Raw genomic sequence first — 283,943 nt, forward strand, 5'->3', positions numbered from 1 at the left:
CATGGGTGCACCTGGTGGAAGATGGTGAAGATGATGAAAAGTGGCAATGGAAGTGTGTGGAGTGGTCAGAAGTGGGTGGGAGTGCACCTGGGTGCATCTGGTGGAAAATGGTGAAGATGATGAAAAGTGGCCATGGAAGTGGGTGGACTGGTCAGAAGTGGGTGGGAGTGCATCTGGGTGCATCTGGTGGAAAATGGTGGAAAATGGTGAAGATGATGAAAAGTGGCCATGGAAGTGTGTGGAGTGGGTGGAAGTGGGTGGGATTGGACATGGGTGCACCTGGTGGAAGATGGTGAAGATGATGAAAAGTGGCAATGGAAGTGTGTGGAGTGGTCAGAAGTGGGTGGGAGTGCACCTGGGTGCATCTGGTGGAAAATGGTGAAGATGATGAAAAGTGGCCATGGAAGTGGGTGGACTGGTCAGAAGTGGGTGGGAGTGCATCTGGGTGCATCTGGTGGAAAATGGTGAAGATGATGAAGATGATGAAAAGTGGCCATGGAAGTGTGTGTGGAGTGGTCAGAAGTGGGTGGGAGTGGGTGGGAGTGCATCTGGGTACATCTGGTGGAAAATGGTGGAAAACGGTGAAGATGATGAAAACTGGCCATGGAAGTGAGTGGAGTGGGTGGGAGTGGGTGAGAGTGCACCTGGGTGCATCTGGTGGAAAATGGTGAAGATGATGAAAAGTGGACATGGAAGTGGGTGGAGTGGGTGGAAGTGAGTGGGAGTGCACATGGGTGCATCTGGTGGAAAATGGTGAAGATGATGAAAAGTGGCCATGGAAGTGGTCAGAAGTGGGTGGGAGTGCACCTGGGTGCATCTGGTGGAAGATGGTGAAGATGATGAAAAGTGGCCATGGAAGTGGTCAGAAGTGGGTGGGAGTGCACCTGGGTGCATCTGGTGGAAAATGGTGAAGATGATGAAAAGTGGCAATGGAAGTGTGTGGAGTGGTCAGAAGTGGGTGGGAGTGCACCTGGGTGCATCTGGTGGAAAATGGTGAAGATGATGAAAAGTGGCCATGGAAGTGGGTGGACTGGTCAGAAGTGGGTGGGAGTGCATCTGGGTGCATCTGGTGGAAAATGGTGAAGATGATGAAGATGATGAAAAGTGGCCATGGAAGTGTGTGTGGAGTGGTCAGAAGTGGGTGGGAGTGGGTGGAAGTGCATCTGGGTACATCTGGTGGAAAATGGTGGAAAACGGTGAAGATGATGAAAACTGGCCATGGAAGTGAGTGGAGTGGGTGGGAGTGGGTGAGAGTGCACCTGGGTGCATCTGGTGGAAAATGGTGGAAAATGGTGAAGATGATGGAAAGTGGCCATGGAAGTGGGTGGAAGTGGGTGGGAGTGGACATGGTGCATCTGGTGGAAGATGATGAAAAGTGGCCATGGAAGTGTGTGGAGTGGGTGGGAGTGGGTGGGAGCGCACCTGGGTGCATCTGGTGGAAGATGGTGGAAGATAGTGAAAATTGAGAAAAGTGGGCATGGAAGTGGGTGGCAGAGGGTGCATGTAGTGAAATAAAATTACTGTTCAAAACTAAGGTTAAAAACAGATCTGTTAAAATTACGTAATTTCATTGATCAAAATTAATACAGGGTACATGGTAACATTTATCATAATTGTAGTGAAATAAAATCACTTTTCAACTCTAATGTTAATAACAGATCTGTTAAAATTTCGTAATTTCATTGATCAAAATTAATCCTTATAATTCGCAGGTTCTTTTTCAGAAAGACTTAGTATAAGTCGACACTTAGATACCCAATATAATGTAGCAATGGTAGCTCAGGTGGTAGAGGCGTCATATTAGTTTAAGAAAGACGCAAGTTCGAAGCCTGGTGCTGGCAAAAATAAATCTGAGTTTATTATAAATTAAAATCATTTTAAAAATAATTAAGATCATTTGGGTGCATCTGAACATGGATGCAACTGCAGTGGGTGCATGTGGGAGGCAGTGGGTGGTGGTGGGTGCATGTGAAAAATGGTGAAGATAATGAAGATGATGAAAAGTGGCCATAGAAGTGGGTGGCAGTGGACATGGGTGCACATGGGTACATCTGGTGGAAGATGATGAAGATGATGAAAAGTGGCCATGGAAGTGGGTGGAACTGGTCAGAAGTGGGTGGGAGTGGGTGGAAGTGCATCTGGTGGAAGATGGTGGAAAATGGTGAAGATGATGAAAAGTGGCCATGGAAGTGGGTGGAACTGGTCAGAAGTGGGTGGGAGGGAAGTGCATCTGGTGGAAGATGGTGGAAAATGGTGAAGATGATGAAAAGTGGCCATGGAAGTGGTCAGAAGTGGGTGGGAGTGCACATGGGTGCACCTGGTGGAAAATGGTGAAGATAATGAAAAGTGGGTGGAAGTGGGTGGGAGTGGACATGGGTGCACCTGGTGGAAGATGGTGAAGATGATGAAAAGTGGGTGGAAGTGGGTGTGAGTGCACATGGGTGCACCTGGTGGAAGATGGCGGAAAATGGTGAAAATTGAGAAAAGTGGGCATGGAAGTGGGTGGGAGTGGGTGGCAGAGGGTGCATGTAGTGAAATAAAATTACTGTTCAAAACTAAAGTTAATAACAGATCTGTTAAAATTACGTAATTTCATTGATCAAAATTAATACAGGGTGCATGGTAACATTTATCATAACTGTGGTGAAATAAAATCATTATTCAAAACTAATGTTAATAACAGATCTGTTAAAATTTCGTAATTTCATTGATCAAAATTAATCCTTATAATTCGCAGGTTCTTTTTCAGAAAGACTTAGTATAAGTCGACACTTAGATACCCAATATAATGTAGCAATGGTAGCTCAGGTGGTAGAGGCGTCATATTAGTTTAAGAAAGACGCAAGTTCGAAGCCTGGTGCTGGCAAAAATAAATCTGAGTTTATTATAAATTAAAATCATTTTAAAAATAAGTAGGTGCATGTGGGTGCATTTGGACATGGATGCAACTGCAGCAGGTGCATGTGGGTGGAGGTGGGTGGGAGTGCACCTGGGTGCATCTGGTGGAAAATGGTGGAAAATGGTGAAGATGATGAAAAGTGGCCATGGAAGTGGGTGGGAGTGGGTGGAAGTGCATCTGGGTACATCTGGTGGAAAATGGTGGAAAACGGTGAAGATGATGAAAAGTGGCCATGGAAGTGGGTGGGAGTGGGTGGAAGTGCATCTGGGTACATCTGGTGGAAGATGGTGGAAGATGGTGAAGATGATGAAAAGTGGCCATGGGAGTGTGTGGAGTGGTCAGAAGTGGGTGGGAGTGGGTGGGAGTGGGTGGCAGAGGGTGCATGTAGTGAAAAAAAATCATTATTCAAAACTAATGTTAATAACAGAACTGTTAAAATTTCGTAATTTCATTGATCAAAATTAATACAGGGTACATGGTAACATTTATCATAACTGTGGTGAAATAAAATCACTTTTCAAATCTAATGTTAATAACAGAACTGTTAAAATTTCGTAATTTCATTGATCAAAATTAATCCTTATAATTCGCAGGTTCTTTTTCAGAAAGACTTAGTATAAGTCGACACTTAGATACCCAATATAATGTAGCAATGGTAGCTCAGGTGGTAGAGGCGTCATATTAGTTTAAGAAAGACGCAAGTTCGAAGCCTGGTGCTGGCAAAAATAAATCTGAGTTTATTATAAATTAAAATCATTTTAAAAATAAGTAGGTGCATGTGGGTGCATTTGGACATGGATGCAACTGCAGCAGGTGCATGTGGGTGGAGGTGGGTGGGAGTGCACCTGGGTGCATCTGGTGGAAGATGGTGAAGATGATGAAAAGTGGCCATGGAAGTGTGTGGGAGTAGGTGGGAGTGCACATGGGTGCATCTGGTGGAAAATGGTGGAAAATGGTGAAGATGATGAAAAGTGGCCATGGAAGTGGTCAGAAGTGGGTGGGAGTGCACCTGGGTGCATCTGGTGGAAAATGGTGGAAAACGGTGAAGATGATGAAAAGTGGCCATGGAAGTGGGTGGGAGTGGGTGGAAGTGCATCTGGGTACATCTGGTGGAAAATGGTGGAAAATGGTGAAGATGATGAAAAGCGGCCATGGAAGTGGTCAGAAGTGGGTGGGAGTGCACCTGGGTGCATCTGGTGGAAAATGGTGAAGATGATGAAAAGTGGCCATGGAAGTGGGTGGACTGGTCAGAAGTGGGTGGGAGTGCATCTGGGTGCATCTGGTGGAAAATGGTGAAGATGATGAAGATGATGAAAAGTGGCCATGGAAGTGTGTGTGGAGTGGTCAGAAGTGGGTGGGAGTGGGTGGAAGTGCATCTGGGTACATCTGGTGGAAAATGGTGGAAAACGGTGAAGATGATGAAAACTGGCCATGGAAGTGAGTGGAGTGGGTGGGAGTGGGTGAGAGTGCACCTGGGTGCATCTGGTGGAAAATGGTGAAGATGATGGAAAGTGGCCATGGAAGTGGGTGGAAGTGGGTGGGAGTGGACATGGTGCATCTGGTGGAAAATGGTGAAGATGATGAAAAGTGGCCATGGAAGTGTGTGGAGTGGGTGAAAGTGGGTGGGAGTGGGTGGGAGTGGACATGGGTGCATCTGGTGGAAAATGGTGAAAAGTGGGCATGGAAGTGGGTGGAGTGGTCAGAAGTGGGTGGGAGTGCACCTGGGTGCATCTGGTGGAAAATGGTGAAGATGATGAAAAGTGGCCATGGAAGTGTGTGGAGTGGGTGAAAGTGGGTGGGAGTGGGTGGGAGTGGACATGGGTGCATCTGGTGGAAGATGGTGAAAATTGAGAAAAGAGAGCATGGAGTGGTCAGAAGTGGGTGGGAGCGCACCTGGGTGCATCTGGTGGAAAATGGTGAAGATGATGAAAAGTGGCCATGGAAGTGTGTGGAGTGGGTGAAAGTGGGTGGGAGTGGGTGGGAGTGGACATGGGTGCATCTGGTGGAAAATGGTGAAAAGTGGGCATGGAAGTGGGTGGAGTGGTCAGAAGTGGGTGGGAGTGCACCTGGGTGCATCTGGTGGAAAATGGTGGAAGATGATGAAGATGATGAAAAGTGGCCATGGAAGTGGGTGGAACTGGTCAGAAGTGGGTGGGAGTGGGTGGGAGTGCACCTGGGTGCACCTGGGTGCACCTGGTGGAAAATGGTGAAGATGATAAAAAGTGGCCATGGAAGTGGGTGGAACTGGTCAGAAGTGGGTGGGAGTGGGTGGGAGTGCACCTGGGTGCACCTGGTGGAAAATGGTGAAGATGATGAAAAGTGGCCATGGAAGTGGGTGGGAGTGGGTGGGAGTGCACCTAGGTGCATCTGGTGGAAAATGGTGAAGATGATGAAAAGTGGCCATGGAAGTGGGTGGAAGTGGGTGGGAGTGGACATGGGTGCACCTGGTGGAAGATGGTGGAAGATGGTGAAAATTGAGAGAAGTGGGCATGGGAGTGAGTGGAAGTGGGTGGGAGTGGGTGGCAGAGGGTACATGTAGTGAAATAAAATTACTGTTCAAAACTAAGGTTAAAAACAGATCTGTTAAAATTACGTAATTTCATTGATCAAAATTAATATAGGGTACATGGTAACATTTATCATAACTGTGGTGAAATAAAATCACTTTTCAAATCTAATGTTAATAACAGAACTGTTAAAATTTCGTAATTTCATTGATCAAAATTAATCCTTATAATTCGCAGGTTCTTTTTCAGAAAGACTTAGTATAAGTCGACACTTAGATACCCAATACAATGTAGCAATGGTAGCTCAGGTGGTAGAGGCGTCATATTAGTTTAAGAAGAACGCAAGTTCGAAGCCTGGTGCTGGCAAAAATAAATCTGAGTTTATTATAAATTATAGTCATTTTAAAAATAAGTAGGTGCATGTGGGTGCATTTGGACATGGATGCAACTGCAGTGGGTGCATGTGGGTGGAGGTGGGTGGGAGTGCACCTAGGTGCATCTGGTGGAAAATGGTGAAGATGGTGGAAGATGATGAAAAGAGGCCATGGAAGTGAGTGGAGTGGTCAGAAGTGGGTGGGAGTGGGTGGGAGTGCACCTGGGTGCATCTGGTGGCATCTGGTGGAAAATGGTGAAGATGGAGAAAAGTGGCCATGGAAGTGTGTGGAGTGGTCAGAAGTGGGTGGGAGTGCACATGGGTGCATCTGGTGGAAAATGGTGAAAATGATGAAAAGTGGACATGGAAGTGGGTGGGAGTGGTCAGAAGTGGGTGGGAGTGCACCTGGGTGCATCTGGTGGAAAATGGTGGAAGATGATGAAGATGATGAAAAGTGGCCATGGAAGTGAGTGGAGTGGTCAGAAGTGGGTGGGAGTGCACCTGGGTGCATCTGGTGGCATCTGGTGGAAAATGGTGAAGATGGAGAAAAGTGGCCATGGAAGTGTGTGGAGTGGTCAGAAGTGGGTGGGAGTGCACCTGGGTGCATCTGGTGGAAAATGGTGGAAGATGATGAAGATGATGAAAAGTGGCCATGGAAGTGAGTGGAGTGGTCAGAAGTGGGTGGGAGTGCACCTGGGTGCATCTGGTGGAAAATGGTGGAAGATGATGAAGATGATGAAAAGTGGCCATGGAAGTGTGTGGAGTGGTCAGAAGTGGGTGGGAGTGCACATGGGTGCATCTGGTGGAAAATGGTGAAAATGATGAAAAGTGGACATGGAAGTGGGTGGGAGTGGTCAGAAGTGGGTGGGAGTGCACCTGGGTGCATCTGGTGGAAAATGGTGGAAGATGATGAAGATGATGAAAAGTGGCCATGGAAGTGAGTGGAGTGGTCAGAAGTGGGTGGGAGTGCACCTGGGTGCATCTGGTGGAAAATGGTGGAAGATGATGAAGATGATGAAAAGTGGCCATGGAAGTGTGTGGAGTGGTCAGAAGTGGGTGGGAGTGCACCTGGGTGCATCTGGTGGAAAATGGTGAAGATGATGAAAAGTGGCCATGGGAAGTGTGTGGAGTGGTCAGAAGTGGGTGGGAGTGCCATGGGTGCATCTGGTGGAAAATGGTGGAAAACGGTGAAAATTGAGAAAAGTGGCCATGGAAGTGTGTGGAGTGGGTGGGAGTGGGTGGGAGTGCACATGGGTGCATCTGGTGGAAAATGGTGAAGACGATGAAAAGTGGCCATGGGAAGTGTGTGGAGTGGTCAGAAGTGGGTGGGAGTGGACATGGGTGCACCTGGTGGAAGATGGTGAAGATGATGAAAAGTGGCCATGGGAGTGGGTGGGAGTGGTCAGAAGAGGGTGGGAGTGCACCTGGGTGCATCTGGTGGAAAATGGTGGAAAATGGTGAAGGTGATGAAAAGTGGCCATGGAAGTGGGTGGAGTGGTCAGAAGTGGGTGGGAGTGGACATGGGTGCATCTGGTGGAAAATGGTGAAGATGGTGGAAGATGATGAAAAGTGGGCATGGAAGTGGGTGGAGTGGTCAGAAGTGGGTGGGAGTGGACATGGGTGCATCTGGTGGAAAATGGTGAAGATGATGAAAAGTGGCCGTGGCCATGGAAGTGAGTGGAGTGGTCAGAAGTGGGTGGGAGTGCACCTGGGTGCATCTGGTGGAAAATGGTGAAGATGGTGGAAGATGATGAAAAGTGGGCATGGAAGTGGGTGGAGTGGTCAGAAGTGGGTGGGAGTGGACATGGGTGCATCTGGTGGAAGATGATGAAGATGATGAAAAGTGGCCATGGAAGTGTGTGTGGAGTGGTCAGAAGTGGGTGGGAGTGGGTGGAAGTGCATCTGGGTACATCTGGTGGAAAATGGTGGAAAACGGTGAAGATGATGAAAAGTGGCCATGGAAGTGAGTGGAGTGGGTGGGAGTGGGTGAGAGTGCACCTGGGTGCATCTGGTGGAAAATGGTGAAGATGGTGGAAGATGATGAAAAGTGGCCATGGAAGTGGGTGGAGTGGTCAGAAGTGGGTGGAAGTGGACATGGGTGCATCTGGTGGAAAATGGTGAAGATGATGAAAAGTGGGCATGGGAGTGGGTGGAGTGGTAAGAAGTGGGTGGGAGTGCACCTGGGTGCACCTGGTGGAAGATGGTGAAGATGATGAAAAGTGGGCATGGGAGTGGGTGGGAGTGGGTGAGAGTGCACCTGGGTGCATCTGGTGGAAGATGGTGAAAATTGAGAAAAGTGGGCATGGGAGTGGGTGGAAGTGGACATGGGTGCATCTGGTGGAAAATGGTGAAGATGATGAAAAGTGGGCATGGAAGTGTGTGGAGTGGGTGGAAGTGGGTGGGAGTGCACCTGGGTGCATCTGGTGGAAAATGGTGAAGATGATGAAAAGTGGCCATGGAAGTGTGTGGAGTGGGTGAAAGTGGGTGGGAGTGGGTGGGAGTGGACATGGGTGCATCTGGTGGAAAATGGTGAAAAGTGGGCATGGAAGTGGGTGGAGTGGTCAGAAGTGGGTGGGAGTGCACCTGGGTGCATCTGGTGGAAAATGGTGGAAGATGATGAAGATGATGAAAAGTGGCCATGGAAGTGGGTGGAACTGGTCAGAAGTGGGTGGGAGTGGGTGGGAGTGCACCTGGGTGCACCTGGGTGCACCTGGTGGAAAATGGTGAAGATGATAAAAAGTGGCCATGGAAGTGGGTGGAACTGGTCAGAAGTGGGTGGGAGTGGGTGGGAGTGCACCTGGGTGCACCTGGTGGAAAATGGTGAAGATGATGAAAAGTGGCCATGGAAGTGGGTGGGAGTGGGTGGGAGTGCACCTAGGTGCATCTGGTGGAAAATGGTGAAGATGATGAAAAGTGGCCATGGAAGTGGGTGGAAGTGGGTGGGAGTGGACATGGGTGCACCTGGTGGAAGATGGTGGAAGATGGTGAAAATTGAGAGAAGTGGGCATGGGAGTGAGTGGAAGTGGGTGGGAGTGGGTGGCAGAGGGTACATGTAGTGAAATAAAATTACTGTTCAAAACTAAGGTTAAAAACAGATCTGTTAAAATTACGTAATTTCATTGATCAAAATTAATATAGGGTACATGGTAACATTTATCATAACTGTGGTGAAATAAAATCACTTTTCAAATCTAATGTTAATAACAGAACTGTTAAAATTTCGTAATTTCATTGATCAAAATTAATCCTTATAATTCGCAGGTTCTTTTTCAGAAAGACTTAGTATAAGTCGACACTTAGATACCCAATACAATGTAGCAATGGTAGCTCAGGTGGTAGAGGCGTCATATTAGTTTAAGAAGAACGCAAGTTCGAAGCCTGGTGCTGGCAAAAATAAATCTGAGTTTATTATAAATTATAGTCATTTTAAAAATAAGTAGGTGCATGTGGGTGCATTTGGACATGGATGCAACTGCAGTGGGTGCATGTGGGTGGAGGTGGGTGGGAGTGCACCTAGGTGCATCTGGTGGAAAATGGTGAAGATGGTGGAAGATGATGAAAAGAGGCCATGGAAGTGAGTGGAGTGGTCAGAAGTGGGTGGGAGTGGGTGGGAGTGCACCTGGGTGCATCTGGTGGCATCTGGTGGAAAATGGTGAAGATGGAGAAAAGTGGCCATGGAAGTGTGTGGAGTGGTCAGAAGTGGGTGGGAGTGCACATGGGTGCATCTGGTGGAAAATGGTGAAGATGATGAAAAGTGGCCATGGAAGCGTGTGGAGTGGTCAGAAGTGGGTGGGAGTGCACCTGGGTGCACCTGGTGGAAGATGGTGAAGATGATGAAAAGTGGGCATGGGAGTGGGTGGGAGTGGGTGAGAGTGCACCTGGGTGCATCTGGTGGAAGATGGTGAAAATTGAGAAAAGTGGGCATGGGAGTGGGTGGAAGTGGACATGGGTGCATCTGGTGGAAAATGGTGGAAAATGGTGAAGATGGAGAAAAGTGGCCATGGAAGTGTGTGGAGTGGTCAGAAGTGGGTGGGAGTGCACATGGGTGCATCTGGTGGAAAATGGTGAAGATGATGAAAAGTGGCCATGGAAGTGTGTGGAGTGGTCAGAAGTGGGTGGGAGTGCACCTGGGTGCATCTGGTGGAAGATGGTGAAGATGATGAAAAGTGGCCATGGAAGTGAGTGCAGTGGTCAGAAGTGGGTGGGAGTGCACCTGGGTGCACCTGGTGGAAGATGGTGAAGATGATGAAAAGTGGGCATGGGAGTGGGTGGGAGTGGGTGAGAGTGCACCTGGGTGCATCTGGTGGAAGATGGTGAAAATTGAGAAAAGTGGGCATGGGAGTGGGTGGAAGTGGACATGGGTGCATCTGGTGGAAAATGGTGAAGATGATGAAAAGTGGCCATGGAAGTGTGTGGAGTGGTCAGAAGTGGGTGGGAGTGCACCTGGGTGCATCTGGTGGAAGATGGTGAAGATGATGAAAAGTGGCCATGGAAGTGTGTGGAGTGGTCAGAAGTGGGTGGGAGTGCACATGGGTGCATCTGGTGGAAGATGATGAAGATGATGAAAAGTGGCCATGGAAGTGTGTGGAGTGGTCAGAAGTGGGTGGGAGTGCACATGGGTGCATCTGGTGGAAAATGGTGAAGATGATGAAAAGTGGGCATGGAAGTGGGTGGGAGTGGGTGGGAGTGCATCTGGTGGAAAATGGTGAAGATGATGAAAAGTGGCCATGGAAGTGTGTGGGAGTGGGTGGGAGTGCACATGGGTGCATCTGGTGGAAAATGGTGAAGATGATGAAAAGTGGCCATGGAAGTGGGTGGAGTGGTCAGAAGTGGGTGGGGGTGCACCTGGGTGCATCTGGTGGAAAATGGTGAAAATGATGAAAAGTGGCCATGGAAGTGTGTGGGAGTGGGTGGGAGTGGACATGGGTGCATCTGGTGGAAGATGGTGAAAATTGAGAAAAGAGAGCATGGAGTGGTCAGAAGTGGGTGGGAGCGCACCTGGGTGCATCTGGTGGAAAATGGTGAAGATGATAAAAAGTGGACATGGAAGTGGGTGGAGTGGGTGGAAGTGAGTGGGAGTGCACCTGGGTGCATCTGGTGGAAAATGGTGAAGATGATGAAAAGTGGGCATGGAAGTGGGGTGGAGTGGTCAGAAGTGGGTGGGAGTGCACCTGGGTGCATCTGGTGGAAAATGGTGAAAATGATGAAAAGTGGCCATGGAAGTGGGTGGGAGTGGGTGGAAGTGCACCTGGGTGCATCTGGTGGAAAATGGTGAAGATGATGAAAAGTGGCCATGGAAGTGTGTGGGAGTGGGTGGGAGTGCACATGGGTGCATCTGGTGGAAAATGGTGAAAATGATGAAAAGTGGCCATGGAAGTGTGTGGAGTGGTCAGAAGTGGGTGGGAGTGCACATGGGTGCATCTGGTGGAAAATGGTGAAGATGATGAAAAGTGGGCATGGAAGTGGGTGGGAGTGGGTGGGAGTGCATCTGGTGGAAAATGGTGAAGATGATGAAAAGTGGCCATGGAAGTGTGTGGGAGTGGGTGGGAGTGCACATGGGTGCATCTGGTGGAAAATGGTGAAGATGATGAAAAGTGGCCATGGAAGTGAGTGCAGTGGTCAGAAGTGGGTGGGAGTGCACCTGGGTGCATCTGGTGGAAAATGGTGAAAATGATGAAAAGTGGCCATGGAAGTGGGTGGGAGTGGGTGGCAGAAGGTGCATGTAGTGAAATAAAATCACTGTTAAAAACAGATCTGTTAAAATTACGTAATTTCATTGATCAAAATTAATATAGGGTATATGGTAACATTTATCATAACTGTGGTGAAATAAAATCACTTTTCAAATCTAATGTTAATAACAGATCTGTTAAAATTTCGTAATTTCATTGATTAAAATTAATCCTTATAATTCGCAGGTTCTTTTTCAGAAAGACTTAGTATAAGTCGACACTTAGATACCCAATATAATGTAGCAATGATAGCTTAGGTGGTAGAGGCGTCATATTAGTTTAAGAAAGACGCAAGTTCGAAGCCTGGTGCTGGCAAAAATAAATCTGAGTTTATTATAAATTATAGTCATTTTAAAAATAAGTAGGTGCATGTGGGTGCATTTGGACATGGATGCAACTGCAGTGGGTGCATGTGGGTGGAGGTGGGTGGGAGTGCACCTAGGTGCATCTGGTGGAAAATGGTGAAGATGGTGGAAGATGATGAAAAGAGGCCATGGAAGTGAGTGGGGGGAGTGGTCAGAAGTGGGTGGGAGTGGGTGGGAGTGCACCTGGGTGCATCTGGTGGCATCTGGTGGAAAATGGTGAAGATGGAGAAAAGTGGCCATGGAAGTGTGTGGAGTGGTCAGAAGTGGGTGGGAGTGCACATGGGTGCATCTGGTGGAAAATGGTGAAAATGATGAAAAGTGGACATGGAAGTGGGTGGGAGTGGTCAGAAGTGGGTGGGAGTGCACCTGGGTGCATCTGGTGGAAAATGGTGGAAGATGATGAAGATGATGAAAAGTGGCCATGGAAGTGAGTGGAGTGGTCAGAAGTGGGTGGGAGTGCACCTGGGTGCATCTGGTGGCATCTGGTGGAAAATGGTGAAGATGGAGAAAAGTGGCCATGGAAGTGTGTGGAGTGGTCAGAAGTGGGTGGGAGTGCACCTGGGTGCATCTGGTGGAAAATGGTGGAAGATGATGAAGATGATGAAAAGTGGCCATGGAAGTGAGTGGAGTGGTCAGAAGTGGGTGGGAGTGCACCTGGGTGCATCTGGTGGAAAATGGTGGAAGATGATGAAGATGATGAAAAGTGGCCATGGAAGTGTGTGGAGTGGTCAGAAGTGGGTGGGAGTGCACCTGGGTGCATCTGGTGGAAAATGGTGAAGATGGAGAAAAGTGGCCATGGAAGTGTGTGGAGTGGTCAGAAGTGGGTGGGAGTGCACATGGGTGCATCTGGTGGAAAATGGTGAAGATGGAGAAAAGTGGCCATGGAAGTGTGTGGAGTGGTCAGAAGTGGGTGGGAGTGCACATGGGTGCATCTGGTGGAAAATGGTGAAAATGATGAAAAGTGGACATGGAAGTGGGTGGGAGTGGTCAGAAGTGGGTGGGAGTGCACCTGGGTGCATCTGGTGGAAAATGGTGGAAGATGATGAAGATGATGAAAAGTGGCCATGGAAGTGAGTGGAGTGGTCAGAAGTGGGTGGGAGTGCACCTGGGTGCATCTGGTGGAAAATGGTGGAAGATGATGAAGATGATGAAAAGTGGCCATGGAAGTGTGTGGAGTGGTCAGAAGTGGGTGGGAGTGCACCTGGGTGCATCTGGTGGAAAATGGTGAAGATGATGAAAAGTGGCCATGGGAAGTGTGTGGAGTGGTCAGAAGTGGGTGGGAGTGCCATGGGTGCATCTGGTGGAAAATGGTGGAAAACGGTGAAAATTGAGAAAAGTGGCCATGGAAGTGTGTGGAGTGGGTGGGAGTGGGTGGGAGTGCACATGGGTGCATCTGGTGGAAAATGGTGAAGACGATGAAAAGTGGGCATGGAAGTGGGTGGGAGTGGGTGGGAGTGCATCTGGTGGAAAATGGTGAAGATGATGAAAAGTGGCCATGGAAGTGTGTGGGAGTGGGTGGGAGTGCACATGGGTGCATCTGGTGGAAAATGGTGAAGATGATGAAAAGTGGCCATGGAAGTGTGTGGAGTGGTCAGAAGTGGGTGGGAGTGCACCTGGGTGCATCTGGTGGAAGATGGTGAAGATGATGAAAAGTGGCCATGGAAGTGTGTGGAGTGGTCAGAAGTGGGTGGGAGTGCACATGGGTGCATCTGGTGGAAGATGATGAAGATGATGAAAAGTGGCCATGGAAGTGTGTGGAGTGGTCAGAAGTGGGTGGGAGTGCACCTGGGTGCATCTGGTGGAAAATGGTGGAAGATGATGAAGATGATGAAAAGTGGCCATGGAAGTGAGTGGAGTGGTCAGAAGTGGGTGGGAGTGCACCTGGGTGCATCTGGTGGAAAATGGTGGAAGATGATGAAGATGATGAAAAGTGGCCATGGAAGTGTGTGGAGTGGTCAGAAGTGGGTGGGAGTGCACCTGGGTGCATCTGGTGGAAGATGATGAAGATGATGAAAAGTGGCCATGGAAGTGTGTGGAGTGGTCAGAAGTGGGTGGGAGTGCACCTGGGTGCATCTGGTGGCATCTGGTGGAAAATGGTGAAGATGGAGAAAAGTGGCCATGGAAGTGTGTGGGAGTGGGTGGGAGTGCACATGGGTGCATCTGGTGGAAAATGGTGAAGATGATGAAAAGTGGCCATGGAAGTGTGTGGAGTGGTCAGAAGTGGGTGGGAGTGCACCTGGGTGCATCTGGTGGAAGATGGTGAAGATGATGAAAAGTGGCCATGGAAGTGTGTGGAGTGGTCAGAAGTGGGTGGGAGTGCACCTGGGTGCATCTGGTGGAAAATGGTGGAAGATGATGAAGATGATGAAAAGTGGCCATGGAAGTGAGTGGAGTGGTCAGAAGTGGGTGGGAGTGCACCTGGGTGCATCTGGTGGAAGATGGTGAAGATGATGAAGATGATGAAAAGTGGCCATGGAAGTGTGTGGAGTGGTCAGAAGTGGGTGGGAGTGCACATGGGTGCATCTGGTGGAAAATGGTGAAGACGATGAAAAGTGGGCATGGAAGTGGGTGGGAGTGGGTGGGAGTGCATCTGGTGGAAAATGGTGAAGATGATGAAAAGTGGCCATGGAAGTGTGTGGGAGTGGGTGGGAGTGCACATGGGTGCATCTGGTGGAAAATGGTGAAGATGATGAAAAGTGGCCATGGAAGTGTGTGGAGTGGTCAGAAGTGGGTGGGAGTGCACCTGGGTGCATCTGGTGGAAGATGGTGAAGATGATGAAAAGTGGCCATGGAAGTGTGTGGAGTGGTCAGAAGTGGGTGGGAGTGCACATGGGTGCATCTGGTGGAAGATGATGAAGATGATGAAAAGTGGCCATGGAAGTGTGTGGAGTGGTCAGAAGTGGGTGGGAGTGCACCTGGGTGCATCTGGTGGCATCTGGTGGAAAATGGTGAAGATGGAGAAAAGTGGCCATGGAAGTGTGTGGAGTGGTCAGAAGTGGGTGGGAGTGCACCTGGGTGCATCTGGTGGAAAATGGTGGAAGATGATGAAGATGATGAAAAGTGGCCATGGAAGTGAGTGGAGTGGTCAGAAGTGGGTGGGAGTGCACCTGGGTGCATCTGGTGGAAAATGGTGGAAGATGATGAAGATGATGAAAAGTGGCCATGGAAGTGTGTGGAGTGGTCAGAAGTGGGTGGGAGTGCACCTGGGTGCATCTGGTGGAAGATGGTGAAGATGATGAAAAGTGGCCATGGAAGTGTGTGGAGTGGTCAGAAGTGGGTGGGAGTGCACATGGGTGCATCTGGTGGAAAATGATGAAGATGGAAAAAAGTGGTCATGGAAGTGGGTGGGAGTGGGTGGGAGTGCACATGGGTGCATCTGGTGGAAAATGGTGAAGATGATGAAAAGTGGCCATGGAAGTGTGTGGGAGTGGGTGGGAGTGCACATGGGTGCATCTGGTGGAAAATGGTGAAGATGATGAAAAGTGGCCATGGAAGTGAGTGAGAGTGGTCAGAAGTGGGTGGGAGTGGGTGGGAGTGCACCTGGGTGCACCTGGTGGAAAATGGTGAAGATGATGAAAAGTGGCCATGGAAGTGGGTGGGAGTGGGTGGGAGTGCACCTAGGTGCATCTGGTGGAAAATGGTGAAGATGATGAAAAGTGGCCATGGAAGTGGGTGGAAGTGGGTGGGAGTGGACATGGGTGCACCTGGTGGAAGATGGTGGAAGATGGTGAAAATTGAGAGAAGTGGGCATGGGAGTGAGTGGAAGTGGGTGGGAGTGGGTGGCAGAGGGTACATGTAGTGAAATAAAATTACTGTTCAAAACTAAGGTTAAAAACAGATCTGTTAAAATTACGTAATTTCATTGATCAAAATTAATATAGGGTACATGGTAACATTTATCATAACTGTGGTGAAATAAAATCACTTTTCAAATCTAATGTTAATAACAGAACTGTTAAAATTTCGTAATTTCATTGATCAAAATTAATCCTTATAATTCGCAGGTTCTTTTTCAGAAAGACTTAGTATAAGTCGACACTTAGATACCCAATACAATGTAGCAATGGTAGCTCAGGTGGTAGAGGCGTCATATTAGTTTAAGAAGAACGCAAGTTCGAAGCCTGGTGCTGGCAAAAATAAATCTGAGTTTATTATAAATTATAGTCATTTTAAAAATAAGTAGGTGCATGTGGGTGCATTTGGACATGGATGCAACTGCAGTGGGTGCATGTGGGTGGAGGTGGGTGGGAGTGCACCTAGGTGCATCTGGTGGAAAATGGTGAAGATGGTGGAAGATGATGAAAAGAGGCCATGGAAGTGAGTGGAGTGGTCAGAAGTGGGTGGGAGTGGGTGGGAGTGCACCTGGGTGCATCTGGTGGCATCTGGTGGAAAATGGTGAAGATGGAGAAAAGTGGCCATGGAAGTGTGTGGAGTGGTCAGAAGTGGGTGGGAGTGCACATGGGTGCATCTGGTGGAAAATGGTGAAAATGATGAAAAGTGGACATGGAAGTGGGTGGGACTGGTCAGAAGTGGGTGGGAGTGCATCTGGGTGCATCTGGTGGAAAATGGTGGAAAATGGTGAAGATGATGAAAAGTGGCCATGGAAGTGTGTGGAGTGGGTGGAAGTGGGTGGGATTGGACATGGGTGCACCTGGTGGAAGATGGTGAAGATGATGAAAAGTGGCCATGGAAGTGGTCAGAAGTGGGTGGGAGTGCACCTGGGTGCATCTGGTGGAAAATGGTGAAAAGTGGCCATGGAAGTGGGTGGAGTGGTCAGAAGTGGGTGGGAGTGCACCTGGGTGCATCTGGTGGAAAATGGTGAAGATGATGAAGATGATGAAAAGTGGCCATGGAAGTGGTCAGAAGTGGGTGGGAGTGCACCTGGGTGCACCTGGTGGAAAATGGTGAAGATGATGAAAAGTGGCCATGGAAGTGGGTGGAGTGGGTGGAAGTGGGTGGGAGTGCACATGGGTGCATCTGGTGGAAAATGGTGGAAAACGGTGAAAATTGAGAAAAGTGGCCATGGAAGTGTGTGGAGTGGGTGGGAGTGGGTGGGAGTGCACATGGGTGCATCTGGTGGAAAATGGTGAAGACGATGAAAAGTGGCCATGGGAAGTGTGTGGAGTGGTCAGAAGTGGGTGGGAGTGGACATGGGTGCACCTGGTGGAAGATGGTGAAGATGATGAAAAGTGGCCATGGGAGTGGGTGGGAGTGGTCAGAAGAGGGTGGGAGTGCACCTGGGTGCATCTGGTGGAAAATGGTGGAAAATGGTGAAGGTGATGAAAAGTGGCCATGGAAGTGGGTGGAGTGGTCAGAAGTGGGTGGGAGTGGACATGGGTGCATCTGGTGGAAAATGGTGAAGATGGTGGAAGATGATGAAAAGTGGGCATGGAAGTGGGTGGAGTGGTCAGAAGTGGGTGGGAGTGGACATGGGTGCATCTGGTGGAAAATGGTGAAGATGATGAAAAGTGGCCGTGGCCATGGAAGTGAGTGGAGTGGTCAGAAGTGGGTGGGAGTGCACCTGGGTGCATCTGGTGGAAAATGGTGAAGATGGAGAAAAGTGGCCATGGAAGTGTGTGGAGTGGTCAGAAGTGGGTGGGAGTGCACATGGGTGCATCTGGTGGAAAATGGTGAAGATGATGAAAAGTGGCCATGGAAGCGTGTGGAGTGGTCAGAAGTGGGTGGGAGTGCACCTGGGTGCACCTGGTGGAAGATGGTGAAGATGATGAAAAGTGGGCATGGGAGTGGGTGGGAGTGGGTGAGAGTGCACCTGGGTGCATCTGGTGGAAGATGGTGAAAATTGAGAAAAGTGGGCATGGGAGTGGGTGGAAGTGGACATGGGTGCATCTGGTGGAAAATGGTGGAAAATGGTGAAGATGGAGAAAAGTGGCCATGGAAGTGTGTGGAGTGGTCAGAAGTGGGTGGGAGTGCACATGGGTGCATCTGGTGGAAAATGGTGAAGATGATGAAAAGTGGCCATGGAAGTGTGTGGAGTGGTCAGAAGTGGGTGGGAGTGCACCTGGGTGCATCTGGTGGAAGATGGTGAAGATGATGAAAAGTGGCCATGGAAGTGAGTGCAGTGGTCAGAAGTGGGTGGGAGTGGGTGGGAGTGCACCTGGGTGCATCTGGTGGCATCTGGTGGAAAATGGTGAAGATGGAGAAAAGTGGCCATGGGAGTGTGTGGAGTGGTCAGAAGTGGGTGGGAGTGGGTGGGAGTGGGTGGCAGAGGGTGCATGTAGTGAAAAAAAATCATTATTCAAAACTAATGTTAATAACAGAACTGTTAAAATTTCGTAATTTCATTGATCAAAATTAATACAGGGTACATGGTAACATTTATCATAACTGTGGTGAAATAAAATCACTTTTCAAATCTAATGTTAATAACAGAACTGTTAAAATTTCGTAATTTCATTGATCAAAATTAATCCTTATAATTCGCAGGTTCTTTTTCAGAAAGACTTAGTATAAGTCGACACTTAGATACCCAATATAATGTAGCAATGGTAGCTCAGGTGGTAGAGGCGTCATATTAGTTTAAGAAAGACGCAAGTTCGAAGCCTGGTGCTGGCAAAAATAAATCTGAGTTTATTATAAATTAAAATCATTTTAAAAATAAGTAGGTGCATGTGGGTGCATTTGGACATGGATGCAACTGCAGCAGGTGCATGTGGGTGGAAGTGGGTGGGAGTGCACATGGGTGCATCTGGTGGAAAATGGTGAAGATGATGAAAAGTGGCCATGGAAGTGTGTGGAGTGGTCAGCAGTGGGTGGGAGTGCACCTGGGTGCACCTGGTGGAAAATGGTGAAGATGATGAAAAGTGGGCATGGAAGTGTGTGGAGGATCAGAAGTGGGTGGGAGTGCATCTGGTGGAAAATGGTGAAGATGATGAAAAGTGGCCATGGAAGTGGGTGGAGTGGGTGGGAGTGCACCTGGGTGCATCTGGTGGAAAATGGTGAACATGATGAAAGTGGCCATGGAAGTGTGTGGAGTGGTCAGAAGTGGGTGGGGGTGCACCTGGGTGCATCTGGTGGAAAATGGTGAAGATGATGAAAAGTGGCCATGGAAGTGTGTGGAGTGGTCAGAAGTGGGTGGGGGTGCACCTGGGTGCATCTGGTGGAAAATGGTGAAGATGATGAAAAGTGGCCATGGAAGTGTGTGGAGTGGTCAGAAGTGGGTGGGGGTGCACCTGGGTGCATCTGGTGGAAAATGGTGAAGATGATGAAAAGTGGCCATGGAAGTGTGTGGAGTGGTCAGAAGTGGGTGGGAGTGGGTGGGAGTGCACCTGTGTGCATCTGGTGGAAAATGGTGAAGATGATGAAAAGTGGCCATGGAAGTGGGTGGAAGTGGTCAGAAGTGGGTGGGAGTGCACCTGGGTGCATCTGGTGGAAAATGGTGAAGATGATGAAAAGTGGCCATGGAAGTGGGTGGGAGTGGGTGGGAGCGCACCTGGGTGCATCTGGTGGAAAATGGTGAAGATGATGAAAAGTGGCCATGGAAGTGGGTGGGAGTGGACATGGGTGCATCTGGTGGAAAATGGTGAAGATGATGAAAAGAGGCCATGGAAGTGAGTGGAGTGGTCAGAAGTGGGTGGGAGTGCACCTGGGTGCATCTGGTGGAAAATGGTGAAGATGATGAAAAGTGGCCATGGAAGTGGGTGGGAGTGGGTGGGAGTGCACATGGGTGCATCTGATGGAAAATGGTGGAAAATGGTGAAGATGATGAAAAGTGGCCATGGAAGTGGGTGGAAGTGGTCAGAAGTGGGTGGGAGTGCACCTGGGTGCATCTGGTGGAAAATGGTGAAGATGATGAAAAGTGGCCATGGAAGTGGGTGGGAGTGGGTGGGAGTGCACATGGGTGCATCTGATGGAAAATGGTGGAAAATGGTGAAGATGATGAAAAGTGGCCATGGAAGTGGTCAGAAGTGGGTGGGAGTGGACGGGTGCACCTGGTGGAAGATGGTGGAAGATAGTGAAAATTGAGAAAAGTGGATATGGAAGTGAGTGGCAGAGGGTGCATGTAGTGAAATAAAATTACTGTTCAAAACTAAGGTTAAAAACAGATCTGTTAAAATTACGTAATTTCATTGATCAAAATTAATATAGGGTACATGGTAACATTTATCATAACTGTGGTGAAATAAAATCTCTTTTCAAATCTAATGTTAATAACAGATCTGTTAAAATTTCGTAATTTCATTGATCAAAATGAATCCTTATAATTCGCAGGTTCTTTTTCAGAAAGACTTAGTATAAGTCGACACTTAGATACCCAATATAATGTAGCAATGGTAGCTCAGGTGGTAGAGGCGTCATGTTAGTTTAAGAAAGACGCAAGTTCGAAGCCTGGTGCTGGCAAAAATAAATCTGAGTTTATTATAAATTATAGTCATTTTAAAAATAAGTAGGAGCATGTGGGTGCATTTGAACATGGATGCAACTGCAGTGGGTGCATGTGGGTGGGAGTGCACATGGGTGCATCTGGTGGAAAATGGTGAAGATGATCAAAAGTGGCCATGGAAGTGTGTGGAGTGGTCAGAAGTGGGTGGGAGTGCACCTGGGTGCATCTGGTGGAAAATGGTGAAGATGATGAAAAGTGGCCATGGAAGTGTGTGGAGTGGGTGGAAGTGCACCTGGGTGCATCTGGTGGAAAATGGTGAAGATGATGAAAAGTGGCCATGGAAGTGGGTGGGAGTGGACATGGGTGCATCTGGTGGAAAATGGTGAAGATGATGAAAAGAGGCCATGGAAGTGAGTGGAGTGGTCAGAAGTGGGTGGGAGTGCACCTGGGTGCATCTGGTGGAAAATGGTGAAGATGATGAAAAGTGGCCATGGAAGTGGGTGGGAGTGGGTGGGAGTGGACATGGGTGCATCTGGTGGAAGATGGTGAAAATTGAGAAAAGAGAGCATGGAAGTGTGTGGAGTGGTCAGAAGTGGGTGGGAGTGTACCTGGGTGCACCTGGTGGAAGATGGTGAAGATGATGAAAAGTGGCCATGGAAGTGGGTGGGAGTGGGTGGGAGTGGACATGGGTGCATCTGGTGGAAAATGGTGGAAAATGGTGAAGATGATGAAAAGTGGCCATGGAAGTGGGTGGGAGTGCACCTGGGTGAATCTGGTGGAAAATGGTGAAGATGATGAAAAGTGGCCATGGAAGTGGGTGGGAGTGGGTGGGAGTGGACATGGGTGCATCTGGTGGAAAATGGTGAAGATGATGAAAAGTGGCCATGGAAGTGAGTGAGAGTGGTCAGAAGTGGGTGGAAGTGCACCTGGGTGCATCTGGTGGAAAATGGTGAAGATGGTGGAAGATGATGAAAAGTGGGCATGGAAGTGGGTGGAGTGGTCAGAAGTGGGTGGGAGTGGACATGGGTGCATCTGGTGGAAAATGGTGAAGATGATGAAAAGTGGCCATGGAAGTGAGTGAGAGTGGTCAGAAGTGGGTGGAAGTGCACCTGGGTGCATCTGGTGGAAAATGGTGGAAAATGGTGAAGATGATGAAAAGTGGCCATGGAAGTGGGTGGGAGTGCACCTGGGTGAATCTGGTGGAAAATGGTGAAGATGGTGAAAAGTGGCCATGGAAGTGGGTGGGAGTGGGTGGGAGTGGACATGGGTGCATCTGGTGGAAAATGGTGAAGATGATGAAAAGTGGCCATGGAAGTGGGTGGAGTGGTCAGAAGTGGGTGGGAGTGGACATGGGTGCATCTGGTGGAAAATGGTGAAGATGATGAAAAGTGGCCATGGAAGTGAGTGAGAGTGGTCAGAAGTGGGTGGAAGTGCACCTGGGTGCATCTGGTGGAAAATGGTGGAAAATGGTGAAGATGATGAAAAGTGGCCATGGAAGTGGGTGGGAGTGCACCTGGGTGAATCTGGTGGAAAATGGTGAAGATGATGAAAAGTGGCCATGGAAGTGAGTGAGAGTGGTCAGAAGTGGGTGGAAGTGCACCTGGGTGCATCTGGTGGAAAATGGTGGAAAATGGTGAAGATGATGAAAAGTGGCCATGGAAGTGGGTGGGAGTGCACCTGGGTGAATCTGGTGGAAAATGGTGAAGATGATGAAAAGTGGCCATGGAAGTGGGTGGGAGTGGGTGGGAGTGGACATGGGTGCATCTGGTAGAAAATGGTGAAGATGATGAAAAGTGGGCATGGAAGTGGGTGGAGTGGTCAGAAGTGGGTGGGAGTGCACCTGGGTGCATCTGGTGGAAGATGGTGAAAAATGGTGAAGATGATGAAAAGTGACCATGGAAGTGTGTGGAGTGGATGGGAGTGCACTTGGGTGCATCTGATGGAAAATGGTGGAAAATGGTGAAGATGATGAAAAGTGGCCATGGAAGTGGTCAGAAGTGGGTGGGAGTGGACGGGTGCACCTGGTGGAAGATGGTGGAAGATAGTGAAAATTGAGAAAAGTGGGTATGGAAGTGAGTGGCAGAGGGTGCATGTAGTGAAATAAAATTACTGTTCAAAACTAAGGTTAAAAACAGATCTGTTAAAATTACGTAATTTCATTGATCAAAATTAATACAGGGTACATGGTAACATTTATCATAATTGTAGTGAAATAAAATCACTTTTCAACTCTAATGTTAATAACAGATCTGTTAAAATTTCGTAATTTCATTGATCAAAATTAATCCTTATAATTCGCAGATTCTTTTTCAGAAAGACTTAGTATAAGTCGACACTTAGATACCCAATATAATGTAGCAATGGTAGCTCAGGTGGTAGAGGCGTCATATTAGTTTAAGAAAGACGCAAGTTCGAAGCCTGGTGCTGGCAAAAATAAATCTGAGTTTATTATAAATTAAAATCATTTTAAAAATAAGTAGGTGCATGTGGGTGCATTTGAACACGGATGCAACTGCAGTGGGTGCATGTGGGTGGAGGTGGGTGGGAGTGCACATGGGTGCACCTGGTGGAAAATGATGAAGATGGAAAAAAGTGGTCATGGAAGTGGGTGGGAGTGGGTGGGAGTGCACATGGGTGCATCTGGTGGAAAATGGTGAAGATGATGAAAAGTGGCCATGGAAGTGTGTGGGAGTGGGTGGGAGTGCACATGGGTGCATCTGGTGGAAAATGGTGAAGATGATGAAAAGTGGCCATGGAAGTGTGTGGAGTGGTCAGAAGTGGGTGGGAGTGCACATGGGTGCATCTGGTGGAAAATGGTGAAGATGATGAAAAGTGGGCATGGAAGTGGGTGGGAGTGGGTGGGAGTGCATCTGGTGGAAAATGGTGAAGATGATGAAAAGTGGCCATGGAAGTGTGTGGAGTGGTCAGAAGTGGGTGGGGGTGCACCTGGGTGCATCTGGTGGAAAATGGTGAAGATGATGAAAAGTGGCCATGGAAGTGGGTGGGAGTGGGTGGGAGTGCACATGGGTGCATCTGGTGGAAAATGGTGAAGATGATGAAAAGTGGGCATGGAAGTGGGTGGGAGTGGGTGGGAGTGGACATGGGTGCATCTGGTGGAAAATGGTGAAGATGATGAAAAGTGGCCATGGAAGTGTGTGGAGTGGTCAGAAGTGGGTGGGGGTGCACCTGGGTGCATCTGGTGGAAAATGGTGAAGATGATGAAAAGTGGGCATGGAAGTGTGTGGAGTGGTCAGAAGTGGGTGGGGGTGCACCTGGGTGCATCTGGTGGAAAATAGTGAAGATGATGAAAAGTGGCCATGGAAGTGGGTGGGAGTGGGTGGGAGTGCACATGGGTGCATCTGGTAGAAAATGGTGAAGATGATGAAAAGTGGGCATGGAAGTGGGTGGGAGTGGGTGGGAGTGGACATGGGTGCATCTGGTGGAAAATGGTGAAGATGATGAAAAGTGGCCATGGAAGTGTGTGGAGTGGTCAGAAGTGGGTGGGAGTGGGTGGGAGTGCATCTGGTGGAAAATGGTGAAGATGATGAAAAGTGGCCATGGAAGTGTGTGGAGTGGTCAGAAGTGGGTGGGGGTGCACCTGGGTGCATCTGGTGGAAAATAGTGAAGATGATGAAAAGTGGCCATGGAAGTGGGTGGGAGTGGGTGGGAGTGCACATGGGTGCATCTGGTAGAAAATGGTGAAGATGATGAAAAGTGGGCATGGAAGTGGGTGGGAGTGGGTGGGAGTGGACATGGGTGCATCTGGTGGAAAATGGTGAAGATGATGAAAAGTGGCCATGGAAGTGTGTGGAGTGGTCAGAAGTGGGTGGGAGTGGGTGGGAGTGCATCTGGTGGAAAATGGTGAAGATGATGAAAAGTGGCCATGGAAGTGTGTGGGAGTGGGTGGGAGTGCACATGGGTGCATCTGGTGGAAAATGGTGAAGATGATGAAAAGTGGGCATGGAAGTGGGTGGGAGTGGGTGGGAGTGGACATGGGTGCATCTGGTGGAAAATGGTGAAGATGATGAAAAGTGGCCATGGAAGTGTGTGGAGTGGTCAGAAGTGGGTGGGAGTGCACCTGGGTGCATCTGGTGGAAGATGGTGAAAAATGGTGAAGATGATGAAAAGTGACCATGGAAGTGTGTGGAGTGGATGGGAGTGCACTTGGGTGCATCTGATGGAAAATGGTGGAAAATGGTGAAGATGATGAAAAGTGGCCATGGAAGTGGTCAGAAGTGGGTGGGAGTGGACGGGTGCACCTGGTGGAAGATGGTGGAAGATAGTGAAAATTGAGAAAAGTGGGTATGGAAGTGAGTGGCAGAGGGTGCATGTAGTGAAATAAAATTACTGTTCAAAACTAAGGTTAAAAACAGATCTGTTAAAATTACGTAATTTCATTGATCAAAATTAATACAGGGTACATGGTAACATTTATCATAATTGTAGTGAAATAAAATCACTTTTCAACTCTAATGTTAATAACAGATCTGTTAAAATTTCGTAATTTCATTGATCAAAATTAATCCTTATAATTCGCAGATTCTTTTTCAGAAAGACTTAGTATAAGTCGACACTTAGATACCCAATATAATGTAGCAATGGTAGCTCAGGTGGTAGAGGCGTCATATTAGTTTAAGAAAGACGCAAGTTCGAAGCCTGGTGCTGGCAAAAATAAATCTGAGTTTATTATAAATTAAAATCATTTTAAAAATAAGTAGGTGCATGTGGGTGCATTTGAACACGGATGCAACTGCAGTGGGTGCATGTGGGTGGAGGTGGGTGGGAGTGCACATGGGTGCACCTGGTGGAAAATGATGAAGATGGAAAAAAGTGGTCATGGAAGTGGGTGGGAGTGGGTGGGAGTGCACATGGGTGCATCTGGTGGAAAATGGTGAAGATGATGAAAAGTGGCCATGGAAGTGTGTGGGAGTGGGTGGGAGTGCACATGGGTGCATCTGGTGGAAAATGGTGAAGATGATGAAAAGTGGCCATGGAAGTGTGTGGAGTGGTCAGAAGTGGGTGGGAGTGCACATGGGTGCATCTGGTGGAAAATGGTGAAGATGATGAAAAGTGGGCATGGAAGTGGGTGGGAGTGGGTGGGAGTGCATCTGGTGGAAAATGGTGAAGATGATGAAAAGTGGCCATGGAAGTGTGTGGAGTGGTCAGAAGTGGGTGGGGGTGCACCTGGGTGCATCTGGTGGAAAATGGTGAAGATGATGAAAAGTGGCCATGGAAGTGGGTGGGAGTGGGTGGGAGTGCACATGGGTGCATCTGGTGGAAAATGGTGAAGATGATGAAAAGTGGGCATGGAAGTGGGTGGGAGTGGGTGGGAGTGGACATGGGTGCATCTGGTGGAAAATGGTGAAGATGATGAAAAGTGGCCATGGAAGTGTGTGGAGTGGTCAGAAGTGGGTGGGGGTGCACCTGGGTGCATCTGGTGGAAAATGGTGAAGATGATGAAAAGTGGGCATGGAAGTGTGTGGAGTGGTCAGAAGTGGGTGGGGGTGCACCTGGGTGCATCTGGTGGAAAATAGTGAAGATGATGAAAAGTGGCCATGGAAGTGGGTGGGAGTGGGTGGGAGTGCACATGGGTGCATCTGGTAGAAAATGGTGAAGATGATGAAAAGTGGGCATGGAAGTGGGTGGGAGTGGGTGGGAGTGGACATGGGTGCATCTGGTGGAAAATGGTGAAGATGATGAAAAGTGGCCATGGAAGTGTGTGGAGTGGTCAGAAGTGGGTGGGAGTGGGTGGGAGTGCATCTGGTGGAAAATGGTGAAGATGATGAAAAGTGGCCATGGAAGTGTGTGGAGTGGTCAGAAGTGGGTGGGGGTGCACCTGGGTGCATCTGGTGGAAAATAGTGAAGATGATGAAAAGTGGCCATGGAAGTGGGTGGGAGTGGGTGGGAGTGCACATGGGTGCATCTGGTAGAAAATGGTGAAGATGATGAAAAGTGGGCATGGAAGTGGGTGGGAGTGGGTGGGAGTGGACATGGGTGCATCTGGTGGAAAATGGTGAAGATGATGAAAAGTGGGCATGGAAGTGGGTGGGAGTGGGTGGGAGTGGACATGGGTGCATCTGGTGGAAAATGGTGAAGATGATGAAAAGTGGCCATGGAAGTGTGTGGAGTGGTCAGAAGTGGGTGGGGGTGCACCTGGGTGCATCTGGTGGAAAATGGTGAAGATGATGAAAAGTGGGCATGGAAGTGTGTGGAGTGGTCAGAAGTGGGTGGGGGTGCACCTGGGTGCATCTGGTGGAAAATGGTGAAGATGATGAAAAGTGGCCATGGAAGTGTGTGGAGTGGTCAGAAGTGGGTGGGAGTGCACATGGGTGCATCTGGTGGAAAATGGTGAAGATGATGAAAAGTGGGCATGGAAGTGGGTGGGAGTGGGTGGGAGTGGACATGGGTGCATCTGGTGGAAAATGGTGAAGATGATGAAAAGTGGCCATGGAAGTGTGTGGAGTGGTCAGAAGTGGGTGGGGGTGCACCTGGGTGCATCTGGTGGAAAATGGTGAAGATGATGAAAAGTGGGCATGGAAGTGTGTGGAGTGGTCAGAAGTGGGTGGGGGTGCACCTGGGTGCATCTGGTGGAAAATAGTGAAGATGATGAAAAGTGGCCATGGAAGTGGGTGGGAGTGGGTGGGAGTGCACATGGGTGCATCTGGTAGAAAATGGTGAAGATGATGAAAAGTGGGCATGGAAGTGGGTGGGAGTGGGTGGGAGTGGACATGGGTGCATCTGGTGGAAAATGGTGAAGATGATGAAAAGTGGCCATGGAAGTGTGTGGAGTGGTCAGAAGTGGGTGGGAGTGGGTGGGAGTGCATCTGGTGGAAAATGGTGAAGATGATGAAAAGTGGCCATGGAAGTGTGTGGAGTGGTCAGAAGTGGGTGGGGGTGCACCTGGGTGCATCTGGTGGAAAATAGTGAAGATGATGAAAAGTGGCCATGGAAGTGGGTGGGAGTGGGTGGGAGTGCACATGGGTGCATCTGGTAGAAAATGGTGAAGATGATGAAAAGTGGGCATGGAAGTGGGTGGGAGTGGGTGGGAGTGGACATGGGTGCATCTGGTGGAAAATGGTGAAGATGATGAAAAGTGGCCATGGAAGTGTGTGGAGTGGTCAGAAGTGGGTGGGAGTGGGTGGGAGTGCATCTGGTGGAAAATGGTGAAGACGATGAAAAGTGGCCATGGAAGTGTGTGGAGTGGTCAGAAGTGGGTGGGAGTGCACCTGGGTGCATCTGGTGGAAAATGGTGAAGATGATGAAAAGCGGCCATGGAAGTGGGTGGGAGTGGGTGGGAGTGCACATGGGTGCATCTGGTGGAAAATGGTGAAGATGATGAAAAGTGGCCATGGAAGTGTGTGGAGTGGTCAGAAGTGGGTGGGGGTGCACCTGGGTGCATCTGGTAGAAAATGGTGAAGATGATGAAAAGTGGGCATGGAAGTGGGTGGGAGTGGGTGGGAGTGGACATGGGTGCATCTGGTGGAAAATGGTGAAGATGATGAAAAGTGGCCATGGAAGTGTGTGGAGTGGTCAGAAGTGGGTGGGAGTGGGTGGGAGTGCATCTGGTGGAAAATGGTGAAGATGATGAAAAGTGGCCATGGAAGTGTGTGGGAGTGGGTGGGGGTGCACCTGGGTGCATCTGGTGGAAAATGGTGAAGATGATGAAAAGTGGCCATGGAAGTGGGTGGAGTGGTCAGAAGTGGGTGGGAGTGGGTGGGAGTGCATCTGGTGGAAAATGGTGAAGATGATGAAAAGTGGCCATGGAAGTGTGTGGGAGTGGGTGGGAGTGCACATGGGTGCATCTGGTGGAAAATGGTGAAGATGATGAAAAGTGGGCATGGAAGTGGGTGGGAGTGGGTGGGAGTGGACATGGGTGCATCTGGTGGAAAATGGTGAAGATGATGAAAAGTGGCCATGGAAGTGGGTGGAGTGGTCAGAAGTGGGTGGGGGTGCACCTGGGTGCATCTGGTGGAAAATGGTGAAGATGATGAAAAGTGGGCATGGAAGTGGGTGGGAGTGGGTGGGAGTGGACATGGGTGCATCTGATGGAAAATGGTGAAGATGATGAAAAGTGGCCATGGAAGTGGGTGGGAGTGGGTGGGGGTGCACCTGGGTGCATCTGGTGGAAAATGGTGAAGATGATGAAAAGTGGCCATGGAAGTGTGTGGGAGTGGGTGGGAGTGCACATGGGTGCATCTGGTGGAAAATGGTGAAGATGATGAAAAGTGGCCATGGAAGTGTGTGGAGTGGTCAGAAGTGGGTGGGAGTGCACATGGGTGCATCTGGTGGAAAATGGTGAAGATGATGAAAAGTGGGCATGGAAGTGGGTGGGAGTGGGTGGGAGTGCATCTGGTGGAAAATGGTGAAGATGATGAAAAGTGGCCATGGAAGTGTGTGGGAGTGGGTGGGAGTGCACATGGGTGCATCTGGTGGAAAATGGTGAAGATGATGAAAAGTGGGCATGGAAGTGGGTGGGAGTGGGTGGGAGTGGACATGGGTGCATCTGGTGGAAAATGGTGAAGATGATGAAAAGTGGCCATGGAAGTGTGTGGAGTGGTCAGAAGTGGGTGGGGGTGCACCTGGGTGCATCTGGTGGAAAATGGTGAAGATGATGAAAAGTGGCCATGGAAGTGTGTGGAGTGGTCAGAAGTGGGTGGGGGTGCACCTGGGTGCATCTGGTGGAAAATGGTGAAGATGATGAAAAGTGGCCCTGGAAGTGTGTGGAGTGGTCAGAAGTGGGTGGGGGTGCACCTGGGTGCATCTGGTGGAAAATGGTGAAGATGATGAAAAGTGGCCATGGAAGTGTGTGGAGTGGTCAGAAGTGGGTGGGGGTGCACCTGGGTGCATCTGGTGGAAAATGGTGAAGATGATGAAAAGTGGCCCTGGAAGTGTGTGGAGTGGTCAGAAGTGGGTGGGGGTGCACCTGGGTGCATCTGGTGGAAAATGGTGAAGATGATGAAAAGTGGCCATGGAAGTGGGTGGGAGTGGGTGGGAGTGCACATGGGTGCATCTGGTGGAAAATGGTGAAGATGATGAAAAGTGGCCATGGAAGTGGGTGGGAGTGGGTGGGGGTGCACCTGGGTGCATCTGGTGGAAAATGGTGAAGATGATGAAAAGTGGCCATGGAAGTGGGTGGGAGTGGGTGGGAGTGCACATGGGTGCATCTGGTGGAAAATGGTGAAGATGATGAAAAGTGGGCATGGAAGTGGGTGGGAGTGGGTGGGAGTGGACATGGGTGCATCTGGTGGAAAATGGTGAAGATGATGAAAAGTGGCCATGGAAGTGTGTGGAGTGGTCAGAAGTGGGTGGGGGTGCACCTGGGTGCATCTGGTGGAAAATGGTGAAGATGATGAAAAGTGGGCATGGAAGTGTGTGGAGTGGTCAGAAGTGGGTGGGGGTGCACCTGGGTGCATCTGGTGGAAAATGGTGAAGATGATGAAAAGTGGGCATGGAAGTGGGTGGGAGTGGGTGGGAGTGGACATGGGTGCATCTGATGGAAAATGGTGAAGATGATGAAAAGTGGGCATGGAAGTGGGTGGGAGTGGGTGGGAGTGCATCTGGTGGAAAATGGTGAAGATGATGAAAAGTGGCCCTGGAAGTGTGTGGAGTGGTCAGAAGTGGGTGGGGGTGCACCTGGGTGCATCTGGTGGAAAATGGTGAAGATGATGAAAAGTGGCCATGGAAGTGTGTGGAGTGGTCAGAAGTGGGTGGGGGTGCACCTGGGTGCATCTGGTGGAAAATGGTGAAGATGATGAAAAGTGGCCATGGAAGTGGGTGGGAGTGGGTGGGAGTGCACATGGGTGCATCTGGTGGAAAATGGTGAAGATGATGAAAAGTGGGCATGGAAGTGTGTGGAGTGGTCAGAAGTGGGTGGGGGTGCACCTGGGTGCATCTGGTGGAAAATGGTGAAGATGATGAAAAGTGGCCATGGAAGTGTGTGGGAGTGGGTGGGAGTGCACATGGGTGCATCTGGTGGAAAATGGTGAAGATGATGAAAAGTGGCCATGGAAGTGTGTGGAGTGGTCAGAAGTGGGTGGGAGTGCACATGGGTGCATCTGGTGGAAAATGGTGAAGATGATGAAAAGTGGGCATGGAAGTGGGTGGGAGTGGGTGGGAGTGCATCTGGTGGAAAATGGTGAAGATGATGAAAAGTGGCCATGGAAGTGTGTGGGAGTGGGTGGGAGTGCACATGGGTGCATCTGGTGGAAAATGGTGAAGATGATGAAAAGTGGGCATGGAAGTGGGTGGGAGTGGGTGGGAGTGGACATGGGTGCATCTGGTGGAAAATGGTGAAGATGATGAAAAGTGGCCATGGAAGTGTGTGGAGTGGTCAGAAGTGGGTGGGGGTGCACCTGGGTGCATCTGGTGGAAAATGGTGAAGATGATGAAAAGTGGCCATGGAAGTGTGTGGAGTGGTCAGAAGTGGGTGGGGGTGCACCTGGGTGCATCTGGTGGAAAATGGTGAAGATGATGAAAAGTGGCCCTGGAAGTGTGTGGAGTGGTCAGAAGTGGGTGGGGGTGCACCTGGGTGCATCTGGTGGAAAATGGTGAAGATGATGAAAAGTGGCCATGGAAGTGTGTGGAGTGGTCAGAAGTGGGTGGGGGTGCACCTGGGTGCATCTGGTGGAAAATGGTGAAGATGATGAAAAGTGGCCCTGGAAGTGTGTGGAGTGGTCAGAAGTGGGTGGGGGTGCACCTGGGTGCATCTGGTGGAAAATGGTGAAGATGATGAAAAGTGGCCATGGAAGTGGGTGGGAGTGGGTGGGAGTGCACATGGGTGCATCTGGTGGAAAATGGTGAAGATGATGAAAAGTGGCCATGGAAGTGGGTGGGAGTGGGTGGGGGTGCACCTGGGTGCATCTGGTGGAAAATGGTGAAGATGATGAAAAGTGGCCATGGAAGTGGGTGGGAGTGGGTGGGAGTGCACATGGGTGCATCTGGTGGAAAATGGTGAAGATGATGAAAAGTGGGCATGGAAGTGGGTGGGAGTGGGTGGGAGTGGACATGGGTGCATCTGGTGGAAAATGGTGAAGATGATGAAAAGTGGCCATGGAAGTGTGTGGAGTGGTCAGAAGTGGGTGGGGGTGCACCTGGGTGCATCTGGTGGAAAATGGTGAAGATGATGAAAAGTGGGCATGGAAGTGTGTGGAGTGGTCAGAAGTGGGTGGGGGTGCACCTGGGTGCATCTGGTGGAAAATGGTGAAGATGATGAAAAGTGGGCATGGAAGTGGGTGGGAGTGGGTGGGAGTGGACATGGGTGCATCTGATGGAAAATGGTGAAGATGATGAAAAGTGGGCATGGAAGTGGGTGGGAGTGGGTGGGAGTGCATCTGGTGGAAAATGGTGAAGATGATGAAAAGTGGCCCTGGAAGTGTGTGGAGTGGTCAGAAGTGGGTGGGGGTGCACCTGGGTGCATCTGGTGGAAAATGGTGAAGATGATGAAAAGTGGCCATGGAAGTGTGTGGAGTGGTCAGAAGTGGGTGGGGGTGCACCTGGGTGCATCTGGTGGAAAATGGTGAAGATGATGAAAAGTGGCCATGGAAGTGGGTGGGAGTGGGTGGGAGTGCACATGGGTGCATCTGGTGGAAAATGGTGAAGATGATGAAAAGTGGGCATGGAAGTGTGTGGAGTGGTCAGAAGTGGGTGGGGGTGCACCTGGGTGCATCTGGTGGAAAATGGTGAAGATGATGAAAAGTGGCCATGGAAGTGTGTGGGAGTGGGTGGGAGTGCACATGGGTGCATCTGGTGGAAAATGGTGAAGATGATGAAAAGTGGCCATGGAAGTGTGTGGAGTGGTCAGAAGTGGGTGGGAGTGCACATGGGTGCATCTGGTGGAAAATGGTGAAGATGATGAAAAGTGGGCATGGAAGTGGGTGGGAGTGGGTGGGAGTGCATCTGGTGGAAAATGGTGAAGATGATGAAAAGTGGCCATGGAAGTGTGTGGGAGTGGGTGGGAGTGCACATGGGTGCATCTGGTGGAAAATGGTGAAGATGATGAAAAGTGGGCATGGAAGTGGGTGGGAGTGGGTGGGAGTGGACATGGGTGCATCTGGTGGAAAATGGTGAAGATGATGAAAAGTGGCCATGGAAGTGTGTGGAGTGGTCAGAAGTGGGTGGGGGTGCACCTGGGTGCATCTGGTGGAAAATGGTGAAGATGATGAAAAGTGGCCATGGAAGTGTGTGGAGTGGTCAGAAGTGGGTGGGGGTGCACCTGGGTGCATCTGGTGGAAAATGGTGAAGATGATGAAAAGTGGCCCTGGAAGTGTGTGGAGTGGTCAGAAGTGGGTGGGGGTGCACCTGGGTGCATCTGGTGGAAAATGGTGAAGATGATGAAAAGTGGCCATGGAAGTGTGTGGAGTGGTCAGAAGTGGGTGGGGGTGCACCTGGGTGCATCTGGTGGAAAATGGTGAAGATGATGAAAAGTGGCCCTGGAAGTGTGTGGAGTGGTCAGAAGTGGGTGGGGGTGCACCTGGGTGCATCTGGTGGAAAATGGTGAAGATGATGAAAAGTGGCCCTGGAAGTGTGTGGAGTGGTCAGAAGTGGGTGGGGGTGCACCTGGGTGCATCTGGTGGAAAATGGTGAAGATGATGAAAAGTGGCCATGGAAGTGTGTGGAGTGGTCAGAAGTGGGTGGGGGTGCACCTGGGTGCATCTGGTGGAAAATGGTGAAGATGATGAAAAGTGGCCCTGGAAGTGTGTGGAGTGGTCAGAAGTGGGTGGGGGTGCACCTGGGTGCATCTGGTGGAAAATGGTGAAGATGATGAAAAGTGGCCATGGAAGTGGGTGGGAGTGGGTGGGAGTGCACATGGGTGCATCTGGTGGAAAATGGTGAAGATGATGAAAAGTGGCCATGGAAGTGGGTGGGAGTGGGTGGGGGTGCACCTGGGTGCATCTGGTGGAAAATGGTGAAGATGATGAAAAGTGGCCATGGAAGTGGTCAGAAGTGGGTGGGAGTGCACCTGGGTGCATCTGGTGGAAAATGGTGAAGATGATGAAAAGCGGCCATGGAAGTGGGTGGGAGTGGGTGGGAGTGCACATGGGTGCATCTGGTGGAAAATGGTGAAGATGATGAAAAGTGGCCATGGAAGTGTGTGGAGTGGTCAGAAGTGGGTGGGGGTGCACCTGGGTGCATCTGGTGGAAAATGGTGAAGATGATGAAAAGTGGGCATGGAAGTGTGTGGAGTGGTCAGAAGTGGGTGGGGGTGCACATGGGTGCATCTGGTGGAAAATGGTGAAGATGATGAAAAGTGGCCATGGAAGTGGGTGGGAGTGGGTGGGGGTGCACCTGGGTGCATCTGGTGGAAAATGGTGAAGATGATGAAAAGTGGCCATGGAAGTGGGTGGGAGTGGGTGGGAGTGCACATGGGTGCATCTGGTGGAAAATGGTGAAGATGATGAAAAGTGGGCATGGAAGTGGGTGGGAGTGGGTGGGAGTGGACATGGGTGCATCTGGTGGAAAATGGTGAAGATGATGAAAAGTGGGCATGGAAGTGTGTGGAGTGGTCAGAAGTGGGTGGGGGTGCACCTGGGTGCATCTGGTGGAAAATGGTGAAGATGATGAAAAGTGGCCATGGAAGTGTGTGGAGTGGTCAGAAGTGGGTGGGAGTGCACATGGGTGCATCTGGTAGAAAATGGTGAAGATGATGAAAAGTGGGCATGGAAGTGGGTGGGAGTGGGTGGGAGTGGACATGGGTGCATCTGGTGGAAAATGGTGAAGATGATGAAAAGTGGCCATGGAAGTGTGTGGAGTGGTCAGAAGTGGGTGGGAGTGGGTGGGAGTGCATCTGGTGGAAAATGGTGAAGATGATGAAAAGTGGCCATGGAAGTGTGTGGAGTGGTCAGAAGTGGGTGGGGGTGCACCTGGGTGCATCTGGTGGAAAATAGTGAAGATGATGAAAAGTGGCCATGGAAGTGGGTGGGAGTGGGTGGGAGTGCACATGGGTGCATCTGGTAGAAAATGGTGAAGATGATGAAAAGTGGGCATGGAAGTGGGTGGAGTGGTCAGAAGTGGGTGGGAGTGCACCTGGGTGCATCTGGTGGAAGATGGTGAAAAATGGTGAAGATGATGAAAAGTGACCATGGAAGTGTGTGGAGTGGATGGGAGTGCACTTGGGTGCATCTGATGGAAAATGGTGGAAAATGGTGAAGATGATGAAAAGTGGCCATGGAAGTGGTCAGAAGTGGGTGGGAGTGGACGGGTGCACCTGGTGGAAGATGGTGGAAGATAGTGAAAATTGAGAAAAGTGGGTATGGAAGTGAGTGGCAGAGGGTGCATGTAGTGAAATAAAATTACTGTTCAAAACTAAGGTTAAAAACAGATCTGTTAAAATTACGTAATTTCATTGATCAAAATTAATACAGGGTACATGGTAACATTTATCATAATTGTAGTGAAATAAAATCACTTTTCAACTCTAATGTTAATAACAGATCTGTTAAAATTTCGTAATTTCATTGATCAAAATTAATCCTTATAATTCGCAGATTCTTTTTCAGAAAGACTTAGTATAAGTCGACACTTAGATACCCAATATAATGTAGCAATGGTAGCTCAGGTGGTAGAGGCGTCATATTAGTTTAAGAAAGACGCAAGTTCGAAGCCTGGTGCTGGCAAAAATAAATCTGAGTTTATTATAAATTAAAATCATTTTAAAAATAAGTAGGTGCATGTGGGTGCATTTGAACACGGATGCAACTGCAGTGGGTGCATGTGGGTGGAGGTGGGTGGGAGTGCACATGGGTGCACCTGGTGGAAAATGATGAAGATGGAAAAAAGTGGTCATGGAAGTGGGTGGGAGTGGGTGGGAGTGCACATGGGTGCATCTGGTGGAAAATGGTGAAGATGATGAAAAGTGGCCATGGAAGTGTGTGGGAGTGGGTGGGAGTGCACATGGGTGCATCTGGTGGAAAATGGTGAAGATGATGAAAAGTGGCCATGGAAGTGTGTGGAGTGGTCAGAAGTGGGTGGGAGTGCACATGGGTGCATCTGGTGGAAAATGGTGAAGATGATGAAAAGTGGGCATGGAAGTGGGTGGGAGTGGGTGGGAGTGCATCTGGTGGAAAATGGTGAAGATGATGAAAAGTGGCCATGGAAGTGTGTGGAGTGGTCAGAAGTGGGTGGGGGTGCACCTGGGTGCATCTGGTGGAAAATGGTGAAGATGATGAAAAGTGGCCATGGAAGTGGGTGGGAGTGGGTGGGAGTGCACATGGGTGCATCTGGTGGAAAATGGTGAAGATGATGAAAAGTGGGCATGGAAGTGGGTGGGAGTGGGTGGGAGTGGACATGGGTGCATCTGGTGGAAAATGGTGAAGATGATGAAAAGTGGCCATGGAAGTGTGTGGAGTGGTCAGAAGTGGGTGGGGGTGCACCTGGGTGCATCTGGTGGAAAATGGTGAAGATGATGAAAAGTGGGCATGGAAGTGTGTGGAGTGGTCAGAAGTGGGTGGGGGTGCACCTGGGTGCATCTGGTGGAAAATAGTGAAGATGATGAAAAGTGGCCATGGAAGTGGGTGGGAGTGGGTGGGAGTGCACATGGGTGCATCTGGTAGAAAATGGTGAAGATGATGAAAAGTGGGCATGGAAGTGGGTGGGAGTGGGTGGGAGTGGACATGGGTGCATCTGGTGGAAAATGGTGAAGATGATGAAAAGTGGCCATGGAAGTGTGTGGAGTGGTCAGAAGTGGGTGGGAGTGGGTGGGAGTGCATCTGGTGGAAAATGGTGAAGATGATGAAAAGTGGCCATGGAAGTGTGTGGAGTGGTCAGAAGTGGGTGGGGGTGCACCTGGGTGCATCTGGTGGAAAATAGTGAAGATGATGAAAAGTGGCCATGGAAGTGGGTGGGAGTGGGTGGGAGTGCACATGGGTGCATCTGGTAGAAAATGGTGAAGATGATGAAAAGTGGGCATGGAAGTGGGTGGGAGTGGGTGGGAGTGGACATGGGTGCATCTGGTGGAAAATGGTGAAGATGATGAAAAGTGGCCATGGAAGTGTGTGGAGTGGTCAGAAGTGGGTGGGAGTGGGTGGGAGTGCATCTGGTGGAAAATGGTGAAGATGATGAAAAGTGGCCATGGAAGTGTGTGGGAGTGGGTGGGAGTGCACATGGGTGCATCTGGTGGAAAATGGTGAAGATGATGAAAAGTGGGCATGGAAGTGGGTGGGAGTGGGTGGGAGTGGACATGGGTGCATCTGGTGGAAAATGGTGAAGATGATGAAAAGTGGCCATGGAAGTGTGTGGAGTGGTCAGAAGTGGGTGGGAGTGCACCTGGGTGCATCTGGTGGAAGATGGTGAAAAATGGTGAAGATGATGAAAAGTGACCATGGAAGTGTGTGGAGTGGATGGGAGTGCACTTGGGTGCATCTGATGGAAAATGGTGGAAAATGGTGAAGATGATGAAAAGTGGCCATGGAAGTGGTCAGAAGTGGGTGGGAGTGGACGGGTGCACCTGGTGGAAGATGGTGGAAGATAGTGAAAATTGAGAAAAGTGGGTATGGAAGTGAGTGGCAGAGGGTGCATGTAGTGAAATAAAATTACTGTTCAAAACTAAGGTTAAAAACAGATCTGTTAAAATTACGTAATTTCATTGATCAAAATTAATACAGGGTACATGGTAACATTTATCATAATTGTAGTGAAATAAAATCACTTTTCAACTCTAATGTTAATAACAGATCTGTTAAAATTTCGTAATTTCATTGATCAAAATTAATCCTTATAATTCGCAGATTCTTTTTCAGAAAGACTTAGTATAAGTCGACACTTAGATACCCAATATAATGTAGCAATGGTAGCTCAGGTGGTAGAGGCGTCATATTAGTTTAAGAAAGACGCAAGTTCGAAGCCTGGTGCTGGCAAAAATAAATCTGAGTTTATTATAAATTAAAATCATTTTAAAAATAAGTAGGTGCATGTGGGTGCATTTGAACACGGATGCAACTGCAGTGGGTGCATGTGGGTGGAGGTGGGTGGGAGTGCACATGGGTGCACCTGGTGGAAAATGATGAAGATGGAAAAAAGTGGTCATGGAAGTGGGTGGGAGTGGGTGGGAGTGCACATGGGTGCATCTGGTGGAAAATGGTGAAGATGATGAAAAGTGGCCATGGAAGTGTGTGGGAGTGGGTGGGAGTGCACATGGGTGCATCTGGTGGAAAATGGTGAAGATGATGAAAAGTGGCCATGGAAGTGTGTGGAGTGGTCAGAAGTGGGTGGGAGTGCACATGGGTGCATCTGGTGGAAAATGGTGAAGATGATGAAAAGTGGGCATGGAAGTGGGTGGGAGTGGGTGGGAGTGCATCTGGTGGAAAATGGTGAAGATGATGAAAAGTGGCCATGGAAGTGTGTGGAGTGGTCAGAAGTGGGTGGGGGTGCACCTGGGTGCATCTGGTGGAAAATGGTGAAGATGATGAAAAGTGGCCATGGAAGTGGGTGGGAGTGGGTGGGAGTGCACATGGGTGCATCTGGTGGAAAATGGTGAAGATGATGAAAAGTGGGCATGGAAGTGGGTGGGAGTGGGTGGGAGTGGACATGGGTGCATCTGGTGGAAAATGGTGAAGATGATGAAAAGTGGCCATGGAAGTGTGTGGAGTGGTCAGAAGTGGGTGGGGGTGCACCTGGGTGCATCTGGTGGAAAATGGTGAAGATGATGAAAAGTGGGCATGGAAGTGTGTGGAGTGGTCAGAAGTGGGTGGGGGTGCACCTGGGTGCATCTGGTGGAAAATAGTGAAGATGATGAAAAGTGGCCATGGAAGTGGGTGGGAGTGGGTGGGAGTGCACATGGGTGCATCTGGTAGAAAATGGTGAAGATGATGAAAAGTGGGCATGGAAGTGGGTGGGAGTGGGTGGGAGTGGACATGGGTGCATCTGGTGGAAAATGGTGAAGATGATGAAAAGTGGCCATGGAAGTGTGTGGAGTGGTCAGAAGTGGGTGGGAGTGGGTGGGAGTGCATCTGGTGGAAAATGGTGAAGATGATGAAAAGTGGCCATGGAAGTGTGTGGAGTGGTCAGAAGTGGGTGGGGGTGCACCTGGGTGCATCTGGTGGAAAATAGTGAAGATGATGAAAAGTGGCCATGGAAGTGGGTGGGAGTGGGTGGGAGTGCACATGGGTGCATCTGGTAGAAAATGGTGAAGATGATGAAAAGTGGGCATGGAAGTGGGTGGGAGTGGGTGGGAGTGGACATGGGTGCATCTGGTGGAAAATGGTGAAGATGATGAAAAGTGGGCATGGAAGTGGGTGGGAGTGGGTGGGAGTGGACATGGGTGCATCTGGTGGAAAATGGTGAAGATGATGAAAAGTGGCCATGGAAGTGTGTGGAGTGGTCAGAAGTGGGTGGGGGTGCACCTGGGTGCATCTGGTGGAAAATGGTGAAGATGATGAAAAGTGGGCATGGAAGTGTGTGGAGTGGTCAGAAGTGGGTGGGGGTGCACCTGGGTGCATCTGGTGGAAAATGGTGAAGATGATGAAAAGTGGCCATGGAAGTGTGTGGAGTGGTCAGAAGTGGGTGGGAGTGCACATGGGTGCATCTGGTGGAAAATGGTGAAGATGATGAAAAGTGGGCATGGAAGTGGGTGGGAGTGGGTGGGAGTGGACATGGGTGCATCTGGTGGAAAATGGTGAAGATGATGAAAAGTGGCCATGGAAGTGTGTGGAGTGGTCAGAAGTGGGTGGGGGTGCACCTGGGTGCATCTGGTGGAAAATGGTGAAGATGATGAAAAGTGGGCATGGAAGTGTGTGGAGTGGTCAGAAGTGGGTGGGGGTGCACCTGGGTGCATCTGGTGGAAAATAGTGAAGATGATGAAAAGTGGCCATGGAAGTGGGTGGGAGTGGGTGGGAGTGCACATGGGTGCATCTGGTAGAAAATGGTGAAGATGATGAAAAGTGGGCATGGAAGTGGGTGGGAGTGGGTGGGAGTGGACATGGGTGCATCTGGTGGAAAATGGTGAAGATGATGAAAAGTGGCCATGGAAGTGTGTGGAGTGGTCAGAAGTGGGTGGGAGTGGGTGGGAGTGCATCTGGTGGAAAATGGTGAAGATGATGAAAAGTGGCCATGGAAGTGTGTGGAGTGGTCAGAAGTGGGTGGGGGTGCACCTGGGTGCATCTGGTGGAAAATAGTGAAGATGATGAAAAGTGGCCATGGAAGTGGGTGGGAGTGGGTGGGAGTGCACATGGGTGCATCTGGTAGAAAATGGTGAAGATGATGAAAAGTGGGCATGGAAGTGGGTGGGAGTGGGTGGGAGTGGACATGGGTGCATCTGGTGGAAAATGGTGAAGATGATGAAAAGTGGCCATGGAAGTGTGTGGAGTGGTCAGAAGTGGGTGGGGGTGCACCTGGGTGCATCTGGTGGAAAATGGTGAAGATGATGAAAAGTGGGCATGGAAGTGTGTGGAGTGGTCAGAAGTGGGTGGGGGTGCACCTGGGTGCATCTGGTGGAAAATGGTGAAGATGATGAAAAGTGGGCATGGAAGTGGGTGGGAGTGGGTGGGAGTGGACATGGGTGCATCTGATGGAAAATGGTGAAGATGATGAAAAGTGGGCATGGAAGTGGGTGGGAGTGGGTGGGAGTGCATCTGGTGGAAAATGGTGAAGATGATGAAAAGTGGCCCTGGAAGTGTGTGGAGTGGTCAGAAGTGGGTGGGGGTGCACCTGGGTGCATCTGGTGGAAAATGGTGAAGATGATGAAAAGTGGCCATGGAAGTGTGTGGAGTGGTCAGAAGTGGGTGGGGGTGCACCTGGGTGCATCTGGTGGAAAATGGTGAAGATGATGAAAAGTGGCCATGGAAGTGGGTGGAGTGGTCAGAAGTGGGTGGGAGTGGGTGGGAGTGGGTGGGAGTGGGTGGAAGTGCATCTGGGTACATCTGGTGGAAAATGGTGGAAAACGGTGAAGATGATGAAAAGAGGCCATGGAAGTGAGTGGAGTGGTCAGAAGTGTGTGGGAGTGCACATGGGTGCATCTGGTGGAAAATGGTGAAGATGATGAAAAGAGGCCATGGAAGTGAGTGGAGTGGTCAGAAGTGGGTGGAAGTGCACCTGGGTGCATCTGGTGGAAAATGGTGAAGATGATGAAAAGTGGCCATGGAAGTGGGTGGATTGGTCAGAAGTGTGTGGGAGTGCACCTGGGTGCATCTGGTGGAAAATGGTGGAAAACGGTGAAGATGATGAAAAGTGGTCATGGAAGTGGGTGGATTGGTCAGAAGTGGGTGGGAGTGCACATGGGTGCATCTGGTGGAAAATGGTGAAGATGATGAAAAGAGGCCATGGAAGTGAGTGGAGTGGTCAGAAGTGGGTGGAAGTGCACATGGGTGCATCTGGTGGAAAATGGTGAAGATGATGAAAAGTGGCCATGGAAGTGGGTGGAGTGGTCAGAAGTGGGTGGGAGTGGGTGGGAGTGGGTGGGAGTGGGTGGAAGTGCATCTGGGTACATCTGGTGGAAAATGGTGGAAAACGGTGAAGATGATGAAAAGTGGCCATGGAAGTGGGTGGATTGGTCAGAAGTGTGTGGGAGTGCACCTGGGTGCATCTGGTGGAAAATGGTGGAAAACGGTGAAGATGATGAAAAGTGGTCATGGAAGTGGGTGGATTGGTCAGAAGTGGGTGGGAGTGCACATGGGTGCATCTGGTGGAAAATGGTGAAGATGATGAAAAGAGGCCATGGAAGTGAGTGGAGTGGTCAGAAGTGGGTGGAAGTGCACATGGGTGCATCTGGTGGAAAATGGTGAAGATGATGAAAAGTGGCCATGGAAGTGGGTGGAGTGGTCAGAAGTGGGTGGGAGTGCACCTGGGTGCATCTGGTGGAAAATGGTGAAGATGATGAAAAGTGGCCATGGAAGTGGGTGGAGTGGTCAGAAGTGGGTGGGAGTGGGTGGGAGTGGGTGGGAGTGGGTGGAAGTGCATCTGGGTACATCTGGTGGAAAATGGTGGAAAACGGTGAAGATGATGAAAAGTGGCCATGGAAGTGGGTGGATTGGTCAGAAGTGTGTGGGAGTGCACATGGGTGCATCTGGTGGAAAATGGTGAAGATGATGAAAAGAGGCCATGGAAGTGAGTGGAGTGGTCAGAAGTGGGTGGAAGTGCACATGGGTGCATCTGGTGGAAAATGGTGAAGATGATGAAAAGTGGCCATGGAAGTGGGTGGAGTGGTCAGAAGTGGGTGGGAGTGGGTGGGAGTGGGTGGGAGTGGGTGGAAGTGCATCTGGGTACATCTGGTGGAAAATGGTGGAAAACGGTGAAGATGATGAAAAGTGGCCATGGAAGTGGGTGGATTGGTCAGAAGTGTGTGGGAGTGCACCTGGGTGCATCTGGTGGAAAATGGTGGAAAACGGTGAAGATGATGAAAAGTGGTCATGGAAGTGGGTGGATTGGTCAGAAGTGGGTGGGAGTGCACATGGGTGCATCTGGTGGAAAATGGTGAAGATGATGAAAAGAGGCCATGGAAGTGAGTGGAGTGGTCAGAAGTGGGTGGAAGTGCACATGGGTGCATCTGGTGGAAAATGGTGAAGATGATGAAAAGTGGCCATGGAAGTGGGTGGAGTGGTCAGAAGTGGGTGGGAGTGCACCTGGGTGCATCTGGTGGAAAATGGTGAAGATGATGAAAAGTGGCCATGGAAGTGGGTGGAGTGGTCAGAAGTGGGTGGGAGTGGGTGGGAGTGGGTGGGAGTGGGTGGAAGTGCATCTGGGTACATCTGGTGGAAAATGGTGGAAAACGGTGAAGATGATGAAAAGTGGCCATGGAAGTGGGTGGATTGGTCAGAAGTGTGTGGGAGTGCACATGGGTGCATCTGGTGGAAAATGGTGAAGATGATGAAAAGTGGCCATGGAAGTGGGTGGAGTGGTCAGAAGTGGGTGGGAGTGGGTGGGAGTGGGTGGGAGTGGGTGGAAGTGCATCTGGGTACATCTGGTGGAAAATGGTGGAAAACGGTGAAGATGATGAAAAGTGGCCATGGAAGTGGGTGGATTGGTCAGAAGTGTGTGGGAGTGCACATGGGTGCATCTGGTGGAAAATGGTGAAGATGATGAAAAGAGGCCATGGAAGTGAGTGGAGTGGTCAGAAGTGGGTGGGAGTGCACCTGGGTGCATCTGGTGGAAAATGGTGAAGATGATGAAAAGTGGCCATGGAAGTGGGTGGAGTGGTCAGAAGTGGGTGGGAGTGGGTGGGAGTGGGTGGGAGTGGGTGGAAGTGCATCTGGGTACATCTGGTGGAAAATGGTGGAAAACGGTGAAGATGATGAAAAGAGGCCATGGAAGTGAGTGGAGTGGTCAGAAGTGTGTGGGAGTGCACATGGGTGCATCTGGTGGAAAATGGTGAAGATGATGAAAAGAGGCCATGGAAGTGAGTGGAGTGGTCAGAAGTGGGTGGAAGTGCACCTGGGTGCATCTGGTGGAAAATGGTGAAGATGATGAAAAGTGGCCATGGAAGTGGGTGGATTGGTCAGAAGTGTGTGGGAGTGCACCTGGGTGCATCTGGTGGAAAATGGTGGAAAACGGTGAAGATGATGAAAAGTGGTCATGGAAGTGGGTGGATTGGTCAGAAGTGGGTGGGAGTGCACATGGGTGCATCTGGTGGAAAATGGTGAAGATGATGAAAAGAGGCCATGGAAGTGAGTGGAGTGGTCAGAAGTGGGTGGAAGTGCACATGGGTGCATCTGGTGGAAAATGGTGAAGATGATGAAAAGTGGCCATGGAAGTGGGTGGAGTGGTCAGAAGTGGGTGGGAGTGGGTGGGAGTGGGTGGGAGTGGGTGGAAGTGCATCTGGGTACATCTGGTGGAAAATGGTGGAAAACGGTGAAGATGATGAAAAGTGGCCATGGAAGTGGGTGGATTGGTCAGAAGTGTGTGGGAGTGCACCTGGGTGCATCTGGTGGAAAATGGTGGAAAACGGTGAAGATGATGAAAAGTGGTCATGGAAGTGGGTGGATTGGTCAGAAGTGGGTGGGAGTGCACATGGGTGCATCTGGTGGAAAATGGTGAAGATGATGAAAAGAGGCCATGGAAGTGAGTGGAGTGGTCAGAAGTGGGTGGAAGTGCACATGGGTGCATCTGGTGGAAAATGGTGAAGATGATGAAAAGTGGCCATGGAAGTGGGTGGAGTGGTCAGAAGTGGGTGGGAGTGCACCTGGGTGCATCTGGTGGAAAATGGTGAAGATGATGAAAAGTGGCCATGGAAGTGGGTGGAGTGGTCAGAAGTGGGTGGGAGTGGGTGGGAGTGGGTGGGAGTGGGTGGAAGTGCATCTGGGTACATCTGGTGGAAAATGGTGGAAAACGGTGAAGATGATGAAAAGTGGCCATGGAAGTGGGTGGATTGGTCAGAAGTGTGTGGGAGTGCACATGGGTGCATCTGGTGGAAAATGGTGAAGATGATGAAAAGAGGCCATGGAAGTGAGTGGAGTGGTCAGAAGTGGGTGGAAGTGCACATGGGTGCATCTGGTGGAAAATGGTGAAGATGATGAAAAGTGGCCATGGAAGTGGGTGGAGTGGTCAGAAGTGGGTGGGAGTGGGTGGGAGTGGGTGGGAGTGGGTGGAAGTGCATCTGGGTACATCTGGTGGAAAATGGTGGAAAACGGTGAAGATGATGAAAAGTGGCCATGGAAGTGGGTGGATTGGTCAGAAGTGTGTGGGAGTGCACCTGGGTGCATCTGGTGGAAAATGGTGGAAAACGGTGAAGATGATGAAAAGTGGTCATGGAAGTGGGTGGATTGGTCAGAAGTGGGTGGGAGTGCACATGGGTGCATCTGGTGGAAAATGGTGAAGATGATGAAAAGAGGCCATGGAAGTGAGTGGAGTGGTCAGAAGTGGGTGGAAGTGCACATGGGTGCATCTGGTGGAAAATGGTGAAGATGATGAAAAGTGGCCATGGAAGTGGGTGGAGTGGTCAGAAGTGGGTGGGAGTGGGTGGGAGTGGGTGGGAGTGGGTGGAAGTGCATCTGGGTACATCTGGTGGAAAATGGTGGAAAACGGTGAAGATGATGAAAAGTGGTCATGGAAGTGGGTGGATTGGTCAGAAGTGGGTGGGAGTGCACATGGGTGCATCTGGTGGAAAATGGTGAAGATGATGAAAAGTGGCCATGGAAGTGGGTGGAGTGGTCAGAAGTGGGTGGGAGTGCACCTGGGTGCATCTGGTGGAAAATGGTGAAGATGATGAAAAGTGGCCATGGAAGTGGGTGGAGTGGTCAGAAGTGGGTGGGAGTGGGTGGGAGTGGGTGGGAGTGGGTGGAAGTGCATCTGGGTACATCTGGTGGAAAATGGTGGAAAACGGTGAAGATGATGAAAAGTGGCCATGGAAGTGGGTGGATTGGTCAGAAGTGTGTGGGAGTGCACATGGGTGCATCTGGTGGAAAATGGTGAAGATGATGAAAAGAGGCCATGGAAGTGAGTGGAGTGGTCAGAAGTGGGTGGAAGTGCACATGGGTGCATCTGGTGGAAAATGGTGAAGATGATGAAAAGTGGCCATGGAAGTGGGTGGAGTGGTCAGAAGTGGGTGGGAGTGGGTGGGAGTGGGTGGGAGTGGGTGGAAGTGCATCTGGGTACATCTGGTGGAAAATGGTGGAAAACGGTGAAGATGATGAAAAGTGGCCATGGAAGTGGGTGGATTGGTCAGAAGTGTGTGGGAGTGCACCTGGGTGCATCTGGTGGAAAATGGTGGAAAACGGTGAAGATGATGAAAAGTGGTCATGGAAGTGGGTGGATTGGTCAGAAGTGGGTGGGAGTGCACATGGGTGCATCTGGTGGAAAATGGTGAAGATGATGAAAAGAGGCCATGGAAGTGAGTGGAGTGGTCAGAAGTGGGTGGAAGTGCACATGGGTGCATCTGGTGGAAAATGGTGAAGATGATGAAAAGTGGCCATGGAAGTGGGTGGAGTGGTCAGAAGTGGGTGGGAGTGGGTGGGAGTGGGTGGGAGTGGGTGGAAGTGCATCTGGGTACATCTGGTGGAAAATGGTGGAAAACGGTGAAGATGATGAAAAGTGGCCATGGAAGTGGGTGGATTGGTCAGAAGTGTGTGGGAGTGCACCTGGGTGCATCTGGTGGAAAATGGTGGAAAACGGTGAAGATGATGAAAAGTGGTCATGGAAGTGGGTGGATTGGTCAGAAGTGGGTGGGAGTGCACATGGGTGCATCTGGTGGAAAATGGTGAAGATGATGAAAAGAGGCCATGGAAGTGAGTGGAGTGGTCAGAAGTGGGTGGAAGTGCACATGGGTGCATCTGGTGGAAAATGGTGAAGATGATGAAAAGTGGCCATGGAAGTGGGTGGAGTGGTCAGAAGTGGGTGGGAGTGCACCTGGGTGCATCTGGTGGAAAATGGTGAAGATGATGAAAAGTGGCCATGGAAGTGGGTGGAGTGGTCAGAAGTGGGTGGGAGTGGGTGGGAGTGGGTGGGAGTGGGTGGAAGTGCATCTGGGTACATCTGGTGGAAAATGGTGGAAAACGGTGAAGATGATGAAAAGTGGCCATGGAAGTGGGTGGATTGGTCAGAAGTGTGTGGGAGTGCACATGGGTGCATCTGGTGGAAAATGGTGAAGATGATGAAAAGAGGCCATGGAAGTGAGTGGAGTGGTCAGAAGTGGGTGGAAGTGCACATGGGTGCATCTGGTGGAAAATGGTGAAGATGATGAAAAGTGGCCATGGAAGTGGGTGGAGTGGTCAGAAGTGGGTGGGAGTGGGTGGGAGTGGGTGGGAGTGGGTGGAAGTGCATCTGGGTACATCTGGTGGAAAATGGTGGAAAACGGTGAAGATGATGAAAAGTGGCCATGGAAGTGGGTGGATTGGTCAGAAGTGTGTGGGAGTGCACATGGGTGCATCTGGTGGAAAATGGTGAAGATGATGAAAAGTGGCCATGGAAGTGGGTGGAGTGGTCAGAAGTGGGTGGGAGTGGGTGGGAGTGGGTGGGAGTGGGTGGAAGTGCATCTGGGTACATCTGGTGGAAAATGGTGGAAAACGGTGAAGATGATGAAAAGTGGTCATGGAAGTGGGTGGATTGGTCAGAAGTGGGTGGGAGTGCACATGGGTGCATCTGGTGGAAAATGGTGAAGATGATGAAAAGTGGCCATGGAAGTGGGTGGAGTGGTCAGAAGTGGGTGGGAGTGCACCTGGGTGCATCTGGTGGAAAATGGTGAAGATGATGAAAAGTGGCCATGGAAGTGGGTGGAGTGGTCAGAAGTGGGTGGGAGTGCACCTGGGTGCATCTGGTGGAAAATGGTGAAGATGATGAAAAGTGGCCATGGAAGTGGGTGGAGTGGTCAGAAGTGGGTGGGAGTGGGTGGGAGTGGGTGGGAGTGGGTGGAAGTGCATCTGGGTACATCTGGTGGAAAATGGTGGAAAACGGTGAAGATGATGAAAAGAGGCCATGGAAGTGAGTGGAGTGGTCAGAAGTGTGTGGGAGTGCACATGGGTGCATCTGGTGGAAAATGGTGAAGATGATGAAAAGTGGCCATGGAAGTGGGTGGAGTGGTCAGAAGTGGGTGGGAGTGGGTGGGAGTGGGTGGGAGTGGGTGGAAGTGCATCTGGGTACATCTGGTGGAAAATGGTGGAAAACGGTGAAGATGATGAAAAGTGGGCATGGAAGTGTGTGGAGTGGTCAGAAGTGGGTGGGGGTGCACCTGGGTGCATCTGGTGGAAAATAGTGAAGATGATGAAAAGTGGCCATGGAAGTGGGTGGGAGTGGGTGGGAGTGCACATGGGTGCATCTGGTAGAAAATGGTGAAGATGATGAAAAGTGGGCATGGAAGTGGGTGGGAGTGGGTGGGAGTGGACATGGGTGCATCTGGTGGAAAATGGTGAAGATGATGAAAAGTGGCCATGGAAGTGTGTGGAGTGGTCAGAAGTGGGTGGGAGTGGGTGGGAGTGCATCTGGTGGAAAATGGTGAAGATGATGAAAAGTGGCCATGGAAGTGTGTGGAGTGGTCAGAAGTGGGTGGGGGTGCACCTGGGTGCATCTGGTGGAAAATAGTGAAGATGATGAAAAGTGGCCATGGAAGTGGGTGGGAGTGGGTGGGAGTGCACATGGGTGCATCTGGTAGAAAATGGTGAAGATGATGAAAAGTGGGCATGGAAGTGGGTGGGAGTGGGTGGGAGTGGACATGGGTGCATCTGGTGGAAAATGGTGAAGATGATGAAAAGTGGGCATGGAAGTGGGTGGGAGTGGGTGGGAGTGGACATGGGTGCATCTGGTGGAAAATGGTGAAGATGATGAAAAGTGGCCATGGAAGTGTGTGGAGTGGTCAGAAGTGGGTGGGGGTGCACCTGGGTGCATCTGGTGGAAAATGGTGAAGATGATGAAAAGTGGGCATGGAAGTGTGTGGAGTGGTCAGAAGTGGGTGGGGGTGCACCTGGGTGCATCTGGTGGAAAATGGTGAAGATGATGAAAAGTGGCCATGGAAGTGTGTGGAGTGGTCAGAAGTGGGTGGGAGTGCACATGGGTGCATCTGGTGGAAAATGGTGAAGATGATGAAAAGTGGGCATGGAAGTGGGTGGGAGTGGGTGGGAGTGGACATGGGTGCATCTGGTGGAAAATGGTGAAGATGATGAAAAGTGGCCATGGAAGTGTGTGGAGTGGTCAGAAGTGGGTGGGGGTGCACCTGGGTGCATCTGGTGGAAAATGGTGAAGATGATGAAAAGTGGGCATGGAAGTGTGTGGAGTGGTCAGAAGTGGGTGGGGGTGCACCTGGGTGCATCTGGTGGAAAATAGTGAAGATGATGAAAAGTGGCCATGGAAGTGGGTGGGAGTGGGTGGGAGTGCACATGGGTGCATCTGGTAGAAAATGGTGAAGATGATGAAAAGTGGGCATGGAAGTGGGTGGGAGTGGGTGGGAGTGGACATGGGTGCATCTGGTGGAAAATGGTGAAGATGATGAAAAGTGGCCATGGAAGTGTGTGGAGTGGTCAGAAGTGGGTGGGAGTGGGTGGGAGTGCATCTGGTGGAAAATGGTGAAGATGATGAAAAGTGGCCATGGAAGTGTGTGGAGTGGTCAGAAGTGGGTGGGGGTGCACCTGGGTGCATCTGGTGGAAAATAGTGAAGATGATGAAAAGTGGCCATGGAAGTGGGTGGGAGTGGGTGGGAGTGCACATGGGTGCATCTGGTAGAAAATGGTGAAGATGATGAAAAGTGGGCATGGAAGTGGGTGGGAGTGGGTGGGAGTGGACATGGGTGCATCTGGTGGAAAATGGTGAAGATGATGAAAAGTGGCCATGGAAGTGTGTGGAGTGGTCAGAAGTGGGTGGGAGTGGGTGGGAGTGCATCTGGTGGAAAATGGTGAAGACGATGAAAAGTGGCCATGGAAGTGTGTGGAGTGGTCAGAAGTGGGTGGGAGTGCACCTGGGTGCATCTGGTGGAAAATGGTGAAGATGATGAAAAGCGGCCATGGAAGTGGGTGGGAGTGGGTGGGAGTGCACATGGGTGCATCTGGTGGAAAATGGTGAAGATGATGAAAAGTGGCCATGGAAGTGTGTGGAGTGGTCAGAAGTGGGTGGGGGTGCACCTGGGTGCATCTGGTAGAAAATGGTGAAGATGATGAAAAGTGGGCATGGAAGTGGGTGGGAGTGGGTGGGAGTGGACATGGGTGCATCTGGTGGAAAATGGTGAAGATGATGAAAAGTGGCCATGGAAGTGTGTGGAGTGGTCAGAAGTGGGTGGGAGTGGGTGGGAGTGCATCTGGTGGAAAATGGTGAAGATGATGAAAAGTGGCCATGGAAGTGTGTGGGAGTGGGTGGGGGTGCACCTGGGTGCATCTGGTGGAAAATGGTGAAGATGATGAAAAGTGGCCATGGAAGTGGGTGGAGTGGTCAGAAGTGGGTGGGAGTGGGTGGGAGTGCATCTGGTGGAAAATGGTGAAGATGATGAAAAGTGGCCATGGAAGTGTGTGGGAGTGGGTGGGAGTGCACATGGGTGCATCTGGTGGAAAATGGTGAAGATGATGAAAAGTGGGCATGGAAGTGGGTGGGAGTGGGTGGGAGTGGACATGGGTGCATCTGGTGGAAAATGGTGAAGATGATGAAAAGTGGCCATGGAAGTGGGTGGAGTGGTCAGAAGTGGGTGGGGGTGCACCTGGGTGCATCTGGTGGAAAATGGTGAAGATGATGAAAAGTGGGCATGGAAGTGGGTGGGAGTGGGTGGGAGTGGACATGGGTGCATCTGATGGAAAATGGTGAAGATGATGAAAAGTGGGCATGGAAGTGGGTGGGAGTGGGTGGGAGTGCATCTGGTGGAAAATGGTGAAGATGATGAAAAGTGGCCCTGGAAGTGTGTGGAGTGGTCAGAAGTGGGTGGGGGTGCACCTGGGTGCATCTGGTGGAAAATGGTGAAGATGATGAAAAGTGGCCATGGAAGTGTGTGGAGTGGTCAGAAGTGGGTGGGGGTGCACCTGGGTGCATCTGGTGGAAAATGGTGAAGATGATGAAAAGTGGCCATGGAAGTGGGTGGGAGTGGGTGGGAGTGCACATGGGTGCATCTGGTGGAAAATGGTGAAGATGATGAAAAGTGGGCATGGAAGTGTGTGGAGTGGTCAGAAGTGGGTGGGGGTGCACCTGGGTGCATCTGGTGGAAAATGGTGAAGATGATGAAAAGTGGCCATGGAAGTGTGTGGGAGTGGGTGGGAGTGCACATGGGTGCATCTGGTGGAAAATGGTGAAGATGATGAAAAGTGGCCATGGAAGTGTGTGGAGTGGTCAGAAGTGGGTGGGAGTGCACATGGGTGCATCTGGTGGAAAATGGTGAAGATGATGAAAAGTGGGCATGGAAGTGGGTGGGAGTGGGTGGGAGTGCATCTGGTGGAAAATGGTGAAGATGATGAAAAGTGGCCATGGAAGTGTGTGGGAGTGGGTGGGAGTGCACATGGGTGCATCTGGTGGAAAATGGTGAAGATGATGAAAAGTGGGCATGGAAGTGGGTGGGAGTGGGTGGGAGTGGACATGGGTGCATCTGGTGGAAAATGGTGAAGATGATGAAAAGTGGCCATGGAAGTGTGTGGAGTGGTCAGAAGTGGGTGGGGGTGCACCTGGGTGCATCTGGTGGAAAATGGTGAAGATGATGAAAAGTGGCCATGGAAGTGTGTGGAGTGGTCAGAAGTGGGTGGGGGTGCACCTGGGTGCATCTGGTGGAAAATGGTGAAGATGATGAAAAGTGGCCCTGGAAGTGTGTGGAGTGGTCAGAAGTGGGTGGGGGTGCACCTGGGTGCATCTGGTGGAAAATGGTGAAGATGATGAAAAGTGGCCATGGAAGTGTGTGGAGTGGTCAGAAGTGGGTGGGGGTGCACCTGGGTGCATCTGGTGGAAAATGGTGAAGATGATGAAAAGTGGCCCTGGAAGTGTGTGGAGTGGTCAGAAGTGGGTGGGGGTGCACCTGGGTGCATCTGGTGGAAAATGGTGAAGATGATGAAAAGTGGCCATGGAAGTGGGTGGGAGTGGGTGGGAGTGCACATGGGTGCATCTGGTGGAAAATGGTGAAGATGATGAAAAGTGGCCATGGAAGTGGGTGGGAGTGGGTGGGGGTGCACCTGGGTGCATCTGGTGGAAAATGGTGAAGATGATGAAAAGTGGCCATGGAAGTGGGTGGGAGTGGGTGGGAGTGCACATGGGTGCATCTGGTGGAAAATGGTGAAGATGATGAAAAGTGGGCATGGAAGTGGGTGGGAGTGGGTGGGAGTGGACATGGGTGCATCTGGTGGAAAATGGTGAAGATGATGAAAAGTGGCCATGGAAGTGTGTGGAGTGGTCAGAAGTGGGTGGGGGTGCACCTGGGTGCATCTGGTGGAAAATGGTGAAGATGATGAAAAGTGGGCATGGAAGTGTGTGGAGTGGTCAGAAGTGGGTGGGGGTGCACCTGGGTGCATCTGGTGGAAAATGGTGAAGATGATGAAAAGTGGGCATGGAAGTGGGTGGGAGTGGGTGGGAGTGGACATGGGTGCATCTGATGGAAAATGGTGAAGATGATGAAAAGTGGGCATGGAAGTGGGTGGGAGTGGGTGGGAGTGCATCTGGTGGAAAATGGTGAAGATGATGAAAAGTGGCCCTGGAAGTGTGTGGAGTGGTCAGAAGTGGGTGGGGGTGCACCTGGGTGCATCTGGTGGAAAATGGTGAAGATGATGAAAAGTGGCCATGGAAGTGTGTGGAGTGGTCAGAAGTGGGTGGGGGTGCACCTGGGTGCATCTGGTGGAAAATGGTGAAGATGATGAAAAGTGGCCATGGAAGTGGGTGGGAGTGGGTGGGAGTGCACATGGGTGCATCTGGTGGAAAATGGTGAAGATGATGAAAAGTGGGCATGGAAGTGTGTGGAGTGGTCAGAAGTGGGTGGGGGTGCACCTGGGTGCATCTGGTGGAAAATGGTGAAGATGATGAAAAGTGGCCATGGAAGTGTGTGGGAGTGGGTGGGAGTGCACATGGGTGCATCTGGTGGAAAATGGTGAAGATGATGAAAAGTGGCCATGGAAGTGTGTGGAGTGGTCAGAAGTGGGTGGGAGTGCACATGGGTGCATCTGGTGGAAAATGGTGAAGATGATGAAAAGTGGGCATGGAAGTGGGTGGGAGTGGGTGGGAGTGCATCTGGTGGAAAATGGTGAAGATGATGAAAAGTGGCCATGGAAGTGTGTGGGAGTGGGTGGGAGTGCACATGGGTGCATCTGGTGGAAAATGGTGAAGATGATGAAAAGTGGGCATGGAAGTGGGTGGGAGTGGGTGGGAGTGGACATGGGTGCATCTGGTGGAAAATGGTGAAGATGATGAAAAGTGGCCATGGAAGTGTGTGGAGTGGTCAGAAGTGGGTGGGGGTGCACCTGGGTGCATCTGGTGGAAAATGGTGAAGATGATGAAAAGTGGCCATGGAAGTGTGTGGAGTGGTCAGAAGTGGGTGGGGGTGCACCTGGGTGCATCTGGTGGAAAATGGTGAAGATGATGAAAAGTGGCCCTGGAAGTGTGTGGAGTGGTCAGAAGTGGGTGGGGGTGCACCTGGGTGCATCTGGTGGAAAATGGTGAAGATGATGAAAAGTGGCCATGGAAGTGTGTGGAGTGGTCAGAAGTGGGTGGGGGTGCACCTGGGTGCATCTGGTGGAAAATGGTGAAGATGATGAAAAGTGGCCCTGGAAGTGTGTGGAGTGGTCAGAAGTGGGTGGGGGTGCACCTGGGTGCATCTGGTGGAAAATGGTGAAGATGATGAAAAGTGGCCATGGAAGTGGGTGGGAGTGGGTGGGAGTGCACATGGGTGCATCTGGTGGAAAATGGTGAAGATGATGAAAAGTGGCCATGGAAGTGGGTGGGAGTGGGTGGGGGTGCACCTGGGTGCATCTGGTGGAAAATGGTGAAGATGATGAAAAGTGGCCATGGAAGTGGGTGGGAGTGGGTGGGAGTGCACATGGGTGCATCTGGTGGAAAATGGTGAAGATGATGAAAAGTGGGCATGGAAGTGGGTGGGAGTGGGTGGGAGTGGACATGGGTGCATCTGGTGGAAAATGGTGAAGATGATGAAAAGTGGCCATGGAAGTGTGTGGAGTGGTCAGAAGTGGGTGGGGGTGCACCTGGGTGCATCTGGTGGAAAATGGTGAAGATGATGAAAAGTGGGCATGGAAGTGTGTGGAGTGGTCAGAAGTGGGTGGGGGTGCACCTGGGTGCATCTGGTGGAAAATGGTGAAGATGATGAAAAGTGGGCATGGAAGTGGGTGGGAGTGGGTGGGAGTGGACATGGGTGCATCTGATGGAAAATGGTGAAGATGATGAAAAGTGGGCATGGAAGTGGGTGGGAGTGGGTGGGAGTGCATCTGGTGGAAAATGGTGAAGATGATGAAAAGTGGCCCTGGAAGTGTGTGGAGTGGTCAGAAGTGGGTGGGGGTGCACCTGGGTGCATCTGGTGGAAAATGGTGAAGATGATGAAAAGTGGCCATGGAAGTGTGTGGAGTGGTCAGAAGTGGGTGGGGGTGCACCTGGGTGCATCTGGTGGAAAATGGTGAAGATGATGAAAAGTGGCCATGGAAGTGGGTGGGAGTGGGTGGGAGTGCACATGGGTGCATCTGGTGGAAAATGGTGAAGATGATGAAAAGTGGGCATGGAAGTGTGTGGAGTGGTCAGAAGTGGGTGGGGGTGCACCTGGGTGCATCTGGTGGAAAATGGTGAAGATGATGAAAAGTGGCCATGGAAGTGTGTGGGAGTGGGTGGGAGTGCACATGGGTGCATCTGGTGGAAAATGGTGAAGATGATGAAAAGTGGCCATGGAAGTGTGTGGAGTGGTCAGAAGTGGGTGGGAGTGCACATGGGTGCATCTGGTGGAAAATGGTGAAGATGATGAAAAGTGGGCATGGAAGTGGGTGGGAGTGGGTGGGAGTGCATCTGGTGGAAAATGGTGAAGATGATGAAAAGTGGCCATGGAAGTGTGTGGGAGTGGGTGGGAGTGCACATGGGTGCATCTGGTGGAAAATGGTGAAGATGATGAAAAGTGGGCATGGAAGTGGGTGGGAGTGGGTGGGAGTGGACATGGGTGCATCTGGTGGAAAATGGTGAAGATGATGAAAAGTGGCCATGGAAGTGTGTGGAGTGGTCAGAAGTGGGTGGGGGTGCACCTGGGTGCATCTGGTGGAAAATGGTGAAGATGATGAAAAGTGGCCATGGAAGTGTGTGGAGTGGTCAGAAGTGGGTGGGGGTGCACCTGGGTGCATCTGGTGGAAAATGGTGAAGATGATGAAAAGTGGCCCTGGAAGTGTGTGGAGTGGTCAGAAGTGGGTGGGGGTGCACCTGGGTGCATCTGGTGGAAAATGGTGAAGATGATGAAAAGTGGCCATGGAAGTGTGTGGAGTGGTCAGAAGTGGGTGGGGGTGCACCTGGGTGCATCTGGTGGAAAATGGTGAAGATGATGAAAAGTGGCCCTGGAAGTGTGTGGAGTGGTCAGAAGTGGGTGGGGGTGCACCTGGGTGCATCTGGTGGAAAATGGTGAAGATGATGAAAAGTGGCCCTGGAAGTGTGTGGAGTGGTCAGAAGTGGGTGGGGGTGCACCTGGGTGCATCTGGTGGAAAATGGTGAAGATGATGAAAAGTGGCCATGGAAGTGTGTGGAGTGGTCAGAAGTGGGTGGGGGTGCACCTGGGTGCATCTGGTGGAAAATGGTGAAGATGATGAAAAGTGGCCCTGGAAGTGTGTGGAGTGGTCAGAAGTGGGTGGGGGTGCACCTGGGTGCATCTGGTGGAAAATGGTGAAGATGATGAAAAGTGGCCATGGAAGTGGGTGGGAGTGGGTGGGAGTGCACATGGGTGCATCTGGTGGAAAATGGTGAAGATGATGAAAAGTGGCCATGGAAGTGGGTGGGAGTGGGTGGGGGTGCACCTGGGTGCATCTGGTGGAAAATGGTGAAGATGATGAAAAGTGGCCATGGAAGTGGTCAGAAGTGGGTGGGAGTGCACCTGGGTGCATCTGGTGGAAAATGGTGAAGATGATGAAAAGCGGCCATGGAAGTGGGTGGGAGTGGGTGGGAGTGCACATGGGTGCATCTGGTGGAAAATGGTGAAGATGATGAAAAGTGGCCATGGAAGTGTGTGGAGTGGTCAGAAGTGGGTGGGGGTGCACCTGGGTGCATCTGGTGGAAAATGGTGAAGATGATGAAAAGTGGGCATGGAAGTGTGTGGAGTGGTCAGAAGTGGGTGGGGGTGCACATGGGTGCATCTGGTGGAAAATGGTGAAGATGATGAAAAGTGGCCATGGAAGTGGGTGGGAGTGGGTGGGGGTGCACCTGGGTGCATCTGGTGGAAAATGGTGAAGATGATGAAAAGTGGCCATGGAAGTGGGTGGGAGTGGGTGGGAGTGCACATGGGTGCATCTGGTGGAAAATGGTGAAGATGATGAAAAGTGGGCATGGAAGTGGGTGGGAGTGGGTGGGAGTGGACATGGGTGCATCTGGTGGAAAATGGTGAAGATGATGAAAAGTGGGCATGGAAGTGTGTGGAGTGGTCAGAAGTGGGTGGGGGTGCACCTGGGTGCATCTGGTGGAAAATGGTGAAGATGATGAAAAGTGGCCATGGAAGTGTGTGGAGTGGTCAGAAGTGGGTGGGAGTGCACATGGGTGCATCTGGTAGAAAATGGTGAAGATGATGAAAAGTGGGCATGGAAGTGGGTGGGAGTGGGTGGGAGTGGACATGGGTGCATCTGGTGGAAAATGGTGAAGATGATGAAAAGTGGCCATGGAAGTGTGTGGAGTGGTCAGAAGTGGGTGGGAGTGGGTGGGAGTGCATCTGGTGGAAAATGGTGAAGATGATGAAAAGTGGCCATGGAAGTGTGTGGAGTGGTCAGAAGTGGGTGGGGGTGCACCTGGGTGCATCTGGTGGAAAATAGTGAAGATGATGAAAAGTGGCCATGGAAGTGGGTGGGAGTGGGTGGGAGTGCACATGGGTGCATCTGGTAGAAAATGGTGAAGATGATGAAAAGTGGGCATGGAAGTGGGTGGAGTGGTCAGAAGTGGGTGGGAGTGCACCTGGGTGCATCTGGTGGAAGATGGTGAAAAATGGTGAAGATGATGAAAAGTGACCATGGAAGTGTGTGGAGTGGATGGGAGTGCACTTGGGTGCATCTGATGGAAAATGGTGGAAAATGGTGAAGATGATGAAAAGTGGCCATGGAAGTGGTCAGAAGTGGGTGGGAGTGGACGGGTGCACCTGGTGGAAGATGGTGGAAGATAGTGAAAATTGAGAAAAGTGGGTATGGAAGTGAGTGGCAGAGGGTGCATGTAGTGAAATAAAATTACTGTTCAAAACTAAGGTTAAAAACAGATCTGTTAAAATTACGTAATTTCATTGATCAAAATTAATACAGGGTACATGGTAACATTTATCATAATTGTAGTGAAATAAAATCACTTTTCAACTCTAATGTTAATAACAGATCTGTTAAAATTTCGTAATTTCATTGATCAAAATTAATCCTTATAATTCGCAGATTCTTTTTCAGAAAGACTTAGTATAAGTCGACACTTAGATACCCAATATAATGTAGCAATGGTAGCTCAGGTGGTAGAGGCGTCATATTAGTTTAAGAAAGACGCAAGTTCGAAGCCTGGTGCTGGCAAAAATAAATCTGAGTTTATTATAAATTAAAATCATTTTAAAAATAAGTAGGTGCATGTGGGTGCATTTGAACACGGATGCAACTGCAGTGGGTGCATGTGGGTGGAGGTGGGTGGGAGTGCACATGGGTGCACCTGGTGGAAAATGATGAAGATGGAAAAAAGTGGTCATGGAAGTGGGTGGGAGTGGGTGGGAGTGCACATGGGTGCATCTGGTGGAAAATGGTGAAGATGATGAAAAGTGGCCATGGAAGTGTGTGGGAGTGGGTGGGAGTGCACATGGGTGCATCTGGTGGAAAATGGTGAAGATGATGAAAAGTGGCCATGGAAGTGTGTGGAGTGGTCAGAAGTGGGTGGGAGTGCACATGGGTGCATCTGGTGGAAAATGGTGAAGATGATGAAAAGTGGGCATGGAAGTGGGTGGGAGTGGGTGGGAGTGCATCTGGTGGAAAATGGTGAAGATGATGAAAAGTGGCCATGGAAGTGTGTGGAGTGGTCAGAAGTGGGTGGGGGTGCACCTGGGTGCATCTGGTGGAAAATGGTGAAGATGATGAAAAGTGGCCATGGAAGTGGGTGGGAGTGGGTGGGAGTGCACATGGGTGCATCTGGTGGAAAATGGTGAAGATGATGAAAAGTGGGCATGGAAGTGGGTGGGAGTGGGTGGGAGTGGACATGGGTGCATCTGGTGGAAAATGGTGAAGATGATGAAAAGTGGCCATGGAAGTGTGTGGAGTGGTCAGAAGTGGGTGGGGGTGCACCTGGGTGCATCTGGTGGAAAATGGTGAAGATGATGAAAAGTGGGCATGGAAGTGTGTGGAGTGGTCAGAAGTGGGTGGGGGTGCACCTGGGTGCATCTGGTGGAAAATAGTGAAGATGATGAAAAGTGGCCATGGAAGTGGGTGGGAGTGGGTGGGAGTGCACATGGGTGCATCTGGTAGAAAATGGTGAAGATGATGAAAAGTGGGCATGGAAGTGGGTGGGAGTGGGTGGGAGTGGACATGGGTGCATCTGGTGGAAAATGGTGAAGATGATGAAAAGTGGCCATGGAAGTGTGTGGAGTGGTCAGAAGTGGGTGGGAGTGGGTGGGAGTGCATCTGGTGGAAAATGGTGAAGATGATGAAAAGTGGCCATGGAAGTGTGTGGAGTGGTCAGAAGTGGGTGGGGGTGCACCTGGGTGCATCTGGTGGAAAATAGTGAAGATGATGAAAAGTGGCCATGGAAGTGGGTGGGAGTGGGTGGGAGTGCACATGGGTGCATCTGGTAGAAAATGGTGAAGATGATGAAAAGTGGGCATGGAAGTGGGTGGGAGTGGGTGGGAGTGGACATGGGTGCATCTGGTGGAAAATGGTGAAGATGATGAAAAGTGGCCATGGAAGTGTGTGGAGTGGTCAGAAGTGGGTGGGAGTGGGTGGGAGTGCATCTGGTGGAAAATGGTGAAGATGATGAAAAGTGGCCATGGAAGTGTGTGGGAGTGGGTGGGAGTGCACATGGGTGCATCTGGTGGAAAATGGTGAAGATGATGAAAAGTGGGCATGGAAGTGGGTGGGAGTGGGTGGGAGTGGACATGGGTGCATCTGGTGGAAAATGGTGAAGATGATGAAAAGTGGCCATGGAAGTGTGTGGAGTGGTCAGAAGTGGGTGGGAGTGCACCTGGGTGCATCTGGTGGAAGATGGTGAAAAATGGTGAAGATGATGAAAAGTGACCATGGAAGTGTGTGGAGTGGATGGGAGTGCACTTGGGTGCATCTGATGGAAAATGGTGGAAAATGGTGAAGATGATGAAAAGTGGCCATGGAAGTGGTCAGAAGTGGGTGGGAGTGGACGGGTGCACCTGGTGGAAGATGGTGGAAGATAGTGAAAATTGAGAAAAGTGGGTATGGAAGTGAGTGGCAGAGGGTGCATGTAGTGAAATAAAATTACTGTTCAAAACTAAGGTTAAAAACAGATCTGTTAAAATTACGTAATTTCATTGATCAAAATTAATACAGGGTACATGGTAACATTTATCATAATTGTAGTGAAATAAAATCACTTTTCAACTCTAATGTTAATAACAGATCTGTTAAAATTTCGTAATTTCATTGATCAAAATTAATCCTTATAATTCGCAGATTCTTTTTCAGAAAGACTTAGTATAAGTCGACACTTAGATACCCAATATAATGTAGCAATGGTAGCTCAGGTGGTAGAGGCGTCATATTAGTTTAAGAAAGACGCAAGTTCGAAGCCTGGTGCTGGCAAAAATAAATCTGAGTTTATTATAAATTAAAATCATTTTAAAAATAAGTAGGTGCATGTGGGTGCATTTGAACACGGATGCAACTGCAGTGGGTGCATGTGGGTGGAGGTGGGTGGGAGTGCACATGGGTGCACCTGGTGGAAAATGATGAAGATGGAAAAAAGTGGTCATGGAAGTGGGTGGGAGTGGGTGGGAGTGCACATGGGTGCATCTGGTGGAAAATGGTGAAGATGATGAAAAGTGGCCATGGAAGTGTGTGGGAGTGGGTGGGAGTGCACATGGGTGCATCTGGTGGAAAATGGTGAAGATGATGAAAAGTGGCCATGGAAGTGTGTGGAGTGGTCAGAAGTGGGTGGGAGTGCACATGGGTGCATCTGGTGGAAAATGGTGAAGATGATGAAAAGTGGGCATGGAAGTGGGTGGGAGTGGGTGGGAGTGCATCTGGTGGAAAATGGTGAAGATGATGAAAAGTGGCCATGGAAGTGTGTGGAGTGGTCAGAAGTGGGTGGGGGTGCACCTGGGTGCATCTGGTGGAAAATGGTGAAGATGATGAAAAGTGGCCATGGAAGTGGGTGGGAGTGGGTGGGAGTGCACATGGGTGCATCTGGTGGAAAATGGTGAAGATGATGAAAAGTGGGCATGGAAGTGGGTGGGAGTGGGTGGGAGTGGACATGGGTGCATCTGGTGGAAAATGGTGAAGATGATGAAAAGTGGCCATGGAAGTGTGTGGAGTGGTCAGAAGTGGGTGGGGGTGCACCTGGGTGCATCTGGTGGAAAATGGTGAAGATGATGAAAAGTGGGCATGGAAGTGTGTGGAGTGGTCAGAAGTGGGTGGGGGTGCACCTGGGTGCATCTGGTGGAAAATAGTGAAGATGATGAAAAGTGGCCATGGAAGTGGGTGGGAGTGGGTGGGAGTGCACATGGGTGCATCTGGTAGAAAATGGTGAAGATGATGAAAAGTGGGCATGGAAGTGGGTGGGAGTGGGTGGGAGTGGACATGGGTGCATCTGGTGGAAAATGGTGAAGATGATGAAAAGTGGCCATGGAAGTGTGTGGAGTGGTCAGAAGTGGGTGGGAGTGGGTGGGAGTGCATCTGGTGGAAAATGGTGAAGATGATGAAAAGTGGCCATGGAAGTGTGTGGAGTGGTCAGAAGTGGGTGGGGGTGCACCTGGGTGCATCTGGTGGAAAATAGTGAAGATGATGAAAAGTGGCCATGGAAGTGGGTGGGAGTGGGTGGGAGTGCACATGGGTGCATCTGGTAGAAAATGGTGAAGATGATGAAAAGTGGGCATGGAAGTGGGTGGGAGTGGGTGGGAGTGGACATGGGTGCATCTGGTGGAAAATGGTGAAGATGATGAAAAGTGGGCATGGAAGTGGGTGGGAGTGGGTGGGAGTGGACATGGGTGCATCTGGTGGAAAATGGTGAAGATGATGAAAAGTGGCCATGGAAGTGTGTGGAGTGGTCAGAAGTGGGTGGGGGTGCACCTGGGTGCATCTGGTGGAAAATGGTGAAGATGATGAAAAGTGGGCATGGAAGTGTGTGGAGTGGTCAGAAGTGGGTGGGGGTGCACCTGGGTGCATCTGGTGGAAAATGGTGAAGATGATGAAAAGTGGCCATGGAAGTGTGTGGAGTGGTCAGAAGTGGGTGGGAGTGCACATGGGTGCATCTGGTGGAAAATGGTGAAGATGATGAAAAGTGGGCATGGAAGTGGGTGGGAGTGGGTGGGAGTGGACATGGGTGCATCTGGTGGAAAATGGTGAAGATGATGAAAAGTGGCCATGGAAGTGTGTGGAGTGGTCAGAAGTGGGTGGGGGTGCACCTGGGTGCATCTGGTGGAAAATGGTGAAGATGATGAAAAGTGGGCATGGAAGTGTGTGGAGTGGTCAGAAGTGGGTGGGGGTGCACCTGGGTGCATCTGGTGGAAAATAGTGAAGATGATGAAAAGTGGCCATGGAAGTGGGTGGGAGTGGGTGGGAGTGCACATGGGTGCATCTGGTAGAAAATGGTGAAGATGATGAAAAGTGGGCATGGAAGTGGGTGGGAGTGGGTGGGAGTGGACATGGGTGCATCTGGTGGAAAATGGTGAAGATGATGAAAAGTGGCCATGGAAGTGTGTGGAGTGGTCAGAAGTGGGTGGGAGTGGGTGGGAGTGCATCTGGTGGAAAATGGTGAAGATGATGAAAAGTGGCCATGGAAGTGTGTGGAGTGGTCAGAAGTGGGTGGGGGTGCACCTGGGTGCATCTGGTGGAAAATAGTGAAGATGATGAAAAGTGGCCATGGAAGTGGGTGGGAGTGGGTGGGAGTGCACATGGGTGCATCTGGTAGAAAATGGTGAAGATGATGAAAAGTGGGCATGGAAGTGGGTGGGAGTGGGTGGGAGTGGACATGGGTGCATCTGGTGGAAAATGGTGAAGATGATGAAAAGTGGCCATGGAAGTGTGTGGAGTGGTCAGAAGTGGGTGGGAGTGGGTGGGAGTGCATCTGGTGGAAAATGGTGAAGACGATGAAAAGTGGCCATGGAAGTGTGTGGAGTGGTCAGAAGTGGGTGGGAGTGCACCTGGGTGCATCTGGTGGAAAATGGTGAAGATGATGAAAAGCGGCCATGGAAGTGGGTGGGAGTGGGTGGGAGTGCACATGGGTGCATCTGGTGGAAAATGGTGAAGATGATGAAAAGTGGCCATGGAAGTGTGTGGAGTGGTCAGAAGTGGGTGGGGGTGCACCTGGGTGCATCTGGTAGAAAATGGTGAAGATGATGAAAAGTGGGCATGGAAGTGGGTGGGAGTGGGTGGGAGTGGACATGGGTGCATCTGGTGGAAAATGGTGAAGATGATGAAAAGTGGCCATGGAAGTGTGTGGAGTGGTCAGAAGTGGGTGGGAGTGGGTGGGAGTGCATCTGGTGGAAAATGGTGAAGATGATGAAAAGTGGCCATGGAAGTGTGTGGGAGTGGGTGGGGGTGCACCTGGGTGCATCTGGTGGAAAATGGTGAAGATGATGAAAAGTGGCCATGGAAGTGGGTGGAGTGGTCAGAAGTGGGTGGGAGTGGGTGGGAGTGCATCTGGTGGAAAATGGTGAAGATGATGAAAAGTGGCCATGGAAGTGTGTGGGAGTGGGTGGGAGTGCACATGGGTGCATCTGGTGGAAAATGGTGAAGATGATGAAAAGTGGGCATGGAAGTGGGTGGGAGTGGGTGGGAGTGGACATGGGTGCATCTGGTGGAAAATGGTGAAGATGATGAAAAGTGGCCATGGAAGTGGGTGGAGTGGTCAGAAGTGGGTGGGGGTGCACCTGGGTGCATCTGGTGGAAAATGGTGAAGATGATGAAAAGTGGGCATGGAAGTGGGTGGGAGTGGGTGGGAGTGGACATGGGTGCATCTGATGGAAAATGGTGAAGATGATGAAAAGTGGGCATGGAAGTGGGTGGGAGTGGGTGGGAGTGCATCTGGTGGAAAATGGTGAAGATGATGAAAAGTGGCCCTGGAAGTGTGTGGAGTGGTCAGAAGTGGGTGGGGGTGCACCTGGGTGCATCTGGTGGAAAATGGTGAAGATGATGAAAAGTGGCCATGGAAGTGTGTGGAGTGGTCAGAAGTGGGTGGGGGTGCACCTGGGTGCATCTGGTGGAAAATGGTGAAGATGATGAAAAGTGGCCATGGAAGTGGGTGGGAGTGGGTGGGAGTGCACATGGGTGCATCTGGTGGAAAATGGTGAAGATGATGAAAAGTGGGCATGGAAGTGTGTGGAGTGGTCAGAAGTGGGTGGGGGTGCACCTGGGTGCATCTGGTGGAAAATGGTGAAGATGATGAAAAGTGGCCATGGAAGTGTGTGGGAGTGGGTGGGAGTGCACATGGGTGCATCTGGTGGAAAATGGTGAAGATGATGAAAAGTGGCCATGGAAGTGTGTGGAGTGGTCAGAAGTGGGTGGGAGTGCACATGGGTGCATCTGGTGGAAAATGGTGAAGATGATGAAAAGTGGGCATGGAAGTGGGTGGGAGTGGGTGGGAGTGCATCTGGTGGAAAATGGTGAAGATGATGAAAAGTGGCCATGGAAGTGTGTGGGAGTGGGTGGGAGTGCACATGGGTGCATCTGGTGGAAAATGGTGAAGATGATGAAAAGTGGGCATGGAAGTGGGTGGGAGTGGGTGGGAGTGGACATGGGTGCATCTGGTGGAAAATGGTGAAGATGATGAAAAGTGGCCATGGAAGTGTGTGGAGTGGTCAGAAGTGGGTGGGGGTGCACCTGGGTGCATCTGGTGGAAAATGGTGAAGATGATGAAAAGTGGCCATGGAAGTGGGTGGGAGTGGGTGGGAGTGCACATGGGTGCATCTGGTGGAAAATGGTGAAGATGATGAAAAGTGGCCATGGAAGTGTGTGGGAGTGGGTGGGAGTGCACATGGGTGCATCTGGTGGAAAATGGTGAAGATGATGAAAAGTGGGCATGGAAGTGGGTGGGAGTGGGTGGGAGTGGACATGGGTGCATCTGGTGGAAAATGGTGAAGATGATGAAAAGTGGCCATGGAAGTGGGTGGAGTGGTCAGAAGTGGGTGGGGGTGCACCTGGGTGCATCTGGTGGAAAATGGTGAAGATGATGAAAAGTGGGCATGGAAGTGGGTGGGAGTGGGTGGGAGTGGACATGGGTGCATCTGATGGAAAATGGTGAAGATGATGAAAAGTGGGCATGGAAGTGGGTGGGAGTGGGTGGGAGTGCATCTGGTGGAAAATGGTGAAGATGATGAAAAGTGGCCCTGGAAGTGTGTGGAGTGGTCAGAAGTGGGTGGGGGTGCACCTGGGTGCATCTGGTGGAAAATGGTGAAGATGATGAAAAGTGGCCATGGAAGTGTGTGGAGTGGTCAGAAGTGGGTGGGGGTGCACCTGGGTGCATCTGGTGGAAAATGGTGAAGATGATGAAAAGTGGCCATGGAAGTGGGTGGGAGTGGGTGGGAGTGCACATGGGTGCATCTGGTGGAAAATGGTGAAGATGATGAAAAGTGGGCATGGAAGTGTGTGGAGTGGTCAGAAGTGGGTGGGGGTGCACCTGGGTGCATCTGGTGGAAAATGGTGAAGATGATGAAAAGTGGCCATGGAAGTGTGTGGGAGTGGGTGGGAGTGCACATGGGTGCATCTGGTGGAAAATGGTGAAGATGATGAAAAGTGGCCATGGAAGTGTGTGGAGTGGTCAGAAGTGGGTGGGAGTGCACATGGGTGCATCTGGTGGAAAATGGTGAAGATGATGAAAAGTGGGCATGGAAGTGGGTGGGAGTGGGTGGGAGTGCATCTGGTGGAAAATGGTGAAGATGATGAAAAGTGGCCATGGAAGTGTGTGGAGTGGTCAGAAGTGGGTGGGGGTGCACCTGGGTGCATCTGGTGGAAAATGGTGAAGATGATGAAAAGTGGGCATGGAAGTGTGTGGAGTGGTCAGAAGTGGGTGGGGGTGCACCTGGGTGCATCTGGTGGAAAATGGTGAAGATGATGAAAAGTGGCCATGGAAGTGGGTGGGAGTGGGTGGGGGTGCACCTGGGTGCATCTGGTGGAAAATGGTGAAGATGATGAAAAGTGGGCATGGAAGTGGGTGGGAGTGGGTGGGAGTGCACATGGGTGCATCTGGTGGAAAATGGTGAAGATGATGAAAAGTGGGCATGGAAGTGGGTGGGAGTGGGTGGGAGTGCATCTGGTGGAAAATGGTGAAGATGATGAAAAGTGGCCATGGAAGTGTGTGGAGTGGTCAGAAGTGGGTGGGGGTGCACCTGGGTGCATCTGGTGGAAAATGGTGAAGATGATGAAAAGTGGCCATGGAAGTGGGTGGGAGTGGGTGGGAGTGCACATGGGTGCATCTGGTGGAAAATGGTGAAGATGATGAAAAGTGGGCATGGAAGTGGGTGGGAGTGGGTGGGAGTGGACATGGGTGCATCTGGTGGAAAATGGTGAAGATGATGAAAAGTGGCCATGGAAGTGTGTGGAGTGGTCAGAAGTGGGTGGGGGTGCACCTGGGTGCATCTGGTGGAAAATGGTGAAGATGATGAAAAGTGGGCATGGAAGTGTGTGGAGTGGTCAGAAGTGGGTGGGGGTGCACCTGGGTGCATCTGGTGGAAAATAGTGAAGATGATGAAAAGTGGCCATGGAAGTGGGTGGGAGTGGGTGGGAGTGCACATGGGTGCATCTGGTAGAAAATGGTGAAGATGATGAAAAGTGGGCATGGAAGTGGGTGGGAGTGGGTGGGAGTGGACATGGGTGCATCTGGTGGAAAATGGTGAAGATGATGAAAAGTGGCCATGGAAGTGTGTGGAGTGGTCAGAAGTGGGTGGGAGTGGGTGGGAGTGCATCTGGTGGAAAATGGTGAAGATGATGAAAAGTGGCCATGGAAGTGTGTGGAGTGGTCAGAAGTGGGTGGGGGTGCACCTGGGTGCATCTGGTGGAAAATAGTGAAGATGATGAAAAGTGGCCATGGAAGTGGGTGGGAGTGGGTGGGAGTGCACATGGGTGCATCTGGTAGAAAATGGTGAAGATGATGAAAAGTGGGCATGGAAGTGGGTGGGAGTGGGTGGGAGTGGACATGGGTGCATCTGGTGGAAAATGGTGAAGATGATGAAAAGTGGGCATGGAAGTGGGTGGGAGTGGGTGGGAGTGGACATGGGTGCATCTGGTGGAAAATGGTGAAGATGATGAAAAGTGGCCATGGAAGTGTGTGGAGTGGTCAGAAGTGGGTGGGGGTGCACCTGGGTGCATCTGGTGGAAAATGGTGAAGATGATGAAAAGTGGGCATGGAAGTGTGTGGAGTGGTCAGAAGTGGGTGGGGGTGCACCTGGGTGCATCTGGTGGAAAATGGTGAAGATGATGAAAAGTGGCCATGGAAGTGTGTGGAGTGGTCAGAAGTGGGTGGGAGTGCACATGGGTGCATCTGGTGGAAAATGGTGAAGATGATGAAAAGTGGGCATGGAAGTGGGTGGGAGTGGGTGGGAGTGGACATGGGTGCATCTGGTGGAAAATGGTGAAGATGATGAAAAGTGGCCATGGAAGTGTGTGGAGTGGTCAGAAGTGGGTGGGGGTGCACCTGGGTGCATCTGGTGGAAAATGGTGAAGATGATGAAAAGTGGGCATGGAAGTGTGTGGAGTGGTCAGAAGTGGGTGGGGGTGCACCTGGGTGCATCTGGTGGAAAATAGTGAAGATGATGAAAAGTGGCCATGGAAGTGGGTGGGAGTGGGTGGGAGTGCACATGGGTGCATCTGGTAGAAAATGGTGAAGATGATGAAAAGTGGGCATGGAAGTGGGTGGGAGTGGGTGGGAGTGGACATGGGTGCATCTGGTGGAAAATGGTGAAGATGATGAAAAGTGGCCATGGAAGTGTGTGGAGTGGTCAGAAGTGGGTGGGAGTGGGTGGGAGTGCATCTGGTGGAAAATGGTGAAGATGATGAAAAGTGGCCATGGAAGTGTGTGGAGTGGTCAGAAGTGGGTGGGGGTGCACCTGGGTGCATCTGGTGGAAAATAGTGAAGATGATGAAAAGTGGCCATGGAAGTGGGTGGGAGTGGGTGGGAGTGCACATGGGTGCATCTGGTAGAAAATGGTGAAGATGATGAAAAGTGGGCATGGAAGTGGGTGGGAGTGGGTGGGAGTGGACATGGGTGCATCTGGTGGAAAATGGTGAAGATGATGAAAAGTGGCCATGGAAGTGTGTGGAGTGGTCAGAAGTGGGTGGGAGTGGGTGGGAGTGCATCTGGTGGAAAATGGTGAAGACGATGAAAAGTGGCCATGGAAGTGTGTGGAGTGGTCAGAAGTGGGTGGGAGTGCACCTGGGTGCATCTGGTGGAAAATGGTGAAGATGATGAAAAGCGGCCATGGAAGTGGGTGGGAGTGGGTGGGAGTGCACATGGGTGCATCTGGTGGAAAATGGTGAAGATGATGAAAAGTGGCCATGGAAGTGTGTGGAGTGGTCAGAAGTGGGTGGGGGTGCACCTGGGTGCATCTGGTAGAAAATGGTGAAGATGATGAAAAGTGGGCATGGAAGTGGGTGGGAGTGGGTGGGAGTGGACATGGGTGCATCTGGTGGAAAATGGTGAAGATGATGAAAAGTGGCCATGGAAGTGTGTGGAGTGGTCAGAAGTGGGTGGGAGTGGGTGGGAGTGCATCTGGTGGAAAATGGTGAAGATGATGAAAAGTGGCCATGGAAGTGTGTGGGAGTGGGTGGGGGTGCACCTGGGTGCATCTGGTGGAAAATGGTGAAGATGATGAAAAGTGGCCATGGAAGTGGGTGGAGTGGTCAGAAGTGGGTGGGAGTGGGTGGGAGTGCATCTGGTGGAAAATGGTGAAGATGATGAAAAGTGGCCATGGAAGTGTGTGGGAGTGGGTGGGAGTGCACATGGGTGCATCTGGTGGAAAATGGTGAAGATGATGAAAAGTGGGCATGGAAGTGGGTGGGAGTGGGTGGGAGTGGACATGGGTGCATCTGGTGGAAAATGGTGAAGATGATGAAAAGTGGCCATGGAAGTGGGTGGAGTGGTCAGAAGTGGGTGGGGGTGCACCTGGGTGCATCTGGTGGAAAATGGTGAAGATGATGAAAAGTGGGCATGGAAGTGGGTGGGAGTGGGTGGGAGTGGACATGGGTGCATCTGATGGAAAATGGTGAAGATGATGAAAAGTGGGCATGGAAGTGGGTGGGAGTGGGTGGGAGTGCATCTGGTGGAAAATGGTGAAGATGATGAAAAGTGGCCCTGGAAGTGTGTGGAGTGGTCAGAAGTGGGTGGGGGTGCACCTGGGTGCATCTGGTGGAAAATGGTGAAGATGATGAAAAGTGGCCATGGAAGTGTGTGGAGTGGTCAGAAGTGGGTGGGGGTGCACCTGGGTGCATCTGGTGGAAAATGGTGAAGATGATGAAAAGTGGCCATGGAAGTGGGTGGGAGTGGGTGGGAGTGCACATGGGTGCATCTGGTGGAAAATGGTGAAGATGATGAAAAGTGGGCATGGAAGTGTGTGGAGTGGTCAGAAGTGGGTGGGGGTGCACCTGGGTGCATCTGGTGGAAAATGGTGAAGATGATGAAAAGTGGCCATGGAAGTGTGTGGGAGTGGGTGGGAGTGCACATGGGTGCATCTGGTGGAAAATGGTGAAGATGATGAAAAGTGGCCATGGAAGTGTGTGGAGTGGTCAGAAGTGGGTGGGAGTGCACATGGGTGCATCTGGTGGAAAATGGTGAAGATGATGAAAAGTGGGCATGGAAGTGGGTGGGAGTGGGTGGGAGTGCATCTGGTGGAAAATGGTGAAGATGATGAAAAGTGGCCATGGAAGTGTGTGGGAGTGGGTGGGAGTGCACATGGGTGCATCTGGTGGAAAATGGTGAAGATGATGAAAAGTGGGCATGGAAGTGGGTGGGAGTGGGTGGGAGTGGACATGGGTGCATCTGGTGGAAAATGGTGAAGATGATGAAAAGTGGCCATGGAAGTGTGTGGAGTGGTCAGAAGTGGGTGGGGGTGCACCTGGGTGCATCTGGTGGAAAATGGTGAAGATGATGAAAAGTGGCCATGGAAGTGGGTGGGAGTGGGTGGGAGTGCACATGGGTGCATCTGGTGGAAAATGGTGAAGATGATGAAAAGTGGGCATGGAAGTGTGTGGAGTGGTCAGAAGTGGGTGGGAGTGCACATGGGTGCATCTGGTGGAAAATGGTGAAGATGATGAAAAGTGGCCATGGAAGTGTGTGGAGTGGTCAGAAGTGGGTGGGGGTGCACCTGGGTGCATCTGGTGGAAAATGGTGAAGATGATGAAAAGTGGCCCTGGAAGTGTGTGGAGTGGTCAGAAGTGGGTGGGGGTGCACCTGGGTGCATCTGGTGGAAAATGGTGAAGATGATGAAAAGTGGCCCTGGAAGTGTGTGGAGTGGTCAGAAGTGGGTGGGGGTGCACCTGGGTGCATCTGGTGGAAAATGGTGAAGATGATGAAAAGTGGCCATGGAAGTGTGTGGAGTGGTCAGAAGTGGGTGGGGGTGCACCTGGGTGCATCTGGTGGAAAATGGTGAAGATGATGAAAAGTGGCCATGGAAGTGTGTGGAGTGGTCAGAAGTGGGTGGGGGTGCACCTGGGTGCATCTGGTGGAAAATGGTGAAGATGATGAAAAGTGGCCATGGAAGTGGGTGGGAGTGGGTGGGAGTGCACATGGGTGCATCTGGTGGAAAATGGTGAAGATGATGAAAAGTGGGCATGGAAGTGTGTGGAGTGGTCAGAAGTGGGTGGGGGTGCACCTGGGTGCATCTGGTGGAAAATGGTGAAGATGATGAAAAGTGGCCATGGAAGTGTGTGGGAGTGGGTGGGAGTGCACATGGGTGCATCTGGTGGAAAATGGTGAAGATGATGAAAAGTGGCCATGGAAGTGTGTGGAGTGGTCAGAAGTGGGTGGGGGTGCACCTGGGTGCATCTGGTGGAAAATGGTGAAGATGATGAAAAGTGGCCATGGAAGTGTGTGGAGTGGTCAGAAGTGGGTGGGGGTGCACCTGGGTGCATCTGGTGGAAAATGGTGAAGATGATGAAAAGTGGCCATGGAAGTGGGTGGGAGTGGGTGGGAGTGCACATGGGTGCATCTGGTGGAAAATGGTGAAGATGATGAAAAGTGGGCATGGAAGTGTGTGGAGTGGTCAGAAGTGGGTGGGGGTGCACCTGGGTGCATCTGGTGGAAAATGGTGAAGATGATGAAAAGTGGCCATGGAAGTGTGTGGGAGTGGGTGGGAGTGCACATGGGTGCATCTGGTGGAAAATGGTGAAGATGATGAAAAGTGGCCATGGAAGTGTGTGGAGTGGTCAGAAGTGGGTGGGGGTGCACCTGGGTGCATCTGGTGGAAAATGGTGAAGATGATGAAAAGTGGCCATGGAAGTGGGTGGGAGTGGGTGGGAGTGCACATGGGTGCATCTGGTGGAAAATGGTGAAGATGATGAAAAGTGGCCATGGAAGTGTGTGGAGTGGTCAGAAGTGGGTGGGGGTGCACCTGGGTGCATCTGGTGGAAAATGGTGAAGATGATGAAAAGTGGTCATGGAAGTGTGTGGAGTGGTCAGAAGTGGGTGGGGGTGCACCTGGGTGCATCTGGTGGAAAATGGTGAAGATGATGAAAAGTGGGCATGGAAGTGTGTGGAGTGGTCAGAAGTGGGTGGGGGTGCACCTGGGTGCATCTGGTGGAAAATGGTGAAGATGATGAAAAGTGGCCATGGAAGTGTGTGGGAGTGGGTGGGAGTGCACATGGGTGCATCTGGTGGAAAATGGTGAAGATGATGAAAAGTGGCCATGGAAGTGTGTGGGAGTGGGTGGGAGTGCACATGGGTGCATCTGGTGGAAAATGGTGAAGATGATGAAAAGTGGCCATGGAAGTGTGTGGAGTGGTCAGAAGTGGGTGGGGGTGCACCTGGGTGCATCTGGTGGAAAATAGTGAAGATGATGAAAAGTGGCCATGGAAGTGGGTGGGAGTGGGTGGGAGTGCACATGGGTGCATCTGGTAGAAAATGGTGAAGATGATGAAAAGTGGGCATGGAAGTGGGTGGGAGTGGGTGGGAGTGGACATGGGTGCATCTGGTGGAAAATGGTGAAGATGATGAAAAGTGGCCATGGAAGTGTGTGGAGTGGTCAGAAGTGGGTGGGAGTGGGTGGGAGTGCATCTGGTGGAAAATGGTGAAGATGATGAAAAGTGGCCATGGAAGTGTGTGGGAGTGGGTGGGAGTGCACATGGGTGCATCTGGTGGAAAATGGTGAAGATGATGAAAAGTGGGCATGGAAGTGGGTGGGAGTGGGTGGGAGTGGACATGGGTGCATCTGGTGGAAAATGGTGAAGATGATGAAAAGTGGCCATGGAAGTGTGTGGAGTGGTCAGAAGTGGGTGGGAGTGCACCTGGGTGCATCTGGTGGAAGATGGTGAAAAATGGTGAAGATGATGAAAAGTGACCATGGAAGTGTGTGGAGTGGATGGGAGTGCACTTGGGTGCATCTGATGGAAAATGGTGGAAAATGGTGAAGATGATGAAAAGTGGCCATGGAAGTGGTCAGAAGTGGGTGGGAGTGGACGGGTGCACCTGGTGGAAGATGGTGGAAGATAGTGAAAATTGAGAAAAGTGGGTATGGAAGTGAGTGGCAGAGGGTGCATGTAGTGAAATAAAATTACTGTTCAAAACTAAGGTTAAAAACAGATCTGTTAAAATTACGTAATTTCATTGATCAAAATTAATACAGGGTACATGGTAACATTTATCATAATTGTAGTGAAATAAAATCACTTTTCAACTCTAATGTTAATAACAGATCTGTTAAAATTTCGTAATTTCATTGATCAAAATTAATCCTTATAATTCGCAGATTCTTTTTCAGAAAGACTTAGTATAAGTCGACACTTAGATACCCAATATAATGTAGCAATGGTAGCTCAGGTGGTAGAGGCGTCATATTAGTTTAAGAAAGACGCAAGTTCGAAGCCTGGTGCTGGCAAAAATAAATCTGAGTTTATTATAAATTAAAATCATTTTAAAAATAAGTAGGTGCATGTGGGTGCATTTGAACATGGATGCAACTGCAGTGGGTGCATGTGGGTGGAGGTGGGTGGGAGTGCACATGGGTGCACCTGGTGGAAAATGATGAAGATGGAAAAAAGTGGTCATGGAAGTGGGTGGGAGTGGGTGGGAGTGCACATGGGTGCATCTGGTGGAAAATGGTGAAGATGATGAAAAGTGGCCATGGAAGTGTGTGGGAGTGGGTGGGAGTGCACATGGGTGCATCTGGTGGAAAATGGTGAAGATGATGAAAAGTGGCCATGGAAGTGTGTGGAGTGGTCAGAAGTGGGTGGGAGTGCACATGGGTGCATCTGGTGGAAAATGGTGAAGATGATGAAAAGTGGGCATGGAAGTGGGTGGGAGTGGGTGGGAGTGCATCTGGTGGAAAATGGTGAAGATGATGAAAAGTGGCCATGGAAGTGTGTGGAGTGGTCAGAAGTGGGTGGGGGTGCACCTGGGTGCATCTGGTGGAAAATGGTGAAGATGATGAAAAGTGGCCATGGAAGTGGGTGGGAGTGGGTGGGAGTGCACATGGGTGCATCTGGTGGAAAATGGTGAAGATGATGAAAAGTGGGCATGGAAGTGGGTGGGAGTGGGTGGGAGTGGACATGGGTGCATCTGGTGGAAAATGGTGAAGATGATGAAAAGTGGCCATGGAAGTGTGTGGAGTGGTCAGAAGTGGGTGGGGGTGCACCTGGGTGCATCTGGTGGAAAATGGTGAAGATGATGAAAAGTGGGCATGGAAGTGTGTGGAGTGGTCAGAAGTGGGTGGGGGTGCACCTGGGTGCATCTGGTGGAAAATAGTGAAGATGATGAAAAGTGGCCATGGAAGTGGGTGGGAGTGGGTGGGAGTGCACATGGGTGCATCTGGTAGAAAATGGTGAAGATGATGAAAAGTGGGCATGGAAGTGGGTGGGAGTGGGTGGGAGTGGACATGGGTGCATCTGGTGGAAAATGGTGAAGATGATGAAAAGTGGCCATGGAAGTGTGTGGAGTGGTCAGAAGTGGGTGGGAGTGGGTGGGAGTGCATCTGGTGGAAAATGGTGAAGATGATGAAAAGTGGCCATGGAAGTGTGTGGAGTGGTCAGAAGTGGGTGGGGGTGCACCTGGGTGCATCTGGTGGAAAATAGTGAAGATGATGAAAAGTGGCCATGGAAGTGGGTGGGAGTGGGTGGGAGTGCACATGGGTGCATCTGGTAGAAAATGGTGAAGATGATGAAAAGTGGGCATGGAAGTGGGTGGGAGTGGGTGGGAGTGGACATGGGTGCATCTGGTGGAAAATGGTGAAGATGATGAAAAGTGGGCATGGAAGTGGGTGGGAGTGGGTGGGAGTGGACATGGGTGCATCTGGTGGAAAATGGTGAAGATGATGAAAAGTGGCCATGGAAGTGTGTGGAGTGGTCAGAAGTGGGTGGGGGTGCACCTGGGTGCATCTGGTGGAAAATGGTGAAGATGATGAAAAGTGGGCATGGAAGTGTGTGGAGTGGTCAGAAGTGGGTGGGGGTGCACCTGGGTGCATCTGGTGGAAAATGGTGAAGATGATGAAAAGTGGCCATGGAAGTGGGTGGGAGTGGGTGGGGGTGCACCTGGGTGCATCTGGTGGAAAATGGTGAAGATGATGAAAAGTGGGCATGGAAGTGGGTGGGAGTGGGTGGGAGTGCACATGGGTGCATCTGGTGGAAAATGGTGAAGATGATGAAAAGTGGGCATGGAAGTGGGTGGGAGTGGGTGGGAGTGCATCTGGTGGAAAATGGTGAAGATGATGAAAAGTGGCCATGGAAGTGTGTGGAGTGGTCAGAAGTGGGTGGGGGTGCACCTGGGTGCATCTGGTGGAAAATGGTGAAGATGATGAAAAGTGGCCATGGAAGTGGGTGGGAGTGGGTGGGAGTGCACATGGGTGCATCTGGTGGAAAATGGTGAAGATGATGAAAAGTGGGCATGGAAGTGGGTGGGAGTGGGTGGGAGTGGACATGGGTGCATCTGGTGGAAAATGGTGAAGATGATGAAAAGTGGCCATGGAAGTGTGTGGAGTGGTCAGAAGTGGGTGGGGGTGCACCTGGGTGCATCTGGTGGAAAATGGTGAAGATGATGAAAAGTGGGCATGGAAGTGTGTGGAGTGGTCAGAAGTGGGTGGGGGTGCACCTGGGTGCATCTGGTGGAAAATAGTGAAGATGATGAAAAGTGGCCATGGAAGTGGGTGGGAGTGGGTGGGAGTGCACATGGGTGCATCTGGTAGAAAATGGTGAAGATGATGAAAAGTGGGCATGGAAGTGGGTGGGAGTGGGTGGGAGTGGACATGGGTGCATCTGGTGGAAAATGGTGAAGATGATGAAAAGTGGCCATGGAAGTGTGTGGAGTGGTCAGAAGTGGGTGGGAGTGGGTGGGAGTGCATCTGGTGGAAAATGGTGAAGATGATGAAAAGTGGCCATGGAAGTGTGTGGAGTGGTCAGAAGTGGGTGGGGGTGCACCTGGGTGCATCTGGTGGAAAATAGTGAAGATGATGAAAAGTGGCCATGGAAGTGGGTGGGAGTGGGTGGGAGTGCACATGGGTGCATCTGGTAGAAAATGGTGAAGATGATGAAAAGTGGGCATGGAAGTGGGTGGGAGTGGGTGGGAGTGGACATGGGTGCATCTGGTGGAAAATGGTGAAGATGATGAAAAGTGGGCATGGAAGTGGGTGGGAGTGGGTGGGAGTGGACATGGGTGCATCTGGTGGAAAATGGTGAAGATGATGAAAAGTGGCCATGGAAGTGTGTGGAGTGGTCAGAAGTGGGTGGGGGTGCACCTGGGTGCATCTGGTGGAAAATGGTGAAGATGATGAAAAGTGGGCATGGAAGTGTGTGGAGTGGTCAGAAGTGGGTGGGGGTGCACCTGGGTGCATCTGGTGGAAAATGGTGAAGATGATGAAAAGTGGCCATGGAAGTGTGTGGAGTGGTCAGAAGTGGGTGGGAGTGCACATGGGTGCATCTGGTGGAAAATGGTGAAGATGATGAAAAGTGGGCATGGAAGTGGGTGGGAGTGGGTGGGAGTGGACATGGGTGCATCTGGTGGAAAATGGTGAAGATGATGAAAAGTGGCCATGGAAGTGTGTGGAGTGGTCAGAAGTGGGTGGGGGTGCACCTGGGTGCATCTGGTGGAAAATGGTGAAGATGATGAAAAGTGGGCATGGAAGTGTGTGGAGTGGTCAGAAGTGGGTGGGGGTGCACCTGGGTGCATCTGGTGGAAAATAGTGAAGATGATGAAAAGTGGCCATGGAAGTGGGTGGGAGTGGGTGGGAGTGCACATGGGTGCATCTGGTAGAAAATGGTGAAGATGATGAAAAGTGGGCATGGAAGTGGGTGGGAGTGGGTGGGAGTGGACATGGGTGCATCTGGTGGAAAATGGTGAAGATGATGAAAAGTGGCCATGGAAGTGTGTGGAGTGGTCAGAAGTGGGTGGGAGTGGGTGGGAGTGCATCTGGTGGAAAATGGTGAAGATGATGAAAAGTGGCCATGGAAGTGTGTGGAGTGGTCAGAAGTGGGTGGGGGTGCACCTGGGTGCATCTGGTGGAAAATAGTGAAGATGATGAAAAGTGGCCATGGAAGTGGGTGGGAGTGGGTGGGAGTGCACATGGGTGCATCTGGTAGAAAATGGTGAAGATGATGAAAAGTGGGCATGGAAGTGGGTGGGAGTGGGTGGGAGTGGACATGGGTGCATCTGGTGGAAAATGGTGAAGATGATGAAAAGTGGCCATGGAAGTGTGTGGAGTGGTCAGAAGTGGGTGGGAGTGGGTGGGAGTGCATCTGGTGGAAAATGGTGAAGACGATGAAAAGTGGCCATGGAAGTGTGTGGAGTGGTCAGAAGTGGGTGGGAGTGCACCTGGGTGCATCTGGTGGAAAATGGTGAAGATGATGAAAAGCGGCCATGGAAGTGGGTGGGAGTGGGTGGGAGTGCACATGGGTGCATCTGGTGGAAAATGGTGAAGATGATGAAAAGTGGCCATGGAAGTGTGTGGAGTGGTCAGAAGTGGGTGGGGGTGCACCTGGGTGCATCTGGTAGAAAATGGTGAAGATGATGAAAAGTGGGCATGGAAGTGGGTGGGAGTGGGTGGGAGTGGACATGGGTGCATCTGGTGGAAAATGGTGAAGATGATGAAAAGTGGCCATGGAAGTGTGTGGAGTGGTCAGAAGTGGGTGGGAGTGGGTGGGAGTGCATCTGGTGGAAAATGGTGAAGATGATGAAAAGTGGCCATGGAAGTGTGTGGGAGTGGGTGGGGGTGCACCTGGGTGCATCTGGTGGAAAATGGTGAAGATGATGAAAAGTGGCCATGGAAGTGGGTGGAGTGGTCAGAAGTGGGTGGGAGTGGGTGGGAGTGCATCTGGTGGAAAATGGTGAAGATGATGAAAAGTGGCCATGGAAGTGTGTGGGAGTGGGTGGGAGTGCACATGGGTGCATCTGGTGGAAAATGGTGAAGATGATGAAAAGTGGGCATGGAAGTGGGTGGGAGTGGGTGGGAGTGGACATGGGTGCATCTGGTGGAAAGTGGTGAAGATGATGAAAAGTGGCCATGGAAGTGGGTGGAGTGGTCAGAAGTGGGTGGGGGTGCACCTGGGTGCATCTGGTGGAAAATGGTGAAGATGATGAAAAGTGGGCATGGAAGTGGGTGGGAGTGGGTGGGAGTGGACATGGGTGCATCTGATGGAAAATGGTGAAGATGATGAAAAGTGGGCATGGAAGTGGGTGGGAGTGGGTGGGAGTGCATCTGGTGGAAAATGGTGAAGATGATGAAAAGTGGCCCTGGAAGTGTGTGGAGTGGTCAGAAGTGGGTGGGGGTGCACCTGGGTGCATCTGGTGGAAAATGGTGAAGATGATGAAAAGTGGCCATGGAAGTGTGTGGAGTGGTCAGAAGTGGGTGGGGGTGCACCTGGGTGCATCTGGTGGAAAATGGTGAAGATGATGAAAAGTGGCCATGGAAGTGGGTGGGAGTGGGTGGGAGTGCACATGGGTGCATCTGGTGGAAAATGGTGAAGATGATGAAAAGTGGGCATGGAAGTGTGTGGAGTGGTCAGAAGTGGGTGGGGGTGCACCTGGGTGCATCTGGTGGAAAATGGTGAAGATGATGAAAAGTGGCCATGGAAGTGTGTGGGAGTGGGTGGGAGTGCACATGGGTGCATCTGGTGGAAAATGGTGAAGATGATGAAAAGTGGCCATGGAAGTGTGTGGAGTGGTCAGAAGTGGGTGGGAGTGCACATGGGTGCATCTGGTGGAAAATGGTGAAGATGATGAAAAGTGGGCATGGAAGTGGGTGGGAGTGGGTGGGAGTGCATCTGGTGGAAAATGGTGAAGATGATGAAAAGTGGCCATGGAAGTGTGTGGGAGTGGGTGGGAGTGCACATGGGTGCATCTGGTGGAAAATGGTGAAGATGATGAAAAGTGGGCATGGAAGTGGGTGGGAGTGGGTGGGAGTGGACATGGGTGCATCTGGTGGAAAATGGTGAAGATGATGAAAAGTGGCCATGGAAGTGTGTGGAGTGGTCAGAAGTGGGTGGGGGTGCACCTGGGTGCATCTGGTGGAAAATGGTGAAGATGATGAAAAGTGGCCATGGAAGTGTGTGGAGTGGTCAGAAGTGGGTGGGGGTGCACCTGGGTGCATCTGGTGGAAAATGGTGAAGATGATGAAAAGTGGCCATGGAAGTGGGTGGGAGTGGGTGGGAGTGCACATGGGTGCATCTGGTGGAAAATGGTGAAGATGATGAAAAGTGGGCATGGAAGTGTGTGGAGTGGTCAGAAGTGGGTGGGAGTGCACATGGGTGCATCTGGTGGAAAATGGTGAAGATGATGAAAAGTGGCCATGGAAGTGTGTGGAGTGGTCAGAAGTGGGTGGGGGTGCACCTGGGTGCATCTGGTGGAAAATGGTGAAGATGATGAAAAGTGGCCCTGGAAGTGTGTGGAGTGGTCAGAAGTGGGTGGGGGTGCACCTGGGTGCATCTGGTGGAAAATGGTGAAGATGATGAAAAGTGGCCCTGGAAGTGTGTGGAGTGGTCAGAAGTGGGTGGGGGTGCACCTGGGTGCATCTGGTGGAAAATGGTGAAGATGATGAAAAGTGGCCATGGAAGTGTGTGGAGTGGTCAGAAGTGGGTGGGGGTGCACCTGGGTGCATCTGGTGGAAAATGGTGAAGATGATGAAAAGTGGCCATGGAAGTGTGTGGAGTGGTCAGAAGTGGGTGGGGGTGCACCTGGGTGCATCTGGTGGAAAATGGTGAAGATGATGAAAAGTGGCCATGGAAGTGGGTGGGAGTGGGTGGGAGTGCACATGGGTGCATCTGGTGGAAAATGGTGAAGATGATGAAAAGTGGGCATGGAAGTGTGTGGAGTGGTCAGAAGTGGGTGGGGGTGCACCTGGGTGCATCTGGTGGAAAATGGTGAAGATGATGAAAAGTGGCCATGGAAGTGTGTGGGAGTGGGTGGGAGTGCACATGGGTGCATCTGGTGGAAAATGGTGAAGATGATGAAAAGTGGCCATGGAAGTGTGTGGAGTGGTCAGAAGTGGGTGGGGGTGCACCTGGGTGCATCTGGTGGAAAATGGTGAAGATGATGAAAAGTGGCCATGGAAGTGGGTGGGAGTGGGTGGGAGTGCACATGGGTGCATCTGGTGGAAAATGGTGAAGATGATGAAAAGTGGGCATGGAAGTGGGTGGGAGTGGGTGGGAGTGGACATGGGTGCATCTGGTGGAAAATGGTGAAGATGATGAAAAGTGGCCATGGAAGTGGGTGGGAGTGGGTGGGAGTGCACATGGGTGCATCTGGTGGAAAATGGTGAAGATGATGAAAAGTGGCCATGGAAGTGTGTGGAGTGGTCAGAAGTGGGTGGGGGTGCACCTGGGTGCATCTGGTGGAAAATGGTGAAGATGATGAAAAGTGGTCATGGAAGTGTGTGGAGTGGTCAGAAGTGGGTGGGGGTGCACCTGGGTGCATCTGGTGGAAAATGGTGAAGATGATGAAAAGTGGGCATGGAAGTGTGTGGAGTGGTCAGAAGTGGGTGGGGGTGCACCTGGGTGCATCTGGTGGAAAATGGTGAAGATGATGAAAAGTGGCCATGGAAGTGTGTGGGAGTGGGTGGGAGTGCACATGGGTGCATCTGGTGGAAAATGGTGAAGATGATGAAAAGTGGCCATGGAAGTGTGTGGGAGTGGGTGGGAGTGCACATGGGTGCATCTGGTGGAAAATGGTGAAGATGATGAAAAGTGGCCATGGAAGTGTGTGGAGTGGTCAGAAGTGGGTGGGGGTGCACCTGGGTGCATCTGGTGGAAAATAGTGAAGATGATGAAAAGTGGCCATGGAAGTGGGTGGGAGTGGGTGGGAGTGCACATGGGTGCATCTGGTAGAAAATGGTGAAGATGATGAAAAGTGGGCATGGAAGTGGGTGGGAGTGGGTGGGAGTGGACATGGGTGCATCTGGTGGAAAATGGTGAAGATGATGAAAAGTGGCCATGGAAGTGTGTGGAGTGGTCAGAAGTGGGTGGGAGTGGGTGGGAGTGCATCTGGTGGAAAATGGTGAAGATGATGAAAAGTGGCCATGGAAGTGTGTGGGAGTGGGTGGGAGTGCACATGGGTGCATCTGGTGGAAAATGGTGAAGATGATGAAAAGTGGGCATGGAAGTGGGTGGGAGTGGGTGGGATTGGACATGGGTGCATCTGGTGGAAAATGGTGAAGATGATGAAAAGTGGCCATGGAAGTGTGTGGAGTGGTCAGAAGTGGGTGGGAGTGCACCTGGGTGCATCTGGTGGAAGATGGTGAAAAATGGTGAAGATGATGAAAAGTGACCATGGAAGTGTGTGGAGTGGATGGGAGTGCACTTGGGTGCATCTGATGGAAAATGGTGGAAAATGGTGAAGATGATGAAAAGTGGCCATGGAAGTGGTCAGAAGTGGGTGGGAGTGGACGGGTGCACCTGGTGGAAGATGGTGGAAGATAGTGAAAATTGAGAAAAGTGGGTATGGAAGTGAGTGGCAGAGGGTGCATGTAGTGAAATAAAATTACTGTTCAAAACTAAGGTTAAAAACAGATCTGTTAAAATTACGTAATTTCATTGATCAAAATTAATACAGGGTACATGGTAACATTTATCATAATTGTAGTGAAATAAAATCACTTTTCAACTCTAATGTTAATAACAGATCTGTTAAAATTTCGTAATTTCATTGATCAAAATTAATCCTTATAATTCGCAGATTCTTTTTCAGAAAGACTTAGTATAAGTCGACACTTAGATACCCAATATAATGTAGCAATGGTAGCTCAGGTGGTAGAGGCGTCATATTAGTTTAAGAAAGACGCAAGTTCGAAGCCTGGTGCTGGCAAAAATAAATCTGAGTTTATTATAAATTAAAATCATTTTAAAAATAAGTAGGTGCATGTGGGTGCATTTGAACACGGATGCAACTGCAGTGGGTGCATGTGGGTGGAGGTGGGTGGGAGTGCACATGGGTGCACCTGGTGGAAAATGATGAAGATGGAAAAAAGTGGTCATGGAAGTGGGTGGGAGTGGGTGGGAGTGCACATGGGTGCATCTGGTGGAAAATGGTGAAGATGATGAAAAGTGGCCATGGAAGTGTGTGGGAGTGGGTGGGAGTGCACATGGGTGCATCTGGTGGAAAATGGTGAAGATGATGAAAAGTGGCCATGGAAGTGTGTGGAGTGGTCAGAAGTGGGTGGGAGTGCACATGGGTGCATCTGGTGGAAAATGGTGAAGATGATGAAAAGTGGGCATGGAAGTGGGTGGGAGTGGGTGGGAGTGCATCTGGTGGAAAATGGTGAAGATGATGAAAAGTGGCCATGGAAGTGTGTGGAGTGGTCAGAAGTGGGTGGGGGTGCACCTGGGTGCATCTGGTGGAAAATGGTGAAGATGATGAAAAGTGGCCATGGAAGTGGGTGGGAGTGGGTGGGAGTGCACATGGGTGCATCTGGTGGAAAATGGTGAAGATGATGAAAAGTGGGCATGGAAGTGGGTGGGAGTGGGTGGGAGTGGACATGGGTGCATCTGGTGGAAAATGGTGAAGATGATGAAAAGTGGCCATGGAAGTGTGTGGAGTGGTCAGAAGTGGGTGGGGGTGCACCTGGGTGCATCTGGTGGAAAATGGTGAAGATGATGAAAAGTGGGCATGGAAGTGTGTGGAGTGGTCAGAAGTGGGTGGGGGTGCACCTGGGTGCATCTGGTGGAAAATAGTGAAGATGATGAAAAGTGGCCATGGAAGTGGGTGGGAGTGGGTGGGAGTGCACATGGGTGCATCTGGTAGAAAATGGTGAAGATGATGAAAAGTGGGCATGGAAGTGGGTGGGAGTGGGTGGGAGTGGACATGGGTGCATCTGGTGGAAAATGGTGAAGATGATGAAAAGTGGCCATGGAAGTGTGTGGAGTGGTCAGAAGTGGGTGGGAGTGGGTGGGAGTGCATCTGGTGGAAAATGGTGAAGATGATGAAAAGTGGCCATGGAAGTGTGTGGAGTGGTCAGAAGTGGGTGGGGGTGCACCTGGGTGCATCTGGTGGAAAATAGTGAAGATGATGAAAAGTGGCCATGGAAGTGGGTGGGAGTGGGTGGGAGTGCACATGGGTGCATCTGGTAGAAAATGGTGAAGATGATGAAAAGTGGGCATGGAAGTGGGTGGGAGTGGGTGGGAGTGGACATGGGTGCATCTGGTGGAAAATGGTGAAGATGATGAAAAGTGGGCATGGAAGTGGGTGGGAGTGGGTGGGAGTGGACATGGGTGCATCTGGTGGAAAATGGTGAAGATGATGAAAAGTGGCCATGGAAGTGTGTGGAGTGGTCAGAAGTGGGTGGGGGTGCACCTGGGTGCATCTGGTGGAAAATGGTGAAGATGATGAAAAGTGGGCATGGAAGTGTGTGGAGTGGTCAGAAGTGGGTGGGGGTGCACCTGGGTGCATCTGGTGGAAAATGGTGAAGATGATGAAAAGTGGCCATGGAAGTGTGTGGAGTGGTCAGAAGTGGGTGGGAGTGCACATGGGTGCATCTGGTGGAAAATGGTGAAGATGATGAAAAGTGGGCATGGAAGTGGGTGGGAGTGGGTGGGAGTGGACATGGGTGCATCTGGTGGAAAATGGTGAAGATGATGAAAAGTGGCCATGGAAGTGTGTGGAGTGGTCAGAAGTGGGTGGGGGTGCACCTGGGTGCATCTGGTGGAAAATGGTGAAGATGATGAAAAGTGGGCATGGAAGTGTGTGGAGTGGTCAGAAGTGGGTGGGGGTGCACCTGGGTGCATCTGGTGGAAAATAGTGAAGATGATGAAAAGTGGCCATGGAAGTGGGTGGGAGTGGGTGGGAGTGCACATGGGTGCATCTGGTAGAAAATGGTGAAGATGATGAAAAGTGGGCATGGAAGTGGGTGGGAGTGGGTGGGAGTGGACATGGGTGCATCTGGTGGAAAATGGTGAAGATGATGAAAAGTGGCCATGGAAGTGTGTGGAGTGGTCAGAAGTGGGTGGGAGTGGGTGGGAGTGCATCTGGTGGAAAATGGTGAAGATGATGAAAAGTGGCCATGGAAGTGTGTGGAGTGGTCAGAAGTGGGTGGGGGTGCACCTGGGTGCATCTGGTGGAAAATAGTGAAGATGATGAAAAGTGGCCATGGAAGTGGGTGGGAGTGGGTGGGAGTGCACATGGGTGCATCTGGTAGAAAATGGTGAAGATGATGAAAAGTGGGCATGGAAGTGGGTGGGAGTGGGTGGGAGTGGACATGGGTGCATCTGGTGGAAAATGGTGAAGATGATGAAAAGTGGCCATGGAAGTGTGTGGAGTGGTCAGAAGTGGGTGGGAGTGGGTGGGAGTGCATCTGGTGGAAAATGGTGAAGACGATGAAAAGTGGCCATGGAAGTGTGTGGAGTGGTCAGAAGTGGGTGGGAGTGCACCTGGGTGCATCTGGTGGAAAATGGTGAAGATGATGAAAAGCGGCCATGGAAGTGGGTGGGAGTGGGTGGGAGTGCACATGGGTGCATCTGGTGGAAAATGGTGAAGATGATGAAAAGTGGCCATGGAAGTGTGTGGAGTGGTCAGAAGTGGGTGGGGGTGCACCTGGGTGCATCTGGTAGAAAATGGTGAAGATGATGAAAAGTGGGCATGGAAGTGGGTGGGAGTGGGTGGGAGTGGACATGGGTGCATCTGGTGGAAAATGGTGAAGATGATGAAAAGTGGCCATGGAAGTGTGTGGAGTGGTCAGAAGTGGGTGGGAGTGGGTGGGAGTGCATCTGGTGGAAAATGGTGAAGATGATGAAAAGTGGCCATGGAAGTGTGTGGGAGTGGGTGGGGGTGCACCTGGGTGCATCTGGTGGAAAATGGTGAAGATGATGAAAAGTGGCCATGGAAGTGGGTGGAGTGGTCAGAAGTGGGTGGGAGTGGGTGGGAGTGCATCTGGTGGAAAATGGTGAAGATGATGAAAAGTGGCCATGGAAGTGTGTGGGAGTGGGTGGGAGTGCACATGGGTGCATCTGGTGGAAAATGGTGAAGATGATGAAAAGTGGGCATGGAAGTGGGTGGGAGTGGGTGGGAGTGGACATGGGTGCATCTGGTGGAAAATGGTGAAGATGATGAAAAGTGGCCATGGAAGTGGGTGGAGTGGTCAGAAGTGGGTGGGGGTGCACCTGGGTGCATCTGGTGGAAAATGGTGAAGATGATGAAAAGTGGGCATGGAAGTGGGTGGGAGTGGGTGGGAGTGGACATGGGTGCATCTGATGGAAAATGGTGAAGATGATGAAAAGTGGGCATGGAAGTGGGTGGGAGTGGGTGGGAGTGCATCTGGTGGAAAATGGTGAAGATGATGAAAAGTGGCCCTGGAAGTGTGTGGAGTGGTCAGAAGTGGGTGGGGGTGCACCTGGGTGCATCTGGTGGAAAATGGTGAAGATGATGAAAAGTGGCCATGGAAGTGTGTGGAGTGGTCAGAAGTGGGTGGGGGTGCACCTGGGTGCATCTGGTGGAAAATGGTGAAGATGATGAAAAGTGGCCATGGAAGTGGGTGGGAGTGGGTGGGAGTGCACATGGGTGCATCTGGTGGAAAATGGTGAAGATGATGAAAAGTGGGCATGGAAGTGTGTGGAGTGGTCAGAAGTGGGTGGGGGTGCACCTGGGTGCATCTGGTGGAAAATGGTGAAGATGATGAAAAGTGGCCATGGAAGTGTGTGGGAGTGGGTGGGAGTGCACATGGGTGCATCTGGTGGAAAATGGTGAAGATGATGAAAAGTGGCCATGGAAGTGTGTGGAGTGGTCAGAAGTGGGTGGGAGTGCACATGGGTGCATCTGGTGGAAAATGGTGAAGATGATGAAAAGTGGGCATGGAAGTGGGTGGGAGTGGGTGGGAGTGCATCTGGTGGAAAATGGTGAAGATGATGAAAAGTGGCCATGGAAGTGTGTGGGAGTGGGTGGGAGTGCACATGGGTGCATCTGGTGGAAAATGGTGAAGATGATGAAAAGTGGGCATGGAAGTGGGTGGGAGTGGGTGGGAGTGGACATGGGTGCATCTGGTGGAAAATGGTGAAGATGATGAAAAGTGGCCATGGAAGTGTGTGGAGTGGTCAGAAGTGGGTGGGGGTGCACCTGGGTGCATCTGGTGGAAAATGGTGAAGATGATGAAAAGTGGCCATGGAAGTGTGTGGAGTGGTCAGAAGTGGGTGGGGGTGCACCTGGGTGCATCTGGTGGAAAATGGTGAAGATGATGAAAAGTGGCCATGGAAGTGGGTGGGAGTGGGTGGGAGTGCACATGGGTGCATCTGGTGGAAAATGGTGAAGATGATGAAAAGTGGGCATGGAAGTGTGTGGAGTGGTCAGAAGTGGGTGGGAGTGCACATGGGTGCATCTGGTGGAAAATGGTGAAGATGATGAAAAGTGGCCATGGAAGTGTGTGGAGTGGTCAGAAGTGGGTGGGGGTGCACCTGGGTGCATCTGGTGGAAAATGGTGAAGATGATGAAAAGTGGCCCTGGAAGTGTGTGGAGTGGTCAGAAGTGGGTGGGGGTGCACCTGGGTGCATCTGGTGGAAAATGGTGAAGATGATGAAAAGTGGCCCTGGAAGTGTGTGGAGTGGTCAGAAGTGGGTGGGGGTGCACCTGGGTGCATCTGGTGGAAAATGGTGAAGATGATGAAAAGTGGCCATGGAAGTGTGTGGAGTGGTCAGAAGTGGGTGGGGGTGCACCTGGGTGCATCTGGTGGAAAATGGTGAAGATGATGAAAAGTGGCCATGGAAGTGTGTGGAGTGGTCAGAAGTGGGTGGGGGTGCACCTGGGTGCATCTGGTGGAAAATGGTGAAGATGATGAAAAGTGGCCATGGAAGTGGGTGGGAGTGGGTGGGAGTGCACATGGGTGCATCTGGTGGAAAATGGTGAAGATGATGAAAAGTGGGCATGGAAGTGTGTGGAGTGGTCAGAAGTGGGTGGGGGTGCACCTGGGTGCATCTGGTGGAAAATGGTGAAGATGATGAAAAGTGGCCATGGAAGTGTGTGGGAGTGGGTGGGAGTGCACATGGGTGCATCTGGTGGAAAATGGTGAAGATGATGAAAAGTGGCCATGGAAGTGTGTGGAGTGGTCAGAAGTGGGTGGGGGTGCACCTGGGTGCATCTGGTGGAAAATGGTGAAGATGATGAAAAGTGGCCATGGAAGTGGGTGGGAGTGGGTGGGAGTGCACATGGGTGCATCTGGTGGAAAATGGTGAAGATGATGAAAAGTGGGCATGGAAGTGGGTGGGAGTGGGTGGGAGTGGACATGGGTGCATCTGGTGGAAAATGGTGAAGATGATGAAAAGTGGCCATGGAAGTGTGTGGAGTGGTCAGAAGTGGGTGGGGGTGCACCTGGGTGCATCTGGTGGAAAATGGTGAAGATGATGAAAAGTGGCCATGGAAGTGTGTGGAGTGGTCAGAAGTGGGTGGGGGTGCACCTGGGTGCATCTGGTGGAAAATGGTGAAGATGATGAAAAGTGGCCATGGAAGTGGGTGGGAGTGGGTGGGAGTGCACATGGGTGCATCTGGTGGAAAATGGTGAAGATGATGAAAAGTGGGCATGGAAGTGTGTGGAGTGGTCAGAAGTGGGTGGGAGTGCACATGGGTGCATCTGGTGGAAAATGGTGAAGATGATGAAAAGTGGCCATGGAAGTGTGTGGAGTGGTCAGAAGTGGGTGGGGGTGCACCTGGGTGCATCTGGTGGAAAATGGTGAAGATGATGAAAAGTGGCCATGGAAGTGTGTTGAGTGGTCAGAAGTGGGTGGGGGTGCACCTGGGTGCATCTGGTGGAAAATGGTGAAGATGATGAAAAGTGGCCCTGGAAGTGTGTGGAGTGGTCAGAAGTGGGTGGGGGTGCACCTGGGTGCATCTGGTGGAAAATGGTGAAGATGATGAAAAGTGGCCATGGAAGTGGGTGGGAGTGGGTGGGAGTGCACATGGGTGCATCTGGTGGAAAATGGTGAAGATGATGAAAAGTGGGCATGGAAGTGTGTGGAGTGGTCAGAAGTGGGTGGGGGTGCACCTGGGTGCATCTGGTGGAAAATGGTGAAGATGATGAAAAGTGGCCATGGAAGTGTGTGGGAGTGGGTGGGAGTGCACATGGGTGCATCTGGTGGAAAATGGTGAAGATGATGAAAAGTGGCCATGGAAGTGTGTGGAGTGGTCAGAAGTGGGTGGGAGTGCACATGGGTGCATCTGGTGGAAAATGGTGAAGATGATGAAAAGTGGGCATGGAAGTGTGTGGAGTGGTCAGAAGTGGGTGGGAGTGCACATGGGTGCATCTGGTGGAAAATGGTGAAGATGATGAAAAGTGGCCATGGAAGTGTGTGGAGTGGTCAGAAGTGGGTGGGGGTGCACCTGGGTGCATCTGGTGGAAAATGGTGAAGATGATGAAAAGTGGCCATGGAAGTGTGTGGAGTGGTCAGAAGTGGGTGGGGGTGCACCTGGGTGCATCTGGTGGAAAATGGTGAAGATGATGAAAAGTGGCCCTGGAAGTGTGTGGAGTGGTCAGAAGTGGGTGGGGGTGCACCTGGGTGCATCTGGTGGAAAATGGTGAAGATGATGAAAAGTGGCCATGGAAGTGTGTGGAGTGGTCAGAAGTGGGTGGGGGTGCACCTGGGTGCATCTGGTGGAAAATGGTGAAGATGATGAAAAGTGGCCCTGGAAGTGTGTGGAGTGGTCAGAAGTGGGTGGGGGTGCACCTGGGTGCATCTGGTGGAAAATGGTGAAGATGATGAAAAGTGGCCATGGAAGTGGGTGGGAGTGGGTGGGAGTGCACATGGGTGCATCTGGTGGAAAATGGTGAAGATGATGAAAAGTGGGCATGGAAGTGTGTGGAGTGGTCAGAAGTGGGTGGGAGTGCACATGGGTGCATCTGGTGGAAAATGGTGAAGATGATGAAAAGTGGCCATGGAAGTGGGTGGGAGTGGGTGGGAGTGCACATGGGTGCATCTGGTGGAAAATGGTGAAGATGATGAAAAGTGGGCATGGAAGTGTGTGGAGTGGTCAGAAGTGGGTGGGAGTGCACATGGGTGCATCTGGTGGAAAACGGTGAAGATGATGAAAAGTGGCCATGGAAGTGTGTGGAGTGGTCAGAAGTGGGTGGGGGTGCACCTGGGTGCATCTGGTGGAAAATGGTGAAGATGATGAAAAGTGGCCATGGAAGTGGGTGGGAGTGGGTGGGAGTGCACATGGGTGCATCTGGTGGAAAATGGTGAAGATGATGAAAAGTGGGCATGGAAGTGTGTGGAGTGGTCAGAAGTGGGTGGGAGTGCACATGGGTGCATCTGGTGGAAAACGGTGAAGATGATGAAAAGTGGCCATGGAAGTGGGTGGGAGTGGGTGGGAGTGCATCTGGTGGAAAATGGTGAAGATGATGAAAAGTGGCCATGGAAGTGTGTGGAGTGGTCAGAAGTGGGTGGGGGTGCACCTGGGTGCATCTGGTGGAAAATGGTGAAGATGATGAAAAGTGGCCATGGAAGTGGGTGGGAGTGGGTGGGAGTGCACATGGGTGCATCTGGTGGAAAATGGTGAAGATGATGAAAAGTGGCCATGGAAGTGTGTGGAGTGGTCAGAAGTGGGTGGGGGTGCACCTGGGTGCATCTGGTGGAAAATGGTGAAGATGATGAAAAGTGGCCATGGAAGTGGGTGGGAGTGGGTGGGAGTGCACATGGGTGCATCTGGTGGAAAATGGTGAAGATGATGAAAAGTGGGCATGGAAGTGTGTGGAGTGGTCAGAAGTGGGTGGGAGTGCACATGGGTGCATCTGGTGGAAAATGGTGAAGATGATGAAAAGTGGCCATGGAAGTGTGTGGAGTGGTCAGAAGTGGGTGGGGGTGCACCTGGGTGCATCTGGTGGAAAATGGTGAAGATGATGAAAAGTGGCCATGGAAGTGTGTGGAGTGGTCAGAAGTGGGTGGGAGTGCACATGGGTGCATCTGGTGGAAAATGGTGAAGATGATGAAAAGTGGGCATGGAAGTGGGTGGGAGTGGGTGGGAGTGCATCTGGTGGAAAATGGTGAAGATGATGAAAAGTGGCCATGGAAGTGTGTGGGAGTGGGTGGGAGTGCACATGGGTGCATCTGGTGGAAAATGGTGAAGATGATGAAAAGTGGGCATGGAAGTGGGTGGGAGTGGGTGGGAGTGGACATGGGTGCATCTGGTGGAAAATGGTGAAGATGATGAAAAGTGGCCATGGAAGTGTGTGGAGTGGTCAGAAGTGGGTGGGGGTGCACCTGGGTGCATCTGGTGGAAAATGGTGAAGATGATGAAAAGTGGCCATGGAAGTGTGTGGAGTGGTCAGAAGTGGGTGGGGGTGCACCTGGGTGCATCTGGTGGAAAATGGTGAAGATGATGAAAAGTGGCCATGGAAGTGGGTGGGAGTGGGTGGGAGTGCACATGGGTGCATCTGGTGGAAAATGGTGAAGATGATGAAAAGTGGGCATGGAAGTGTGTGGAGTGGTCAGAAGTGGGTGGGAGTGCACATGGGTGCATCTGGTGGAAAATGGTGAAGATGATGAAAAGTGGCCATGGAAGTGTGTGGAGTGGTCAGAAGTGGGTGGGGGTGCACCTGGGTGCATCTGGTGGAAAATGGTGAAGATGATGAAAAGTGGCCCTGGAAGTGTGTGGAGTGGTCAGAAGTGGGTGGGGGTGCACCTGGGTGCATCTGGTGGAAAATGGTGAAGATGATGAAAAGTGGCCCTGGAAGTGTGTGGAGTGGTCAGAAGTGGGTGGGGGTGCACCTGGGTGCATCTGGTGGAAAATGGTGAAGATGATGAAAAGTGGCCATGGAAGTGTGTGGAGTGGTCAGAAGTGGGTGGGGGTGCACCTGGGTGCATCTGGTGGAAAATGGTGAAGATGATGAAAAGTGGCCATGGAAGTGGGTGGGAGTGGGTGGGAGTGCACATGGGTGCATCTGGTGGAAAATGGTGAAGATGATGAAAAGTGGGCATGGAAGTGTGTGGAGTGGTCAGAAGTGGGTGGGGGTGCACCTGGGTGCATCTGGTGGAAAATGGTGAAGATGATGAAAAGTGGCCATGGAAGTGTGTGGAGTGGTCAGAAGTGGGTGGGAGTGCACATGGGTGCATCTGGTGGAAAATGGTGAAGATGATGAAAAGTGGGCATGGAAGTGGGTGGGAGTGGGTGGGAGTGGACATGGGTGCATCTGGTGGAAAATGGTGAAGATGATGAAAAGTGGCCATGGAAGTGTGTGGAGTGGTCAGAAGTGGGTGGGGGTGCACCTGGGTGCATCTGGTGGAAAATGGTGAAGATGATGAAAAGTGGGCATGGAAGTGTGTGGAGTGGTCAGAAGTGGGTGGGGGTGCACCTGGGTGCATCTGGTGGAAAATAGTGAAGATGATGAAAAGTGGCCATGGAAGTGGGTGGGAGTGGGTGGGAGTGCACATGGGTGCATCTGGTAGAAAATGGTGAAGATGATGAAAAGTGGGCATGGAAGTGGGTGGGAGTGGGTGGGAGTGGACATGGGTGCATCTGGTGGAAAATGGTGAAGATGATGAAAAGTGGCCATGGAAGTGTGTGGAGTGGTCAGAAGTGGGTGGGAGTGGGTGGGAGTGCATCTGGTGGAAAATGGTGAAGATGATGAAAAGTGGCCATGGAAGTGTGTGGAGTGGTCAGAAGTGGGTGGGGGTGCACCTGGGTGCATCTGGTGGAAAATAGTGAAGATGATGAAAAGTGGCCATGGAAGTGGGTGGGAGTGGGTGGGAGTGCACATGGGTGCATCTGGTAGAAAATGGTGAAGATGATGAAAAGTGGGCATGGAAGTGGGTGGGAGTGGGTGGGAGTGGACATGGGTGCATCTGGTGGAAAATGGTGAAGATGATGAAAAGTGGCCATGGAAGTGTGTGGAGTGGTCAGAAGTGGGTGGGAGTGGGTGGGAGTGCATCTGGTGGAAAATGGTGAAGACGATGAAAAGTGGCCATGGAAGTGTGTGGAGTGGTCAGAAGTGGGTGGGAGTGCACCTGGGTGCATCTGGTGGAAAATGGTGAAGATGATGAAAAGCGGCCATGGAAGTGGGTGGGAGTGGGTGGGAGTGCACATGGGTGCATCTGGTGGAAAATGGTGAAGATGATGAAAAGTGGCCATGGAAGTGTGTGGAGTGGTCAGAAGTGGGTGGGGGTGCACCTGGGTGCATCTGGTAGAAAATGGTGAAGATGATGAAAAGTGGGCATGGAAGTGGGTGGGAGTGGGTGGGAGTGGACATGGGTGCATCTGGTGGAAAATGGTGAAGATGATGAAAAGTGGCCATGGAAGTGTGTGGAGTGGTCAGAAGTGGGTGGGAGTGGGTGGGAGTGCATCTGGTGGAAAATGGTGAAGATGATGAAAAGTGGCCATGGAAGTGTGTGGGAGTGGGTGGGGGTGCACCTGGGTGCATCTGGTGGAAAATGGTGAAGATGATGAAAAGTGGCCATGGAAGTGGGTGGAGTGGTCAGAAGTGGGTGGGAGTGGGTGGGAGTGCATCTGGTGGAAAATGGTGAAGATGATGAAAAGTGGCCATGGAAGTGTGTGGGAGTGGGTGGGAGTGCACATGGGTGCATCTGGTGGAAAATGGTGAAGATGATGAAAAGTGGGCATGGAAGTGGGTGGGAGTGGGTGGGAGTGGACATGGGTGCATCTGGTGGAAAATGGTGAAGATGATGAAAAGTGGCCATGGAAGTGGGTGGAGTGGTCAGAAGTGGGTGGGGGTGCACCTGGGTGCATCTGGTGGAAAATGGTGAAGATGATGAAAAGTGGGCATGGAAGTGGGTGGGAGTGGGTGGGAGTGGACATGGGTGCATCTGATGGAAAATGGTGAAGATGATGAAAAGTGGGCATGGAAGTGGGTGGGAGTGGGTGGGAGTGCATCTGGTGGAAAATGGTGAAGATGATGAAAAGTGGCCCTGGAAGTGTGTGGAGTGGTCAGAAGTGGGTGGGGGTGCACCTGGGTGCATCTGGTGGAAAATGGTGAAGATGATGAAAAGTGGCCATGGAAGTGTGTGGAGTGGTCAGAAGTGGGTGGGGGTGCACCTGGGTGCATCTGGTGGAAAATGGTGAAGATGATGAAAAGTGGCCATGGAAGTGGGTGGGAGTGGGTGGGAGTGCACATGGGTGCATCTGGTGGAAAATGGTGAAGATGATGAAAAGTGGGCATGGAAGTGTGTGGAGTGGTCAGAAGTGGGTGGGGGTGCACCTGGGTGCATCTGGTGGAAAATGGTGAAGATGATGAAAAGTGGCCATGGAAGTGTGTGGGAGTGGGTGGGAGTGCACATGGGTGCATCTGGTGGAAAATGGTGAAGATGATGAAAAGTGGCCATGGAAGTGTGTGGAGTGGTCAGAAGTGGGTGGGAGTGCACATGGGTGCATCTGGTGGAAAATGGTGAAGATGATGAAAAGTGGGCATGGAAGTGGGTGGGAGTGGGTGGGAGTGCATCTGGTGGAAAATGGTGAAGATGATGAAAAGTGGCCATGGAAGTGTGTGGGAGTGGGTGGGAGTGCACATGGGTGCATCTGGTGGAAAATGGTGAAGATGATGAAAAGTGGGCATGGAAGTGGGTGGGAGTGGGTGGGAGTGGACATGGGTGCATCTGGTGGAAAATGGTGAAGATGATGAAAAGTGGCCATGGAAGTGTGTGGAGTGGTCAGAAGTGGGTGGGGGTGCACCTGGGTGCATCTGGTGGAAAATGGTGAAGATGATGAAAAGTGGCCATGGAAGTGTGTGGAGTGGTCAGAAGTGGGTGGGGGTGCACCTGGGTGCATCTGGTGGAAAATGGTGAAGATGATGAAAAGTGGCCATGGAAGTGGGTGGGAGTGGGTGGGAGTGCACATGGGTGCATCTGGTGGAAAATGGTGAAGATGATGAAAAGTGGGCATGGAAGTGTGTGGAGTGGTCAGAAGTGGGTGGGAGTGCACATGGGTGCATCTGGTGGAAAATGGTGAAGATGATGAAAAGTGGCCATGGAAGTGTGTGGAGTGGTCAGAAGTGGGTGGGGGTGCACCTGGGTGCATCTGGTGGAAAATGGTGAAGATGATGAAAAGTGGCCCTGGAAGTGTGTGGAGTGGTCAGAAGTGGGTGGGGGTGCACCTGGGTGCATCTGGTGGAAAATGGTGAAGATGATGAAAAGTGGCCCTGGAAGTGTGTGGAGTGGTCAGAAGTGGGTGGGGGTGCACCTGGGTGCATCTGGTGGAAAATGGTGAAGATGATGAAAAGTGGCCATGGAAGTGTGTGGAGTGGTCAGAAGTGGGTGGGGGTGCACCTGGGTGCATCTGGTGGAAAATGGTGAAGATGATGAAAAGTGGCCATGGAAGTGTGTGGAGTGGTCAGAAGTGGGTGGGGGTGCACCTGGGTGCATCTGGTGGAAAATGGTGAAGATGATGAAAAGTGGCCATGGAAGTGGGTGGGAGTGGGTGGGAGTGCACATGGGTGCATCTGGTGGAAAATGGTGAAGATGATGAAAAGTGGGCATGGAAGTGTGTGGAGTGGTCAGAAGTGGGTGGGGGTGCACCTGGGTGCATCTGGTGGAAAATGGTGAAGATGATGAAAAGTGGCCATGGAAGTGTGTGGGAGTGGGTGGGAGTGCACATGGGTGCATCTGGTGGAAAATGGTGAAGATGATGAAAAGTGGCCATGGAAGTGTGTGGAGTGGTCAGAAGTGGGTGGGGGTGCACCTGGGTGCATCTGGTGGAAAATGGTGAAGATGATGAAAAGTGGCCATGGAAGTGGGTGGGAGTGGGTGGGAGTGCACATGGGTGCATCTGGTGGAAAATGGTGAAGATGATGAAAAGTGGGCATGGAAGTGGGTGGGAGTGGGTGGGAGTGGACATGGGTGCATCTGGTGGAAAATGGTGAAGATGATGAAAAGTGGCCATGGAAGTGTGTGGAGTGGTCAGAAGTGGGTGGGGGTGCACCTGGGTGCATCTGGTGGAAAATGGTGAAGATGATGAAAAGTGGCCATGGAAGTGTGTGGAGTGGTCAGAAGTGGGTGGGGGTGCACCTGGGTGCATCTGGTGGAAAATGGTGAAGATGATGAAAAGTGGCCATGGAAGTGGGTGGGAGTGGGTGGGAGTGCACATGGGTGCATCTGGTGGAAAATGGTGAAGATGATGAAAAGTGGGCATGGAAGTGTGTGGAGTGGTCAGAAGTGGGTGGGGGTGCACCTGGGTGCATCTGGTGGAAAATGGTGAAGATGATGAAAAGTGGCCCTGGAAGTGTGTGGAGTGGTCAGAAGTGGGTGGGGGTGCACCTGGGTGCATCTGGTGGAAAATGGTGAAGATGATGAAAAGTGGCCATGGAAGTGTGTGGAGTGGTCAGAAGTGGGTGGGGGTGCACCTGGGTGCATCTGGTGGAAAATGGTGAAGATGATGAAAAGTGGCCATGGAAGTGTGTGGAGTGGTCAGAAGTGGGTGGGGGTGCACCTGGGTGCATCTGGTGGAAAATGGTGAAGATGATGAAAAGTGGCCATGGAAGTGGGTGGGAGTGGGTGGGAGTGCACATGGGTGCATCTGGTGGAAAATGGTGAAGATGATGAAAAGTGGGCATGGAAGTGTGTGGGAGTGGGTGGGAGTGCACATGGGTGCATCTGGTGGAAAATGGTGAAGATGATGAAAAGTGGGCATGGAAGTGGGTGGGAGTGGGTGGGAGTGGACATGGGTGCATCTGGTGGAAAATGGTGAAGATGATGAAAAGTGGCCATGGAAGTGGGTGGAGTGGTCAGAAGTGGGTGGGAGTGCACCTGGGTGCATCTGGTGGAAGATGGTGAAAAATGGTGAAGATGATGAAAAGTGACCATGGAAGTGTGTGGAGTGGATGGGAGTGCACTTGGGTGCATCTGATGGAAAATGGTGGAAAATGGTGAAGATGATGAAAAGTGGCCATGGAAGTGGTCAGAAGTGGGTGGGAGTGGACGGGTGCACCTGGTGGAAGATGGTGGAAGATAGTGAAAATTGAGAAAAGTGGGTATGGAAGTGAGTGGCAGAGGGTGCATGTAGTGAAATAAAATTACTGTTCAAAACTAAGGTTAAAAACAGATCTGTTAAAATTACGTAATTTCATTGATCAAAATTAATACAGGGTACATGGTAACATTTATCATAATTGTAGTGAAATAAAATCACTTTTCAACTCTAATGTTAATAACAGATCTGTTAAAATTTCGTAATTTCATTGATCAAAATTAATCCTTATAATTCGCAGATTCTTTTTCAGAAAGACTTAGTATAAGTCGACACTTAGATACCCAATATAATGTAGCAATGGTAGCTCAGGTGGTAGAGGCGTCATATTAGTTTAAGAAAGACGCAAGTTCGAAGCCTGGTGCTGGCAAAAATAAATCTGAGTTTATTATAAATTAAAATCATTTTAAAAATAAGTAGGTGCATGTGGGTGCATTTGAACACGGATGCAACTGCAGTGGGTGCATGTGGGTGGAGGTGGGTGGGAGTGCACATGGGTGCACCTGGTGGAAAATGATGAAGATGGAAAAAAGTGGTCATGGAAGTGGGTGGGAGTGGGTGGGAGTGCACATGGGTGCATCTGGTGGAAAATGGTGAAGATGATGAAAAGTGGCCATGGAAGTGTGTGGGAGTGGGTGGGAGTGCACATGGGTGCATCTGGTGGAAAATGGTGAAGATGATGAAAAGTGGCCATGGAAGTGTGTGGAGTGGTCAGAAGTGGGTGGGAGTGCACATGGGTGCATCTGGTGGAAAATGGTGAAGATGATGAAAAGTGGGCATGGAAGTGGGTGGGAGTGGTCAGAAGTGGGTGGGGGTGCACCTGGGTGCATCTGGTGGAAAATGGTGAAGATGATGAAAAGTGGGCATGGAAGTGTGTGGGAGTGGGTGGGAGTGCACATGGGTGCATCTGGTGGAAAATGGTGAAGATGATGAAAAGTGGGCATGGAAGTGGGTGGGAGTGGGTGGGAGTGGACATGGGTGCATCTGGTGGAAAATGGTGAAGATGATGAAAAGTGGCCATGGAAGTGGGTGGAGTGGTCAGAAGTGGGTGGGAGTGCACCTGGGTGCATCTGGTGGAAGATGGTGAAAAATGGTGAAGATGATGAAAAGTGACCATGGAAGTGTGTGGAGTGGATGGGAGTGCACTTGGGTGCATCTGATGGAAAATGGTGGAAAATGGTGAAGATGATGAAAAGTGGCCATGGAAGTGGTCAGAAGTGGGTGGGAGTGGACGGGTGCACCTGGTGGAAGATGGTGGAAGATAGTGAAAATTGAGAAAAGTGGGTATGGAAGTGAGTGGCAGAGGGTGCATGTAGTGAAATAAAATTACTGTTCAAAACTAAGGTTAAAAACAGATCTGTTAAAATTACGTAATTTCATTGATCAAAATTAATACAGGGTACATGGTAACATTTATCATAATTGTAGTGAAATAAAATCACTTTTCAACTCTAATGTTAATAACAGATCTGTTAAAATTTCGTAATTTCATTGATCAAAATTAATCCTTATAATTCGCAGATTCTTTTTCAGAAAGACTTAGTATAAGTCGACACTTAGATACCCAATATAATGTAGCAATGGTAGCTCAGGTGGTAGAGGCGTCATATTAGTTTAAGAAAGACGCAAGTTCGAAGCCTGGTGCTGGCAAAAATAAATCTGAGTTTATTATAAATTAAAATCATTTTAAAAATAAGTAGGTGCATGTGGGTGCATTTGAACACGGATGCAACTGCAGTGGGTGCATGTGGGTGGAGGTGGGTGGGAGTGCACATGGGTGCACCTGGTGGAAAATGATGAAGATGGAAAAAAGTGGTCATGGAAGTGGGTGGGAGTGGGTGGGAGTGCACATGGGTGCATCTGGTGGAAAATGGTGAAGATGATGAAAAGTGGCCATGGAAGTGTGTGGGAGTGGGTGGGAGTGCACATGGGTGCATCTGGTGGAAAATGGTGAAGATGATGAAAAGTGGCCATGGAAGTGTGTGGAGTGGTCAGAAGTGGGTGGGAGTGCACATGGGTGCATCTGGTGGAAAATGGTGAAGATGATGAAAAGTGGGCATGGAAGTGGGTGGGAGTGGTCAGAAGTGGGTGGGGGTGCACCTGGGTGCATCTGGTGGAAAATGGTGAAGATGATGAAAAGTGGGCATGGAAGTGTGTGGGAGTGGGTGGGAGTGCACATGGGTGCATCTGGTGGAAAATGGTGAAGATGATGAAAAGTGGGCATGGAAGTGGGTGGGAGTGGGTGGGAGTGGACATGGGTGCATCTGGTGGAAAATGGTGAAGATGATGAAAAGTGGCCATGGAAGTGGGTGGAGTGGTCAGAAGTGGGTGGGAGTGCACCTGGGTGCATCTGGTGGAAGATGGTGAAAAATGGTGAAGATGATGAAAAGTGACCATGGAAGTGTGTGGAGTGGATGGGAGTGCACTTGGGTGCATCTGATGGAAAATGGTGGAAAATGGTGAAGATGATGAAAAGTGGCCATGGAAGTGGTCAGAAGTGGGTGGGAGTGGACGGGTGCACCTGGTGGAAGATGGTGGAAGATAGTGAAAATTGAGAAAAGTGGGTATGGAAGTGAGTGGCAGAGGGTGCATGTAGTGAAATAAAATTACTGTTCAAAACTAAGGTTAAAAACAGATCTGTTAAAATTACGTAATTTCATTGATCAAAATTAATACAGGGTACATGGTAACATTTATCATAATTGTAGTGAAATAAAATCACTTTTCAACTCTAATGTTAATAACAGATCTGTTAAAATTTCGTAATTTCATTGATCAAAATTAATCCTTATAATTCGCAGATTCTTTTTCAGAAAGACTTAGTATAAGTCGACACTTAGATACCCAATATAATGTAGCAATGGTAGCTCAGGTGGTAGAGGCGTCATATTAGTTTAAGAAAGACGCAAGTTCGAAGCCTGGTGCTGGCAAAAATAAATCTGAGTTTATTATAAATTAAAATCATTTTAAAAATAAGTAGGTGCATGTGGGTGCATTTGAACACGGATGCAACTGCAGTGGGTGCATGTGGGTGGAGGTGGGTGGGAGTGCACATGGGTGCACCTGGTGGAAAATGATGAAGATGGAAAAAAGTGGTCATGGAAGTGGGTGGGAGTGGGTGGGAGTGCACATGGGTGCATCTGGTGGAAAATGGTGAAGATGATGAAAAGTGGCCATGGAAGTGTGTGGGAGTGGGTGGGAGTGCACATGGGTGCATCTGGTGGAAAATGGTGAAGATGATGAAAAGTGGCCATGGAAGTGTGTGGAGTGGTCAGAAGTGGGTGGGAGTGCACATGGGTGCATCTGGTGGAAAATGGTGAAGATGATGAAAAGTGGGCATGGAAGTGGGTGGGAGTGGTCAGAAGTGGGTGGGGGTGCACCTGGGTGCATCTGGTGGAAAATGGTGAAGATGATGAAAAGTGGGCATGGAAGTGTGTGGGAGTGGGTGGGAGTGCACATGGGTGCATCTGGTGGAAAATGGTGAAGATGATGAAAAGTGGGCATGGAAGTGGGTGGGAGTGGGTGGGAGTGGACATGGGTGCATCTGGTGGAAAATGGTGAAGATGATGAAAAGTGGCCATGGAAGTGGGTGGAGTGGTCAGAAGTGGGTGGGAGTGCACCTGGGTGCATCTGGTGGAAGATGGTGAAAAATGGTGAAGATGATGAAAAGTGACCATGGAAGTGTGTGGAGTGGATGGGAGTGCACTTGGGTGCATCTGATGGAAAATGGTGGAAAATGGTGAAGATGATGAAAAGTGGCCATGGAAGTGGTCAGAAGTGGGTGGGAGTGGACGGGTGCACCTGGTGGAAGATGGTGGAAGATAGTGAAAATTGAGAAAAGTGGGTATGGAAGTGAGTGGCAGAGGGTGCATGTAGTGAAATAAAATTACTGTTCAAAACTAAGGTTAAAAACAGATCTGTTAAAATTACGTAATTTCATTGATCAAAATTAATACAGGGTACATGGTAACATTTATCATAATTGTAGTGAAATAAAATCACTTTTCAACTCTAATGTTAATAACAGATCTGTTAAAATTTCGTAATTTCATTGATCAAAATTAATCCTTATAATTCGCAGATTCTTTTTCAGAAAGACTTAGTATAAGTCGACACTTAGATACCCAATATAATGTAGCAATGGTAGCTCAGGTGGTAGAGGCGTCATATTAGTTTAAGAAAGACGCAAGTTCGAAGCCTGGTGCTGGCAAAAATAAATCTGAGTTTATTATAAATTAAAATCATTTTAAAAATAAGTAGGTGCATGTGGGTGCATTTGAACACGGATGCAACTGCAGTGGGTGCATGTGGGTGGAGGTGGGTGGGAGTGCACATGGGTGCACCTGGTGGAAAATGATGAAGATGGAAAAAAGTGGTCATGGAAGTGGGTGGGAGTGGGTGGGAGTGCACATGGGTGCATCTGGTGGAAAATGGTGAAGATGATGAAAAGTGGCCATGGAAGTGTGTGGGAGTGGGTGGGAGTGCACATGGGTGCATCTGGTGGAAAATGGTGAAGATGATGAAAAGTGGCCATGGAAGTGTGTGGAGTGGTCAGAAGTGGGTGGGAGTGCACATGGGTGCATCTGGTGGAAAATGGTGAAGATGATGAAAAGTGGGCATGGAAGTGGGTGGGAGTGGTCAGAAGTGGGTGGGGGTGCACCTGGGTGCATCTGGTGGAAAATGGTGAAGATGATGAAAAGTGGGCATGGAAGTGTGTGGGAGTGGGTGGGAGTGCACATGGGTGCATCTGGTGGAAAATGGTGAAGATGATGAAAAGTGGGCATGGAAGTGGGTGGGAGTGGGTGGGAGTGGACATGGGTGCATCTGGTGGAAAATGGTGAAGATGATGAAAAGTGGCCATGGAAGTGGGTGGAGTGGTCAGAAGTGGGTGGGAGTGCACCTGGGTGCATCTGGTGGAAGATGGTGAAAAATGGTGAAGATGATGAAAAGTGACCATGGAAGTGTGTGGAGTGGATGGGAGTGCACTTGGGTGCATCTGATGGAAAATGGTGGAAAATGGTGAAGATGATGAAAAGTGGCCATGGAAGTGGTCAGAAGTGGGTGGGAGTGGACGGGTGCACCTGGTGGAAGATGGTGGAAGATAGTGAAAATTGAGAAAAGTGGGTATGGAAGTGAGTGGCAGAGGGTGCATGTAGTGAAATAAAATTACTGTTCAAAACTAAGGTTAAAAACAGATCTGTTAAAATTACGTAATTTCATTGATCAAAATTAATACAGGGTACATGGTAACATTTATCATAATTGTAGTGAAATAAAATCACTTTTCAACTCTAATGTTAATAACAGATCTGTTAAAATTTCGTAATTTCATTGATCAAAATTAATCCTTATAATTCGCAGATTCTTTTTCAGAAAGACTTAGTATAAGTCGACACTTAGATACCCAATATAATGTAGCAATGGTAGCTCAGGTGGTAGAGGCGTCATATTAGTTTAAGAAAGACGCAAGTTCGAAGCCTGGTGCTGGCAAAAATAAATCTGAGTTTATTATAAATTAAAATCATTTTAAAAATAAGTAGGTGCATGTGGGTGCATTTGAACACGGATGCAACTGCAGTGGGTGCATGTGGGTGGAGGTGGGTGGGAGTGCACATGGGTGCACCTGGTGGAAAATGATGAAGATGGAAAAAAGTGGTCATGGAAGTGGGTGGGAGTGGGTGGGAGTGCACATGGGTGCATCTGGTGGAAAATGGTGAAGATGATGAAAAGTGGCCATGGAAGTGTGTGGGAGTGGGTGGGAGTGCACATGGGTGCATCTGGTGGAAAATGGTGAAGATGATGAAAAGTGGCCATGGAAGTGTGTGGAGTGGTCAGAAGTGGGTGGGAGTGCACATGGGTGCATCTGGTGGAAAATGGTGAAGATGATGAAAAGTGGGCATGGAAGTGGGTGGGAGTGGTCAGAAGTGGGTGGGGGTGCACCTGGGTGCATCTGGTGGAAAATGGTGAAGATGATGAAAAGTGGGCATGGAAGTGTGTGGGAGTGGGTGGGAGTGCACATGGGTGCATCTGGTGGAAAATGGTGAAGATGATGAAAAGTGGGCATGGAAGTGGGTGGGAGTGGGTGGGAGTGGACATGGGTGCATCTGGTGGAAAATGGTGAAGATGATGAAAAGTGGCCATGGAAGTGGGTGGAGTGGTCAGAAGTGGGTGGGAGTGCACCTGGGTGCATCTGGTGGAAGATGGTGAAAAATGGTGAAGATGATGAAAAGTGACCATGGAAGTGTGTGGAGTGGATGGGAGTGCACTTGGGTGCATCTGATGGAAAATGGTGGAAAATGGTGAAGATGATGAAAAGTGGCCATGGAAGTGGTCAGAAGTGGGTGGGAGTGGACGGGTGCACCTGGTGGAAGATGGTGGAAGATAGTGAAAATTGAGAAAAGTGGGTATGGAAGTGAGTGGCAGAGGGTGCATGTAGTGAAATAAAATTACTGTTCAAAACTAAGGTTAAAAACAGATCTGTTAAAATTACGTAATTTCATTGATCAAAATTAATACAGGGTACATGGTAACATTTATCATAATTGTAGTGAAATAAAATCACTTTTCAACTCTAATGTTAATAACAGATCTGTTAAAATTTCGTAATTTCATTGATCAAAATTAATCCTTATAATTCGCAGATTCTTTTTCAGAAAGACTTAGTATAAGTCGACACTTAGATACCCAATATAATGTAGCAATGGTAGCTCAGGTGGTAGAGGCGTCATATTAGTTTAAGAAAGACGCAAGTTCGAAGCCTGGTGCTGGCAAAAATAAATCTGAGTTTATTATAAATTAAAATCATTTTAAAAATAAGTAGGTGCATGTGGGTGCATTTGAACACGGATGCAACTGCAGTGGGTGCATGTGGGTGGAGGTGGGTGGGAGTGCACATGGGTGCACCTGGTGGAAAATGATGAAGATGGAAAAAAGTGGTCATGGAAGTGGGTGGGAGTGGGTGGGAGTGCACATGGGTGCATCTGGTGGAAAATGGTGAAGATGATGAAAAGTGGCCATGGAAGTGTGTGGGAGTGGGTGGGAGTGCACATGGGTGCATCTGGTGGAAAATGGTGAAGATGATGAAAAGTGGCCATGGAAGTGTGTGGAGTGGTCAGAAGTGGGTGGGAGTGCACATGGGTGCATCTGGTGGAAAATGGTGAAGATGATGAAAAGTGGGCATGGAAGTGGGTGGGAGTGGGTGGGAGTGCATCTGGTGGAAAATGGTGAAGATGATGAAAAGTGGCCATGGAAGTGTGTGGAGTGGTCAGAAGTGGGTGGGGGTGCACCTGGGTGCATCTGGTGGAAAATGGTGAAGATGATGAAAAGTGGCCATGGAAGTGGGTGGGAGTGGGTGGGAGTGCACATGGGTGCATCTGGTGGAAAATGGTGAAGATGATGAAAAGTGGCCATGGAAGTGTGTGGAGTGGTCAGAAGTGGGTGGGGGTGCACATGGGTGCATCTGGTGGAAAATGGTGAAGATGATGAAAAGTGGGCATGGAAGTGGGTGGGAGTGGGTGGGAGTGCATCTGGTGGAAAATGGTGAAGATGATGAAAAGTGGCCATGGAAGTGTGTGGAGTGGTCAGAAGTGGGTGGGGGTGCACCTGGGTGCATCTGGTGGAAAATGGTGAAGATGATGAAAAGCGGCCATGGAAGTGGGTGGGAGTGGGTGGGAGTGCACATGGGTGCATCTGGTGGAAAATGGTGAAGATGATGAAAAGTGGCCATGGAAGTGTGTGGAGTGGTCAGAAGTGGGTGGGGGTGCACCTGGGTGCATCTGGTAGAAAATGGTGAAGATGATGAAAAGTGGGCATGGAAGTGGGTGGGAGTGGGTGGGAGTGGACATGGGTGCATCTGGTGGAAAATGGTGAAGATGATGAAAAGTGGCCATGGAAGTGTGTGGAGTGGTCAGAAGTGGGTGGGAGTGGGTGGGAGTGCATCTGGTGGAAAATGGTGAAGATGATGAAAAGTGGCCATGGAAGTGTGTGGGAGTGGGTGGGGGTGCACCTGGGTGCATCTGGTGGAAAATGGTGAAGATGATGAAAAGTGGCCATGGAAGTGGGTGGAGTGGTCAGAAGTGGGTGGGAGTGGGTGGGAGTGCATCTGGTGGAAAATGGTGAAGATGATGAAAAGTGGCCATGGAAGTGTGTGGGAGTGGGTGGGAGTGCACATGGGTGCATCTGGTGGAAAATGGTGAAGATGATGAAAAGTGGGCATGGAAGTGGGTGGGAGTGGGTGGGAGTGGACATGGGTGCATCTGGTGGAAAATGGTGAAGATGATGAAAAGTGGCCATGGAAGTGGGTGGAGTGGTCAGAAGTGGGTGGGAGTGGGTGGGAGTGCATCTGGTGGAAAATGGTGAAGATGATGAAAAGTGGCCATGGAAGTGTGTGGGAGTGGGTGGGAGTGCACATGGGTGCATCTGGTGGAAAATGGTGAAGATGATGAAAAGTGGGCATGGAAGTGGGTGGGAGTGGGTGGGAGTGGACATGGGTGCATCTGGTGGAAAATGGTGAAGATGATGAAAAGTGGCCATGGAAGTGGGTGGAGTGGTCAGAAGTGGGTGGGGGTGCACCTGGGTGCATCTGGTGGAAAATGGTGAAGATGATGAAAAGTGGGCATGGAAGTGTGTGGAGTGGTCAGAAGTGGGTGGGAGTGCACATGGGTGCATCTGGTGGAAAATGGTGAAGATGATGAAAAGTGGCCATGGAAGTGTGTGGAGTGGTCAGAAGTGGGTGGGGGTGCACCTGGGTGCATCTGGTGGAAAATGGTGAAGATGATGAAAAGTGGCCATGGAAGTGTGTGGGAGTGGGTGGGAGTGCACATGGGTGCATCTGGTGGAAAATGGTGAAGATGATGAAAAGTGGCCATGGAAGTGTGTGGAGTGGTCAGAAGTGGGTGGGAGTGCACATGGGTGCATCTGGTGGAAAATGGTGAAGATGATGAAAAGTGGGCATGGAAGTGGGTGGGAGTGGGTGGGAGTGCATCTGGTGGAAAATGGTGAAGATGATGAAAAGTGGCCATGGAAGTGTGTGGAGTGGTCAGAAGTGGGTGGGGGTGCACCTGGGTGCATCTGGTGGAAAATGGTGAAGATGATGAAAAGCGGCCATGGAAGTGGGTGGGAGTGGGTGGGAGTGCACATGGGTGCATCTGGTGGAAAATGGTGAAGATGATGAAAAGTGGCCATGGAAGTGTGTGGAGTGGTCAGAAGTGGGTGGGGGTGCACCTGGGTGCATCTGGTAGAAAATGGTGAAGATGATGAAAAGTGGGCATGGAAGTGGGTGGGAGTGGGTGGGAGTGGACATGGGTGCATCTGGTGGAAAATGGTGAAGATGATGAAAAGTGGCCATGGAAGTGTGTGGAGTGGTCAGAAGTGGGTGGGAGTGGGTGGGAGTGCATCTGGTGGAAAATGGTGAAGATGATGAAAAGTGGCCATGGAAGTGTGTGGGAGTGGGTGGGGGTGCACCTGGGTGCATCTGGTGGAAAATGGTGAAGATGATGAAAAGTGGCCATGGAAGTGGGTGGAGTGGTCAGAAGTGGGTGGGAGTGGGTGGGAGTGCATCTGGTGGAAAATGGTGAAGATGATGAAAAGTGGCCATGGAAGTGTGTGGGAGTGGGTGGGAGTGCACATGGGTGCATCTGGTGGAAAATGGTGAAGATGATGAAAAGTGGGCATGGAAGTGGGTGGGAGTGGGTGGGAGTGGACATGGGTGCATCTGGTGGAAAATGGTGAAGATGATGAAAAGTGGCCATGGAAGTGGGTGGAGTGGTCAGAAGTGGGTGGGGGTGCACCTGGGTGCATCTGGTGGAAAATGGTGAAGATGATGAAAAGTGGGCATGGAAGTGTGTGGAGTGGTCAGAAGTGGGTGGGAGTGCACATGGGTGCATCTGGTGGAAAATGGTGAAGATGATGAAAAGTGGCCATGGAAGTGTGTGGAGTGGTCAGAAGTGGGTGGGAGTGGACATGGGTGCATCTGGTGGAAAATGGTGAAGATGATGAAAAGTGGCCATGGAAGTGTGTGGAGTGGTCAGAAGTGGGTGGGAGTGGGTGGGAGTGCATCTGGTGGAAAATGGTGAAGATGATGAAAAGTGGCCATGGAAGTGTGTGGGAGTGGGTGGGGGTGCACCTGGGTGCATCTGGTGGAAAATGGTGAAGATGATGAAAAGTGGCCATGGAAGTGGGTGGAGTGGTCAGAAGTGGGTGGGAGTGGGTGGGAGTGCATCTGGTGGAAAATGGTGAAGATGATGAAAAGTGGCCATGGAAGTGTGTGGGAGTGGGTGGGAGTGCACATGGGTGCATCTGGTGGAAAATGGTGAAGATGATGAAAAGTGGCCATGGAAGTGTGTGGAGTGGTCAGAAGTGGGTGGGAGTGCACATGGGTGCATCTGGTGGAAAATGGTGAAGATGATGAAAAGTGGGCATGGAAGTGGGTGGGAGTGGTCAGAAGTGGGTGGGGGTGCACATGGGTGCATCTGGTGGAAAATGGTGAAGATGATGAAAAGTGGGCATGGAAGTGGGTGGGAGTGGTCAGAAGTGGGTGGGGGTGCACCTGGGTGCATCTGGTGGAAAATGGTGAAGATGATGAAAAGTGGGCATGGAAGTGGGTGGGAGTGGGTGGGAGTGCACATGGGTGCATCTGGTGGAAAATGGTGAAGATGATGAAAAGTGGCCATGGAAGTGTGTGGGAGTGGGTGGGAGTGCACATGGGTGCATCTGGTGGAAAATGGTGAAGATGATGAAAAGTGGCCATGGAAGTGTGTGGAGTGGTCAGAAGTGGGTGGGAGTGCACATGGGTGCATCTGGTGGAAAATGGTGAAGATGATGAAAAGTGGGCATGGAAGTGGGTGGGAGTGGTCAGAAGTGGGTGGGGGTGCACCTGGGTGCATCTGGTGGAAAATGGTGAAGATGATGAAAAGTGGGCATGGAAGTGTGTGGGAGTGGGTGGGAGTGCACATGGGTGCATCTGGTGGAAAATGGTGAAGATGATGAAAAGTGGCCGTGGCCATGGAAGTGAGTGGAGTGGTCAGAAGTGGGTGGGAGTGCACCTGGGTGCATCTGGTGGAAGATGGTGGAAAATGAGAAAAGTAGGCATGGGAGTGAGTGGAAGTGGGTGGGAGTGCACCCGGGTGAATCTGGTGGAAAATGGTGAAGATGGTGAAAAGTGGCCATGGAAGTGGGTGGGAGTGGGTGGGAGCGCACCTGGGTGCATCTGGTGGAAAATGGTGAAGTTGGTGGAAGATGATGAAAAGTGGCCATGGAAGTGGGTGGAGTGGTCAGAAGTGGGTGGGGGTGCATCTGGTGGAAAATGGTGAAGATGATGAAGATGATGAAAAGTGGCCATGGAAGTGAGTGGAGTGGTCAGAAGTGGGTGGGAGTGCACCTGGGTGCATCTGGTGGAAGATGGTGGAAAATGAGAAAAGTAGGCATGGGAGTGAGTGGAAGTGGGTGGGAGTGCACCCGGGTGAATCTGGTGGAAAATGGTGAAGATGGTGAAAAGTGGCCATGGAAGTGGGTGGGAGTGGGTGGGAGCGCACCTGGGTGCATCTGGTGGAAAATGGTGAAGTTGGTGGAAGATGATGAAAAGTGGCCATGGAAGTGGGTGGAGTGGTCAGAAGTGGGTGGGGGTGCATCTGGTGGAAAATGGTGAAGATGATGAAGATGATGAAAAGTGGCCATGGAAGTGAGTGGAGTGGTCAGAAGTGGGTGGGAGTGCACCTGGGTGCATCTGGTGGAAGATGGTGGAAAATGAGAAAAGTAGGCATGGGAGTGAGTGGAAGTGGGTGGGAGTGCACCTGGGTGCATCTGGTGGAAAATGGTGAAGATGATGAACAGTGGCCATGGAAGTGTGTGGAGTGGTCAGAAGTGGGTGGGAGTGCACCTGGGTGCATCTGGTGAAAATGGTGAAGATGATGAAAAGTGGCCATGGAAGTGTGTGGAGTGGGTGGAAGTGGGTGGGAGTGGGTGGGAGTGCACCTGGGTGCACCTGGTGGAAGATGGTGAAGATGATGAAAAGTGGCCATGGAAGTGGGTGGAGTGGTCAGAAGTGGGTGGAGTGCACCTGGGTGCATCTGGTGGAAAATGGTGAAGATGGTGGAAGATGATGAAAAGTGGGCATGGAAGTGGGTGGAGTGGTCAGAAGTGGGTGGGAGTGCACCTGGGTGCATCTGGTGGAAGATGGTGGAAAATGGTGAAGATGATGAAAAGTGGGCATGGAAGTGGGTGGAGTGGTCAGAAGTGGGTGGGAGTGGACATGGGTGCACCTGGTGGAAAATGGTGAAGATGATGAAAAGTGGCCGTGGCCATGGAAGTGAGTGGAGTGGTCAGAAGTGGGTGGGAGTGCACCTGGGTGCATCTGGTGGAAGATGGTGGAAAATGGTGAAGATGATGAAAAGTGGCCATGGAAGTGGGTGGAGTGGTCAGAAGTGGGTGGGAGTGCACCTGGGTGCATCTGGTGGAAGATGGTGGAAAATGGTGAAGATGATAAAAAGTGGCAATGGAAGTGGGTGGAGTGGTCAGAAGTGGGTGGAGTGCACCTGGGTGCATCTGGTGGAAAATGGTGAAGATGATGAAAAGTGGCCGTGGCCATGGAAGTGAGTGGAGTGGTCAGAAGTGGGTGGGAGTGCACCTGGGTGCATCTGGTGGAAAATGGTGGAAAATGGTGAAGATGATAAAAAGTGGCAATGGAAGTGGGTGGAAATGGGTGGGAGTGCACCTGGGTGCATCTGGTGGAAAATGGTGAAAATTGAGAAAAGTGGGCATGGGAGTGGGTGGAAGTGGGTGGGAGTGGGTGGCAGAGGGTGCATGTAGTGAAATAAAATCACTGTTCAAAACTAAGGTTAAAAACAGATCTGTTAAAATTACGTAATTTCATTGATCAAAATTAATATAGGGTATATGGTAACATTTATCATAACTGTGGTGAAATAAAATCATTGTTCAAAACTAATGTTAATAACAGATCTGTTAAAATTTCGTAATTTCATTGATCAAAATTAATCCTTATAATTCGCAGGTTCTTTTTCAGAAAGACTTAGTATAAGTCGACACTTAGATACCCAATATAATGTAGCAATGGTAGCTCAGGTGGTAGAGGCGTCATACTACTTTAAGAAGGACGCAAGTTCGAAGCCTGGTGCTGGCAAAAATAAATCTGAATTTATTATAAATTAAAATCATTTTAAAAATAAGTAGTTGCATCTGAGTGCATTTGAACATGGATGCAACTGCAGTGGGTGCATGTGGGTGGAGGTGGGTGGGAGTGCACCTGGGTGCATCTGGTGGAAAATGGTGGAAGATGATGAAGATGATGAAAAGTGGACATGGAAGTGTGTGGAGTGGTCAGAAGTGGGTGGGAGTGCACATGGGTGCATCTGGTGGAAAATGGTGCAAAATGGTGAAGATGATGAAAAGTGGCCATGGAAGTGGGTGGAACTGGTCAGAAGTGGGTGGGAGTGCACATGGGTGCATCTGGTGGAAAATGGTGAAGATGATGAGAAGTGGGTGGGAGTGCACCCGGGTGAATCTGGTGGAAAATGGTGAAGATGGTGAAAAGTGGCCATGGAAGTGGGTGGGAGTGGGTGGGAGTGCACCTGGGTGCATCTGGTGGAAAATGGTGGAAAATGGTGAAGATGATGAAAAGTGGCCATGGAAGTGTGTGGAGTGGTCAGAAGTGGGTGAGAGTGCACCTGGGTGCATCTGGTGGAAGATGATGAAGATGATGAAAAGAGGACATGGAAGTGTGTGGAGTGGGTGGAAGTGGGTGGAGGTGGGTGGGGGTGCATCTGGTGGAAAATGGTGAAGATGATGAAAAGTGGGCATGGAAGTGGGTGGAGTGGTCAGAAGTGGGTGGGAGTGCACATGGGTGCATCTGGTGGAAAATGGTGGAAGATGATGAAGATGATGAAAAGTGGACATGGAAGTGTGTGGAGTGGTCAGAAGTGGGTGGGAGTGCACATGGGTGAATCTGGTGGAAAATGGTGAAGTTGGTGGAAGATGATGAAAAGTGGCCATGGAAGTGGGTGGAGTGGTCAGAAGTGGGTGGGGGTGCATCTGGTGGAAAATGGTGAAGATGATGAAGATGATGAAAAGTGGACATGGAAGTGTGTGGAGTGGTCAGAAGTGGGTGGGAGTGCACATGGGTGCATCTGGTGGAAAATGGTGCAAAATGGTGAAGATGATGAAAAGTGGCCATGGAAGTGTGTGGAGTGGTCAGAAGTGGGTGGGAGTGCACATGGGTGCATCTGGTGGAAGATGATGAAGATGATGAAAAGTGGACATGGAAGTGTGTGGAGTGGTCAGAAGTGGGTGAGAGTGCACCTGGGTGCATCTGGTGGAAGATGATGAAGATGATGAAAAGAGGACATGGAAGTGTGTGGAGTGGGTGGAAGTGGGTGGAAGTGGGTGGAAGTGGGTGGAAGTGGGTGGGAGTGGACATGGGTGCACCTGGTGGAAGATGGTGAAGATGATGAAAAGTGGCCATGGAAGTGGGTGGGAGTTGTTGGAAGTGGGTGGGAGTGCACCTGGGTGCATCTGGTGGAAAATGGTGAAGATGGTGGAAGATGATGAAAAGTGGGCATGGAAGTGGGTGGAGTGGTCAGAAGTGGGTGGGAGTGGACATGGGTGCATCTGGTGGAAAATGGTGAAGATGATGAAAAGTGGCCATGGAAGTGGGTGGGAGTGGGTGGGAGTGGGTGGCAGAGGGTGCATGTAGTGAAATAAAATCACTGTTCAAAACTAAGGTTAAAAACAGATCTGTTAAAATTACGTAATTTCATTGATCAAAATTAATATAGGGTACATGGTAACATTTATCATAACTGTGGTGAAATAAAATCACTTTTCAAATCTAATGTTAATAACAGATCTATTAAAATTTCGTAATTTCATTGATCAAAATTAATCCTTATAATTCCCAGGTTCTTTTTCAGAAAGACTTAGTATAAGTCGACACTTAGATACCCAATATAATGTAGGAATGGTAGCTCAGGTGGTAGAGGCGTCATATTAGTTTAAGAAAGACGCAAGTTCGAAGCCTGGAGCTGGCAAAAATAAATCTGAGTTTATTATAAATTAAAATCATTTTAAAAATAAGTAGGTGCATGTGGGTGCATTTGGACATGGATGCAACTGCAGCAGGTGCATGTGGGTGGAGGTGGAGGTGGGTGGGAGTGCACCTGGGTGCATCTGGTGGAAAATGGTGAAGATGATGAAAAGTGGCCATGGAAGTGTGTGGAGTGGTCAGAAGTGGGTGGGAGAGCACATGGGTGCATCTGGTGGAAAATGGTGAAGATGATGAAAAGTGGCCATGGAAGTGGTCAGAAGTGGGTGGGAGTGGACGGGTGCACCTGGTGGAAGATGGTGGAAGATAGTGAAAATTGAGAAAAGTGGGTATGGAAGTGAGTGGCAGAGGGTGCATGTAGTGAAATAAAATTACTGTTCAAAACTAAGGTTAAAAACAGATCTGTTAAAATTACGTAATTTCATTGATCAAAATTAATACAGGGTACATGGTAACATTTATCATAATTGTAGTGAAATAAAATCACTTTTCAAATCTAATGTTAATAACAGAACTGTTAAAATTTCGTAATTTCATTGATCAAAATTAATCCTTATAATTCGCAGGTTCTTTTTCAGAAAGACTTAGTATAAGTCGACACTTAGATACCCAATATAATGTAGCAATGGTAGCTCAGGTGGTAGAGGCGTCATACTACTTTAAGAAGGACGCAAGTTCGAAGCCTGGTGCTGGCAAAAATAAATCTGAGTTTATTATAAATTAAAATCATTTTAAAAATAAGTAGGTGCATGTGGGTGCATTTGGACATGGATGCAGCTGCAGTGGGTGCATGTGGGTGGTAGTGGGTGGTAGTGGGTGGCAGTGGGTGGCAGTGGGTGCATGTGAAAAATGTTGAAAAGTGGACATGGAAGAGGGTGCATGTGGGTACATGAGAACATGGAAGCAACTGAATGGGTGGGGGTAGATGGAGTGCACCTGGGTGCATCTGGTGGAAAATGGTGAAAATTGAGAAAAGTGGGCATGGGAGTGGTCAGAAGTGGGTGGGAGTGCACCTGGGTGCATCTGGTGGAAAATGGTGAAGATGGAAAAAAGTGGCCATGGAAGGGTGTGGAGTGGGTGGAAGTGGACATGGGTGCATCTGGTGGAAAATGGTGGAAAATGGTGAAGATGATGAAAAGTGGCCATGGAAGTGGGTGGAAAGTGGGTGGGAGTGGACATGGGTGCATCTGGCGGAAAATGGTGAAGATGATGAAAAGTGGCCATGGAAGTGGGTGGGAGTGGGTGGGAGCGCACCTGGGTGCACCTGGGTGCACCTGGTGGAAAATGGTGAAGATGATAAAAAGTGGCCATGGAAGTGGGTGGGAGTGGGTGGGAGTGCACATGGGTGCATCTGGTGGAAAACGGTGAAGATGATGAAAAGTGGCCATGGAAGTGGGTGGGAGTGGGTGGAAGTGCATCTGGGTACATCTGGTGGAAAATGGTGGAAAACGGTGAAGATGATGAAAAGTGGCCATGGAAGTGGGTGGGAGTGGGTGGAAGTGCATCTGGGTACATCTGGTGGAAAATGGTGGAAAACGGTGAAGATGATGAAAAGTGGCCATGGAAGTGGATGGGAGTGGGTGGAAGTGCATCTGGGTGCATCTGGTGGAAAATGGTGAAGATGATGAAAAGTGGCCATGGAAGTGGGTGGAGTGGTCAGAAGTGTGTGGGAGTGCATCTGGGTGCATCTGGTGGAAAATGGTGGAAAACGGTGAAGATGATGAAAAGTGGCCATGGAAGTGGGTGGGAGTGGGTGGAAGTGCATCTGGGTACATCTGGTGGCATCTGGTGGAAAATGGTGAAGATGGTGAAAAGTGGGCATGGAAGTGGGTAGGAGTGGACATGGGTGCACCTGGTGGAAAATGGTGAAGATGATGAAAAGTGGCCATGGAAGTGGGTGGAGTGGTCAGAAGTGGGTGGGAGTGATCTGGGTGCACCTGGTGGAAAATGGTGGAAAATGGTGAAGATGATGAAAAGTGGCCATGGAAGTGTGTGGAGTGGTCAGAAGTGGGTGGGAGAGCACATGGGTGCATCTGGTGGAAAATGGTGAAGATGATGAAAAGTGGCCATGGAAGTGTGTGGAGTGGTCAGAAGTGGGTGGGAGTGCACCTGGGTGCACCTGGTGGAAAATGGTGAAGATGATGAAAAGTGGCCATGGAAGTGGGTGGAGTGGTCAGAAGTGGGTGGGAATGGGTGGGAGTGCACCTGGGTGCACTTGGTGGAAAATGGTGAAGATGATGAAAAGTGGCCACGGAAGTGGGTGGGAGTGGGTGGAAGTGCATCTGGGTACATCTGGTGGAAAATGGTGGAAAACGGTGAAGATGATGAAAAGTGGCCATGGAAGTGGGTGGGAGTGGGTGGAAGTGCATCTGGGTACATCTGGTGGAAAATGGTGGAAAACGGTGAAGATGATGAAAAGTGGCCATGGAAGTGGGTGGGAGTGGGTGGAAGTGTATCTGGGTACATCTGGTGGAAAATGGTGGAAAACGGTGAAGATGGTGAAAAGTGGCCATGGAAGTGGGTGGGAGTGGGTGGAAGTGCATCTGGGTACATCTGGTGGAAAATGGTGGAAAACGGTGAAGATGATGAAAAGTGGCCATGGAAGTGGGTGGGAGTGGGTGGAAGTGCATCTGGGTACATCTGGTGGAAAATGGTGGAAAACGGTGAAGATGATGAAAAGTGGCCATGGAAGTGGGTGGGAGTGGGTGGAAGTGCATCTGGGTACATCTGGTGGAAAATGGTGGAAAACGGTGAAGATGATGAAAAGTGGCCATGGAAGTGGGTGGGAGTGGGTGGAAGTGTATCTGGGTACATCTGGTGGAAAATGGTGGAAAACGGTGAAGATGATGAAAAGTGGCCATGGAAGTGGGTGGGAGTGGGTGGAAGTGCATCTGGGTACATCTGGTGGAAAATGGTGGAAAACGGTGAAGATGATGAAAAGTGGCCATGGAAGTGGGTGGGAGTGGGTGGAAGTGCATCTGGGTACATCTGGTGGAAAATGGTGGAAAACGGTGAAGATGATGAAAAGTGGGCATGGAAGTGGGTAGGAGTGGACATGGGTGCACCTGGTGGAAAATGGTGAAGATGATGAAAAGTGGCCATGGAAGTGGTCAGAAGTGGGTGGGAGTGCACCTGGGTGCATCTGGTGGAAGATGGTGGAAAACGGTGAAGATGATGAAAAGTGGCCATGGAAGTGGGTGGGAGTGGGTGGAAGTGCATCTGGGTACATCTGGTGGCATCTGGTGGAAAATGGTGAAGATGGTGAAAAGTGGGCATGGAAGTGGGTGGGAGTGGGTGGCAGAAGGTGCATGTAGTGAAATAAAATCACTGTTCAAAAATAAGGTTAAAAACAGATCTGTTAAAATTACGTAATTTCATTGATCAAAATTAATACAGGGTACATGGTAACATTTATCATAACTGTGGTGAAATAAAATCACTTTTCAAATCTAATGTTAATAACAGAACTGTTAAAATTTCGTAATTTCATTGATCAAAATTAATCCTTATAATTCGCAGGTTCTTTTTCAGAAAGACTTAGTATAAGTCGACACTTAGATACCCAATATAATGTAGCAATGGTAGCTCAGGTGGTAGAGGCGTCATACTACTTTAAGAAGGACGCAAGTTCGAAGCCTGGTGCTGGCAAAAATAAATCTGAGTTTATTATAAATTAAAATCATTTTAAAAATAAGTAGGTGCATGTGGGTGCATTTGGACATGGATGCAGCTGCAGTGGGTGCATGTGGGTGGTAGTGGGTGGTAGTGGGTGGCAGTGGGTGGCAGTGGGTGCATGTGAAAAATGTTGAAAAGTGGACATGGAAGAGGGTGCATGTGGGTACATGAGAACATGGAAGCAACTGAATGGGTGGGGGTAGATGGAGTGCACCTGGGTGCATCTGGTGGAAAATGGTGAAAATTGAGAAAAGTGGGCATGGGAGTGGTCAGAAGTGGGTGGGAGTGCACCTGGGTGCATCTGGTGGAAAATGGTGAAGATGGAAAAAAGTGGCCATGGAAGGGTGTGGAGTGGGTGGAAGTGGACATGGGTGCATCTGGTGGAAAATGGTGGAAAATGGTGAAGATGATGAAAAGTGGCCATGGAAGTGGGTGGAAAGTGGGTGGGAGTGGACATGGGTGCATCTGGCGGAAAATGGTGAAGATGATGAAAAGTGGCCATGGAAGTGGGTGGGAGTGGGTGGGAGCGCACCTGGGTGCACCTGGTGGAAGATGGTGGAAAATGGTGAAGATGATGAAAAGTGGCCATGGAAGTGGGTGGAGTTGTCAGAAGTGGGTGGGAGTGCACATGGGTGCATCTGGTGGAAAATGGTGAAGATGATGAAAAGTGGGCATGGAAGTGGGTGGGAGTGCACATGGGTGCATCTGGTGGAAAATGGTGGAAAATGGTGAAGATGATGAAAAGTGGCCATGGAAGTGGGTGGGAGTGGGTGGGAGTGCACCTGGGTGCATCTGGTGCAAAATGGTGAAGATGATGAAAAGTGGCCATGGAAGTGGGTGGGAGTGGGTGGGAGTGCACCTGGGTGCATCTGGTGGAAGATGGTGGAAAATGGTGAAGATGATGAAAAGTGGCCATGGAAGTGGGTGGAGTGGTCAGAAGTGGGTGGGAGTGGGTGGGAGTGGGTGGGAGTGCACCTGGGTGCATCTGGTGGAAGATGGTGGAAAATGGTGAAGATGATGAAAAGTGGCCATGGAAGTGGTCAGAAGTGGGTGGGAGTGCACCTGGGTGCATCTGGTGGAAGATGGTGGAAAATGGTGAAGATGATGAAAAGTGGCCATGGAAGTGGTCAGAAGTGGGTGGGAGTGCACCTGGGTGCATCTGGTGGAAGATGGTGGAAAATGGTGAAGATGATGAAAAGTGGCCATGGAAGTGGGTGGAGTGGTCAGAAGTGGGTGGGAGTGGGTGGGAGTGGGTGGGAGTGCACCTGGGTGCATCTGGTGCAAAATGGTGAAGATGATGAAAAGTGGCCATGGAAGTGGGTGGGAGTGGGTGGGAGTGCACCTGGGTGCATCTGGTGGAAGATGGTGGAAAATGGTGAAGATGATGAAAAGTGGCCATGGAAGTGGGTGGAGTGGTCAGAAGTGGGTGGGAGTGGGTGGGAGTGGGTGGGAGTGCACCTGGGTGCATCTGGTGCAAAATGGTGAAGATGATGAAAAGTGGCCATGGAAGTGGGTGGGAGTGGGTGGGAGTGGGTGGGAGTGGGTGGGAGTGCACCTGGGTGCATCTGGTGCAAAATGGTGAAGATGATGAAAAGTGGCCATGGAAGTGGGTGGGAGTGGGTGGGAGTGCACCTGGGTGCATCTGGTGGAAGATGGTGGAAAATGGTGAAGATGATGAAAAGTGGCCATGGAAGTGTGTGGAGTGGTCAGAAGTGGGTGGGAGTGGGCATGGGTGCATCTGGTGGAAAATGGTGAAGATGATGAAAGTGGCCATGGAAGTGGTCAGAAGTGGGTGGGATGCACCTGGGTGCATCTGGTGGAAGATGGTGGAAAATGGTGAAGATGATGAAAAGTGGCCATGGAAGTGGGTGGAGTTGTCAGAAGTGGGTGGGAGTGCACATGGGTGCATCTGGTGGAAAATGGTGAAGATGATGAAAAGTGGGCATGGAAGTGGGTGGGAGTGCACCTGGGTGCATCTGGTGGAAGATGGTGGAAAATGGTGAAGATGATGAAAAGTGGCCATGGAAGTGTGTGGAGTGGTCAGAAGTGGGTGGGAGTGGGCATGGGTGCATCTGGTGGAAAATGGTGAAGATGATGAAAGTGGCCATGGAAGTGGTCAGAAGTGGGTGGGATGCACCTGGGTGCATCTGGTGGAAGATGGTGGAAAATGGTGAAGATGATGAAAAGTGGCCATGGAAGTGGGTGGGAGTGGTCAGAAGTGGGTGGGAGTGCACCTGGGTGCATCTGGTGGAAAATGGTGAAGATGATGAAAAGTGGCCATGGAAGTGTGTGGAGTGGTCAGAAGTGGGTGGGAGTGCACATGGGTGCATCTGGTGGAAAATGGTGAAGACGATGAAAAGTGGCCATGGAAGTGGGTGGAGTGGTCAGAAGTGGGTGGGAGTGCACCTGGGTGCATCTGGTGGAAAATGGTGAAGATGATGAAAAGTGGCCATGGAAGTGGGTGGAAGTGGGAGGGAGTGCACCTGGGTGCATCTGGTGGAAGATGGTGAAGATGATGAAAAGTGGCCATGGAAGTGTGTGGAGTGGTCAGAAGTGGGTGGGAGTGCACATGGGTGCATCTGGTGGAAAATGGTGAAGACGATGAAAAGTGGCCATGGAAGTGGGTGGAGTGGTCAGAAGTGGGTGGGAGTGCACCTGGGTGCATCTGGTGGAAAATGGTGAAGATGATGAAAAGTGGACATGGAAGTGGGTGGAGTGGTCAGAAGTGGGTGGCAGTGCACCTGGGTGCATCTGGTGGAAAATGGTGAAGATGATGAAAAGTGGACATGGAAGTGGGTGGAGTGGTCAGAAGTGGGTGGCAGTGCATATGGGTGCATCTGGTGGAAAATGGTGAAGATGATGAAGATGATGAAAGTGGCCATGGAAGTGGGTGGAGTGGTCAGAAGTGGGTGGGAGTGGGTGAGAGTGCACCTGGGTGCATCTGGTGGAAGATGGTGAAGATGATGAAAAGTGGACATGGAAGTGGGTGGAGTGGTCAGAAGTGGGTGGCAGTGCACCTGGGTGCATCTGGTGGAAAATGGTGAAGATGATGAAAAGTGGACATGGAAGTGGGTGGAGTGGTCAGAAGTGGGTGGGAGTGGACATGGGTGCATATGGGTGCATCTGGTGGAAAATGGTGAAGATGATGAAGATGATGAAAGTGGCCATGGAAGTGGGTGGAGTGGTCAGAAGTGGGTGGGAGTGGGTGAGAGTGCACCTGGGTGCATCTGGTGGAAGATGGTGAAGATGATGAAAAGTGGCCATGGAAGTGTGTGGAGTGGTCAGAAGTGGGTGGGAGTGCACCTGGTGGAAGATGGTGAAAATTGAGAAAAGTGGGCATGGAAGTGGGTGGGAGTGCACCTGGGTGCATCTGGTGGAAAATGGTGAAGATGATGAAAAGTGGCCATGGGAGTGGGTGGGAGTGGGTGGGAGTGCACATGGGTGCATCTGGTGGAAAATGGTGAAGATGATGAAAAGTGGCCATGGAAGTGGGTGGAAGTGGGAGGGAGTGCACCTGGGTGCATCTGGTGGAAGATGGTGAAGACGATGAAAAGTGGCCATGGAAGTGGGTGGAGTGGTCAGAAGTGGGTGGGAGTGCACCTGGGTGCATCTGGTGGAAAATGGTGAAGATGATGAAAAGTGGCCATGGAAGTGGGTGGAAGTGGGAGGGAGTGCACCTGGGTGCATCTGGTGGAAGATGGTGAAGATGATGAAAAGTGGCCATGGAAGTGTGTGGAGTGGTCAGAAGTGGGTGGGAGTGCACCTGGGTGCATCTGGTGGAAGATGGTGAAAAATGGTGAAGATGATGAAAAGTGACCATGGAAGTGTGTGGAGTGGATGGGAGTGCACTTGGGTGCATCTGATGGAAAATGGTGGAAAATGGTGAAGATGATGAAAAGTGGCCATGGAAGTGGTCAGAAGTGGGTGGGAGTGGACGGGTGCACCTGGTGGAAGATGGTGGAAGATAGTGAAAATTGAGAAAAGTGGGTATGGAAGTGAGTGGCAGAGGGTGCATGTAGTGAAATAAAATTACTGTTCAAAACTAAGGTTAAAAACAGATCTGTTAAAATTACGTAATTTCATTGATCAAAATTAATACAGGGTACATGGTAACATTTATCATAATTGTAGTGAAATAAAATCACTTTTCAACTCTAATGTTAATAACAGATCTGTTAAAATTTCGTAATTTCATTGATCAAAATTAATCCTTATAATTCGCAGATTCTTTTTCAGAAAGACTTAGTATAAGTCGACACTTAGATACCCAATATAATGTAGCAATGGTAGCTCAGGTGGTAGAGGCGTCATATTAGTTTAAGAAAGACGCAAGTTCGAAGCCTGGTGCTGGCAAAAATAAATCTGAGTTTATTATAAATTAAAATCATTTTAAAAATAAGTAGGTGCATGTGGGTGCATTTGAACACGGATGCAACTGCAGTGGGTGCATGTGGGTGGAGGTGGGTGGGAGTGCACATGGGTGCACCTGGTGGAAAATGATGAAGATGGAGAAAAGTGGGCATGGGAGTGGGTGGGAGTAGGTGGGGGTGCACCTGGGTGCATCTGGTGGAAGATGGTGGAAAATGGTGAAGATGATGAAAAGTGGCCATGGAAGTGGGTGGGAGTGCACCTGGGTGCATCTGGTGGAAAATGGTGAAAATTGAGAAAAGTGGACATGGGAGTGGGTGGAGTGGTCAGAAGTGGGTGGGAGTGGACATGGGTGCATCTGGTGGAAAATGATGAAAATTGAGAAAAGTGGGCATGGGAGTGGGTGGGAGTGCACATGGGTGCACCTGGTGGAAGATGGTGAAGATGATGAAAAGTAGGCATGGGAGTGGGTGGAAGTGGGTGGGAGTGCACCTGGGTGCATCTGGTGGAAAATGGTGAAGATGATGAAAAGTGGGCATGGGAGTGGGTGGAAGTGGGTGGGAGTGGACATGGGTGCACCTGGTGGAAAATGGTGAAGATGATGAAAAGTGGCCACGGAAGTGGGTGGGAGTGCACCTGGGTGCATCTGGTGGCATCTGGTGGAAAATGGTGAAGATGATGAAAAGTGGCCATGGAAGTGGGTGGGAGTGCACATGGGTGCATCTGGTGGAAAATGGTGAAGATGGAGAAAAGTGGGCATGGGAGTGGGTGGGAGTAGGTGGGGGTGCACCTGGGTGCATCTGGTGGAAGATGGTGGAAAATGGTGAAGATGATGAAAAGTGGCCATGGAAGTGGGTGGGAGTGCACCTGGGTGCATCTGGTGGAAAATGGTGAAGATGATGAAAAGTGGCCATGGAAGTGTGTGGAGTGGTCAGAAGTGGGTGGGAGTGCACATGGGTGCATCTGGTGGAAAATGGTGAAGATGATGAAAAGTGGCCATGGAAGTGGGTGGAAGTGGGAGGGAGTGCACCTGGGTGCATCTGGTGGAAGATGGTGAAGATGATGAAAAGTGGCCATGGAAGTGTGTGGAGTGGTCAGAAGTGGGTGGGAGTGCACATGGGTGCATCTGGTGGAAAATGGTGAAGACGATGAAAAGTGGCCATGGAAGTGGGTGGAGTGGTCAGAAGTGGGTGGGAGTGCACCTGGGTGCATCTGGTGGAAAATGGTGAAGATGATGAAAAGTGGCCATGGAAGTGGGTGGAAGTGGGAGGGAGTGCACCTGGGTGCATCTGGTGGAAAATGGTGAAGATGATGAAAAGTGGCCATGGAAGTGGGTGGAAGTGGGAGGGAGTGCACCTGGGTGCATCTGGTGGAAGATGGTGAAGACGATGAAAAGTGGCCATGGAAGTGGGTGGAGTGGTCAGAAGTGGGTGGGAGTGCACCTGGGTGCATCTGGTGGAAAATGGTGAAGATGATGAAAAGTGGCCATGGAAGTGGGTGGAAGTGGGAGGGAGTGCACCTGGGTGCATCTGGTGGAAGATGGTGAAGATGATGAAAAGTGGCCATGGAAGTGTGTGGAGTGGTCAGAAGTGGGTGGGAGTGCACCTGGGTGCATCTGGTGGAAGATGGTGAAAAATGGTGAAGATGATGAAAAGTGACCATGGAAGTGTGTGGAGTGGATGGGAGTGCACTTGGGTGCATCTGATGGAAAATGGTGGAAAATGGTGAAGATGATGAAAAGTGGCCATGGAAGTGGTCAGAAGTGGGTGGGAGTGGACGGGTGCACCTGGTGGAAGATGGTGGAAGATAGTGAAAATTGAGAAAAGTGGGTATGGAAGTGAGTGGCAGAGGGTGCATGTAGTGAAATAAAATTACTGTTCAAAACTAAGGTTAAAAACAGATCTGTTAAAATTACGTAATTTCATTGATCAAAATTAATACAGGGTACATGGTAACATTTATCATAATTGTAGTGAAATAAAATCACTTTTCAACTCTAATGTTAATAACAGATCTGTTAAAATTTCGTAATTTCATTGATCAAAATTAATCCTTATAATTCGCAGATTCTTTTTCAGAAAGACTTAGTATAAGTCGACACTTAGATACCCAATATAATGTAGCAATGGTAGCTCAGGTGGTAGAGGCGTCATATTAGTTTAAGAAAGACGCAAGTTCGAAGCCTGGTGCTGGCAAAAATAAATCTGAGTTTATTATAAATTAAAATCATTTTAAAAATAAGTAGGTGCATGTGGGTGCATTTGAACACGGATGCAACTGCAGTGGGTGCATGTGGGTGGAGGTGGGTGGGAGTGCACATGGGTGCACCTGGTGGAAAATGATGAAGATGGAGAAAAGTGGGCATGGGAGTGGGTGGGAGTAGGTGGGGGTGCACCTGGGTGCATCTGGTGGAAGATGGTGGAAAATGGTGAAGATGATGAAAAGTGGCCATGGAAGTGGGTGGGAGTGCACCTGGGTGCATCTGGTGGAAAATGGTGAAAATTGAGAAAAGTGGACATGGGAGTGGGTGGAGTGGTCAGAAGTGGGTGGGAGTGGACATGGGTGCATCTGGTGGAAAATGATGAAAATTGAGAAAAGTGGGCATGGGAGTGGGTGGGAGTGCACATGGGTGCACCTGGTGGAAGATGGTGAAGATGATGAAAAGTAGGCATGGGAGTGGGTGGAAGTGGGTGGGAGTGCACCTGGGTGCATCTGGTGGAAAATGGTGAAGATGATGAAAAGTGGGCATGGGAGTGGGTGGAAGTGGGTGGGAGTGGACATGGGTGCACCTGGTGGAAAATGGTGAAGATGATGAAAAGTGGCCACGGAAGTGGGTGGGAGTGCACCTGGGTGCATCTGGTGGCATCTGGTGGAAAATGGTGAAGATGATGAAAAGTGGCCATGGAAGTGGGTGGGAGTGCACATGGGTGCATCTGGTGGAAAATGGTGAAGATGGAGAAAAGTGGGCATGGGAGTGGGTGGGAGTAGGTGGGGGTGCACCTGGGTGCATCTGGTGGAAGATGGTGGAAAATGGTGAAGATGATGAAAAGTGGCCATGGAAGTGGGTGGGAGTGCACCTGGGTGCATCTGGTGGAAAATGGTGAAGATGATGAAAAGTGGCCATGGAAGTGTGTGGAGTGGTCAGAAGTGGGTGGGAGTGCACATGGGTGCATCTGGTGGAAAATGGTGAAGATGATGAAAAGTGGCCATGGAAGTGGGTGGAAGTGGGAGGGAGTGCACCTGGGTGCATCTGGTGGAAGATGGTGAAGATGATGAAAAGTGGCCATGGAAGTGTGTGGAGTGGTCAGAAGTGGGTGGGAGTGCACATGGGTGCATCTGGTGGAAAATGGTGAAGACGATGAAAAGTGGCCATGGAAGTGGGTGGAGTGGTCAGAAGTGGGTGGGAGTGGTCAGAAGTGGGTGGGAGTGCACCTGGGTGCATCTGGTGGAAAATGGTGAAGATGATGAAAAGTGGCCATGGAAGTGTGTGGAGTGGTCAGAAGTGGGTGGGAGTGCACCTGGGTGCATCTGGTGGAAAATGGTGAAGATGATGAGAAGTGGACATGGAAGTGGGTGGAGTGGTCAGAAGTGGGTGGCAGTGCACCTGGGTGCATCTGGTGGAAAATGGTGAAGATGATGAAAAGTGGCCATGGAAGTGTGTGGAGTGGTCAGAAGTGGGTGGGAGTGCACATGGGTGCATCTGGTGGAAAATGGTGAAGACGATGAAAAGTGGCCATGGAAGTGGGTGGAGTGGTCAGAAGTGGGTGGGAGTGCACCTGGGTGCATCTGGTGGAAAATGGTGAAGATGATGAAAAGTGGCCATGGAAGTGGGTGGAAGTGGGAGGGAGTGCACCTGGGTGCATCTGGTGGAAGATGGTGAAGATGATGAAAAGTGGCCATGGAAGTGTGTGGAGTGGTCAGAAGTGGGTGGGAGTGCACATGGGTGCATCTGGTGGAAAATGGTGAAGACGATGAAAAGTGGCCATGGAAGTGGGTGGAGTGGTCAGAAGTGGGTGGGAGTGCACCTGGGTGCATCTGGTGGAAAATGGTGAAGATGATGAAAAGTGGCCATGGAAGTGGGTGGAAGTGGGAGGGAGTGCACCTGGGTGCATCTGGTGGAAGATGGTGAAGATGATGAAAAGTGGCCATGGAAGTGTGTGGAGTGGTCAGAAGTGGGTGGGAGTGCACCTGGGTGCACCTGGTGGAAAATGGTGAAGATGATGAAAAGTGGCCATGGAAGTGGGTGGAGTGGTCAGAAGTGGGTGGGAATGGGTGGGAGTGCACCTGGGTGCACTTGGTGGAAAATGGTGAAGATGATGAAAAGTGGCCACGGAAGTGGGTGGAAGTGGGTGGGAGTGGACATGGGTGCACCTGGTGGAAGATGGTGAAAATTGAGAAAAGTGGGCATGGAATCTGTTAAAATTACGTAATTTCATTGATCAAAATTAATATAGGGTACATGGTAACATTTATCATAACTGTGGTGAAATAAAATCATTGTTCAAAACTAATGTTAATAACAGAACTGTTAAAATTTCGTAATTTCATTGATCAAAATTAATCCTTATAATTCGCAGGTTCTTTTTCAGAAAGACTTAGTATAAGTCGACACTTAGATACCCAATATAATGTAGCAATGATAGCTTAGGTGGTAGAGGCGTCATGTTAGTTTAAGAAAGACGCAAGTTCGAAGCCTGGTGCTGGCAAAAATAAATCTGAATTTATTATAAATTAAAATCATTTTAAAAGTAAGTAGGTGCATGTGGGTGCATTTGAACATGGATGCAACTGCAGTGGGTGCATGTGTGTGGTAGTGGGTGGTGGTGGGTGCATGTGAAAAATGGTGAAAAGTGTACATGGAAGCGGGTGGGAGTGCACATGGGTGCACCTGGTGGAAGATGGTGAAAATGATAAAAAGTGGCCATGGAAGTGTGTGGAGTGGTCAGAAGTGTGTGGGGTGGTCAGAAGTGGGTGGGAGTGCACCTGGGTGCATCTGGTGGAAAATGGTGGAAGATGATGAAAAGTGGCCATGGAAGTGTGTGGAGTGGTCAGAAGAGGGTGGGAGTGCACATGGGTGCATCTGGTGGAAAATGGTGAAGATGATGAAAAGTGGCCATGGAAGTGTGTGGAGTGGTCAGAAGAGGGTGAGAGTGCACCTGGGTGCATCTGGTGGAAAATGGTGAAGATGATGAAAAGTGGACATGGAAGTGTGTGGAGTGGTCAGAAGTGGGTGGGAGTGGTCAGAAGTGGGTGGGAGTGGTCAGAAGTGGGTGGAAGAGGGTGGGAGTGCACATCGGTGCATCTGGTGGAAAATGGTGAAGATGATGAAAAGTGGCCATGGAAGTGTGTGGAGTGGTCAGAAGTGGGTGGGAGTGCACCTGGGTGCACCTGGTGGAAAATGGTGAAGATGATGAAAAGTGGACATGGAAGTGTGTGGAGTGGTCAGAAGTGGGTGGGAGTGGTCAGAAGTGGGTGGAAGAGGGTGGGAGTGCACATCGGTGCATCTGGTGGAAAATGGTGAAGATGATGAAAAGTGGCCATGGAAGTGTGTGGAGTGGTCAGAAGTGGGTGGGAGTGCACCTGGGTGCATCTGGTGGAAGATGGTGGAAAATGGTGAAGATGATGAAAAGTGGCCATGGAAGTGGGTGGAGTGGTCAGAAGTGGGTGGGAGTGGGTGGGAGTGCACCTGGGTGCATCTGGTGCAAAATGGTGAAGATGATGAAAAGTGGCCATGGAAGTGGGTGGGAGTGGGTGGGAGTGGGTGGGAGTGCACCTGGGTGCATCTGGTGGAAGATGGTGGAAAATGGTGAAGATGATGAAAAGTGGCCATGGAAGTGGTCAGAAGTGGGTGGGAGTGCACCTGGGTGCATCTGGTGGAAGATGGTGGAAAATGGTGAAGATGATGAAAAGTGGCCATGGAAGTGGGTGGAGTGGTCAGAAGTGGGTGGGAGTGGGTGGGAGTGGGTGGGAGTGCACCTGGGTGCATCTGGTGCAAAATGGTGAAGATGATGAAAAGTGGCCATGGAAGTGGTCAGAAGTGGGTGGGAGTGCACCTGGGTGCATCTGGTGGAAGATGGTGGAAAATGGTGAAGATGATGAAAAGTGGCCATGGAAGTGGTCAGAAGTGGGTGGGAGTGCACCTGGGTGCATCTGGTGGAAGATGGTGGAAAATGGTGAAGATGATGAAAAGTGGCCATGGAAGTGGGTGGAGTGGTCAGAAGTGGGTGGGAGTGGGTGGGAGTGGGTGGGAGTGCACCTGGGTGCATCTGGTGCAAAATGGTGAAGATGATGAAAAGTGGCCATGGAAGTGGGTGGGAGTGGGTGGGAGTGCACCTGGGTGCATCTGGTGGAAGATGGTGGAAAATGGTGAAGATGATGAAAAGTGGCCATGGAAGTGGGTGGAGTGGTCAGAAGTGGGTGGGAGTGGGTGGGAGTGGGTGGGAGTGCACCTGGGTGCATCTGGTGCAAAATGGTGAAGATGATGAAAAGTGGCCATGGAAGTGGGTGGGAGTGGGTGGGAGTGGGTGGGAGTGGGTGGGAGTGCACCTGGGTGCATCTGGTGCAAAATGGTGAAGATGATGAAAAGTGGCCATGGAAGTGGGTGGGAGTGGGTGGGAGTGCACCTGGGTGCATCTGGTGGAAGATGGTGGAAAATGGTGAAGATGATGAAAAGTGGCCATGGAAGTGTGTGGAGTGGTCAGAAGTGGGTGGGAGTGGGCATGGGTGCATCTGGTGGAAAATGGTGAAGATGATGAAAGTGGCCATGGAAGTGGTCAGAAGTGGGTGGGATGCACCTGGGTGCATCTGGTGGAAGATGGTGGAAAATGGTGAAGATGATGAAAAGTGGCCATGGAAGTGGGTGGAGTTGTCAGAAGTGGGTGGGAGTGCACATGGGTGCATCTGGTGGAAAATGGTGAAGATGATGAAAAGTGGGCATGGAAGTGGGTGGGAGTGCACCTGGGTGCATCTGGTGGAAGATGGTGGAAAATGGTGAAGATGATGAAAAGTGGCCATGGAAGTGTGTGGAGTGGTCAGAAGTGGGTGGGAGTGGGCATGGGTGCATCTGGTGGAAAATGGTGAAGATGATGAAAGTGGCCATGGAAGTGGTCAGAAGTGGGTGGGATGCACCTGGGTGCATCTGGTGGAAGATGGTGGAAAATGGTGAAGATGATGAAAAGTGGCCATGGAAGTGGGTGGGAGTGGTCAGAAGTGGGTGGGAGTGCACCTGGGTGCATCTGGTGGAAAATGGTGAAGATGATGAAAAGTGGCCATGGAAGTGTGTGGAGTGGTCAGAAGTGGGTGGGAGTGCACATGGGTGCATCTGGTGGAAAATGGTGAAGACGATGAAAAGTGGCCATGGAAGTGGGTGGAGTGGTCAGAAGTGGGTGGGAGTGCACCTGGGTGCATCTGGTGGAAAATGGTGAAGATGATGAAAAGTGGCCATGGAAGTGGGTGGAAGTGGGAGGGAGTGCACCTGGGTGCATCTGGTGGAAGATGGTGAAGATGATGAAAAGTGGCCATGGAAGTGTGTGGAGTGGTCAGAAGTGGGTGGGAGTGCACATGGGTGCATCTGGTGGAAAATGGTGAAGACGATGAAAAGTGGCCATGGAAGTGGGTGGAGTGGTCAGAAGTGGGTGGGAGTGCACCTGGGTGCATCTGGTGGAAAATGGTGAAGATGATGAAAAGTGGACATGGAAGTGGGTGGAGTGGTCAGAAGTGGGTGGCAGTGCACCTGGGTGCATCTGGTGGAAAATGGTGAAGATGATGAAAAGTGGACATGGAAGTGGGTGGAGTGGTCAGAAGTGGGTGGCAGTGCATATGGGTGCATCTGGTGGAAAATGGTGAAGATGATGAAGATGATGAAAGTGGCCATGGAAGTGGGTGGAGTGGTCAGAAGTGGGTGGGAGTGGGTGAGAGTGCACCTGGGTGCATCTGGTGGAAGATGGTGAAGATGATGAAAAGTGGACATGGAAGTGGGTGGAGTGGTCAGAAGTGGGTGGCAGTGCACCTGGGTGCATCTGGTGGAAAATGGTGAAGATGATGAAAAGTGGACATGGAAGTGGGTGGAGTGGTCAGAAGTGGGTGGGAGTGGACATGGGTGCATATGGGTGCATCTGGTGGAAAATGGTGAAGATGATGAAGATGATGAAAGTGGCCATGGAAGTGGGTGGAGTGGTCAGAAGTGGGTGGGAGTGGGTGAGAGTGCACCTGGGTGCATCTGGTGGAAGATGGTGAAGATGATGAAAAGTGGCCATGGAAGTGTGTGGAGTGGTCAGAAGTGGGTGGGAGTGCACCTGGTGGAAGATGGTGAAAATTGAGAAAAGTGGGCATGGAAGTGGGTGGGAGTGCACCTGGGTGCATCTGGTGGAAAATGGTGAAGATGATGAAAAGTGGCCATGGGAGTGGGTGGGAGTGGGTGGGAGTGCACATGGGTGCATCTGGTGGAAAATGGTGAAGATGATGAAAAGTGGCCATGGAAGTGGGTGGAAGTGGGAGGGAGTGCACCTGGGTGCATCTGGTGGAAGATGGTGAAGACGATGAAAAGTGGCCATGGAAGTGGGTGGAGTGGTCAGAAGTGGGTGGGAGTGCACCTGGGTGCATCTGGTGGAAAATGGTGAAGATGATGAAAAGTGGCCATGGAAGTGGGTGGAAGTGGGAGGGAGTGCACCTGGGTGCATCTGGTGGAAGATGGTGAAGATGATGAAAAGTGGCCATGGAAGTGTGTGGAGTGGTCAGAAGTGGGTGGGAGTGCACCTGGGTGCATCTGGTGGAAGATGGTGAAAAATGGTGAAGATGATGAAAAGTGACCATGGAAGTGTGTGGAGTGGATGGGAGTGCACTTGGGTGCATCTGATGGAAAATGGTGGAAAATGGTGAAGATGATGAAAAGTGGCCATGGAAGTGGTCAGAAGTGGGTGGGAGTGGACGGGTGCACCTGGTGGAAGATGGTGGAAGATAGTGAAAATTGAGAAAAGTGGGTATGGAAGTGAGTGGCAGAGGGTGCATGTAGTGAAATAAAATTACTGTTCAAAACTAAGGTTAAAAACAGATCTGTTAAAATTACGTAATTTCATTGATCAAAATTAATACAGGGTACATGGTAACATTTATCATAATTGTAGTGAAATAAAATCACTTTTCAACTCTAATGTTAATAACAGATCTGTTAAAATTTCGTAATTTCATTGATCAAAATTAATCCTTATAATTCGCAGATTCTTTTTCAGAAAGACTTAGTATAAGTCGACACTTAGATACCCAATATAATGTAGCAATGGTAGCTCAGGTGGTAGAGGCGTCATATTAGTTTAAGAAAGACGCAAGTTCGAAGCCTGGTGCTGGCAAAAATAAATCTGAGTTTATTATAAATTAAAATCATTTTAAAAATAAGTAGGTGCATGTGGGTGCATTTGAACACGGATGCAACTGCAGTGGGTGCATGTGGGTGGAGGTGGGTGGGAGTGCACATGGGTGCACCTGGTGGAAAATGATGAAGATGGAGAAAAGTGGGCATGGGAGTGGGTGGGAGTAGGTGGGGGTGCACCTGGGTGCATCTGGTGGAAGATGGTGGAAAATGGTGAAGATGATGAAAAGTGGCCATGGAAGTGGGTGGGAGTGCACCTGGGTGCATCTGGTGGAAAATGGTGAAAATTGAGAAAAGTGGACATGGGAGTGGGTGGAGTGGTCAGAAGTGGGTGGGAGTGGACATGGGTGCATCTGGTGGAAAATGATGAAAATTGAGAAAAGTGGGCATGGGAGTGGGTGGGAGTGCACATGGGTGCACCTGGTGGAAGATGGTGAAGATGATGAAAAGTAGGCATGGGAGTGGGTGGAAGTGGGTGGGAGTGCACCTGGGTGCATCTGGTGGAAAATGGTGAAGATGATGAAAAGTGGGCATGGGAGTGGGTGGAAGTGGGTGGGAGTGGACATGGGTGCACCTGGTGGAAAATGGTGAAGATGATGAAAAGTGGCCACGGAAGTGGGTGGGAGTGCACCTGGGTGCATCTGGTGGCATCTGGTGGAAAATGGTGAAGATGATGAAAAGTGGCCATGGAAGTGGGTGGGAGTGCACATGGGTGCATCTGGTGGAAAATGGTGAAGATGGAGAAAAGTGGGCATGGGAGTGGGTGGGAGTAGGTGGGGGTGCACCTGGGTGCATCTGGTGGAAGATGGTGGAAAATGGTGAAGATGATGAAAAGTGGCCATGGAAGTGGGTGGGAGTGCACCTGGGTGCATCTGGTGGAAAATGGTGAAGATGATGAAAAGTGGCCATGGAAGTGTGTGGAGTGGTCAGAAGTGGGTGGGAGTGCACATGGGTGCATCTGGTGGAAAATGGTGAAGATGATGAAAAGTGGCCATGGAAGTGGGTGGAAGTGGGAGGGAGTGCACCTGGGTGCATCTGGTGGAAGATGGTGAAGATGATGAAAAGTGGCCATGGAAGTGTGTGGAGTGGTCAGAAGTGGGTGGGAGTGCACATGGGTGCATCTGGTGGAAAATGGTGAAGACGATGAAAAGTGGCCATGGAAGTGGGTGGAGTGGTCAGAAGTGGGTGGGAGTGGTCAGAAGTGGGTGGGAGTGCACCTGGGTGCATCTGGTGGAAAATGGTGAAGATGATGAAAAGTGGCCATGGAAGTGTGTGGAGTGGTCAGAAGTGGGTGGGAGTGCACCTGGGTGCATCTGGTGGAAAATGGTGAAGATGATGAGAAGTGGACATGGAAGTGGGTGGAGTGGTCAGAAGTGGGTGGCAGTGCACCTGGGTGCATCTGGTGGAAAATGGTGAAGATGATGAAAAGTGGCCATGGAAGTGTGTGGAGTGGTCAGAAGTGGGTGGGAGTGCACATGGGTGCATCTGGTGGAAAATGGTGAAGACGATGAAAAGTGGCCATGGAAGTGGGTGGAGTGGTCAGAAGTGGGTGGGAGTGCACCTGGGTGCATCTGGTGGAAAATGGTGAAGATGATGAAAAGTGGCCATGGAAGTGGGTGGAAGTGGGAGGGAGTGCACCTGGGTGCATCTGGTGGAAGATGGTGAAGATGATGAAAAGTGGCCATGGAAGTGTGTGGAGTGGTCAGAAGTGGGTGGGAGTGCACATGGGTGCATCTGGTGGAAAATGGTGAAGACGATGAAAAGTGGCCATGGAAGTGGGTGGAGTGGTCAGAAGTGGGTGGGAGTGCACCTGGGTGCATCTGGTGGAAAATGGTGAAGATGATGAAAAGTGGCCATGGAAGTGGGTGGAAGTGGGAGGGAGTGCACCTGGGTGCATCTGGTGGAAGATGGTGAAGATGATGAAAAGTGGCCATGGAAGTGTGTGGAGTGGTCAGAAGTGGGTGGGAGTGCACCTGGGTGCACCTGGTGGAAAATGGTGAAGATGATGAAAAGTGGCCATGGAAGTGGGTGGAGTGGTCAGAAGTGGGTGGGAATGGGTGGGAGTGCACCTGGGTGCACTTGGTGGAAAATGGTGAAGATGATGAAAAGTGGCCACGGAAGTGGGTGGAAGTGGGTGGGAGTGGACATGGGTGCACCTGGTGGAAGATGGTGAAAATTGAGAAAAGTGGGCATGGAATCTGTTAAAATTACGTAATTTCATTGATCAAAATTAATATAGGGTACATGGTAACATTTATCATAACTGTGGTGAAATAAAATCATTGTTCAAAACTAATGTTAATAACAGAACTGTTAAAATTTCGTAATTTCATTGATCAAAATTAATCCTTATAATTCGCAGGTTCTTTTTCAGAAAGACTTAGTATAAGTCGACACTTAGATACCCAATATAATGTAGCAATGATAGCTTAGGTGGTAGAGGCGTCATGTTAGTTTAAGAAAGACGCAAGTTCGAAGCCTGGTGCTGGCAAAAATAAATCTGAATTTATTATAAATTAAAATCATTTTAAAAGTAAGTAGGTGCATGTGGGTGCATTTGAACATGGATGCAACTGCAGTGGGTGCATGTGTGTGGTAGTGGGTGGTGGTGGGTGCATGTGAAAAATGGTGAAAAGTGTACATGGAAGCGGGTGGGAGTGCACATGGGTGCACCTGGTGGAAGATGGTGAAAATGATAAAAAGTGGCCATGGAAGTGTGTGGAGTGGTCAGAAGTGTGTGGGGTGGTCAGAAGTGGGTGGGAGTGCACCTGGGTGCATCTGGTGGAAAATGGTGGAAGATGATGAAAAGTGGCCATGGAAGTGTGTGGAGTGGTCAGAAGAGGGTGGGAGTGCACATGGGTGCATCTGGTGGAAAATGGTGAAGATGATGAAAAGTGGCCATGGAAGTGTGTGGAGTGGTCAGAAGAGGGTGAGAGTGCACCTGGGTGCATCTGGTGGAAAATGGTGAAGATGATGAAAAGTGGACATGGAAGTGTGTGGAGTGGTCAGAAGTGGGTGGGAGTGGTCAGAAGTGGGTGGGAGTGGTCAGAAGTGGGTGGAAGAGGGTGGGAGTGCACATCGGTGCATCTGGTGGAAAATGGTGAAGATGATGAAAAGTGGCCATGGAAGTGTGTGGAGTGGTCAGAAGTGGGTGGGAGTGCACCTGGGTGCACCTGGTGGAAAATGGTGAAGATGATGAAAAGTGGACATGGAAGTGTGTGGAGTGGTCAGAAGTGGGTGGGAGTGGTCAGAAGTGGGTGGAAGAGGGTGGGAGTGCACATCGGTGCATCTGGTGGAAAATGGTGAAGATGATGAAAAGTGGCCATGGAAGTGTGTGGAGTGGTCAGAAGTGGGTGGGAGTGCACCTGGGTGCATCTGGTGGAAGATGGTGGAAAATGGTGAAGATGATGAAAAGTGGCCATGGAAGTGGGTGGAGTGGTCAGAAGTGGGTGGGAGTGGGTGGGAGTGGGTGGGAGTGCACCTGGGTGCATCTGGTGCAAAATGGTGAAGATGATGAAAAGTGGCCATGGAAGTGGGTGGGAGTGGGTGGGAGTGGGTGGGAGTGCACCTGGGTGCATCTGGTGGAAGATGGTGGAAAATGGTGAAGATGATGAAAAGTGGCCATGGAAGTGGTCAGAAGTGGGTGGGAGTGCACCTGGGTGCATCTGGTGGAAGATGGTGGAAAATGGTGAAGATGATGAAAAGTGGCCATGGAAGTGGGTGGAGTGGTCAGAAGTGGGTGGGAGTGGGTGGGAGTGGGTGGGAGTGCACCTGGGTGCATCTGGTGCAAAATGGTGAAGATGATGAAAAGTGGCCATGGAAGTGGTCAGAAGTGGGTGGGAGTGCACCTGGGTGCATCTGGTGGAAGATGGTGGAAAATGGTGAAGATGATGAAAAGTGGCCATGGAAGTGGTCAGAAGTGGGTGGGAGTGCACCTGGGTGCATCTGGTGGAAGATGGTGGAAAATGGTGAAGATGATGAAAAGTGGCCATGGAAGTGGGTGGAGTGGTCAGAAGTGGGTGGGAGTGGGTGGGAGTGGGTGGGAGTGCACCTGGGTGCATCTGGTGCAAAATGGTGAAGATGATGAAAAGTGGCCATGGAAGTGGGTGGGAGTGGGTGGGAGTGCACCTGGGTGCATCTGGTGGAAGATGGTGGAAAATGGTGAAGATGATGAAAAGTGGCCATGGAAGTGGGTGGAGTGGTCAGAAGTGGGTGGGAGTGGGTGGGAGTGGGTGGGAGTGCACCTGGGTGCATCTGGTGCAAAATGGTGAAGATGATGAAAAGTGGCCATGGAAGTGGGTGGGAGTGGGTGGGAGTGGGTGGGAGTGCACCTGGGTGCATCTGGTGCAAAATGGTGAAGATGATGAAAAGTGGCCATGGAAGTGGGTGGGAGTGGGTGGGAGTGCACCTGGGTGCATCTGGTGGAAGATGGTGGAAAATGGTGAAGATGATGAAAAGTGGCCATGGAAGTGTGTGGAGTGGTCAGAAGTGGGTGGGAGTGGGCATGGGTGCATCTGGTGGAAAATGGTGAAGATGATGAAAGTGGCCATGGAAGTGGTCAGAAGTGGGTGGGATGCACCTGGGTGCATCTGGTGGAAGATGGTGGAAAATGGTGAAGATGATGAAAAGTGGCCATGGAAGTGGGTGGAGTTGTCAGAAGTGGGTGGGAGTGCACATGGGTGCATCTGGTGGAAAATGGTGAAGATGATGAAAAGTGGGCATGGAAGTGGGTGGGAGTGCACCTGGGTGCATCTGGTGGAAGATGGTGGAAAATGGTGAAGATGATGAAAAGTGGCCATGGAAGTGTGTGGAGTGGTCAGAAGTGGGTGGGAGTGGGCATGGGTGCATCTGGTGGAAAATGGTGAAGATGATGAAAGTGGCCATGGAAGTGGTCAGAAGTGGGTGGGATGCACCTGGGTGCATCTGGTGGAAGATGGTGGAAAATGGTGAAGATGATGAAAAGTGGCCATGGAAGTGGGTGGGAGTGGTCAGAAGTGGGTGGGAGTGCACCTGGGTGCATCTGGTGGAAAATGGTGAAGATGATGAAAAGTGGCCATGGAAGTGTGTGGAGTGGTCAGAAGTGGGTGGGAGTGCACATGGGTGCATCTGGTGGAAAATGGTGAAGACGATGAAAAGTGGCCATGGAAGTGGGTGGAGTGGTCAGAAGTGGGTGGGAGTGCACCTGGGTGCATCTGGTGGAAAATGGTGAAGATGATGAAAAGTGGCCATGGAAGTGGGTGGAAGTGGGAGGGAGTGCACCTGGGTGCATCTGGTGGAAGATGGTGAAGATGATGAAAAGTGGCCATGGAAGTGTGTGGAGTGGTCAGAAGTGGGTGGGAGTGCACATGGGTGCATCTGGTGGAAAATGGTGAAGACGATGAAAAGTGGCCATGGAAGTGGGTGGAGTGGTCAGAAGTGGGTGGGAGTGCACCTGGGTGCATCTGGTGGAAAATGGTGAAGATGATGAAAAGTGGACATGGAAGTGGGTGGAGTGGTCAGAAGTGGGTGGCAGTGCACCTGGGTGCATCTGGTGGAAAATGGTGAAGATGATGAAAAGTGGACATGGAAGTGGGTGGAGTGGTCAGAAGTGGGTGGCAGTGCATATGGGTGCATCTGGTGGAAAATGGTGAAGATGATGAAGATGATGAAAGTGGCCATGGAAGTGGGTGGAGTGGTCAGAAGTGGGTGGGAGTGGGTGAGAGTGCACCTGGGTGCATCTGGTGGAAGATGGTGAAGATGATGAAAAGTGGACATGGAAGTGGGTGGAGTGGTCAGAAGTGGGTGGCAGTGCACCTGGGTGCATCTGGTGGAAAATGGTGAAGATGATGAAAAGTGGACATGGAAGTGGGTGGAGTGGTCAGAAGTGGGTGGGAGTGGACATGGGTGCATATGGGTGCATCTGGTGGAAAATGGTGAAGATGATGAAGATGATGAAAGTGGCCATGGAAGTGGGTGGAGTGGTCAGAAGTGGGTGGGAGTGGGTGAGAGTGCACCTGGGTGCATCTGGTGGAAGATGGTGAAGATGATGAAAAGTGGCCATGGAAGTGTGTGGAGTGGTCAGAAGTGGGTGGGAGTGCACCTGGTGGAAGATGGTGAAAATTGAGAAAAGTGGGCATGGAAGTGGGTGGGAGTGCACCTGGGTGCATCTGGTGGAAAATGGTGAAGATGATGAAAAGTGGCCATGGGAGTGGGTGGGAGTGGGTGGGAGTGCACATGGGTGCATCTGGTGGAAAATGGTGAAGATGATGAAAAGTGGCCATGGAAGTGGGTGGAAGTGGGAGGGAGTGCACCTGGGTGCATCTGGTGGAAGATGGTGAAGACGATGAAAAGTGGCCATGGAAGTGGGTGGAGTGGTCAGAAGTGGGTGGGAGTGCACCTGGGTGCATCTGGTGGAAAATGGTGAAGATGATGAAAAGTGGCCATGGAAGTGGGTGGAAGTGGGAGGGAGTGCACCTGGGTGCATCTGGTGGAAGATGGTGAAGATGATGAAAAGTGGCCATGGAAGTGTGTGGAGTGGTCAGAAGTGGGTGGGAGTGCACCTGGGTGCATCTGGTGGAAGATGGTGAAAAATGGTGAAGATGATGAAAAGTGACCATGGAAGTGTGTGGAGTGGATGGGAGTGCACTTGGGTGCATCTGATGGAAAATGGTGGAAAATGGTGAAGATGATGAAAAGTGGCCATGGAAGTGGTCAGAAGTGGGTGGGAGTGGACGGGTGCACCTGGTGGAAGATGGTGGAAGATAGTGAAAATTGAGAAAAGTGGGTATGGAAGTGAGTGGCAGAGGGTGCATGTAGTGAAATAAAATTACTGTTCAAAACTAAGGTTAAAAACAGATCTGTTAAAATTACGTAATTTCATTGATCAAAATTAATACAGGGTACATGGTAACATTTATCATAATTGTAGTGAAATAAAATCACTTTTCAACTCTAATGTTAATAACAGATCTGTTAAAATTTCGTAATTTCATTGATCAAAATTAATCCTTATAATTCGCAGATTCTTTTTCAGAAAGACTTAGTATAAGTCGACACTTAGATACCCAATATAATGTAGCAATGGTAGCTCAGGTGGTAGAGGCGTCATATTAGTTTAAGAAAGACGCAAGTTCGAAGCCTGGTGCTGGCAAAAATAAATCTGAGTTTATTATAAATTAAAATCATTTTAAAAATAAGTAGGTGCATGTGGGTGCATTTGAACACGGATGCAACTGCAGTGGGTGCATGTGGGTGGAGGTGGGTGGGAGTGCACATGGGTGCACCTGGTGGAAAATGATGAAGATGGAGAAAAGTGGGCATGGGAGTGGGTGGGAGTAGGTGGGGGTGCACCTGGGTGCATCTGGTGGAAGATGGTGGAAAATGGTGAAGATGATGAAAAGTGGCCATGGAAGTGGGTGGGAGTGCACCTGGGTGCATCTGGTGGAAAATGGTGAAAATTGAGAAAAGTGGACATGGGAGTGGGTGGAGTGGTCAGAAGTGGGTGGGAGTGGACATGGGTGCATCTGGTGGAAAATGATGAAAATTGAGAAAAGTGGGCATGGGAGTGGGTGGGAGTGCACATGGGTGCACCTGGTGGAAGATGGTGAAGATGATGAAAAGTAGGCATGGGAGTGGGTGGAAGTGGGTGGGAGTGCACCTGGGTGCATCTGGTGGAAAATGGTGAAGATGATGAAAAGTGGGCATGGGAGTGGGTGGAAGTGGGTGGGAGTGGACATGGGTGCACCTGGTGGAAAATGGTGAAGATGATGAAAAGTGGCCACGGAAGTGGCTGGGAGTGCACCTGGGTGCATCTGGTGGCATCTGGTGGAAAATGGTGAAGATGATGAAAAGTGGCCATGGAAGTGGGTGGGAGTGCACATGGGTGCATCTGGTGGAAAATGGTGAAGATGGAGAAAAGTGGGCATGGGAGTGGGTGGGAGTAGGTGGGGGTGCACCTGGGTGCATCTGGTGGAAGATGGTGGAAAATGGTGAAGATGATGAAAAGTGGCCATGGAAGTGGGTGGGAGTGCACCTGGGTGCATCTGGTGGAAAATGGTGAAGATGATGAAAAGTGGCCATGGAAGTGTGTGGAGTGGTCAGAAGTGGGTGGGAGTGCACATGGGTGCATCTGGTGGAAAATGGTGAAGATGATGAAAAGTGGCCATGGAAGTGGGTGGAAGTGGGAGGGAGTGCACCTGGGTGCATCTGGTGGAAGATGGCGAAGATGATGAAAAGTGGCCATGGAAGTGTGTGGAGTGGTCAGAAGTGGGTGGGAGTGCACATGGGTGCATCTGGTGGAAAATGGTGAAGACGATGAAAAGTGGCCATGGAAGTGGGTGGAGTGGTCAGAAGTGGGTGGGAGTGGTCAGAAGTGGGTGGGAGTGCACCTGGGTGCATCTGGTGGAAAATGGTGAAGATGATGAAAAGTGGCCATGGAAGTGTGTGGAGTGGTCAGAAGTGGGTGGGAGTGCACCTGGGTGCATCTGGTGGAAAATGGTGAAGATGATGAGAAGTGGACATGGAAGTGGGTGGAGTGGTCAGAAGTGGGTGGCAGTGCACCTGGGTGCATCTGGTGGAAAATGGTGAAGATGATGAAAAGTGGCCATGGAAGTGTGTGGAGTGGTCAGAAGTGGGTGGGAGTGCACATGGGTGCATCTGGTGGAAAATGGTGAAGACGATGAAAAGTGGCCATGGAAGTGGGTGGAGTGGTCAGAAGTGGGTGGGAGTGCACCTGGGTGCATCTGGTGGAAAATGGTGAAGATGATGAAAAGTGGCCATGGAAGTGGGTGGAAGTGGGAGGGAGTGCACCTGGGTGCATCTGGTGGAAGATGGTGAAGATGATGAAAAGTGGCCATGGAAGTGTGTGGAGTGGTCAGAAGTGGGTGGGAGTGCACATGGGTGCATCTGGTGGAAAATGGTGAAGACGATGAAAAGTGGCCATGGAAGTGGGTGGAGTGGTCAGAAGTGGGTGGGAGTGCACCTGGGTGCATCTGGTGGAAAATGGTGAAGATGATGAAAAGTGGCCATGGAAGTGGGTGGAAGTGGGAGGGAGTGCACCTGGGTGCATCTGGTGGAAGATGGTGAAGATGATGAAAAGTGGCCATGGAAGTGTGTGGAGTGGTCAGAAGTGGGTGGGAGTGCACCTGGGTGCACCTGGTGGAAAATGGTGAAGATGATGAAAAGTGGCCATGGAAGTGGGTGGAGTGGTCAGAAGTGGGTGGGAATGGGTGGGAGTGCACCTGGGTGCACTTGGTGGAAAATGGTGAAGATGATGAAAAGTGGCCACGGAAGTGGGTGGAAGTGGGTGGGAGTGGACATGGGTGCACCTGGTGGAAGATGGTGAAAATTGAGAAAAGTGGGCATGGAATCTGTTAAAATTACGTAATTTCATTGATCAAAATTAATATAGGGTACATGGTAACATTTATCATAACTGTGGTGAAATAAAATCATTGTTCAAAACTAATGTTAATAACAGAACTGTTAAAATTTCGTAATTTCATTGATCAAAATTAATCCTTATAATTCGCAGGTTCTTTTTCAGAAAGACTTAGTATAAGTCGACACTTAGATACCCAATATAATGTAGCAATGATAGCTTAGGTGGTAGAGGCGTCATGTTAGTTTAAGAAAGACGCAAGTTCGAAGCCTGGTGCTGGCAAAAATAAATCTGAATTTATTATAAATTAAAATCATTTTAAAAGTAAGTAGGTGCATGTGGGTGCATTTGAACATGGATGCAACTGCAGTGGGTGCATGTGTGTGGTAGTGGGTGGTGGTGGGTGCATGTGAAAAATGGTGAAAAGTGTACATGGAAGCGGGTGGGAGTGCACATGGGTGCACCTGGTGGAAGATGGTGAAAATGATAAAAAGTGGCCATGGAAGTGTGTGGAGTGGTCAGAAGTGTGTGGGGTGGTCAGAAGTGGGTGGGAGTGCACCTGGGTGCATCTGGTGGAAAATGGTGAAGATGGAAAAAAGTGGCCATGGAAGGGTGTGGAGTGGGTGGAAGTGGACATGGGTGCATCTGGTGGAAAATGGTGGAAAATGGTGAAGATGATGAAAAGTGGCCATGGAGGTGGGTGGAAAGTGGGTGGGAGTGGACATGGGTGCATCTGGCGGAAAATGGTGAAGATGATGAAAAGTGGCCATGGAAGTGGGTGGGAGTGGGTGGGAGCGCACCTGGGTGCACCTGGGTGCACCTGGTGGAAAATGGTGAAGATGATAAAAAGTGGCCATGGAAGTGGGTGGGAGTGGGTGGGAGTGCACATGGGTGCATCTGGTGGAAAACGGTGAAGATGATGAAAAGTGGCCATGGAAGTGGGTGGGAGTGGGTGGAAGTGCATCTGGGTACATCTGGTGGAAAATGGTGGAAAACGGTGAAGATGATGAAAAGTGGCCATGGAAGTGGGTGGGAGTGGGTGGAAGTGCATCTGGGTACATCTGGTGGAAAATGGTGGAAAACGGTGAAGATGATGAAAAGTGGCCATGGAAGTGGATGGGAGTGGGTGGAAGTGCATCTGGGTGCATCTGGTGGAAAATGGTGAAGATGATGAAAAGTGGCCATGGAAGTGGGTGGGAGTGGGTGGGAGTGCACCTGGGTGCATCTGGTGGAAGATGGTGGAAAATGGTGAAGATGATGAAAAGTGGCCATGGAAGTGGGTGGAGTGGTCAGAAGTGGGTGGGAGTGGGTGGGAGTGGGTGGGAGTGCACCTGGGTGCATCTGGTGGAAGATGGTGGAAAATGGTGAAGATGATGAAAAGTGGCCATGGAAGTGGTCAGAAGTGGGTGGGAGTGCACCTGGGTGCATCTGGTGGAAGATGGTGGAAAATGGTGAAGATGATGAAAAGTGGCCATGGAAGTGGTCAGAAGTGGGTGGGAGTGCACCTGGGTGCATCTGGTGGAAGATGGTGGAAAATGGTGAAGATGATGAAAAGTGGCCATGGAAGTGGGTGGAGTGGTCAGAAGTGGGTGGGAGTGGGTGGGAGTGGGTGGGAGTGCACCTGGGTGCATCTGGTGCAAAATGGTGAAGATGATGAAAAGTGGCCATGGAAGTGGGTGGGAGTGGGTGGGAGTGCACCTGGGTGCATCTGGTGGAAGATGGTGGAAAATGGTGAAGATGATGAAAAGTGGCCATGGAAGTGGGTGGAGTGGTCAGAAGTGGGTGGGAGTGGGTGGGAGTGGGTGGGAGTGCACCTGGGTGCATCTGGTGCAAAATGGTGAAGATGATGAAAAGTGGCCATGGAAGTGGGTGGGAGTGGGTGGGAGTGGGTGGGAGTGGGTGGGAGTGGGTGGGAGTGCACCTGGGTGCATCTGGTGCAAAATGGTGAAGATGATGAAAAGTGGCCATGGAAGTGGGTGGGAGTGGGTGGGAGTGCACCTGGGTGCATCTGGTGGAAGATGGTGGAAAATGGTGAAGATGATGAAAAGTGGCCATGGAAGTGTGTGGAGTGGTCAGAAGTGGGTGGGAGTGGGCATGGGTGCATCTGGTGGAAAATGGTGAAGATGATGAAAGTGGCCATGGAAGTGGTCAGAAGTGGGTGGGATGCACCTGGGTGCATCTGGTGGAAGATGGTGGAAAATGGTGAAGATGATGAAAAGTGGCCATGGAAGTGGGTGGAGTTGTCAGAAGTGGGTGGGAGTGCACATGGGTGCATCTGGTGGAAAATGGTGAAGATGATGAAAAGTGGGCATGGAAGTGGGTGGGAGTGCACATGGGTGCATCTGGTGGAAAATGGTGGAAAATGGTGAAGATGATGAAAAGTGGCCATGGAAGTGGGTGGGAGTGGGTGGCAGTGGGTGGGAGTGCACATGGGTGCACCTGGTGGAAGATGGTGGAAATTGAGAAAAGTGGGCATGGGAGTGGGTGGAAGTGGGTGGGAGTGCACCTGGGTGCATCTGGTGGAAGATGGTGGAAAATGGTGAAGATGATGAAAAGTGGGTGGAAGTGGGTGGGAGTGCACATGGGTGCATCTGGTGGAAGATGGTAGATGATGAAAAGTGGCCGTGGAAGTGGGTGGAACTGGTCAGAAGTGGGTGGGAGTGCACCTGGGTGCATCTGGTGGAAAATGGTGGAAGATGATGAAGATGATGAAAAGTGGCCATGGAAGTGAGTGGAGTGGTCAGAAGTGGGTGGGAGTGCACCTGGGTGCACCTGGTGGAAAATGGTGAAGATGATGAAAAGTGGACATGGAAGTGTGTGGAGTGGTCAGAAGTGGGTGGGAGTGGTCAGAAGTGGGTGGAAGAGGGTGGGAGTGCACATCGGTGCATCTGGTGGAAAATGGTGAAGATGATGAAAAGTGGCCATGGAAGTGTGTGGAGTGGTCAGAAGTGGGTGGGAGTGCACCTGGGTGCACCTGGTGGAAAATGGTGAAGATGATGAAAAGTGGCCATGGAAGTGGGTGGAGTGGTCAGAAGTGGGTGGGAATGGGTGGGAGTGCACCTGGGTGCACTTGGTGGAAAATGGTGAAGATGATGAAAAGTGGCCACGGAAGTGGGTGGAAGTGGGTGGGAGTGGACATGGGTGCACCTGGTGGAAGATGGTGAAAATTGAGAAAAGTGGGCATGGAATCTGTTAAAATTACGTAATTTCATTGATCAAAATTAATATAGGGTACATGGTAACATTTATCATAACTGTGGTGAAATAAAATCATTGTTCAAAACTAATGTTAATAACAGAACTGTTAAAATTTCGTAATTTCATTGATCAAAATTAATCCTTATAATTCGCAGGTTCTTTTTCAGAAAGACTTAGTATAAGTCGACACTTAGATACCCAATATAATGTAGCAATGATAGCTTAGGTGGTAGAGGCGTCATGTTAGTTTAAGAAAGACGCAAGTTCGAAGCCTGGTGCTGGCAAAAATAAATCTGAATTTATTATAAATTAAAATCATTTTAAAAGTAAGTAGGTGCATGTGGGTGCATTTGAACATGGATGCAACTGCAGTGGGTGCATGTGTGTGGTAGTGGGTGGTGGTGGGTGCATGTGAAAAATGGTGAAAAGTGTACATGGAAGCGGGTGGGAGTGCACATGGGTGCACCTGGTGGAAGATGGTGAAAATGATAAAAAGTGGCCATGGAAGTGTGTGGAGTGGTCAGAAGTGTGTGGGGTGGTCAGAAGTGGGTGGGAGTGCACCTGGGTGCATCTGGTGGAAAATGGTGGAAGATGATGAAAAGTGGCCATGGAAGTGTGTGGAGTGGTCAGAAGAGGGTGGGAGTGCACATGGGTGCATCTGGTGGAAAATGGTGAAGATGATGAAAAGTGGCCATGGAAGTGTGTGGAGTGGTCAGAAGAGGGTGAGAGTGCACCTGGGTGCATCTGGTGGAAAATGGTGAAGATGATGAAAAGTGGACATGGAAGTGTGTGGAGTGGTCAGAAGTGGGTGGGAGTGGTCAGAAGTGGGTGGGAGTGGTCAGAAGTGGGTGGAAGAGGGTGGGAGTGCACATCGGTGCATCTGGTGGAAAATGGTGAAGATGATGAAAAGTGGCCATGGAAGTGTGTGGAGTGGTCAGAAGTGGGTGGGAGTGCACCTGGGTGCACCTGGTGGAAAATGGTGAAGATGATGAAAAGTGGACATGGAAGTGTGTGGAGTGGTCAGAAGTGGGTGGGAGTGGTCAGAAGTGGGTGGAAGAGGGTGGGAGTGCACATCGGTGCATCTGGTGGAAAATGGTGAAGATGATGAAAAGTGGCCATGGAAGTGTGTGGAGTGGTCAGAAGTGGGTGGGAGTGCACCTGGGTGCACCTGGTGGAAAATGGTGAAGATGATGAAAAGTGGCCATGGAAGTGGGTGGGAGTGGGTGGAAGTGCATCTGGGTACATCTGGTGGAAAATGGTGGAAAACGGTGAAGATGATGAAAAGTGGCCATGGAAGTGGGTGGGAGTGGGTGGAAGTGTATCTGGGTACATCTGGTGGAAAATGGTGGAAAACGGTGAAGATGATGAAAAGTGGCCATGGAAGTGGGTGGGAGTGGGTGGAAGTGCATCTGGGTACATCTGGTGGAAAATGGTGGAAAACGGTGAAGATGATGAAAAGTGGCCATGGAAGTGGGTGGGAGTGGGTGGAAGTGCATCTGGGTACATCTGGTGGAAAATGGTGGAAAACGGTGAAGATGATGAAAAGTGGGCATGGAAGTGGGTAGGAGTGGACATGGGTGCACCTGGTGGAAAATGGTGAAGATGATGAAAAGTGGCCATGGAAGTGGTCAGAAGTGGGTGGGAGTGCACCTGGGTGCATCTGGTGGAAGATGGTGGAAAACGGTGAAGATGATGAAAAGTGGCCATGGAAGTGGGTGGGAGTGGGTGGAAGTGCATCTGGGTACATCTGGTGGCATCTGGTGGAAAATGGTGAAGATGGTGAAAAGTGGGCATGGAAGTGGGTGGGAGTGGGTGGCAGAAGGTGCATGTAGTGAAATAAAATCACTGTTCAAAAATAAGGTTAAAAACAGATCTGTTAAAATTACGTAATTTCATTGATCAAAATTAATACAGGGTACATGGTAACATTTATCATAACTGTGGTGAAATAAAATCACTTTTCAAATCTAATGTTAATAACAGAACTGTTAAAATTTCGTAATTTCATTGATCAAAATTAATCCTTATAATTCGCAGGTTCTTTTTCAGAAAGACTTAGTATAAGTCGACACTTAGATGCCCAATATAATGTAGCAATGGTAGCTCAGGTGGTAGAGGCGTCATACTACTTTAAGAAGGACGCAAGTTCGAAGCCTGGTGCTGGCAAAAATAAATCTGAGTTTATTATAAATTAAAATCATTTTAAAAATAAGTAGGTGCATGTGGGTGCATTTGGACATGGATGCAGCTGCAGTGGGTGCATGTGGGTGGTAGTGGGTGGTAGTGGGTGGCAGTGGGTGGCAGTGGGTGCATGTGAAAAATGTTGAAAAGTGGACATGGAAGAGGGTGCATGTGGGTACATGAGAACATGGAAGCAACTGAATGGGTGGGGGTAGATGGAGTGCACCTGGGTGCATCTGGTGGAAAATGGTGAAAATTGAGAAAAGTGGGCATGGGAGTGGTCAGAAGTGGGTGGGAGTGCACCTGGGTGCATCTGGTGGAAAATGGTGAAGATGGAAAAAAGTGGCCATGGAAGGGTGTGGAGTGGGTGGAAGTGGACATGGGTGCATCTGGTGGAAAATGGTGGAAAATGGTGAAGATGATGAAAAGTGGCCATGGAAGTGGGTGGAAAGTGGGTGGGAGTGGACATGGGTGCATCTGGCGGAAAATGGTGAAGATGATGAAAAGTGGCCATGGAAGTGGGTGGGAGTGGGTGGGAGCGCACCTGGGTGCACCTGGGTGCACCTGGTGGAAAATGGTGAAGATGATAAAAAGTGGCCATGGAAGTGGGTGGGAGTGGGTGGGAGTGCACATGGGTGCATCTGGTGGAAAACGGTGAAGATGATGAAAAGTGGCCATGGAAGTGGGTGGGAGTGGGTGGAAGTGCATCTGGGTACATCTGGTGGAAAATGGTGGAAAACGGTGAAGATGATGAAAAGTGGCCATGGAAGTGGGTGGGAGTGGGTGGAAGTGCATCTGGGTACATCTGGTGGAAAATGGTGGAAAACGGTGAAGATGATGAAAAGTGGCCATGGAAGTGGATGGGAGTGGGTGGAAGTGCATCTGGGTGCATCTGGTGGAAAATGGTGAAGATGATGAAAAGTGGCCATGGAAGTGGGTGGAGTGGTCAGAAGTGTGTGGGAGTGCATCTGGGTGCATCTGGTGGAAAATGGTGGAAAACGGTGAAGATGATGAAAAGTGGCCATGGAAGTGGGTGGGAGTGGGTGGAAGTGCATCTGGGTACATCTGGTGGCATCTGGTGGAAAATGGTGAAGATGGTGAAAAGTGGGCATGGAAGTGGGTAGGAGTGGACATGGGTGCACCTGGTGGAAAATGGTGAAGATGATGAAAAGTGGCCATGGAAGTGGGTGGAGTGGTCAGAAGTGGGTGGGAGTGATCTGGGTGCACCTGGTGGAAAATGGTGGAAAATGGTGAAGATGATGAAAAGTGGCCATGGAAGTGTGTGGAGTGGTCAGAAGTGGGTGGGAGAGCACATGGGTGCATCTGGTGGAAAATGGTGAAGATGATGAAAAGTGGCCATGGAAGTGTGTGGAGTGGTCAGAAGTGGGTGGGAGTGCACCTGGGTGCACCTGGTGGAAAATGGTGAAGATGATGAAAAGTGGCCATGGAAGTGGGTGGAGTGGTCAGAAGTGGGTGGGAATGGGTGGGAGTGCACCTGGGTGCACTTGGTGGAAAATGGTGAAGATGATGAAAAGTGGCCACGGAAGTGGGTGGGAGTGGGTGGAAGTGCATCTGGGTACATCTGGTGGAAAATGGTGGAAAACGGTGAAGATGATGAAAAGTGGCCATGGAAGTGGGTGGGAGTGGGTGGAAGTGCATCTGGGTACATCTGGTGGAAAATGGTGGAAAACGGTGAAGATGATGAAAAGTGGCCATGGAAGTGGGTGGGAGTGGGTGGAAGTGTATCTGGGTACATCTGGTGGAAAATGGTGGAAAACGGTGAAGATGGTGAAAAGTGGCCATGGAAGTGGGTGGGAGTGGGTGGAAGTGCATCTGGGTACATCTGGTGGAAAATGGTGGAAAACGGTGAAGATGATGAAAAGTGGCCATGGAAGTGGGTGGGAGTGGGTGGAAGTGCATCTGGGTACATCTGGTGGAAAATGGTGGAAAACGGTGAAGATGATGAAAAGTGGCCATGGAAGTGGGTGGGAGTGGGTGGAAGTGCATCTGGGTACATCTGGTGGAAAATGGTGGAAAACGGTGAAGATGATGAAAAGTGGCCATGGAAGTGGGTGGAGTGGTCAGAAGTGGGTGGGAGTGGTCAGAAGTGGGTGGGAGTGCACCTGGGTGCATCTGGTGGAAAATGGTGAAGATGATGAAAAGTGGCCATGGAAGTGTGTGGAGTGGTCAGAAGTGGGTGGGAGTGCACCTGGGTGCATCTGGTGGAAAATGGTGAAGATGATGAGAAGTGGACATGGAAGTGGGTGGAGTGGTCAGAAGTGGGTGGCAGTGCACCTGGGTGCATCTGGTGGAAAATGGTGAAGATGATGAAAAGTGGCCATGGAAGTGTGTGGAGTGGTCAGAAGTGGGTGGGAGTGCACATGGGTGCATCTGGTGGAAAATGGTGAAGACGATGAAAAGTGGCCATGGAAGTGGGTGGAGTGGTCAGAAGTGGGTGGGAGTGCACCTGGGTGCATCTGGTGGAAAATGGTGAAGATGATGAAAAGTGGCCATGGAAGTGGGTGGAAGTGGGAGGGAGTGCACCTGGGTGCATCTGGTGGAAGATGGTGAAGATGATGAAAAGTGGCCATGGAAGTGTGTGGAGTGGTCAGAAGTGGGTGGGAGTGCACATGGGTGCATCTGGTGGAAAATGGTGAAGACGATGAAAAGTGGCCATGGAAGTGGGTGGAGTGGTCAGAAGTGGGTGGGAGTGCACCTGGGTGCATCTGGTGGAAAATGGTGAAGATGATGAAAAGTGGCCATGGAAGTGGGTGGGAGTGGGTGGGAGTGCACCTGGGTGCATCTGGTGGAAGATGGTGGAAAATGGTGAAGATGATGAAAAGTGGCCATGGAAGTGGGTGGAGTGGTCAGAAGTGGGTGGGAGTGGGTGGGAGTGGGTGGGAGTGCACCTGGGTGCATCTGGTGGAAGATGGTGGAAAATGGTGAAGATGATGAAAAGTGGCCATGGAAGTGGTCAGAAGTGGGTGGGAGTGCACCTGGGTGCATCTGGTGGAAGATGGTGGAAAATGGTGAAGATGATGAAAAGTGGCCATGGAAGTGGTCAGAAGTGGGTGGGAGTGCATCTGGGTGCATCTGGTGGAAAATGGTGGAAAACGGTGAAGATGATGAAAAGTGGCCATGGAAGTGGGTGGGAGTGGGTGGAAGTGCATCTGGGTACATCTGGTGGCATCTGGTGGAAAATGGTGAAGATGGTGAAAAGTGGGCATGGAAGTGGGTAGGAGTGGACATGGGTGCACCTGGTGGAAAATGGTGAAGATGATGAAAAGTGGCCATGGAAGTGGGTGGAGTGGTCAGAAGTGGGTGGGAGTGATCTGGGTGCACCTGGTGGAAAATGGTGGAAAATGGTGAAGATGATGAAAAGTGGCCATGGAAGTGTGTGGAGTGGTCAGAAGTGGGTGGGAGAGCACATGGGTGCATCTGGTGGAAAATGGTGAAGATGATGAAAAGTGGCCATGGAAGTGTGTGGAGTGGTCAGAAGTGGGTGGGAGTGCACCTGGGTGCACCTGGTGGAAAATGGTGAAGATGATGAAAAGTGGCCATGGAAGTGGGTGGAGTGGTCAGAAGTGGGTGGGAATGGGTGGGAGTGCACCTGGGTGCACTTGGTGGAAAATGGTGAAGATGATGAAAAGTGGCCACGGAAGTGGGTGGGAGTGGGTGGAAGTGCATCTGGGTACATCTGGTGGAAAATGGTGGAAAACGGTGAAGATGATGAAAAGTGGCCATGGAAGTGGGTGGGAGTGGGTGGAAGTGCATCTGGGTACATCTGGTGGAAAATGGTGGAAAACGGTGAAGATGATGAAAAGTGGCCATGGAAGTGGGTGGGAGTGGGTGGAAGTGTATCTGGGTACATCTGGTGGAAAATGGTGGAAAACGGTGAAGATGGTGAAAAGTGGCCATGGAAGTGGGTGGGAGTGGGTGGAAGTGCATCTGGGTACATCTGGTGGAAAATGGTGGAAAACGGTGAAGATGATGAAAAGTGGCCATGGAAGTGGGTGGGAGTGGGTGGAAGTGCATCTGGGTACATCTGGTGGAAAATGGTGGAAAACGGTGAAGATGATGAAAAGTGGCCATGGAAGTGGGTGGGAGTGGGTGGAAGTGCATCTGGGTACATCTGGTGGAAAATGGTGGAAAACGGTGAAGATGATGAAAAGTGGCCATGGAAGTGGGTGGGAGTGGGTGGAAGTGTATCTGGGTACATCTGGTGGAAAATGGTGGAAAACGGTGAAGATGATGAAAAGTGGCCATGGAAGTGGGTGGGAGTGGGTGGAAGTGCATCTGGGTACATCTGGTGGAAAATGGTGGAAAACGGTGAAGATGATGAAAAGTGGCCATGGAAGTGGGTGGGAGTGGGTGGAAGTGCATCTGGGTACATCTGGTGGAAAATGGTGGAAAACGGTGAAGATGATGAAAAGTGGGCATGGAAGTGGGTAGGAGTGGACATGGGTGCACCTGGTGGAAAATGGTGAAGATGATGAAAAGTGGCCATGGAAGTGGTCAGAAGTGGGTGGGAGTGCACCTGGGTGCATCTGGTGGAAGATGGTGGAAAACGGTGAAGATGATGAAAAGTGGCCATGGAAGTGGGTGGGAGTGGGTGGAAGTGCATCTGGGTACATCTGGTGGCATCTGGTGGAAAATGGTGAAGATGGTGAAAAGTGGGCATGGAAGTGGGTGGGAGTGGGTGGCAGAAGGTGCATGTAGTGAAATAAAATCACTGTTCAAAAATAAGGTTAAAAACAGATCTGTTAAAATTACGTAATTTCATTGATCAAAATTAATACAGGGTACATGGTAACATTTATCATAACTGTGGTGAAATAAAATCACTTTTCAAATCTAATGTTAATAACAGAACTGTTAAAATTTCGTAATTTCATTGATCAAAATTAATCCTTATAATTCGCAGGTTCTTTTTCAGAAAGACTTAGTATAAGTCGACACTTAGATACCCAATATAATGTAGCAATGGTAGCTCAGGTGGTAGAGGCGTCATACTACTTTAAGAAGGACGCAAGTTCGAAGCCTGGTGCTGGCAAAAATAAATCTGAGTTTATTATAAATTAAAATCATTTTAAAAATAAGTAGGTGCATGTGGGTGCATTTGGACATGGATGCAGCTGCAGTGGGTGCATGTGGGTGGTAGTGGGTGGTAGTGGGTGGCAGTGGGTGGCAGTGGGTGCATGTGAAAAATGTTGAAAAGTGGACATGGAAGAGGGTGCATGTGGGTACATGAGAACATGGAAGCAACTGAATGGGTGGGGGTAGATGGAGTGCACCTGGGTGCATCTGGTGGAAAATGGTGAAAATTGAGAAAAGTGGGCATGGGAGTGGTCAGAAGTGGGTGGGAGTGCACCTGGGTGCATCTGGTGCAAAATGGTGAAGATGATGAAAAGTGGCCATGGAAGTGGGTGGGAGTGGGTGGGAGTGCACCTGGGTGCATCTGGTGGAAGATGGTGGAAAATGGTGAAGATGATGAAAAGTGGCCATGGAAGTGTGTGGAGTGGTCAGAAGTGGGTGGGAGTGGGCATGGGTGCATCTGGTGGAAAATGGTGAAGATGATGAAAGTGGCCATGGAAGTGGTCAGAAGTGGGTGGGATGCACCTGGGTGCATCTGGTGGAAGATGGTGGAAAATGGTGAAGATGATGAAAAGTGGCCATGGAAGTGGGTGGAGTTGTCAGAAGTGGGTGGGAGTGCACATGGGTGCATCTGGTGGAAAATGGTGAAGATGATGAAAAGTGGGCATGGAAGTGGGTGGGAGTGCACCTGGGTGCATCTGGTGGAAGATGGTGGAAAATGGTGAAGATGATGAAAAGTGGCCATGGAAGTGTGTGGAGTGGTCAGAAGTGGGTGGGAGTGGGCATGGGTGCATCTGGTGGAAAATGGTGAAGATGATGAAAGTGGCCATGGAAGTGGTCAGAAGTGGGTGGGAGTGCATCTGGGTACATCTGGTGGAAAATGGTGGAAAACGGTGAAGATGATGAAAAGTGGCCATGGAAGTGTGTGGAGTGGGTGGAAGTGGGTGGGAGTGGGTGGCAGAGGGTGCATGTAGTGAAATAAAATCACTGTTCAAAACTAAGGTTAAAAACAGATCTGTTAAAATTACGTAATTTCATTGATCAAAATTAATATAGGGTACATGGTAACATTTATCATAACTGTGGTGAAATAAAATCACTTTTCAAATCTAATGTTAATAACAGATCTATTAAAATTTCGTAATTTCATTGATCAAAATTAATCCTTATAATTCCCAGGTTCTTTTTCAGAAAGACTTAGTATAAGTCGACACTTAGATACCCAATATAATGTAGGAATGGTAGCTCAGGTGGTAGAGGCGTCATATTAGTTTAAGAAAGACGCAAGTTCGAAGCCTGGAGCTGGCAAAAATAAATCTGAGTTTATTATAAATTAAAATCATTTTAAAAATAAGTAGGTGCATGTGGGTGCATTTGGACATGGATGCAACTGCAGCAGGTGCATGTGGGTGGAGGTGGAGGTGGGTGGGAGTGCACCTGGGTGCATCTGGTGGAAAATGGTGAAGATGATGAAAAGTGGCCATGGAAGTGTGTGGAGTGGTCAGAAGTGGGTGGGAGAGCACATGGGTGCATCTGGTGGAAAATGGTGAAGATGATGAAAAGTGGCCATGGAAGTGGTCAGAAGTGGGTGGGAGTGGACGGGTGCACCTGGTGGAAGATGGTGGAAGATAGTGAAAATTGAGAAAAGTGGGTATGGAAGTGAGTGGCAGAGGGTGCATGTAGTGAAATAAAATTACTGTTCAAAACTAAGGTTAAAAACAGATCTGTTAAAATTACGTAATTTCATTGATCAAAATTAATACAGGGTACATGGTAACATTTATCATAATTGTAGTGAAATAAAATCACTTTTCAACTCTAATGTTAATAACAGATCTGTTAAAATTTCGTAATTTCATTGATCAAAATTAATCCTTATAATTCCCAGGTTCTTTTTCAGAAAGACTTAGTATAAGTCGACACTTAGATACCCAATATAATGTAGGAATGGTAGCTCAGGTGGTAGAGGCGTCATATTAGTTTAAGAAAGACGCAAGTTCGAAGCCTGGAGCTGGCAAAAATAAATCTGAGTTTATTATAAATTAAAATCATTTTAAAAATAAGTAGGTGCATGTGGGTGCATTTGAACACGGATGCAACTGCAGTGGGTGCATGTGGGTGGAGGTGGGTGGGAGTGCACATGGGTGCACCTGGTGGAAAATGATGAAGATGGAAAAAAGTGGCCATGGAAGTGTGTGGAGTGGGTGGGAGTGCACCTGGGTGCATCTGGTGGAAAATGGTGAAGATGGTGGAAGATGATGAAAAGTGGCCATGGAAGAGTGTGGAGTGGTCAGAAGTGGGTGGGAGTGCACCTGGGTGCATCTGGTGGAAGATGGTGAAAAATGGTGAAGATGATGAAAAGTGGCCATGGAAGTGAGTGGAGTGGTCAGAAGTGGGTGGAAGTGCATCTGGGTACATCTGGTGGAAAATGGTGAAGATGATGAAAAGTGGCCATGGAAGTGGGTGGAACTGGTCAGAAGTGGGTGGGAGTGCACCTGGGTGCATCTGGTGGAAGATGGTGAAGATGATGAAAAGTGGCCATGGAAGTGTGTGGAGTGGTCAGAAGTGGGTGGAAGTGGGTGGGAGTGCACATGGGTGCACCTGGTGGAAATGACGGAAAATGGTGAAAATTGAGAAAAGTGAGCATGGAAGTGGGTGGAAGTGGGTGGGAGTGCATCTGGGTACATCTGGTGGAAAATGGTGGAAAACGGTGAAGATGATGAAAAGTGGCCATGGAAGTGTGTGGAGTGGTCAGAAGTGGGTGGGAGTGCACATGGGTGCATCTGGTGGAAAATGGTGAAGATGGAGAAAAGTGGCCATGGAAGTGTGTGGAGTGGTCAGAAGTGGGTGGGAGTGCACATGGGTGCATCTGGTGGAAAATGGTGGAAAATGGTGAAGATGATGAAAAGTGGCCATGGAAGTGTGTGGAGTGGGTGGAAGTGGGTGGGAGTGGGTGGCAGAGGGTGCATGTAGTGAAATAAAATCACTGTTCAAAACTAAGGTTAAAAACAGATCTGTTAAAATTACGTAATTTCATTGATCAAAATTAATATAGGGTACATGGTAACATTTATCATAACTGTGGTGAAATAAAATCACTTTTCAAATCTAATGTTAATAACAGATCTATTAAAATTTCGTAATTTCATTGATCAAAATTAATCCTTATAATTCCCAGGTTCTTTTTCAGAAAGACTTAGTATAAGTCGACACTTAGATACCCAATATAATGTAGGAATGGTAGCTCAGGTGGTAGAGGCGTCATATTAGTTTAAGAAAGACGCAAGTTCGAAGCCTGGAGCTGGCAAAAATAAATCTGAGTTTATTATAAATTAAAATCATTTTAAAAATAAGTAGGTGCATGTGGGTGCATTTGGACATGGATGCAACTGCAGCAGGTGCATGTGGGTGGAGGTGGAGGTGGGTGGGAGTGCACCTGGGTGCATCTGGTGGAAAATGGTGAAGATGATGAAAAGTGGCCATGGAAGTGTGTGGAGTGGTCAGAAGTGGGTGGGAGAGCACATGGGTGCATCTGGTGGAAAATGGTGAAGATGATGAAAAGTGGCCATGGAAGTGGTCAGAAGTGGGTGGGAGTGGACGGGTGCACCTGGTGGAAGATGGTGGAAGATAGTGAAAATTGAGAAAAGTGGGTATGGAAGTGAGTGGCAGAGGGTGCATGTAGTGAAATAAAATTACTGTTCAAAACTAAGGTTAAAAACAGATCTGTTAAAATTACGTAATTTCATTGATCAAAATTAATACAGGGTACATGGTAACATTTATCATAATTGTAGTGAAATAAAATCACTTTTCAAATCTAATGTTAATAACAGAACTGTTAAAATTTCGTAATTTCATTGATCAAAATTAATCCTTATAATTCGCAGGTTCTTTTTCAGAAAGACTTAGTATAAGTCGACACTTAGATACCCAATATAATGTAGCAATGGTAGCTCAGGTGGTAGAGGCGTCATACTACTTTAAGAAGGACGCAAGTTCGAAGCCTGGTGCTGGCAAAAATAAATCTGAGTTTATTATAAATTAAAATCATTTTAAAAATAAGTAGGTGCATGTGGGTGCATTTGGACATGGATGCAGCTGCAGTGGGTGCATGTGGGTGGTAGTGGGTGGTAGTGGGTGGCAGTGGGTGGCAGTGGGTGCATGTGAAAAATGTTGAAAAGTGGACATGGAAGAGGGTGCATGTGGGTACATGAGAACATGGAAGCAACTGAATGGGTGGGGGTAGATGGAGTGCACCTGGGTGCATCTGGTGGAAAATGGTGAAAATTGAGAAAAGTGGGCATGGGAGTGGTCAGAAGTGGGTGGGAGTGCACCTGGGTGCATCTGGTGGAAAATGGTGAAGATGGAAAAAAGTGGCCATGGAAGGGTGTGGAGTGGGTGGAAGTGGACATGGGTGCATCTGGTGGAAAATGGTGGAAAATGGTGAAGATGATGAAAAGTGGCCATGGAAGTGGGTGGAAAGTGGGTGGGAGTGGACATGGGTGCATCTGGCGGAAAATGGTGAAGATGATGAAAAGTGGCCATGGAAGTGGGTGGGAGTGGGTGGGAGCGCACCTGGGTGCACCTGGGTGCACCTGGTGGAAAATGGTGAAGATGATAAAAAGTGGCCATGGAAGTGGGTGGGAGTGGGTGGGAGTGCACATGGGTGCATCTGGTGGAAAACGGTGAAGATGATGAAAAGTGGCCATGGAAGTGGGTGGGAGTGGGTGGAAGTGCATCTGGGTACATCTGGTGGAAAATGGTGGAAAACGGTGAAGATGATGAAAAGTGGCCATGGAAGTGGGTGGGAGTGGGTGGAAGTGCATCTGGGTACATCTGGTGGAAAATGGTGGAAAACGGTGAAGATGATGAAAAGTGGCCATGGAAGTGGATGGGAGTGGGTGGAAGTGCATCTGGGTGCATCTGGTGGAAAATGGTGAAGATGATGAAAAGTGGCCATGGAAGTGGGTGGAGTGGTCAGAAGTGTGTGGGAGTGCATCTGGGTGCATCTGGTGGAAAATGGTGGAAAACGGTGAAGATGATGAAAAGTGGCCATGGAAGTGGGTGGGAGTGGGTGGAAGTGCATCTGGGTACATCTGGTGGCATCTGGTGGAAAATGGTGAAGATGGTGAAAAGTGGGCATGGAAGTGGGTAGGAGTGGACATGGGTGCACCTGGTGGAAAATGGTGAAGATGATGAAAAGTGGCCATGGAAGTGGGTGGAGTGGTCAGAAGTGGGTGGGAGTGATCTGGGTGCACCTGGTGGAAAATGGTGGAAAATGGTGAAGATGATGAAAAGTGGCCATGGAAGTGTGTGGAGTGGTCAGAAGTGGGTGGGAGAGCACATGGGTGCATCTGGTGGAAAATGGTGAAGATGATGAAAAGTGGCCATGGAAGTGTGTGGAGTGGTCAGAAGTGGGTGGGAGTGCACCTGGGTGCACCTGGTGGAAAATGGTGAAGATGATGAAAAGTGGCCATGGAAGTGGGTGGAGTGGTCAGAAGTGGGTGGGAATGGGTGGGAGTGCACCTGGGTGCACTTGGTGGAAAATGGTGAAGATGATGAAAAGTGGCCACGGAAGTGGGTGGGAGTGGGTGGAAGTGCATCTGGGTACATCTGGTGGAAAATGGTGGAAAACGGTGAAGATGATGAAAAGTGGCCATGGAAGTGGGTGGGAGTGGGTGGAAGTGCATCTGGGTACATCTGGTGGAAAATGGTGGAAAACGGTGAAGATGATGAAAAGTGGCCATGGAAGTGGGTGGGAGTGGGTGGAAGTGTATCTGGGTACATCTGGTGGAAAATGGTGGAAAACGGTGAAGATGGTGAAAAGTGGCCATGGAAGTGGGTGGGAGTGGGTGGAAGTGCATCTGGGTACATCTGGTGGAAAATGGTGGAAAACGGTGAAGATGATGAAAAGTGGCCATGGAAGTGGGTGGGAGTGGGTGGAAGTGCATCTGGGTACATCTGGTGGAAAATGGTGGAAAACGGTGAAGATGGTGAAAAGTGGGCATGGAAGTGGGTAGGAGTGGACATGGGTGCACCTGGTGGAAAATGGTGAAGATGATGAAAAGTGGCCATGGAAGTGGGTGGAGTGGTCAGAAGTGGGTGGGAGTGATCTGGGTGCACCTGGTGGAAAATGGTGGAAAATGGTGAAGATGATGAAAAGTGGCCATGGAAGTGTGTGGAGTGGTCAGAAGTGGGTGGGAGAGCACATGGGTGCATCTGGTGGAAAATGATGAAGATGGAAAAAAGTGGTCATGGAAGTGGGTGGGAGTGGGTGGGAGTGCACATGGGTGCATCTGGTGGAAAATGGTGAAGATGATGAAAAGTGGCCATGGAAGTGTGTGGGAGTGGGTGGGAGTGCACATGGGTGCATCTGGTGGAAAATGGTGAAGATGATGAAAAGTGGCCATGGAAGTGTGTGGAGTGGTCAGAAGTGGGTGGGAGTGCACATGGGTGCATCTGGTGGAAAATGGTGAAGATGATGAAAAGTGGGCATGGAAGTGGGTGGGAGTGGGTGGGAGTGCATCTGGTGGAAAATGGTGAAGATGATGAAAAGTGGCCATGGAAGTGTGTGGAGTGGTCAGAAGTGGGTGGGGGTGCACCTGGGTGCATCTGGTGGAAAATGGTGAAGATGATGAAAAGTGGCCATGGAAGTGGGTGGGAGTGGGTGGGAGTGCACATGGGTGCATCTGGTGGAAAATGGTGAAGATGATGAAAAGTGGCCATGGAAGTGTGTGGAGTGGTCAGAAGTGGGTGGGGGTGCACATGGGTGCATCTGGTGGAAAATGGTGAAGATGATGAAAAGTGGGCATGGAAGTGGGTGGGAGTGGGTGGGAGTGCATCTGGTGGAAAATGGTGAAGATGATGAAAAGTGGCCATGGAAGTGTGTGGAGTGGTCAGAAGTGGGTGGGGGTGCACCTGGGTGCATCTGGTGGAAAATGGTGAAGATGATGAAAAGCGGCCATGGAAGTGGGTGGGAGTGGGTGGGAGTGCACATGGGTGCATCTGGTGGAAAATGGTGAAGATGATGAAAAGTGGCCATGGAAGTGTGTGGAGTGGTCAGAAGTGGGTGGGGGTGCACCTGGGTGCATCTGGTAGAAAATGGTGAAGATGATGAAAAGTGGGCATGGAAGTGGGTGGGAGTGGGTGGGAGTGGACATGGGTGCATCTGGTGGAAAATGGTGAAGATGATGAAAAGTGGCCATGGAAGTGTGTGGAGTGGTCAGAAGTGGGTGGGAGTGGGTGGGAGTGCATCTGGTGGAAAATGGTGAAGATGATGAAAAGTGGCCATGGAAGTGTGTGGGAGTGGGTGGGGGTGCACCTGGGTGCATCTGGTGGAAAATGGTGAAGATGATGAAAAGTGGCCATGGAAGTGGGTGGAGTGGTCAGAAGTGGGTGGGAGTGGGTGGGAGTGCATCTGGTGGAAAATGGTGAAGATGATGAAAAGTGGCCATGGAAGTGTGTGGGAGTGGGTGGGAGTGCACATGGGTGCATCTGGTGGAAAATGGTGAAGATGATGAAAAGTGGGCATGGAAGTGGGTGGGAGTGGGTGGGAGTGGACATGGGTGCATCTGGTGGAAAATGGTGAAGATGATGAAAAGTGGCCATGGAAGTGGGTGGAGTGGTCAGAAGTGGGTGGGAGTGGGTGGGAGTGCATCTGGTGGAAAATGGTGAAGATGATGAAAAGTGGCCATGGAAGTGTGTGGGAGTGGGTGGGAGTGCACATGGGTGCATCTGGTGGAAAATGGTGAAGATGATGAAAAGTGGGCATGGAAGTGGGTGGGAGTGGGTGGGAGTGGACATGGGTGCATCTGGTGGAAAATGGTGAAGATGATGAAAAGTGGCCATGGAAGTGGGTGGAGTGGTCAGAAGTGGGTGGGGGTGCACCTGGGTGCATCTGGTGGAAAATGGTGAAGATGATGAAAAGTGGGCATGGAAGTGTGTGGGAGTGGGTGGGAGTGCACATGGGTGCATCTGGTGGAAAATGGTGAAGATGATGAAAAGTGGGCATGGAAGTGGGTGGGAGTGGGTGGGAGTGGACATGGGTGCATCTGGTGGAAAATGGTGAAGATGATGAAAAGTGGCCATGGAAGTGGGTGGAGTGGTCAGAAGTGGGTGGGAGTGCACCTGGGTGCATCTGGTGGAAGATGGTGAAAAATGGTGAAGATGATGAAAAGTGACCATGGAAGTGTGTGGAGTGGATGGGAGTGCACTTGGGTGCATCTGATGGAAAATGGTGGAAAATGGTGAAGATGATGAAAAGTGGCCATGGAAGTGGTCAGAAGTGGGTGGGAGTGGACGGGTGCACCTGGTGGAAGATGGTGGAAGATAGTGAAAATTGAGAAAAGTGGGTATGGAAGTGAGTGGCAGAGGGTGCATGTAGTGAAATAAAATTACTGTTCAAAACTAAGGTTAAAAACAGATCTGTTAAAATTACGTAATTTCATTGATCAAAATTAATACAGGGTACATGGTAACATTTATCATAATTGTAGTGAAATAAAATCACTTTTCAACTCTAATGTTAATAACAGATCTGTTAAAATTTCGTAATTTCATTGATCAAAATTAATCCTTATAATTCGCAGATTCTTTTTCAGAAAGACTTAGTATAAGTCGACACTTAGATACCCAATATAATGTAGCAATGGTAGCTCAGGTGGTAGAGGCGTCATATTAGTTTAAGAAAGACGCAAGTTCGAAGCCTGGTGCTGGCAAAAATAAATCTGAGTTTATTATAAATTAAAATCATTTTAAAAATAAGTAGGTGCATGTGGGTGCATTTGAACACGGATGCAACTGCAGTGGGTGCATGTGGGTGGAGGTGGGTGGGAGTGCACATGGGTGCACCTGGTGGAAAATGATGAAGATGGAAAAAAGTGGTCATGGAAGTGGGTGGGAGTGGGTGGGAGTGCACATGGGTGCATCTGGTGGAAAATGGTGAAGATGATGAAAAGTGGCCATGGAAGTGTGTGGGAGTGGGTGGGAGTGCACATGGGTGCATCTGGTGGAAAATGGTGAAGATGATGAAAAGTGGCCATGGAAGTGTGTGGAGTGGTCAGAAGTGGGTGGGAGTGCACATGGGTGCATCTGGTGGAAAATGGTGAAGATGATGAAAAGTGGGCATGGAAGTGGGTGGGAGTGGTCAGAAGTGGGTGGGGGTGCACCTGGGTGCATCTGGTGGAAAATGGTGAAGATGATGAAAAGTGGGCATGGAAGTGTGTGGGAGTGGGTGGGAGTGCACATGGGTGCATCTGGTGGAAAATGGTGAAGATGATGAAAAGTGGGCATGGAAGTGGGTGGGAGTGGGTGGGAGTGGACATGGGTGCATCTGGTGGAAAATGGTGAAGATGATGAAAAGTGGCCATGGAAGTGGGTGGAGTGGTCAGAAGTGGGTGGGAGTGCACCTGGGTGCATCTGGTGGAAGATGGTGAAAAATGGTGAAGATGATGAAAAGTGACCATGGAAGTGTGTGGAGTGGATGGGAGTGCACTTGGGTGCATCTGATGGAAAATGGTGGAAAATGGTGAAGATGATGAAAAGTGGCCATGGAAGTGGTCAGAAGTGGGTGGGAGTGGACGGGTGCACCTGGTGGAAGATGGTGGAAGATAGTGAAAATTGAGAAAAGTGGGTATGGAAGTGAGTGGCAGAGGGTGCATGTAGTGAAATAAAATTACTGTTCAAAACTAAGGTTAAAAACAGATCTGTTAAAATTACGTAATTTCATTGATCAAAATTAATACAGGGTACATGGTAACATTTATCATAATTGTAGTGAAATAAAATCACTTTTCAACTCTAATGTTAATAACAGATCTGTTAAAATTTCGTAATTTCATTGATCAAAATTAATCCTTATAATTCGCAGATTCTTTTTCAGAAAGACTTAGTATAAGTCGACACTTAGATACCCAATATAATGTAGCAATGGTAGCTCAGGTGGTAGAGGCGTCATATTAGTTTAAGAAAGACGCAAGTTCGAAGCCTGGTGCTGGCAAAAATAAATCTGAGTTTATTATAAATTAAAATCATTTTAAAAATAAGTAGGTGCATGTGGGTGCATTTGAACACGGATGCAACTGCAGTGGGTGCATGTGGGTGGAGGTGGGTGGGAGTGCACATGGGTGCACCTGGTGGAAAATGATGAAGATGGAAAAAAGTGGTCATGGAAGTGGGTGGGAGTGGGTGGGAGTGCACATGGGTGCATCTGGTGGAAAATGGTGAAGATGATGAAAAGTGGCCATGGAAGTGTGTGGGAGTGGGTGGGAGTGCACATGGGTGCATCTGGTGGAAAATGGTGAAGATGATGAAAAGTGGCCATGGAAGTGTGTGGAGTGGTCAGAAGTGGGTGGGAGTGCACATGGGTGCATCTGGTGGAAAATGGTGAAGATGATGAAAAGTGGGCATGGAAGTGGGTGGGAGTGGTCAGAAGTGGGTGGGGGTGCACCTGGGTGCATCTGGTGGAAAATGGTGAAGATGATGAAAAGTGGGCATGGAAGTGTGTGGGAGTGGGTGGGAGTGCACATGGGTGCATCTGGTGGAAAATGGTGAAGATGATGAAAAGTGGGCATGGAAGTGGGTGGGAGTGGGTGGGAGTGGACATGGGTGCATCTGGTGGAAAATGGTGAAGATGATGAAAAGTGGCCATGGAAGTGGGTGGAGTGGTCAGAAGTGGGTGGGAGTGCACCTGGGTGCATCTGGTGGAAGATGGTGAAAAATGGTGAAGATGATGAAAAGTGACCATGGAAGTGTGTGGAGTGGATGGGAGTGCACTTGGGTGCATCTGATGGAAAATGGTGGAAAATGGTGAAGATGATGAAAAGTGGCCATGGAAGTGGTCAGAAGTGGGTGGGAGTGGACGGGTGCACCTGGTGGAAGATGGTGGAAGATAGTGAAAATTGAGAAAAGTGGGTATGGAAGTGAGTGGCAGAGGGTGCATGTAGTGAAATAAAATTACTGTTCAAAACTAAGGTTAAAAACAGATCTGTTAAAATTACGTAATTTCATTGATCAAAATTAATACAGGGTACATGGTAACATTTATCATAATTGTAGTGAAATAAAATCACTTTTCAACTCTAATGTTAATAACAGATCTGTTAAAATTTCGTAATTTCATTGATCAAAATTAATCCTTATAATTCGCAGATTCTTTTTCAGAAAGACTTAGTATAAGTCGACACTTAGATACCCAATATAATGTAGCAATGGTAGCTCAGGTGGTAGAGGCGTCATATTAGTTTAAGAAAGACGCAAGTTCGAAGCCTGGTGCTGGCAAAAATAAATCTGAGTTTATTATAAATTAAAATCATTTTAAAAATAAGTAGGTGCATGTGGGTGCATTTGAACACGGATGCAACTGCAGTGGGTGCATGTGGGTGGAGGTGGGTGGGAGTGCACATGGGTGCACCTGGTGGAAAATGATGAAGATGGAAAAAAGTGGTCATGGAAGTGGGTGGGAGTGGGTGGGAGTGCACATGGGTGCATCTGGTGGAAAATGGTGAAGATGATGAAAAGTGGCCATGGAAGTGTGTGGGAGTGGGTGGGAGTGCACATGGGTGCATCTGGTGGAAAATGGTGAAGATGATGAAAAGTGGCCATGGAAGTGTGTGGAGTGGTCAGAAGTGGGTGGGAGTGCACATGGGTGCATCTGGTGGAAAATGGTGAAGATGATGAAAAGTGGGCATGGAAGTGGGTGGGAGTGGGTGGGAGTGCATCTGGTGGAAAATGGTGAAGATGATGAAAAGTGGCCATGGAAGTGTGTGGAGTGGTCAGAAGTGGGTGGGGGTGCACCTGGGTGCATCTGGTGGAAAATGGTGAAGATGATGAAAAGTGGCCATGGAAGTGGGTGGGAGTGGGTGGGAGTGCACATGGGTGCATCTGGTGGAAAATGGTGAAGATGATGAAAAGTGGCCATGGAAGTGTGTGGAGTGGTCAGAAGTGGGTGGGGGTGCACATGGGTGCATCTGGTGGAAAATGGTGAAGATGATGAAAAGTGGGCATGGAAGTGGGTGGGAGTGGGTGGGAGTGCATCTGGTGGAAAATGGTGAAGATGATGAAAAGTGGCCATGGAAGTGTGTGGAGTGGTCAGAAGTGGGTGGGGGTGCACCTGGGTGCATCTGGTGGAAAATGGTGAAGATGATGAAAAGCGGCCATGGAAGTGGGTGGGAGTGGGTGGGAGTGCACATGGGTGCATCTGGTGGAAAATGGTGAAGATGATGAAAAGTGGCCATGGAAGTGTGTGGAGTGGTCAGAAGTGGGTGGGGGTGCACCTGGGTGCATCTGGTAGAAAATGGTGAAGATGATGAAAAGTGGGCATGGAAGTGGGTGGGAGTGGGTGGGAGTGGACATGGGTGCATCTGGTGGAAAATGGTGAAGATGATGAAAAGTGGCCATGGAAGTGTGTGGAGTGGTCAGAAGTGGGTGGGAGTGGGTGGGAGTGCATCTGGTGGAAAATGGTGAAGATGATGAAAAGTGGCCATGGAAGTGTGTGGGAGTGGGTGGGGGTGCACCTGGGTGCATCTGGTGGAAAATGGTGAAGATGATGAAAAGTGGCCATGGAAGTGGGTGGAGTGGTCAGAAGTGGGTGGGAGTGGGTGGGAGTGCATCTGGTGGAAAATGGTGAAGATGATGAAAAGTGGCCATGGAAGTGTGTGGGAGTGGGTGGGAGTGCACATGGGTGCATCTGGTGGAAAATGGTGAAGATGATGAAAAGTGGGCATGGAAGTGGGTGGGAGTGGGTGGGAGTGGACATGGGTGCATCTGGTGGAAAATGGTGAAGATGATGAAAAGTGGCCATGGAAGTGGGTGGAGTGGTCAGAAGTGGGTGGGAGTGGGTGGGAGTGCATCTGGTGGAAAATGGTGAAGATGATGAAAAGTGGCCATGGAAGTGTGTGGGAGTGGGTGGGAGTGCACATGGGTGCATCTGGTGGAAAATGGTGAAGATGATGAAAAGTGGGCATGGAAGTGGGTGGGAGTGGGTGGGAGTGGACATGGGTGCATCTGGTGGAAAATGGTGAAGATGATGAAAAGTGGCCATGGAAGTGGGTGGAGTGGTCAGAAGTGGGTGGGGGTGCACCTGGGTGCATCTGGTGGAAAATGGTGAAGATGATGAAAAGTGGGCATGGAAGTGTGTGGAGTGGTCAGAAGTGGGTGGGAGTGCACATGGGTGCATCTGGTGGAAAATGGTGAAGATGATGAAAAGTGGCCATGGAAGTGTGTGGAGTGGTCAGAAGTGGGTGGGGGTGCACCTGGGTGCATCTGGTGGAAAATGGTGAAGATGATGAAAAGTGGCCATGGAAGTGTGTGGGAGTGGGTGGGAGTGCACATGGGTGCATCTGGTGGAAAATGGTGAAGATGATGAAAAGTGGCCATGGAAGTGTGTGGAGTGGTCAGAAGTGGGTGGGAGTGCACATGGGTGCATCTGGTGGAAAATGGTGAAGATGATGAAAAGTGGGCATGGAAGTGGGTGGGAGTGGGTGGGAGTGCATCTGGTGGAAAATGGTGAAGATGATGAAAAGTGGCCATGGAAGTGTGTGGAGTGGTCAGAAGTGGGTGGGGGTGCACCTGGGTGCATCTGGTGGAAAATGGTGAAGATGATGAAAAGCGGCCATGGAAGTGGGTGGGAGTGGGTGGGAGTGCACATGGGTGCATCTGGTGGAAAATGGTGAAGATGATGAAAAGTGGCCATGGAAGTGTGTGGAGTGGTCAGAAGTGGGTGGGGGTGCACCTGGGTGCATCTGGTAGAAAATGGTGAAGATGATGAAAAGTGGGCATGGAAGTGGGTGGGAGTGGGTGGGAGTGGACATGGGTGCATCTGGTGGAAAATGGTGAAGATGATGAAAAGTGGGCATGGAAGTGGGTGGGAGTGGGTGGGAGTGGACATGGGTGCATCTGGTGGAAAATGGTGAAGATGATGAAAAGTGGCCATGGAAGTGGGTGGAGTGGTCAGAAGTGGGTGGGGGTGCACCTGGGTGCATCTGGTGGAAAATGGTGAAGATGATGAAAAGTGGGCATGGAAGTGTGTGGGAGTGGGTGGGAGTGCACATGGGTGCATCTGGTGGAAAATGGTGAAGATGATGAAAAGTGGCCATGGAAGTGGGTGGGAGTGGGTGGAAGTGCATCTGGGTACATCTGGTGGAAAATGGTGGAAAACGGTGAAGATGATGAAAAGTGGCCATGGAAGTGGGTGGGAGTGGGTGGAAGTGCATCTGGGTACATCTGGTGGAAAATGGTGGAAAACGGTGAAGATGATGAAAAGTGGGCATGGAAGTGGGTAGGAGTGGACATGGGTGCACCTGGTGGAAAATGGTGAAGATGATGAAAAGTGGCCATGGAAGTGGTCAGAAGTGGGTGGGAGTGCACCTGGGTGCATCTGGTGGAAGATGGTGGAAAACGGTGAAGATGATGAAAAGTGGCCATGGAAGTGGGTGGGAGTGGGTGGAAGTGCATCTGGGTACATCTGGTGGCATCTGGTGGAAAATGGTGAAGATGGTGAAAAGTGGGCATGGAAGTGGGTGGGAGTGGGTGGCAGAAGGTGCATGTAGTGAAATAAAATCACTGTTCAAAAATAAGGTTAAAAACAGATCTGTTAAAATTACGTAATTTCATTGATCAAAATTAATACAGGGTACATGGTAACATTTATCATAACTGTGGTGAAATAAAATCACTTTTCAAATCTAATGTTAATAACAGAACTGTTAAAATTTCGTAATTTCATTGATCAAAATTAATCCTTATAATTCGCAGGTTCTTTTTCAGAAAGACTTAGTATAAGTCGACACTTAGATGCCCAATATAATGTAGCAATGGTAGCTCAGGTGGTAGAGGCGTCATACTACTTTAAGAAGGACGCAAGTTCGAAGCCTGGTGCTGGCAAAAATAAATCTGAGTTTATTATAAATTAAAATCATTTTAAAAATAAGTAGGTGCATGTGGGTGCATTTGGACATGGATGCAGCTGCAGTGGGTGCATGTGGGTGGTAGTGGGTGGTAGTGGGTGGCAGTGGGTGGCAGTGGGTGCATGTGAAAAATGTTGAAAAGTGGACATGGAAGAGGGTGCATGTGGGTACATGAGAACATGGAAGCAACTGAATGGGTGGGGGTAGATGGAGTGCACCTGGGTGCATCTGGTGGAAAATGGTGAAAATTGAGAAAAGTGGGCATGGGAGTGGTCAGAAGTGGGTGGGAGTGCACCTGGGTGCATCTGGTGGAAAATGGTGAAGATGGAAAAAAGTGGCCATGGAAGGGTGTGGAGTGGGTGGAAGTGGACATGGGTGCATCTGGTGGAAAATGGTGGAAAATGGTGAAGATGATGAAAAGTGGCCATGGAAGTGGGTGGAAAGTGGGTGGGAGTGGACATGGGTGCATCTGGCGGAAAATGGTGAAGATGATGAAAAGTGGCCATGGAAGTGGGTGGGAGTGGGTGGGAGCGCACCTGGGTGCACCTGGGTGCACCTGGTGGAAAATGGTGAAGATGATAAAAAGTGGCCATGGAAGTGGGTGGGAGTGGGTGGGAGTGCACATGGGTGCATCTGGTGGAAAACGGTGAAGATGATGAAAAGTGGCCATGGAAGTGGGTGGGAGTGGGTGGAAGTGCATCTGGGTACATCTGGTGGAAAATGGTGGAAAACGGTGAAGATGATGAAAAGTGGCCATGGAAGTGGGTGGGAGTGGGTGGAAGTGCATCTGGGTACATCTGGTGGAAAATGGTGGAAAACGGTGAAGATGATGAAAAGTGGCCATGGAAGTGGATGGGAGTGGGTGGAAGTGCATCTGGGTGCATCTGGTGGAAAATGGTGAAGATGATGAAAAGTGGCCATGGAAGTGGGTGGAGTGGTCAGAAGTGTGTGGGAGTGCATCTGGGTGCATCTGGTGGAAAATGGTGGAAAACGGTGAAGATGATGAAAAGTGGCCATGGAAGTGGGTGGGAGTGGGTGGAAGTGCATCTGGGTACATCTGGTGGCATCTGGTGGAAAATGGTGAAGATGGTGAAAAGTGGGCATGGAAGTGGGTAGGAGTGGACATGGGTGCACCTGGTGGAAAATGGTGAAGATGATGAAAAGTGGCCATGGAAGTGGGTGGAGTGGTCAGAAGTGGGTGGGAGTGATCTGGGTGCACCTGGTGGAAAATGGTGGAAAATGGTGAAGATGATGAAAAGTGGCCATGGAAGTGTGTGGAGTGGTCAGAAGTGGGTGGGAGAGCACATGGGTGCATCTGGTGGAAAATGGTGAAGATGATGAAAAGTGGCCATGGAAGTGTGTGGAGTGGTCAGAAGTGGGTGGGAGTGCACCTGGGTGCACCTGGTGGAAAATGGTGAAGATGATGAAAAGTGGCCATGGAAGTGGGTGGAGTGGTCAGAAGTGGGTGGGAATGGGTGGGAGTGCACCTGGGTGCACTTGGTGGAAAATGGTGAAGATGATGAAAAGTGGCCACGGAAGTGGGTGGGAGTGGGTGGAAGTGCATCTGGGTACATCTGGTGGAAAATGGTGGAAAACGGTGAAGATGATGAAAAGTGGCCATGGAAGTGGGTGGGAGTGGGTGGAAGTGCATCTGGGTACATCTGGTGGAAAATGGTGGAAAACGGTGAAGATGATGAAAAGTGGCCATGGAAGTGGGTGGGAGTGGGTGGAAGTGTATCTGGGTACATCTGGTGGAAAATGGTGGAAAACGGTGAAGATGGTGAAAAGTGGCCATGGAAGTGGGTGGGAGTGGGTGGAAGTGCATCTGGGTACATCTGGTGGAAAATGGTGGAAAACGGTGAAGATGATGAAAAGTGGCCATGGAAGTGGGTGGGAGTGGGTGGAAGTGCATCTGGGTACATCTGGTGGAAAATGGTGGAAAACGGTGAAGATGATGAAAAGTGGCCATGGAAGTGGGTGGGAGTGGGTGGAAGTGCATCTGGGTACATCTGGTGGAAAATGGTGGAAAACGGTGAAGATGATGAAAAGTGGCCATGGAAGTGGGTGGAGTGGTCAGAAGTGGGTGGGAGTGGTCAGAAGTGGGTGGGAGTGCACCTGGGTGCATCTGGTGGAAAATGGTGAAGATGATGAAAAGTGGCCATGGAAGTGTGTGGAGTGGTCAGAAGTGGGTGGGAGTGCACCTGGGTGCATCTGGTGGAAAATGGTGAAGATGATGAGAAGTGGACATGGAAGTGGGTGGAGTGGTCAGAAGTGGGTGGCAGTGCACCTGGGTGCATCTGGTGGAAAATGGTGAAGATGATGAAAAGTGGCCATGGAAGTGTGTGGAGTGGTCAGAAGTGGGTGGGAGTGCACATGGGTGCATCTGGTGGAAAATGGTGAAGACGATGAAAAGTGGCCATGGAAGTGGGTGGAGTGGTCAGAAGTGGGTGGGAGTGCACCTGGGTGCATCTGGTGGAAAATGGTGAAGATGATGAAAAGTGGCCATGGAAGTGGGTGGAAGTGGGAGGGAGTGCACCTGGGTGCATCTGGTGGAAGATGGTGAAGATGATGAAAAGTGGCCATGGAAGTGTGTGGAGTGGTCAGAAGTGGGTGGGAGTGCACATGGGTGCATCTGGTGGAAAATGGTGAAGACGATGAAAAGTGGCCATGGAAGTGGGTGGAGTGGTCAGAAGTGGGTGGGAGTGCACCTGGGTGCATCTGGTGGAAAATGGTGAAGATGATGAAAAGTGGCCATGGAAGTGGGTGGGAGTGGGTGGGAGTGCACCTGGGTGCATCTGGTGGAAGATGGTGGAAAATGGTGAAGATGATGAAAAGTGGCCATGGAAGTGGGTGGAGTGGTCAGAAGTGGGTGGGAGTGGGTGGGAGTGGGTGGGAGTGCACCTGGGTGCATCTGGTGGAAGATGGTGGAAAATGGTGAAGATGATGAAAAGTGGCCATGGAAGTGGTCAGAAGTGGGTGGGAGTGCACCTGGGTGCATCTGGTGGAAGATGGTGGAAAATGGTGAAGATGATGAAAAGTGGCCATGGAAGTGGTCAGAAGTGGGTGGGAGTGCATCTGGGTGCATCTGGTGGAAAATGGTGGAAAACGGTGAAGATGATGAAAAGTGGCCATGGAAGTGGGTGGGAGTGGGTGGAAGTGCATCTGGGTACATCTGGTGGCATCTGGTGGAAAATGGTGAAGATGGTGAAAAGTGGGCATGGAAGTGGGTAGGAGTGGACATGGGTGCACCTGGTGGAAAATGGTGAAGATGATGAAAAGTGGCCATGGAAGTGGGTGGAGTGGTCAGAAGTGGGTGGGAGTGATCTGGGTGCACCTGGTGGAAAATGGTGGAAAATGGTGAAGATGATGAAAAGTGGCCATGGAAGTGTGTGGAGTGGTCAGAAGTGGGTGGGAGAGCACATGGGTGCATCTGGTGGAAAATGGTGAAGATGATGAAAAGTGGCCATGGAAGTGTGTGGAGTGGTCAGAAGTGGGTGGGAGTGCACCTGGGTGCACCTGGTGGAAAATGGTGAAGATGATGAAAAGTGGCCATGGAAGTGGGTGGAGTGGTCAGAAGTGGGTGGGAATGGGTGGGAGTGCACCTGGGTGCACTTGGTGGAAAATGGTGAAGATGATGAAAAGTGGCCACGGAAGTGGGTGGGAGTGGGTGGAAGTGCATCTGGGTACATCTGGTGGAAAATGGTGGAAAACGGTGAAGATGATGAAAAGTGGCCATGGAAGTGGGTGGGAGTGGGTGGAAGTGCATCTGGGTACATCTGGTGGAAAATGGTGGAAAACGGTGAAGATGATGAAAAGTGGCCATGGAAGTGGGTGGGAGTGGGTGGAAGTGTATCTGGGTACATCTGGTGGAAAATGGTGGAAAACGGTGAAGATGGTGAAAAGTGGCCATGGAAGTGGGTGGGAGTGGGTGGAAGTGCATCTGGGTACATCTGGTGGAAAATGGTGGAAAACGGTGAAGATGATGAAAAGTGGCCATGGAAGTGGGTGGGAGTGGGTGGAAGTGCATCTGGGTACATCTGGTGGAAAATGGTGGAAAACGGTGAAGATGATGAAAAGTGGCCATGGAAGTGGGTGGGAGTGGGTGGAAGTGCATCTGGGTACATCTGGTGGAAAATGGTGGAAAACGGTGAAGATGATGAAAAGTGGCCATGGAAGTGGGTGGGAGTGGGTGGAAGTGTATCTGGGTACATCTGGTGGAAAATGGTGGAAAACGGTGAAGATGATGAAAAGTGGCCATGGAAGTGGGTGGGAGTGGGTGGAAGTGCATCTGGGTACATCTGGTGGAAAATGGTGGAAAACGGTGAAGATGATGAAAAGTGGCCATGGAAGTGGGTGGGAGTGGGTGGAAGTGCATCTGGGTACATCTGGTGGAAAATGGTGGAAAACGGTGAAGATGATGAAAAGTGGGCATGGAAGTGGGTAGGAGTGGACATGGGTGCACCTGGTGGAAAATGGTGAAGATGATGAAAAGTGGCCATGGAAGTGGTCAGAAGTGGGTGGGAGTGCACCTGGGTGCATCTGGTGGAAGATGGTGGAAAACGGTGAAGATGATGAAAAGTGGCCATGGAAGTGGGTGGGAGTGGGTGGAAGTGCATCTGGGTACATCTGGTGGCATCTGGTGGAAAATGGTGAAGATGGTGAAAAGTGGGCATGGAAGTGGGTGGGAGTGGGTGGCAGAAGGTGCATGTAGTGAAATAAAATCACTGTTCAAAAATAAGGTTAAAAACAGATCTGTTAAAATTACGTAATTTCATTGATCAAAATTAATACAGGGTACATGGTAACATTTATCATAACTGTGGTGAAATAAAATCACTTTTCAAATCTAATGTTAATAACAGAACTGTTAAAATTTCGTAATTTCATTGATCAAAATTAATCCTTATAATTCGCAGGTTCTTTTTCAGAAAGACTTAGTATAAGTCGACACTTAGATACCCAATATAATGTAGCAATGGTAGCTCAGGTGGTAGAGGCGTCATACTACTTTAAGAAGGACGCAAGTTCGAAGCCTGGTGCTGGCAAAAATAAATCTGAGTTTATTATAAATTAAAATCATTTTAAAAATAAGTAGGTGCATGTGGGTGCATTTGGACATGGATGCAGCTGCAGTGGGTGCATGTGGGTGGTAGTGGGTGGTAGTGGGTGGCAGTGGGTGGCAGTGGGTGCATGTGAAAAATGTTGAAAAGTGGACATGGAAGAGGGTGCATGTGGGTACATGAGAACATGGAAGCAACTGAATGGGTGGGGGTAGATGGAGTGCACCTGGGTGCATCTGGTGGAAAATGGTGAAAATTGAGAAAAGTGGGCATGGGAGTGGTCAGAAGTGGGTGGGAGTGCACCTGGGTGCATCTGGTGCAAAATGGTGAAGATGATGAAAAGTGGCCATGGAAGTGGGTGGGAGTGGGTGGGAGTGCACCTGGGTGCATCTGGTGGAAGATGGTGGAAAATGGTGAAGATGATGAAAAGTGGCCATGGAAGTGTGTGGAGTGGTCAGAAGTGGGTGGGAGTGGGCATGGGTGCATCTGGTGGAAAATGGTGAAGATGATGAAAGTGGCCATGGAAGTGGTCAGAAGTGGGTGGGATGCACCTGGGTGCATCTGGTGGAAGATGGTGGAAAATGGTGAAGATGATGAAAAGTGGCCATGGAAGTGGGTGGAGTTGTCAGAAGTGGGTGGGAGTGCACATGGGTGCATCTGGTGGAAAATGGTGAAGATGATGAAAAGTGGGCATGGAAGTGGGTGGGAGTGCACCTGGGTGCATCTGGTGGAAGATGGTGGAAAATGGTGAAGATGATGAAAAGTGGCCATGGAAGTGTGTGGAGTGGTCAGAAGTGGGTGGGAGTGGGCATGGGTGCATCTGGTGGAAAATGGTGAAGATGATGAAAGTGGCCATGGAAGTGGTCAGAAGTGGGTGGGAGTGCATCTGGGTACATCTGGTGGAAAATGGTGGAAAACGGTGAAGATGATGAAAAGTGGCCATGGAAGTGTGTGGAGTGGGTGGAAGTGGGTGGGAGTGGGTGGCAGAGGGTGCATGTAGTGAAATAAAATCACTGTTCAAAACTAAGGTTAAAAACAGATCTGTTAAAATTACGTAATTTCATTGATCAAAATTAATATAGGGTACATGGTAACATTTATCATAACTGTGGTGAAATAAAATCACTTTTCAAATCTAATGTTAATAACAGATCTATTAAAATTTCGTAATTTCATTGATCAAAATTAATCCTTATAATTCCCAGGTTCTTTTTCAGAAAGACTTAGTATAAGTCGACACTTAGATACCCAATATAATGTAGGAATGGTAGCTCAGGTGGTAGAGGCGTCATATTAGTTTAAGAAAGACGCAAGTTCGAAGCCTGGAGCTGGCAAAAATAAATCTGAGTTTATTATAAATTAAAATCATTTTAAAAATAAGTAGGTGCATGTGGGTGCATTTGGACATGGATGCAACTGCAGCAGGTGCATGTGGGTGGAGGTGGAGGTGGGTGGGAGTGCACCTGGGTGCATCTGGTGGAAAATGGTGAAGATGATGAAAAGTGGCCATGGAAGTGTGTGGAGTGGTCAGAAGTGGGTGGGAGAGCACATGGGTGCATCTGGTGGAAAATGGTGAAGATGATGAAAAGTGGCCATGGAAGTGGTCAGAAGTGGGTGGGAGTGGACGGGTGCACCTGGTGGAAGATGGTGGAAGATAGTGAAAATTGAGAAAAGTGGGTATGGAAGTGAGTGGCAGAGGGTGCATGTAGTGAAATAAAATTACTGTTCAAAACTAAGGTTAAAAACAGATCTGTTAAAATTACGTAATTTCATTGATCAAAATTAATACAGGGTACATGGTAACATTTATCATAATTGTAGTGAAATAAAATCACTTTTCAACTCTAATGTTAATAACAGATCTGTTAAAATTTCGTAATTTCATTGATCAAAATTAATCCTTATAATTCCCAGGTTCTTTTTCAGAAAGACTTAGTATAAGTCGACACTTAGATACCCAATATAATGTAGGAATGGTAGCTCAGGTGGTAGAGGCGTCATATTAGTTTAAGAAAGACGCAAGTTCGAAGCCTGGAGCTGGCAAAAATAAATCTGAGTTTATTATAAATTAAAATCATTTTAAAAATAAGTAGGTGCATGTGGGTGCATTTGAACACGGATGCAACTGCAGTGGGTGCATGTGGGTGGAGGTGGGTGGGAGTGCACATGGGTGCACCTGGTGGAAAATGATGAAGATGGAAAAAAGTGGCCATGGAAGTGTGTGGAGTGGGTGGGAGTGCACCTGGGTGCATCTGGTGGAAAATGGTGAAGATGGTGGAAGATGATGAAAAGTGGCCATGGAAGAGTGTGGAGTGGTCAGAAGTGGGTGGGAGTGCACCTGGGTGCATCTGGTGGAAGATGGTGAAAAATGGTGAAGATGATGAAAAGTGGCCATGGAAGTGAGTGGAGTGGTCAGAAGTGGGTGGAAGTGCATCTGGGTACATCTGGTGGAAAATGGTGAAGATGATGAAAAGTGGCCATGGAAGTGGGTGGAACTGGTCAGAAGTGGGTGGGAGTGCACCTGGGTGCATCTGGTGGAAGATGGTGAAGATGATGAAAAGTGGCCATGGAAGTGTGTGGAGTGGTCAGAAGTGGGTGGAAGTGGGTGGGAGTGCACATGGGTGCACCTGGTGGAAATGACGGAAAATGGTGAAAATTGAGAAAAGTGAGCATGGAAGTGGGTGGAAGTGGGTGGGAGTGCATCTGGGTACATCTGGTGGAAAATGGTGGAAAACGGTGAAGATGATGAAAAGTGGCCATGGAAGTGTGTGGAGTGGTCAGAAGTGGGTGGGAGTGCACATGGGTGCATCTGGTGGAAAATGGTGAAGATGGAGAAAAGTGGCCATGGAAGTGTGTGGAGTGGTCAGAAGTGGGTGGGAGTGCACATGGGTGCATCTGGTGGAAAATGGTGGAAAATGGTGAAGATGATGAAAAGTGGCCATGGAAGTGTGTGGAGTGGGTGGAAGTGGGTGGGAGTGGGTGGCAGAGGGTGCATGTAGTGAAATAAAATCACTGTTCAAAACTAAGGTTAAAAACAGATCTGTTAAAATTACGTAATTTCATTGATCAAAATTAATATAGGGTACATGGTAACATTTATCATAACTGTGGTGAAATAAAATCACTTTTCAAATCTAATGTTAATAACAGATCTATTAAAATTTCGTAATTTCATTGATCAAAATTAATCCTTATAATTCCCAGGTTCTTTTTCAGAAAGACTTAGTATAAGTCGACACTTAGATACCCAATATAATGTAGGAATGGTAGCTCAGGTGGTAGAGGCGTCATATTAGTTTAAGAAAGACGCAAGTTCGAAGCCTGGAGCTGGCAAAAATAAATCTGAGTTTATTATAAATTAAAATCATTTTAAAAATAAGTAGGTGCATGTGGGTGCATTTGGACATGGATGCAACTGCAGCAGGTGCATGTGGGTGGAGGTGGAGGTGGGTGGGAGTGCACCTGGGTGCATCTGGTGGAAAATGGTGAAGATGATGAAAAGTGGCCATGGAAGTGTGTGGAGTGGTCAGAAGTGGGTGGGAGAGCACATGGGTGCATCTGGTGGAAAATGGTGAAGATGATGAAAAGTGGCCATGGAAGTGGTCAGAAGTGGGTGGGAGTGGACGGGTGCACCTGGTGGAAGATGGTGGAAGATAGTGAAAATTGAGAAAAGTGGGTATGGAAGTGAGTGGCAGAGGGTGCATGTAGTGAAATAAAATTACTGTTCAAAACTAAGGTTAAAAACAGATCTGTTAAAATTACGTAATTTCATTGATCAAAATTAATACAGGGTACATGGTAACATTTATCATAATTGTAGTGAAATAAAATCACTTTTCAAATCTAATGTTAATAACAGAACTGTTAAAATTTCGTAATTTCATTGATCAAAATTAATCCTTATAATTCGCAGGTTCTTTTTCAGAAAGACTTAGTATAAGTCGACACTTAGATACCCAATATAATGTAGCAATGGTAGCTCAGGTGGTAGAGGCGTCATACTACTTTAAGAAGGACGCAAGTTCGAAGCCTGGTGCTGGCAAAAATAAATCTGAGTTTATTATAAATTAAAATCATTTTAAAAATAAGTAGGTGCATGTGGGTGCATTTGGACATGGATGCAGCTGCAGTGGGTGCATGTGGGTGGTAGTGGGTGGTAGTGGGTGGCAGTGGGTGGCAGTGGGTGCATGTGAAAAATGTTGAAAAGTGGACATGGAAGAGGGTGCATGTGGGTACATGAGAACATGGAAGCAACTGAATGGGTGGGGGTAGATGGAGTGCACCTGGGTGCATCTGGTGGAAAATGGTGAAAATTGAGAAAAGTGGGCATGGGAGTGGTCAGAAGTGGGTGGGAGTGCACCTGGGTGCATCTGGTGGAAAATGGTGAAGATGGAAAAAAGTGGCCATGGAAGGGTGTGGAGTGGGTGGAAGTGGACATGGGTGCATCTGGTGGAAAATGGTGGAAAATGGTGAAGATGATGAAAAGTGGCCATGGAAGTGGGTGGAAAGTGGGTGGGAGTGGACATGGGTGCATCTGGCGGAAAATGGTGAAGATGATGAAAAGTGGCCATGGAAGTGGGTGGGAGTGGGTGGGAGCGCACCTGGGTGCACCTGGGTGCACCTGGTGGAAAATGGTGAAGATGATAAAAAGTGGCCATGGAAGTGGGTGGGAGTGGGTGGGAGTGCACATGGGTGCATCTGGTGGAAAACGGTGAAGATGATGAAAAGTGGCCATGGAAGTGGGTGGGAGTGGGTGGAAGTGCATCTGGGTACATCTGGTGGAAAATGGTGGAAAACGGTGAAGATGATGAAAAGTGGCCATGGAAGTGGGTGGGAGTGGGTGGAAGTGCATCTGGGTACATCTGGTGGAAAATGGTGGAAAACGGTGAAGATGATGAAAAGTGGCCATGGAAGTGGATGGGAGTGGGTGGAAGTGCATCTGGGTGCATCTGGTGGAAAATGGTGAAGATGATGAAAAGTGGCCATGGAAGTGGGTGGAGTGGTCAGAAGTGTGTGGGAGTGCATCTGGGTGCATCTGGTGGAAAATGGTGGAAAACGGTGAAGATGATGAAAAGTGGCCATGGAAGTGGGTGGGAGTGGGTGGAAGTGCATCTGGGTACATCTGGTGGCATCTGGTGGAAAATGGTGAAGATGGTGAAAAGTGGGCATGGAAGTGGGTAGGAGTGGACATGGGTGCACCTGGTGGAAAATGGTGAAGATGATGAAAAGTGGCCATGGAAGTGGGTGGAGTGGTCAGAAGTGGGTGGGAGTGATCTGGGTGCACCTGGTGGAAAATGGTGGAAAATGGTGAAGATGATGAAAAGTGGCCATGGAAGTGTGTGGAGTGGTCAGAAGTGGGTGGGAGAGCACATGGGTGCATCTGGTGGAAAATGGTGAAGATGATGAAAAGTGGCCATGGAAGTGTGTGGAGTGGTCAGAAGTGGGTGGGAGTGCACCTGGGTGCACCTGGTGGAAAATGGTGAAGATGATGAAAAGTGGCCATGGAAGTGGGTGGAGTGGTCAGAAGTGGGTGGGAATGGGTGGGAGTGCACCTGGGTGCACTTGGTGGAAAATGGTGAAGATGATGAAAAGTGGCCACGGAAGTGGGTGGGAGTGGGTGGAAGTGCATCTGGGTACATCTGGTGGAAAATGGTGGAAAACGGTGAAGATGATGAAAAGTGGCCATGGAAGTGGGTGGGAGTGGGTGGAAGTGCATCTGGGTACATCTGGTGGAAAATGGTGGAAAACGGTGAAGATGATGAAAAGTGGCCATGGAAGTGGGTGGGAGTGGGTGGAAGTGTATCTGGGTACATCTGGTGGAAAATGGTGGAAAACGGTGAAGATGGTGAAAAGTGGCCATGGAAGTGGGTGGGAGTGGGTGGAAGTGCATCTGGGTACATCTGGTGGAAAATGGTGGAAAACGGTGAAGATGATGAAAAGTGGCCATGGAAGTGGGTGGGAGTGGGTGGAAGTGCATCTGGGTACATCTGGTGGAAAATGGTGGAAAACGGTGAAGATGATGAAAAGTGGCCATGGAAGTGGGTGGGAGTGGGTGGAAGTGCATCTGGGTACATCTGGTGGAAAATGGTGGAAAACGGTGAAGATGATGAAAAGTGGCCATGGAAGTGGGTGGGAGTGGGTGGAAGTGTATCTGGGTACATCTGGTGGAAAATGGTGGAAAACGGTGAAGATGATGAAAAGTGGCCATGGAAGTGGGTGGGAGTGGGTGGAAGTGCATCTGGGTACATCTGGTGGAAAATGGTGGAAAACGGTGAAGATGATGAAAAGTGGCCATGGAAGTGGGTGGGAGTGGGTGGAAGTGCATCTGGGTACATCTGGTGGAAAATGGTGGAAAACGGTGAAGATGATGAAAAGTGGGCATGGAAGTGGGTAGGAGTGGACATGGGTGCACCTGGTGGAAAATGGTGAAGATGATGAAAAGTGGCCATGGAAGTGGTCAGAAGTGGGTGGGAGTGCACCTGGGTGCATCTGGTGGAAGATGGTGGAAAACGGTGAAGATGATGAAAAGTGGCCATGGAAGTGGGTGGGAGTGGGTGGAAGTGCATCTGGGTACATCTGGTGGCATCTGGTGGAAAATGGTGAAGATGGTGAAAAGTGGGCATGGAAGTGGGTGGGAGTGGGTGGCAGAAGGTGCATGTAGTGAAATAAAATCACTGTTCAAAAATAAGGTTAAAAACAGATCTGTTAAAATTACGTAATTTCATTGATCAAAATTAATACAGGGTACATGGTAACATTTATCATAACTGTGGTGAAATAAAATCACTTTTCAAATCTAATGTTAATAACAGAACTGTTAAAATTTCGTAATTTCATTGATCAAAATTAATCCTTATAATTCGCAGGTTCTTTTTCAGAAAGACTTAGTATAAGTCGACACTTAGATACCCAATATAATGTAGCAATGGTAGCTCAGGTGGTAGAGGCGTCATACTACTTTAAGAAGGACGCAAGTTCGAAGCCTGGTGCTGGCAAAAATAAATCTGAGTTTATTATAAATTAAAATCATTTTAAAAATAAGTAGGTGCATGTGGGTGCATTTGGACATGGATGCAGCTGCAGTGGGTGCATGTGGGTGGTAGTGGGTGGTAGTGGGTGGCAGTGGGTGGCAGTGGGTGCATGTGAAAAATGTTGAAAAGTGGACATGGAAGAGGGTGCATGTGGGTACATGAGAACATGGAAGCAACTGAATGGGTGGGGGTAGATGGAGTGCACCTGGGTGCATCTGGTGGAAAATGGTGAAAATTGAGAAAAGTGGGCATGGGAGTGGTCAGAAGTGGGTGGGAGTGCACCTGGGTGCATCTGGTGGAAAATGGTGAAGATGGAAAAAAGTGGCCATGGAAGGGTGTGGAGTGGGTGGAAGTGGACATGGGTGCATCTGGTGGAAAATGGTGGAAAATGGTGAAGATGATGAAAAGTGGCCATGGAAGTGGGTGGAAAGTGGGTGGGAGTGGACATGGGTGCATCTGGCGGAAAATGGTGAAGATGATGAAAAGTGGCCATGGAAGTGGGTGGGAGTGGGTGGGAGCGCACCTGGGTGCACCTGGTGGAAGATGGTGGAAAATGGTGAAGATGATGAAAAGTGGCCATGGAAGTGGGTGGAGTTGTCAGAAGTGGGTGGGAGTGCACATGGGTGCATCTGGTGGAAAATGGTGAAGATGATGAAAAGTGGGCATGGAAGTGGGTGGGAGTGCACATGGGTGCATCTGGTGGAAAATGGTGGAAAATGGTGAAGATGATGAAAAGTGGCCATGGAAGTGGGTGGGAGTGGGTGGGAGTGCACCTGGGTGCATCTGGTGCAAAATGGTGAAGATGATGAAAAGTGGCCATGGAAGTGGGTGGGAGTGGGTGGGAGTGCACCTGGGTGCATCTGGTGGAAGATGGTGGAAAATGGTGAAGATGATGAAAAGTGGCCATGGAAGTGGGTGGAGTGGTCAGAAGTGGGTGGGAGTGGGTGGGAGTGGGTGGGAGTGCACCTGGGTGCATCTGGTGGAAGATGGTGGAAAATGGTGAAGATGATGAAAAGTGGCCATGGAAGTGGTCAGAAGTGGGTGGGAGTGCACCTGGGTGCATCTGGTGGAAGATGGTGGAAAATGGTGAAGATGATGAAAAGTGGCCATGGAAGTGGTCAGAAGTGGGTGGGAGTGCACCTGGGTGCATCTGGTGGAAGATGGTGGAAAATGGTGAAGATGATGAAAAGTGGCCATGGAAGTGGGTGGAGTGGTCAGAAGTGGGTGGGAGTGGGTGGGAGTGGGTGGGAGTGCACCTGGGTGCATCTGGTGCAAAATGGTGAAGATGATGAAAAGTGGCCATGGAAGTGGGTGGGAGTGGGTGGGAGTGCACCTGGGTGCATCTGGTGGAAGATGGTGGAAAATGGTGAAGATGATGAAAAGTGGCCATGGAAGTGGGTGGAGTGGTCAGAAGTGGGTGGGAGTGGGTGGGAGTGGGTGGGAGTGCACCTGGGTGCATCTGGTGCAAAATGGTGAAGATGATGAAAAGTGGCCATGGAAGTGGGTGGGAGTGGGTGGGAGTGGGTGGGAGTGGGTGGGAGTGCACCTGGGTGCATCTGGTGCAAAATGGTGAAGATGATGAAAAGTGGCCATGGAAGTGGGTGGGAGTGGGTGGGAGTGCACCTGGGTGCATCTGGTGGAAGATGGTGGAAAATGGTGAAGATGATGAAAAGTGGCCATGGAAGTGTGTGGAGTGGTCAGAAGTGGGTGGGAGTGGGCATGGGTGCATCTGGTGGAAAATGGTGAAGATGATGAAAGTGGCCATGGAAGTGGTCAGAAGTGGGTGGGATGCACCTGGGTGCATCTGGTGGAAGATGGTGGAAAATGGTGAAGATGATGAAAAGTGGCCATGGAAGTGGGTGGAGTTGTCAGAAGTGGGTGGGAGTGCACATGGGTGCATCTGGTGGAAAATGGTGAAGATGATGAAAAGTGGGCATGGAAGTGGGTGGGAGTGCACCTGGGTGCATCTGGTGGAAGATGGTGGAAAATGGTGAAGATGATGAAAAGTGGCCATGGAAGTGTGTGGAGTGGTCAGAAGTGGGTGGGAGTGGGCATGGGTGCATCTGGTGGAAAATGGTGAAGATGATGAAAGTGGCCATGGAAGTGGTCAGAAGTGGGTGGGATGCACCTGGGTGCATCTGGTGGAAGATGGTGGAAAATGGTGAAGATGATGAAAAGTGGCCATGGAAGTGGGTGGGAGTGGTCAGAAGTGGGTGGGAGTGCACCTGGGTGCATCTGGTGGAAAATGGTGAAGATGATGAAAAGTGGCCATGGAAGTGTGTGGAGTGGTCAGAAGTGGGTGGGAGTGCACATGGGTGCATCTGGTGGAAAATGGTGAAGACGATGAAAAGTGGCCATGGAAGTGGGTGGAGTGGTCAGAAGTGGGTGGGAGTGCACCTGGGTGCATCTGGTGGAAAATGGTGAAGATGATGAAAAGTGGCCATGGAAGTGGGTGGAAGTGGGAGGGAGTGCACCTGGGTGCATCTGGTGGAAGATGGTGAAGATGATGAAAAGTGGCCATGGAAGTGTGTGGAGTGGTCAGAAGTGGGTGGGAGTGCACATGGGTGCATCTGGTGGAAAATGGTGAAGACGATGAAAAGTGGCCATGGAAGTGGGTGGAGTGGTCAGAAGTGGGTGGGAGTGCACCTGGGTGCATCTGGTGGAAAATGGTGAAGATGATGAAAAGTGGACATGGAAGTGGGTGGAGTGGTCAGAAGTGGGTGGCAGTGCACCTGGGTGCATCTGGTGGAAAATGGTGAAGATGATGAAAAGTGGACATGGAAGTGGGTGGAGTGGTCAGAAGTGGGTGGCAGTGCATATGGGTGCATCTGGTGGAAAATGGTGAAGATGATGAAGATGATGAAAGTGGCCATGGAAGTGGGTGGAGTGGTCAGAAGTGGGTGGGAGTGGGTGAGAGTGCACCTGGGTGCATCTGGTGGAAGATGGTGAAGATGATGAAAAGTGGACATGGAAGTGGGTGGAGTGGTCAGAAGTGGGTGGCAGTGCACCTGGGTGCATCTGGTGGAAAATGGTGAAGATGATGAAAAGTGGACATGGAAGTGGGTGGAGTGGTCAGAAGTGGGTGGGAGTGGACATGGGTGCATATGGGTGCATCTGGTGGAAAATGGTGAAGATGATGAAGATGATGAAAGTGGCCATGGAAGTGGGTGGAGTGGTCAGAAGTGGGTGGGAGTGGGTGAGAGTGCACCTGGGTGCATCTGGTGGAAGATGGTGAAGATGATGAAAAGTGGCCATGGAAGTGTGTGGAGTGGTCAGAAGTGGGTGGGAGTGCACCTGGTGGAAGATGGTGAAAATTGAGAAAAGTGGGCATGGAAGTGGGTGGGAGTGCACCTGGGTGCATCTGGTGGAAAATGGTGAAGATGATGAAAAGTGGCCATGGGAGTGGGTGGGAGTGGGTGGGAGTGCACATGGGTGCATCTGGTGGAAAATGGTGAAGATGATGAAAAGTGGCCATGGAAGTGGGTGGAAGTGGGAGGGAGTGCACCTGGGTGCATCTGGTGGAAGATGGTGAAGACGATGAAAAGTGGCCATGGAAGTGGGTGGAGTGGTCAGAAGTGGGTGGGAGTGCACCTGGGTGCATCTGGTGGAAAATGGTGAAGATGATGAAAAGTGGCCATGGAAGTGGGTGGAAGTGGGAGGGAGTGCACCTGGGTGCATCTGGTGGAAGATGGTGAAGATGATGAAAAGTGGCCATGGAAGTGTGTGGAGTGGTCAGAAGTGGGTGGGAGTGCACCTGGGTGCATCTGGTGGAAGATGGTGAAAAATGGTGAAGATGATGAAAAGTGACCATGGAAGTGTGTGGAGTGGATGGGAGTGCACTTGGGTGCATCTGATGGAAAATGGTGGAAAATGGTGAAGATGATGAAAAGTGGCCATGGAAGTGGTCAGAAGTGGGTGGGAGTGGACGGGTGCACCTGGTGGAAGATGGTGGAAGATAGTGAAAATTGAGAAAAGTGGGTATGGAAGTGAGTGGCAGAGGGTGCATGTAGTGAAATAAAATTACTGTTCAAAACTAAGGTTAAAAACAGATCTGTTAAAATTACGTAATTTCATTGATCAAAATTAATACAGGGTACATGGTAACATTTATCATAATTGTAGTGAAATAAAATCACTTTTCAACTCTAATGTTAATAACAGATCTGTTAAAATTTCGTAATTTCATTGATCAAAATTAATCCTTATAATTCGCAGATTCTTTTTCAGAAAGACTTAGTATAAGTCGACACTTAGATACCCAATATAATGTAGCAATGGTAGCTCAGGTGGTAGAGGCGTCATATTAGTTTAAGAAAGACGCAAGTTCGAAGCCTGGTGCTGGCAAAAATAAATCTGAGTTTATTATAAATTAAAATCATTTTAAAAATAAGTAGGTGCATGTGGGTGCATTTGAACACGGATGCAACTGCAGTGGGTGCATGTGGGTGGAGGTGGGTGGGAGTGCACATGGGTGCACCTGGTGGAAAATGATGAAGATGGAGAAAAGTGGGCATGGGAGTGGGTGGGAGTAGGTGGGGGTGCACCTGGGTGCATCTGGTGGAAGATGGTGGAAAATGGTGAAGATGATGAAAAGTGGCCATGGAAGTGGGTGGGAGTGCACCTGGGTGCATCTGGTGGAAAATGGTGAAAATTGAGAAAAGTGGACATGGGAGTGGGTGGAGTGGTCAGAAGTGGGTGGGAGTGGACATGGGTGCATCTGGTGGAAAATGATGAAAATTGAGAAAAGTGGGCATGGGAGTGGGTGGGAGTGCACATGGGTGCACCTGGTGGAAGATGGTGAAGATGATGAAAAGTAGGCATGGGAGTGGGTGGAAGTGGGTGGCAGAAGGTGCATGTAGTGAAATAAAATCACTGTTCAAAAATAAGGTTAAAAACAGATCTGTTAAAATTACGTAATTTCATTGATCAAAATTAATACAGGGTACATGGTAACATTTATCATAACTGTGGTGAAATAAAATCACTTTTCAAATCTAATGTTAATAACAGAACTGTTAAAATTTCGTAATTTCATTGATCAAAATTAATCCTTATAATTCCCAGGTTCTTTTTCAGAAAGACTTAGTATAAGTCGACACTTAGATACCCAATATAATGTAGGAATGGTAGCTCAGGTGGTAGAGGCGTCATATTAGTTTAAGAAAGACGCAAGTTCGAAGCCTGGAGCTGGCAAAAATAAATCTGAGTTTATTATAAATTAAAATCATTTTAAAAATAAGTAGGTGCATGTGGGTGCATTTGAACACGGATGCAACTGCAGTGGGTGCATGTGGGTGGAGGTGGGTGGGAGTGCACATGGGTGCACCTGGTGGAAAATGATGAAGATGGAAAAAAGTGGCCATGGAAGTGTGTGGAGTGGGTGGGAGTGCACCTGGGTGCATCTGGTGGAAAATGGTGAAGATGGTGGAAGATGATGAAAAGTGGCCATGGAAGAGTGTGGAGTGGTCAGAAGTGGGTGGGAGTGCACCTGGGTGCATCTGGTGGAAGATGGTGAAAAATGGTGAAGATGATGAAAAGTGGCCATGGAAGTGAGTGGAGTGGTCAGAAGTGGGTGGAAGTGCATCTGGGTACATCTGGTGGAAAATGGTGAAGATGATGAAAAGTGGCCATGGAAGTGGGTGGAACTGGTCAGAAGTGGGTGGGAGTGCACCTGGGTGCATCTGGTGGAAGATGGTGAAGATGATGAAAAGTGGCCATGGAAGTGTGTGGAGTGGTCAGAAGTGGGTGGAAGTGGGTGGGAGTGCACATGGGTGCACCTGGTGGAAATGACGGAAAATGGTGAAAATTGAGAAAAGTGAGCATGGAAGTGGGTGGAAGTGGGTGGGAGTGCACATGGGTGCATCTGGTGGAAAATGGTGAAGATGATGAAAAGTGGGCATGGAAGTGGGTGGGAGTGGTCAGAAGTGGGTGGGAGTGGGTGGGAGTGCATCTGGTGGAAAATGGTGAAGATGATGAAAAGTGGCCATGGAAGTGGGTGGGAGTGGGTGGGAGTGCACATGGGTGCATCTGGTGGAAAATGGTGAAGATGGAAAAAAGTGGCCATGGAAGTGTGTGGAGTGGGTGGGAGTGCACCTGGGTGCATCTGGTGGAAAATGGTGAAGATGGTGGAAGATGATGAAAAGTGGCCATGGAAGAGTGTGGAGTGGTCAGAAGTGGGTGGGAGTGCACCTGGGTACATCTGGTGGAAAATGGTGGAAAACGGTGAAGATGATGAAAAGTGGCCATGGAAGTGGGTGGGAGTGGGTGGAAGTGCATCTGGGTACATCTGGTGGAAAATGGTGGAAAACGGTGAAGATGATGAAAAGTGGCCATGGAAGTGGGTGGGAGTGGGTGGAAGTGCATCTGGGTACATCTGGTGGAAAATGGTGGAAAACGGTGAAGATGATGAAAAGTGGCCATGGAAGTGGGTGGGAGTGGGTGGAAGTGCATCTGGGTACATCTGGTGGAAAATGGTGGAAAACGGTGAAGATGATGAAAAGTGGCCATGGAAGTGGGTGGGAGTGGGTGGAAGTGCATCTGGGTACATCTGGTGGAAAATGGTGGAAAACGGTGAAGATGATGAAAAGTGGCCATGGAAGTGGGTGGGAGTGGACATGGGTGCATCTGGTGGAAAATGGTGAAGATGGTGGAAGATGATGAAAAGTGGCCATGGAAGTGGGTGGGAGTGGACATGGGTGCATCTGGTGGAAAATGGTGAAGATGGTGGAAGATGATGAAAAGTGGGCATGGAAGTGGGTGGAGTGGTCAGAAGTGGGTGGGAGTGGACATGGGTGCATCTGGTGGAAAATGGTGAAGATGATGAAAAGTGGCCGTGGCCATGGAAGTGAGTGGAGTGGTCAGAAGTGGGTGGGAGTGCACCTGGGTGCATCTGGTGGAAAATGGTGAAGATGGTGGAAGATGATGAAAAGTGGGCATGGAAGTGGGTGGAGTGGTCAGAAGTGGGTGGGAGTGGATATGGGTGCACATGGGTGCATCTGGTGGAAGATGATGAAGATGATGAAAAGTGGCCATGGAAGTGTGTGGAGTGGTCAGAAGTGGGTGGGAGTGCACCTGGGTGCATCTGGTGGAAAATGGTGGAAAATGGTGAAGATGATGAAAAGTGGGCATGGAAGTGGGTGGAGTGGTCAGAAGTGGGTGGGAGTGGACATGGGTGCATCTGGTGGAAAATGGTGAAGATGGTGGAAGATGATGAAAAGTGGCCATGGAAGTGGGTGGGAGTGGACATGGGTGCATCTGGTGGAAAATGGTGAAGATGGTGGAAGATGATGAAAAGTGGGCATGGAAGTGGGTGGAGTGGTCAGAAGTGGGTGGGAGTGGACATGGGTGCATCTGGTGGAAAATGGTGAAGATGATGAAAAGTGGCCGTGGCCATGGAAGTGAGTGGAGTGGTCAGAAGTGGGTGGGAGTGCACCTGGGTGCATCTGGTGGAAGATGGTGGAAAATGGTGAAGATGATGAAAAGTGGCCATGGAAGTGGGTGAAGAGGTCAGAAGTGGGTGGGAGTGCACCTGGGTGCATCTGGTGGAAAATGGTGAAGATGATGAAAAGTGGGCATGGAAGTGTGTGGAGTGGGTGGGAGTGGGTGAGAGTGGGTGGGAGTGCACCTGGGTGCATCTGGTGGAAAATGGTGAAGATGATGAAAAGTGGCCATGGAAGTGGGTGGGAGTGGTCAGAAGTGGGTGGGAGTGCACCTGGGTGCATCTGGTGGAAAATGGTGGAAAACGGTGAAGATGATGAAAAGTGGCCATGGAAGTGGGTGGGAGTGGGTGGAAGTGCATCTGGGTACATCTGGTGGAAAATGGTGGAAAACGGTGAAGATGATGAAAAGTGGCCATGGAAGTGGGTGGGAGTGGACATGGGTGCATCTGGTGGAAAATGGTGAAGATGGTGGAAGATGATGAAAAGTGGCCATGGAAGTGGGTGGGAGTGGACATGGGTGCATCTGGTGGAAAATGGTGAAGATGGTGGAAGATGATGAAAAGTGGGCATGGAAGTGGGTGGAGTGGTCAGAAGTGGGTGGGAGTGGACATGGGTGCATCTGGTGGAAAATGGTGAAGATGATGAAAAGTGGCCGTGGCCATGGAAGTGAGTGGAGTGGTCAGAAGTGGGTGGGAGTGCACCTGGGTGCATCTGGTGGAAAATGGTGAAGATGGTGGAAGATGATGAAAAGTGGGCATGGAAGTGGGTGGAGTGGTCAGAAGTGGGTGGGAGTGCACATGGGTGCATCTGGTGGAAAATGGTGAAGATGGAGAAAAGTGGCCATGGAAGTGTGTGGAGTGGTCAGAAGTGGGTGGGAGTGCACATGGGTGCATCTGGTGGAAAATGGTGGAAAACGGTGAAGATGATGAAAAGTGGCCATGGAAGTGGGTGGGAGTGGGTGGAAGTGCACCTGGGTGCATCTGGTGGAAAATGGTGAAAAGTGGGCATGGAAGTGGGTGGAGTGGTCAGAAGTGGGTGGGAGTGCACCTGGGTGCATCTGGTGGAAAATGGTGAAGATGATGAAAAGTGGCCATGGAAGTGTGTGGAGTGGTCAGAAGTGGGTGGGAGTGCACCTGGGTGCACCTGGTGGAAGATGGTGGAAAATGGTGAAGATGATAAAAAGTGGCCATGGAAGTGGGTGGAGTGGTCAGAAGTGGGTGGGAGTGCACCTGGGTGCATCTGGTGGAAAATGGTGAAGATGATGAAAAGTGGCCATGGAAGAGGGTGGGAGTGCACCTGGGTGCATCTGGTGGAAGATGGTGAAGATGATGAAAAGTGGCCATGGAACTGGGTGGAGTGGTCAGAAGTGGGTGGGAGTGCACATGGGTGCATCTGGTGGAAAATGGTGGAAAACGGTGAAGATGATGAAAAGTGGCCATGGAAGTGGGTGGGAGTGGGTGGAAGTGCATCTGGGTACATCTGGTGGAAAATGGTGGAAAACGGTGAAGATGATGAAAAGTGGCCATGGAAGTGGGTGGGAGTGGGTGGAAGTGCATCTGGGTACATCTGGTGGAAAATGGTGGAAAACGGTGAAGATGATGAAAAGTGGCCATGGAAGTGGGTGGGAGTGGACATGGGTGCATCTGGTGGAAGATGGTGGAAAATGGTGAAGATGATGAAAAGTGGCCATGGAAGTGGTCAGAAGTGGGTGGGAGTGCACCTGGGTGCATCTGGTGGAAGATGGTGGAAAATGGTGAAGATGATGAAAAGTGGCCATGGAAGTGGGTGGAGTGGTCAGAAGTGGGTGGGAGTGGGTGGGAGTGGGTGGGAGTGCACCTGGGTGCATCTGGTGCAAAATGGTGAAGATGATGAAAAGTGGCCATGGAAGTGGGTGGGAGTGGGTGGGAGTGCACCTGGGTGCATCTGGTGGAAGATGGTGGAAAATGGTGAAGATGATGAAAAGTGGCCATGGAAGTGGGTGGAGTGGTCAGAAGTGGGTGGGAGTGGGTGGGAGTGGGTGGGAGTGCACCTGGGTGCATCTGGTGCAAAATGGTGAAGATGATGAAAAGTGGCCATGGAAGTGGGTGGGAGTGGGTGGGAGTGGGTGGGAGTGGGTGGGAGTGCACCTGGGTGCATCTGGTGCAAAATGGTGAAGATGATGAAAAGTGGCCATGGAAGTGGGTGGGAGTGGGTGGGAGTGCACCTGGGTGCATCTGGTGGAAGATGGTGGAAAATGGTGAAGATGATGAAAAGTGGCCATGGAAGTGTGTGGAGTGGTCAGAAGTGGGTGGGAGTGGGCATGGGTGCATCTGGTGGAAAATGGTGAAGATGATGAAAGTGGCCATGGAAGTGGTCAGAAGTGGGTGGGATGCACCTGGGTGCATCTGGTGGAAGATGGTGGAAAATGGTGAAGATGATGAAAAGTGGCCATGGAAGTGGGTGGAGTTGTCAGAAGTGGGTGGGAGTGCACATGGGTGCATCTGGTGGAAAATGGTGAAGATGATGAAAAGTGGGCATGGAAGTGGGTGGGAGTGCACATGGGTGCATCTGGTGGAAAATGGTGGAAAATGGTGAAGATGATGAAAAGTGGCCATGGAAGTGGGTGGGAGTGGGTGGCAGTGGGTGGGAGTGCACATGGGTGCACCTGGTGGAAGATGGTGGAAATTGAGAAAAGTGGGCATGGGAGTGGGTGGAAGTGGGTGGGAGTGCACCTGGGTGCATCTGGTGGAAGATGGTGGAAGATGATGAAGATGATGAAAAGTGGCCATGGAAGTGAGTGGAGTGGTCAGAAGAGGGTGAGAGTGCACCTGGGTGCATCTGGTGGAAAATGGTGAAGATGATGAAAAGTGGACATGGAAGTGTGTGGAGTGGTCAGAAGTGGGTGGGAGTGGTCAGAAGTGGGTGGGAGTGGTCAGAAGTGGGTGGAAGAGGGTGGGAGTGCACATCGGTGCATCTGGTGGAAAATGGTGAAGATGATGAAAAGTGGCCATGGAAGTGTGTGGAGTGGTCAGAAGTGGGTGGGAGTGCACCTGGGTGCACCTGGTGGAAAATGGTGAAGATGATGAAAAGTGGACATGGAAGTGTGTGGAGTGGTCAGAAGTGGGTGGGAGTGGTCAGAAGTGGGTGGAAGAGGGTGGGAGTGCACATCGGTGCATCTGGTGGAAAATGGTGAAGATGATGAAAAGTGGCCATGGAAGTGTGTGGAGTGGTCAGAAGTGGGTGGGAGTGCACCTGGGTGCACCTGGTGGAAAATGGTGAAGATGATGAAAAGTGGCCATGGAAGTGGGTGGGAGTGGGTGGAAGTGCATCTGGGTACATCTGGTGGAAAATGGTGGAAAACGGTGAAGATGATGAAAAGTGGCCATGGAAGTGGGTGGGAGTGGGTGGAAGTGTATCTGGGTACATCTGGTGGAAAATGGTGGAAAACGGTGAAGATGATGAAAAGTGGCCATGGAAGTGGGTGGGAGTGGGTGGAAGTGCATCTGGGTACATCTGGTGGAAAATGGTGGAAAACGGTGAAGATGATGAAAAGTGGCCATGGAAGTGGGTGGGAGTGGGTGGAAGTGCATCTGGGTACATCTGGTGGAAAATGGTGGAAAACGGTGAAGATGATGAAAAGTGGGCATGGAAGTGGGTAGGAGTGGACATGGGTGCACCTGGTGGAAAATGGTGAAGATGATGAAAAGTGGCCATGGAAGTGGTCAGAAGTGGGTGGGAGTGCACCTGGGTGCATCTGGTGGAAGATGGTGGAAAACGGTGAAGATGATGAAAAGTGGCCATGGAAGTGGGTGGGAGTGGGTGGAAGTGCATCTGGGTACATCTGGTGGCATCTGGTGGAAAATGGTGAAGATGGTGAAAAGTGGGCATGGAAGTGGGTGGGAGTGGGTGGCAGAAGGTGCATGTAGTGAAATAAAATCACTGTTCAAAAATAAGGTTAAAAACAGATCTGTTAAAATTACGTAATTTCATTGATCAAAATTAATACAGGGTACATGGTAACATTTATCATAACTGTGGTGAAATAAAATCACTTTTCAAATCTAATGTTAATAACAGAACTGTTAAAATTTCGTAATTTCATTGATCAAAATTAATCCTTATAATTCGCAGGTTCTTTTTCAGAAAGACTTAGTATAAGTCGACACTTAGATACCCAATATAATGTAGCAATGGTAGCTCAGGTGGTAGAGGCGTCATACTACTTTAAGAAGGACGCAAGTTCGAAGCCTGGTGCTGGCAAAAATAAATCTGAGTTTATTATAAATTAAAATCATTTTAAAAATAAGTAGGTGCATGTGGGTGCATTTGGACATGGATGCAGCTGCAGTGGGTGCATGTGGGTGGTAGTGGGTGGTAGTGGGTGGCAGTGGGTGGCAGTGGGTGCATGTGAAAAATGTTGAAAAGTGGACATGGAAGAGGGTGCATGTGGGTACATGAGAACATGGAAGCAACTGAATGGGTGGGGGTAGATGGAGTGCACCTGGGTGCATCTGGTGGAAAATGGTGAAAATTGAGAAAAGTGGGCATGGGAGTGGTCAGAAGTGGGTGGGAGTGCACCTGGGTGCATCTGGTGGAAAATGGTGAAGATGGAAAAAAGTGGCCATGGAAGGGTGTGGAGTGGGTGGAAGTGGACATGGGTGCATCTGGTGGAAAATGGTGGAAAATGGTGAAGATGATGAAAAGTGGCCATGGAGGTGGGTGGAAAGTGGGTGGGAGTGGACATGGGTGCATCTGGCGGAAAATGGTGAAGATGATGAAAAGTGGCCATGGAAGTGGGTGGGAGTGGGTGGGAGCGCACCTGGGTGCACCTGGGTGCACCTGGTGGAAAATGGTGAAGATGATAAAAAGTGGCCATGGAAGTGGGTGGGAGTGGGTGGGAGTGCACATGGGTGCATCTGGTGGAAAACGGTGAAGATGATGAAAAGTGGCCATGGAAGTGGGTGGGAGTGGGTGGAAGTGCATCTGGGTACATCTGGTGGAAAATGGTGGAAAACGGTGAAGATGATGAAAAGTGGCCATGGAAGTGGGTGGGAGTGGGTGGAAGTGCATCTGGGTACATCTGGTGGAAAATGGTGGAAAACGGTGAAGATGATGAAAAGTGGCCATGGAAGTGGATGGGAGTGGGTGGAAGTGCATCTGGGTGCATCTGGTGGAAAATGGTGAAGATGATGAAAAGTGGCCATGGAAGTGGGTGGGAGTGGGTGGGAGTGCACCTGGGTGCATCTGGTGGAAGATGGTGGAAAATGGTGAAGATGATGAAAAGTGGCCATGGAAGTGGGTGGAGTGGTCAGAAGTGGGTGGGAGTGGGTGGGAGTGGGTGGGAGTGCACCTGGGTGCATCTGGTGGAAGATGGTGGAAAATGGTGAAGATGATGAAAAGTGGCCATGGAAGTGGTCAGAAGTGGGTGGGAGTGCACCTGGGTGCATCTGGTGGAAGATGGTGGAAAATGGTGAAGATGATGAAAAGTGGCCATGGAAGTGGTCAGAAGTGGGTGGGAGTGCACCTGGGTGCATCTGGTGGAAGATGGTGGAAAATGGTGAAGATGATGAAAAGTGGCCATGGAAGTGGGTGGAGTGGTCAGAAGTGGGTGGGAGTGGGTGGGAGTGGGTGGGAGTGCACCTGGGTGCATCTGGTGCAAAATGGTGAAGATGATGAAAAGTGGCCATGGAAGTGGGTGGGAGTGGGTGGGAGTGCACCTGGGTGCATCTGGTGGAAGATGGTGGAAAATGGTGAAGATGATGAAAAGTGGCCATGGAAGTGGGTGGAGTGGTCAGAAGTGGGTGGGAGTGGGTGGGAGTGGGTGGGAGTGCACCTGGGTGCATCTGGTGCAAAATGGTGAAGATGATGAAAAGTGGCCATGGAAGTGGGTGGGAGTGGGTGGGAGTGGGTGGGAGTGGGTGGGAGTGCACCTGGGTGCACCTGGTGGAAAATGGTGAAGATGATGAAAAGTGGCCATGGAAGTGGGTGGGAGTGGGTGGAAGTGCATCTGGGTACATCTGGTGGAAAATGGTGGAAAACGGTGAAGATGATGAAAAGTGGCCATGGAAGTGGGTGGGAGTGGGTGGAAGTGTATCTGGGTACATCTGGTGGAAAATGGTGGAAAACGGTGAAGATGATGAAAAGTGGCCATGGAAGTGGGTGGGAGTGGGTGGAAGTGCATCTGGGTACATCTGGTGGAAAATGGTGGAAAACGGTGAAGATGATGAAAAGTGGCCATGGAAGTGGGTGGGAGTGGGTGGAAGTGCATCTGGGTACATCTGGTGGAAAATGGTGGAAAACGGTGAAGATGATGAAAAGTGGGCATGGAAGTGGGTAGGAGTGGACATGGGTGCACCTGGTGGAAAATGGTGAAGATGATGAAAAGTGGCCATGGAAGTGGTCAGAAGTGGGTGGGAGTGCACCTGGGTGCATCTGGTGGAAGATGGTGGAAAACGGTGAAGATGATGAAAAGTGGCCATGGAAGTGGGTGGGAGTGGGTGGAAGTGCATCTGGGTACATCTGGTGGCATCTGGTGGAAAATGGTGAAGATGGTGAAAAGTGGGCATGGAAGTGGGTGGGAGTGGGTGGCAGAAGGTGCATGTAGTGAAATAAAATCACTGTTCAAAAATAAGGTTAAAAACAGATCTGTTAAAATTACGTAATTTCATTGATCAAAATTAATACAGGGTACATGGTAACATTTATCATAACTGTGGTGAAATAAAATCACTTTTCAAATCTAATGTTAATAACAGAACTGTTAAAATTTCGTAATTTCATTGATCAAAATTAATCCTTATAATTCGCAGGTTCTTTTTCAGAAAGACTTAGTATAAGTCGACACTTAGATACCCAATATAATGTAGCAATGGTAGCTCAGGTGGTAGAGGCGTCATACTACTTTAAGAAGGACGCAAGTTCGAAGCCTGGTGCTGGCAAAAATAAATCTGAGTTTATTATAAATTAAAATCATTTTAAAAATAAGTAGGTGCATGTGGGTGCATTTGGACATGGATGCAGCTGCAGTGGGTGCATGTGGGTGGTAGTGGGTGGTAGTGGGTGGCAGTGGGTGGCAGTGGGTGCATGTGAAAAATGTTGAAAAGTGGACATGGAAGAGGGTGCATGTGGGTACATGAGAACATGGAAGCAACTGAATGGGTGGGGGTAGATGGAGTGCACCTGGGTGCATCTGGTGGAAAATGGTGAAAATTGAGAAAAGTGGGCATGGGAGTGGTCAGAAGTGGGTGGGAGTGCACCTGGGTGCATCTGGTGGAAAATGGTGAAGATGGAAAAAAGTGGCCATGGAAGGGTGTGGAGTGGGTGGAAGTGGACATGGGTGCATCTGGTGGAAAATGGTGGAAAATGGTGAAGATGATGAAAAGTGGCCATGGAAGTGGGTGGAAAGTGGGTGGGAGTGGACATGGGTGCATCTGGCGGAAAATGGTGAAGATGATGAAAAGTGGCCATGGAAGTGGGTGGGAGTGGGTGGGAGCGCACCTGGGTGCACCTGGGTGCACCTGGTGGAAAATGGTGAAGATGATAAAAAGTGGCCATGGAAGTGGGTGGGAGTGGGTGGGAGTGCACATGGGTGCATCTGGTGGAAAACGGTGAAGATGATGAAAAGTGGCCATGGAAGTGGGTGGGAGTGGGTGGAAGTGCATCTGGGTACATCTGGTGGAAAATGGTGGAAAACGGTGAAGATGATGAAAAGTGGCCATGGAAGTGGGTGGGAGTGGGTGGAAGTGCATCTGGGTACATCTGGTGGAAAATGGTGGAAAACGGTGAAGATGATGAAAAGTGGCCATGGAAGTGGATGGGAGTGGGTGGAAGTGCATCTGGGTGCATCTGGTGGAAAATGGTGAAGATGATGAAAAGTGGCCATGGAAGTGGGTGGAGTGGTCAGAAGTGTGTGGGAGTGCATCTGGGTGCATCTGGTGGAAAATGGTGGAAAACGGTGAAGATGATGAAAAGTGGCCATGGAAGTGGGTGGGAGTGGGTGGAAGTGCATCTGGGTACATCTGGTGGAAAATGGTGAAGATGATGAAAAGTGGCCATGGAAGTGTGTGGGAGTAGGTGGGAGTGCACATGGGTGCATCTGGTGGAAAATGGTGGAAAATGGTGAAGATGATGAAAAGTGGCCATGGAAGTGGGTGGGAGTGGGTGGAAGTGCATCTGGGTACATCTGGTGGAAAATGGTGGAAAATGGTGAAGATGATGAAAAGTGGCCATGGAAGTGGGTGGAGTGGTCAGAAGTGGGTGGGAGTGGGTGGGAGTGGGTGGGAGTGCACCTGGGTGCATCTGGTGCAAAATGGTGAAGATGATGAAAAGTGGCCATGGAAGTGGGTGGGAGTGGGTGGGAGTGCACCTGGGTGCATCTGGTGGAAGATGGTGGAAAATGGTGAAGATGATGAAAAGTGGCCATGGAAGTGGGTGGAGTGGTCAGAAGTGGGTGGGAGTGGGTGGGAGTGGGTGGGAGTGCACCTGGGTGCATCTGGTGCAAAATGGTGAAGATGATGAAAAGTGGCCATGGAAGTGGGTGGGAGTGGGTGGGAGTGGGTGGGAGTGGGTGGGAGTGCACCTGGGTGCATCTGGTGCAAAATGGTGAAGATGATGAAAAGTGGCCATGGAAGTGGGTGGGAGTGGGTGGGAGTGCACCTGGGTGCATCTGGTGGAAGATGGTGGAAAATGGTGAAGATGATGAAAAGTGGCCATGGAAGTGTGTGGAGTGGTCAGAAGTGGGTGGGAGTGGGCATGGGTGCATCTGGTGGAAAATGGTGAAGATGATGAAAGTGGCCATGGAAGTGGTCAGAAGTGGGTGGGATGCACCTGGGTGCATCTGGTGGAAGATGGTGGAAAATGGTGAAGATGATGAAAAGTGGCCATGGAAGTGGGTGGAGTTGTCAGAAGTGGGTGGGAGTGCACATGGGTGCATCTGGTGGAAAATGGTGAAGATGATGAAAAGTGGGCATGGAAGTGGGTGGGAGTGCACCTGGGTGCATCTGGTGGAAGATGGTGGAAAATGGTGAAGATGATGAAAAGTGGCCATGGAAGTGTGTGGAGTGGTCAGAAGTGGGTGGGAGTGGGTGGGAGTGGGTGGGAGTGCACCTGGGTGCATCTGGTGCAAAATGGTGAAGATGATGAAAAGTGGCCATGGAAGTGGGTGGGAGTGGGTGGGAGTGCACCTGGGTGCATCTGGTGGAAGATGGTGGAAAATGGTGAAGATGATGAAAAGTGGCCATGGAAGTGGGTGGAGTTGTCAGAAGTGGGTGGGAGTGCACATGGGTGCATCTGGTGGAAAATGGTGAAGATGATGAAAGTGGCCATGGAAGTGGTCAGAAGTGGGTGGGATGCACCTGGGTGCATCTGGTGGAAGATGGTGGAAAATGGTGAAGATGATGAAAAGTGGCCATGGAAGTGGGTGTGGAGTGGGTGGAAGTGGACATGGGTGCATCTGGTGGAAAATGGTGGAAAATGGTGAAGATGATGAAAAGTGGCCATGGAGGTGGGTGGAAAGTGGGTGGGAGTGGACATGGGTGCATCTGGCGGAAAATGGTGAAGATGATGAAAAGTGGCCATGGAAGTGGGTGGGAGTGGGTGGGAGCGCACCTGGGTGCACCTGGGTGCACCTGGTGGAAAATGGTGAAGATGATAAAAAGTGGCCATGGAAGTGGGTGGGAGTGGGTGGGAGTGCACATGGGTGCATCTGGTGGAAAACGGTGAAGATGATGAAAAGTGGCCATGGAAGTGGGTGGGAGTGGGTGGAAGTGCATCTGGGTACATCTGGTGGAAAATGGTGCAAAATGGTGAAGATGATGAAAAGTGGCCATGGAAGTGGGTGGGAGTGGGTGGGAGTGCACCTGGGTGCATCTGGTGGAAGATGGTGGAAAATGGTGAAGATGATGAAAAGTGGCCATGGAAGTGGGTGGAGTGGTCAGAAGTGGGTGGGAGTGGGTGGGAGTGGGTGGGAGTGCACCTGGGTGCATCTGGTGGAAGATGGTGGAAAATGGTGAAGATGATGAAAAGTGGCCATGGAAGTGGTCAGAAGTGGGTGGGAGTGCACCTGGGTGCATCTGGTGGAAGATGGTGGAAAATGGTGAAGATGATGAAAAGTGGCCATGGAAGTGGTCAGAAGTGGGTGGGAGTGCACCTGGGTGCATCTGGTGGAAGATGGTGGAAAATGGTGAAGATGATGAAAAGTGGCCATGGAAGTGGGTGGAGTGGTCAGAAGTGGGTGGGAGTGGGTGGGAGTGGGTGGGAGTGCACCTGGGTGCATCTGGTGCAAAATGGTGAAGATGATGAAAAGTGGCCATGGAAGTGGGTGGGAGTGGGTGGGAGTGCACCTGGGTGCATCTGGTGGAAGATGGTGGAAAATGGTGAAGATGATGAAAAGTGGCCATGGAAGTGGGTGGAGTGGTCAGAAGTGGGTGGGAGTGGGTGGGAGTGGGTGGGAGTGCACCTGGGTGCATCTGGTGCAAAATGGTGAAGATGATGAAAAGTGGCCATGGAAGTGGGTGGGAGTGGGTGGGAGTGGGTGGGAGTGGGTGGGAGTGCACCTGGGTGCATCTGGTGCAAAATGGTGAAGATGATGAAAAGTGGCCATGGAAGTGGGTGGGAGTGGGTGGGAGTGCACCTGGGTGCATCTGGTGGAAGATGGTGGAAAATGGTGAAGATGATGAAAAGTGGCCATGGAAGTGTGTGGAGTGGTCAGAAGTGGGTGGGAGTGGGCATGGGTGCATCTGGTGGAAAATGGTGAAGATGATGAAAGTGGCCATGGAAGTGGTCAGAAGTGGGTGGGATGCACCTGGGTGCATCTGGTGGAAGATGGTGGAAAATGGTGAAGATGATGAAAAGTGGCCATGGAAGTGGGTGGAGTTGTCAGAAGTGGGTGGGAGTGCACATGGGTGCATCTGGTGGAAAATGGTGAAGATGATGAAAAGTGGGCATGGAAGTGGGTGGGAGTGCACCTGGGTGCATCTGGTGGAAGATGGTGGAAAATGGTGAAGATGATGAAAAGTGGCCATGGAAGTGTGTGGAGTGGTCAGAAGTGGGTGGGAGTGGGCATGGGTGCATCTGGTGGAAAATGGTGAAGATGATGAAAGTGGCCATGGAAGTGGTCAGAAGTGGGTGGGATGCACCTGGGTGCATCTGGTGGAAGATGGTGGAAAATGGTGAAGATGATGAAAAGTGGCCATGGAAGTGGGTGGGAGTGGTCAGAAGTGGGTGGGAGTGCACCTGGGTGCATCTGGTGGAAAATGGTGAAGATGATGAAAAGTGGCCATGGAAGTGTGTGGAGTGGTCAGAAGTGGGTGGGAGTGCACATGGGTGCATCTGGTGGAAAATGGTGAAGACGATGAAAAGTGGCCATGGAAGTGGGTGGAGTGGTCAGAAGTGGGTGGGAGTGCACCTGGGTGCATCTGGTGGAAAATGGTGAAGATGATGAAAAGTGGCCATGGAAGTGGGTGGAGTGGTCAGAAGTGGGTGGAAGTGGGTGGGAGTGCACATGGGTGCACCTGGTGGAAATGACGGAAAATGGTGAAAATTGAGAAAAGTGAGCATGGAAGTGGGTGGAAGTGGGTGGGAGTGCATCTGGGTACATCTGGTGGAAAATGGTGGAAAACGGTGAAGATGATGAAAAGTGGCCATGGAAGTGTGTGGAGTGGTCAGAAGTGGGTGGGAGTGCACATGGGTGCATCTGGTGGAAAATGGTGAAGATGGAGAAAAGTGGCCATGGAAGTGTGTGGAGTGGTCAGAAGTGGGTGGGAGTGCACATGGGTGCATCTGGTGGAAAATGGTGGAAAATGGTGAAGATGATGAAAAGTGGCCATGGAAGTGTGTGGAGTGGGTGGAAGTGGGTGGGAGTGGGTGGCAGAGGGTGCATGTAGTGAAATAAAATCACTGTTCAAAACTAAGGTTAAAAACAGATCTGTTAAAATTACGTAATTTCATTGATCAAAATTAATATAGGGTACATGGTAACATTTATCATAACTGTGGTGAAATAAAATCACTTTTCAAATCTAATGTTAATAACAGATCTATTAAAATTTCGTAATTTCATTGATCAAAATTAATCCTTATAATTCCCAGGTTCTTTTTCAGAAAGACTTAGTATAAGTCGACACTTAGATACCCAATATAATGTAGGAATGGTAGCTCAGGTGGTAGAGGCGTCATATTAGTTTAAGAAAGACGCAAGTTCGAAGCCTGGAGCTGGCAAAAATAAATCTGAGTTTATTATAAATTAAAATCATTTTAAAAATAAGTAGGTGCATGTGGGTGCATTTGGACATGGATGCAACTGCAGCAGGTGCATGTGGGTGGAGGTGGAGGTGGGTGGGAGTGCACCTGGGTGCATCTGGTGGAAAATGGTGAAGATGATGAAAAGTGGCCATGGAAGTGTGTGGAGTGGTCAGAAGTGGGTGGGAGAGCACATGGGTGCATCTGGTGGAAAATGGTGAAGATGATGAAAAGTGGCCATGGAAGTGGTCAGAAGTGGGTGGGAGTGGACGGGTGCACCTGGTGGAAGATGGTGGAAGATAGTGAAAATTGAGAAAAGTGGGTATGGAAGTGAGTGGCAGAGGGTGCATGTAGTGAAATAAAATTACTGTTCAAAACTAAGGTTAAAAACAGATCTGTTAAAATTACGTAATTTCATTGATCAAAATTAATACAGGGTACATGGTAACATTTATCATAATTGTAGTGAAATAAAATCACTTTTCAAATCTAATGTTAATAACAGAACTGTTAAAATTTCGTAATTTCATTGATCAAAATTAATCCTTATAATTCGCAGGTTCTTTTTCAGAAAGACTTAGTATAAGTCGACACTTAGATACCCAATATAATGTAGCAATGGTAGCTCAGGTGGTAGAGGCGTCATACTACTTTAAGAAGGACGCAAGTTCGAAGCCTGGTGCTGGCAAAAATAAATCTGAGTTTATTATAAATTAAAATCATTTTAAAAATAAGTAGGTGCATGTGGGTGCATTTGGACATGGATGCAGCTGCAGTGGGTGCATGTGGGTGGTAGTGGGTGGTAGTGGGTGGCAGTGGGTGGCAGTGGGTGCATGTGAAAAATGTTGAAAAGTGGACATGGAAGAGGGTGCATGTGGGTACATGAGAACATGGAAGCAACTGAATGGGTGGGGGTAGATGGAGTGCACCTGGGTGCATCTGGTGGAAAATGGTGAAAATTGAGAAAAGTGGGCATGGGAGTGGTCAGAAGTGGGTGGGAGTGCACCTGGGTGCATCTGGTGGAAAATGGTGAAGATGGAAAAAAGTGGCCATGGAAGGGTGTGGAGTGGGTGGAAGTGGACATGGGTGCATCTGGTGGAAAATGGTGGAAAATGGTGAAGATGATGAAAAGTGGCCATGGAAGTGGGTGGAAAGTGGGTGGGAGTGGACATGGGTGCATCTGGCGGAAAATGGTGAAGATGATGAAAAGTGGCCATGGAAGTGGGTGGGAGTGGGTGGGAGCGCACCTGGGTGCACCTGGGTGCACCTGGTGGAAAATGGTGAAGATGATAAAAAGTGGCCATGGAAGTGGGTGGGAGTGGGTGGGAGTGCACATGGGTGCATCTGGTGGAAAACGGTGAAGATGATGAAAAGTGGCCATGGAAGTGGGTGGGAGTGGGTGGAAGTGCATCTGGGTACATCTGGTGGAAAATGGTGGAAAACGGTGAAGATGATGAAAAGTGGCCATGGAAGTGGGTGGGAGTGGGTGGAAGTGCATCTGGGTACATCTGGTGGAAAATGGTGGAAAACGGTGAAGATGATGAAAAGTGGCCATGGAAGTGGATGGGAGTGGGTGGAAGTGCATCTGGGTGCATCTGGTGGAAAATGGTGAAGATGATGAAAAGTGGCCATGGAAGTGGGTGGAGTGGTCAGAAGTGTGTGGGAGTGCATCTGGGTGCATCTGGTGGAAAATGGTGGAAAACGGTGAAGATGATGAAAAGTGGCCATGGAAGTGGGTGGGAGTGGGTGGAAGTGCATCTGGGTACATCTGGTGGCATCTGGTGGAAAATGGTGAAGATGGTGAAAAGTGGGCATGGAAGTGGGTAGGAGTGGACATGGGTGCACCTGGTGGAAAATGGTGAAGATGATGAAAAGTGGCCATGGAAGTGGGTGGAGTGGTCAGAAGTGGGTGGGAGTGATCTGGGTGCACCTGGTGGAAAATGGTGGAAAATGGTGAAGATGATGAAAAGTGGCCATGGAAGTGTGTGGAGTGGTCAGAAGTGGGTGGGAGAGCACATGGGTGCATCTGGTGGAAAATGGTGAAGATGATGAAAAGTGGCCATGGAAGTGTGTGGAGTGGTCAGAAGTGGGTGGGAGTGCACCTGGGTGCACCTGGTGGAAAATGGTGAAGATGATGAAAAGTGGCCATGGAAGTGGGTGGAGTGGTCAGAAGTGGGTGGGAATGGGTGGGAGTGCACCTGGGTGCACTTGGTGGAAAATGGTGAAGATGATGAAAAGTGGCCACGGAAGTGGGTGGGAGTGGGTGGAAGTGCATCTGGGTACATCTGGTGGAAAATGGTGGAAAACGGTGAAGATGATGAAAAGTGGCCATGGAAGTGGGTGGGAGTGGGTGGAAGTGCATCTGGGTACATCTGGTGGAAAATGGTGGAAAACGGTGAAGATGATGAAAAGTGGCCATGGAAGTGGGTGGGAGTGGGTGGAAGTGTATCTGGGTACATCTGGTGGAAAATGGTGGAAAACGGTGAAGATGGTGAAAAGTGGCCATGGAAGTGGGTGGGAGTGGGTGGAAGTGCATCTGGGTACATCTGGTGGAAAATGGTGGAAAACGGTGAAGATGATGAAAAGTGGCCATGGAAGTGGGTGGGAGTGGGTGGAAGTGCATCTGGGTACATCTGGTGGAAAATGGTGGAAAACGGTGAAGATGATGAAAAGTGGCCATGGAAGTGGGTGGGAGTGGGTGGAAGTGCATCTGGGTACATCTGGTGGAAAATGGTGGAAAACGGTGAAGATGATGAAAAGTGGCCATGGAAGTGGGTGGGAGTGGGTGGAAGTGTATCTGGGTACATCTGGTGGAAAATGGTGGAAAACGGTGAAGATGATGAAAAGTGGCCATGGAAGTGGGTGGGAGTGGGTGGAAGTGCATCTGGGTACATCTGGTGGAAAATGGTGGAAAACGGTGAAGATGATGAAAAGTGGCCATGGAAGTGGGTGGGAGTGGGTGGAAGTGCATCTGGGTACATCTGGTGGAAAATGGTGGAAAACGGTGAAGATGATGAAAAGTGGGCATGGAAGTGGGTAGGAGTGGACATGGGTGCACCTGGTGGAAAATGGTGAAGATGATGAAAAGTGGCCATGGAAGTGGTCAGAAGTGGGTGGGAGTGCACCTGGGTGCATCTGGTGGAAGATGGTGGAAAACGGTGAAGATGATGAAAAGTGGCCATGGAAGTGGGTGGGAGTGGGTGGAAGTGCATCTGGGTACATCTGGTGGCATCTGGTGGAAAATGGTGAAGATGGTGAAAAGTGGGCATGGAAGTGGGTGGGAGTGGGTGGCAGAAGGTGCATGTAGTGAAATAAAATCACTGTTCAAAAATAAGGTTAAAAACAGATCTGTTAAAATTACGTAATTTCATTGATCAAAATTAATACAGGGTACATGGTAACATTTATCATAACTGTGGTGAAATAAAATCACTTTTCAAATCTAATGTTAATAACAGAACTGTTAAAATTTCGTAATTTCATTGATCAAAATTAATCCTTATAATTCGCAGGTTCTTTTTCAGAAAGACTTAGTATAAGTCGACACTTAGATACCCAATATAATGTAGCAATGGTAGCTCAGGTGGTAGAGGCGTCATACTACTTTAAGAAGGACGCAAGTTCGAAGCCTGGTGCTGGCAAAAATAAATCTGAGTTTATTATAAATTAAAATCATTTTAAAAATAAGTAGGTGCATGTGGGTGCATTTGGACATGGATGCAGCTGCAGTGGGTGCATGTGGGTGGTAGTGGGTGGTAGTGGGTGGCAGTGGGTGGCAGTGGGTGCATGTGAAAAATGTTGAAAAGTGGACATGGAAGAGGGTGCATGTGGGTACATGAGAACATGGAAGCAACTGAATGGGTGGGGGTAGATGGAGTGCACCTGGGTGCATCTGGTGGAAAATGGTGAAAATTGAGAAAAGTGGGCATGGGAGTGGTCAGAAGTGGGTGGGAGTGCACCTGGGTGCATCTGGTGGAAAATGGTGAAGATGGAAAAAAGTGGCCATGGAAGGGTGTGGAGTGGGTGGAAGTGGACATGGGTGCATCTGGTGGAAAATGGTGGAAAATGGTGAAGATGATGAAAAGTGGCCATGGAAGTGGGTGGAAAGTGGGTGGGAGTGGACATGGGTGCATCTGGCGGAAAATGGTGAAGATGATGAAAAGTGGCCATGGAAGTGGGTGGGAGTGGGTGGGAGCGCACCTGGGTGCACCTGGTGGAAGATGGTGGAAAATGGTGAAGATGATGAAAAGTGGCCATGGAAGTGGGTGGAGTTGTCAGAAGTGGGTGGGAGTGCACATGGGTGCATCTGGTGGAAAATGGTGAAGATGATGAAAAGTGGGCATGGAAGTGGGTGGGAGTGCACATGGGTGCATCTGGTGGAAAATGGTGGAAAATGGTGAAGATGATGAAAAGTGGCCATGGAAGTGGGTGGGAGTGGGTGGGAGTGCACCTGGGTGCATCTGGTGCAAAATGGTGAAGATGATGAAAAGTGGCCATGGAAGTGGGTGGGAGTGGGTGGGAGTGCACCTGGGTGCATCTGGTGGAAGATGGTGGAAAATGGTGAAGATGATGAAAAGTGGCCATGGAAGTGGGTGGAGTGGTCAGAAGTGGGTGGGAGTGGGTGGGAGTGGGTGGGAGTGCACCTGGGTGCATCTGGTGGAAGATGGTGGAAAATGGTGAAGATGATGAAAAGTGGCCATGGAAGTGGTCAGAAGTGGGTGGGAGTGCACCTGGGTGCATCTGGTGGAAGATGGTGGAAAATGGTGAAGATGATGAAAAGTGGCCATGGAAGTGGTCAGAAGTGGGTGGGAGTGCACCTGGGTGCATCTGGTGGAAGATGGTGGAAAATGGTGAAGATGATGAAAAGTGGCCATGGAAGTGGGTGGAGTGGTCAGAAGTGGGTGGGAGTGGGTGGGAGTGGGTGGGAGTGCACCTGGGTGCATCTGGTGCAAAATGGTGAAGATGATGAAAAGTGGCCATGGAAGTGGGTGGGAGTGGGTGGGAGTGCACCTGGGTGCATCTGGTGGAAGATGGTGGAAAATGGTGAAGATGATGAAAAGTGGCCATGGAAGTGGGTGGAGTGGTCAGAAGTGGGTGGGAGTGGGTGGGAGTGGGTGGGAGTGCACCTGGGTGCATCTGGTGCAAAATGGTGAAGATGATGAAAAGTGGCCATGGAAGTGGGTGGGAGTGGGTGGGAGTGGGTGGGAGTGGGTGGGAGTGCACCTGGGTGCATCTGGTGCAAAATGGTGAAGATGATGAAAAGTGGCCATGGAAGTGGGTGGGAGTGGGTGGGAGTGCACCTGGGTGCATCTGGTGGAAGATGGTGGAAAATGGTGAAGATGATGAAAAGTGGCCATGGAAGTGTGTGGAGTGGTCAGAAGTGGGTGGGAGTGGGCATGGGTGCATCTGGTGGAAAATGGTGAAGATGATGAAAGTGGCCATGGAAGTGGTCAGAAGTGGGTGGGATGCACCTGGGTGCATCTGGTGGAAGATGGTGGAAAATGGTGAAGATGATGAAAAGTGGCCATGGAAGTGGGTGGAGTTGTCAGAAGTGGGTGGGAGTGCACATGGGTGCATCTGGTGGAAAATGGTGAAGATGATGAAAAGTGGGCATGGAAGTGGGTGGGAGTGCACCTGGGTGCATCTGGTGGAAGATGGTGGAAAATGGTGAAGATGATGAAAAGTGGCCATGGAAGTGTGTGGAGTGGTCAGAAGTGGGTGGGAGTGGGCATGGGTGCATCTGGTGGAAAATGGTGAAGATGATGAAAGTGGCCATGGAAGTGGTCAGAAGTGGGTGGGATGCACCTGGGTGCATCTGGTGGAAGATGGTGGAAAATGGTGAAGATGATGAAAAGTGGCCATGGAAGTGGGTGGGAGTGGTCAGAAGTGGGTGGGAGTGCACCTGGGTGCATCTGGTGGAAAATGGTGAAGATGATGAAAAGTGGCCATGGAAGTGTGTGGAGTGGTCAGAAGTGGGTGGGAGTGCACATGGGTGCATCTGGTGGAAAATGGTGAAGACGATGAAAAGTGGCCATGGAAGTGGGTGGAGTGGTCAGAAGTGGGTGGGAGTGCACCTGGGTGCATCTGGTGGAAAATGGTGAAGATGATGAAAAGTGGCCATGGAAGTGGGTGGAAGTGGGAGGGAGTGCACCTGGGTGCATCTGGTGGAAGATGGTGAAGATGATGAAAAGTGGCCATGGAAGTGTGTGGAGTGGTCAGAAGTGGGTGGGAGTGCACATGGGTGCATCTGGTGGAAAATGGTGAAGACGATGAAAAGTGGCCATGGAAGTGGGTGGAGTGGTCAGAAGTGGGTGGGAGTGCACCTGGGTGCATCTGGTGGAAAATGGTGAAGATGATGAAAAGTGGACATGGAAGTGGGTGGAGTGGTCAGAAGTGGGTGGCAGTGCACCTGGGTGCATCTGGTGGAAAATGGTGAAGATGATGAAAAGTGGACATGGAAGTGGGTGGAGTGGTCAGAAGTGGGTGGCAGTGCATATGGGTGCATCTGGTGGAAAATGGTGAAGATGATGAAGATGATGAAAGTGGCCATGGAAGTGGGTGGAGTGGTCAGAAGTGGGTGGGAGTGGGTGAGAGTGCACCTGGGTGCATCTGGTGGAAGATGGTGAAGATGATGAAAAGTGGACATGGAAGTGGGTGGAGTGGTCAGAAGTGGGTGGCAGTGCACCTGGGTGCATCTGGTGGAAAATGGTGAAGATGATGAAAAGTGGACATGGAAGTGGGTGGAGTGGTCAGAAGTGGGTGGGAGTGGACATGGGTGCATATGGGTGCATCTGGTGGAAAATGGTGAAGATGATGAAGATGATGAAAGTGGCCATGGAAGTGGGTGGAGTGGTCAGAAGTGGGTGGGAGTGGGTGAGAGTGCACCTGGGTGCATCTGGTGGAAGATGGTGAAGATGATGAAAAGTGGCCATGGAAGTGTGTGGAGTGGTCAGAAGTGGGTGGGAGTGCACCTGGTGGAAGATGGTGAAAATTGAGAAAAGTGGGCATGGAAGTGGGTGGGAGTGCACCTGGGTGCATCTGGTGGAAAATGGTGAAGATGATGAAAAGTGGCCATGGGAGTGGGTGGGAGTGGGTGGGAGTGCACATGGGTGCATCTGGTGGAAAATGGTGAAGATGATGAAAAGTGGCCATGGAAGTGGGTGGAAGTGGGAGGGAGTGCACCTGGGTGCATCTGGTGGAAGATGGTGAAGACGATGAAAAGTGGCCATGGAAGTGGGTGGAGTGGTCAGAAGTGGGTGGGAGTGCACCTGGGTGCATCTGGTGGAAAATGGTGAAGATGATGAAAAGTGGCCATGGAAGTGGGTGGAAGTGGGAGGGAGTGCACCTGGGTGCATCTGGTGGAAGATGGTGAAGATGATGAAAAGTGGCCATGGAAGTGTGTGGAGTGGTCAGAAGTGGGTGGGAGTGCACCTGGGTGCATCTGGTGGAAGATGGTGAAAAATGGTGAAGATGATGAAAAGTGACCATGGAAGTGTGTGGAGTGGATGGGAGTGCACTTGGGTGCATCTGATGGAAAATGGTGGAAAATGGTGAAGATGATGAAAAGTGGCCATGGAAGTGGTCAGAAGTGGGTGGGAGTGGACGGGTGCACCTGGTGGAAGATGGTGGAAGATAGTGAAAATTGAGAAAAGTGGGTATGGAAGTGAGTGGCAGAGGGTGCATGTAGTGAAATAAAATTACTGTTCAAAACTAAGGTTAAAAACAGATCTGTTAAAATTACGTAATTTCATTGATCAAAATTAATACAGGGTACATGGTAACATTTATCATAATTGTAGTGAAATAAAATCACTTTTCAACTCTAATGTTAATAACAGATCTGTTAAAATTTCGTAATTTCATTGATCAAAATTAATCCTTATAATTCGCAGATTCTTTTTCAGAAAGACTTAGTATAAGTCGACACTTAGATACCCAATATAATGTAGCAATGGTAGCTCAGGTGGTAGAGGCGTCATATTAGTTTAAGAAAGACGCAAGTTCGAAGCCTGGTGCTGGCAAAAATAAATCTGAGTTTATTATAAATTAAAATCATTTTAAAAATAAGTAGGTGCATGTGGGTGCATTTGAACACGGATGCAACTGCAGTGGGTGCATGTGGGTGGAGGTGGGTGGGAGTGCACATGGGTGCACCTGGTGGAAAATGATGAAGATGGAGAAAAGTGGGCATGGGAGTGGGTGGGAGTAGGTGGGGGTGCACCTGGGTGCATCTGGTGGAAGATGGTGGAAAATGGTGAAGATGATGAAAAGTGGCCATGGAAGTGGGTGGGAGTGCACCTGGGTGCATCTGGTGGAAAATGGTGAAAATTGAGAAAAGTGGACATGGGAGTGGGTGGAGTGGTCAGAAGTGGGTGGGAGTGGACATGGGTGCATCTGGTGGAAAATGATGAAAATTGAGAAAAGTGGGCATGGGAGTGGGTGGGAGTGCACATGGGTGCACCTGGTGGAAGATGGTGAAGATGATGAAAAGTAGGCATGGGAGTGGGTGGAAGTGGGTGGCAGAAGGTGCATGTAGTGAAATAAAATCACTGTTCAAAAATAAGGTTAAAAACAGATCTGTTAAAATTACGTAATTTCATTGATCAAAATTAATACAGGGTACATGGTAACATTTATCATAACTGTGGTGAAATAAAATCACTTTTCAAATCTAATGTTAATAACAGAACTGTTAAAATTTCGTAATTTCATTGATCAAAATTAATCCTTATAATTCCCAGGTTCTTTTTCAGAAAGACTTAGTATAAGTCGACACTTAGATACCCAATATAATGTAGGAATGGTAGCTCAGGTGGTAGAGGCGTCATATTAGTTTAAGAAAGACGCAAGTTCGAAGCCTGGAGCTGGCAAAAATAAATCTGAGTTTATTATAAATTAAAATCATTTTAAAAATAAGTAGGTGCATGTGGGTGCATTTGAACACGGATGCAACTGCAGTGGGTGCATGTGGGTGGAGGTGGGTGGGAGTGCACATGGGTGCACCTGGTGGAAAATGATGAAGATGGAAAAAAGTGGCCATGGAAGTGTGTGGAGTGGGTGGGAGTGCACCTGGGTGCATCTGGTGGAAAATGGTGAAGATGGTGGAAGATGATGAAAAGTGGCCATGGAAGAGTGTGGAGTGGTCAGAAGTGGGTGGGAGTGCACCTGGGTGCATCTGGTGGAAGATGGTGAAAAATGGTGAAGATGATGAAAAGTGGCCATGGAAGTGAGTGGAGTGGTCAGAAGTGGGTGGAAGTGCATCTGGGTACATCTGGTGGAAAATGGTGAAGATGATGAAAAGTGGCCATGGAAGTGGGTGGAACTGGTCAGAAGTGGGTGGGAGTGCACCTGGGTGCATCTGGTGGAAGATGGTGAAGATGATGAAAAGTGGCCATGGAAGTGTGTGGAGTGGTCAGAAGTGGGTGGAAGTGGGTGGGAGTGCACATGGGTGCACCTGGTGGAAATGACGGAAAATGGTGAAAATTGAGAAAAGTGAGCATGGAAGTGGGTGGAAGTGGGTGGGAGTGCACATGGGTGCATCTGGTGGAAAATGGTGAAGATGATGAAAAGTGGGCATGGAAGTGGGTGGGAGTGGTCAGAAGTGGGTGGGAGTGGGTGGGAGTGCATCTGGTGGAAAATGGTGAAGATGATGAAAAGTGGCCATGGAAGTGGGTGGGAGTGGGTGGGAGTGCACATGGGTGCATCTGGTGGAAAATGGTGAAGATGGAAAAAAGTGGCCATGGAAGTGTGTGGAGTGGGTGGGAGTGCACCTGGGTGCATCTGGTGGAAAATGGTGAAGATGGTGGAAGATGATGAAAAGTGGCCATGGAAGAGTGTGGAGTGGTCAGAAGTGGGTGGGAGTGCACCTGGGTACATCTGGTGGAAAATGGTGGAAAACGGTGAAGATGATGAAAAGTGGCCATGGAAGTGGGTGGGAGTGGGTGGAAGTGCATCTGGGTACATCTGGTGGAAAATGGTGGAAAACGGTGAAGATGATGAAAAGTGGCCATGGAAGTGGGTGGGAGTGGGTGGAAGTGCATCTGGGTACATCTGGTGGAAAATGGTGGAAAACGGTGAAGATGATGAAAAGTGGCCATGGAAGTGGGTGGGAGTGGGTGGAAGTGCATCTGGGTACATCTGGTGGAAAATGGTGGAAAACGGTGAAGATGATGAAAAGTGGCCATGGAAGTGGGTGGGAGTGGGTGGAAGTGCATCTGGGTACATCTGGTGGAAAATGGTGGAAAACGGTGAAGATGATGAAAAGTGGCCATGGAAGTGGGTGGGAGTGGACATGGGTGCATCTGGTGGAAAATGGTGAAGATGGTGGAAGATGATGAAAAGTGGCCATGGAAGTGGGTGGGAGTGGACATGGGTGCATCTGGTGGAAAATGGTGAAGATGGTGGAAGATGATGAAAAGTGGGCATGGAAGTGGGTGGAGTGGTCAGAAGTGGGTGGGAGTGGACATGGGTGCATCTGGTGGAAAATGGTGAAGATGATGAAAAGTGGCCGTGGCCATGGAAGTGAGTGGAGTGGTCAGAAGTGGGTGGGAGTGCACCTGGGTGCATCTGGTGGAAAATGGTGAAGATGGTGGAAGATGATGAAAAGTGGGCATGGAAGTGGGTGGAGTGGTCAGAAGTGGGTGGGAGTGGATATGGGTGCACATGGGTGCATCTGGTGGAAGATGATGAAGATGATGAAAAGTGGCCATGGAAGTGTGTGGAGTGGTCAGAAGTGGGTGGGAGTGCACCTGGGTGCATCTGGTGGAAAATGGTGGAAAATGGTGAAGATGATGAAAAGTGGGCATGGAAGTGGGTGGAGTGGTCAGAAGTGGGTGGGAGTGGACATGGGTGCATCTGGTGGAAAATGGTGAAGATGGTGGAAGATGATGAAAAGTGGCCATGGAAGTGGGTGGGAGTGGACATGGGTGCATCTGGTGGAAAATGGTGAAGATGGTGGAAGATGATGAAAAGTGGGCATGGAAGTGGGTGGAGTGGTCAGAAGTGGGTGGGAGTGGACATGGGTGCATCTGGTGGAAAATGGTGAAGATGATGAAAAGTGGCCGTGGCCATGGAAGTGAGTGGAGTGGTCAGAAGTGGGTGGGAGTGCACCTGGGTGCATCTGGTGGAAGATGGTGGAAAATGGTGAAGATGATGAAAAGTGGCCATGGAAGTGGGTGAAGAGGTCAGAAGTGGGTGGGAGTGCACCTGGGTGCATCTGGTGGAAAATGGTGAAGATGATGAAAAGTGGGCATGGAAGTGTGTGGAGTGGGTGGGAGTGGGTGAGAGTGGGTGGGAGTGCACCTGGGTGCATCTGGTGGAAAATGGTGAAGATGATGAAAAGTGGCCATGGAAGTGGGTGGGAGTGGTCAGAAGTGGGTGGGAGTGCACCTGGGTGCATCTGGTGGAAAATGGTGGAAAACGGTGAAGATGATGAAAAGTGGCCATGGAAGTGGGTGGGAGTGGGTGGAAGTGCATCTGGGTACATCTGGTGGAAAATGGTGGAAAACGGTGAAGATGATGAAAAGTGGCCATGGAAGTGGGTGGGAGTGGACATGGGTGCATCTGGTGGAAAATGGTGAAGATGGTGGAAGATGATGAAAAGTGGCCATGGAAGTGGGTGGGAGTGGACATGGGTGCATCTGGTGGAAAATGGTGAAGATGGTGGAAGATGATGAAAAGTGGGCATGGAAGTGGGTGGAGTGGTCAGAAGTGGGTGGGAGTGGACATGGGTGCATCTGGTGGAAAATGGTGAAGATGATGAAAAGTGGCCGTGGCCATGGAAGTGAGTGGAGTGGTCAGAAGTGGGTGGGAGTGCACCTGGGTGCATCTGGTGGAAAATGGTGAAGATGGTGGAAGATGATGAAAAGTGGGCATGGAAGTGGGTGGAGTGGTCAGAAGTGGGTGGGAGTGCACATGGGTGCATCTGGTGGAAAATGGTGAAGATGGAGAAAAGTGGCCATGGAAGTGTGTGGAGTGGTCAGAAGTGGGTGGGAGTGCACATGGGTGCATCTGGTGGAAAATGGTGGAAAACGGTGAAGATGATGAAAAGTGGCCATGGAAGTGGGTGGGAGTGGGTGGAAGTGCACCTGGGTGCATCTGGTGGAAAATGGTGAAAAGTGGGCATGGAAGTGGGTGGAGTGGTCAGAAGTGGGTGGGAGTGCACCTGGGTGCATCTGGTGGAAAATGGTGAAGATGATGAAAAGTGGCCATGGAAGTGTGTGGAGTGGTCAGAAGTGGGTGGGAGTGCACCTGGGTGCACCTGGTGGAAGATGGTGGAAAATGGTGAAGATGATAAAAAGTGGCCATGGAAGTGGGTGGAGTGGTCAGAAGTGGGTGGGAGTGCACCTGGGTGCATCTGGTGGAAAATGGTGAAGATGATGAAAAGTGGCCATGGAAGAGGGTGGGAGTGCACCTGGGTGCATCTGGTGGAAGATGGTGAAGATGATGAAAAGTGGCCATGGAACTGGGTGGAGTGGTCAGAAGTGGGTGGGAGTGCACATGGGTGCATCTGGTGGAAAATGGTGGAAAACGGTGAAGATGATGAAAAGTGGCCATGGAAGTGGGTGGGAGTGGGTGGAAGTGCATCTGGGTACATCTGGTGGAAAATGGTGGAAAACGGTGAAGATGATGAAAAGTGGCCATGGAAGTGGGTGGGAGTGGGTGGAAGTGCATCTGGGTACATCTGGTGGAAAATGGTGGAAAACGGTGAAGATGATGAAAAGTGGCCATGGAAGTGGGTGGGAGTGGACATGGGTGCATCTGGTGGAAGATGGTGGAAAATGGTGAAGATGATGAAAAGTGGCCATGGAAGTGGTCAGAAGTGGGTGGGAGTGCACCTGGGTGCATCTGGTGGAAGATGGTGGAAAATGGTGAAGATGATGAAAAGTGGCCATGGAAGTGGGTGGAGTGGTCAGAAGTGGGTGGGAGTGGGTGGGAGTGGGTGGGAGTGCACCTGGGTGCATCTGGTGCAAAATGGTGAAGATGATGAAAAGTGGCCATGGAAGTGGGTGGGAGTGGGTGGGAGTGCACCTGGGTGCATCTGGTGGAAGATGGTGGAAAATGGTGAAGATGATGAAAAGTGGCCATGGAAGTGGGTGGAGTGGTCAGAAGTGGGTGGGAGTGGGTGGGAGTGGGTGGGAGTGCACCTGGGTGCATCTGGTGCAAAATGGTGAAGATGATGAAAAGTGGCCATGGAAGTGGGTGGGAGTGGGTGGGAGTGGGTGGGAGTGGGTGGGAGTGCACCTGGGTGCATCTGGTGCAAAATGGTGAAGATGATGAAAAGTGGCCATGGAAGTGGGTGGGAGTGGGTGGGAGTGCACCTGGGTGCATCTGGTGGAAGATGGTGGAAAATGGTGAAGATGATGAAAAGTGGCCATGGAAGTGTGTGGAGTGGTCAGAAGTGGGTGGGAGTGGGCATGGGTGCATCTGGTGGAAAATGGTGAAGATGATGAAAGTGGCCATGGAAGTGGTCAGAAGTGGGTGGGATGCACCTGGGTGCATCTGGTGGAAGATGGTGGAAAATGGTGAAGATGATGAAAAGTGGCCATGGAAGTGGGTGGAGTTGTCAGAAGTGGGTGGGAGTGCACATGGGTGCATCTGGTGGAAAATGGTGAAGATGATGAAAAGTGGGCATGGAAGTGGGTGGGAGTGCACATGGGTGCATCTGGTGGAAAATGGTGGAAAATGGTGAAGATGATGAAAAGTGGCCATGGAAGTGGGTGGGAGTGGGTGGCAGTGGGTGGGAGTGCACATGGGTGCACCTGGTGGAAGATGGTGGAAATTGAGAAAAGTGGGCATGGGAGTGGGTGGAAGTGGGTGGGAGTGCACCTGGGTGCATCTGGTGGAAGATGGTGGAAGATGATGAAGATGATGAAAAGTGGCCATGGAAGTGAGTGGAGTGGTCAGAAGAGGGTGAGAGTGCACCTGGGTGCATCTGGTGGAAAATGGTGAAGATGATGAAAAGTGGACATGGAAGTGTGTGGAGTGGTCAGAAGTGGGTGGGAGTGGTCAGAAGTGGGTGGGAGTGGTCAGAAGTGGGTGGAAGAGGGTGGGAGTGCACATCGGTGCATCTGGTGGAAAATGGTGAAGATGATGAAAAGTGGCCATGGAAGTGTGTGGAGTGGTCAGAAGTGGGTGGGAGTGCACCTGGGTGCACCTGGTGGAAAATGGTGAAGATGATGAAAAGTGGACATGGAAGTGTGTGGAGTGGTCAGAAGTGGGTGGGAGTGGTCAGAAGTGGGTGGAAGAGGGTGGGAGTGCACATCGGTGCATCTGGTGGAAAATGGTGAAGATGATGAAAAGTGGCCATGGAAGTGTGTGGAGTGGTCAGAAGTGGGTGGGAGTGCACCTGGGTGCACCTGGTGGAAAATGGTGAAGATGATGAAAAGTGGCCATGGAAGTGGGTGGGAGTGGGTGGAAGTGCATCTGGGTACATCTGGTGGAAAATGGTGGAAAACGGTGAAGATGATGAAAAGTGGCCATGGAAGTGGGTGGGAGTGGGTGGAAGTGTATCTGGGTACATCTGGTGGAAAATGGTGGAAAACGGTGAAGATGATGAAAAGTGGCCATGGAAGTGGGTGGGAGTGGGTGGAAGTGCATCTGGGTACATCTGGTGGAAAATGGTGGAAAACGGTGAAGATGATGAAAAGTGGCCATGGAAGTGGGTGGGAGTGGGTGGAAGTGCATCTGGGTACATCTGGTGGAAAATGGTGGAAAACGGTGAAGATGATGAAAAGTGGGCATGGAAGTGGGTAGGAGTGGACATGGGTGCACCTGGTGGAAAATGGTGAAGATGATGAAAAGTGGCCATGGAAGTGGTCAGAAGTGGGTGGGAGTGCACCTGGGTGCATCTGGTGGAAGATGGTGGAAAACGGTGAAGATGATGAAAAGTGGCCATGGAAGTGGGTGGGAGTGGGTGGAAGTGCATCTGGGTACATCTGGTGGCATCTGGTGGAAAATGGTGAAGATGGTGAAAAGTGGGCATGGAAGTGGGTGGGAGTGGGTGGCAGAAGGTGCATGTAGTGAAATAAAATCACTGTTCAAAAATAAGGTTAAAAACAGATCTGTTAAAATTACGTAATTTCATTGATCAAAATTAATACAGGGTACATGGTAACATTTATCATAACTGTGGTGAAATAAAATCACTTTTCAAATCTAATGTTAATAACAGAACTGTTAAAATTTCGTAATTTCATTGATCAAAATTAATCCTTATAATTCGCAGGTTCTTTTTCAGAAAGACTTAGTATAAGTCGACACTTAGATACCCAATATAATGTAGCAATGGTAGCTCAGGTGGTAGAGGCGTCATACTACTTTAAGAAGGACGCAAGTTCGAAGCCTGGTGCTGGCAAAAATAAATCTGAGTTTATTATAAATTAAAATCATTTTAAAAATAAGTAGGTGCATGTGGGTGCATTTGGACATGGATGCAGCTGCAGTGGGTGCATGTGGGTGGTAGTGGGTGGTAGTGGGTGGCAGTGGGTGGCAGTGGGTGCATGTGAAAAATGTTGAAAAGTGGACATGGAAGAGGGTGCATGTGGGTACATGAGAACATGGAAGCAACTGAATGGGTGGGGGTAGATGGAGTGCACCTGGGTGCATCTGGTGGAAAATGGTGAAAATTGAGAAAAGTGGGCATGGGAGTGGTCAGAAGTGGGTGGGAGTGCACCTGGGTGCATCTGGTGGAAAATGGTGAAGATGGAAAAAAGTGGCCATGGAAGGGTGTGGAGTGGGTGGAAGTGGACATGGGTGCATCTGGTGGAAAATGGTGGAAAATGGTGAAGATGATGAAAAGTGGCCATGGAGGTGGGTGGAAAGTGGGTGGGAGTGGACATGGGTGCATCTGGCGGAAAATGGTGAAGATGATGAAAAGTGGCCATGGAAGTGGGTGGGAGTGGGTGGGAGCGCACCTGGGTGCACCTGGGTGCACCTGGTGGAAAATGGTGAAGATGATAAAAAGTGGCCATGGAAGTGGGTGGGAGTGGGTGGGAGTGCACATGGGTGCATCTGGTGGAAAACGGTGAAGATGATGAAAAGTGGCCATGGAAGTGGGTGGGAGTGGGTGGAAGTGCATCTGGGTACATCTGGTGGAAAATGGTGGAAAACGGTGAAGATGATGAAAAGTGGCCATGGAAGTGGGTGGGAGTGGGTGGAAGTGCATCTGGGTACATCTGGTGGAAAATGGTGGAAAACGGTGAAGATGATGAAAAGTGGCCATGGAAGTGGATGGGAGTGGGTGGAAGTGCATCTGGGTGCATCTGGTGGAAAATGGTGAAGATGATGAAAAGTGGCCATGGAAGTGGGTGGGAGTGGGTGGGAGTGCACCTGGGTGCATCTGGTGGAAGATGGTGGAAAATGGTGAAGATGATGAAAAGTGGCCATGGAAGTGGGTGGAGTGGTCAGAAGTGGGTGGGAGTGGGTGGGAGTGGGTGGGAGTGCACCTGGGTGCATCTGGTGGAAGATGGTGGAAAATGGTGAAGATGATGAAAAGTGGCCATGGAAGTGGTCAGAAGTGGGTGGGAGTGCACCTGGGTGCATCTGGTGGAAGATGGTGGAAAATGGTGAAGATGATGAAAAGTGGCCATGGAAGTGGTCAGAAGTGGGTGGGAGTGCACCTGGGTGCATCTGGTGGAAGATGGTGGAAAATGGTGAAGATGATGAAAAGTGGCCATGGAAGTGGGTGGAGTGGTCAGAAGTGGGTGGGAGTGGGTGGGAGTGGGTGGGAGTGCACCTGGGTGCATCTGGTGCAAAATGGTGAAGATGATGAAAAGTGGCCATGGAAGTGGGTGGGAGTGGGTGGGAGTGCACCTGGGTGCATCTGGTGGAAGATGGTGGAAAATGGTGAAGATGATGAAAAGTGGCCATGGAAGTGGGTGGAGTGGTCAGAAGTGGGTGGGAGTGGGTGGGAGTGGGTGGGAGTGCACCTGGGTGCATCTGGTGCAAAATGGTGAAGATGATGAAAAGTGGCCATGGAAGTGGGTGGGAGTGGGTGGGAGTGGGTGGGAGTGGGTGGGAGTGCACCTGGGTGCACCTGGTGGAAAATGGTGAAGATGATGAAAAGTGGCCATGGAAGTGGGTGGGAGTGGGTGGAAGTGCATCTGGGTACATCTGGTGGAAAATGGTGGAAAACGGTGAAGATGATGAAAAGTGGCCATGGAAGTGGGTGGGAGTGGGTGGAAGTGTATCTGGGTACATCTGGTGGAAAATGGTGGAAAACGGTGAAGATGATGAAAAGTGGCCATGGAAGTGGGTGGGAGTGGGTGGAAGTGCATCTGGGTACATCTGGTGGAAAATGGTGGAAAACGGTGAAGATGATGAAAAGTGGCCATGGAAGTGGGTGGGAGTGGGTGGAAGTGCATCTGGGTACATCTGGTGGAAAATGGTGGAAAACGGTGAAGATGATGAAAAGTGGGCATGGAAGTGGGTAGGAGTGGACATGGGTGCACCTGGTGGAAAATGGTGAAGATGATGAAAAGTGGCCATGGAAGTGGTCAGAAGTGGGTGGGAGTGCACCTGGGTGCATCTGGTGGAAGATGGTGGAAAACGGTGAAGATGATGAAAAGTGGCCATGGAAGTGGGTGGGAGTGGGTGGAAGTGCATCTGGGTACATCTGGTGGCATCTGGTGGAAAATGGTGAAGATGGTGAAAAGTGGGCATGGAAGTGGGTGGGAGTGGGTGGCAGAAGGTGCATGTAGTGAAATAAAATCACTGTTCAAAAATAAGGTTAAAAACAGATCTGTTAAAATTACGTAATTTCATTGATCAAAATTAATACAGGGTACATGGTAACATTTATCATAACTGTGGTGAAATAAAATCACTTTTCAAATCTAATGTTAATAACAGAACTGTTAAAATTTCGTAATTTCATTGATCAAAATTAATCCTTATAATTCGCAGGTTCTTTTTCAGAAAGACTTAGTATAAGTCGACACTTAGATACCCAATATAATGTAGCAATGGTAGCTCAGGTGGTAGAGGCGTCATACTACTTTAAGAAGGACGCAAGTTCGAAGCCTGGTGCTGGCAAAAATAAATCTGAGTTTATTATAAATTAAAATCATTTTAAAAATAAGTAGGTGCATGTGGGTGCATTTGGACATGGATGCAGCTGCAGTGGGTGCATGTGGGTGGTAGTGGGTGGTAGTGGGTGGCAGTGGGTGGCAGTGGGTGCATGTGAAAAATGTTGAAAAGTGGACATGGAAGAGGGTGCATGTGGGTACATGAGAACATGGAAGCAACTGAATGGGTGGGGGTAGATGGAGTGCACCTGGGTGCATCTGGTGGAAAATGGTGAAAATTGAGAAAAGTGGGCATGGGAGTGGTCAGAAGTGGGTGGGAGTGCACCTGGGTGCATCTGGTGGAAAATGGTGAAGATGGAAAAAAGTGGCCATGGAAGGGTGTGGAGTGGGTGGAAGTGGACATGGGTGCATCTGGTGGAAAATGGTGGAAAATGGTGAAGATGATGAAAAGTGGCCATGGAAGTGGGTGGAAAGTGGGTGGGAGTGGACATGGGTGCATCTGGCGGAAAATGGTGAAGATGATGAAAAGTGGCCATGGAAGTGGGTGGGAGTGGGTGGGAGCGCACCTGGGTGCACCTGGGTGCACCTGGTGGAAAATGGTGAAGATGATAAAAAGTGGCCATGGAAGTGGGTGGGAGTGGGTGGGAGTGCACATGGGTGCATCTGGTGGAAAACGGTGAAGATGATGAAAAGTGGCCATGGAAGTGGGTGGGAGTGGGTGGAAGTGCATCTGGGTACATCTGGTGGAAAATGGTGGAAAACGGTGAAGATGATGAAAAGTGGCCATGGAAGTGGGTGGGAGTGGGTGGAAGTGCATCTGGGTACATCTGGTGGAAAATGGTGGAAAACGGTGAAGATGATGAAAAGTGGCCATGGAAGTGGATGGGAGTGGGTGGAAGTGCATCTGGGTGCATCTGGTGGAAAATGGTGAAGATGATGAAAAGTGGCCATGGAAGTGGGTGGAGTGGTCAGAAGTGTGTGGGAGTGCATCTGGGTGCATCTGGTGGAAAATGGTGGAAAACGGTGAAGATGATGAAAAGTGGCCATGGAAGTGGGTGGGAGTGGGTGGAAGTGCATCTGGGTACATCTGGTGGAAAATGGTGAAGATGATGAAAAGTGGCCATGGAAGTGTGTGGGAGTAGGTGGGAGTGCACATGGGTGCATCTGGTGGAAAATGGTGGAAAATGGTGAAGATGATGAAAAGTGGCCATGGAAGTGGGTGGGAGTGGGTGGAAGTGCATCTGGGTACATCTGGTGGAAAATGGTGGAAAATGGTGAAGATGATGAAAAGTGGCCATGGAAGTGGGTGGAGTGGTCAGAAGTGGGTGGGAGTGGGTGGGAGTGGGTGGGAGTGCACCTGGGTGCATCTGGTGCAAAATGGTGAAGATGATGAAAAGTGGCCATGGAAGTGGGTGGGAGTGGGTGGGAGTGGGTGGGAGTGCACCTGGGTGCATCTGGTGCAAAATGGTGAAGATGATGAAAAGTGGCCATGGAAGTGGGTGGGAGTGGGTGGGAGTGCACCTGGGTGCATCTGGTGGAAGATGGTGGAAAATGGTGAAGATGATGAAAAGTGGCCATGGAAGTGGGTGGAGTGGTCAGAAGTGGGTGGGAGTGGGTGGGAGTGGGTGGGAGTGCACCTGGGTGCATCTGGTGGAAGATGGTGGAAAATGGTGAAGATGATGAAAAGTGGCCATGGAAGTGGTCAGAAGTGGGTGGGAGTGCACCTGGGTGCATCTGGTGGAAGATGGTGGAAAATGGTGAAGATGATGAAAAGTGGCCATGGAAGTGGTCAGAAGTGGGTGGGAGTGCACCTGGGTGCATCTGGTGGAAGATGGTGGAAAATGGTGAAGATGATGAAAAGTGGCCATGGAAGTGGGTGGAGTGGTCAGAAGTGGGTGGGAGTGGGTGGGAGTGGGTGGGAGTGCACCTGGGTGCATCTGGTGCAAAATGGTGAAGATGATGAAAAGTGGCCATGGAAGTGGGTGGGAGTGGGTGGGAGTGCACCTGGGTGCATCTGGTGGAAGATGGTGGAAAATGGTGAAGATGATGAAAAGTGGCCATGGAAGTGGGTGGAGTGGTCAGAAGTGGGTGGGAGTGGGTGGGAGTGGGTGGGAGTGCACCTGGGTGCATCTGGTGCAAAATGGTGAAGATGATGAAAAGTGGCCATGGAAGTGGGTGGGAGTGGGTGGGAGTGGGTGGGAGTGGGTGGGAGTGCACCTGGGTGCATCTGGTGCAAAATGGTGAAGATGATGAAAAGTGGCCATGGAAGTGGGTGGGAGTGGGTGGGAGTGCACCTGGGTGCATCTGGTGGAAGATGGTGGAAAATGGTGAAGATGATGAAAAGTGGCCATGGAAGTGTGTGGAGTGGTCAGAAGTGGGTGGGAGTGGGCATGGGTGCATCTGGTGGAAAATGGTGAAGATGATGAAAGTGGCCATGGAAGTGGTCAGAAGTGGGTGGGATGCACCTGGGTGCATCTGGTGGAAGATGGTGGAAAATGGTGAAGATGATGAAAAGTGGCCATGGAAGTGGGTGGAGTTGTCAGAAGTGGGTGGGAGTGCACATGGGTGCATCTGGTGGAAAATGGTGAAGATGATGAAAAGTGGGCATGGAAGTGGGTGGGAGTGCACATGGGTGCATCTGGTGGAAAATGGTGGAAAATGGTGAAGATGATGAAAAGTGGCCATGGAAGTGGGTGGGAGTGGGTGGCAGTGGGTGGGAGTGCACATGGGTGCACCTGGTGGAAGATGGTGGAAATTGAGAAAAGTGGGCATGGGAGTGGGTGGAAGTGGGTGGGAGTGCACCTGGGTGCATCTGGTGGAAGATGGTGGAAAATGGTGAAGATGATGAAAAGTGGGTGGAAGTGGGTGGGAGTGCACATGGGTGCATCTGGTGGAAGATGGTAGATGATGAAAAGTGGCCGTGGAAGTGGGTGGAACTGGTCAGAAGTGGGTGGGAGTGCACCTGGGTGCATCTGGTGGAAAATGGTGGAAGATGATGAAGATGATGAAAAGTGGCCATGGAAGTGAGTGGAGTGGTCAGAAGTGGGTGGGAGTGCACCTGGGTGCACCTGGTGGAAAATGGTGAAGATGATGAAAAGTGGACATGGAAGTGTGTGGAGTGGTCAGAAGTGGGTGGGAGTGGTCAGAAGTGGGTGGAAGAGGGTGGGAGTGCACATCGGTGCATCTGGTGGAAAATGGTGAAGATGATGAAAAGTGGCCATGGAAGTGTGTGGAGTGGTCAGAAGTGGGTGGGAGTGCACCTGGGTGCACCTGGTGGAAAATGGTGAAGATGATGAAAAGTGGCCATGGAAGTGGGTGGAGTGGTCAGAAGTGGGTGGGAATGGGTGGGAGTGCACCTGGGTGCACTTGGTGGAAAATGGTGAAGATGATGAAAAGTGGCCACGGAAGTGGGTGGAAGTGGGTGGGAGTGGACATGGGTGCACCTGGTGGAAGATGGTGAAAATTGAGAAAAGTGGGCATGGAATCTGTTAAAATTACGTAATTTCATTGATCAAAATTAATATAGGGTACATGGTAACATTTATCATAACTGTGGTGAAATAAAATCATTGTTCAAAACTAATGTTAATAACAGAACTGTTAAAATTTCGTAATTTCATTGATCAAAATTAATCCTTATAATTCGCAGGTTCTTTTTCAGAAAGACTTAGTATAAGTCGACACTTAGATACCCAATATAATGTAGCAATGATAGCTTAGGTGGTAGAGGCGTCATGTTAGTTTAAGAAAGACGCAAGTTCGAAGCCTGGTGCTGGCAAAAATAAATCTGAATTTATTATAAATTAAAATCATTTTAAAAGTAAGTAGGTGCATGTGGGTGCATTTGAACATGGATGCAACTGCAGTGGGTGCATGTGTGTGGTAGTGGGTGGTGGTGGGTGCATGTGAAAAATGGTGAAAAGTGTACATGGAAGCGGGTGGGAGTGCACATGGGTGCACCTGGTGGAAGATGGTGAAAATGATAAAAAGTGGCCATGGAAGTGTGTGGAGTGGTCAGAAGTGTGTGGGGTGGTCAGAAGTGGGTGGGAGTGCACCTGGGTGCATCTGGTGGAAAATGGTGGAAGATGATGAAAAGTGGCCATGGAAGTGTGTGGAGTGGTCAGAAGAGGGTGGGAGTGCACATGGGTGCATCTGGTGGAAAATGGTGAAGATGATGAAAAGTGGCCATGGAAGTGTGTGGAGTGGTCAGAAGAGGGTGAGAGTGCACCTGGGTGCATCTGGTGGAAAATGGTGAAGATGATGAAAAGTGGACATGGAAGTGTGTGGAGTGGTCAGAAGTGGGTGGGAGTGGTCAGAAGTGGGTGGGAGTGGTCAGAAGTGGGTGGAAGAGGGTGGGAGTGCACATCGGTGCATCTGGTGGAAAATGGTGAAGATGATGAAAAGTGGCCATGGAAGTGTGTGGAGTGGTCAGAAGTGGGTGGGAGTGCACCTGGGTGCACCTGGTGGAAAATGGTGAAGATGATGAAAAGTGGACATGGAAGTGTGTGGAGTGGTCAGAAGTGGGTGGGAGTGGTCAGAAGTGGGTGGAAGAGGGTGGGAGTGCACATCGGTGCATCTGGTGGAAAATGGTGAAGATGATGAAAAGTGGCCATGGAAGTGTGTGGAGTGGTCAGAAGTGGGTGGGAGTGCACCTGGGTGCACCTGGTGGAAAATGGTGAAGATGATGAAAAGTGGCCATGGAAGTGGGTGGGAGTGGGTGGAAGTGCATCTGGGTACATCTGGTGGAAAATGGTGGAAAACGGTGAAGATGATGAAAAGTGGCCATGGAAGTGGGTGGGAGTGGGTGGAAGTGTATCTGGGTACATCTGGTGGAAAATGGTGGAAAACGGTGAAGATGATGAAAAGTGGCCATGGAAGTGGGTGGGAGTGGGTGGAAGTGCATCTGGGTACATCTGGTGGAAAATGGTGGAAAACGGTGAAGATGATGAAAAGTGGCCATGGAAGTGGGTGGGAGTGGGTGGAAGTGCATCTGGGTACATCTGGTGGAAAATGGTGGAAAACGGTGAAGATGATGAAAAGTGGGCATGGAAGTGGGTAGGAGTGGACATGGGTGCACCTGGTGGAAAATGGTGAAGATGATGAAAAGTGGCCATGGAAGTGGTCAGAAGTGGGTGGGAGTGCACCTGGGTGCATCTGGTGGAAGATGGTGGAAAACGGTGAAGATGATGAAAAGTGGCCATGGAAGTGGGTGGGAGTGGGTGGAAGTGCATCTGGGTACATCTGGTGGCATCTGGTGGAAAATGGTGAAGATGGTGAAAAGTGGGCATGGAAGTGGGTGGGAGTGGGTGGCAGAAGGTGCATGTAGTGAAATAAAATCACTGTTCAAAAATAAGGTTAAAAACAGATCTGTTAAAATTACGTAATTTCATTGATCAAAATTAATACAGGGTACATGGTAACATTTATCATAACTGTGGTGAAATAAAATCACTTTTCAAATCTAATGTTAATAACAGAACTGTTAAAATTTCGTAATTTCATTGATCAAAATTAATCCTTATAATTCGCAGGTTCTTTTTCAGAAAGACTTAGTATAAGTCGACACTTAGATGCCCAATATAATGTAGCAATGGTAGCTCAGGTGGTAGAGGCGTCATACTACTTTAAGAAGGACGCAAGTTCGAAGCCTGGTGCTGGCAAAAATAAATCTGAGTTTATTATAAATTAAAATCATTTTAAAAATAAGTAGGTGCATGTGGGTGCATTTGGACATGGATGCAGCTGCAGTGGGTGCATGTGGGTGGTAGTGGGTGGTAGTGGGTGGCAGTGGGTGGCAGTGGGTGCATGTGAAAAATGTTGAAAAGTGGACATGGAAGAGGGTGCATGTGGGTACATGAGAACATGGAAGCAACTGAATGGGTGGGGGTAGATGGAGTGCACCTGGGTGCATCTGGTGGAAAATGGTGAAAATTGAGAAAAGTGGGCATGGGAGTGGTCAGAAGTGGGTGGGAGTGCACCTGGGTGCATCTGGTGGAAAATGGTGAAGATGGAAAAAAGTGGCCATGGAAGGGTGTGGAGTGGGTGGAAGTGGACATGGGTGCATCTGGTGGAAAATGGTGGAAAATGGTGAAGATGATGAAAAGTGGCCATGGAAGTGGGTGGAAAGTGGGTGGGAGTGGACATGGGTGCATCTGGCGGAAAATGGTGAAGATGATGAAAAGTGGCCATGGAAGTGGGTGGGAGTGGGTGGGAGCGCACCTGGGTGCACCTGGGTGCACCTGGTGGAAAATGGTGAAGATGATAAAAAGTGGCCATGGAAGTGGGTGGGAGTGGGTGGGAGTGCACATGGGTGCATCTGGTGGAAAACGGTGAAGATGATGAAAAGTGGCCATGGAAGTGGGTGGGAGTGGGTGGAAGTGCATCTGGGTACATCTGGTGGAAAATGGTGGAAAACGGTGAAGATGATGAAAAGTGGCCATGGAAGTGGGTGGGAGTGGGTGGAAGTGCATCTGGGTACATCTGGTGGAAAATGGTGGAAAACGGTGAAGATGATGAAAAGTGGCCATGGAAGTGGATGGGAGTGGGTGGAAGTGCATCTGGGTGCATCTGGTGGAAAATGGTGGAAAACGGTGAAGATGATGAAAAGTGGCCATGGAAGTGGGTGGAGTGGTCAGAAGTGTGTGGGAGTGCATCTGGGTGCATCTGGTGGAAAATGGTGGAAAACGGTGAAGATGATGAAAAGTGGCCATGGAAGTGGGTGGGAGTGGGTGGAAGTGCATCTGGGTACATCTGGTGGCATCTGGTGGAAAATGGTGAAGATGGTGAAAAGTGGGCATGGAAGTGGGTAGGAGTGGACATGGGTGCACCTGGTGGAAAATGGTGAAGATGATGAAAAGTGGCCATGGAAGTGGGTGGAGTGGTCAGAAGTGGGTGGGAGTGATCTGGGTGCACCTGGTGGAAAATGGTGGAAAATGGTGAAGATGATGAAAAGTGGCCATGGAAGTGTGTGGAGTGGTCAGAAGTGGGTGGGAGAGCACATGGGTGCATCTGGTGGAAAATGGTGAAGATGATGAAAAGTGGCCATGGAAGTGTGTGGAGTGGTCAGAAGTGGGTGGGAGTGCACCTGGGTGCACCTGGTGGAAAATGGTGAAGATGATGAAAAGTGGCCATGGAAGTGGGTGGAGTGGTCAGAAGTGGGTGGGAATGGGTGGGAGTGCACCTGGGTGCACTTGGTGGAAAATGGTGAAGATGATGAAAAGTGGCCACGGAAGTGGGTGGGAGTGGGTGGAAGTGCATCTGGGTACATCTGGTGGAAAATGGTGGAAAACGGTGAAGATGATGAAAAGTGGCCATGGAAGTGGGTGGGAGTGGGTGGAAGTGCATCTGGGTACATCTGGTGGAAAATGGTGGAAAACGGTGAAGATGATGAAAAGTGGCCATGGAAGTGGGTGGGAGTGGGTGGAAGTGTATCTGGGTACATCTGGTGGAAAATGGTGGAAAACGGTGAAGATGGTGAAAAGTGGCCATGGAAGTGGGTGGGAGTGGGTGGAAGTGCATCTGGGTACATCTGGTGGAAAATGGTGGAAAACGGTGAAGATGATGAAAAGTGGCCATGGAAGTGGGTGGGAGTGGGTGGAAGTGCATCTGGGTACATCTGGTGGAAAATGGTGGAAAACGGTGAAGATGATGAAAAGTGGCCATGGAAGTGGGTGGGAGTGGGTGGAAGTGCATCTGGGTACATCTGGTGGAAAATGGTGGAAAACGGTGAAGATGATGAAAAGTGGCCATGGAAGTGGGTGGGAGTGGGTGGAAGTGTATCTGGGTACATCTGGTGGAAAATGGTGGAAAACGGTGAAGATGATGAAAAGTGGCCATGGAAGTGGGTGGGAGTGGGTGGAAGTGCATCTGGGTACATCTGGTGGAAAATGGTGGAAAACGGTGAAGATGATGAAAAGTGGCCATGGAAGTGGGTGGGAGTGGGTGGAAGTGCATCTGGGTACATCTGGTGGAAAATGGTGGAAAACGGTGAAGATGATGAAAAGTGGGCATGGAAGTGGGTAGGAGTGGACATGGGTGCACCTGGTGGAAAATGGTGAAGATGATGAAAAGTGGCCATGGAAGTGGTCAGAAGTGGGTGGGAGTGCACCTGGGTGCATCTGGTGGAAGATGGTGGAAAACGGTGAAGATGATGAAAAGTGGCCATGGAAGTGGGTGGGAGTGGGTGGAAGTGCATCTGGGTACATCTGGTGGCATCTGGTGGAAAATGGTGAAGATGGTGAAAAGTGGGCATGGAAGTGGGTGGGAGTGGGTGGCAGAAGGTGCATGTAGTGAAATAAAATCACTGTTCAAAAATAAGGTTAAAAACAGATCTGTTAAAATTACGTAATTTCATTGATCAAAATTAATACAGGGTACATGGTAACATTTATCATAACTGTGGTGAAATAAAATCACTTTTCAAATCTAATGTTAATAACAGAACTGTTAAAATTTCGTAATTTCATTGATCAAAATTAATCCTTATAATTCGCAGGTTCTTTTTCAGAAAGACTTAGTATAAGTCGACACTTAGATACCCAATATAATGTAGCAATGGTAGCTCAGGTGGTAGAGGCGTCATACTACTTTAAGAAGGACGCAAGTTCGAAGCCTGGTGCTGGCAAAAATAAATCTGAGTTTATTATAAATTAAAATCATTTTAAAAATAAGTAGGTGCATGTGGGTGCATTTGGACATGGATGCAGCTGCAGTGGGTGCATGTGGGTGGTAGTGGGTGGTAGTGGGTGGCAGTGGGTGGCAGTGGGTGCATGTGAAAAATGTTGAAAAGTGGACATGGAAGAGGGTGCATGTGGGTACATGAGAACATGGAAGCAACTGAATGGGTGGGGGTAGATGGAGTGCACCTGGGTGCATCTGGTGGAAAATGGTGAAAATTGAGAAAAGTGGGCATGGGAGTGGTCAGAAGTGGGTGGGAGTGCACCTGGGTGCATCTGGTGGAAAATGGTGAAGATGGAAAAAAGTGGCCATGGAAGGGTGTGGAGTGGGTGGAAGTGGACATGGGTGCATCTGGTGGAAAATGGTGGAAAATGGTGAAGATGATGAAAAGTGGCCATGGAAGTGGGTGGAAAGTGGGTGGGAGTGGACATGGGTGCATCTGGCGGAAAATGGTGAAGATGATGAAAAGTGGCCATGGAAGTGGGTGGGAGTGGGTGGGAGCGCACCTGGGTGCACCTGGTGGAAGATGGTGGAAAATGGTGAAGATGATGAAAAGTGGCCATGGAAGTGGGTGGAGTTGTCAGAAGTGGGTGGGAGTGCACATGGGTGCATCTGGTGGAAAATGGTGAAGATGATGAAAAGTGGGCATGGAAGTGGGTGGGAGTGCACATGGGTGCATCTGGTGGAAAATGGTGGAAAATGGTGAAGATGATGAAAAGTGGCCATGGAAGTGGGTGGGAGTGGGTGGGAGTGCACCTGGGTGCATCTGGTGCAAAATGGTGAAGATGATGAAAAGTGGCCATGGAAGTGGGTGGGAGTGGGTGGGAGTGCACCTGGGTGCATCTGGTGGAAGATGGTGGAAAATGGTGAAGATGATGAAAAGTGGCCATGGAAGTGGGTGGAGTGGTCAGAAGTGGGTGGGAGTGGGTGGGAGTGGGTGGGAGTGCACCTGGGTGCATCTGGTGGAAGATGGTGGAAAATGGTGAAGATGATGAAAAGTGGCCATGGAAGTGGTCAGAAGTGGGTGGGAGTGCACCTGGGTGCATCTGGTGGAAGATGGTGGAAAATGGTGAAGATGATGAAAAGTGGCCATGGAAGTGGTCAGAAGTGGGTGGGAGTGCACCTGGGTGCATCTGGTGGAAGATGGTGGAAAATGGTGAAGATGATGAAAAGTGGCCATGGAAGTGGGTGGAGTGGTCAGAAGTGGGTGGGAGTGGGTGGGAGTGGGTGGGAGTGCACCTGGGTGCATCTGGTGCAAAATGGTGAAGATGATGAAAAGTGGCCATGGAAGTGGGTGGGAGTGGGTGGGAGTGCACCTGGGTGCATCTGGTGGAAGATGGTGGAAAATGGTGAAGATGATGAAAAGTGGCCATGGAAGTGGGTGGAGTGGTCAGAAGTGGGTGGGAGTGGGTGGGAGTGGGTGGGAGTGCACCTGGGTGCATCTGGTGCAAAATGGTGAAGATGATGAAAAGTGGCCATGGAAGTGGGTGGGAGTGGGTGGGAGTGGGTGGGAGTGGGTGGGAGTGCACCTGGGTGCATCTGGTGCAAAATGGTGAAGATGATGAAAAGTGGCCATGGAAGTGGGTGGGAGTGGGTGGGAGTGCACCTGGGTGCATCTGGTGGAAGATGGTGGAAAATGGTGAAGATGATGAAAAGTGGCCATGGAAGTGTGTGGAGTGGTCAGAAGTGGGTGGGAGTGGGCATGGGTGCATCTGGTGGAAAATGGTGAAGATGATGAAAGTGGCCATGGAAGTGGTCAGAAGTGGGTGGGATGCACCTGGGTGCATCTGGTGGAAGATGGTGGAAAATGGTGAAGATGATGAAAAGTGGCCATGGAAGTGGGTGGAGTTGTCAGAAGTGGGTGGGAGTGCACATGGGTGCATCTGGTGGAAAATGGTGAAGATGATGAAAAGTGGGCATGGAAGTGGGTGGGAGTGCACCTGGGTGCATCTGGTGGAAGATGGTGGAAAATGGTGAAGATGATGAAAAGTGGCCATGGAAGTGTGTGGAGTGGTCAGAAGTGGGTGGGAGTGGGCATGGGTGCATCTGGTGGAAAATGGTGAAGATGATGAAAGTGGCCATGGAAGTGGTCAGAAGTGGGTGGGATGCACCTGGGTGCATCTGGTGGAAGATGGTGGAAAATGGTGAAGATGATGAAAAGTGGCCATGGAAGTGGGTGGGAGTGGTCAGAAGTGGGTGGGAGTGCACCTGGGTGCATCTGGTGGAAAATGGTGAAGATGATGAAAAGTGGCCATGGAAGTGTGTGGAGTGGTCAGAAGTGGGTGGGAGTGCACATGGGTGCATCTGGTGGAAAATGGTGAAGACGATGAAAAGTGGCCATGGAAGTGGGTGGAGTGGTCAGAAGTGGGTGGGAGTGCACCTGGGTGCATCTGGTGGAAAATGGTGAAGATGATGAAAAGTGGCCATGGAAGTGGGTGGAGTGGTCAGAAGTGGGTGGAAGTGGGTGGGAGTGCACATGGGTGCACCTGGTGGAAATGACGGAAAATGGTGAAAATTGAGAAAAGTGAGCATGGAAGTGGGTGGAAGTGGGTGGGAGTGCATCTGGGTACATCTGGTGGAAAATGGTGGAAAACGGTGAAGATGATGAAAAGTGGCCATGGAAGTGGGTGGAGTGGTCAGAAGTGGGTGGGAGTGGGTGGGAGTGGGTGGGAGTGCACCTGGGTGCATCTGGTGGAAGATGGTGGAAAATGGTGAAGATGATGAAAAGTGGCCATGGAAGTGGTCAGAAGTGGGTGGGAGTGCACCTGGGTGCATCTGGTGGAAGATGGTGGAAAATGGTGAAGATGATGAAAAGTGGCCATGGAAGTGGTCAGAAGTGGGTGGGAGTGCACCTGGGTGCATCTGGTGGAAGATGGTGGAAAATGGTGAAGATGATGAAAAGTGGCCATGGAAGTGGGTGGAGTGGTCAGAAGTGGGTGGGAGTGGGTGGGAGTGGGTGGGAGTGCACCTGGGTGCATCTGGTGCAAAATGGTGAAGATGATGAAAAGTGGCCATGGAAGTGGGTGGGAGTGGGTGGGAGTGCACCTGGGTGCATCTGGTGGAAGATGGTGGAAAATGGTGAAGATGATGAAAAGTGGCCATGGAAGTGGGTGGAGTGGTCAGAAGTGGGTGGGAGTGGGTGGGAGTGGGTGGGAGTGCACCTGGGTGCATCTGGTGCAAAATGGTGAAGATGATGAAAAGTGGCCATGGAAGTGGGTGGGAGTGGGTGGGAGTGGGTGGGAGTGGGTGGGAGTGCACCTGGGTGCATCTGGTGCAAAATGGTGAAGATGATGAAAAGTGGCCATGGAAGTGGGTGGGAGTGGGTGGGAGTGCACCTGGGTGCATCTGGTGGAAGATGGTGGAAAATGGTGAAGATGATGAAAAGTGGCCATGGAAGTGTGTGGAGTGGTCAGAAGTGGGTGGGAGTGCACATGGGTGCATCTGGTGGAAAACGGTGAAGATGATGAAAAGTGGCCATGGAAGTGGGTGGGAGTGGGTGGAAGTGCATCTGGGTACATCTGGTGGAAAATGGTGGAAAACGGTGAAGATGATGAAAAGTGGCCATGGAAGTGGGTGGGAGTGGGTGGAAGTGCATCTGGGTACATCTGGTGGAAAATGGTGGAAAACGGTGAAGATGATGAAAAGTGGCCATGGAAGTGGATGGGAGTGGGTGGAAGTGCATCTGGGTGCATCTGGTGGAAAATGGTGAAGATGATGAAAAGTGGCCATGGAAGTGGGTGGAGTGGTCAGAAGTGTGTGGGAGTGCATCTGGGTGCATCTGGTGGAAAATGGTGGAAAACGGTGAAGATGATGAAAAGTGGCCATGGAAGTGGGTGGGAGTGGGTGGAAGTGCATCTGGGTACATCTGGTGGCATCTGGTGGAAAATGGTGAAGATGGTGAAAAGTGGGCATGGAAGTGGGTAGGAGTGGACATGGGTGCACCTGGTGGAAAATGGTGAAGATGATGAAAAGTGGCCATGGAAGTGGGTGGAGTGGTCAGAAGTGGGTGGGAGTGATCTGGGTGCACCTGGTGGAAAATGGTGGAAAATGGTGAAGATGATGAAAAGTGGCCATGGAAGTGTGTGGAGTGGTCAGAAGTGGGTGGGAGAGCACATGGGTGCATCTGGTGGAAAATGGTGAAGATGATGAAAAGTGGCCATGGAAGTGTGTGGAGTGGTCAGAAGTGGGTGGGAGTGCACCTGGGTGCACCTGGTGGAAAATGGTGAAGATGATGAAAAGTGGCCATGGAAGTGGGTGGAGTGGTCAGAAGTGGGTGGGAATGGGTGGGAGTGCACCTGGGTGCACTTGGTGGAAAATGGTGAAGATGATGAAAAGTGGCCACGGAAGTGGGTGGGAGTGGGTGGAAGTGCATCTGGGTACATCTGGTGGAAAATGGTGGAAAACGGTGAAGATGATGAAAAGTGGCCATGGAAGTGGGTGGGAGTGGGTGGAAGTGCATCTGGGTACATCTGGTGGAAAATGGTGGAAAACGGTGAAGATGATGAAAAGTGGCCATGGAAGTGGGTGGGAGTGGGTGGAAGTGTATCTGGGTACATCTGGTGGAAAATGGTGGAAAACGGTGAAGATGGTGAAAAGTGGCCATGGAAGTGGGTGGGAGTGGGTGGAAGTGCATCTGGGTACATCTGGTGGAAAATGGTGGAAAACGGTGAAGATGATGAAAAGTGGCCATGGAAGTGGGTGGGAGTGGGTGGAAGTGCATCTGGGTACATCTGGTGGAAAATGGTGGAAAACGGTGAAGATGATGAAAAGTGGCCATGGAAGTGGGTGGGAGTGGGTGGAAGTGCATCTGGGTACATCTGGTGGAAAATGGTGGAAAACGGTGAAGATGATGAAAAGTGGCCATGGAAGTGGGTGGGAGTGGGTGGAAGTGTATCTGGGTACATCTGGTGGAAAATGGTGGAAAACGGTGAAGATGATGAAAAGTGGCCATGGAAGTGGGTGGGAGTGGGTGGAAGTGCATCTGGGTACATCTGGTGGAAAATGGTGGAAAACGGTGAAGATGATGAAAAGTGGCCATGGAAGTGGGTGGGAGTGGGTGGAAGTGCATCTGGGTACATCTGGTGGAAAATGGTGGAAAACGGTGAAGATGATGAAAAGTGGGCATGGAAGTGGGTAGGAGTGGACATGGGTGCACCTGGTGGAAAATGGTGAAGATGATGAAAAGTGGCCATGGAAGTGGTCAGAAGTGGGTGGGAGTGCACCTGGGTGCATCTGGTGGAAGATGGTGGAAAACGGTGAAGATGATGAAAAGTGGCCATGGAAGTGGGTGGGAGTGGGTGGAAGTGCATCTGGGTACATCTGGTGGCATCTGGTGGAAAATGGTGAAGATGGTGAAAAGTGGGCATGGAAGTGGGTGGGAGTGGGTGGCAGAAGGTGCATGTAGTGAAATAAAATCACTGTTCAAAAATAAGGTTAAAAACAGATCTGTTAAAATTACGTAATTTCATTGATCAAAATTAATACAGGGTACATGGTAACATTTATCATAACTGTGGTGAAATAAAATCACTTTTCAAATCTAATGTTAATAACAGAACTGTTAAAATTTCGTAATTTCATTGATCAAAATTAATCCTTATAATTCGCAGGTTCTTTTTCAGAAAGACTTAGTATAAGTCGACACTTAGATACCCAATATAATGTAGCAATGGTAGCTCAGGTGGTAGAGGCGTCATACTACTTTAAGAAGGACGCAAGTTCGAAGCCTGGTGCTGGCAAAAATAAATCTGAGTTTATTATAAATTAAAATCATTTTAAAAATAAGTAGGTGCATGTGGGTGCATTTGGACATGGATGCAGCTGCAGTGGGTGCATGTGGGTGGTAGTGGGTGGTAGTGGGTGGCAGTGGGTGGCAGTGGGTGCATGTGAAAAATGTTGAAAAGTGGACATGGAAGAGGGTGCATGTGGGTACATGAGAACATGGAAGCAACTGAATGGGTGGGGGTAGATGGAGTGCACCTGGGTGCATCTGGTGGAAAATGGTGAAAATTGAGAAAAGTGGGCATGGGAGTGGTCAGAAGTGGGTGGGAGTGCACCTGGGTGCATCTGGTGGAAAATGGTGAAGATGGAAAAAAGTGGCCATGGAAGGGTGTGGAGTGGGTGGAAGTGGACATGGGTGCATCTGGTGGAAAATGGTGGAAAATGGTGAAGATGATGAAAAGTGGCCATGGAAGTGGGTGGAAAGTGGGTGGGAGTGGACATGGGTGCATCTGGCGGAAAATGGTGAAGATGATGAAAAGTGGCCATGGAAGTGGGTGGGAGTGGGTGGGAGCGCACCTGGGTGCACCTGGTGGAAGATGGTGGAAAATGGTGAAGATGATGAAAAGTGGCCATGGAAGTGGGTGGAGTTGTCAGAAGTGGGTGGGAGTGCACATGGGTGCATCTGGTGGAAAATGGTGAAGATGATGAAAAGTGGGCATGGAAGTGGGTGGGAGTGCACATGGGTGCATCTGGTGGAAAATGGTGGAAAATGGTGAAGATGATGAAAAGTGGCCATGGAAGTGGGTGGGAGTGGGTGGGAGTGCACCTGGGTGCATCTGGTGCAAAATGGTGAAGATGATGAAAAGTGGCCATGGAAGTGGGTGGGAGTGGGTGGGAGTGCACCTGGGTGCATCTGGTGGAAGATGGTGGAAAATGGTGAAGATGATGAAAAGTGGCCATGGAAGTGGGTGGAGTGGTCAGAAGTGGGTGGGAGTGGGTGGGAGTGGGTGGGAGTGCACCTGGGTGCATCTGGTGGAAGATGGTGGAAAATGGTGAAGATGATGAAAAGTGGCCATGGAAGTGGTCAGAAGTGGGTGGGAGTGCACCTGGGTGCATCTGGTGGAAGATGGTGGAAAATGGTGAAGATGATGAAAAGTGGCCATGGAAGTGGTCAGAAGTGGGTGGGAGTGCACCTGGGTGCATCTGGTGGAAGATGGTGGAAAATGGTGAAGATGATGAAAAGTGGCCATGGAAGTGGGTGGAGTGGTCAGAAGTGGGTGGGAGTGGGTGGGAGTGGGTGGGAGTGCACCTGGGTGCATCTGGTGCAAAATGGTGAAGATGATGAAAAGTGGCCATGGAAGTGGGTGGGAGTGGGTGGGAGTGCACCTGGGTGCATCTGGTGGAAGATGGTGGAAAATGGTGAAGATGATGAAAAGTGGCCATGGAAGTGGGTGGAGTGGTCAGAAGTGGGTGGGAGTGGGTGGGAGTGGGTGGGAGTGCACCTGGGTGCATCTGGTGCAAAATGGTGAAGATGATGAAAAGTGGCCATGGAAGTGGGTGGGAGTGGGTGGGAGTGGGTGGGAGTGGGTGGGAGTGCACCTGGGTGCATCTGGTGCAAAATGGTGAAGATGATGAAAAGTGGCCATGGAAGTGGGTGGGAGTGGGTGGAAGTGTATCTGGGTACATCTGGTGGAAAATGGTGGAAAACGGTGAAGATGATGAAAAGTGGCCATGGAAGTGGGTGGGAGTGGGTGGAAGTGCATCTGGGTACATCTGGTGGAAAATGGTGGAAAACGGTGAAGATGATGAAAAGTGGCCATGGAAGTGGGTGGGAGTGGGTGGAAGTGTATCTGGGTACATCTGGTGGAAAATGGTGGAAAACGGTGAAGATGATGAAAAGTGGCCATGGAAGTGGGTGGGAGTGGGTGGAAGTGCATCTGGGTACATCTGGTGGAAAATGGTGGAAAACGGTGAAGATGATGAAAAGTGGCCATGGAAGTGGGTGGGAGTGGGTGGAAGTGCATCTGGGTACATCTGGTGGAAAATGGTGGAAAACGGTGAAGATGATGAAAAGTGGGCATGGAAGTGGGTAGGAGTGGACATGGGTGCACCTGGTGGAAAATGGTGAAGATGATGAAAAGTGGCCATGGAAGTGGTCAGAAGTGGGTGGGAGTGCACCTGGGTGCATCTGGTGGAAGATGGTGGAAAACGGTGAAGATGATGAAAAGTGGCCATGGAAGTGGGTGGGAGTGGGTGGAAGTGCATCTGGGTACATCTGGTGGCATCTGGTGGAAAATGGTGAAGATGGTGAAAAGTGGGCATGGAAGTGGGTGGGAGTGGGTGGCAGAAGGTGCATGTAGTGAAATAAAATCACTGTTCAAAAATAAGGTTAAAAACAGATCTGTTAAAATTACGTAATTTCATTGATCAAAATTAATACAGGGTACATGGTAACATTTATCATAACTGTGGTGAAATAAAATCACTTTTCAAATCTAATGTTAATAACAGAACTGTTAAAATTTCGTAATTTCATTGATCAAAATTAATCCTTATAATTCGCAGGTTCTTTTTCAGAAAGACTTAGTATAAGTCGACACTTGGATACCCAATATAATGTAGCAATGGTAGCTCAGGTGGTAGAGGCGTCATACTACTTTAAGAAGGACGCAAGTTCGAAGCCTGGTGCTGGCAAAAATAAATCTGAGTTTATTATAAATTAAAATCATTTTAAAAATAAGTAGGTGCATGTGGGTGCATTTGGACATGGATGCAGCTGCAGTGGGTGCATGTGGGTGGTAGTGGGTGGTAGTGGGTGGCAGTGGGTGGCAGTGGGTGCATGTGAAAAATGTTGAAAAGTGGACATGGAAGAGGGTGCATGTGGGTACATGAGAACATGGAAGCAACTGAATGGGTGGGGGTAGATGGAGTGCACCTGGGTGCATCTGGTGGAAAATGGTGAAAATTGAGAAAAGTGGGCATGGGAGTGGTCAGAAGTGGGTGGGAGTGCACCTGGGTGCATCTGGTGGAAAATGGTGAAGATGGAAAAAAGTGGCCATGGAAGGGTGTGGAGTGGGTGGAAGTGGACATGGGTGCATCTGGTGGAAAATGGTGGAAAATGGTGAAGATGATGAAAAGTGGCCATGGAAGTGGGTGGAAAGTGGGTGGGAGTGGACATGGGTGCATCTGGCGGAAAATGGTGAAGATGATGAAAAGTGGCCATGGAAGTGGGTGGGAGTGGGTGGGAGCGCACCTGGGTGCACCTGGTGGAAGATGGTGGAAAATGGTGAAGATGATGAAAAGTGGCCATGGAAGTGGGTGGAGTTGTCAGAAGTGGGTGGGAGTGCACATGGGTGCATCTGGTGGAAAATGGTGAAGATGATGAAAAGTGGGCATGGAAGTGGGTGGGAGTGCACATGGGTGCATCTGGTGGAAAATGGTGGAAAATGGTGAAGATGATGAAAAGTGGCCATGGAAGTGGGTGGGAGTGGGTGGGAGTGCACCTGGGTGCATCTGGTGCAAAATGGTGAAGATGATGAAAAGTGGCCATGGAAGTGGGTGGGAGTGGGTGGGAGTGCACCTGGGTGCATCTGGTGGAAGATGGTGGAAAATGGTGAAGATGATGAAAAGTGGCCATGGAAGTGGGTGGAGTGGTCAGAAGTGGGTGGGAGTGGGTGGGAGTGGGTGGGAGTGCACCTGGGTGCATCTGGTGGAAGATGGTGGAAAATGGTGAAGATGATGAAAAGTGGCCATGGAAGTGGTCAGAAGTGGGTGGGAGTGCACCTGGGTGCATCTGGTGGAAGATGGTGGAAAATGGTGAAGATGATGAAAAGTGGCCATGGAAGTGGTCAGAAGTGGGTGGGAGTGCACCTGGGTGCATCTGGTGGAAGATGGTGGAAAATGGTGAAGATGATGAAAAGTGGCCATGGAAGTGGGTGGAGTGGTCAGAAGTGGGTGGGAGTGGGTGGGAGTGGGTGGGAGTGCACCTGGGTGCATCTGGTGCAAAATGGTGAAGATGATGAAAAGTGGCCATGGAAGTGGGTGGGAGTGGGTGGGAGTGCACCTGGGTGCATCTGGTGGAAGATGGTGGAAAATGGTGAAGATGATGAAAAGTGGCCATGGAAGTGGGTGGAGTGGTCAGAAGTGGGTGGGAGTGGGTGGGAGTGGGTGGGAGTGCACCTGGGTGCATCTGGTGCAAAATGGTGAAGATGATGAAAAGTGGCCATGGAAGTGGGTGGGAGTGGGTGGGAGTGGGTGGGAGTGGGTGGGAGTGCACCTGGGTGCATCTGGTGCAAAATGGTGAAGATGATGAAAAGTGGCCATGGAAGTGGGTGGGAGTGGGTGGGAGTGCACCTGGGTGCATCTGGTGGAAGATGGTGGAAAATGGTGAAGATGATGAAAAGTGGCCATGGAAGTGTGTGGAGTGGTCAGAAGTGGGTGGGAGTGGGCATGGGTGCATCTGGTGGAAAATGGTGAAGATGATGAAAGTGGCCATGGAAGTGGTCAGAAGTGGGTGGGATGCACCTGGGTGCATCTGGTGGAAGATGGTGGAAAATGGTGAAGATGATGAAAAGTGGCCATGGAAGTGGGTGGAGTTGTCAGAAGTGGGTGGGAGTGCACATGGGTGCATCTGGTGGAAAATGGTGAAGATGATGAAAAGTGGGCATGGAAGTGGGTGGGAGTGCACCTGGGTGCATCTGGTGGAAGATGGTGGAAAATGGTGAAGATGATGAAAAGTGGCCATGGAAGTGTGTGGAGTGGTCAGAAGTGGGTGGGAGTGGGCATGGGTGCATCTGGTGGAAAATGGTGAAGATGATGAAAGTGGCCATGGAAGTGGTCAGAAGTGGGTGGGATGCACCTGGGTGCATCTGGTGGAAGATGGTGGAAAATGGTGAAGATGATGAAAAGTGGCCATGGAAGTGGGTGGGAGTGGTCAGAAGTGGGTGGGAGTGCACCTGGGTGCATCTGGTGGAAAATGGTGAAGATGATGAAAAGTGGCCATGGAAGTGTGTGGAGTGGTCAGAAGTGGGTGGGAGTGCACATGGGTGCATCTGGTGGAAAATGGTGAAGACGATGAAAAGTGGCCATGGAAGTGGGTGGAGTGGTCAGAAGTGGGTGGGAGTGCACCTGGGTGCATCTGGTGGAAAATGGTGAAGATGATGAAAAGTGGCCATGGAAGTGGGTGGAAGTGGGAGGGAGTGCACCTGGGTGCATCTGGTGGAAGATGGTGAAGATGATGAAAAGTGGCCATGGAAGTGTGTGGAGTGGTCAGAAGTGGGTGGGAGTGCACATGGGTGCATCTGGTGGAAAATGGTGAAGACGATGAAAAGTGGCCATGGAAGTGGGTGGAGTGGTCAGAAGTGGGTGGGAGTGCACCTGGGTGCATCTGGTGGAAAATGGTGAAGATGATGAAAAGTGGACATGGAAGTGGGTGGAGTGGTCAGAAGTGGGTGGCAGTGCACCTGGGTGCATCTGGTGGAAAATGGTGAAGATGATGAAAAGTGGACATGGAAGTGGGTGGAGTGGTCAGAAGTGGGTGGCAGTGCATATGGGTGCATCTGGTGGAAAATGGTGAAGATGATGAAGATGATGAAAGTGGCCATGGAAGTGGGTGGAGTGGTCAGAAGTGGGTGGGAGTGGGTGAGAGTGCACCTGGGTGCATCTGGTGGAAGATGGTGAAGATGATGAAAAGTGGACATGGAAGTGGGTGGAGTGGTCAGAAGTGGGTGGCAGTGCACCTGGGTGCATCTGGTGGAAAATGGTGAAGATGATGAAAAGTGGACATGGAAGTGGGTGGAGTGGTCAGAAGTGGGTGGGAGTGGACATGGGTGCATATGGGTGCATCTGGTGGAAAATGGTGAAGATGATGAAGATGATGAAAGTGGCCATGGAAGTGGGTGGAGTGGTCAGAAGTGGGTGGGAGTGGGTGAGAGTGCACCTGGGTGCATCTGGTGGAAGATGGTGAAGATGATGAAAAGTGGCCATGGAAGTGTGTGGAGTGGTCAGAAGTGGGTGGGAGTGCACCTGGTGGAAGATGGTGAAAATTGAGAAAAGTGGGCATGGAAGTGGGTGGGAGTGCACCTGGGTGCATCTGGTGGAAAATGGTGAAGATGATGAAAAGTGGCCATGGGAGTGGGTGGGAGTGGGTGGGAGTGCACATGGGTGCATCTGGTGGAAAATGGTGAAGATGATGAAAAGTGGCCATGGAAGTGGGTGGAAGTGGGAGGGAGTGCACCTGGGTGCATCTGGTGGAAGATGGTGAAGACGATGAAAAGTGGCCATGGAAGTGGGTGGAGTGGTCAGAAGTGGGTGGGAGTGCACCTGGGTGCATCTGGTGGAAAATGGTGAAGATGATGAAAAGTGGCCATGGAAGTGGGTGGAAGTGGGAGGGAGTGCACCTGGGTGCATCTGGTGGAAGATGGTGAAGATGATGAAAAGTGGCCATGGAAGTGTGTGGAGTGGTCAGAAGTGGGTGGGAGTGCACCTGGGTGCATCTGGTGGAAGATGGTGAAAAATGGTGAAGATGATGAAAAGTGACCATGGAAGTGTGTGGAGTGGATGGGAGTGCACTTGGGTGCATCTGATGGAAAATGGTGGAAAATGGTGAAGATGATGAAAAGTGGCCATGGAAGTGGTCAGAAGTGGGTGGGAGTGGACGGGTGCACCTGGTGGAAGATGGTGGAAGATAGTGAAAATTGAGAAAAGTGGGTATGGAAGTGAGTGGCAGAGGGTGCATGTAGTGAAATAAAATTACTGTTCAAAACTAAGGTTAAAAACAGATCTGTTAAAATTACGTAATTTCATTGATCAAAATTAATACAGGGTACATGGTAACATTTATCATAATTGTAGTGAAATAAAATCACTTTTCAACTCTAATGTTAATAACAGATCTGTTAAAATTTCGTAATTTCATTGATCAAAATTAATCCTTATAATTCGCAGATTCTTTTTCAGAAAGACTTAGTATAAGTCGACACTTAGATACCCAATATAATGTAGCAATGGTAGCTCAGGTGGTAGAGGCGTCATATTAGTTTAAGAAAGACGCAAGTTCGAAGCCTGGTGCTGGCAAAAATAAATCTGAGTTTATTATAAATTAAAATCATTTTAAAAATAAGTAGGTGCATGTGGGTGCATTTGAACACGGATGCAACTGCAGTGGGTGCATGTGGGTGGAGGTGGGTGGGAGTGCACATGGGTGCACCTGGTGGAAAATGATGAAGATGGAGAAAAGTGGGCATGGGAGTGGGTGGGAGTAGGTGGGGGTGCACCTGGGTGCATCTGGTGGAAGATGGTGGAAAATGGTGAAGATGATGAAAAGTGGCCATGGAAGTGGGTGGGAGTGCACCTGGGTGCATCTGGTGGAAAATGGTGAAAATTGAGAAAAGTGGACATGGGAGTGGGTGGAGTGGTCAGAAGTGGGTGGGAGTGGACATGGGTGCATCTGGTGGAAAATGATGAAAATTGAGAAAAGTGGGCATGGGAGTGGGTGGGAGTGCACATGGGTGCACCTGGTGGAAGATGGTGAAGATGATGAAAAGTAGGCATGGGAGTGGGTGGAAGTGGGTGGCAGAAGGTGCATGTAGTGAAATAAAATCACTGTTCAAAAATAAGGTTAAAAACAGATCTGTTAAAATTACGTAATTTCATTGATCAAAATTAATACAGGGTACATGGTAACATTTATCATAACTGTGGTGAAATAAAATCACTTTTCAAATCTAATGTTAATAACAGAACTGTTAAAATTTCGTAATTTCATTGATCAAAATTAATCCTTATAATTCCCAGGTTCTTTTTCAGAAAGACTTAGTATAAGTCGACACTTAGATACCCAATATAATGTAGGAATGGTAGCTCAGGTGGTAGAGGCGTCATATTAGTTTAAGAAAGACGCAAGTTCGAAGCCTGGAGCTGGCAAAAATAAATCTGAGTTTATTATAAATTAAAATCATTTTAAAAATAAGTAGGTGCATGTGGGTGCATTTGAACACGGATGCAACTGCAGTGGGTGCATGTGGGTGGAGGTGGGTGGGAGTGCACATGGGTGCACCTGGTGGAAAATGATGAAGATGGAAAAAAGTGGCCATGGAAGTGTGTGGAGTGGGTGGGAGTGCACCTGGGTGCATCTGGTGGAAAATGGTGAAGATGGTGGAAGATGATGAAAAGTGGCCATGGAAGAGTGTGGAGTGGTCAGAAGTGGGTGGGAGTGCACCTGGGTGCATCTGGTGGAAGATGGTGAAAAATGGTGAAGATGATGAAAAGTGGCCATGGAAGTGAGTGGAGTGGTCAGAAGTGGGTGGAAGTGCATCTGGGTACATCTGGTGGAAAATGGTGAAGATGATGAAAAGTGGCCATGGAAGTGGGTGGAACTGGTCAGAAGTGGGTGGGAGTGCACCTGGGTGCATCTGGTGGAAGATGGTGAAGATGATGAAAAGTGGCCATGGAAGTGTGTGGAGTGGTCAGAAGTGGGTGGAAGTGGGTGGGAGTGCACATGGGTGCACCTGGTGGAAATGACGGAAAATGGTGAAAATTGAGAAAAGTGAGCATGGAAGTGGGTGGAAGTGGGTGGGAGTGCACATGGGTGCATCTGGTGGAAAATGGTGAAGATGATGAAAAGTGGGCATGGAAGTGGGTGGGAGTGGTCAGAAGTGGGTGGGAGTGGGTGGGAGTGCATCTGGTGGAAAATGGTGAAGATGATGAAAAGTGGCCATGGAAGTGGGTGGGAGTGGGTGGGAGTGCACATGGGTGCATCTGGTGGAAAATGGTGAAGATGGAAAAAAGTGGCCATGGAAGTGTGTGGAGTGGGTGGGAGTGCACCTGGGTGCATCTGGTGGAAAATGGTGAAGATGGTGGAAGATGATGAAAAGTGGCCATGGAAGAGTGTGGAGTGGTCAGAAGTGGGTGGGAGTGCACCTGGGTACATCTGGTGGAAAATGGTGGAAAACGGTGAAGATGATGAAAAGTGGCCATGGAAGTGGGTGGGAGTGGGTGGAAGTGCATCTGGGTACATCTGGTGGAAAATGGTGGAAAACGGTGAAGATGATGAAAAGTGGCCATGGAAGTGGGTGGGAGTGGGTGGAAGTGCATCTGGGTACATCTGGTGGAAAATGGTGGAAAACGGTGAAGATGATGAAAAGTGGCCATGGAAGTGGGTGGGAGTGGGTGGAAGTGCATCTGGGTACATCTGGTGGAAAATGGTGGAAAACGGTGAAGATGATGAAAAGTGGCCATGGAAGTGGGTGGGAGTGGGTGGAAGTGCATCTGGGTACATCTGGTGGAAAATGGTGGAAAACGGTGAAGATGATGAAAAGTGGCCATGGAAGTGGGTGGGAGTGGACATGGGTGCATCTGGTGGAAAATGGTGAAGATGGTGGAAGATGATGAAAAGTGGCCATGGAAGTGGGTGGGAGTGGACATGGGTGCATCTGGTGGAAAATGGTGAAGATGGTGGAAGATGATGAAAAGTGGGCATGGAAGTGGGTGGAGTGGTCAGAAGTGGGTGGGAGTGGACATGGGTGCATCTGGTGGAAAATGGTGAAGATGATGAAAAGTGGCCGTGGCCATGGAAGTGAGTGGAGTGGTCAGAAGTGGGTGGGAGTGCACCTGGGTGCATCTGGTGGAAAATGGTGAAGATGGTGGAAGATGATGAAAAGTGGGCATGGAAGTGGGTGGAGTGGTCAGAAGTGGGTGGGAGTGGATATGGGTGCACATGGGTGCATCTGGTGGAAGATGATGAAGATGATGAAAAGTGGCCATGGAAGTGTGTGGAGTGGTCAGAAGTGGGTGGGAGTGCACCTGGGTGCATCTGGTGGAAAATGGTGGAAAATGGTGAAGATGATGAAAAGTGGGCATGGAAGTGGGTGGAGTGGTCAGAAGTGGGTGGGAGTGGACATGGGTGCATCTGGTGGAAAATGGTGAAGATGGTGGAAGATGATGAAAAGTGGCCATGGAAGTGGGTGGGAGTGGACATGGGTGCATCTGGTGGAAAATGGTGAAGATGGTGGAAGATGATGAAAAGTGGGCATGGAAGTGGGTGGAGTGGTCAGAAGTGGGTGGGAGTGGACATGGGTGCATCTGGTGGAAAATGGTGAAGATGATGAAAAGTGGCCGTGGCCATGGAAGTGAGTGGAGTGGTCAGAAGTGGGTGGGAGTGCACCTGGGTGCATCTGGTGGAAGATGGTGGAAAATGGTGAAGATGATGAAAAGTGGCCATGGAAGTGGGTGAAGAGGTCAGAAGTGGGTGGGAGTGCACCTGGGTGCATCTGGTGGAAAATGGTGAAGATGATGAAAAGTGGGCATGGAAGTGTGTGGAGTGGGTGGGAGTGGGTGAGAGTGGGTGGGAGTGCACCTGGGTGCATCTGGTGGAAAATGGTGAAGATGATGAAAAGTGGCCATGGAAGTGGGTGGGAGTGGTCAGAAGTGGGTGGGAGTGCACCTGGGTGCATCTGGTGGAAAATGGTGGAAAACGGTGAAGATGATGAAAAGTGGCCATGGAAGTGGGTGGGAGTGGGTGGAAGTGCATCTGGGTACATCTGGTGGAAAATGGTGGAAAACGGTGAAGATGATGAAAAGTGGCCATGGAAGTGGGTGGGAGTGGACATGGGTGCATCTGGTGGAAAATGGTGAAGATGGTGGAAGATGATGAAAAGTGGCCATGGAAGTGGGTGGGAGTGGACATGGGTGCATCTGGTGGAAAATGGTGAAGATGGTGGAAGATGATGAAAAGTGGGCATGGAAGTGGGTGGAGTGGTCAGAAGTGGGTGGGAGTGGACATGGGTGCATCTGGTGGAAAATGGTGAAGATGATGAAAAGTGGCCGTGGCCATGGAAGTGAGTGGAGTGGTCAGAAGTGGGTGGGAGTGCACCTGGGTGCATCTGGTGGAAAATGGTGAAGATGGTGGAAGATGATGAAAAGTGGGCATGGAAGTGGGTGGAGTGGTCAGAAGTGGGTGGGAGTGCACATGGGTGCATCTGGTGGAAAATGGTGAAGATGGAGAAAAGTGGCCATGGAAGTGTGTGGAGTGGTCAGAAGTGGGTGGGAGTGCACATGGGTGCATCTGGTGGAAAATGGTGGAAAACGGTGAAGATGATGAAAAGTGGCCATGGAAGTGGGTGGGAGTGGGTGGAAGTGCACCTGGGTGCATCTGGTGGAAAATGGTGAAAAGTGGGCATGGAAGTGGGTGGAGTGGTCAGAAGTGGGTGGGAGTGCACCTGGGTGCATCTGGTGGAAAATGGTGAAGATGATGAAAAGTGGCCATGGAAGTGTGTGGAGTGGTCAGAAGTGGGTGGGAGTGCACCTGGGTGCACCTGGTGGAAGATGGTGGAAAATGGTGAAGATGATAAAAAGTGGCCATGGAAGTGGGTGGAGTGGTCAGAAGTGGGTGGGAGTGCACCTGGGTGCATCTGGTGGAAAATGGTGAAGATGATGAAAAGTGGCCATGGAAGAGGGTGGGAGTGCACCTGGGTGCATCTGGTGGAAGATGGTGAAGATGATGAAAAGTGGCCATGGAACTGGGTGGAGTGGTCAGAAGTGGGTGGGAGTGCACATGGGTGCATCTGGTGGAAAATGGTGGAAAACGGTGAAGATGATGAAAAGTGGCCATGGAAGTGGGTGGGAGTGGGTGGAAGTGCATCTGGGTACATCTGGTGGAAAATGGTGGAAAACGGTGAAGATGATGAAAAGTGGCCATGGAAGTGGGTGGGAGTGGGTGGAAGTGCATCTGGGTACATCTGGTGGAAAATGGTGGAAAACGGTGAAGATGATGAAAAGTGGCCATGGAAGTGGGTGGGAGTGGACATGGGTGCATCTGGTGGAAGATGGTGGAAAATGGTGAAGATGATGAAAAGTGGCCATGGAAGTGGTCAGAAGTGGGTGGGAGTGCACCTGGGTGCATCTGGTGGAAGATGGTGGAAAATGGTGAAGATGATGAAAAGTGGCCATGGAAGTGGGTGGAGTGGTCAGAAGTGGGTGGGAGTGGGTGGGAGTGGGTGGGAGTGCACCTGGGTGCATCTGGTGCAAAATGGTGAAGATGATGAAAAGTGGCCATGGAAGTGGGTGGGAGTGGGTGGGAGTGCACCTGGGTGCATCTGGTGGAAGATGGTGGAAAATGGTGAAGATGATGAAAAGTGGCCATGGAAGTGGGTGGAGTGGTCAGAAGTGGGTGGGAGTGGGTGGGAGTGGGTGGGAGTGCACCTGGGTGCATCTGGTGCAAAATGGTGAAGATGATGAAAAGTGGCCATGGAAGTGGGTGGGAGTGGGTGGGAGTGGGTGGGAGTGGGTGGGAGTGCACCTGGGTGCATCTGGTGCAAAATGGTGAAGATGATGAAAAGTGGCCATGGAAGTGGGTGGGAGTGGGTGGGAGTGCACCTGGGTGCATCTGGTGGAAGATGGTGGAAAATGGTGAAGATGATGAAAAGTGGCCATGGAAGTGTGTGGAGTGGTCAGAAGTGGGTGGGAGTGGGCATGGGTGCATCTGGTGGAAAATGGTGAAGATGATGAAAGTGGCCATGGAAGTGGTCAGAAGTGGGTGGGATGCACCTGGGTGCATCTGGTGGAAGATGGTGGAAAATGGTGAAGATGATGAAAAGTGGCCATGGAAGTGGGTGGAGTTGTCAGAAGTGGGTGGGAGTGCACATGGGTGCATCTGGTGGAAAATGGTGAAGATGATGAAAAGTGGGCATGGAAGTGGGTGGGAGTGCACATGGGTGCATCTGGTGGAAAATGGTGGAAAATGGTGAAGATGATGAAAAGTGGCCATGGAAGTGGGTGGGAGTGGGTGGCAGTGGGTGGGAGTGCACATGGGTGCACCTGGTGGAAGATGGTGGAAATTGAGAAAAGTGGGCATGGGAGTGGGTGGAAGTGGGTGGGAGTGCACCTGGGTGCATCTGGTGGAAGATGGTGGAAGATGATGAAGATGATGAAAAGTGGCCATGGAAGTGAGTGGAGTGGTCAGAAGAGGGTGAGAGTGCACCTGGGTGCATCTGGTGGAAAATGGTGAAGATGATGAAAAGTGGACATGGAAGTGTGTGGAGTGGTCAGAAGTGGGTGGGAGTGGTCAGAAGTGGGTGGGAGTGGTCAGAAGTGGGTGGAAGAGGGTGGGAGTGCACATCGGTGCATCTGGTGGAAAATGGTGAAGATGATGAAAAGTGGCCATGGAAGTGTGTGGAGTGGTCAGAAGTGGGTGGGAGTGCACCTGGGTGCACCTGGTGGAAAATGGTGAAGATGATGAAAAGTGGACATGGAAGTGTGTGGAGTGGTCAGAAGTGGGTGGGAGTGGTCAGAAGTGGGTGGAAGAGGGTGGGAGTGCACATCGGTGCATCTGGTGGAAAATGGTGAAGATGATGAAAAGTGGCCATGGAAGTGTGTGGAGTGGTCAGAAGTGGGTGGGAGTGCACCTGGGTGCACCTGGTGGAAAATGGTGAAGATGATGAAAAGTGGCCATGGAAGTGGGTGGGAGTGGGTGGAAGTGCATCTGGGTACATCTGGTGGAAAATGGTGGAAAACGGTGAAGATGATGAAAAGTGGCCATGGAAGTGGGTGGGAGTGGGTGGAAGTGTATCTGGGTACATCTGGTGGAAAATGGTGGAAAACGGTGAAGATGATGAAAAGTGGCCATGGAAGTGGGTGGGAGTGGGTGGAAGTGCATCTGGGTACATCTGGTGGAAAATGGTGGAAAACGGTGAAGATGATGAAAAGTGGCCATGGAAGTGGGTGGGAGTGGGTGGAAGTGCATCTGGGTACATCTGGTGGAAAATGGTGGAAAACGGTGAAGATGATGAAAAGTGGGCATGGAAGTGGGTAGGAGTGGACATGGGTGCACCTGGTGGAAAATGGTGAAGATGATGAAAAGTGGCCATGGAAGTGGTCAGAAGTGGGTGGGAGTGCACCTGGGTGCATCTGGTGGAAGATGGTGGAAAACGGTGAAGATGATGAAAAGTGGCCATGGAAGTGGGTGGGAGTGGGTGGAAGTGCATCTGGGTACATCTGGTGGCATCTGGTGGAAAATGGTGAAGATGGTGAAAAGTGGGCATGGAAGTGGGTGGGAGTGGGTGGCAGAAGGTGCATGTAGTGAAATAAAATCACTGTTCAAAAATAAGGTTAAAAACAGATCTGTTAAAATTACGTAATTTCATTGATCAAAATTAATACAGGGTACATGGTAACATTTATCATAACTGTGGTGAAATAAAATCACTTTTCAAATCTAATGTTAATAACAGAACTGTTAAAATTTCGTAATTTCATTGATCAAAATTAATCCTTATAATTCGCAGGTTCTTTTTCAGAAAGACTTAGTATAAGTCGACACTTAGATACCCAATATAATGTAGCAATGGTAGCTCAGGTGGTAGAGGCGTCATACTACTTTAAGAAGGACGCAAGTTCGAAGCCTGGTGCTGGCAAAAATAAATCTGAGTTTATTATAAATTAAAATCATTTTAAAAATAAGTAGGTGCATGTGGGTGCATTTGGACATGGATGCAGCTGCAGTGGGTGCATGTGGGTGGTAGTGGGTGGTAGTGGGTGGCAGTGGGTGGCAGTGGGTGCATGTGAAAAATGTTGAAAAGTGGACATGGAAGAGGGTGCATGTGGGTACATGAGAACATGGAAGCAACTGAATGGGTGGGGGTAGATGGAGTGCACCTGGGTGCATCTGGTGGAAAATGGTGAAAATTGAGAAAAGTGGGCATGGGAGTGGTCAGAAGTGGGTGGGAGTGCACCTGGGTGCATCTGGTGGAAAATGGTGAAGATGGAAAAAAGTGGCCATGGAAGGGTGTGGAGTGGGTGGAAGTGGACATGGGTGCATCTGGTGGAAAATGGTGGAAAATGGTGAAGATGATGAAAAGTGGCCATGGAGGTGGGTGGAAAGTGGGTGGGAGTGGACATGGGTGCATCTGGCGGAAAATGGTGAAGATGATGAAAAGTGGCCATGGAAGTGGGTGGGAGTGGGTGGGAGCGCACCTGGGTGCACCTGGGTGCACCTGGTGGAAAATGGTGAAGATGATAAAAAGTGGCCATGGAAGTGGGTGGGAGTGGGTGGGAGTGCACATGGGTGCATCTGGTGGAAAACGGTGAAGATGATGAAAAGTGGCCATGGAAGTGGGTGGGAGTGGGTGGAAGTGCATCTGGGTACATCTGGTGGAAAATGGTGGAAAACGGTGAAGATGATGAAAAGTGGCCATGGAAGTGGGTGGGAGTGGGTGGAAGTGCATCTGGGTACATCTGGTGGAAAATGGTGGAAAACGGTGAAGATGATGAAAAGTGGCCATGGAAGTGGATGGGAGTGGGTGGAAGTGCATCTGGGTGCATCTGGTGGAAAATGGTGAAGATGATGAAAAGTGGCCATGGAAGTGGGTGGGAGTGGGTGGGAGTGCACCTGGGTGCATCTGGTGGAAGATGGTGGAAAATGGTGAAGATGATGAAAAGTGGCCATGGAAGTGGGTGGAGTGGTCAGAAGTGGGTGGGAGTGGGTGGGAGTGGGTGGGAGTGCACCTGGGTGCATCTGGTGGAAGATGGTGGAAAATGGTGAAGATGATGAAAAGTGGCCATGGAAGTGGTCAGAAGTGGGTGGGAGTGCACCTGGGTGCATCTGGTGGAAGATGGTGGAAAATGGTGAAGATGATGAAAAGTGGCCATGGAAGTGGTCAGAAGTGGGTGGGAGTGCACCTGGGTGCATCTGGTGGAAGATGGTGGAAAATGGTGAAGATGATGAAAAGTGGCCATGGAAGTGGGTGGAGTGGTCAGAAGTGGGTGGGAGTGGGTGGGAGTGGGTGGGAGTGCACCTGGGTGCATCTGGTGCAAAATGGTGAAGATGATGAAAAGTGGCCATGGAAGTGGGTGGGAGTGGGTGGGAGTGCACCTGGGTGCATCTGGTGGAAGATGGTGGAAAATGGTGAAGATGATGAAAAGTGGCCATGGAAGTGGGTGGAGTGGTCAGAAGTGGGTGGGAGTGGGTGGGAGTGGGTGGGAGTGCACCTGGGTGCATCTGGTGCAAAATGGTGAAGATGATGAAAAGTGGCCATGGAAGTGGGTGGGAGTGGGTGGGAGTGGGTGGGAGTGGGTGGGAGTGCACCTGGGTGCATCTGGTGCAAAATGGTGAAGATGATGAAAAGTGGCCATGGAAGTGGGTGGGAGTGGGTGGGAGTGCACCTGGGTGCATCTGGTGGAAGATGGTGGAAAATGGTGAAGATGATGAAAAGTGGCCATGGAAGTGTGTGGAGTGGTCAGAAGTGGGTGGGAGTGGGCATGGGTGCATCTGGTGGAAAATGGTGAAGATGATGAAAGTGGCCATGGAAGTGGTCAGAAGTGGGTGGGATGCACCTGGGTGCATCTGGTGGAAGATGGTGGAAAATGGTGAAGATGATGAAAAGTGGCCATGGAAGTGGGTGGAGTTGTCAGAAGTGGGTGGGAGTGCACATGGGTGCATCTGGTGGAAAATGGTGAAGATGATGAAAAGTGGGCATGGAAGTGGGTGGGAGTGCACCTGGGTGCATCTGGTGGAAGATGGTGGAAAATGGTGAAGATGATGAAAAGTGGCCATGGAAGTGTGTGGAGTGGTCAGAAGTGGGTGGGAGTGGGCATGGGTGCATCTGGTGGAAAATGGTGAAGATGATGAAAGTGGCCATGGAAGTGGTCAGAAGTGGGTGGGATGCACCTGGGTGCATCTGGTGGAAGATGGTGGAAAATGGTGAAGATGATGAAAAGTGGCCATGGAAGTGGGTGGGAGTGGTCAGAAGTGGGTGGGAGTGCACCTGGGTGCATCTGGTGGAAAATGGTGAAGATGATGAAAAGTGGCCATGGAAGTGTGTGGAGTGGTCAGAAGTGGGTGGGAGTGCACATGGGTGCATCTGGTGGAAAATGGTGAAGACGATGAAAAGTGGCCATGGAAGTGGGTGGAGTGGTCAGAAGTGGGTGGGAGTGCACCTGGGTGCATCTGGTGGAAAATGGTGAAGATGATGAAAAGTGGCCATGGAAGTGGGTGGAGTGGTCAGAAGTGGGTGGAAGTGGGTGGGAGTGCACATGGGTGCACCTGGTGGAAATGACGGAAAATGGTGAAAATTGAGAAAAGTGAGCATGGAAGTGGGTGGAAGTGGGTGGGAGTGCATCTGGGTACATCTGGTGGAAAATGGTGGAAAACGGTGAAGATGATGAAAAGTGGCCATGGAAGTGTGTGGAGTGGTCAGAAGTGGGTGGGAGTGCACATGGGTGCATCTGGTGGAAAATGGTGAAGATGGAGAAAAGTGGCCATGGAAGTGTGTGGAGTGGTCAGAAGTGGGTGGGAGTGCACATGGGTGCATCTGGTGGAAAATGGTGGAAAATGGTGAAGATGATGAAAAGTGGCCATGGAAGTGTGTGGAGTGGGTGGAAGTGGGTGGGAGTGGGTGGCAGAGGGTGCATGTAGTGAAATAAAATCACTGTTCAAAACTAAGGTTAAAAACAGATCTGTTAAAATTACGTAATTTCATTGATCAAAATTAATATAGGGTACATGGTAACATTTATCATAACTGTGGTGAAATAAAATCACTTTTCAAATCTAATGTTAATAACAGATCTATTAAAATTTCGTAATTTCATTGATCAAAATTAATCCTTATAATTCCCAGGTTCTTTTTCAGAAAGACTTAGTATAAGTCGACACTTAGATACCCAATATAATGTAGGAATGGTAGCTCAGGTGGTAGAGGCGTCATATTAGTTTAAGAAAGACGCAAGTTCGAAGCCTGGAGCTGGCAAAAATAAATCTGAGTTTATTATAAATTAAAATCATTTTAAAAATAAGTAGGTGCATGTGGGTGCATTTGGACATGGATGCAACTGCAGCAGGTGCATGTGGGTGGAGGTGGAGGTGGGTGGGAGTGCACCTGGGTGCATCTGGTGGAAAATGGTGAAGATGATGAAAAGTGGCCATGGAAGTGTGTGGAGTGGTCAGAAGTGGGTGGGAGAGCACATGGGTGCATCTGGTGGAAAATGGTGAAGATGATGAAAAGTGGCCATGGAAGTGGTCAGAAGTGGGTGGGAGTGGACGGGTGCACCTGGTGGAAGATGGTGGAAGATAGTGAAAATTGAGAAAAGTGGGTATGGAAGTGAGTGGCAGAGGGTGCATGTAGTGAAATAAAATTACTGTTCAAAACTAAGGTTAAAAACAGATCTGTTAAAATTACGTAATTTCATTGATCAAAATTAATACAGGGTACATGGTAACATTTATCATAATTGTAGTGAAATAAAATCACTTTTCAAATCTAATGTTAATAACAGAACTGTTAAAATTTCGTAATTTCATTGATCAAAATTAATCCTTATAATTCGCAGGTTCTTTTTCAGAAAGACTTAGTATAAGTCGACACTTAGATACCCAATATAATGTAGCAATGGTAGCTCAGGTGGTAGAGGCGTCATACTACTTTAAGAAGGACGCAAGTTCGAAGCCTGGTGCTGGCAAAAATAAATCTGAGTTTATTATAAATTAAAATCATTTTAAAAATAAGTAGGTGCATGTGGGTGCATTTGGACATGGATGCAGCTGCAGTGGGTGCATGTGGGTGGTAGTGGGTGGTAGTGGGTGGCAGTGGGTGGCAGTGGGTGCATGTGAAAAATGTTGAAAAGTGGACATGGAAGAGGGTGCATGTGGGTACATGAGAACATGGAAGCAACTGAATGGGTGGGGGTAGATGGAGTGCACCTGGGTGCATCTGGTGGAAAATGGTGAAAATTGAGAAAAGTGGGCATGGGAGTGGTCAGAAGTGGGTGGGAGTGCACCTGGGTGCATCTGGTGGAAAATGGTGAAGATGGAAAAAAGTGGCCATGGAAGGGTGTGGAGTGGGTGGAAGTGGACATGGGTGCATCTGGTGGAAAATGGTGGAAAATGGTGAAGATGATGAAAAGTGGCCATGGAAGTGGGTGGAAAGTGGGTGGGAGTGGACATGGGTGCATCTGGCGGAAAATGGTGAAGATGATGAAAAGTGGCCATGGAAGTGGGTGGGAGTGGGTGGAAGTGCATCTGGGTACATCTGGTGGAAAATGGTGGAAAACGGTGAAGATGATGAAAAGTGGCCGTGGAAGTGGGTGGAAGTGGGTGGGAGTGCACCTGGGTGCCTCTGGTGGAAGATGGTGAAGATGATGATGAAAAGTGACCATGGAAGTGGGTGGGAGTGGTCAGAAGTGGGTGGGAGTGCACCTGGGTGCATCTGGTGGAAGATAGTGGAAAATGGTGAAGATGATGAAAAGTGGCCATGGAAGTGGGTGGAAAGTGGGTGGGAGTGGACATGGGTGCATCTGGCGGAAAATGGTGAAGATGATGAAAAGTGGCCATGGAAGTGGGTGGGAGTGGGTGGGAGTGCACATGGGTGCATCTGGTGGAAAACGGTGAAGATGATGAAAAGTGGCCATGGAAGTGGGTGGGAGTGGGTGGAAGTGCATCTGGGTACATCTGGTGGAAAATGGTGGAAAACGGTGAAGATGATGAAAAGTGGCCATGGAAGTGGGTGGGAGTGGGTGGAAGTGCATCTGGGTACATCTGGTGGAAAATGGTGGAAAACGGTGAAGATGATGAAAAGTGGCCATGGAAGTGGATGGGAGTGGGTGGAAGTGCATCTGGGTGCATCTGGTGGAAAATGGTGAAGATGATGAAAAGTGGCCATGGAAGTGGGTGGAGTGGTCAGAAGTGTGTGGGAGTGCATCTGGGTGCATCTGGTGGAAAATGGTGGAAAACGGTGAAGATGATGAAAAGTGGCCATGGAAGTGGGTGGGAGTGGGTGGAAGTGCATCTGGGTACATCTGGTGGCATCTGGTGGAAAATGGTGAAGATGGTGAAAAGTGGGCATGGAAGTGGGTAGGAGTGGACATGGGTGCACCTGGTGGAAAATGGTGAAGATGATGAAAAGTGGCCATGGAAGTGGGTGGAGTGGTCAGAAGTGGGTGGGAGTGATCTGGGTGCACCTGGTGGAAAATGGTGGAAAATGGTGAAGATGATGAAAAGTGGCCATGGAAGTGTGTGGAGTGGTCAGAAGTGGGTGGGAGAGCACATGGGTGCATCTGGTGGAAAATGGTGAAGATGATGAAAAGTGGCCATGGAAGTGTGTGGAGTGGTCAGAAGTGGGTGGGAGTGCACCTGGGTGCACCTGGTGGAAAATGGTGAAGATGATGAAAAGTGGCCATGGAAGTGGGTGGAGTGGTCAGAAGTGGGTGGGAATGGGTGGGAGTGCACCTGGGTGCACTTGGTGGAAAATGGTGAAGATGATGAAAAGTGGCCACGGAAGTGGGTGGGAGTGGGTGGAAGTGCATCTGGGTACATCTGGTGGAAAATGGTGGAAAACGGTGAAGATGATGAAAAGTGGCCATGGAAGTGGGTGGGAGTGGGTGGAAGTGCATCTGGGTACATCTGGTGGAAAATGGTGGAAAACGGTGAAGATGATGAAAAGTGGCCATGGAAGTGGGTGGGAGTGGGTGGAAGTGTATCTGGGTACATCTGGTGGAAAATGGTGGAAAACGGTGAAGATGGTGAAAAGTGGCCATGGAAGTGGGTGGGAGTGGGTGGAAGTGCATCTGGGTACATCTGGTGGAAAATGGTGGAAAACGGTGAAGATGATGAAAAGTGGCCATGGAAGTGGGTGGGAGTGGGTGGAAGTGCATCTGGGTACATCTGGTGGAAAATGGTGGAAAACGGTGAAGATGATGAAAAGTGGCCATGGAAGTGGGTGGGAGTGGGTGGAAGTGCATCTGGGTACATCTGGTGGAAAATGGTGGAAAACGGTGAAGATGATGAAAAGTGGCCATGGAAGTGGGTGGGAGTGGGTGGAAGTGTATCTGGGTACATCTGGTGGAAAATGGTGGAAAACGGTGAAGATGATGAAAAGTGGCCATGGAAGTGGGTGGGAGTGGGTGGAAGTGCATCTGGGTACATCTGGTGGAAAATGGTGGAAAACGGTGAAGATGATGAAAAGTGGCCATGGAAGTGGGTGGGAGTGGGTGGAAGTGCATCTGGGTACATCTGGTGGAAAATGGTGGAAAACGGTGAAGATGATGAAAAGTGGGCATGGAAGTGGGTAGGAGTGGACATGGGTGCACCTGGTGGAAAATGGTGAAGATGATGAAAAGTGGCCATGGAAGTGGTCAGAAGTGGGTGGGAGTGCACCTGGGTGCATCTGGTGGAAGATGGTGGAAAACGGTGAAGATGATGAAAAGTGGCCATGGAAGTGGGTGGGAGTGGGTGGAAGTGCATCTGGGTACATCTGGTGGCATCTGGTGGAAAATGGTGAAGATGGTGAAAAGTGGGCATGGAAGTGGGTGGGAGTGGGTGGCAGAAGGTGCATGTAGTGAAATAAAATCACTGTTCAAAAATAAGGTTAAAAACAGATCTGTTAAAATTACGTAATTTCATTGATCAAAATTAATACAGGGTACATGGTAACATTTATCATAACTGTGGTGAAATAAAATCACTTTTCAAATCTAATGTTAATAACAGAACTGTTAAAATTTCGTAATTTCATTGATCAAAATTAATCCTTATAATTCGCAGGTTCTTTTTCAGAAAGACTTAGTATAAGTCGACACTTAGATACCCAATATAATGTAGCAATGGTAGCTCAGGTGGTAGAGGCGTCATACTACTTTAAGAAGGACGCAAGTTCGAAGCCTGGTGCTGGCAAAAATAAATCTGAGTTTATTATAAATTAAAATCATTTTAAAAATAAGTAGGTGCATGTGGGTGCATTTGGACATGGATGCAGCTGCAGTGGGTGCATGTGGGTGGTAGTGGGTGGTAGTGGGTGGCAGTGGGTGGCAGTGGGTGCATGTGAAAAATGTTGAAAAGTGGACATGGAAGAGGGTGCATGTGGGTACATGAGAACATGGAAGCAACTGAATGGGTGGGGGTAGATGGAGTGCACCTGGGTGCATCTGGTGGAAAATGGTGAAAATTGAGAAAAGTGGGCATGGGAGTGGTCAGAAGTGGGTGGGAGTGCACCTGGGTGCATCTGGTGGAAAATGGTGAAGATGGAAAAAAGTGGCCATGGAAGGGTGTGGAGTGGGTGGAAGTGGACATGGGTGCATCTGGTGGAAAATGGTGGAAAATGGTGAAGATGATGAAAAGTGGCCATGGAAGTGGGTGGAAAGTGGGTGGGAGTGGACATGGGTGCATCTGGCGGAAAATGGTGAAGATGATGAAAAGTGGCCATGGAAGTGGGTGGGAGTGGGTGGGAGCGCACCTGGGTGCACCTGGTGGAAGATGGTGGAAAATGGTGAAGATGATGAAAAGTGGCCATGGAAGTGGGTGGAGTTGTCAGAAGTGGGTGGGAGTGCACATGGGTGCATCTGGTGGAAAATGGTGAAGATGATGAAAAGTGGGCATGGAAGTGGGTGGGAGTGCACATGGGTGCATCTGGTGGAAAATGGTGGAAAATGGTGAAGATGATGAAAAGTGGCCATGGAAGTGGGTGGGAGTGGGTGGGAGTGCACCTGGGTGCATCTGGTGCAAAATGGTGAAGATGATGAAAAGTGGCCATGGAAGTGGGTGGGAGTGGGTGGGAGTGCACCTGGGTGCATCTGGTGGAAGATGGTGGAAAATGGTGAAGATGATGAAAAGTGGCCATGGAAGTGGGTGGAGTGGTCAGAAGTGGGTGGGAGTGGGTGGGAGTGGGTGGGAGTGCACCTGGGTGCATCTGGTGGAAGATGGTGGAAAATGGTGAAGATGATGAAAAGTGGCCATGGAAGTGGTCAGAAGTGGGTGGGAGTGCACCTGGGTGCATCTGGTGGAAGATGGTGGAAAATGGTGAAGATGATGAAAAGTGGCCATGGAAGTGGTCAGAAGTGGGTGGGAGTGCACCTGGGTGCATCTGGTGGAAGATGGTGGAAAATGGTGAAGATGATGAAAAGTGGCCATGGAAGTGGGTGGAGTGGTCAGAAGTGGGTGGGAGTGGGTGGGAGTGGGTGGGAGTGCACCTGGGTGCATCTGGTGCAAAATGGTGAAGATGATGAAAAGTGGCCATGGAAGTGGGTGGGAGTGGGTGGGAGTGCACCTGGGTGCATCTGGTGGAAGATGGTGGAAAATGGTGAAGATGATGAAAAGTGGCCATGGAAGTGGGTGGAGTGGTCAGAAGTGGGTGGGAGTGGGTGGGAGTGGGTGGGAGTGCACCTGGGTGCATCTGGTGCAAAATGGTGAAGATGATGAAAAGTGGCCATGGAAGTGGGTGGGAGTGGGTGGGAGTGGGTGGGAGTGGGTGGGAGTGCACCTGGGTGCATCTGGTGCAAAATGGTGAAGATGATGAAAAGTGGCCATGGAAGTGGGTGGGAGTGGGTGGAAGTGTATCTGGGTACATCTGGTGGAAAATGGTGGAAAACGGTGAAGATGATGAAAAGTGGCCATGGAAGTGGGTGGGAGTGGGTGGAAGTGCATCTGGGTACATCTGGTGGAAAATGGTGGAAAACGGTGAAGATGATGAAAAGTGGCCATGGAAGTGGGTGGGAGTGGGTGGAAGTGTATCTGGGTACATCTGGTGGAAAATGGTGGAAAACGGTGAAGATGATGAAAAGTGGCCATGGAAGTGGGTGGGAGTGGGTGGAAGTGCATCTGGGTACATCTGGTGGAAAATGGTGGAAAACGGTGAAGATGATGAAAAGTGGCCATGGAAGTGGGTGGGAGTGGGTGGAAGTGCATCTGGGTACATCTGGTGGAAAATGGTGGAAAACGGTGAAGATGATGAAAAGTGGGCATGGAAGTGGGTAGGAGTGGACATGGGTGCACCTGGTGGAAAATGGTGAAGATGATGAAAAGTGGCCATGGAAGTGGTCAGAAGTGGGTGGGAGTGCACCTGGGTGCATCTGGTGGAAGATGGTGGAAAACGGTGAAGATGATGAAAAGTGGCCATGGAAGTGGGTGGGAGTGGGTGGAAGTGCATCTGGGTACATCTGGTGGCATCTGGTGGAAAATGGTGAAGATGGTGAAAAGTGGGCATGGAAGTGGGTGGGAGTGGGTGGCAGAAGGTGCATGTAGTGAAATAAAATCACTGTTCAAAAATAAGGTTAAAAACAGATCTGTTAAAATTACGTAATTTCATTGATCAAAATTAATACAGGGTACATGGTAACATTTATCATAACTGTGGTGAAATAAAATCACTTTTCAAATCTAATGTTAATAACAGAACTGTTAAAATTTCGTAATTTCATTGATCAAAATTAATCCTTATAATTCGCAGGTTCTTTTTCAGAAAGACTTAGTATAAGTCGACACTTAGATACCCAATATAATGTAGCAATGGTAGCTCAGGTGGTAGAGGCGTCATACTACTTTAAGAAGGACGCAAGTTCGAAGCCTGGTGCTGGCAAAAATAAATCTGAGTTTATTATAAATTAAAATCATTTTAAAAATAAGTAGGTGCATGTGGGTGCATTTGGACATGGATGCAGCTGCAGTGGGTGCATGTGGGTGGTAGTGGGTGGTAGTGGGTGGCAGTGGGTGGCAGTGGGTGCATGTGAAAAATGTTGAAAAGTGGACATGGAAGAGGGTGCATGTGGGTACATGAGAACATGGAAGCAACTGAATGGGTGGGGGTAGATGGAGTGCACCTGGGTGCATCTGGTGGAAAATGGTGAAAATTGAGAAAAGTGGGCATGGGAGTGGTCAGAAGTGGGTGGGAGTGCACCTGGGTGCATCTGGTGGAAAATGGTGAAGATGGAAAAAAGTGGCCATGGAAGGGTGTGGAGTGGGTGGAAGTGGACATGGGTGCATCTGGTGGAAAATGGTGGAAAATGGTGAAGATGATGAAAAGTGGCCATGGAAGTGGGTGGAAAGTGGGTGGGAGTGGACATGGGTGCATCTGGCGGAAAATGGTGAAGATGATGAAAAGTGGCCATGGAAGTGGGTGGGAGTGGGTGGGAGCGCACCTGGGTGCACCTGGTGGAAGATGGTGGAAAATGGTGAAGATGATGAAAAGTGGCCATGGAAGTGGGTGGAGTTGTCAGAAGTGGGTGGGAGTGCACATGGGTGCATCTGGTGGAAAATGGTGAAGATGATGAAAAGTGGGCATGGAAGTGGGTGGGAGTGCACATGGGTGCATCTGGTGGAAAATGGTGGAAAATGGTGAAGATGATGAAAAGTGGCCATGGAAGTGGGTGGGAGTGGGTGGGAGTGCACCTGGGTGCATCTGGTGCAAAATGGTGAAGATGATGAAAAGTGGCCATGGAAGTGGGTGGGAGTGGGTGGGAGTGCACCTGGGTGCATCTGGTGGAAGATGGTGGAAAATGGTGAAGATGATGAAAAGTGGCCATGGAAGTGGGTGGAGTGGTCAGAAGTGGGTGGGAGTGGGTGGGAGTGGGTGGGAGTGCACCTGGGTGCATCTGGTGGAAGATGGTGGAAAATGGTGAAGATGATGAAAAGTGGCCATGGAAGTGGTCAGAAGTGGGTGGGAGTGCACCTGGGTGCATCTGGTGGAAGATGGTGGAAAATGGTGAAGATGATGAAAAGTGGCCATGGAAGTGGTCAGAAGTGGGTGGGAGTGCACCTGGGTGCATCTGGTGGAAGATGGTGGAAAATGGTGAAGATGATGAAAAGTGGCCATGGAAGTGGGTGGAGTGGTCAGAAGTGGGTGGGAGTGGGTGGGAGTGGGTGGGAGTGCACCTGGGTGCATCTGGTGCAAAATGGTGAAGATGATGAAAAGTGGCCATGGAAGTGGGTGGGAGTGGGTGGGAGTGCACCTGGGTGCATCTGGTGGAAGATGGTGGAAAATGGTGAAGATGATGAAAAGTGGCCATGGAAGTGGGTGGAGTGGTCAGAAGTGGGTGGGAGTGGGTGGGAGTGGGTGGGAGTGCACCTGGGTGCATCTGGTGCAAAATGGTGAAGATGATGAAAAGTGGCCATGGAAGTGGGTGGGAGTGGGTGGGAGTGGGTGGGAGTGGGTGGGAGTGCACCTGGGTGCATCTGGTGCAAAATGGTGAAGATGATGAAAAGTGGCCATGGAAGTGGGTGGGAGTGGGTGGGAGTGCACCTGGGTGCATCTGGTGGAAGATGGTGGAAAATGGTGAAGATGATGAAAAGTGGCCATGGAAGTGTGTGGAGTGGTCAGAAGTGGGTGGGAGTGGGCATGGGTGCATCTGGTGGAAAATGGTGAAGATGATGAAAGTGGCCATGGAAGTGGTCAGAAGTGGGTGGGATGCACCTGGGTGCATCTGGTGGAAGATGGTGGAAAATGGTGAAGATGATGAAAAGTGGCCATGGAAGTGGGTGGAGTTGTCAGAAGTGGGTGGGAGTGCACATGGGTGCATCTGGTGGAAAATGGTGAAGATGATGAAAAGTGGGCATGGAAGTGGGTGGGAGTGCACCTGGGTGCATCTGGTGGAAGATGGTGGAAAATGGTGAAGATGATGAAAAGTGGCCATGGAAGTGTGTGGAGTGGTCAGAAGTGGGTGGGAGTGGGCATGGGTGCATCTGGTGGAAAATGGTGAAGATGATGAAAGTGGCCATGGAAGTGGTCAGAAGTGGGTGGGATGCACCTGGGTGCATCTGGTGGAAGATGGTGGAAAATGGTGAAGATGATGAAAAGTGGCCATGGAAGTGGGTGGGAGTGGTCAGAAGTGGGTGGGAGTGCACCTGGGTGCATCTGGTGGAAAATGGTGAAGATGATGAAAAGTGGCCATGGAAGTGTGTGGAGTGGTCAGAAGTGGGTGGGAGTGCACATGGGTGCATCTGGTGGAAAATGGTGAAGACGATGAAAAGTGGCCATGGAAGTGGGTGGAGTGGTCAGAAGTGGGTGGGAGTGCACCTGGGTGCATCTGGTGGAAAATGGTGAAGATGATGAAAAGTGGCCATGGAAGTGGGTGGAAGTGGGAGGGAGTGCACCTGGGTGCATCTGGTGGAAGATGGTGAAGATGATGAAAAGTGGCCATGGAAGTGTGTGGAGTGGTCAGAAGTGGGTGGGAGTGCACATGGGTGCATCTGGTGGAAAATGGTGAAGACGATGAAAAGTGGCCATGGAAGTGGGTGGAGTGGTCAGAAGTGGGTGGGAGTGCACCTGGGTGCATCTGGTGGAAAATGGTGAAGATGATGAAAAGTGGACATGGAAGTGGGTGGAGTGGTCAGAAGTGGGTGGCAGTGCACCTGGGTGCATCTGGTGGAAAATGGTGAAGATGATGAAAAGTGGACATGGAAGTGGGTGGAGTGGTCAGAAGTGGGTGGCAGTGCATATGGGTGCATCTGGTGGAAAATGGTGAAGATGATGAAGATGATGAAAGTGGCCATGGAAGTGGGTGGAGTGGTCAGAAGTGGGTGGGAGTGGGTGAGAGTGCACCTGGGTGCATCTGGTGGAAGATGGTGAAGATGATGAAAAGTGGACATGGAAGTGGGTGGAGTGGTCAGAAGTGGGTGGCAGTGCACCTGGGTGCATCTGGTGGAAAATGGTGAAGATGATGAAAAGTGGACATGGAAGTGGGTGGAGTGGTCAGAAGTGGGTGGGAGTGGACATGGGTGCATATGGGTGCATCTGGTGGAAAATGGTGAAGATGATGAAGATGATGAAAGTGGCCATGGAAGTGGGTGGAGTGGTCAGAAGTGGGTGGGAGTGGGTGAGAGTGCACCTGGGTGCATCTGGTGGAAGATGGTGAAGATGATGAAAAGTGGCCATGGAAGTGTGTGGAGTGGTCAGAAGTGGGTGGGAGTGCACCTGGTGGAAGATGGTGAAAATTGAGAAAAGTGGGCATGGAAGTGGGTGGGAGTGCACCTGGGTGCATCTGGTGGAAAATGGTGAAGATGATGAAAAGTGGCCATGGGAGTGGGTGGGAGTGGGTGGGAGTGCACATGGGTGCATCTGGTGGAAAATGGTGAAGATGATGAAAAGTGGCCATGGAAGTGGGTGGAAGTGGGAGGGAGTGCACCTGGGTGCATCTGGTGGAAGATGGTGAAGACGATGAAAAGTGGCCATGGAAGTGGGTGGAGTGGTCAGAAGTGGGTGGGAGTGCACCTGGGTGCATCTGGTGGAAAATGGTGAAGATGATGAAAAGTGGCCATGGAAGTGGGTGGAAGTGGGAGGGAGTGCACCTGGGTGCATCTGGTGGAAGATGGTGAAGATGATGAAAAGTGGCCATGGAAGTGTGTGGAGTGGTCAGAAGTGGGTGGGAGTGCACCTGGGTGCATCTGGTGGAAGATGGTGAAAAATGGTGAAGATGATGAAAAGTGACCATGGAAGTGTGTGGAGTGGATGGGAGTGCACTTGGGTGCATCTGATGGAAAATGGTGGAAAATGGTGAAGATGATGAAAAGTGGCCATGGAAGTGGTCAGAAGTGGGTGGGAGTGGACGGGTGCACCTGGTGGAAGATGGTGGAAGATAGTGAAAATTGAGAAAAGTGGGTATGGAAGTGAGTGGCAGAGGGTGCATGTAGTGAAATAAAATTACTGTTCAAAACTAAGGTTAAAAACAGATCTGTTAAAATTACGTAATTTCATTGATCAAAATTAATACAGGGTACATGGTAACATTTATCATAATTGTAGTGAAATAAAATCACTTTTCAACTCTAATGTTAATAACAGATCTGTTAAAATTTCGTAATTTCATTGATCAAAATTAATCCTTATAATTCGCAGATTCTTTTTCAGAAAGACTTAGTATAAGTCGACACTTAGATACCCAATATAATGTAGCAATGGTAGCTCAGGTGGTAGAGGCGTCATATTAGTTTAAGAAAGACGCAAGTTCGAAGCCTGGTGCTGGCAAAAATAAATCTGAGTTTATTATAAATTAAAATCATTTTAAAAATAAGTAGGTGCATGTGGGTGCATTTGAACACGGATGCAACTGCAGTGGGTGCATGTGGGTGGAGGTGGGTGGGAGTGCACATGGGTGCACCTGGTGGAAAATGATGAAGATGGAGAAAAGTGGGCATGGGAGTGGGTGGGAGTAGGTGGGGGTGCACCTGGGTGCATCTGGTGGAAGATGGTGGAAAATGGTGAAGATGATGAAAAGTGGCCATGGAAGTGGGTGGGAGTGCACCTGGGTGCATCTGGTGGAAAATGGTGAAAATTGAGAAAAGTGGACATGGGAGTGGGTGGAGTGGTCAGAAGTGGGTGGGAGTGGACATGGGTGCATCTGGTGGAAAATGATGAAAATTGAGAAAAGTGGGCATGGGAGTGGGTGGGAGTGCACATGGGTGCACCTGGTGGAAGATGGTGAAGATGATGAAAAGTAGGCATGGGAGTGGGTGGAAGTGGGTGGCAGAAGGTGCATGTAGTGAAATAAAATCACTGTTCAAAAATAAGGTTAAAAACAGATCTGTTAAAATTACGTAATTTCATTGATCAAAATTAATACAGGGTACATGGTAACATTTATCATAACTGTGGTGAAATAAAATCACTTTTCAAATCTAATGTTAATAACAGAACTGTTAAAATTTCGTAATTTCATTGATCAAAATTAATCCTTATAATTCCCAGGTTCTTTTTCAGAAAGACTTAGTATAAGTCGACACTTAGATACCCAATATAATGTAGGAATGGTAGCTCAGGTGGTAGAGGCGTCATATTAGTTTAAGAAAGACGCAAGTTCGAAGCCTGGAGCTGGCAAAAATAAATCTGAGTTTATTATAAATTAAAATCATTTTAAAAATAAGTAGGTGCATGTGGGTGCATTTGAACACGGATGCAACTGCAGTGGGTGCATGTGGGTGGAGGTGGGTGGGAGTGCACATGGGTGCACCTGGTGGAAAATGATGAAGATGGAAAAAAGTGGCCATGGAAGTGTGTGGAGTGGGTGGGAGTGCACCTGGGTGCATCTGGTGGAAAATGGTGAAGATGGTGGAAGATGATGAAAAGTGGCCATGGAAGAGTGTGGAGTGGTCAGAAGTGGGTGGGAGTGCACCTGGGTGCATCTGGTGGAAGATGGTGAAAAATGGTGAAGATGATGAAAAGTGGCCATGGAAGTGAGTGGAGTGGTCAGAAGTGGGTGGAAGTGCATCTGGGTACATCTGGTGGAAAATGGTGAAGATGATGAAAAGTGGCCATGGAAGTGGGTGGAACTGGTCAGAAGTGGGTGGGAGTGCACCTGGGTGCATCTGGTGGAAGATGGTGAAGATGATGAAAAGTGGCCATGGAAGTGTGTGGAGTGGTCAGAAGTGGGTGGAAGTGGGTGGGAGTGCACATGGGTGCACCTGGTGGAAATGACGGAAAATGGTGAAAATTGAGAAAAGTGAGCATGGAAGTGGGTGGAAGTGGGTGGGAGTGCACATGGGTGCATCTGGTGGAAAATGGTGAAGATGATGAAAAGTGGGCATGGAAGTGGGTGGGAGTGGTCAGAAGTGGGTGGGAGTGGGTGGGAGTGCATCTGGTGGAAAATGGTGAAGATGATGAAAAGTGGCCATGGAAGTGGGTGGGAGTGGGTGGGAGTGCACATGGGTGCATCTGGTGGAAAATGGTGAAGATGGAAAAAAGTGGCCATGGAAGTGTGTGGAGTGGGTGGGAGTGCACCTGGGTGCATCTGGTGGAAAATGGTGAAGATGGTGGAAGATGATGAAAAGTGGCCATGGAAGAGTGTGGAGTGGTCAGAAGTGGGTGGGAGTGCACCTGGGTACATCTGGTGGAAAATGGTGGAAAACGGTGAAGATGATGAAAAGTGGCCATGGAAGTGGGTGGGAGTGGGTGGAAGTGCATCTGGGTACATCTGGTGGAAAATGGTGGAAAACGGTGAAGATGATGAAAAGTGGCCATGGAAGTGGGTGGGAGTGGGTGGAAGTGCATCTGGGTACATCTGGTGGAAAATGGTGGAAAACGGTGAAGATGATGAAAAGTGGCCATGGAAGTGGGTGGGAGTGGGTGGAAGTGCATCTGGGTACATCTGGTGGAAAATGGTGGAAAACGGTGAAGATGATGAAAAGTGGCCATGGAAGTGGGTGGGAGTGGGTGGAAGTGCATCTGGGTACATCTGGTGGAAAATGGTGGAAAACGGTGAAGATGATGAAAAGTGGCCATGGAAGTGGGTGGGAGTGGACATGGGTGCATCTGGTGGAAAATGGTGAAGATGGTGGAAGATGATGAAAAGTGGCCATGGAAGTGGGTGGGAGTGGACATGGGTGCATCTGGTGGAAAATGGTGAAGATGGTGGAAGATGATGAAAAGTGGGCATGGAAGTGGGTGGAGTGGTCAGAAGTGGGTGGGAGTGGACATGGGTGCATCTGGTGGAAAATGGTGAAGATGATGAAAAGTGGCCGTGGCCATGGAAGTGAGTGGAGTGGTCAGAAGTGGGTGGGAGTGCACCTGGGTGCATCTGGTGGAAAATGGTGAAGATGGTGGAAGATGATGAAAAGTGGGCATGGAAGTGGGTGGAGTGGTCAGAAGTGGGTGGGAGTGGATATGGGTGCACATGGGTGCATCTGGTGGAAGATGATGAAGATGATGAAAAGTGGCCATGGAAGTGTGTGGAGTGGTCAGAAGTGGGTGGGAGTGCACCTGGGTGCATCTGGTGGAAAATGGTGGAAAATGGTGAAGATGATGAAAAGTGGGCATGGAAGTGGGTGGAGTGGTCAGAAGTGGGTGGGAGTGGACATGGGTGCATCTGGTGGAAAATGGTGAAGATGGTGGAAGATGATGAAAAGTGGCCATGGAAGTGGGTGGGAGTGGACATGGGTGCATCTGGTGGAAAATGGTGAAGATGGTGGAAGATGATGAAAAGTGGGCATGGAAGTGGGTGGAGTGGTCAGAAGTGGGTGGGAGTGGACATGGGTGCATCTGGTGGAAAATGGTGAAGATGATGAAAAGTGGCCGTGGCCATGGAAGTGAGTGGAGTGGTCAGAAGTGGGTGGGAGTGCACCTGGGTGCATCTGGTGGAAGATGGTGGAAAATGGTGAAGATGATGAAAAGTGGCCATGGAAGTGGGTGAAGAGGTCAGAAGTGGGTGGGAGTGCACCTGGGTGCATCTGGTGGAAAATGGTGAAGATGATGAAAAGTGGGCATGGAAGTGTGTGGAGTGGGTGGGAGTGGGTGAGAGTGGGTGGGAGTGCACCTGGGTGCATCTGGTGGAAAATGGTGAAGATGATGAAAAGTGGCCATGGAAGTGGGTGGGAGTGGTCAGAAGTGGGTGGGAGTGCACCTGGGTGCATCTGGTGGAAAATGGTGGAAAACGGTGAAGATGATGAAAAGTGGCCATGGAAGTGGGTGGGAGTGGGTGGAAGTGCATCTGGGTACATCTGGTGGAAAATGGTGGAAAACGGTGAAGATGATGAAAAGTGGCCATGGAAGTGGGTGGGAGTGGACATGGGTGCATCTGGTGGAAAATGGTGAAGATGGTGGAAGATGATGAAAAGTGGCCATGGAAGTGGGTGGGAGTGGACATGGGTGCATCTGGTGGAAAATGGTGAAGATGGTGGAAGATGATGAAAAGTGGGCATGGAAGTGGGTGGAGTGGTCAGAAGTGGGTGGGAGTGGACATGGGTGCATCTGGTGGAAAATGGTGAAGATGATGAAAAGTGGCCGTGGCCATGGAAGTGAGTGGAGTGGTCAGAAGTGGGTGGGAGTGCACCTGGGTGCATCTGGTGGAAAATGGTGAAGATGGTGGAAGATGATGAAAAGTGGGCATGGAAGTGGGTGGAGTGGTCAGAAGTGGGTGGGAGTGCACATGGGTGCATCTGGTGGAAAATGGTGAAGATGGAGAAAAGTGGCCATGGAAGTGTGTGGAGTGGTCAGAAGTGGGTGGGAGTGCACATGGGTGCATCTGGTGGAAAATGGTGGAAAACGGTGAAGATGATGAAAAGTGGCCATGGAAGTGGGTGGGAGTGGGTGGAAGTGCACCTGGGTGCATCTGGTGGAAAATGGTGAAAAGTGGGCATGGAAGTGGGTGGAGTGGTCAGAAGTGGGTGGGAGTGCACCTGGGTGCATCTGGTGGAAAATGGTGAAGATGATGAAAAGTGGCCATGGAAGTGTGTGGAGTGGTCAGAAGTGGGTGGGAGTGCACCTGGGTGCACCTGGTGGAAGATGGTGGAAAATGGTGAAGATGATAAAAAGTGGCCATGGAAGTGGGTGGAGTGGTCAGAAGTGGGTGGGAGTGCACCTGGGTGCATCTGGTGGAAAATGGTGAAGATGATGAAAAGTGGCCATGGAAGAGGGTGGGAGTGCACCTGGGTGCATCTGGTGGAAGATGGTGAAGATGATGAAAAGTGGCCATGGAACTGGGTGGAGTGGTCAGAAGTGGGTGGGAGTGCACATGGGTGCATCTGGTGGAAAATGGTGGAAAACGGTGAAGATGATGAAAAGTGGCCATGGAAGTGGGTGGGAGTGGGTGGAAGTGCATCTGGGTACATCTGGTGGAAAATGGTGGAAAACGGTGAAGATGATGAAAAGTGGCCATGGAAGTGGGTGGGAGTGGGTGGAAGTGCATCTGGGTACATCTGGTGGAAAATGGTGGAAAACGGTGAAGATGATGAAAAGTGGCCATGGAAGTGGGTGGGAGTGGACATGGGTGCATCTGGTGGAAGATGGTGGAAAATGGTGAAGATGATGAAAAGTGGCCATGGAAGTGGTCAGAAGTGGGTGGGAGTGCACCTGGGTGCATCTGGTGGAAGATGGTGGAAAATGGTGAAGATGATGAAAAGTGGCCATGGAAGTGGGTGGAGTGGTCAGAAGTGGGTGGGAGTGGGTGGGAGTGGGTGGGAGTGCACCTGGGTGCATCTGGTGCAAAATGGTGAAGATGATGAAAAGTGGCCATGGAAGTGGGTGGGAGTGGGTGGGAGTGCACCTGGGTGCATCTGGTGGAAGATGGTGGAAAATGGTGAAGATGATGAAAAGTGGCCATGGAAGTGGGTGGAGTGGTCAGAAGTGGGTGGGAGTGGGTGGGAGTGGGTGGGAGTGCACCTGGGTGCATCTGGTGCAAAATGGTGAAGATGATGAAAAGTGGCCATGGAAGTGGGTGGGAGTGGGTGGGAGTGGGTGGGAGTGGGTGGGAGTGCACCTGGGTGCATCTGGTGCAAAATGGTGAAGATGATGAAAAGTGGCCATGGAAGTGGGTGGGAGTGGGTGGGAGTGCACCTGGGTGCATCTGGTGGAAGATGGTGGAAAATGGTGAAGATGATGAAAAGTGGCCATGGAAGTGTGTGGAGTGGTCAGAAGTGGGTGGGAGTGGGCATGGGTGCATCTGGTGGAAAATGGTGAAGATGATGAAAGTGGCCATGGAAGTGGTCAGAAGTGGGTGGGATGCACCTGGGTGCATCTGGTGGAAGATGGTGGAAAATGGTGAAGATGATGAAAAGTGGCCATGGAAGTGGGTGGAGTTGTCAGAAGTGGGTGGGAGTGCACATGGGTGCATCTGGTGGAAAATGGTGAAGATGATGAAAAGTGGGCATGGAAGTGGGTGGGAGTGCACATGGGTGCATCTGGTGGAAAATGGTGGAAAATGGTGAAGATGATGAAAAGTGGCCATGGAAGTGGGTGGGAGTGGGTGGCAGTGGGTGGGAGTGCACATGGGTGCACCTGGTGGAAGATGGTGGAAATTGAGAAAAGTGGGCATGGGAGTGGGTGGAAGTGGGTGGGAGTGCACCTGGGTGCATCTGGTGGAAGATGGTGGAAGATGATGAAGATGATGAAAAGTGGCCATGGAAGTGAGTGGAGTGGTCAGAAGAGGGTGAGAGTGCACCTGGGTGCATCTGGTGGAAAATGGTGAAGATGATGAAAAGTGGACATGGAAGTGTGTGGAGTGGTCAGAAGTGGGTGGGAGTGGTCAGAAGTGGGTGGGAGTGGTCAGAAGTGGGTGGAAGAGGGTGGGAGTGCACATCGGTGCATCTGGTGGAAAATGGTGAAGATGATGAAAAGTGGCCATGGAAGTGTGTGGAGTGGTCAGAAGTGGGTGGGAGTGCACCTGGGTGCACCTGGTGGAAAATGGTGAAGATGATGAAAAGTGGACATGGAAGTGTGTGGAGTGGTCAGAAGTGGGTGGGAGTGGTCAGAAGTGGGTGGAAGAGGGTGGGAGTGCACATCGGTGCATCTGGTGGAAAATGGTGAAGATGATGAAAAGTGGCCATGGAAGTGTGTGGAGTGGTCAGAAGTGGGTGGGAGTGCACCTGGGTGCACCTGGTGGAAAATGGTGAAGATGATGAAAAGTGGCCATGGAAGTGGGTGGGAGTGGGTGGAAGTGCATCTGGGTACATCTGGTGGAAAATGGTGGAAAACGGTGAAGATGATGAAAAGTGGCCATGGAAGTGGGTGGGAGTGGGTGGAAGTGTATCTGGGTACATCTGGTGGAAAATGGTGGAAAACGGTGAAGATGATGAAAAGTGGCCATGGAAGTGGGTGGGAGTGGGTGGAAGTGCATCTGGGTACATCTGGTGGAAAATGGTGGAAAACGGTGAAGATGATGAAAAGTGGCCATGGAAGTGGGTGGGAGTGGGTGGAAGTGCATCTGGGTACATCTGGTGGAAAATGGTGGAAAACGGTGAAGATGATGAAAAGTGGGCATGGAAGTGGGTAGGAGTGGACATGGGTGCACCTGGTGGAAAATGGTGAAGATGATGAAAAGTGGCCATGGAAGTGGTCAGAAGTGGGTGGGAGTGCACCTGGGTGCATCTGGTGGAAGATGGTGGAAAACGGTGAAGATGATGAAAAGTGGCCATGGAAGTGGGTGGGAGTGGGTGGAAGTGCATCTGGGTACATCTGGTGGCATCTGGTGGAAAATGGTGAAGATGGTGAAAAGTGGGCATGGAAGTGGGTGGGAGTGGGTGGCAGAAGGTGCATGTAGTGAAATAAAATCACTGTTCAAAAATAAGGTTAAAAACAGATCTGTTAAAATTACGTAATTTCATTGATCAAAATTAATACAGGGTACATGGTAACATTTATCATAACTGTGGTGAAATAAAATCACTTTTCAAATCTAATGTTAATAACAGAACTGTTAAAATTTCGTAATTTCATTGATCAAAATTAATCCTTATAATTCGCAGGTTCTTTTTCAGAAAGACTTAGTATAAGTCGACACTTAGATACCCAATATAATGTAGCAATGGTAGCTCAGGTGGTAGAGGCGTCATACTACTTTAAGAAGGACGCAAGTTCGAAGCCTGGTGCTGGCAAAAATAAATCTGAGTTTATTATAAATTAAAATCATTTTAAAAATAAGTAGGTGCATGTGGGTGCATTTGGACATGGATGCAGCTGCAGTGGGTGCATGTGGGTGGTAGTGGGTGGTAGTGGGTGGCAGTGGGTGGCAGTGGGTGCATGTGAAAAATGTTGAAAAGTGGACATGGAAGAGGGTGCATGTGGGTACATGAGAACATGGAAGCAACTGAATGGGTGGGGGTAGATGGAGTGCACCTGGGTGCATCTGGTGGAAAATGGTGAAAATTGAGAAAAGTGGGCATGGGAGTGGTCAGAAGTGGGTGGGAGTGCACCTGGGTGCATCTGGTGGAAAATGGTGAAGATGGAAAAAAGTGGCCATGGAAGGGTGTGGAGTGGGTGGAAGTGGACATGGGTGCATCTGGTGGAAAATGGTGGAAAATGGTGAAGATGATGAAAAGTGGCCATGGAGGTGGGTGGAAAGTGGGTGGGAGTGGACATGGGTGCATCTGGCGGAAAATGGTGAAGATGATGAAAAGTGGCCATGGAAGTGGGTGGGAGTGGGTGGGAGCGCACCTGGGTGCACCTGGGTGCACCTGGTGGAAAATGGTGAAGATGATAAAAAGTGGCCATGGAAGTGGGTGGGAGTGGGTGGGAGTGCACATGGGTGCATCTGGTGGAAAACGGTGAAGATGATGAAAAGTGGCCATGGAAGTGGGTGGGAGTGGGTGGAAGTGCATCTGGGTACATCTGGTGGAAAATGGTGGAAAACGGTGAAGATGATGAAAAGTGGCCATGGAAGTGGGTGGGAGTGGGTGGAAGTGCATCTGGGTACATCTGGTGGAAAATGGTGGAAAACGGTGAAGATGATGAAAAGTGGCCATGGAAGTGGATGGGAGTGGGTGGAAGTGCATCTGGGTGCATCTGGTGGAAAATGGTGAAGATGATGAAAAGTGGCCATGGAAGTGGGTGGGAGTGGGTGGGAGTGCACCTGGGTGCATCTGGTGGAAGATGGTGGAAAATGGTGAAGATGATGAAAAGTGGCCATGGAAGTGGGTGGAGTGGTCAGAAGTGGGTGGGAGTGGGTGGGAGTGGGTGGGAGTGCACCTGGGTGCATCTGGTGGAAGATGGTGGAAAATGGTGAAGATGATGAAAAGTGGCCATGGAAGTGGTCAGAAGTGGGTGGGAGTGCACCTGGGTGCATCTGGTGGAAGATGGTGGAAAATGGTGAAGATGATGAAAAGTGGCCATGGAAGTGGTCAGAAGTGGGTGGGAGTGCACCTGGGTGCATCTGGTGGAAGATGGTGGAAAATGGTGAAGATGATGAAAAGTGGCCATGGAAGTGGGTGGAGTGGTCAGAAGTGGGTGGGAGTGGGTGGGAGTGGGTGGGAGTGCACCTGGGTGCATCTGGTGCAAAATGGTGAAGATGATGAAAAGTGGCCATGGAAGTGGGTGGGAGTGGGTGGGAGTGCACCTGGGTGCATCTGGTGGAAGATGGTGGAAAATGGTGAAGATGATGAAAAGTGGCCATGGAAGTGGGTGGAGTGGTCAGAAGTGGGTGGGAGTGGGTGGGAGTGGGTGGGAGTGCACCTGGGTGCATCTGGTGCAAAATGGTGAAGATGATGAAAAGTGGCCATGGAAGTGGGTGGGAGTGGGTGGGAGTGGGTGGGAGTGGGTGGGAGTGCACCTGGGTGCACCTGGTGGAAAATGGTGAAGATGATGAAAAGTGGCCATGGAAGTGGGTGGGAGTGGGTGGAAGTGCATCTGGGTACATCTGGTGGAAAATGGTGGAAAACGGTGAAGATGATGAAAAGTGGCCATGGAAGTGGGTGGGAGTGGGTGGAAGTGTATCTGGGTACATCTGGTGGAAAATGGTGGAAAACGGTGAAGATGATGAAAAGTGGCCATGGAAGTGGGTGGGAGTGGGTGGAAGTGCATCTGGGTACATCTGGTGGAAAATGGTGGAAAACGGTGAAGATGATGAAAAGTGGCCATGGAAGTGGGTGGGAGTGGGTGGAAGTGCATCTGGGTACATCTGGTGGAAAATGGTGGAAAACGGTGAAGATGATGAAAAGTGGGCATGGAAGTGGGTAGGAGTGGACATGGGTGCACCTGGTGGAAAATGGTGAAGATGATGAAAAGTGGCCATGGAAGTGGTCAGAAGTGGGTGGGAGTGCACCTGGGTGCATCTGGTGGAAGATGGTGGAAAACGGTGAAGATGATGAAAAGTGGCCATGGAAGTGGGTGGGAGTGGGTGGAAGTGCATCTGGGTACATCTGGTGGCATCTGGTGGAAAATGGTGAAGATGGTGAAAAGTGGGCATGGAAGTGGGTGGGAGTGGGTGGCAGAAGGTGCATGTAGTGAAATAAAATCACTGTTCAAAAATAAGGTTAAAAACAGATCTGTTAAAATTACGTAATTTCATTGATCAAAATTAATACAGGGTACATGGTAACATTTATCATAACTGTGGTGAAATAAAATCACTTTTCAAATCTAATGTTAATAACAGAACTGTTAAAATTTCGTAATTTCATTGATCAAAATTAATCCTTATAATTCGCAGGTTCTTTTTCAGAAAGACTTAGTATAAGTCGACACTTAGATACCCAATATAATGTAGCAATGGTAGCTCAGGTGGTAGAGGCGTCATACTACTTTAAGAAGGACGCAAGTTCGAAGCCTGGTGCTGGCAAAAATAAATCTGAGTTTATTATAAATTAAAATCATTTTAAAAATAAGTAGGTGCATGTGGGTGCATTTGGACATGGATGCAGCTGCAGTGGGTGCATGTGGGTGGTAGTGGGTGGTAGTGGGTGGCAGTGGGTGGCAGTGGGTGCATGTGAAAAATGTTGAAAAGTGGACATGGAAGAGGGTGCATGTGGGTACATGAGAACATGGAAGCAACTGAATGGGTGGGGGTAGATGGAGTGCACCTGGGTGCATCTGGTGGAAAATGGTGAAAATTGAGAAAAGTGGGCATGGGAGTGGTCAGAAGTGGGTGGGAGTGCACCTGGGTGCATCTGGTGGAAAATGGTGAAGATGGAAAAAAGTGGCCATGGAAGGGTGTGGAGTGGGTGGAAGTGGACATGGGTGCATCTGGTGGAAAATGGTGGAAAATGGTGAAGATGATGAAAAGTGGCCATGGAAGTGGGTGGAAAGTGGGTGGGAGTGGACATGGGTGCATCTGGCGGAAAATGGTGAAGATGATGAAAAGTGGCCATGGAAGTGGGTGGGAGTGGGTGGGAGCGCACCTGGGTGCACCTGGGTGCACCTGGTGGAAAATGGTGAAGATGATAAAAAGTGGCCATGGAAGTGGGTGGGAGTGGGTGGGAGTGCACATGGGTGCATCTGGTGGAAAACGGTGAAGATGATGAAAAGTGGCCATGGAAGTGGGTGGGAGTGGGTGGAAGTGCATCTGGGTACATCTGGTGGAAAATGGTGGAAAACGGTGAAGATGATGAAAAGTGGCCATGGAAGTGGGTGGGAGTGGGTGGAAGTGCATCTGGGTACATCTGGTGGAAAATGGTGGAAAACGGTGAAGATGATGAAAAGTGGCCATGGAAGTGGATGGGAGTGGGTGGAAGTGCATCTGGGTGCATCTGGTGGAAAATGGTGAAGATGATGAAAAGTGGCCATGGAAGTGGGTGGAGTGGTCAGAAGTGTGTGGGAGTGCATCTGGGTGCATCTGGTGGAAAATGGTGGAAAACGGTGAAGATGATGAAAAGTGGCCATGGAAGTGGGTGGGAGTGGGTGGAAGTGCATCTGGGTACATCTGGTGGAAAATGGTGAAGATGATGAAAAGTGGCCATGGAAGTGTGTGGGAGTAGGTGGGAGTGCACATGGGTGCATCTGGTGGAAAATGGTGGAAAATGGTGAAGATGATGAAAAGTGGCCATGGAAGTGGGTGGGAGTGGGTGGAAGTGCATCTGGGTACATCTGGTGGAAAATGGTGGAAAATGGTGAAGATGATGAAAAGTGGCCATGGAAGTGGGTGGAGTGGTCAGAAGTGGGTGGGAGTGGGTGGGAGTGGGTGGGAGTGCACCTGGGTGCATCTGGTGCAAAATGGTGAAGATGATGAAAAGTGGCCATGGAAGTGGGTGGGAGTGGGTGGGAGTGGGTGGGAGTGCACCTGGGTGCATCTGGTGCAAAATGGTGAAGATGATGAAAAGTGGCCATGGAAGTGGGTGGGAGTGGGTGGGAGTGCACCTGGGTGCATCTGGTGGAAGATGGTGGAAAATGGTGAAGATGATGAAAAGTGGCCATGGAAGTGGGTGGAGTGGTCAGAAGTGGGTGGGAGTGGGTGGGAGTGGGTGGGAGTGCACCTGGGTGCATCTGGTGGAAGATGGTGGAAAATGGTGAAGATGATGAAAAGTGGCCATGGAAGTGGTCAGAAGTGGGTGGGAGTGCACCTGGGTGCATCTGGTGGAAGATGGTGGAAAATGGTGAAGATGATGAAAAGTGGCCATGGAAGTGGTCAGAAGTGGGTGGGAGTGCACCTGGGTGCATCTGGTGGAAGATGGTGGAAAATGGTGAAGATGATGAAAAGTGGCCATGGAAGTGGGTGGAGTGGTCAGAAGTGGGTGGGAGTGGGTGGGAGTGGGTGGGAGTGCACCTGGGTGCATCTGGTGCAAAATGGTGAAGATGATGAAAAGTGGCCATGGAAGTGGGTGGGAGTGGGTGGGAGTGCACCTGGGTGCATCTGGTGGAAGATGGTGGAAAATGGTGAAGATGATGAAAAGTAGCCATGGAAGTGGGTGGAGTGGTCAGAAGTGGGTGGGAGTGGGTGGGAGTGGGTGGGAGTGCACCTGGGTGCATCTGGTGCAAAATGGTGAAGATGATGAAAAGTGGCCATGGAAGTGGGTGGGAGTGGGTGGGAGTGGGTGGGAGTGGGTGGGAGTGCACCTGGGTGCATCTGGTGCAAAATGGTGAAGATGATGAAAAGTGGCCATGGAAGTGGGTGGGAGTGGGTGGGAGTGCACCTGGGTGCATCTGGTGGAAGATGGTGGAAAATGGTGAAGATGATGAAAAGTGGCCATGGAAGTGTGTGGAGTGGTCAGAAGTGGGTGGGAGTGGGCATGGGTGCATCTGGTGGAAAATGGTGAAGATGATGAAAGTGGCCATGGAAGTGGTCAGAAGTGGGTGGGATGCACCTGGGTGCATCTGGTGGAAGATGGTGGAAAATGGTGAAGATGATGAAAAGTGGCCATGGAAGTGGGTGGAGTTGTCAGAAGTGGGTGGGAGTGCACATGGGTGCATCTGGTGGAAAATGGTGAAGATGATGAAAAGTGGGCATGGAAGTGGGTGGGAGTGCACATGGGTGCATCTGGTGGAAAATGGTGGAAAATGGTGAAGATGATGAAAAGTGGCCATGGAAGTGGGTGGGAGTGGGTGGCAGTGGGTGGGAGTGCACATGGGTGCACCTGGTGGAAGATGGTGGAAATTGAGAAAAGTGGGCATGGGAGTGGGTGGAAGTGGGTGGGAGTGCACCTGGGTGCATCTGGTGGAAGATGGTGGAAAATGGTGAAGATGATGAAAAGTGGGTGGAAGTGGGTGGGAGTGCACATGGGTGCATCTGGTGGAAGATGGTAGATGATGAAAAGTGGCCGTGGAAGTGGGTGGAACTGGTCAGAAGTGGGTGGGAGTGCACCTGGGTGCATCTGGTGGAAAATGGTGGAAGATGATGAAGATGATGAAAAGTGGCCATGGAAGTGAGTGGAGTGGTCAGAAGTGGGTGGGAGTGCACCTGGGTGCACCTGGTGGAAAATGGTGAAGATGATGAAAAGTGGACATGGAAGTGTGTGGAGTGGTCAGAAGTGGGTGGGAGTGGTCAGAAGTGGGTGGAAGAGGGTGGGAGTGCACATCGGTGCATCTGGTGGAAAATGGTGAAGATGATGAAAAGTGGCCATGGAAGTGTGTGGAGTGGTCAGAAGTGGGTGGGAGTGCACCTGGGTGCACCTGGTGGAAAATGGTGAAGATGATGAAAAGTGGCCATGGAAGTGGGTGGAGTGGTCAGAAGTGGGTGGGAATGGGTGGGAGTGCACCTGGGTGCACTTGGTGGAAAATGGTGAAGATGATGAAAAGTGGCCACGGAAGTGGGTGGAAGTGGGTGGGAGTGGACATGGGTGCACCTGGTGGAAGATGGTGAAAATTGAGAAAAGTGGGCATGGAATCTGTTAAAATTACGTAATTTCATTGATCAAAATTAATATAGGGTACATGGTAACATTTATCATAACTGTGGTGAAATAAAATCATTGTTCAAAACTAATGTTAATAACAGAACTGTTAAAATTTCGTAATTTCATTGATCAAAATTAATCCTTATAATTCGCAGGTTCTTTTTCAGAAAGACTTAGTATAAGTCGACACTTAGATACCCAATATAATGTAGCAATGATAGCTTAGGTGGTAGAGGCGTCATGTTAGTTTAAGAAAGACGCAAGTTCGAAGCCTGGTGCTGGCAAAAATAAATCTGAATTTATTATAAATTAAAATCATTTTAAAAGTAAGTAGGTGCATGTGGGTGCATTTGAACATGGATGCAACTGCAGTGGGTGCATGTGTGTGGTAGTGGGTGGTGGTGGGTGCATGTGAAAAATGGTGAAAAGTGTACATGGAAGCGGGTGGGAGTGCACATGGGTGCACCTGGTGGAAGATGGTGAAAATGATAAAAAGTGGCCATGGAAGTGTGTGGAGTGGTCAGAAGTGTGTGGGGTGGTCAGAAGTGGGTGGGAGTGCACCTGGGTGCATCTGGTGGAAAATGGTGGAAGATGATGAAAAGTGGCCATGGAAGTGTGTGGAGTGGTCAGAAGAGGGTGGGAGTGCACATGGGTGCATCTGGTGGAAAATGGTGAAGATGATGAAAAGTGGCCATGGAAGTGTGTGGAGTGGTCAGAAGAGGGTGAGAGTGCACCTGGGTGCATCTGGTGGAAAATGGTGAAGATGATGAAAAGTGGACATGGAAGTGTGTGGAGTGGTCAGAAGTGGGTGGGAGTGGTCAGAAGTGGGTGGGAGTGGTCAGAAGTGGGTGGAAGAGGGTGGGAGTGCACATCGGTGCATCTGGTGGAAAATGGTGAAGATGATGAAAAGTGGCCATGGAAGTGTGTGGAGTGGTCAGAAGTGGGTGGGAGTGCACCTGGGTGCACCTGGTGGAAAATGGTGAAGATGATGAAAAGTGGACATGGAAGTGTGTGGAGTGGTCAGAAGTGGGTGGGAGTGGTCAGAAGTGGGTGGAAGAGGGTGGGAGTGCACATCGGTGCATCTGGTGGAAAATGGTGAAGATGATGAAAAGTGGCCATGGAAGTGTGTGGAGTGGTCAGAAGTGGGTGGGAGTGCACCTGGGTGCACCTGGTGGAAAATGGTGAAGATGATGAAAAGTGGCCATGGAAGTGGGTGGGAGTGGGTGGAAGTGCATCTGGGTACATCTGGTGGAAAATGGTGGAAAACGGTGAAGATGATGAAAAGTGGCCATGGAAGTGGGTGGGAGTGGGTGGAAGTGTATCTGGGTACATCTGGTGGAAAATGGTGGAAAACGGTGAAGATGATGAAAAGTGGCCATGGAAGTGGGTGGGAGTGGGTGGAAGTGCATCTGGGTACATCTGGTGGAAAATGGTGGAAAACGGTGAAGATGATGAAAAGTGGCCATGGAAGTGGGTGGGAGTGGGTGGAAGTGCATCTGGGTACATCTGGTGGAAAATGGTGGAAAACGGTGAAGATGATGAAAAGTGGGCATGGAAGTGGGTAGGAGTGGACATGGGTGCACCTGGTGGAAAATGGTGAAGATGATGAAAAGTGGCCATGGAAGTGGTCAGAAGTGGGTGGGAGTGCACCTGGGTGCATCTGGTGGAAGATGGTGGAAAACGGTGAAGATGATGAAAAGTGGCCATGGAAGTGGGTGGGAGTGGGTGGAAGTGCATCTGGGTACATCTGGTGGCATCTGGTGGAAAATGGTGAAGATGGTGAAAAGTGGGCATGGAAGTGGGTGGGAGTGGGTGGCAGAAGGTGCATGTAGTGAAATAAAATCACTGTTCAAAAATAAGGTTAAAAACAGATCTGTTAAAATTACGTAATTTCATTGATCAAAATTAATACAGGGTACATGGTAACATTTATCATAACTGTGGTGAAATAAAATCACTTTTCAAATCTAATGTTAATAACAGAACTGTTAAAATTTCGTAATTTCATTGATCAAAATTAATCCTTATAATTCGCAGGTTCTTTTTCAGAAAGACTTAGTATAAGTCGACACTTAGATGCCCAATATAATGTAGCAATGGTAGCTCAGGTGGTAGAGGCGTCATACTACTTTAAGAAGGACGCAAGTTCGAAGCCTGGTGCTGGCAAAAATAAATCTGAGTTTATTATAAATTAAAATCATTTTAAAAATAAGTAGGTGCATGTGGGTGCATTTGGACATGGATGCAGCTGCAGTGGGTGCATGTGGGTGGTAGTGGGTGGTAGTGGGTGGCAGTGGGTGGCAGTGGGTGCATGTGAAAAATGTTGAAAAGTGGACATGGAAGAGGGTGCATGTGGGTACATGAGAACATGGAAGCAACTGAATGGGTGGGGGTAGATGGAGTGCACCTGGGTGCATCTGGTGGAAAATGGTGAAAATTGAGAAAAGTGGGCATGGGAGTGGTCAGAAGTGGGTGGGAGTGCACCTGGGTGCATCTGGTGGAAAATGGTGAAGATGGAAAAAAGTGGCCATGGAAGGGTGTGGAGTGGGTGGAAGTGGACATGGGTGCATCTGGTGGAAAATGGTGGAAAATGGTGAAGATGATGAAAAGTGGCCATGGAAGTGGGTGGAAAGTGGGTGGGAGTGGACATGGGTGCATCTGGCGGAAAATGGTGAAGATGATGAAAAGTGGCCATGGAAGTGGGTGGGAGTGGGTGGGAGCGCACCTGGGTGCACCTGGGTGCACCTGGTGGAAAATGGTGAAGATGATAAAAAGTGGCCATGGAAGTGGGTGGGAGTGGGTGGGAGTGCACATGGGTGCATCTGGTGGAAAACGGTGAAGATGATGAAAAGTGGCCATGGAAGTGGGTGGGAGTGGGTGGAAGTGCATCTGGGTACATCTGGTGGAAAATGGTGGAAAACGGTGAAGATGATGAAAAGTGGCCATGGAAGTGGGTGGGAGTGGGTGGAAGTGCATCTGGGTACATCTGGTGGAAAATGGTGGAAAACGGTGAAGATGATGAAAAGTGGCCATGGAAGTGGATGGGAGTGGGTGGAAGTGCATCTGGGTGCATCTGGTGGAAAATGGTGGAAAACGGTGAAGATGATGAAAAGTGGCCATGGAAGTGGGTGGAGTGGTCAGAAGTGTGTGGGAGTGCATCTGGGTGCATCTGGTGGAAAATGGTGGAAAACGGTGAAGATGATGAAAAGTGGCCATGGAAGTGGGTGGGAGTGGGTGGAAGTGCATCTGGGTACATCTGGTGGAAAATGGTGGAAAACGGTGAAGATGATGAAAAGTGGCCATGGAAGTGGGTGGGAGTGGGTGGAAGTGCATCTGGGTACATCTGGTGGAAAATGGTGGAAAACGGTGAAGATGATGAAAAGTGGCCATGGAAGTGGGTGGGAGTGGGTGGAAGTGTATCTGGGTACATCTGGTGGAAAATGGTGGAAAACGGTGAAGATGATGAAAAGTGGCCATGGAAGTGGGTGGGAGTGGGTGGAAGTGCATCTGGGTACATCTGGTGGAAAATGGTGGAAAACGGTGAAGATGATGAAAAGTGGCCATGGAAGTGGGTGGGAGTGGGTGGAAGTGCATCTGGGTACATCTGGTGGAAAATGGTGGAAAACGGTGAAGATGATGAAAAGTGGGCATGGAAGTGGGTAGGAGTGGACATGGGTGCACCTGGTGGAAAATGGTGAAGATGATGAAAAGTGGCCATGGAAGTGGTCAGAAGTGGGTGGGAGTGCACCTGGGTGCATCTGGTGGAAGATGGTGGAAAACGGTGAAGATGATGAAAAGTGGCCATGGAAGTGGGTGGGAGTGGGTGGAAGTGCATCTGGGTACATCTGGTGGCATCTGGTGGAAAATGGTGAAGATGGTGAAAAGTGGGCATGGAAGTGGGTGGGAGTGGGTGGCAGAAGGTGCATGTAGTGAAATAAAATCACTGTTCAAAAATAAGGTTAAAAACAGATCTGTTAAAATTACGTAATTTCATTGATCAAAATTAATACAGGGTACATGGTAACATTTATCATAACTGTGGTGAAATAAAATCACTTTTCAAATCTAATGTTAATAACAGAACTGTTAAAATTTCGTAATTTCATTGATCAAAATTAATCCTTATAATTCGCAGGTTCTTTTTCAGAAAGACTTAGTATAAGTCGACACTTAGATGCCCAATATAATGTAGCAATGGTAGCTCAGGTGGTAGAGGCGTCATACTACTTTAAGAAGGACGCAAGTTCGAAGCCTGGTGCTGGCAAAAATAAATCTGAGTTTATTATAAATTAAAATCATTTTAAAAATAAGTAGGTGCATGTGGGTGCATTTGGACATGGATGCAGCTGCAGTGGGTGCATGTGGGTGGTAGTGGGTGGTAGTGGGTGGCAGTGGGTGGCAGTGGGTGCATGTGAAAAATGTTGAAAAGTGGACATGGAAGAGGGTGCATGTGGGTACATGAGAACATGGAAGCAACTGAATGGGTGGGGGTAGATGGAGTGCACCTGGGTGCATCTGGTGGAAAATGGTGAAAATTGAGAAAAGTGGGCATGGGAGTGGTCAGAAGTGGGTGGGAGTGCACCTGGGTGCATCTGGTGGAAAATGGTGAAGATGGAAAAAAGTGGCCATGGAAGGGTGTGGAGTGGGTGGAAGTGGACATGGGTGCATCTGGTGGAAAATGGTGGAAAATGGTGAAGATGATGAAAAGTGGCCATGGAAGTGGGTGGAAAGTGGGTGGGAGTGGACATGGGTGCATCTGGCGGAAAATGGTGAAGATGATGAAAAGTGGCCATGGAAGTGGGTGGGAGTGGGTGGGAGCGCACCTGGGTGCACCTGGGTGCACCTGGTGGAAAATGGTGAAGATGATAAAAAGTGGCCATGGAAGTGGGTGGGAGTGGGTGGGAGTGCACATGGGTGCATCTGGTGGAAAACGGTGAAGATGATGAAAAGTGGCCATGGAAGTGGGTGGGAGTGGGTGGAAGTGCATCTGGGTACATCTGGTGGAAAATGGTGGAAAACGGTGAAGATGATGAAAAGTGGCCATGGAAGTGGATGGGAGTGGGTGGAAGTGCATCTGGGTGCATCTGGTGGAAAATGGTGAAGATGATGAAAAGTGGCCATGGAAGTGGGTGGAGTGGTCAGAAGTGTGTGGGAGTGCATCTGGGTGCATCTGGTGGAAAATGGTGGAAAACGGTGAAGATGATGAAAAGTGGCCATGGAAGTGGGTGGGAGTGGGTGGAAGTGCATCTGGGTACATCTGGTGGAAAATGGTGAAGATGATGAAAAGTGGCCATGGAAGTGTGTGGGAGTAGGTGGGAGTGCACATGGGTGCATCTGGTGGAAAATGGTGGAAAATGGTGAAGATGATGAAAAGTGGCCATGGAAGTGGGTGGGAGTGGGTGGAAGTGCATCTGGGTACATCTGGTGGAAAATGGTGGAAAATGGTGAAGATGATGAAAAGTGGCCATGGAAGTGGGTGGAGTGGTCAGAAGTGGGTGGGAGTGGGTGGGAGTGGGTGGGAGTGCACCTGGGTGCATCTGGTGCAAAATGGTGAAGATGATGAAAAGTGGCCATGGAAGTGGGTGGGAGTGGGTGGGAGTGGGTGGGAGTGCACCTGGGTGCATCTGGTGCAAAATGGTGAAGATGATGAAAAGTGGCCATGGAAGTGGGTGGGAGTGGGTGGGAGTGCACCTGGGTGCATCTGGTGGAAGATGGTGGAAAATGGTGAAGATGATGAAAAGTGGCCATGGAAGTGGGTGGAGTGGTCAGAAGTGGGTGGGAGTGGGTGGGAGTGGGTGGGAGTGCACCTGGGTGCATCTGGTGGAAGATGGTGGAAAATGGTGAAGATGATGAAAAGTGGCCATGGAAGTGGTCAGAAGTGGGTGGGAGTGCACCTGGGTGCATCTGGTGGAAGATGGTGGAAAATGGTGAAGATGATGAAAAGTGGCCATGGAAGTGGTCAGAAGTGGGTGGGAGTGCACCTGGGTGCATCTGGTGGAAGATGGTGGAAAATGGTGAAGATGATGAAAAGTGGCCATGGAAGTGGGTGGAGTGGTCAGAAGTGGGTGGGAGTGGGTGGGAGTGGGTGGGAGTGCACCTGGGTGCATCTGGTGCAAAATGGTGAAGATGATGAAAAGTGGCCATGGAAGTGGGTGGGAGTGGGTGGGAGTGCACCTGGGTGCATCTGGTGGAAGATGGTGGAAAATGGTGAAGATGATGAAAAGTAGCCATGGAAGTGGGTGGAGTGGTCAGAAGTGGGTGGGAGTGGGTGGGAGTGGGTGGGAGTGCACCTGGGTGCATCTGGTGCAAAATGGTGAAGATGATGAAAAGTGGCCATGGAAGTGGGTGGGAGTGGGTGGGAGTGGGTGGGAGTGGGTGGGAGTGCACCTGGGTGCATCTGGTGCAAAATGGTGAAGATGATGAAAAGTGGCCATGGAAGTGGGTGGGAGTGGGTGGGAGTGCACCTGGGTGCATCTGGTGGAAGATGGTGGAAAATGGTGAAGATGATGAAAAGTGGCCATGGAAGTGTGTGGAGTGGTCAGAAGTGGGTGGGAGTGGGCATGGGTGCATCTGGTGGAAAATGGTGAAGATGATGAAAGTGGCCATGGAAGTGGTCAGAAGTGGGTGGGATGCACCTGGGTGCATCTGGTGGAAGATGGTGGAAAATGGTGAAGATGATGAAAAGTGGCCATGGAAGTGGGTGGAGTTGTCAGAAGTGGGTGGGAGTGCACATGGGTGCATCTGGTGGAAAATGGTGAAGATGATGAAAAGTGGGCATGGAAGTGGGTGGGAGTGCACATGGGTGCATCTGGTGGAAAATGGTGGAAAATGGTGAAGATGATGAAAAGTGGCCATGGAAGTGGGTGGGAGTGGGTGGCAGTGGGTGGGAGTGCACATGGGTGCACCTGGTGGAAGATGGTGGAAATTGAGAAAAGTGGGCATGGGAGTGGGTGGAAGTGGGTGGGAGTGCACCTGGGTGCATCTGGTGGAAGATGGTGGAAAATGGTGAAGATGATGAAAAGTGGGTGGAAGTGGGTGGGAGTGCACATGGGTGCATCTGGTGGAAGATGGTAGATGATGAAAAGTGGCCGTGGAAGTGGGTGGAACTGGTCAGAAGTGGGTGGGAGTGCACCTGGGTGCATCTGGTGGAAAATGGTGGAAGATGATGAAGATGATGAAAAGTGGCCATGGAAGTGAGTGGAGTGGTCAGAAGTGGGTGGGAGTGCACCTGGGTGCACCTGGTGGAAAATGGTGAAGATGATGAAAAGTGGACATGGAAGTGTGTGGAGTGGTCAGAAGTGGGTGGGAGTGGTCAGAAGTGGGTGGAAGAGGGTGGGAGTGCACATCGGTGCATCTGGTGGAAAATGGTGAAGATGATGAAAAGTGGCCATGGAAGTGTGTGGAGTGGTCAGAAGTGGGTGGGAGTGCACCTGGGTGCACCTGGTGGAAAATGGTGAAGATGATGAAAAGTGGCCATGGAAGTGGGTGGAGTGGTCAGAAGTGGGTGGGAATGGGTGGGAGTGCACCTGGGTGCACTTGGTGGAAAATGGTGAAGATGATGAAAAGTGGCCACGGAAGTGGGTGGAAGTGGGTGGGAGTGGACATGGGTGCACCTGGTGGAAGATGGTGAAAATTGAGAAAAGTGGGCATGGAATCTGTTAAAATTACGTAATTTCATTGATCAAAATTAATATAGGGTACATGGTAACATTTATCATAACTGTGGTGAAATAAAATCATTGTTCAAAACTAATGTTAATAACAGAACTGTTAAAATTTCGTAATTTCATTGATCAAAATTAATCCTTATAATTCGCAGGTTCTTTTTCAGAAAGACTTAGTATAAGTCGACACTTAGATACCCAATATAATGTAGCAATGATAGCTTAGGTGGTAGAGGCGTCATGTTAGTTTAAGAAAGACGCAAGTTCGAAGCCTGGTGCTGGCAAAAATAAATCTGAATTTATTATAAATTAAAATCATTTTAAAAGTAAGTAGGTGCATGTGGGTGCATTTGAACATGGATGCAACTGCAGTGGGTGCATGTGTGTGGTAGTGGGTGGTGGTGGGTGCATGTGAAAAATGGTGAAAAGTGTACATGGAAGCGGGTGGGAGTGCACATGGGTGCACCTGGTGGAAGATGGTGAAAATGATAAAAAGTGGCCATGGAAGTGTGTGGAGTGGTCAGAAGTGTGTGGGGTGGTCAGAAGTGGGTGGGAGTGCACCTGGGTGCATCTGGTGGAAAATGGTGGAAGATGATGAAAAGTGGCCATGGAAGTGTGTGGAGTGGTCAGAAGAGGGTGGGAGTGCACATGGGTGCATCTGGTGGAAAATGGTGAAGATGATGAAAAGTGGCCATGGAAGTGTGTGGAGTGGTCAGAAGAGGGTGAGAGTGCACCTGGGTGCATCTGGTGGAAAATGGTGAAGATGATGAAAAGTGGACATGGAAGTGTGTGGAGTGGTCAGAAGTGGGTGGGAGTGGTCAGAAGTGGGTGGGAGTGGTCAGAAGTGGGTGGAAGAGGGTGGGAGTGCACATCGGTGCATCTGGTGGAAAATGGTGAAGATGATGAAAAGTGGCCATGGAAGTGTGTGGAGTGGTCAGAAGTGGGTGGGAGTGCACCTGGGTGCACCTGGTGGAAAATGGTGAAGATGATGAAAAGTGGACATGGAAGTGTGTGGAGTGGTCAGAAGTGGGTGGGAGTGGTCAGAAGTGGGTGGAAGAGGGTGGGAGTGCACATCGGTGCATCTGGTGGAAAATGGTGAAGATGATGAAAAGTGGCCATGGAAGTGTGTGGAGTGGTCAGAAGTGGGTGGGAGTGCACCTGGGTGCACCTGGTGGAAAATGGTGAAGATGATGAAAAGTGGCCATGGAAGTGGGTGGGAGTGGGTGGAAGTGCATCTGGGTACATCTGGTGGAAAATGGTGGAAAACGGTGAAGATGATGAAAAGTGGCCATGGAAGTGGGTGGGAGTGGGTGGAAGTGTATCTGGGTACATCTGGTGGAAAATGGTGGAAAACGGTGAAGATGATGAAAAGTGGCCATGGAAGTGGGTGGGAGTGGGTGGAAGTGCATCTGGGTACATCTGGTGGAAAATGGTGGAAAACGGTGAAGATGATGAAAAGTGGCCATGGAAGTGGGTGGGAGTGGGTGGAAGTGCATCTGGGTACATCTGGTGGAAAATGGTGGAAAACGGTGAAGATGATGAAAAGTGGGCATGGAAGTGGGTAGGAGTGGACATGGGTGCACCTGGTGGAAAATGGTGAAGATGATGAAAAGTGGCCATGGAAGTGGTCAGAAGTGGGTGGGAGTGCACCTGGGTGCATCTGGTGGAAGATGGTGGAAAACGGTGAAGATGATGAAAAGTGGCCATGGAAGTGGGTGGGAGTGGGTGGAAGTGCATCTGGGTACATCTGGTGGCATCTGGTGGAAAATGGTGAAGATGGTGAAAAGTGGGCATGGAAGTGGGTGGGAGTGGGTGGCAGAAGGTGCATGTAGTGAAATAAAATCACTGTTCAAAAATAAGGTTAAAAACAGATCTGTTAAAATTACGTAATTTCATTGATCAAAATTAATACAGGGTACATGGTAACATTTATCATAACTGTGGTGAAATAAAATCACTTTTCAAATCTAATGTTAATAACAGAACTGTTAAAATTTCGTAATTTCATTGATCAAAATTAATCCTTATAATTCGCAGGTTCTTTTTCAGAAAGACTTAGTATAAGTCGACACTTAGATGCCCAATATAATGTAGCAATGGTAGCTCAGGTGGTAGAGGCGTCATACTACTTTAAGAAGGACGCAAGTTCGAAGCCTGGTGCTGGCAAAAATAAATCTGAGTTTATTATAAATTAAAATCATTTTAAAAATAAGTAGGTGCATGTGGGTGCATTTGGACATGGATGCAGCTGCAGTGGGTGCATGTGGGTGGTAGTGGGTGGTAGTGGGTGGCAGTGGGTGGCAGTGGGTGCATGTGAAAAATGTTGAAAAGTGGACATGGAAGAGGGTGCATGTGGGTACATGAGAACATGGAAGCAACTGAATGGGTGGGGGTAGATGGAGTGCACCTGGGTGCATCTGGTGGAAAATGGTGAAAATTGAGAAAAGTGGGCATGGGAGTGGTCAGAAGTGGGTGGGAGTGCACCTGGGTGCATCTGGTGGAAAATGGTGAAGATGGAAAAAAGTGGCCATGGAAGGGTGTGGAGTGGGTGGAAGTGGACATGGGTGCATCTGGTGGAAAATGGTGGAAAATGGTGAAGATGATGAAAAGTGGCCATGGAAGTGGGTGGAAAGTGGGTGGGAGTGGACATGGGTGCATCTGGCGGAAAATGGTGAAGATGATGAAAAGTGGCCATGGAAGTGGGTGGGAGTGGGTGGGAGCGCACCTGGGTGCACCTGGGTGCACCTGGTGGAAAATGGTGAAGATGATAAAAAGTGGCCATGGAAGTGGGTGGGAGTGGGTGGGAGTGCACATGGGTGCATCTGGTGGAAAACGGTGAAGATGATGAAAAGTGGCCATGGAAGTGGGTGGGAGTGGGTGGAAGTGCATCTGGGTACATCTGGTGGAAAATGGTGGAAAACGGTGAAGATGATGAAAAGTGGCCATGGAAGTGGGTGGGAGTGGGTGGAAGTGCATCTGGGTACATCTGGTGGAAAATGGTGGAAAACGGTGAAGATGATGAAAAGTGGCCATGGAAGTGGATGGGAGTGGGTGGAAGTGCATCTGGGTGCATCTGGTGGAAAATGGTGGAAAACGGTGAAGATGATGAAAAGTGGCCATGGAAGTGGGTGGAGTGGTCAGAAGTGTGTGGGAGTGCATCTGGGTGCATCTGGTGGAAAATGGTGGAAAACGGTGAAGATGATGAAAAGTGGCCATGGAAGTGGGTGGGAGTGGGTGGAAGTGCATCTGGGTACATCTGGTGGCATCTGGTGGAAAATGGTGAAGATGGTGAAAAGTGGGCATGGAAGTGGGTAGGAGTGGACATGGGTGCACCTGGTGGAAAATGGTGAAGATGATGAAAAGTGGCCATGGAAGTGGGTGGAGTGGTCAGAAGTGGGTGGGAGTGATCTGGGTGCACCTGGTGGAAAATGGTGGAAAATGGTGAAGATGATGAAAAGTGGCCATGGAAGTGTGTGGAGTGGTCAGAAGTGGGTGGGAGAGCACATGGGTGCATCTGGTGGAAAATGGTGAAGATGATGAAAAGTGGCCATGGAAGTGTGTGGAGTGGTCAGAAGTGGGTGGGAGTGCACCTGGGTGCACCTGGTGGAAAATGGTGAAGATGATGAAAAGTGGCCATGGAAGTGGGTGGAGTGGTCAGAAGTGGGTGGGAATGGGTGGGAGTGCACCTGGGTGCACTTGGTGGAAAATGGTGAAGATGATGAAAAGTGGCCACGGAAGTGGGTGGGAGTGGGTGGAAGTGCATCTGGGTACATCTGGTGGAAAATGGTGGAAAACGGTGAAGATGATGAAAAGTGGCCATGGAAGTGGGTGGGAGTGGGTGGAAGTGCATCTGGGTACATCTGGTGGAAAATGGTGGAAAACGGTGAAGATGATGAAAAGTGGCCATGGAAGTGGGTGGGAGTGGGTGGAAGTGTATCTGGGTACATCTGGTGGAAAATGGTGGAAAACGGTGAAGATGGTGAAAAGTGGCCATGGAAGTGGGTGGGAGTGGGTGGAAGTGCATCTGGGTACATCTGGTGGAAAATGGTGGAAAACGGTGAAGATGATGAAAAGTGGCCATGGAAGTGGGTGGGAGTGGGTGGAAGTGCATCTGGGTACATCTGGTGGAAAATGGTGGAAAACGGTGAAGATGATGAAAAGTGGCCATGGAAGTGGGTGGGAGTGGGTGGAAGTGCATCTGGGTACATCTGGTGGAAAATGGTGGAAAACGGTGAAGATGATGAAAAGTGGCCATGGAAGTGGGTGGAGTGGTCAGAAGTGGGTGGGAGTGGTCAGAAGTGGGTGGGAGTGCACCTGGGTGCATCTGGTGGAAAATGGTGAAGATGATGAAAAGTGGCCATGGAAGTGTGTGGAGTGGTCAGAAGTGGGTGGGAGTGCACCTGGGTGCATCTGGTGGAAAATGGTGAAGATGATGAGAAGAGGACATGGAAGTGGGTGGAGTGGTCAGAAGTGGGTGGCAGTGCACCTGGGTGCATCTGGTGGAAAATGGTGAAGATGATGAAAAGTGGCCATGGAAGTGTGTGGAGTGGTCAGAAGTGGGTGGGAGTGCACATGGGTGCATCTGGTGGAAAATGGTGAAGACGATGAAAAGTGGCCATGGAAGTGGGTGGAGTGGTCAGAAGTGGGTGGGAGTGCACCTGGGTGCATCTGGTGGAAAATGGTGAAGATGATGAAAAGTGGCCATGGAAGTGGGTGGAAGTGGGAGGGAGTGCACCTGGGTGCATCTGGTGGAAGATGGTGAAGATGATGAAAAGTGGCCATGGAAGTGTGTGGAGTGGTCAGAAGTGGGTGGGAGTGCACATGGGTGCATCTGGTGGAAAATGGTGAAGACGATGAAAAGTGGCCATGGAAGTGGGTGGAGTGGTCAGAAGTGGGTGGGAGTGCACCTGGGTGCATCTGGTGGAAAATGGTGAAGATGATGAAAAGTGGCCATGGAAGTGGGTGGGAGTGGGTGGGAGTGCACCTGGGTGCATCTGGTGGAAGATGGTGGAAAATGGTGAAGATGATGAAAAGTGGCCATGGAAGTGGGTGGAGTGGTCAGAAGTGGGTGGGAGTGGGTGGGAGTGGGTGGGAGTGCACCTGGGTGCATCTGGTGGAAGATGGTGGAAAATGGTGAAGATGATGAAAAGTGGCCATGGAAGTGGTCAGAAGTGGGTGGGAGTGCACCTGGGTGCATCTGGTGGAAGATGGTGGAAAATGGTGAAGATGATGAAAAGTGGCCATGGAAGTGGTCAGAAGTGGGTGGGAGTGCATCTGGGTGCATCTGGTGGAAAATGGTGGAAAACGGTGAAGATGATGAAAAGTGGCCATGGAAGTGGGTGGGAGTGGGTGGAAGTGCATCTGGGTACATCTGGTGGCATCTGGTGGAAAATGGTGAAGATGGTGAAAAGTGGGCATGGAAGTGGGTAGGAGTGGACATGGGTGCACCTGGTGGAAAATGGTGAAGATGATGAAAAGTGGCCATGGAAGTGGGTGGAGTGGTCAGAAGTGGGTGGGAGTGATCTGGGTGCACCTGGTGGAAAATGGTGGAAAATGGTGAAGATGATGAAAAGTGGCCATGGAAGTGTGTGGAGTGGTCAGAAGTGGGTGGGAGAGCACATGGGTGCATCTGGTGGAAAATGGTGAAGATGATGAAAAGTGGCCATGGAAGTGTGTGGAGTGGTCAGAAGTGGGTGGGAGTGCACCTGGGTGCACCTGGTGGAAAATGGTGAAGATGATGAAAAGTGGCCATGGAAGTGGGTGGAGTGGTCAGAAGTGGGTGGGAATGGGTGGGAGTGCACCTGGGTGCACTTGGTGGAAAATGGTGAAGATGATGAAAAGTGGCCACGGAAGTGGGTGGGAGTGGGTGGAAGTGCATCTGGGTACATCTGGTGGAAAATGGTGGAAAACGGTGAAGATGATGAAAAGTGGCCATGGAAGTGGGTGGGAGTGGGTGGAAGTGCATCTGGGTACATCTGGTGGAAAATGGTGGAAAACGGTGAAGATGATGAAAAGTGGCCATGGAAGTGGGTGGGAGTGGGTGGAAGTGTATCTGGGTACATCTGGTGGAAAATGGTGGAAAACGGTGAAGATGGTGAAAAGTGGCCATGGAAGTGGGTGGGAGTGGGTGGAAGTGCATCTGGGTACATCTGGTGGAAAATGGTGGAAAACGGTGAAGATGATGAAAAGTGGCCATGGAAGTGGGTGGGAGTGGGTGGAAGTGCATCTGGGTACATCTGGTGGAAAATGGTGGAAAACGGTGAAGATGATGAAAAGTGGCCATGGAAGTGGGTGGGAGTGGGTGGAAGTGCATCTGGGTACATCTGGTGGAAAATGGTGGAAAACGGTGAAGATGATGAAAAGTGGCCATGGAAGTGGGTGGGAGTGGGTGGAAGTGTATCTGGGTACATCTGGTGGAAAATGGTGGAAAACGGTGAAGATGATGAAAAGTGGCCATGGAAGTGGGTGGGAGTGGGTGGAAGTGCATCTGGGTACATCTGGTGGAAAATGGTGGAAAACGGTGAAGATGATGAAAAGTGGCCATGGAAGTGGGTGGGAGTGGGTGGAAGTGCATCTGGGTACATCTGGTGGAAAATGGTGGAAAACGGTGAAGATGATGAAAAGTGGGCATGGAAGTGGGTAGGAGTGGACATGGGTGCACCTGGTGGAAAATGGTGAAGATGATGAAAAGTGGCCATGGAAGTGGTCAGAAGTGGGTGGGAGTGCACCTGGGTGCATCTGGTGGAAGATGGTGGAAAACGGTGAAGATGATGAAAAGTGGCCATGGAAGTGGGTGGGAGTGGGTGGAAGTGCATCTGGGTACATCTGGTGGCATCTGGTGGAAAATGGTGAAGATGGTGAAAAGTGGGCATGGAAGTGGGTGGGAGTGGGTGGCAGAAGGTGCATGTAGTGAAATAAAATCACTGTTCAAAAATAAGGTTAAAAACAGATCTGTTAAAATTACGTAATTTCATTGATCAAAATTAATACAGGGTACATGGTAACATTTATCATAACTGTGGTGAAATAAAATCACTTTTCAAATCTAATGTTAATAACAGAACTGTTAAAATTTCGTAATTTCATTGATCAAAATTAATCCTTATAATTCGCAGGTTCTTTTTCAGAAAGACTTAGTATAAGTCGACACTTAGATACCCAATATAATGTAGCAATGGTAGCTCAGGTGGTAGAGGCGTCATACTACTTTAAGAAGGACGCAAGTTCGAAGCCTGGTGCTGGCAAAAATAAATCTGAGTTTATTATAAATTAAAATCATTTTAAAAATAAGTAGGTGCATGTGGGTGCATTTGGACATGGATGCAGCTGCAGTGGGTGCATGTGGGTGGTAGTGGGTGGTAGTGGGTGGCAGTGGGTGGCAGTGGGTGCATGTGAAAAATGTTGAAAAGTGGACATGGAAGAGGGTGCATGTGGGTACATGAGAACATGGAAGCAACTGAATGGGTGGGGGTAGATGGAGTGCACCTGGGTGCATCTGGTGGAAAATGGTGAAAATTGAGAAAAGTGGGCATGGGAGTGGTCAGAAGTGGGTGGGAGTGCACCTGGGTGCATCTGGTGGAAAATGGTGAAGATGGAAAAAAGTGGCCATGGAAGGGTGTGGAGTGGGTGGAAGTGGACATGGGTGCATCTGGTGGAAAATGGTGGAAAATGGTGAAGATGATGAAAAGTGGCCATGGAAGTGGGTGGAAAGTGGGTGGGAGTGGACATGGGTGCATCTGGCGGAAAATGGTGAAGATGATGAAAAGTGGCCATGGAAGTGGGTGGGAGTGGGTGGGAGCGCACCTGGGTGCACCTGGTGGAAGATGGTGGAAAATGGTGAAGATGATGAAAAGTGGCCATGGAAGTGGGTGGAGTTGTCAGAAGTGGGTGGGAGTGCACATGGGTGCATCTGGTGGAAAATGGTGAAGATGATGAAAAGTGGGCATGGAAGTGGGTGGGAGTGCACATGGGTGCATCTGGTGGAAAATGGTGGAAAATGGTGAAGATGATGAAAAGTGGCCATGGAAGTGGGTGGGAGTGGGTGGGAGTGCACCTGGGTGCATCTGGTGCAAAATGGTGAAGATGATGAAAAGTGGCCATGGAAGTGGGTGGGAGTGGGTGGGAGTGCACCTGGGTGCATCTGGTGGAAGATGGTGGAAAATGGTGAAGATGATGAAAAGTGGCCATGGAAGTGGGTGGAGTGGTCAGAAGTGGGTGGGAGTGGGTGGGAGTGGGTGGGAGTGCACCTGGGTGCATCTGGTGGAAGATGGTGGAAAATGGTGAAGATGATGAAAAGTGGCCATGGAAGTGGTCAGAAGTGGGTGGGAGTGCACCTGGGTGCATCTGGTGGAAGATGGTGGAAAATGGTGAAGATGATGAAAAGTGGCCATGGAAGTGGTCAGAAGTGGGTGGGAGTGCACCTGGGTGCATCTGGTGGAAGATGGTGGAAAATGGTGAAGATGATGAAAAGTGGCCATGGAAGTGGGTGGAGTGGTCAGAAGTGGGTGGGAGTGGGTGGGAGTGGGTGGGAGTGCACCTGGGTGCATCTGGTGCAAAATGGTGAAGATGATGAAAAGTGGCCATGGAAGTGGGTGGGAGTGGGTGGGAGTGCACCTGGGTGCATCTGGTGGAAGATGGTGGAAAATGGTGAAGATGATGAAAAGTGGCCATGGAAGTGGGTGGAGTGGTCAGAAGTGGGTGGGAGTGGGTGGGAGTGGGTGGGAGTGCACCTGGGTGCATCTGGTGCAAAATGGTGAAGATGATGAAAAGTGGCCATGGAAGTGGGTGGGAGTGGGTGGGAGTGGGTGGGAGTGCACCTGGGTGCATCTGGTGCAAAATGGTGAAGATGATGAAAAGTGGCCATGGAAGTGGGTGGGAGTGGGTGGGAGTGCACCTGGGTGCATCTGGTGGAAGATGGTGGAAAATGGTGAAGATGATGAAAAGTGGCCATGGAAGTGTGTGGAGTGGTCAGAAGTGGGTGGGAGTGGGCATGGGTGCATCTGGTGGAAAATGGTGAAGATGATGAAAGTGGCCATGGAAGTGGTCAGAAGTGGGTGGGATGCACCTGGGTGCATCTGGTGGAAGATGGTGGAAAATGGTGAAGATGATGAAAAGTGGCCATGGAAGTGGGTGGAGTTGTCAGAAGTGGGTGGGAGTGCACATGGGTGCATCTGGTGGAAAATGGTGAAGATGATGAAAAGTGGGCATGGAAGTGGGTGGGAGTGCACCTGGGTGCATCTGGTGGAAGATGGTGGAAAATGGTGAAGATGATGAAAAGTGGCCATGGAAGTGTGTGGAGTGGTCAGAAGTGGGTGGGAGTGGG

This window comes from Anastrepha ludens, chromosome X (genome assembly GCF_028408465.1).
Source record: "Anastrepha ludens isolate Willacy chromosome X, idAnaLude1.1, whole genome shotgun sequence".
Taxonomy (NCBI): Eukaryota; Metazoa; Arthropoda; class Insecta; order Diptera; family Tephritidae; genus Anastrepha; species Anastrepha ludens.